The sequence below is a fragment of the Dryas octopetala genome, chromosome 5, assembly GCF_963921425.1.
Source record: "Dryas octopetala chromosome 5, drDryOcto1.1, whole genome shotgun sequence".
NCBI lineage: Eukaryota > Viridiplantae > Streptophyta > Magnoliopsida > Rosales > Rosaceae > Dryas > Dryas octopetala.
Window position 1 is genome coordinate 6,274,262 of NC_141370.1, and position 265,923 is coordinate 6,540,184.

General features: G+C 36.9%; 14 protein-coding genes, 2 long non-coding RNA genes and 7 pseudogenes across 27 annotated transcripts; 7 read left to right on the forward strand and 16 right to left on the reverse strand.

The window, feature by feature from the left end:
• The first annotated feature begins 1,760 nt into the window (after positions 1-1,760).
• On the forward strand, positions 1,761-7,634 carry LOC147283800 (Nucleic acid-binding, OB-fold-like protein). 2 transcript variants are annotated; one of them, XM_086245537.1, is made up of 5 exons: positions 1,761-1,918; positions 2,320-2,867; positions 3,025-3,231; positions 4,346-4,514; positions 7,294-7,634. In XM_086245537.1, the coding sequence occupies exons 2-4, from the start codon at positions 2,400-2,402 to the stop codon at positions 4,487-4,489; spliced, it is 819 nt and encodes a 272-aa protein (XP_086101663.1). In that variant the 5' UTR covers positions 1,761-1,918; positions 2,320-2,399; the 3' UTR covers positions 4,490-4,514; positions 7,294-7,634. The 2 variants fall into 2 exon arrangements, with proteins under 2 accessions (XP_086101663.1, XP_086101662.1); XM_086245536.1 differs by lacking the exon at positions 7,294-7,634 and having other exon boundaries at positions 4,346-4,764.
• Positions 7,635-21,845: 14,211 nt separating this feature from the next.
• On the forward strand, positions 21,846-26,788 carry LOC147283801 (Transducin/WD40 repeat-like superfamily protein). Its single transcript, XM_086244902.1, has 8 exons — positions 21,846-22,348; positions 22,599-23,768; positions 23,879-23,969; positions 24,178-24,335; positions 24,450-24,501; positions 24,596-24,675; positions 24,780-24,873; positions 25,784-26,788. The coding sequence occupies exons 2-8, from the start codon at positions 22,785-22,787 to the stop codon at positions 26,350-26,352; spliced, it is 2,028 nt and encodes a 675-aa protein (XP_086101028.1). The 5' UTR covers positions 21,846-22,348; positions 22,599-22,784; the 3' UTR covers positions 26,353-26,788.
• An 18,426-nt stretch (positions 26,789-45,214) lies between these two features.
• Positions 45,215-51,556, forward strand: LOC147283802 (Amino acid kinase family protein). The gene is made up of 7 exons (XM_086244456.1): positions 45,215-45,566; positions 48,639-48,786; positions 48,865-48,918; positions 49,441-49,532; positions 50,414-50,640; positions 50,869-51,045; positions 51,188-51,556. The coding sequence occupies exons 1-7, from the start codon at positions 45,352-45,354 to the stop codon at positions 51,295-51,297; spliced, it is 1,023 nt and encodes a 340-aa protein (XP_086100582.1). The 5' UTR covers positions 45,215-45,351; the 3' UTR covers positions 51,298-51,556.
• Positions 51,557-54,718: 3,162 nt separating this feature from the next.
• Positions 54,719-56,085, reverse strand: MKS1 (MAP kinase substrate 1). Its single transcript, XM_086244935.1, has one exon. It carries the CDS (start codon positions 55,755-55,757, stop codon positions 55,017-55,019), a length of 741 nt encoding a protein of 246 aa, XP_086101061.1. The 5' UTR covers positions 55,758-56,085; the 3' UTR covers positions 54,719-55,016.
• A 17,764-nt stretch (positions 56,086-73,849) lies between these two features.
• Positions 73,850-78,906, forward strand: ATXR5 (TRITHORAX-RELATED PROTEIN 5). Its single transcript, XM_086244869.1, has 6 exons — positions 73,850-74,289; positions 74,398-74,478; positions 77,484-77,713; positions 77,829-77,929; positions 78,018-78,230; positions 78,387-78,906. Exons 1-6 carry the CDS (start codon positions 73,935-73,937, stop codon positions 78,544-78,546), a joined length of 1,140 nt encoding a protein of 379 aa, XP_086100995.1. The 5' UTR covers positions 73,850-73,934; the 3' UTR covers positions 78,547-78,906.
• Positions 78,907-84,540: 5,634 nt separating this feature from the next.
• LOC147283805 (Plastid-lipid associated protein PAP / fibrillin family protein) lies at positions 84,541-87,644 on the forward strand. Of its 8 annotated transcripts, XR_015122418.1 has the most exons (8): positions 84,541-84,992; positions 85,087-85,202; positions 85,313-85,435; positions 85,676-85,774; positions 85,907-85,951; positions 86,684-86,806; positions 87,140-87,213; positions 87,353-87,405. XR_015122418.1 is itself a non-coding variant. In XM_086245055.1 (7 exons), the coding sequence occupies exons 1-6, from the start codon at positions 84,731-84,733 to the stop codon at positions 87,233-87,235; spliced, it is 741 nt and encodes a 246-aa protein (XP_086101181.1). In that variant the 5' UTR covers positions 84,541-84,730; the 3' UTR covers positions 87,236-87,238; positions 87,353-87,644. The 8 variants fall into 8 exon arrangements, 4 of the variants coding, with proteins under 4 accessions (XP_086101181.1, XP_086101182.1, XP_086101180.1 ...); XM_086245055.1 differs by lacking the exon at positions 86,684-86,806 and having other exon boundaries at positions 87,140-87,238; positions 87,353-87,644; XR_015122415.1 differs by having other exon boundaries at positions 84,542-84,992; positions 85,907-86,806.
• Positions 87,645-90,209: 2,565 nt separating this feature from the next.
• LOC147283806 (L-type lectin-domain containing receptor kinase IV.1-like) lies at positions 90,210-102,515 on the reverse strand. Its single transcript, XM_086243289.1, has 2 exons — positions 102,492-102,515; positions 90,210-92,456 (listed from the first exon to the last, which is right to left on the reverse strand). Exons 1-2 carry the CDS (start codon positions 102,513-102,515, stop codon positions 90,480-90,482), a joined length of 2,001 nt encoding a protein of 666 aa, XP_086099415.1. The 3' UTR covers positions 90,210-90,479.
• LOC147283807 (L-type lectin-domain containing receptor kinase IV.1 pseudogene) lies at positions 95,671-97,948 on the reverse strand (annotated as a pseudogene).
• A 13,748-nt stretch (positions 102,516-116,263) lies between the features above and the next one.
• LOC147283808 (L-type lectin-domain containing receptor kinase IV.1-like) lies at positions 116,264-118,540 on the reverse strand. Of its 2 annotated transcripts, XM_086245209.1 has the most exons (2): positions 117,601-118,540; positions 116,264-117,525 (listed from the first exon to the last, which is right to left on the reverse strand). In XM_086245209.1, exons 1-2 carry the CDS (start codon positions 118,442-118,444, stop codon positions 116,456-116,458), a joined length of 1,914 nt encoding a protein of 637 aa, XP_086101335.1. In that variant the 5' UTR covers positions 118,445-118,540; the 3' UTR covers positions 116,264-116,455. The 2 variants fall into 2 exon arrangements, with proteins under 2 accessions (XP_086101335.1, XP_086101334.1); XM_086245208.1 differs by having other exon boundaries at positions 116,264-118,540.
• A 10,229-nt stretch (positions 118,541-128,769) lies between these two features.
• Positions 128,770-131,107, reverse strand: LOC147283809 (L-type lectin-domain containing receptor kinase IV.1 pseudogene; annotated as a pseudogene).
• Positions 131,108-139,520: 8,413 nt separating this feature from the next.
• Positions 139,521-139,914, reverse strand: LOC147283810 (uncharacterized). Its single transcript, XR_015122243.1, has 3 exons — positions 139,859-139,914; positions 139,689-139,770; positions 139,521-139,601 (listed from the first exon to the last, which is right to left on the reverse strand). It is a non-coding gene; the product is annotated as an uncharacterized LOC147283810 (long non-coding RNA).
• Positions 139,915-141,677: 1,763 nt separating this feature from the next.
• Positions 141,678-142,274, reverse strand: LOC147283811 (uncharacterized; the record flags this gene model as incomplete). Its single annotated transcript, XM_086242829.1, has 1 exon — positions 141,678-142,274. A coding segment is annotated over exon 1 (498 nt), but the record flags the coding sequence as incomplete, so codon positions are not given.
• A 47-nt stretch (positions 142,275-142,321) lies between these two features.
• Positions 142,322-145,770, reverse strand: LOC147283812 (uncharacterized). Its single transcript, XM_086243800.1, has 4 exons — positions 144,642-145,770; positions 144,145-144,448; positions 142,443-143,940; positions 142,322-142,357 (listed from the first exon to the last, which is right to left on the reverse strand). The coding sequence occupies exons 1-4, from the start codon at positions 145,768-145,770 to the stop codon at positions 142,322-142,324; spliced, it is 2,967 nt and encodes a 988-aa protein (XP_086099926.1).
• Positions 145,771-162,824: 17,054 nt separating this feature from the next.
• On the forward strand, positions 162,825-171,175 carry LOC147283813 (uncharacterized). Its single transcript, XM_086245592.1, has 3 exons — positions 162,825-164,512; positions 169,731-170,632; positions 170,829-171,175. The coding sequence occupies exons 1-3, from the start codon at positions 162,825-162,827 to the stop codon at positions 171,173-171,175; spliced, it is 2,937 nt and encodes a 978-aa protein (XP_086101718.1).
• Positions 171,176-182,798: 11,623 nt separating this feature from the next.
• LOC147283814 (uncharacterized) lies at positions 182,799-183,176 on the reverse strand. The gene has a single exon (XM_086245593.1). It carries the CDS (start codon positions 183,174-183,176, stop codon positions 182,799-182,801), a length of 378 nt encoding a protein of 125 aa, XP_086101719.1.
• Positions 183,177-186,602: 3,426 nt separating this feature from the next.
• LOC147283815 (L-type lectin-domain containing receptor kinase IV.1 pseudogene) lies at positions 186,603-188,142 on the reverse strand (annotated as a pseudogene).
• Positions 188,143-201,411: 13,269 nt separating this feature from the next.
• On the forward strand, positions 201,412-206,643 carry LOC147283816 (uncharacterized). Of its 3 annotated transcripts, none has more exons than XR_015122537.1 (6): positions 201,412-201,806; positions 204,285-204,359; positions 204,860-204,933; positions 205,134-205,366; positions 205,990-206,090; positions 206,187-206,643. It is a non-coding gene; the product is annotated as an uncharacterized LOC147283816 (long non-coding RNA). The 3 variants fall into 3 exon arrangements; XR_015122538.1 differs by having other exon boundaries at positions 201,419-201,806; positions 205,288-205,366; XR_015122536.1 differs by having other exon boundaries at positions 201,431-201,806; positions 205,293-205,366.
• A 533-nt stretch (positions 206,644-207,176) lies between these two features.
• On the reverse strand, positions 207,177-209,554 carry LOC147283817 (L-type lectin-domain containing receptor kinase IV.1 pseudogene; annotated as a pseudogene).
• Positions 209,555-220,813: 11,259 nt separating this feature from the next.
• LOC147283818 (L-type lectin-domain containing receptor kinase IV.1 pseudogene) lies at positions 220,814-222,893 on the reverse strand (annotated as a pseudogene).
• A 19,441-nt stretch (positions 222,894-242,334) lies between these two features.
• On the reverse strand, positions 242,335-244,307 carry LOC147283819 (L-type lectin-domain containing receptor kinase IV.1 pseudogene; annotated as a pseudogene).
• A 928-nt stretch (positions 244,308-245,235) lies between these two features.
• On the reverse strand, positions 245,236-247,855 carry LOC147283820 (L-type lectin-domain containing receptor kinase IV.1-like). Its single transcript, XM_086245595.1, has 4 exons — positions 247,003-247,855; positions 246,576-246,927; positions 245,449-245,592; positions 245,236-245,320 (listed from the first exon to the last, which is right to left on the reverse strand). The coding sequence occupies exons 1-4, from the start codon at positions 247,853-247,855 to the stop codon at positions 245,236-245,238; spliced, it is 1,434 nt and encodes a 477-aa protein (XP_086101721.1).
• A 7,369-nt stretch (positions 247,856-255,224) lies between these two features.
• Positions 255,225-256,718, reverse strand: LOC147283821 (uncharacterized; annotated as a pseudogene).
• Positions 256,719-261,153: 4,435 nt separating this feature from the next.
• Positions 261,154-262,229, reverse strand: LOC147283822 (uncharacterized). The gene is made up of 2 exons (XM_086245596.1): positions 261,903-262,229; positions 261,154-261,786 (listed from the first exon to the last, which is right to left on the reverse strand). The coding sequence occupies exons 1-2, from the start codon at positions 262,227-262,229 to the stop codon at positions 261,154-261,156; spliced, it is 960 nt and encodes a 319-aa protein (XP_086101722.1).
• Positions 262,230-265,923: the final 3,694 nt, after the last annotated feature.

A 265,923-nucleotide genomic window follows, 5' to 3' on the forward strand; every position in this document is an offset into this window, starting at 1 on the left:
GCCAGGCCTAGGTCTTAACTATATGGGCTGGCCCGAGCACGTCATGAAAGCACGATGGGCTCAACTTAAACGGACCAAGTCGGCTCGTTTGACACCTCTATCCTAGAACTTCTTGAAGCACCTATCCAAAATATCCATAGGCACCACCAGCTTGCTCCCATCCACGCAGCGAGAGCACTGCCGAGATCACAGCAGCGAGCTACAGCTGGCCCCCTGGTTGTGGCCACCGCAACGAGAACACCGCCTAGGACTGACTCAGTCCGGCGCTTCTTGAATAACCAATTCGTCGTGAATTGAGGTTGATCAACAACTGTAAAAGTACTCGACCTCTGAAGCGGCAGCGAGCTCAGCTTGATCTGATTTTGGTTTTCCAGATCTTATTACTCGAGCTCTGAGGCGGCAACGAGCTCAACTCGGGAGAGAGAGAGAGAGAGAGAGAGAGAGAGAGAGAGAGAGAGGCAAACAACAGATTTTTTGTCTTTGATAAGAGTTTTTATATTAGGGGCATTATAGACATTTTAAGTCAAAAAAGAGTTGGAAAAGTAAAGATTTTACAAATAGGGTTAAACAAGAGGCACATCAAAAGGAATTATTTAGTGTAATTTCTCCTTTGTGTTTTAGTAAATTAGATGCTAGTACCAAAACACTAATAAACTTGATAAGAAGGACATTGAGATACTGACTTGGACTAAAGGGCAATCCCTGCACATAAAGTGCATAGTAAGCTTAAATTAAATGTCGAGCGCTCGACAGGTGCATCTGTATATTTGAGGTGCATTTGCATTTTTTGAGTTGCATCTGCTCGGTAGGTGCATCTATATATTGAAGTGCATCTACATTTTCTAAAATGCATCTACTCGACAGGTGCATTTGTATATTGAGGTGCATCTGCATTTTTTGAGCTGCAACTGCATTTTTTGAGATGCATCTGCACAAATTTTGTACATGCAGCAATTTTTACAAATGCACTTACCGGGCGCTCGGCACTTCTGTCGAGTGCTTGACACTTCTATTGAGTGCTTGACAAAAATTTTTGGCCTAGAACTCAAGTGGTTAAGCCGATTGTCTTTTCAACCAATATTTTTAGTGGTCGAGTCCTAGAATCAAATGGACCCTTTTTTTTTTTGGCCAAAGATTGAAGATGCTCTAAAAATGGTTAAGCCGGTTGTTGATTGACTAGTAAACTATTCATAACCTTCTGTTTTGAACTTGATTGAAACTAATTCAAAACTCTCTATTAGGGACTTAATCTCTCCCAAAACCCTCTGGTCAACTAATACCTATCAAAGTTTGACTCCCATTTTTTTTTAATATTCCAGTTTTATCCATTTTTTTAATACTCCAATTTAACTCTTTTATTGATTTTGTTTATTTACTTATTTGTCGTTGCTTCCTTCTCCGATTTGTAAGGGTAAATTCTTATTTTTTATCTAATCTTCTCCTACGCCCAAAATTTTGAAATTAAACCATAATATAAACACCGACAAATCGAATATTTATAATATGGAAATTTTTTATTGACTTATTTATAAATAGCCTTTTATTATGTGTATAAGGGTATAAAAGAAATTGTAAATATTTGGGGATTTTGAAAGAATTTCTATATTGGTGGGGATTTATATTAAATTTTTTTAGTGATTAGGGGTTTAAAATTACGGACTCTTTTTTGACCAAAGATTGAAGAAAGGTGAGCGTTTTGTCGGTTTCACTTGGAAAGAAAGAAAGAATGAAAGAACGAACTTTAAATCATTATCCAAACGCACGCACACCATCCCCACTCCCCAGTCCCTTCTGCCGTTGCTTTCTTCCCTCTGCACACTCAGCCGCTGCAACAGTCCAGTCGCCTGCCCGCCGCAGTTGGCTTCTCACCATTGTCTTGTCGCACCCCCCGTCGCACACCCCAAAGGCTACATTTTCGGTACTATTATTTCTCATCTTAGATTGAATGAGCAACTTGGTTTATGGTTTTTTTTTTGTTTTGTTTTTTTTGGGGTAGTTTGATTCATTGAATTTAATGAGTAATGCTACAGATTAAAACCTCCACACCCAACTTGATTTATTTTTATTCAACCTCCCTTTTATTCCTTTGGATTACCGGTTACCTATTGATTTCTTATTGGATTAGTTATTGAATTACTTTCTATTGGATTAATAAGGCTGTGGTTGATGATATTTTTTATGCGTGATAATCTACCTACCGGTTACTTATTGATTTCTTACTGGATTACTTGTACTTATTGATTACATATTGGATTCCTTTTTTATTGATTAATATAGTTGTGGTTGGTAATTCTGTTTACGCTTGATATTCAATCCTAGGTTTGGTTTTTGCTGCTGTTGTTTAGCCTGGTTGAGTTGTCTTTCCTGGTGTTTTGTGTTTGATTTGGAGCTTCGATATCATGTTCCCATTGCGACAAATTCATGGCTCCGCCACCACTGGCTTCAACGTCGGTCTGCTATTTCTCTCGCCGTCTACCACATCTTCATGCATATTTGGCCATTCACTTCCTCTTTTCCACCAAATTACTGCAAAAAATATTAGTTATTATCGTATGTGCAACAAACCCAAAGTTTCTGCTGCATTATCATCAGCAAGAAGCATGTTCCGGCACTCATCGTTATTTTGCACCTCCACGTCGGCCATGGATGCTTCTGCAGCTGCTGTTGAGGTAGTGAGCGATGTTGAGCAACAGCAAAAGATAAAGGATGCAGCCGACATGCTCGACATAAGGGTTGGGCACATCCTTAGGGCCTGGAGGCATGAGGAGGCTGATTCTCTGTACGTGGAAGAGGTTGACATCGGTGAGCCTGAACCCAGAATCATCTGCAGTGGGCTTGTCAAATACATTCCTATTGATCACCTTCAGGTACATCATTAGCAGATATATATTAATATAGCCCACTTGGATTACAGAAGGTAATGTAAATTGGAGCATATATAGTATAATCTTCTTTTAGAGAATAGAGAATGATCACAAAAATGGTGTAGATGCTACAACTTCTACATGACTTTGTTTGGCACAGGATAGAAAAGTAGTTGTCCTTGCTAATCTGAAGCCCAGGAACATGCGGGGTGTCAAGTCTTGCGGGATGCTTATGGCCGCCTCTGATGCTTCCCACGAGAATGTTGAGCTTCTTGTGCCTCCTGAGGGTTCACTCCCTGGCCAAAGAATATGGTTTGGCTCTGTAATTGATCATGAAAATCAGCCTCCTCCTGCCACACCTAACCAGGTACTGTCGGTGTTTAATCCTGAAATGTTGAATGTATCATTCCAAGCAAAATTTCTAATGTAATTCAAATGCCAATCATCCTTTATGAAAAATGCAAAATGAAAAATGCAAATCAATGTTTGAGCTCAAGTAAATACATGCTGTACTCTTCACATGCATCGCTATATGGTCAAGAATTAGTTTCCGTTAACTTTGGTGTTGCAAATATCACTTGTGGACATGTATGCAAAATGTGGGGGGATAGAGGACACTGTATGTGTGTTTCATGGGAGTTTGATGCAACAATCTGGTGTGTCGATTTGGAATGCAATGATTGGAGGACTTGCAATACACGGATTTTCTTTTGGTCAGAATACAATACATGGATTAGTCCAACAGTCACTTGAAAGTTTTAGGTAAATGCAAATAATTGGGGATTGTCCCAAATGAGAACACGTACATGTTCTGGTGGTCTGTTTGTGCCAATGGGGTTTAGTAAAGGAAGCTTGGTATTCTTTGAATGTCTTGGTAAACATGGTATGACACTCAAGTACGAGCACTATGCTTGCTTGGTGGATGCTTTAGCACTTGGAGGCCAAATAGTAGAGACATAACAATTTATATGTCAAATGTCCGAGGAGCCAACAGCTTCAATGCTAGGTGCTCTACTTAGTGGGTGCATGAACCATGGAAAATTGGTTCTTGGAGAAGTTGTTGGAAGCAAGCTTATAGAGATAGAGTAAGATCATGATGGTAGATTTGTTGGCTTGTCAAATGTTTATGCTGTTTAATGCTGGGATGATGCAAGAAACCTGAGAGAAACCATGGAGAGGAGAGGGGTGAATAAGTTCCCTGGATTTAGTTTTGTGGACATATTTGGAACCCTTTACAAAATTATAGGCTTATAGCTCACAATAAATCATATCCTGATTTGGGAGAAATTTATGTGATGCTTAATTTTATTGTAAACGAAATAAATTTGATACTGATTGCAGAACTCAAGATATTTTTGTGTGCAATGGAAAATTTCTTAGTTTCATGGTTTTTTAGATTGTTAAGGAAGAGCTGGGTGGAGTTTTTCTCCTATGATGTACTTTGTTTTGCATTTATAGTTCTGTTATATCACTATCTGCAGATTCAAAAGAAAAAGATATGGGAATTGGTCCAACCTCATCTGAAGACTGATGATTCTTGTATTGCTATGCTTGGGGTGCATGTAATGCGGACATCTGCAGGCGCGGTAATCTCAGGATCTCTGAAAAATGCAAATATCTCCTAATTGGACCTGGACCTTCATGCCATTGGTCAGTTCTCACACATTCTGATGCCAATTTGTCATAACTGCCATATGATAATTTCTTAACTTATTTATAGAAATATGGTGTCATTTTTTTTTTTAACTTCTGAGGGTTTTTGAATGTGTCAGTTGTTTTATGTATGCTCATTACCATAGCATCTGATGTTGAGGCTTATCGTGCTTAATTTCTTGTAATTCAATTAGAGAATGAGGTTCTGTTTTCCTACTTCTGGATCTTTCCAGTTCAGTAATCTTAATTGGATTTTTGAATCATATGGCCTATGTCTGAATATTGCAACAAAATTCTGGTCTAGTTCATTTATTGAGGTTTTTGGTAATCTGGTTAACTCATGGATTGTTCTCCATTGAGATTGAATTGATAAAACTTGAGAGTTTTGATCCGTACTTAAAAATTTGTAGCTGGATCTTTATTTTCACCAAGTATTTTGTGCTATATAAACTGTTATGGAAATGAAATAATTTGGTCTTGCATTAAACCAAACAATTCGACTAAATAGATTCGATTAGATTCCTCCAATTATTGATTGAAGTGGGCTATTAAATCTCTTATAAAAAACTACTGCAAGTACAGGTGTATCTAACCCGTCTAAAGAAATCTATTATAGAGATCTGGACTAAACCTATGTGTTGTAACTGTTATCAAATTATGTGGCTGTCCACAAATGTATTTAGCATTATCTTGATATATATAAGTATTTATCTTAGGGTCAGGTTCAAGGGACACATCATTTTACACACATTGTGTCACATTTTAGATCGTTGGATTAAAGCACTCACTTTAGACGATTGAGATCACATCTGATATATAAAACTATTTTCTATTTTAAAACATTTAATGTGTCTTGGGAGTATAATATTGGAGTAGTATCTAATCTGACCCATATTTTTTCATTAACTTTTTTTTTTTTTAAAACAATCTCTGTGAAAAAATATCATCTTCTTCCTCTGTTTTGCCCTCCCTCACATCTGGCCACCAGATTGAAACCACTTGCCAAGCCGCTGTGCCTCTGCGCTGCCCACTGGTATGCACCATCGTGTTCCACCGCTGCACCCACAAAGTTCTATTCCTTCTGATGCACCAACTGGAACTTCTTGAGAGGCTTACCCATCTCGAATCCCCAAATAAAGCTATGTTGTGGTCTGGGTTTTGATATATAATGGTTTGAGCCTTCAAAGGATGAGTTGCATTGTGCTAAGATTTGCAAGAAATTTCCAATAAATTTTGCTAATGATCTGTCAACCATCTCCTACAATTTTTTTTTTTTTCTTACCCAAACTCAAACACAGAGATTTAATTAAAATGGCCATTGGGTTTGACTGATTGTGCAGGAACACAAATTAGTTCTATTATAAGGTAGATGTGGCAGGATTGAAAATTGACAAATATATGTTGATTTGTCAGAGATTTTAATTTCGATATGGTAACAAAGTTCTTAGATCTGATAACAAACTTCTGCTAAACCAGTAGTAAGCCTCTCAAGAAGATGAAGCAGGGAGGCGGACAGGGCAGTGGTGTGGCGAGCAGTGCAACAGTACTGTGATAGGCTTGGTGGATGGGAGGGGGAGAGGTGGATTTCTGTTATGGTTGCATGATGTGAGGAAGAACCGAAGAAGGAAGAAAGGAAGAAAATAATAATATTTGGCAGAGATTGTTTGAAAAAAAAAAAAAAACATAAAAAATATGGTTAGTATTGTATTCCCAAGGTACATTAAATGCTTTAGAAAAAGAAAATAATTTTATATGTCATATGTGATCTCAACTGTTGAAAGTGCTTTAATCCAATGATCTAAAAGGTGTGTCCCTTGACCCTTATGCATTTATCTAAAGAGATATTGTCGAGATAATTCAGAAGAGTTTTATTTCATTAAATTAGGAGACCTTGAGGTCTATCTTTGATTATCTAAGAGCTTATAAATATGAGATCTAAGAGAATGAATAAGAAAATTGAATTCTCTTGATCTCTCTTCCCTCTTTTATTGATATTCTTATAATGTGTTAGGCACAGTAGCCTTGATGTATTTTCTTTTTTAAACTCTCTTTCGAGCAAGAGTCATCATGTGGTATATAGCCTAGTGCTCATGTCAATGTTCATGCTCTGTTCTGTTCTTGCATGCATTTCTTTATATTATATGCCACTGCATTTTGTTATTTTGGGTGTCATGTTGACTTCGGTTTTTGTATTAGGTACAGTGCAACTAATCATATTGCTCAAAACCTTATTTTATATATTCTTTCTTTTATGCTCTCTCTCTCTCTCTCTCACACACACACACACACAGTTTGATCTGTTTGGCACATTTTTTCAAAAAACTAGGTAACTCCTTTTTACATATAAAAGATCATGAAGTATCTGTATTGCATTACTCTTTTACAGTTTTTTTCTTTTTTTCATTGCTTTTTTTCATTTCTTTTGCTAAACTACATCAATGAATTTCTGTTCTATAATATTTCATCAAAGGTTCTTTTTGATGAGGAATGCATCTGTCATAAGAATTTACATTTGCAGAGCACGGTCTTTGAACCATTTATAAGATGGCAGGCCTGCTAATCTCTTTTGCACGAAGCTCTATTCTTCAACTCCTTCAGTTTTTCTTACTTTTCATGCTCTGGATCTTACTTACATTCATGTTCTGAAACAAGTTTTTGTTATTGCTATATATCCGGAAACATTGCTATATCTTGTAGCATGAAAATTGTTCATGATTTTATACTTCATGAGCCTATTGGTACATTTAATAACAATCTTTTTATTTGTTGTATCTAGTACTGGTTTGTTACGTATAGAGTGCGTGTACTACCTTCTTTCTTTTAAGTGCATGACCCCAAAGGAGAGGAAGTTTAAAGAAAAAATGCATGCCAAATGGAATGGAAACGGTGTCTCGATTACCTTTTGCCTTGTAGCAGTTAGATTGTTCAGGTTAATCATTGTTCATTTTTTTTGGTACTTTATTTTAGATGCTATAGGATTGTTCAAATTGTTTTATTTTACCTCATGTTTCCTTATAGTTTATATACAACTTTTACTTAATATGAAACTGTTATTTTCTATTACATTTTATAGAATCAGGTTGTTTTATTTAATGTCCTACTGGAACATTTTTAAAACTAATGTGGCTAATGGAACTTTTCTTTCAATCTTTGCATTTGCTGTATAGCTTCTTAATTTTCATGTTATCTTCTTTGACGTGCAACAAAATGATTGAATTGTTTGAAGAAAAAAAATTCTCTTAGCAGCTCAATATAATTGACAAGCAAGAAACTATCTTTGGCGTAGAACATACATCACAAGCATACATCACTATGGAGACACGCTTGTATCTTTATCTATGTATGAGACATACTTGGTGCAAATATCTCTGCAACCTTACACTTCACTAAGGAGCACAACAGTGTTGTCCTTTGAGTTTTCTCTACATTTCATGTTCTGTTCTGCCGAATGGTTTCATGTAGTACATTAAAGTCTGAAAAATTCCATGTTTTATTCATAAAAGAAATAAAGACTTGAAGTCTTAAATCTAATCCTGAACTTCAGAGTCCATCTTAAAATTCCGTACTTGAAGTTTCAGATATATGTTAATATGAACCAGAAGTTTATGTTTTGACTTTTAATGTATGCTAATATGTATCAATGTGAATCAGACATTCATGAAATTAAAGTTTTAATAGAACATGATGTTTTTATTCTTATGTTTGATTAGGATTTGTAATTCTATATTAACCAATCAAATCAGATTGGGTGCCTAAGCCGAAAGGATTGACTACATTTTAACATTATCTCGTTTATGGTTTTGAGTAAATAAAGAGTGAGGCTATGCAGACCACCCTTAGTTGCTGAGTTGACCATCTTAATATATTTTTTTCAACTTTTTTTCTATTTTACCCTTTATTGCAAAAGTATGATGAAATCACCTAGATCCATTCGGTGGTCATCTACCGAAACATTCACCAATGTTCGGCAGATAAGTGTCGAATAAATACAAATATTTCGACAGATAACTATCGAATGCCTTTTTCATTTTCATTCGGTGGTTATCCACTGAATAATTCACCAATGTTCAGTAGATAACTGTCGAATAATCATAAATATTTCGGTAGATAACCGTCGAATGACCTTACGAACAAAATTGAAATTTTTTGTTTTAAAGGTAAAGTTGGAATTTTGAAATAGGGTGGTCAACTCAGCAATTTAGAGTGGTCGGAATAAAACTGGCCTCATGGTCGGTCTTTTTCCAATAAAATGCATCGCAAAAAACATTTTCTAACAGCTAGATTTGTAGTCAAACAATGTATATGTTGTTGCCTCATGCCATATCCATTAGGATGGAACAAATTGCATATGTTCGCTTTGAAATGACTGTGTATATTGTTCACTTTAGTGAACAAGTTTGAATTGCCCAAGAACTGGGGAGATTTTTCTGTGTGACCAATATACCGTCACGTGGTATAATCAATCTAACGTGTCATAATATGGGTGGATGTTATTAATATTATATCATAGGAGAGATAAATATACCGTCCAACAATATCCTTACATTAAATTAGTTGTATCGGTTACACATTAAAAATTCTCTAAGAACTGCATGCATGAAATTAATACTAAGCAACATCCCCTACAAGAAGTACTTTTGAGTCATCCACCGCAGTCCTCGTAGCTAGTAGAAGAGCTGGCGTATGGTGTACCTAAAAAACAAATTGCCTTTGGTGTTATAATATATCTTCCAAAACAACAAACTTAAAAAACAGTTCTTGTGGCAATAATAGCATGAGTGAAATATGAAAAAACGCGTGCCACGCCACGCCAAGCCAATTAAAATTAAATTATAAGTCCAATGTGAATATGCACACATTTGAAGATAGCATGTATCTTAAGTAGGGACACTATTATATATATCCAAACCACTACCCTACACGTCCATTTCTTCCATACATTAATTTCTGCAGCTGATATGTCACATGATATGGTTTTTTATCGACTATGCATATGATATCTTTAGCCAAAAAAAACTATGCATATGATATGCTGAAGTTCAAAAAGTGACCATTTTGTTTTCTCTTTTCAGCTTAATTAAGTGTTATCAAAGAATTAAATTTTAAATTTCGTGTTCAAAAATATGGAAATTTCGAACGAATTTTTTATTTTGTTGAAAATTTAAACTAAACCAATTGAAATTTTTAACAAAATTTTAATAATTTTGTTTCAATAATATTTCAAAATCTCAAAAAAATAGAAATTTTGGAAAAAAAATTTGAAATTTAATTCCATGAGTGTAATAGACTAAATGAAGAGTGCTAATAGCATGTTTGCTTCTATTATTTTTGTTTTATTTTACTTTATTTGACATGTAGTTTTCTTCTTTTTCTTTTCTTTTTTTAATACTTATTTACTTTCTATATATGCTACAATTTTTTTTTTTTTAATCATCTTTCGATGTAACTTGCTGGTGATTGAGATGACACCATATCAACTTTGATTCCATGAGATGACAAGTTATAAGACCCAAAACGTCTAGATCCCATAACCCATAACACATATGGGGTACAATGGTACCTCTTGTAAGGTCTTAATCCCCCAAAACTCCAAATATATGCCAGCTGAGCTTACAATGCAATTCCAAAACATAATTAAAAGGAATTTATGTCATACAATTATTTGTTCATCATAGCGTTACTATTCTACCTTTAAATGTTAACATGATTGTTGTGATTAAATCACAATTTATGATTCAATTCTTTCTCGGGAGCTTGTTATTAATGAACTGTAACGAGAAAAAAAAAAAAAAAAAAAAAAAAAAAAAAGATGAAAGTGTAAACAAGCAAAAGTAAACAATACACCAAGTTTAACGAAGTTCGGCAATTTGCTTACCTCATATGCAAGCATCTAAAAAATTTTCATTAATTTGAGAAACAATTACACATTCTAGAACTTTCTCCCTATAAATCTTAATCTCTCTCTCATACTCTTTGGCTAACCCTCTTGAAGTCAATCTTGCTCTCTTAATCTGACTCTTGAGAAACTCTCCTTGAGAAAACCTCATTTTTTTTTACCATCAAACAACAAACAATTTTATTGCAAATACAATATCAAAACCGGCTTATATATCGATCTTAATACTAGGAATGAGTTACTTTAGGCTACTATCTAACCACTCATTACACACGTACTCACTAAAACTAAAACAAGTCAGAGTGAGTCACCATAATATAATTTCTACACTAAAACTAAATTAGTGAAAGACCTTAGTGTATCGACAAAAATTTTACCCCTTCAACTAGGTTTACTTCTGTAACCCAATACTCAACAGGATGATTAATCATTAAGCATGTTTAAAAAGAGTCTGACTCCACGATAAGTTGCATGCCCTACTTGACTGCATGCTAAGAAATCCGAAACAAGAAATCCATTTTTCCCAATCAATAACATAGTTTCTCAAATTGAATCGCAATCATTTTTTATTCAATAGGAAAAACCACAACAGGCTTCTTGTCAATCTACTCCATATGTTACCTATAACCTTTCTTCCTTCTCGTTTCAAGACTACAAAATACGACATAGGCTTAGGAGAAACATAACCACATACACTACCAGAGGAACAACGACACTTAAACTAGTACAAAACTAGAGTTTATGAAGAAATACTAGACAAACCTTGTCTAAAATCAAGAAATGGCCGGAGTCTCCATACTAAGAGGACCAAATCGACCACTAGCCTGCGGCGACCTAGAATACCGAAGACCGCCACCCATGAAAATTTAAATCTTATTGTTCCTTGGAATTTCAAAAGGATAAAAGCTGGTGTTGGATGCTCCTTAATCCCTACCAAGTCAAGACTTAAAAAATTAGAAAAATAATCATAACTTAGGTAAGCAAAATATATGATCACATGCGATGATTGTGGCTGTAATCTCCCAATTACGATAATTAAATTAAGGGGATGATATTCAATCTTCATGATCTGGAGGACCGTATATGCATCTATAATTAATCATACAATAATTATAATTTGAATCCTATATAAGTAATAATTAAATGGAGCAGGACAATCTCCATTGTCCACCAAGAGACTGAATAAATGCCAGTGGAGCAACACAAAGATTTAATGAATATGAAAAGGCCTGGATGTTGAAAATAATGCATGGGCCAGTCGGCGGTATATATGGCCACCATATATAACCTTATATATGTATAGTGGCGGAACAGGGAAAACATACCTATGGGCACACCACTAGATTTTAACTTGCTTCAAAACCTTTTAATCGACACAGAAAATAGCTTTAATTTAAATAGAAATTGTTGTTTTTTTAATCAACGAGAAAGAAACTTATATAAGATTACAACAGAGAAACATAATATAGACAAAAATATAGAGTTTTATATATATGTCCTTGTAAATCAATACTTTTTTTTTTCATTATAATATGTCAAAAGTCAGGAGCACAAAATTATCTAGTATCACAACTATATGTTAGTGGACTACACAAATTTCAGTACCACAAAATAGGAGAGAGAGAGAGAGCAGAGTTTGCTGTCCATGGAGAATAAATGAAGAGTCTGAAGAGTGAAAAGTGAACTTTTTTAAAAAGGGAAGTAGACAAAAAAACGTGTGTAAATTTATGAGATTTTAAGTCATGACTGATATTTTAAGAGTCTTTTAATCAAAAAATCAAAAAATTAATAAACCATAATTTTTTTCCCAAAAATTGAGTGGGGCCCGAGTCCCCACTGGTCCTCACGTGACTCCCCACTGTAATAATATGTAGCTTATAAAGAAGATGAGATAAGCACTTAGATAGGCATCATATATAGGCAAGCTATACATGAAGGTAATCTATAGTGGTACTGTTTTGGATAATGTGCAATGCTTAGTGCTATAAGTCAAGTTCCAAAAGTGAGTGAATCGACCTTATAGAAACAAGAGGGCATGCATGTGGATGTGTCATGTGGGTGAGGTCTACATCATTTTCGAATTTCGAGTATAAAAATCATACAAATCCCAAGATTTGCTAAGTGCAAGTGAGGTCCACGCTTATCTGTTACATAACAATAAACATTGTCATCTAGCTACGATGGGCCCACATTTTTTAGCCCTAACTTGTACTGTTACAATTTTTTTTTTTTTTTGCCCACTGTACTGTTATTGTTGTTGTTTTTTTTTTTTTTTTTGCCATTGTACTGTTATTGTTTTAACTTAACCATTTACAACAAAAATGAATACAAATTCAATAGATCGATCCATTTAGGTGTGACATTTTGTTTAGCCTTGGTATAATTTAGAAAAATATCTCATTTAATATATTCAATGATAATATATAACAACTCATTCGATACGAGACAATATATATATTTAATCTATAATTCCAAATTAACAAGTTATTATGATTGGTGTCCCGTGCTTAGGTGTTATATATTAGAACTTTAGAAGTATTATATTATTAGAATATGAGAGAAGAATCAGAAAATATAAAAAGAAAAAGGGAATTTTTGTTAAAGAATTCTTTAAATAACTTTATTTAAAGGATATATTTCAAAATTTACTGTGTACTGTAGCTCAATAATTTGAATTATCTATAAAGCTATTTAAGAGATCTTTTTTCTGGATCGAATAAGCTCCCTCCTATCTTAGAAAATATTTGTATCAAATTATGTCTTATGAAAAAAAAAAAAAAAAAAAAAGGTACTTTTTCAATTAAAACACTGAAAAGCTAGACCAATTAACAAACTTGCAAACAGAAGGGACTTGTTAAAAGTTCACCAAACACATGATTGGGTCCTTGTCAATAAGAAAGGCACAACACCCTGTCCCTCATTCTAATTTTTATTTCATGATTTAATTTCATTCTTCTTTTCAATTGTTTTTTCTTTTTAATTTCTCGGTCAGTGGCTCCTTCTCTTTAGAATAGATGTTTATATTAAGAGAGTGTCAATTTGACCATAAATCTGATAAGCTAGTGGAAAAGTTGACTAGCAAAACTTTCCACACAAATAAGTCGAGTACAAAGTTTTATCATTTTTTGTATGCAAAAGGAATTAAAATGATCTCATTTCTTTTTTGAAGCTTATAATATGTAGAGCTGTTAATGGCCTGTGTAAAAAATCTGTTAATTTTAATTCGACGGGATTAGATATGACTATTTATTTTTGTTAAGGTAAATGAAGCAAATGGGAATATAAAATAGAGAGTGCACCTTTTGGCTTTAAATGAGAGAAAATCGAGGGAAGATAGAGCGGAGATATGCTGCGCTAACAACAAGGACCAAATCATATATAGGTGCCTCAATAAGTTCCACTTTTTATTTTCTATACATATATTGACTGGCAAAGACCAAACACCCAATAATATTAATGTAATATATTAATGTACATTTGTGTGTTTGATATATATATATATATATATATATAAATATATAGTGCGTCCTCTCTTTCTCATGTATGTGTTTGATATAAATATGTGAAGCACAGCACAATCAATCATTCATGGTGTTGATTCGATCTCTTGTTTATATCTGGTGAATGTGATAGCTCAGTTTGCACAAAAAGTTGAGCAGCGCCTAGCTACTTTGTCGGCTGATGAATAAGATCGATATGTGGTTTGAGGTCAGTTTATAATTTCAACATACTCTTGCATATGTATGCTTCAATATTAGTTTTGAATTTCTTAATTCAGTGAGTTAGTACAGTCTAAACTCTCAAGTATTCCTATTAATCATTAAGCATGCATATTGCAAATTTAAGACATTAATCTTTTTGTTTGGTACATGGGACAGTGATGGAAATTTTGTCTGCAGCCTGATGATTTCATGAATATATTGATGAAACAATATAGAGTTATATATACACAGACATGTGTATGCATGTGTTGATTAATTTGTTGGCTTCTATTATTACAGCATTCTGCCTCCAGCTCTTAATGTATACATGCATGCATATATATCAGCATATACATAGCCCACATATTCTCAGTAGTAAGAATACTAGCTCATCCATCCAATATGAGTCGACTGCCCGACTTCTCTCTCTCTCTCTCTCTTGCCACATGTTTCTCTGCTGAGAAAAGGAGGGATCGAAAAGAAAAATAGAAGCTTTCAGAAACGAAAGAATTTAATTAAGCACCAAATGTACATAGCTAGTTATGTTAATTAGTTAGAAGAAAAAAGCTTGTGTGAGACTTGTTGAGCATTCGTCTCATATTGGATGGACTAACACTTTAATAAGACCATGAATACTCACCAAGTCACCCCATCTAATAACTTAAGTTTTTAGAAAGAATATTCAATAAGAATGCATGTCTTACCACATAGTAGTGTTAATTAAGTAGCAAAAAAAAAAAAAAAAAGTAGCAGAACAGTCTAAGGAAAGAATAACCATGTGTTTAAGAAGTAAAAATTATCATCAGTTTGGACACATTATTGTTTAACTGAATTACCATTTTAGCACTTAGCATTGTCATGTAACAAGAAGAACTCACAAATTTCTAACATTGGATATATAAGGCAAAGGATTTCGTCAAAAAATTTCGAAATATTGATTGAAGCAATTTAGAATAACCAGAACATAGGAATTGGGAATTTTTATTGCTTTCCAAGTTTCCTGGCACTAAGCTTATGATCATGGCAATTACTATATTAAACTAGCTAGAAACAAATAAGACAACATAGGGCTGGGTCGGCCAATTGCTCAAATCGTTCCGCAACTGAAAACCGGCCGCAACAACTGCTCCGTCAATGGACCGTTCCGACGGTATCAGTATGCCTATTGAACCGAAGGTGGTGGTGGCGGCAGCAGTCTGTGGATGTTGAACCCGTCGGTGTAACCAAACAGACCGACACTTCTGCTTCTCCTCCTCTGGTTTCTCCTTTTCTTTTTCTTCTTTTCTTCTTTTTATTCTTTTCTTCTTCTTCTTCTTCTTTTGATCTTCTCCTCGTGAGCATCCCGAAGCTCCGGGGGTGGGTGCGAGTGTGCGACGATGGCGCTTGGGAGCTGCGCACAGTGGTATCTCCCGAGCGAAGCTCCGGGGTTGAGTGGTCGAACCAGCACCTTGTAGAGAGAGAAAGGGTGACTGGTCGGAGTTGTAGTGGGCATTGGAGTTGGAGTTGTAGCAGCTAGGTGACTGGTCGGAGTTGTAGAGAGAGAGAGGGTGAAGTCTCAACCATCGAAACTGATCACACCGACTCGAAAATACCTCATCCGAAGCCATCGGTAACTGACCTTGTCGGTAGCGGCTGCAGTTGCCAAGTTTGCCATTCTGTGGGGTCCAGTTCGGTGGTCGGTCATGGAGTGGCGGTTTGGTTATCGATATCGACCCAGCCCTAAGACAACATTACATGCAATAGAATTGCATATATATATATATATATAGGCTTATTTACTAGTTTGTCCCCTGAAAGTAACTTCAATTCTCACTTCACCCCCTAAGGTTTATTTTGCATCACATTACCCTCTAAAACTAATTCTCGTGTATCACTTTGTCCACTTTTTATTTTTACAAACTTTGAAAATTAATTAAAAATAGTTCCGGACTCAAAAAAATATACGAAAAAATTCCTACGTACTCGTCTTGAGTAGTTCTTATTTAGTATGGGGTCAAATTACCAATTTGCCCTATGAGAGTTTCCAGAAAATTTGGGAAGTCCAAATTTATTTCTACAAAATTAAAATAAATTTCCCTCTATAAAATTCTAGAATTTCAGTAAAGTATCAGATGAATTCTCAAAAATATTTTAGAAATTACCAAAAATCTGATTTAGAGAATTCTTCAGAGACTTTATGGAAATTCTAGAAATTTTTCTAGAATTTATTTTATAGAGAAAAATTTATTTTCCTTTAAGACTGAGAGGTCTTTTGGGTACGTAGCAAGTGTTCACAAGAAAAGTAGTGTTATTGTTTAGAAGACCAACGGTAGAAATCCTGTAGTTATTGGAGTTCGGGAGATTATCATATGAATTTCTAAAAAGTCTAGAGTATTTTAATTTTTTGGAAATACTTGGATGAAAAATTGGTAATTTGACCCCATAATAAATTAGTACTAGTCAAGACGAGCCCTTACGAATTTTTCGTGTATTTTTCTCAGTCTTGAGCTATTTTAAATTAATTTTCTAAGTTTGTAAAAATAGAAAGTGCGCAAAATAATACACGAGAATTAGTTTCAGAAGGTAATGTGATACAAAATAAATCTTAAAGGGTGAAGTGAGAATTGAAGTTACTTTTAGAGGGTGAAATAGTAAATAAGCCTATATATATGTGTGTGTGTGTGTGTGTGTGTGTGTATGGTTGTAGTCGTAGCTCCCATTTTTATGTTTAATTTATTCCCTTATCTACTTCTGCTAGCTTATATATATTAGAGTGCCTTAATTTCAAGGTAACAAGCTAAAAACTTAACGAAAACCACTTTAGCACACAAATTTAACTTGCAGGAATCTTCTAGAAGGCCCATAAAAAATTTAAACTAACACAAGTCCAATCCACTCAAAATAAAAATTAAAACTAACACAAGTTCAAAATTAAAAACTGAAACAAACACAAGCTCAATCCACTCAAAACAGCTTCAGCAAGCGCCAAATTGAAATTACAAACTGAAACTGCGTAAAAAAACTGAAAATGCAACTGCACACATATTTTTACTATACTTTGAACAAATATAAGTTTTATATACCAAATAAACTAAGAGAATTTGAGAGAAGAGAATTCAAAACGAAGAAAACGAACTGAAACTATACTAAATAAACTAAGTGAGCTAGAGATTACAAATGTTATCTTATTATTACATTTTAACAATAAGTGTGCTATAAGTTAAGTAGGATGCTTGTCTTACGCTAATTTATTATATATATATATATTATAAATTTGTGCGCATAATTATAGCAACAATATATGAATTTTACCACTTTATTTTTAGATTATTTGGTCTACTAATTTTTGGTCTGTTTTTCACTTAAATCTATGTTATCAATTCTAACCGTTAAATATTCTATTTATTTTGAAGATAAATGAAAAATTTACTAATTTAAACATTAATTACAACCCACACATAAACCCAACACAACCACCCAACCCATTAGTCACTTTCTTTTCGGACAATTATTATTTTGACTCTTTTTTTTTTTTTTTTTAAGTTGGGAAAAAGGGGATTGAACTTGGGTATATTATGAGTAATTCTACAAACCTTTTGAGTGGGCTACCTAACAATTATAATTATTATTTTGACTTTAAAATTTAGAATAACAGTACATCTTGAAAGCTAAATTTTTTTTTTTAAAAGAAATTTTCTTTTCAAATTTTCAGAAATGAAAAAAAATGTTAAATAACGGAGTTTACTATTACAACTTTACAAGCTCTTACAAAGATTATGTTAGACAAACAAATCTTCTGGAGAAATTGTATGCTAGGACCCACACCCGTACTAATAAAAGAAACTCACATCATTTCAAATAAACGGTTGAGAATGCGAGATAGTGGCCACGGCCATGACATGACACTCATTCGCATATAGCTAGGATGGTGACCGTAAGTTTTGGAAGCTTCCAAAATTTATTAAAAAGATTATATATGTATTCCACATTTTAACATTCAAATTACTTGAAAAACGTTGTATATTATGGCATATTAATAAAGAACTTTAATATTTTTCTGGTTGGATATGTGTTAAAAACTAATTGTGATCAACAGCGGCGGAACTTGCGGAAGCCCAATTAAACATTGCTGTTCAAAACAGTTTTAGGAGGTTGTATTTAATTAAACTTTTAATGGATTTTAAAGAAGTTATAGACTCTTCAGATTTTATGAATTTTATGCATTCTTATGGAATTCTATGGAATCTATCAAAATTTGAAAGGGAAATGTTGGAATTCTGATGACATTTGTTTTATGTTTGAAATCCATAAAAATCTACTATTTAATAAAATTCTTTAAAATTCATGAGAGATTGAATACACTTAGATTTTAATAAAATCTTTAAAATTATGAATTGAATACACTTAGATTTCAATAGAATATTTAAAATTATGAATTGAATACACTTAGATTTCTATGTACTTTTAAATTCCTTTAAAATTCATTGGAATCTCAATTGAATACATAGACATTTTTTATTTTTTCAAAAAAGATATATACTTTGGGGTCAATTCTAGTTTAGAACACACGTTTGAGTTTATATTAGTATATGACACATATTTAAGATTTGTATTATTGTGGGACAATTCATTAACTTCGTTAAGAAAATTCCGTTAAAAATAGATCATGTGCCACACACATGACCAATTTTTATGGCGCAAATTTGATAATTCATCAATATATTTAAAAAAAAAAAACCAGCACCCCTTCCCCACCAAGCTCTGCCCCACCCAACCCAACCCAACCCAACCCAACCCAACCCAACCCAGCCTTCACCTCCACCCACTCATTCCACCACTTCCCCTTTCCCCACCCAATTCGTCCCACCACCTCCTCATCACCCACCCTAGCCCCGTCGCACCCCCTATCCTTGGCCCCGTCGCACCAACCCCGGCCCGTCGCAACCCCCTCCCATCCAACCCCGGCCCGTCGCAACCCCCTCCCATCCAACCCCAACCCTAATCCTAGCGTGTACAAAGAAGAGAGAGATGTCGGACTTCATATCCAAATCCAAGTCGAACTCCCCCATTTCAAGCCCCAATTCCCACAACCCAAAACTTTGTTTTTGTTCTGAAACAAAACTCGAACCATAAACCCACCAACCATAGAACCCGTAATAGAAAAAGGGAGAGAGAGAGAGAGAGAGAGAGATGGAGAGAGAGAGGGGAGGGTGAGCCGTTGCTGAAGGTAGGTTGGGGCTAGGTGGTGAGGGGGCTACGACATCGATCTCCTCTCTCTTTCTTTTTCTTATTTTATTTTATTTTTTAGTTTTAACCTTTTTAAATATTTTTTTGTTTTAATTCTTTTTTTTTGTTTTCAATTTAATCTTTTCTAAATATTTTAAATTTTAATATTTTTTGTTTTGAGAATTACTATTTTTCAGTTTTATTGTTATTTAATTTTAATTTTAAACTTGTTTAGTGTTAATCTTTTGTAATTCTAAAGAAATTAGTTTTAAATATTTTGATTTATTTTTAGTATTAATATTAATATTTTTTGAGTTTTTATATTTATTAAGTTAGAAATTGAATTAAAATTTTATTTAATATGAAATAACCAAATTATCCTTCATATGGACGGAAAATGTAACAGAGTTGACGGATTGTCTCACAATAATACATATCCTAAATATGTATCTTACATTAACATAAACCCAAATGCGTGTTCTAAACTAGGTTTAACCCCAAAGTGTGTGACATTTTTTAAAATTGGCTTATTCACACCATTGCTCTCTGTAAGATACACTTTTTTTTACTTTGCCCTCTAAAACTTAAATTCTCTCAGTTTGCCACCTAACTTCACATAGTTGTCGCAAAAGACCCTATGTCGTCCACTTTGTTAATTTTTCCGTTAAAAAAGTTGACGTGACACCTATAGGGCATGAGTGAGACCCTTTTCTAGTTATGTAAGATTCATGTGAAATTTAGGTGGCAATTTGAGAATATTTAAGTTTCAGGGGACAAAGTAAGAAAAAATGTATCTTATAGGGGACAATAGTGTGAATAAGGCTTTAAAATTTTTCTCATTATAATATTATTAATATATGGCATCAGTTCCCTTCTTAAGAGGATTTACTTTTAAGGAAAAAGAATCATACTGCTAGGTTACCACACAAAGTGATCCAATAATTCAGTGCAAACTTTTAGTCTTTGAGGAAGTGATGTCTTCTTCATTTTCTGTAAAAAGAAAAGGGAAAATTTGAGCTAGTAATTGTGAATATGAGAAGGCTAGGGGATGAGTGAAACATGATGCTGAAAATGGCATATATAGGATGCAAAGCAACAGCTTTTGTGAGAGCGTCTATCTCAGACCTCAAAATGATGGGTTATTTTCTAATGACAGGTTTCACGTGAGTTTCTTCTTTTGGTTCTCCAATCGATTCATATTCTCAAAAATTCGCCATAAAAAGACAATCCCATTTACAAATGACAGATAGATAGAGAAAATTGGGATTGGGTACTGGAGAATCTGAGGGAAACTGAAAGCTTTAGTTGATAGAAATGGAAACACAGAAAGGGCCTTTCAAATTCAGTTTGTATAACAAGTGAAGCTGAGATAGTGAAATGTAAAATGCATGTCAGTCTTGTGTGTATGTGTGTGAGTCCAAAAACTCAGAACCCAAAAATGAAAAGCTTTTTGCTCTCTTTCTATTTCGTTCTTTTGGATCATTCACAAACAGCACCCAAAATGGCTGGAAATCTGTTTTCTATAACCACAAAAAACAAAAAGGAAATCAAACCCAGATCCAGAAGCCAGAACCAGCTTCCTCCTGCTACCTAGGCCTAGCTAGCTATTCATTAATTAGCATCATTTTAATGAAACAATACATAACACAACACACATGTAGACACCCTGCAACACAAACCCAAAGCCCAAGAAATTGGTCTCAATCTCAGAGCAGAAACTGATGAGTTGTTTGCTGTTGCTCTTCTTGTAATATGGAAACCCAAGGTCTGGTGGGTGGTAGACACCTGTCAGTAATAGGCCCTCTCAGTGTTGCTGTGAGTAATTGCTTTCTCTCTAGGGGAGGAGGGTATTGGCCATTGAGCTACCTCTCTGCTCTTTGCTTTAAGCCTTTATTCAGTAGTTGTAGTGTTGTAGACTGTAGAGTGTGGCTACTTGTTCAAGTCTAGTAGTACTAGTTGCTCTTTCTCACTCTCACAACTCACAACTCACAACTCACAACTCACAACTCACAACCCACACCCTTCCTTCTTTAATTGTTTGTAATTTGCCATTAATGCTTTCAGTAAATCTCGAATTAATATAAAGCAAAAGTTACAGACAAACCCAAGTCCCAACTGTACTGTTTCAATTTCATTATTACACTCTTACACTTCTGTGACAAACCCAACTAATTATTACAGGTTTTGGTTGCTCTTCCTTTTTATTTCTCTCTCAAATTTGATTCTCTCATTTCCCTTCTTTGTTTGTCAATTGGGTTTTGAATTAAATTATCAAATTTCAAAAAATCTCCTTAACTGGGTATTTTAGATTGGCTAATTTCATGATATGGGTTTGTAAAATGTGAGTACAATATGTTCAATATTTCTATTTTCTTCATCTGGGTCTTCTCAAATTTAAGTGCACACTGAATGTTCTGCATTAACTCTCTATAATGATATACAATTTACAGTTAAATTTGCAAATTTCTCCATTTGGGTTTTCCTGAATTTTAAAGATTTACAACCAACAACATTCTTAATTCTTAATTGTGTCTCTAGCACTAACAAATTTGTTTTACCATTAATTGCTGTTACAGAGAGAACAACAAAAAAGATAGCACAAAGTAGAGTGGTTAATTGCAGCAGCAGAACTGCAGAAGCACAACACTAGGTACTTGTTTCCCGGGCCACGCCGCTCGTGTGTTGTCGTTCGTACGCTTCAAAATCAAATACTTCTTCTCCACCTCAGATCTCGAGGCCTTTCGACTTGGCATGTATTACAGCCCAGCTTTGGTCTAATTTCGGTGCAGACTCTCTCACCTTTCCTTCCTCCGCCATTTTCTCTTATTAGCCAAAGTGTGCCAACTCCTCACTGGCTATTGGGTTCAAATGTACAAAACAAAGCACTTGGAAGAGTTTTGGGTTTGTTTTATATGCGCTCAAAGGTGTTCAAAGGTGTGAAGCTGACCTTTGAGGTGTTGCATTGCCCACAATAATAGGAGGGTCGGTGATATTGTACAATATTGCTCTTGCTTTGCATTCAAACCGAGGTAGTGTCTTTGAACCTTGAGGCTTTGGTCTCTGTTTTCTGTATTTGATTATTTTACCATTTCCGGGTTTTTGGTATGATATTGTTAGTTCTTTCTTTTATTAATTTAGTATTCGGGCATTATATTATATGTATTAGTGTTTTAGAAACATGCCAAAAACGGTTGGCTTTGGTGGTTCATATTAGTGTTTGGGAATTGGTAGTTGGTTCCTCGTACTTACCCATGCTTGGCTTGTGTATTTAATATTCAGTTGAATTACTGGCTGTGGATGGCCCATGGTCTTGCAATTTGCATAGTTAAGGAGCAAAACTCGGTCCGTGAATTGGGGGCTTTGGTGGGTATTAAAGGGGTTCCAAGTACTTAACTTCTTTGATTGCCTGGAGGGAGTGTTAGGATAGTGGTTTTTGATGTGGAATACTGGTCTTAAGCACGAGACATGCTGAGCTCTGATGAAGCAGAAAATGATGAGTTCTTCGAGTCGGAGGACTGCTTGTCATCTGAAGAGTCAATTGTAGCAAAAGAAGAGCTGGGGTGTAGCAAGTTGGAGTACGAAATTTGGATGAATGAGCCACTAAGTATTAAGGAAAGACGAGAGAGTTTTCTAGGAGAGATGGGTTTAGCTGAATTTGCTTCTACCAAGTTTCGTTCTGTGGAGACAGAAATGGACTTTGGTGCCTCGTCAAAGATGATGGAATTGGAAAGACTCTTGGAATGCAGTGGAGCTGCCTCAAGCTCTTGCATGTCATCTTCGTGTCATATTGAGCAAAATTTGGGTTGTTGTAAAAGGGAAGGGGATAATGAAGCAAATTTTATGTGTAATGATTTGGATAGAAACATACAACTACAAGACACGTCAAATTTATCTTTCATTCAGGAGGCTGTTCAGATTTCACCTTCTGCTAAAGATTGTTCTCAGAGACAAGCCGAGGCTCCTGTAGAAGAATCACAGGAGGATAGAAAGAAGATGAAAAGTTGGTGGAAACAATTTATCAACAAGAGGAAGAGAAGAGGAGGTAAAGTTGTGTCCCAGGTATCGAAACCAGATACTGGAACACCTAAACACAACAGAATGAAGGTCCAACAGAATAGTAAGAGGTCCATGGAGTTCACTGCATTATGCTCTGGGCAAGAAATTCACGCACACAATGGGTTTATTTGGACAATGAAGTTTAGTCCTGATGGCCAATATCTTGCAACTGGTGGTGAAGATGGGGTTGTACGCATTTGGCGTGTTACATCAGCAGATGCCTCTTGTAATTACTTAACAGCTGATGGCAACTTTGACAGCAAACTTAAGAAAATTAAGTCCGGTTATCAAGTTATCTTTCCTGATAAGGGTTTTCGAATTGAAGAGTCACCACTGCAAGAGTTCCATGGCCATTCTAGTGATGTGTTAGACCTGGCTTGGTCAAATTCAAATGTGAGTATGCTGAAACTTTACCTGTTTGGTTGACTAATATATTTATCATATTTACAATTCTTTAGTTTAGTTTCTGATTGATGTCAATCTATACATATGTTCGGCTGCAGGGTCTTCTTTCTTCTTCCATGGATAAAACTGTTCGTATGTGGGAAGTTGGTTGCAGTCAGTGCCTAAATGTTTTTCATCACAGTGACTATGGTAAAGACTCTAATCACAATTCACAATATATGTATATTTCCTTCTTCTGTATTTCATAATAACAGTGCAGTTTTCATTCCCCCCCCCCTCTTATATGTCCCCATATTTTGAATGTGTTTCTCCCAAATTCTTATGTGATTTCATATTCACAAATATAATTTTTATGATCATATTGAAATATAATTGTGCCACTTTTAAATGGAATCAGTGACATGCATTCAGTTCAATCCTCTCAATGACAATTACTTCATGAGTGGATCCATCGATGGAAAAGTTCGAGTTTGGGGACTTTCTGAGAAGCGAGTTGTTGATTGGGATGATGTGCGAGATGTTATAACTGCTATATGTTATCAACCAAATGGGAAGGTATGATTCTTAGTAGTTAAGCCATGATTTTATGTTACACTGCTACTAAGATTATAAATTTAGAAGTTCTCCCCTTCATGATGTTAAACATTTGGATTTCTTTTGTGCAAGCAGGGTTTCGTAGTTGGTTCCATTACAGGCACTTGCCGCTTCTATGAAGCATCAGGTACATAAATGTTGAACATTATCTTAGTGTTGGATTTGAAGTGATTCATATTTCTCCCCTTTGGAGTTCTTAAACTGATTTTGTGGTTTAACAGGGGAATCTATTCAGCTGGTTGCTCAGATGCATATTCGTGGTAGAAAAAGAACTGCTGGCAACAAAATCACTGGCATCCAGGTATTGCATCCGGAGGTCTTTCTATTTGAAATGTTACTCTCTCTCTCTCTCTCTCTGTTGTGTTTCTAAATGATTTATTAACATCAGAATTCATTTTCTCTCAGTTTTCCCAGGAAAATTCTCAAATAGTTATGATATCATCAGAAGACTCGAAACTGCGTATATTTGATGGTGTAGATCTTATTAAGAAATACAGAGGTAAATAACCTTATGATCATGAGAGACTATTTTTGTTGATTGATTTGTCATTCCAATTGAATATATTTACTATTTTTTTTCTTATCTTTTGTTTAACCAAGGCCTTTCCCGATTTATTGATTTATTTTGAATGGAATATGATATTTGGTAATATGTGGCTGACAACCCTCAGTTTAGGTGGCATGAACCGGGTGATATGGTCTGAGTAGTCAGATACTCAGATGTTTGTGCTATATTGAACATTGCATCTCTCATTAAGTGTCTGTTCAATTTAAATCCTAATTGCACTTCTGATTCATAATAATAATGTATTAGACTGTTTTGTCATCTAACTTCTGAAAACAGTACAATTAGATCCGTGCTACAACTAAATAAGTTTATACTTATTTTGCTAATCACTTAGAATGACCTCAAATATCATACTTCCTACCAATTTTTTGGGCTTCAGAAGCAATACCTACTACAGATTTAGGTACCAACTACCTTTTGTGGTGACCTGTTTTGGGGTATGTAGTGTGAAGACAGTTACCACATTATCTTTATGTGTGTGGATGATTACCCATTTTCTGCAGCCTATGATGAAACATGCATCTAACTCATACATTGAATTTGGATTCTTTGACTTCTCACAAATTTTTTGGGGTTATAATTTTCCTTTCTATCAGCCTTTACAGCTGTAATCTTACCTTGGATATTGTTAGCATGTATCTGTGTGCAGAGATTTCTTTTCCGTCATCAGTGACTCATATTTTTGGCAGCATGACTATAATATATATGCCTTTTATAGATACAGTGAATCTGAAGTCACTTGAATTAATCAATATTTGTTTTAGTTTATACCTTAGTTGGATTTGTTTGCAATTAATAAAAGCATTGATTCTGAATTAGTTGATTTTACGGAATGTAACAGGTCTTCCAAGGTCAGGAAGTCAGATGTCGGCTTCTTTTACATGGAGTGAGAAACATATAATCTCAGTTGGAGAGGACTCGCGTGTATACTTATGGGACTATGATTGCTTGAGTGTCCCATCATCTAAGCATACAAAATCTGTTCGATCCTGTGAGCATTTCCTTTGTGAAGGAGTGTCTGTTGCAATACCGTGGTCAGGCATGGGAACAGAACAAAGGAGCTTCGACACTGCTGCTAGTCCGCGATATTGCTCACAAACACAAGACCCCAACCTAGAGGCAGCTCCAAGGATCAGAGATTCAAAACGTTTTTCTCTTGGTAATTGGTTTTTCTTGGATGGTCCATGCAGGGGCACTGCAACTTGGCCCGAACTTCCTCTATGGGATTTACCGGTTACAGGAGATGAAAATGAGCAGGAGCAACATCAAGACCGTTACCAGCATCACCACCACAATAAAGTCCCCAACCACACAGCTAAATCAGAAACATGGGGGCTTGTCATTGTAACTGCTGGATGGGATGGAACAATCCGTACATTCCATAACTACGGATTGCCCGTCAGATTCTAGCTAGGAGTTCATTTGGATCACCCTGCACAGCCTCATCATAATTGCATACAAGTATATGTTATAAGATCGCTTGATGCCCTTCAATTAAGTTGGCAAGCAGAATTAGCAGCAGAGAATCAAAAGCTATAAAGTTTCAAAGGATGTAGATGTGTCCATCTCACGCTTTGCGTCCTGCTGTTCTTATTAGGATAAGATATCAGTAGAACAGAAGTCTTCTGAAGTGCTTCATTAGTCTGTACATTTTCACTTGTGTTCATGTCATCTCATCGAGCTTGTGTGGTGCTGGCCATGAGGGTAGCTAGGCCATGCAATTTTCAATTTTACATTTTTTTGTGAATAATTAACTTAGTCGACCACATAGGTAAGAATACAATTACATTATTTAGCAAGAGAAACGAGCAATACAATTACATTATTGGTTCACAATCCCACCTGTATGCCTTGCAGACTGCACTCTTCCAAAATCTTATGCTCTATTGATTGATGTAGGGAGCGGGAATTCTGTTACTCTTCCTTCAGAGGTTAAGTTTTTAGGTGCCTTCTGTGAAATCTAGTCCATCCAAACAATCCAATAATTGCACTAAAAACCCCATTTTAAATGTGACAATTACATTTATGGGCCTGTGTCGCATCATCCAAACTTTTGTTACTGCTTTGATATTTTGTGACAATTGTATAGAAAACTCCTAACTGCTGTAAATATTACATAATTAATTGTTCCACTCTTATTCTTTCGTCCACTGTAAAGTCAGAGGCACTTTCTTTTTAGACTGGGTTTCGTTCGCTACACTAGACTGTGTTAGCCTGGACTGGAATAAGATGAAATAAGTGAAGTCCTACATTTGGTACTGTGTTGAATTAAGAAGGTAGATAATCCAAATAACATTATCCTATGTTTGATACATGATTGGACTCATAATTATTAAATTAAAATATTTAAATAAATTAATTATCAAATCTCTTTAATAAAGTTTCAAGGCTTAAATTATCAATTTACCATAGTTTCAAAATCTAAAATAATTAATTATTTTATTAATTTATGTTTTGAACAATTCAATAATCACAAGAAATATCACATATGCCAATCAATTTAATAATCCTTTTTGATGAATAAGAATTAGGGTCCATTAACATACAGGTATTAGCACCTAAATTTATTAACCAAAACCACCCAAAGCCCCTTTCTTTCTTTGCGGGCCAACTATCACAATTCTATTATTCCTTTGCGGACACCACATCCACTGGATCCCCGCGCTACAGTAAAGCTCATCTGCCAGCACATTGTTTTGACGAAAATAGGGATAACAAAAATTAAAAATACCTGCCGTGTCCTCACCAGCTGCAACATGCCAAAACACTAATAAACTGAAACTGCAAGTCAGCAACTCCAATAAACTGCAGTTTCAACTCTAATAAATTGCAGTTTCTGCAGTTTCAGTTCACTTACAGTTCCAGAAACTGCAGTTTCAGTTCACTTGCAGTTTCAGAAACTGCAGAAAGTTCACTTGTAATTCCAGAAACTGCAGTTCAGTTCACTGTAAACTGCATAAACTACAGTTTTTTATGCAGTTTCAGTTCACTTGCAGTTTCAGAAACTGCAGAAAGTTCACTTGTAATTCCAGAAACTGCAGTTTCAGTTCACTGTAAACTGCATAAACTACAGTTTTTTATGCAGTTTCAGTTCACTTGCAGTTTCAGAAACTGCAGAAAACTGCAGTTCTAGAAACTGCAGAAAAATGCAAAAAACTGCAGTTTGACTTAAAATGGCATAAATGCATAAAGAGAGAAGATGAACGTGAAGAGAGAAGAAAGAGAAAGACAAAAAGGAAATAAAATGGCAATTGACCAGATTTCAAGATAAGCCAGCTAGCTGCAACTTACCTTGTTATTAAAAAAAACTAATTGGTGCACTAGAGAGTAAAAACAATAAGTAAAAAGTACCTTAGAGTAATTAATTCTAAGAATTATTGCTGGACAATGGTCTTGTGTTTTCTTTGCTATGCAGTCCCACTTAAAATAGCATACAAAACATAGGATATGTGTCCTAATTAAGACAATCTTCTCTAGCCCTGTGTAACAAATGGGCCATTGCTGTAACAATTAGGAACATATTTAAGAAATAAGAATCATTCTACTACTCTTTAGAATGCTTTTTCCCAATTAGGAACATATTTAAGAAATAAGAATCATTCTACTACTCTTTAGAATGCTTTTTCCTTACCTTTATTTTCATGGAAATTCTACATATCGCCTGTAATATGGACTGGGCAGGGCTGACCCGGCCTGGTCCTAAGAAAGGAGAGCCCAAACCTTATCCGGCCTTGAGTTTTTTTGGCCATAAAGGTTAGACGGGATGGGCTGGGCCAACCCTATCTCATTTAAGCTAGGCCGGGCCCTACCCAAAGCCCTATGACATTCGAACTTATGGGCTGGCTGTTGGGCCGGGCCCATTTGCCTTACCAAATTTGCTACCCGTTGGACCATTTTTTGCTCCTTTTGATCTAACTAAAAAGTAATTTGGGTTAAGATAGTGTTTGAACCTTGGATCTACTAGTTTCATTGTCCACCTTTTTGCCACTTAAACCAAAGACATTTCTTGTTAAAAGCAATTAATTAAATTATAATATATAAATAATTTTGACCAAAAAATAGAAACATTTATTTAAGCATTTTAAAAGCTACAACACTTACATAAATATTTATTTTTCTTTAAAAAAATTATTATTTTAAATAAATGGTTGGGCCACAAATGTAAGCCCAAGCCCTATCTTTGACATAATGGGCTGAGCTAGGCCCGCCCAAAACATTGGGCTGGGAGAGCCCATAGCCCTAAAAATAGGGTCAGGTTTGGGCTGGCCCATCGAGCCTGGACCATGTTTACAAGCCTGTCAAATAGTATATCACACTTATACTAAAATGATGATACATAAAATAAACCTTGCCCTTAATATTTATTTATGTATTTAATTCCTAAAATCTAAAACTAATTAGTTTTTAGGGCATACATCTAACAAAGCACATATCAATGCGCTCTACACTTGGTGGAATAATCATTGGTTGAATTTAAATAAAAAACTGTCGTAAATTTAAAGAATGGAAAATGCTCTTTGCCCCAACTATTTTTCCCAATTATAGAGCCAATGAGTGCCCGCCATGTGTCCAAGCAATTTGTCATTTTTCAGAAAACCGTTGCAAAACGGAAAATGAAGCTGTTTGGATACAAAAGTTCATCACTAAACTAAGAGTCTTTCCTTCCATTCAATCACAAGTGTCTCTCTAATGTGATATTAATGGAGCCGCAAATGAACCGAGGTCTCATGAGAAATCCAAACACATATATCTATTACGAAGTCAAGGGAGTTGATTGAGCATGAATTGTTGATCTATTCTTACGTGAGGATCACTTCTCTAATTATGTAGATATTTACCTCATTAAGTCCTATAATTGATTGTGTATTATTTAGGAAAGTTTTAGCATTCAATGTATAGTTGACTAGTGTCACACCCCAAAATGGGGTCTAGTACTTTGGTCATGTGGCAGCGCCACATTGGTTTTCAACTTCGACATACTCTCATTAAACCTAAATAAGAACATGCCAAGATCAAAAATCAATGTAATACATAAAATTTAAACTCCAAAATAGTGAGAATTTTTTTCATTTTTATTAACAACTAATCAGAGTAAATTGAAATTGGAAGCTTTAATTGTAAAATGGTGAGCTTTAGTTATTCACTTTACAAGATAAATCAATTTCAAGAAAATGAAGATAGACCCTTTGTTTTAAAATCAATAAACAAGACATCAAATAAGAAATTGAAATCCAAGTGAGAATGAAAACTTTAATTCAAAATCTAATTTTTGGTGTAAACGAATCAACATAAATAAGTATCAAATATTAAATAAGTAATTGAGCCATACTAATCCTTGAATCATCAATTCACTGATTTCTCAACTGAAATATAAAAGATAGAAAATAAAAAGTGATAATAACATACTCATCCATGATTGGGTCCTCTTCCTCATCACTTGAGTATACGGACGTGGGTGGTGATGGTATGCTAATCCTTGGTGAATTCTCTCTACTTTCAAACCTTCATCCCTCGCTATCTGAAACGTCTATGAAGCTAACCATTCTCTTGTCCTATAGGTTTCTTACAACTTAACAAACTGTGTAGGGGTGAACATCACAAAAGCAGCTGATCACATACTCAACTAGTCCAACAAAACTCAAACAATTCAATACAATCAATTCAATTACAAGTAGGATTTAATAATGGCCTAAGCTGAAATGACTATTGCCCAAATAAATAATTCAATTAATTAAATGGCAACCTATTTAAAACATTTAAATAGAAATCAAATCATTCATTCTTTGAAAAATAAACAAATCCATTTTCAAAGATTGAAACCACAATTATACAAGTACAAGTATAATCAATTTCAATGTGCAAAACACAATTTCACAAGCATAAAGACATGGCCATAATTCCCAACATAAATCCATGCCTTTTCGGGTTGGGTATTATTAAACCATCATGCATCCATTTTAAATATGTATCCAACATAATTAATCTCATAAAATGCATATGTATGTTAAATTAAATAACAATGCAAACATACCTTTTTTTGCATGACATTACAAACCTGTCAGTTCATTGAAGTAAATAAAAACCCATTTACTTCCCCTCTAGCATATTCTTTATTTCTCATAACCACTCTAGAAGACACATGAATGCATACTTTTAAAGAATTGAACCCAGTGATAGAGTAAAAGCTGTACCCCTTCATCTCTAATTACGAAGTCCAAACACTAAAACCACATTAGTGTAAACATTCTTAATTCAATAAATATGAATGTTAATGTATGCCTTGGCAGCCCCCATGAAAATCATGGCTGCCCTCAATGCTTCATATGAATATATGATGCCAAATGAACATGAAATGACAATCCAATAATATGATCAATTCATTCATTTCATTATATAACATGCTTTATAACACAACAAGTATAAAAGAATAAGAGCAATAAAATAAACAACCAAGTTTTAAATTTAATAACTCATAGCCGAAACCAATAACAAGGCCAAAGAACAAATTTCTCTTATTAGTTCAATCCTCTTTTACCCTTTAATTTAGTTCTTAACCCTTAGAACCTCCAAGATTAACAGCAAGGTAAATAAACAAATCTTAATAACCCTCAGGTACAATCAATTATGTAGGCCCTATTAGTTTAGGTCTAGGTGATCTAATACCCCTTTAAAGCCATATTAAGATATCAAGTGATTTATTACTTTACCAAATAAACCAATTTAAGTCCAATTAGAACATTAAATCCTAGGCTAGTTTATTTAAAACTAAACATGCAGCCCTCGTGATTCAATTCTCAAATAAATTCACTTAAGTCCACTCGTTGATCCTAGCACAAATAGATTAATTTATTTCATCCTCTCAAGGCAAGTTAAAGCCATCAACATGCATATCAAAATCCAATTAACTCTCGGTTTCAAGTCAATTCAATTACCACATTTATTTGCTAATTTACAATTAACCAAATGAATCCTAATTTCCTTTAAAGGTTAATTAATCAATTTCATAACAAACATGGCAGCCACAATATGTGAAGACAAATTAAAATATTCATTCAATGCCGAGACAAGCAATCAAAGAAATAAGCACAACCATCAATGTAACTATGAATTAAACCATATTGAAACATAGAGTTTAGAAAGGACTAGCTCCCCCTACCTCAATTGAAGCTTCTCGTCCTTGTGGTGATCCACCAAACAATTCTTGTTGAGTTTCCCAAAGAACAATGCAAGTCGAACTCCTTCCTCTCTCCCTTCGGGTTGGCCTCCCTCTTCTTCTTATTTTGTTTTCTCTCTTTCTCTCACACTTTTTCTCTGTATAACCCAGAATTTTCGTGGGTTCCTTGGTCTGAACAGGAGTTGGTTTTATAAAAGAATTTTTGTGTCCGTTGGAGGGAAAATTGAAGAGTCACTTTCTATCTTACGTGGAAAAGGTTTCTGACAAAGCTTTGGGCTGTTTGTCAAGGCTTTTGGTTTCCCAAGAAACTTTTAATTGGTTGGCCAATCCCTTTGGCCCTTTTTGATTGAGTGTTTAGCCTAAGGCTCTAGGCTAAATAGCTCAGTAATCAATCAAAGGCTTTTACTTAACCAAGTCAATTACTTAAAATCCATCATGACTTTTTATTGGATTTTCTTTCCCCTTGGCCGAAAATCCACTCCATCTCTAGCCCTTATTATGACCTTCATGCCATGCAAAGTCATCATTTTAATCTTTTGCCCTAAGAAATCTAGGTTTCTAGCCCTAGTGGTCTAGGTTGGTCAAAGAAAATAGGGTTTTAAAGTCAATTTGCAACCCTTGGTATTTCTAGTTGTCAAATCCTAATTCTTAAACAAATTAAATGTCACAAACACACATAATTGTACAAGTAAGAGTATGTGTGTGTGGTCTGAAAATGTCACCTAAGTAACCAAATAATTAATTAAAATCATGTTACTTAAATTAGGTGCCTTAAAACAATTTTTGCATAAAATAGAAACATACAAATTCTTGGTCATTCCTTTGGAATTTTGGCATTACCAAGTAAATGAACAAAGTTATGTTTATCATCCAATTAACCAAGTGTAAGCAATTAAATCAATTTAGGCAAATATAAGTGTGCTTTTGCCTTAAATCCGAAATCACCATAAGTATATGAATAAATATGGTTCAAACAAGTGACATAATTTCAAGTAAAACATTTAGATAATTGAAATTCTATAAATTTGTCTATGTGGAATAAATCCACATTTGTGTTTCAAAAGAAGTAACAATTAGTTTATAACTAATTTCAATTAGCCTAGTAACACCCATAACCCAAAATTAATAAAATTTGGGGTGTTACAACTAGTACTCCTTTATAGGGAGATGTTCTGTATCAATTGTATTCATTCAGATTATTGAATAATCAATATCGTTTTTCTCATGGTATCAGAGCCTCTCAGGATTTGAACCTTTTATTCATTTTCTTTGAGCGTTAGTTCATTTTCAGAAGTTTTCTTTCTTCTTTCCACACCATGGCACCAAAATCATCTGACAAAGAAAAACAAAAGGATATATAAAGGGTCTGCTATAACAAACGACCCTTCCAGCCCATATTATATCTGTCATTCTGATCATTCAGGCTTGGTTCTTGTCTCTAAACCTTTGACTGGAGACAATTACGGAACATGAAGTCGTTCTATGACAATAGCACTCAGTGCCAAGAACAAACTTGGGTTCATCAATGGATTTGTCAACAAGCCTTCAGAAGAAGAGCATCCCATTGATTTTTCCCTTTGGAAACGTTGTAATGACATGATACTCTCTTGGATCTTGAATTCCATTGATGGAGATCTTGCTAATAGTGTGATTTATTCTGAAACGGTTCATGAAGTTTGGGAGGACCTGAAGCTAGGACCGATTTTCTCAAAGCAATGGTCCTAGGATTTTCCAAATCCAGCTAGAAATTGCTTATCATCGCCAAGATCAATCTACAATAGCAGTATATTACTCCAAATTAAAAATCTTGTAGGATGAGTTAGCATCCTACAACGATGTTCCTTCTTGTAGTTGTGGTACCATGAAGGCTCTTATGGATCGAGAGGACATAACTCAAGTCATGCAATTTTTTATGAGACTTAGTGATTTTTATGCAGCAGTTCGGAGTCAAATTCTGCTCATGCAGCCACTACCATTGGTGCGAAAGACCTATGCCCTTGTTTGTCAAGAAGAGAAACAACGTGAAATAGGAGGGCACCATGTTACTCTTGATGGTGCAGCTATGTTAGCAGCCCGTTCTAACAAAGGAGGACAATTCTCTCGCAACAAGGATCCTCTCCATTGTTCATAATGTGATAGAGATCATCATACAAGAGACATCTATTACAAACTCCATGGTTTTCCTCCTGGTCACCGACTGCACAAAGGGAATGACAAGAAATCTGATAAGCAAGAGAAAGCGTCTAAGCCACAAGAAACCCGTAGTGGCCATTCTTCCATTTATCATGTTCAGACCACTTCATCCACAATTCAGGACATTCAAGCTATGGCGCCCCATCTCAATGCTGATCAGTGCCAACCAATGTTGTCTATAATGTCTGATTCACAATCATAGAGACTTTCTCAAACCCAGATTAATGTTGCAGGTCTGTCTCACAATTTTTCTAGTGATTGGATTCTTGATAGTGGTGCTACTGACCATATCACATATGATTCTTTTCTTCTCACCCACACATTTCCTATTTCTAATTCATCTCCTGTCATATTGCCCACAGGTGAAAAAGCCAAAATTGATACCATTGGTTCATGTTCTTTAATACTCAATTTTCTCTTCATAATGTTCTTTGTGTGCCTTCATATATTTCAGGTTAACCTTATGCCAGTCAGTAAACTTACAAAAGCCTTAAATTGTAGTGTCATATTTTTCCATGACTTCTGCCTTTTACAGGATTTGGCTACGAAGACGATGATTGGCACAGGTAAGCAGTGTGGCGGCCTATTCTACATCTCACCAACTCATGCTGTTTATTCTTCTAATCACGTTACCACCCATTCAGATTTATGGCATCATCGGCTCGGACATCCTTCTCATTCCCGTCTCCAATTGTTAGCCAAGTCTCTACAAGATTTCCCTTCTAGTTCTCTCAAAAACATTTATGATGTTTGTCCTTTAGCAAAGCAAACTTGCTTGACTTTTGGATTAAGTTCAATTCAATCTACTCAGCCTTTTACATTAATACATTGTGATATATGGGGACCCCATAAAATTGCTTCACATTCTGGTGCTTGCTATTTTCTAACAATTGTTGATGATTATAGTCGTAGTACTTGGTTATATCTAATGCGTTGCAAGTCCGAAACCCAGAATCTTTTAAAAGCTTTCTTTGCATTTGTAGAAACTCAATTTCATCAAAAAATTCAACAAATCAGGGTTGATAATGGGGGAGAAATTTCTTCCATGTGTGAGTTTTTTACACAAAATGGGGTCGTTTATCAACATTCATATGTTTATACATCACAACAAAATGGTGTGGTTGAACGTAAACACCGCTATATCTTAGAGATGGCTCACGTTCTCTGTTTTCAATCTCATCTTCCCTTACATTTTTGGGGTGAGTGTGTACTCATGGCCATCTATTTAATCAATAGATTGCCCACACCACTTTTACATGGTGAGACACCTTATACACGTCTCTACAAAAAATTGCCCACTTATAATCATCTCTGTGTTTTTGGATGTCTCGCCTATGCCAGCAATGTTCACCCCACTTCCAAATTTGATTCACGTGCTTGTAAATGCATTTTCATTAGCTATCCTTTTGGCCAAAAAACCTACAAATTATATGATCTCGCCACCAAGAAAATGTTTACTAGCCGTGATGTTGTCATCCATGAAGACAATTTTCCCTTTCAGGACAACCATACCTCTCCCACCAATAATCCTGTCCTACCTATCCCTTCACCTGATGTTACTTTGCTGCCAGATGCTTCTCTTCTAGATACTTCTCCTCCAGATACTTCTTTTGCTACCCCAGTACCATTTTCTTCTCCTACCATTCCACATCCTTCTCCACCACATTCTCCCAACTCACCAAACCCGCAACCATCTCATGTTCCCTTACGCCATTCCAACCATCGCCAGCCTTCGAATCCTTCTTCGAGATTTTGTATGTTCCTAAGTCACGCTGCCCTCGTCTGTCTCTCCATCGACTTTGCTGTCATCTCCTCTTAAAGGTACCCGTTACCCTTTACATAAATTTTTATCTTATGATCGTTTTTCTCCTTTACACTTTTCTTTTATTTCTTCTATTTCTTGAATTGTGGAGCCTAATACTTATGCCCAGGCTGAGAAAGTTCTTCAATGGCAACATGCAATGGATTCTAAAATAGCAGCTCTGGAGCATAATAACACATGGTCTCTTACACCATTGCCCCCTGGCAAGGCACCCATTAACTGCAAATGGGTGTACAAGGTCAAATATAATTCTGATGGTTCCATTGAGCAGTATAAGGCCCACCTTGTCATGAAAGGTTATACCCAACAAGAGGGTTTCAATTATCACGACACATTTTCCCCCATACCCAAACTTGTCACCGTCCGCGTCTTGCTTGCCTTAGCTGCAGATCAGAAATGGTCCATTCATCAAATGGACGTGCAAAATGCTTTCTTTCATGGTGACCTTCATGAGGAGGTATACATGTTGCCTCCACCTGGTTTTAGTCGACAGGGGAGAACTTGGTATGTCGACTGAACAAATCTCTTTACGGCTTGAAGCAAGCTTCTCGCAATTGGTTTTCCAAGTTCTCAGCATCCATTCAAGCTGCTGGTTTTTCACAGTCCATAGCAGACTACTCTTTGTTCACTCGGGTAAAAGAAAACTCTTTTATTGCTTTTTTGATATATGTGGATGACTTCTTAATTACAGGGAATGATCCAAATGCGATTGATGTTCTTAAAGTGTTTCTTAATCAACAATTTCGTATTAAAGATCTCAAAGATTTAAAATACTTCTTGGGTCTTGAAGTAGCTCGTTTCAGGAAAGGGGTTTTTATCTCTCAAAGAAAATACACACTTGACATTCTCAAAGTCATGGGAGTTCTTGGTTGTTGTCCATAAAGCTTTCCTATGGAGCAAAATTTCAAACTTGTTCCAGATGAAGGTGATTTATTGCGTGATCCATCCAAGTACATGAGACTTGTAGGAAGGCTTATCTACCTTACAGTCACAAGGCCATACATTGTTTTCTCAGTGCATGTTCTTAGACGTTTTATGCAAGCACCAAGAAAACCACATCTAGATGCTGCTATGAGAGTGTTGCGTTATCTAAAGGGTACACCAGGGCAAGGCATATTAATTATTTTCAGCGCACAATTCTTTAAAATTAAAGGCGTATTGTGACTCAGATTGGGTGATCGAGTTGCTCAATAACTCGCAGGTCCACAACTAGTTATTGCGTTTTTATGGGGGATTCTTTGATTTCATGGAAAACAAAGAGACAACATACTATTTCATGATCATCCGCGGAAGCGGAATATCGTGCAATGGATGGTGCATGCTGCGAAATCACTTAGTACGATATTTACTGAATGATTTGCGAGTTCCTGATTTAGATGCTGCAAAACTATATTGTGACAACCAAGCAGCACTCCATATTGCAGGCAACTCGGTCTTTCATGAACGAACAAAACACATAGAGATTGATTGTCATTTGGTTCGAGAAAAAATACAAGATGGTTTAGTCTTAACTGACTTTGTTTCGTCTTTACATCTGGCTACAGACATCTTTACTAAGCCCCTTGGACGAGTAGACTTTGCATCTAAATTAGGCAAGTTGGGCGTGCATGATATACACCTCCCAACTTGGGGGGGAGTGTTACGAAGTCAAGGGAGTTGATTGAGCATGAATTGTGGATCTATTCTTACGTGAGGATCACTCCTCCAATTATGTATATATTTACCTCATTAAGTTCTGTAATTGATTGTGTATTATTTAGGAAAGCCTTAGCATTCAATGTATAGTTGACTAGTACTCCTTTATAGGGAGATGTTCAGTATCAATTGTATTCATTCAGATTATTGAATAATCAATATCGTTTTTTTCTCAATATCAACGTTACTATGTGTTAAGAGAGATAATCTCTAAAGGTGACATCATCATCCTCAGAGTATCTACAGAAAATAATGTAGCAGATCCACTAACTAAAGTTCCTCAACCTTCTTAGGATTAAGGCATGAATGAATGTTTATTATTATTTTTACTAAGTGTTATGTTTGTTGTAGCCCACTTCTAAGAGTATAGTGGCCGGGCGAGAAGAACTTCGGGTGGCCAAAGCTCGGTGTAACCAGTTATATGCAAAGCTGATGCTCATTCAAGCCCAGTACTTGGAAGTTGAAGATAAGGTTGCTCAGCGTACTTCCTAACATAAGGATAAACTCAACCTTGTCTTAGACTTCAATGAATAGATGAGGGAGTACAAACAATACCTGAAGACGTGACCTGACCTGACCTCTTCGCTACTCTTGCTGCAGCTGATGCTAGCTAGGAAGTGCTTGCTGGCCTACTTTGCTCGGCCTTAGGCATCCCTTATGAACTGATGATGAAGAAGATGTGATGATGATGAATAAGATGAAGAAAAAGAAGAGGAAGAATGATGTGATGATGAAGAAGAAGAAGAGGAAGAATGATGTGATGATGAAGAAGAAGATGAAGAAAAAGGTCTAATTAAAAGAAAAATACTCCTAAGGTCCTTAATAGTGTGTTTGGCTGCAGGAAAAAAACTTGGATTTAAAAAAAAGTCAGCATTTCACGTGGTGAAAGTTCCGCATTTGGCCAAATTAATAGGGAAATTCACAAATTATGAGAGAAATATTTGTGGGATTTGTAGAGCTCAAATCCTGAGTTTAAATTCCAATAAAATAGACATCATTTTACACTTCTTATTCAAGCAGGAATTCTCTTTGTCCATACCACCAAAAAACACACGTACATAGCTGCTTCTCTACATCTCAAAGCAACCTAGCCTCCTACAAAAATAGAAGACAAAAAGCAGTCAGATCAGTTACCATGGTGCTATTCTGAAGAGATTTGCTGGTTTGTTTCCATTCTCACGTATTTTAATTTTATTTCACTATAAATACCCATGAGTTCTTTCTTTCTGATTTATGGTATGATTTGATGGTTAATCTATGAATTTTCATTGGGTGAATTGAAGGATTGCAAAAAAAATTTATAGGTAGAGGAACAAATAAATATATATGTTGGCCCAAATACGTTAGAAGATTAAAGCTTAGAGTGGATGTTATGGGTTGGGTGGTGCATCTGTTGAAAGAAATCTCACATTGAAGATGTGAGGGTCTTGCTAGTAGCTTATAAGGATTTGGGCTACTCCTCCCATTGCCAATTGGTTTTGGGATAGATGCCTAGATTTCTTCATGGTATCAGAGCAAGGTTATCCACGTGATGTGCCTAACGGCCATACGTGCTCCCACGTCATCCAATATAAATTGTCCACGTGTTAGGCTTAAATGACGCCACACGTACGGGGGCGTGTTAAGAGAAATCTCATATTGAAGATGTGAGGGCCTTGCTAGTGGCTTATAAGGATTTGAGCTACTCCTCTCATTGCCAATTGGTTTTAGGATAGATGCTTAGATTTCTTCATGGTATAGTGAAAGCTTAGAGTGGATGTTATGGGTTGGGTGGTGCATCTTCTACTATTATCCATCAATTTGAAGCTCTTTTTATTTGTGTCCTTCTCTGTTATTAACAATGTTTTTTTTTTGTGTGAATAAATATACATGGCTAAATTAGATTGCATTCTTGCAGTAAACAAAGGTTTACTTTCGTTTCATTTTAAATTTGCTGAAAACAAGCATGCTGATAATATTGTCTTGATTCTCAAATTTGGTATTAATTAATCATGGTTCTGAATCCAATATAGCTTATGAAGGGATTGTGCACTAGATTTCTCTTCTCTAAACCAATTGAATGCCTCTCACAAGCTCAGTTAGTGCAGAAGGAATCCAATGAAAAAGATGTCTTTATCCTAACGACTTTTCCAACTATAATGTCATGATATAATCTCAGATTAATCAATTAATTGTTTATAAACCTCGTTTTTCAAGCAAAATGAATGATTGTCTTGTGTCACTTGGTATCTAATTTTCTCTTCTTCCTTGTGGATGATCTGGAGATGCTTTGGGGCTTTTAATGGTGACTTTAGGCTGTCACTGCTTATACTGGTGTTAAAGCTGATGTGTATATCTTTGGAATTTTTCTTGAAATTGTTGCCCGAAGGAAAAATGTGGATCGCTTGCAATCAATGTCTAGCTTCCATTTAGTTCAGATTCTGCAGAAGAAAGCTGCAGATCAGAACCAACTTATCAATATTGTTGAAGATGGAGAAGTGGTACGATGAATTCAAGTTGATGGGAATAAGGCCAAACCTTAAGATATTTAATATCCTGATTAAATGATATGGGAAAGCACGAATATTGTATGGGAATAAGGCCAGACCTTAAGACATTTAAGCCTAATTCTATCACTTATTGTTCTCTTATTAATGCTTACAGCAAAGCTGGAAATATAAGTAAAGTTGATTCCATTTTGGGGCAAGTAGACAATTCTAATGTTATATATATTGGATACACCTTTTTTTAATGGGTTAAATACAAAAATGGTCCACAAACTTTACAGTGAATCTCAATTTGGTCCACTATCTATAAAAAGTGTCAATTTGGTCCACGAACTTTGTAGGTTGTATCAAAGCAGTATAAACGTTAACTTCCATCGGAAAATTTAACGAAAACTGGTCATGTGCACAACAAGTGACCACATTTTCAGAGGCATTTTCGTCCGTCCATCACATTTTCATGTGACCAATTTCGTTAATTTTCTGATAAAAGTTAGCATTTGTATTGCTTTGGAACAACTTGGAAAGTTTGTAGACCAAATTGACACTTTTTATAGTTCGTGGATTAAATTGAGACTCATTATAAAGTTTGTAGACTATTTTTGTATTTAACCCTTTTTTAATTGTATTATTAATGCTTATGGTCGGGTAAGTGATCTAAGATAGATGGGCGATTTGTTTTTAGAAATGAAAGAGAAAAAATGTGTGCTTGACCATATTACCTTTGCTACCATGATTACCATGATCCAATGCACGTGGCATGACTAAGGCTGCTCAAGATGTAATTAAGGAATAGAATGATTACCACCAAGGAAAATTCAGGTATCTTAAAATGCCTTATGCTTTATATGACTTTTGTCAATTGCTTTGTGCTTGGGAATTCTCCTGCAATTGGTTAATTTTGTACTTAGCTATTACTAAAGTATGAAGTTACTATGTTTTTCTAGTCAACCCTCATAGGAGGTGGGCCTAAAAATGTGAGGGAGTTCAAACAATCGAGTTTTTATTATTAAATTGAGTGGCATTGACTCAGCTCAAATGTTCCCTGCACTATTTAAATTCTTAAACAACATTCGTTACCCAAATAATAAAATTTGTAATTTCTGTCATTTTCTTAATTCTACATACATATATCCAAATAATAAAAAATGCAATTGATGAAAATTTAAATGATAGAATTTTAAATTCCATTATTTATGAATTTATGTGAAAATTAGAATTACTTCATCCAAAGTTCCAAACACACTATAAGGGTTCTTCAACTCTTATAGGAGTTCATCATCCCAGGAAATGGCAGAGAAAGAAGTAGAAAAAGATACTTTGATGTGCATGTTGGTGTATTAAGTTTAAATTCTTAGTTATTTAATTTCATAAAATTAGTTTGATTTAGTTGTAGTTTTGTGTTTTGGATTAAACTGGAGTTGTTATAATATGATATATTATGCCACTTTGGAATCAAAACTAAGAATATAAATCAATTGTAAAGGTCGTTTTAAAAGAACTTGTTTTGGAGGACTAGCCAATTTACTTGGTATATTTTTTCTTAATTTCTTCATTCCCTCACCAAAAGGTCTAATTGCAATGTTTGTTTTATTTGTAGTGTCTAATAGTTTGGATGCTGTCGTGCAGTGTTTAATGTTCTTGGTAATGCATGCAATTTATGAAGTCATTTATTCATTTGGGCAATATGCCACTTTGGAATCAAAACTAAGAAGAGAAAACGTTGCAAAAGTCGTTTTCAAGAACTTGTTTTGGAGGACTAGCTAGGCAATTTACTTAGTATATTTTTTTCTTCATTCCCCCACCAAAAGGACTAGTTGCAGTGTTGCATGGTAGTATGACACATCCATCTCATAATATGCTTCATTTGGTTAATAATGTCTTTTGGTTTTAGCCCTAGATTTTTAGAAATCTTGTCCTTAAAAATTGAACATATTAAAATATTATTCATCATATAATTTTTTGAGTCACGAAATAGGCTACAACAAGTATGAACATTATGCAATTTTCTAATGTAGAAAAAATCATTTGAAGAAGCTATAGAAGCATACACACGCCATCATCAGACTCGTGCTTACAGCAAACGACTATAACACATTTTTTTATCATTAACAACATACTTCAATTTGAAACCAACTGCCATAGCATATTTGAGCAACTTAATTAATATAATGCTGACCAACACTATGACAAAATTCCATGACACCGCCTTCAAATTTTTGCCCAACACTATGAATATAATGATGTCATTCATTTGACAATAGACCATTGATTTGGAACTTTTATACTTACCATAATATTCATTGTTAGTCTCAACATCACTAGACAGTACACTGGTAGATGAAGAAGCACTTTTATCAAACACAACACTATTATTGTTTAAATTCTCAATCTCATTCTTCGAAACTAAATCCTTCACTACTATATCCACATATTTACTATTTGATCGATATTTCCACATATGCCAACATAAGTTGCAAATCACTATCACAGTCCAAAAAACAATTAGAGCACCCAGCAAGTTCATACCTCAACTTAAAAAATCCTAACTTCAAGTTAAACTTCAAACAAACCACACTAGTTATATCAAAAAACGATGAATTCATAGAAAACTTAACAATGAAAAGGTCTGAGTCATAGCAACAAAGTCCTATTATGAAATTCTCCATCACCTTTAAAATTAAAAAAAAAAAGATTAATAAAAACTATAACTGAACTTAGAAGGTAAGACGCAATTGTTAAAATTATACTTATATTAATGCCTAAAATCATTAATAGAAGCTGTGACTGAGCTCTAGAATCACAAAATAATAACTCTAATGCAAAAACCATAACAACATAATAATAACATACATAATGAGAAATAGTAATCAAATTAAATACAAAACAAGCCAAAGGAAAAACATAGCCAAGCCTAAAGTCTAAAATTAAACAATATACAAAACTTGTAACGGAAAACACATATACTACTCAAAGAAAACAAAAATCACATATCAAACCCTAGGAAAAATAATAACACAAATTCAGAAGAAACATAATCCAAATAAATACTTCATCGTGAGTTAGATCATATCCTTCAATTTTGAAAAAAGAAAAAAAAAAATTAGATCAAATTCACGATGCATATCACAAAACCTAAACAGTAAAGGGAAACACTAAATTACATGCAAAATCTATTTCAATCACTCAAATCAAAACCTACAATACACTTCAACACCGACACAACATCCATTCACAAATTGCATAACTATAAAACAAAAAAAAAAAAAATTAGACAAGAAAGCAAAGAGAGAGATCTCATACCTTTACAACCAAATGAGCTCAACAAACTGATCACATCAAAATATCCAAAAATAGCGCCAAATATCCACACAAAAAAAACGCAGGGAATTTTTTGCGTGAGAGAGAGTTCAAAGCAGACAATAAAAAACGAAAACAGAAAATTAAAAAAAAAGAAACGACCAACGACCAACGACCCAATTTAAAAGAGTCAGGGGCAATTTCGTCAAAATAATATATATTTTAAATAACACCCATTACATTTCCTTTGAACCGAAAAGCCCATAATCTAAGGCCCAAAAGAAACAAGTTGAAATTTTGTGACCTAATATGAAAATCTAACTCTATTAATTAAGGATTAGTAGCCCAACTAAAAAATATTGGGTCTTACCGTTTTTCTAAAAGATGATTGGAAATAGGTATTTAATTTTCTATTGATTTTAAGTTTTTTTTTAGGTTATAAAGATATAAAGAAAGAAGAAAATGATACATATTTACACCCCAAGGTTAAGTCAACCCATACTAAAATTTACAATATATGTTCAAAATGTCCACTCATTTTTTAGGGCTTTGAACCGAAAAGCCCATAATCTATACTTTACTCACTCGAGAACCACAATACGGAGAATTTGCACGCTTAGGGATAAAAAAATGTGCGGAAATGTGTGGAGCGCTCACTGCAATAGCAATTTTTTGCAGTGTAACTACACTTATATACTTTCAAAAAACTTTAAAATTATAAATTTTAACCTCATGAATCCACTAAATCATGCCTAAACACACTCAAATAAGACCTAACAACCAAAAAAAAGTATCAATAAACATGTAGAAAATAAATAAAAATTTGGACTGCAGTAACACTTGAAACTATTACTGCATTACAATAGCCGAGCACATGGCACTGTTTTGCTAAAATGCGGATGCGCGTCTGTCAACGTATTTTTAAAGGCTTTTGAGTTAAAAAAAATTATATATGCTCACTTTTGAGTATTCTCAGAAGTTTTAAGGGTTTCTCAATAGTTTTTTTTTTAAATAATAAAGAAGTACACATTATAACTGGGAGGTACCAATTCTACAATATTTTTTTTTTTTTGTGTTTTATAATATAGTCATTGTTCACTAACAACCATTGTATTATTTGATAATAACAAACAATAACAACTATTGCTAATATTTAAATTAGAGTGTATGTGACTCCATAAGCACTATATCCATAAGCATAGTACACTGGTTGTTAGTTTTACTGTGGAATAATGACTATATTGTAAAACACAAAAAAAAAAAAAAAAATTGCTGCGCTTGGCATCCATGCCGAGCACTCGGATCATTAAAAGTGAACTGGCCTATAATTGTGTTATTGCAGGTGGACTGACCTATCACGCTATTTTTTATTTTGAAGCTTAAAAACACAATAAAAAAGGATAAATTATGAGTTTATTTTTAATTTCCAAAATGCTAGTCACGTCAGAGTTTTCATACAAAAAATTAACAATTTGGACTCAACATATTAGAAGTATATAATTACTCACAATTCACGCAAGTTCGATTCCTTCCACCAAATCAGAGATAAAAAAAAAAAAAAAGTAATGGAAGTATAGACCTAACTTGTCAAAATAAAAAAAACAAGGACCGAAGTAGAAGTTTTGTGAAATACAGAGACCAAAAGAGAGGCGCATTATCTTTGTAGGCTGTTGAAGCCGACTATTGAAACAAGGATTTGGCGCTAGGACTTGAAAACGAGTTATTCTCAATTTCAGTTTTGGATGGCACTCTCCCACTCCTTTGTTCCTGCTTTCTCTTTCAATACCGTCTTATCCTCCTCCTCTTCTTCCTTTTCCTCTTCATTTTCATTTCCTTCTCTGAGTTCTTTGAAGCCCCCTTACCATGCTTTGGTGGTGAGTAAGCGCTCACATGGGCGGACGGTGGTTAGCTGCTCTTCTTCTGAAATGGGTTCCAGTTCTGACCCCGTGGATGTAAGGTATGGGAGGCTAAATTACTTTATATCTATCTTTGGTGTAATGGGTAGTGAGGAAACTTTGGTTTTGTGAACTTTAAAGATTACGAATATGAGGTGTTTGTAGAAATGTCTGAGTGGAATGCCTGGAATTGGGTTGGCCTTCGATATTGATATTTTTGATAATCAATGAGTTAAGTTTATGAGTGGCTAGCTTTACCATGTTCACAGTCGTGTTCCTTGAATCTGTTAATCATTCTAGAAAGGGCAGTATCTATTGACAACGGTGTAAAATTAGCTACTGTTTTTTTTTTTTTTTTTGGGATACAGGTTTTAAACTTTCTAATGAATCTATTTTCTTCCAGTGCTTTAAGCATTTATATAATATTCACCAAATTTCAAGTAGGTTCATTTCTAGTATAACAATGTACTAGTCTCTTGGCACGTACTCCTGTGCATGCCAATAGGTTTTTCCTACCGCGCATAAAAGAGAGCATATTCTGAATAGAGAGGCATATCAACGGTTAATAGAGAGGCTTTTGGTATGAATTCATGCGTGAAAGTTCAAAATGGAAAAGAAAACTAACCCATTCATGCACATGGGTTCTTCTATGTTTAAGTCTTCTAATGATTGTTTCATACTTTCATGCATGAATGGTATCCAAGAGGCTTCTACGTTTATTGAAAGCTTTCGTAGTTTTCTTTCACATTCAAAGAAAAACTTATCATACAGTCTAACCCATGCACGGGTTCTTCTAATAAGGATGGAATTGTTACCCATCTGCGACTTATTAGCAGTTTCCCTGTAGTTATTTTTTTAACTATTTTTTCTTACTGTAACTGTTCTTTGTTTTTGACTATGTTACCCTCCTAAAATTAACTTGTTTTCTTTAACAAGGGGCATTTCTGAATTTTTCAAAAGTTACACCAGAGCCAAAAGTTCTGGTTTTATAAGTGTAGAAGATATGAAAAATACTAATTTTAAAACAAACATCAATGAAATGGTTAGAGATTCATATTGATGATTTTAGGTTTAACATGCATGATGAGCATGATTAGAACATTAAATTTGGTGGTAAGATCAGGAGAAAGTTCTACAAAAAGCTAGTGTCAATTAATCCTGCCCCTTTTTAGATATTCAGAATTAAACTGAATTTGTGTTTCATTTATTTATTTTTATCCCCCCATAATTGTGTAATTGTGATTGTTTGACTGAGGGAGGAAAGCATATTGTTGTTTTTTTTTTTTTTTTGGAATTTTCTTATCTATGTTCTGTAGATGTTAGAAGTTGCGAAGAAGAAAATGACTGCTATATTTGATAAGGTTAGTTGATAAAAGTGAAGAAGAAAGGGTAAAAGGCTTATTGTTTGACCGACTCAATGAGGAAAGCATATTGTTGTTGGTTTTTTAGAAATTTCTTATTTATGTTCTGTAAATGTTAAAAGCCGCAAAGAAAAAAAATGACTGCAAAATTTTTTATAAGGTTAGTTGATAAGTGGCGAAAAATAGGTAGAGAGCGTATATATTATTTTCGCCCTTAAGCTTTGTATGAAACTTTAATTTTCCTCTGAATTTTTAATTTGTATGTTAAAATCCAAGACTGAATGTGATCATAGTCATGGATGTCATGAACAATTATGAATGGAAGTTGTTGCAATTGCAGGGTTTTATGCTTATTCTCATAATTTCCAGACAATTTTACTGCTTGAAAGAGCAGTTTAAGTTTCAAGCTGTCACTCCTTAGCCTCCCATTCACTCTCAGTTAAAATTCACTCAATTGCATAGTCCTTTTGTCCTGTCTCCACTACAAATCCTTATGCCACACTCAATCATCAATCCTTATCCTCAACCACAGACCCATTATACTCCATACCTGCCATTTTTATTGAAATCCTCCTCCCATGGTGCCCACCATTCATATTAGACTCATCACACTTTAGAAACAATTAGATTCTCTTATTTCCATCTAGCAAACCCCAAATCCACAGTCTTCACTGAAAAATAAACCTCAAACAATATATTACAGGACTGTATATCGCCATGGGCAGTTCCAACCCATGAAGACACTGAAGCCCTTATGTAATATCAACCGAAATGAAAATTACTTCCCCTCTAATTCTCGGTACTGCCTGTGCAAAAGAGCATCCTGCACATTCTCATTACTCTTGAACTCATAGTTTGCATTCATGTTGATCTATGGACAGAGCTCTTGTGTTCTGTCTTTGGGCTCTTTTCATGTGCTGGCTGCTTGTTTTTATCTTTTTATAGGTTTTTTATTGGAGCTGTTTTGCTCTTTGTTTTTCCTTCATAGTTCTTTCTCTTGTTTGGGTTGTCTGGGTCAGGCTGTACCTCTTTTCTGTTGCTGAATATATTCATCTTCTGACCAAAAAAGAAAACAGAATCTAAGAACTGAAATGATATGTCATGAGTCAAGCTTAAAAGAGAAGAACTTGTTCTGGGAACTCTTGTTCGCTTTGACCAAAGCCAAGGTCCTTCCTCTATACTTCACCAATAAGGATATATTTAGTAAGAATGTATTAAATGTATAATTTATACAGTATTAACAATAATATAAATTGATAATATCATAAAGATAAACTTTTTGTATACTTTCCTTTTCATGGGAATGCCAATTTGGCAGTCCAGAGAGAGAATGCACCATGTTTGGGGTTGTGCAGTCCGGGTTGAAGTACGCAGTGGGTGTAGGGTTCTCAATAACACTAGGTTGGATCCTTAGTCACTAACACATTATCTTGAACTAGCCAAGCAAGTAGTCCTTTTGACATACATGATATTATTGTGAAATATCCAATCTTGTAGAATATACAATTATCAATCTGTGCGTGGACGCTTTTGACCAAAATTTTTTTTGTGCTTGGACACATTATCTTCCCCTGGATGATTCACCGATTTTCAAGGAATTATGTATTGTTTTTCTTATCTGTATGCACTGAGGGGTAGTAATTCAAGGGGGATGTTCCATTCTTGGTTGTTGAATTTTGAGAATATTATTTTCTTTTTTTTTTGATTCTTGTACTGTTAGTTTCGACACCACTGCTCTGGTATATGTTTTGCTAACTTCATGCTTTTGAACAGGCATACTCAAATGTCTTCTATGGCTCCCTTTGGGGTGACAATGAATGAATCTGGCTTGTCCAGACCACCTTATAAATGGCGAAGGGTCTTGCTTAAAGTAAGTGGAGAAGCACTTGCTGGAGATCACACGCAGAATATTGACCCAAAGGTCTGAATGCAAATTCTTAAATCATCCTGTGATTAAGATTCTTCTCCTTATAGTTTTTGATTCCCCTTACAATATTAGGTAACAATGGAAATTGCAAGGGAGGTTGCATCTGTAACTCGCCTTGGCATTGAGGTAACCTTCAACGCTTGGCATTAGAGAATTGTATTTTAAATGGTTTTTTTTTTTTTTTTTTTTTCTTATAGATGCAGGCAAGCTTGTGTGCGCATCCACACAAGGTCTACTAATATTGTTGTTGCAATATCATTGTCATGTCATGTTGATGATTACTCTAACCTGTTTATAAAGTTAGTTAATTTTAGGGATTCCAGAATTATCTATGAATGGGAATAATTTTCAAAACTGGTTAGGAATGAGCTGTACTATCCCAGCCATATTCTATTTGTCATGTTTCCTCAGGCCCTCATGCAGTTTGGGGAAATGATTCGGGCTAAGAAGAAGGCGTTGTGGGGTTTCTTTATTGTATTATTTTCCTGCATAATCTAGAATTGCATGGATAGGAATAGTTTCAATGTTTTAATATTTGTGAGGAAGTGCTTCTGATTACTAGTGAGATCTTGTGAGCTTATGAAATCCAAAACAATGTTTATTGGCTTTTGGGCATTATGTCTTAGTCATCTTCGCCAAATGTTTCAGGTAGCGATTGTGGTTGGTGGGGGAAATATCTTTCGTGGATCTTCCTGGGCAGGATGTAGCGGTCTTGATCGTTCATCTGCTGATTATATCGGGTAATTTCTTTTAGGGAAAATTTTAGAAAAAGGACTTCAACTATACCCTGTTTTGCAATTGAGGATTTCACTTTCATTTGCTCCAATTAAGGACTATAATTAAATGTTAGTCTCAATCAAGGATTTTCTGTCAAGTCTGTAAAAAATTTCGTTAAAAGTGATCATGTGACTTGCACGTGACCAATTTATAGGGGCAAAAAAGTCTTTTATGCTAAAAAATAACATTAATAGAATTTAAAAAAGATGGGGGTCGACGGTGGCCGGAGAGGGGAGGGAGGTGGGGTGGGGTGAGGAGGGTCGGTGGTGGGGAGGGTTCTGCATCCTCCATCCCAATTTTTTATTTTATTTTATTTTCAATTATTTTTATTATTTTTATTACTTTTTTTTAACAGTGATTAAAAAGACGATTTTGCCTCTAAAAGTTGGTCACATGATTAATTTTAATGGAATTTTTGACAGATTTGACGGAAGATCCTTGATTGAGACTAACATTTAATTATAGTCCTTAATTGGAACTAAATGAAAGTGGAATCCTCAATTGCAAAACAGGGTATAGTTGGAGTCATTTTGCTAAAATTTTTCCTTTCTTTTATCGGGATTGACTGAAAGCAGTTTGATCTCACCTGAAGACTTTTAGTTGCATGCAGTTGTATTCTGACATGTTTATATGCTGCTGTCATTGGGAGATTCCTTTATCTTGACCTGGTTCACTTCATGTATCATAGGAGTTGCTTCCCTTTTGTTTTGTATAATCATGTGAGGTGGACCGTGGACTTCAAATCCACTGGGACATGTTATAATCGGAAGCATAAAGAAAATCTCTTTTAAGCATGTAGTCTCCTGCTCTTTTAGTTGCTATTTATGTATGTTCAATTTTATAGGATGTTGGCCACTGTCATGAATTCAATATTTCTTCAAGCAACAATGGAAAGTATTGGCATCCCTACCCGAGTACAGACTGCATTTCGGATGTCTGAGGTTGCAGAGCCTTATATACGTCGAAGGGCTGTGAGGCATTTGGAAAAAGGGAGGGTAGTGATCTTTGCAGCTGGAACTGGCAATCCATTCTTCACCACAGATACTGCTGCAGCACTTCGCGGTGCAGAAAGTGAGTAAGATCTTTTATATTGGAATTCTACCCTGGCATAATAAGACTTCATGGTATCTATTATAGTGTGATAGATATTTATTCAAGTTTGTTCTCAAACCTATCCTGACTATGGCACAATATAGTCCTGATTAGTAAAATTACAAGCTTTCTACGGTGACAAATGTCAAACTAATAAACTATTTTCCTTGTTTCAAACTTTTTATTTTCATTCAATTGTTGATCCAGTCAATGCAGAGGTTGTGCTGAAAGCTACAAATGTTGATGGGGTATACGACAATGATCCAAGGTGTAACCCAAATGCCCGTCTTCTTGATACTCTAACGTATCAGGAGGTGACATCAAAAGATCTGTCAGTGATGGACATGACTGCCATTACCTTATGCCAGGAAAACAACATTCCTGGTATGTTTGGATTGATAGTAATTTTGTGTTTTCATTATATTTGTTTACCAAATGCTTATTCAAACTGATATTGGTATTTAACAATATGCAAACTTTATTACTAAGTAGAAAAGGCTCTTATTTCTACTTTTCCACGATGCAGTCGTTGTGTTCAATCTAAACAAACCTGGTAACATCTCAAAAGCCATAAAGGGAGAGAAGGTTGGCACGTTAATTGGAGCGGCATGGAATTCTACAGTGGCAAGGACATGAAGAGATTGTTTTGTTTAATTCTGGGTTGAGATTATATTGAGGATGGTTTACCACAGAAGCTGAAAAAAATGAGTACAAGTCCAAAATTATTCTGGAGTTAGCATAGGAAGAACAGTATGACCTCAAAGGATACTAGTATTCCGCATGTAAGGTGTAAATAACAATTGGGAGATTTTGTAGCATTTTTGGTCCAAAGAACTTATTCTTTAGGGATTATATACTGAACACAGTTAATGATCTATATATGTAGCTTTTTATATTTTGCCTCCCTTGTGGTTTGGATGGAAGCATTTCACGATTCAATTCGTGGCGAGATAAGAAACAAACCGAGAGAAAAGGGAGATGAAAAGCAGCAAAAGGGTATAATGAAACGAATCGAACAAGTAACATGTTTTTAATCCAAGGCGACTGTTTCAGCATAACCTAAAGCGTGCATCAAACTGTTTTGATTTCCAGAGTTCTGATTCTGTCGTCGTGACTTTTTTGTTTTCTCTTTTAGGCCATAAACGGAGTTGCCAAACTGTTATTTAACTTATTTTGTGCTTGTTCAGGTGGTCTTGCTCAAGAGAACTTGCCTAAATTTTTTGGCCGATGAAACGTATGAAGGTAAAACCACTTTCATAGATTACCCCAAAAGATTTTGGTAAATTTCATGGTTTGTTTTTTTTTTTTTCTTCTTTTAGATGTGGCTTTTCTTTTTATTAATTTTTTAGAAAACGGCAAGTTCTTTGTTGCTTCCCCTGCAAATGCTTTGACTATATGCATTTGCGTGGATTTATTGTCAACATAGTATCTAGTATCTATTTATTTGACAAACACATTAGTTGGAAGTCGGACACAACTACACAAGTTGCTGGGCCATGGATAGATAGATGGATGGATGGATGGATAAGTTGCCAAGTTGGCTATAGTATTAGTGCACATGGACACTAGCCTCTTCATTATATTCTTTTGTAATTAATTTTCTTTCCAATCCTTGGACCAATGCAAAACCTCTGCAACTTGATCATGGACAATGAAAACTTACCTGCCTCTGTGGTAAGACAGGTGATGTCACAATCCAATGAGAGAGGAAGAGACAGAGAGAAAGAGAGGGAGAGAACCAATGAGAGTGGAATGATTACATGGAGCTGAATAAAAAAAGAAAAAAAGGTCCCTTATATACTCCACGAATTACAAAATATGTATTGGTTTCTCCAGATGTCGATATTGTTTGGTTTTTAATCCATGCATAGCAAATAATAGATAAGTTTATTTTACACTCTTTAATGTCAAATCAACCCAAATTTATATTTTGAGATGTTAGAAATGTCCACCAATAATAAATAAGCCCATGTTTAAAAAAAAAAAAAAAAACGCTGGAACTAACAAAAAATAAAAAAGGAGGTGCTGTAGCCTGTACTAAGTGGATAGTTCCGACAGTAATCCTAACAAATAGTAATAATTTGTTTACTGTTTAGATTAAGGTGGACTTGACTTAATAAATTTAAATTTTTGTGTTTTATATTAGTTTATAAATTTTTGACATATTTATAAAACAAAAAAAAAAAAAGACATAAGTATTATTTCAATGCGTCTTTTTTCTATATAATTATTGTTGCACATTGAGTATAGTTAATGTCCAACAACAACTATATTGCAAAACATGGATAAAGAAAAGAAAAGAAAAAAAAAAAAGTCCAGCCAAGCCTAGCGCTCAACTCACTTAAAGGTCAACTGACCTATCAATGTGTTCTTGAAAAATAGTTGTTCTATTAGCCTAAGATTGGCTGTGGGCTTTTTTTTTTTTTTTTTAAAAAAAAAAAAAAAACCCTTATTACAGGTAGAAGTATTATTCTTTATTTTTCTTAAGGTTAGCGATTTTCAAACTTCTATTTAACATACTTGCACTCCTCTTCTGTATTTTCTTTTTTTATTTGTTCAAATATTAAGGCATAAAAACAAAAAAAGAGTGCAAACATACAAAATTGAAATGCAAAAATCATCACCCTTTCTTAATTATACTATTAAACCCTAATCATATGAGACAATTCTTGGATTGGCAATAAAGTAAGGATAATTTAATTAAATAGCCCATTTTAATGAATGTGAAGCTTTTTTGACCCCTTTGGCCAAAAACTTATTTTTATAGTTCTTTTGTATTTTTTGTGACCAAAATACCTCTCTATAAATATACTTTATACACCAAGAATTCCACCAGTAAACCAAAAAGTCCACCAGGGTTTTTTCATGTGTCGACTGCACTATCCACCAAGTGCAGCACCACTATGTCGACTGAAAATTCCACATCTACAAACTCATGTCCATCAAAAATTCCACATTTGCAATTTTTGCATCTTCTTCTTTTTCTCCATTATTTAGATCTGGTATGAGAACAAGAAATCTAGAACTGGATTGAATTAATATTTAAGAACATACTTGATAAAGAAAATCACAAGGCCTGGCCACAACCCATACTTGTTTAACCAACGGGCAGTTCGCGAGTGTGGCCAACAAAGTTATGACAGAGAGAGAGAGACCAGCCGCAGGTTGGCATAGGATCTGGTGGTGCAAGAAGGAGGGAGGAAGAAATTAGTGGCACAAGAAACAGGACGGATCGATGGGTGAACATCAGATCGGGTGGTTGGGAGGGAGGGAGGGAGGGAGGGGGAGAGAGATCAGACGAGGGAGAGAGAGAGAGAAAAAAAAAAACAAAAAAAAACTATAGTTAAAAAAAAAAAAAAAAATTTATATGAAGGGCGTTATGGATATTTCACACAAAAAAAATATTTAAAAAGCTTAATTTTGAGAGAGGAGGTCAAAAAAGCTGAAGTGATATCAAAAGAGAAAAAATTCATAGAAAATAGAAAGTATGAGAACAAGTGGTCTACATTCACAAGTCACAACACATGGGCATGGCTGTTATAAATTTATAAATGCTATTGAATGCACCATAACTAAAAAAATGGTTCCATATTATTTAAATTAAAAATGATTTCATATCACCCAAAATTAAAGACTTATTATAGCAACAGTTCACAAATTTTATATCAATCTCATTTGAGTCCGTAAATTATATTGTTCACCTGACTTTTCAATATTACTCACTATAGTCAAGCACACGTTTAATTGATTAGTAATGTTTTTGCCTCTAGAAGTGTGACATGTGCTTGTCACATGCACATAATTTAACATAAATTCAAATAAAATTGACGTATATGAATAGAGTTGTGAAAAAGTTGGTAAATCCTAGATTCTAAAAAAAAAGTTTGTAAATTCAAGAAAAACAAGATAAAATTTACGAATTGTTAATATAAATATAATTAAAAGTGATTTCATACATACAAAAGGAAAATCGGGATAAAAGGAGAAGGAAGTCATGTCCTCAACTACTCGTATAAAACACTCATAAAAGTACATGCACCTCAACGAACACTTTAAATTGTTTATTGGATAGTTGCCATTTGGTAACAAATGAATATTCAAAAACCATGCTAATAGCCTAATGCTATGAATGAAATTTAATTCAATATGTGTTTCGTTTGTCAACTCTCTCTCTACAAAGTACAAACTACAAACTGCGCTTAAACAAAAGAAAGGTCTTCCATCAAAAAAGAAAAGAGAAAAAATAAAAAATAAAAAACAAAGAAAAAAAGTCAGTCAATATTGGATATAAGATAAAAAAACTTCACTGGCGGCCGGCGGGCGAATTGCAGCCACTTGTTGATTGAAGCTGAAGTCTAAAAGAAGTCTAAGAAATTGTTAAAGAGGTCCCATGAAGAAGGACTCGGAGAAACCAAAGGAGCTGAAATTGAAGGGCTAGCCATGAAATTACTGAAGCTGTTGTTGCTGAAACCAAAGGGACTTAGGTCAAGATGATGCAACACCGAAAGGGTTTGAGGATCAGGCACTGCCGGAGAGAAAAACCCAGTTGGGATAGGCGGCAAAGTGGCCGGCGCCGGCGACAATATGCCTGGAAACTGACCCATTAAGTCAATTCCGGCCATGAAGGGATCATCATCATCAGTAGTAGTGGCAAAAGTGGTGATGGGCTGGTGCTGGTGCTTGAGCTTGTCTCTGTGATCTGAAGACGAATTGGGGCTCGTTTTCTGTATGGAGGCGAGTCTTGCGGCGGGTGAGAGGTCGCCGGGGGGAGAAGAGGAAGGGCCGGTGAGGCGTTGGACGATGGACATGAAGTCAGTGACTGTGGCGTGGATGACTTTGGGAGACACGGTGTAGATCACCACAGGCTGGTTCTGCTGCTGCTGCTGCTGCTGCTGTTGTTGATATCCATGGAGGTATTGATCTGTGGCTAATTGTGGATTTGGGCGTTGGTGTGGGTGTGGTGGTGGTTTCTTGATCTTCACGGATTCTTTGCTCACTTTGAGAGGGGCGGGGCGGGGGCCTTGGAGTTGGACCTCTCTTCTGGGTGTTGTTGGCTGCGGCGGCGGTTGTGGTGGTGGTGGTGGTTGTGGGTTCATTGTCAATTTGGATATGAGTGGGTGGGTGGGTGGTATAAATGTATGATTGCTGTGAATTTTGTTTCTTATGAATTTTCTAGAGGAAGATGGGCAACTAATAATAGTAATAGGGACTGTCTTTTCTAGGAGCAATCCTTTCTTTTGTTTTTCTTGGTCGAATCCTTTCTTCTGTCTATGTTTACTTTTCTAACAGGAACAATCCTCTTGTTGGTGATGCAAATGCAATAGTCAATAGATGTAGAAGAGTTTGACGCCAACGGTGTTGACCATAGGCAAGGGCGTTGACTGAATGGAAACACTCAACACATGACTGACCAAAGAAACACGGAAAACTCTACTGCTACTAAAAATGATCATTCCCTCGTCGTGAAATGGGAAATTTATCGCTTATCTAATCATCTGCTCATCACAAAGTTGAGAATTTAATAATCGACACCGTTTATTTTTTAAATTTTTCTTCAAGAGTTGTCTTTGTAAAAAATAACTCAAATCGATAATTATTTAGTCATTTAAAGTGTGTAGACAAATACAATCCATCCGATAATATTGAAATGATGTTGATAATAATACACTTGCTAAACAATTTCTGATGTGACTGATTTTTTTGTAAGAGTGATCTTTTTAATGATGCCCTAAAATATGAATGATTCTAATCATTAAAATTCATTGTGGGATGGTTAGGTGAGCAAGAAAATTCTCCGCTCTATGGTAAGCGAGTGAACATTACTAACTATCAAAATCTCTACTACTATTATAAAGGGAATTTCATTTGTTGGTGTAAAGGCTTTACCAAAATTAGAATATCTTAAAATGGCTTTTAACAAAATCGGTTAACACAAAATAATTAAACATTTTTAATGAAAAAATTGTAAAATACAATAATCGGTTCAATCTTATTAACTTCTCACTATATGCAATTCTTGTAATGCAATTTCACCACCTTGTTGTTTGATCTATATCACCTGCAAAAAGAACAGGAGAAAACCCTTGAAGATTAAGGGCACTGGTTTGGTGCCAGCCAAAGGCCCTTTGACGATCAAGTCAGTAAAGTGTTTTGAAAAAAATCAAAGTAAAATTCTTGGAGCCATGAATTGCTTTACCTTTGATGTTTGTTACATTCAATTCCATTCAATTACCCTAGACTTGACCTTATGAGGGGCTTATTAGAGGATTGGAGAATTCCCTTGACTTAGGATTGTAAGCTTACTTAGCTTGTAATCGACCGGGAGGACTCCTTGTTGGAGTGTTCTTTTCCCTCAAATCTCATCGTATTAAGTGTTGATGCAAATTCTCGTAAGGTAGATGCAACAACTTAGATATGCTGATCTGGCTGATCAAGTGCTTCGCTGGATGATGAAGTGGATGCTGGTTGAGATCTTCCTGTAGACGAAAACAAGATCAAAGGAGATGGACCGGTGTGGTACCAGCCAAACACACTCCGATGATGAAATCAGTGGTGGTGTTTGATGGTGGATGAGGAAGAACAAAGGAAGAACTTGGGAGAATGGGAAGAACAAGGCAAATGTTCTGGGTTATTCTCAGCAAGTTGGGTAGGCTCTTTTCTGGATGGGAATGCAAGTGTTTTTGCGTGTATATTTTTAGATTGCTAGATGCCTCATTTTGTGCATATGTGGTGCCTTATATAGGCAAAGGAAGACTTAATGATTAAGTTACCTGCATGTCAATGAATGGTTGCCAGAGACCCACGCACCTGGTCAGACCTAGTTGCATGCTCAGCTGCTTGCTTCCTCAGCATTCAATGCTGTATTGAATGCTCCATTAAATGCAAAGTTAGAAGGTTCAGGTAGACTGCTCCAACATTCATGAATGCAGGCCTGATATTCTATCTGTCAGAAAAATGTGTCAGGTGCATTTAAGTGTGGCGGTTCGTCCCAGCGTGATCTCCCTGGGAATGGCGGTGGAGAGCCGAGCCGAGCCGAGCCGAACACATGTTTTCATGTGAAGACACGAAGTTCATGTGTGGTCGGATTGGACACGGGATTCCAGGCCGAGCCGGTCCCATAGACTGGGGGTCTTTCCGAGCCCTAACTGGTCGACGCCAGAACCCGAAAGGAAACCATCTCCTGTGCCGATCCGAGCCGAACCGGGATGATCATGGGAGGATGGACACTCGATCCCTTGGGAGATCATCGGTTCGGCTCGAACCGAACTTGGAGGACCCGGCATGGAGATCCGGTCCGAGCTGGTAGAGGCGATGCTGAGTGGTGATGACGTGGAGGTCAAAGTTTTGACCACTGAGAGTCAACTCCGAGGTGGATGTTGACCAGCCACGTGTCGAGCTGTGATTAGCTGTTCGGATTGATGTGGATTTTCCCACAAACAGGAGTCCCCCAACTTCTGATCCGAGCGAGCAGTGGTGGATTGGAAGTTGAAGTGTAAGGACAATCCCAAAGGTAGCATGTTGCTTGATCCGAGCCGAACCTTGCGAGCCCAGGTTCCCGAAGATCCGAACACAAGACGACTTGTGATTAGTCAAAACATCTCAGGGACAGGTGAAGAGACGTTTGATTTCTGCATGGGGGAACGTAAGGGTCACCTCGTTATGGGTATTTTTGAATGCTTGACAGGTGTCAAGATCTGGCATGTGAAGCGCCAGAAATGAAGGGCTGAGATTTGATTTGCATGGGATATAAAAGTTGGCAGTTTCTCTCTCTTCCTCTTCACTCTCCCATTTCCAGTTTTTTCTGAAAAACTCTCTCTCTCGCCGCAAATCTCCTTCTCTCACCATCGTCCGAGAAGTTGCCCGATCCCGAATCTGACCACGCACGGCGGTAGACGAGGTGGTTCCGAGTGTGTTTGGGGCGGAAACTTTGGGCGGAGGAAAACCAGTAAGTGATTCTCCTCGCTTTTGAGTTTTTGTGTTTTCGGGTTTTTAGGCGTGTGTTCTTGGTGTTCTTGAGAGAAAACTGCTTTTTGATCCAAAAAGCAAGAGAGAGAAAGGTGAGAAGGTGTTTGTAATGTCTGAGACTGATTCGAGTGGTCGGCTCGGATCTGGAGAAGCCTTTGAAGGAGATAGTGAGGCCGAGATGAGCCGAAGCCCCTCTGCGAACGAGGCCGAACCGAGCCGAAGCCCACCTGCGGGTGAGGCGAGTTGGGACGGCTTGTCCGAAGAATTGGACGAGGCCGGCTCGGCACTGAATCGCAATCCTGGTGGAGAGCGCCGAGCTCGAGGGGACCAAGAAAACCCCGAGATATTGAGTTCCGATTGGGAACAAGGGACGGCCGAAGGAGGCGACGAAGAGCCTCTCGACGTCGAGCCGATCGCCACTATCCCGAGCAGACTCACTTCAGGCTCGGATGAAAGGGATAGGGGTCACGAGGCGTCGACCTCGGCTCAGGGGGTGACGGGGAGTCCGATCGACCCGGACTTCTATGAGGAACTGGCGTGGAAGGCCGATCAGATCCCCAACGAGATGACCGAGTACCATCTCAGGGACTTGAGGAATAGATACTCAGTCCCCGACTCCGTGCTGATGAGGTTGCCGATCGAGGGGGAGAAACCGAGCCGACCCCCGATAGGATGGGTAACCATGTATCCGGAGATGTTTGAGAATGGGGTTCGGCTTCCCCTGCACACCTTCCTGCAGGACTGGCTCGCGACGATCGGCGCGGCGCCACACCAGCTGAACCCGAACGTATACAGGATCATCCTGTCCATGCATATCTTGTGGCACAAAGTGCACAAGTGTGTGCCACACAAGGATGTCCTGTTCTGCTCTTACGCACTGAGGTCGAAGAACACCGAGCTCGGCTTCTACAACCTGCAGGCCTACTCGGGGCCGTTGTTCTCGGGCAACCCCTCCTCTCAGAAGACCTGGAAGAGGAGATATTTCTTCGTCTCCGGGGATTGGGAATTCTCCGATCCGAGCAGACCCACCACGGCTCGGGTTCCGAGAGCTTTTAGGATCCCAGGTGGGCAACGGAAGACTGGGGCCGATCCGAGGGCAATTTGTATATATTTTGTAGTGATTGTATGTATATTTTGTGGCTAACTCCTTTTGGTTTCATCCTTGCAGTCAGCTGGGGCAAATATAAACTCCGAGGCGAGCTGAAGGATCAGATTGCCGCGATCAGAGACTCGCCGACCGAATACCTGTCCACCAAGTTCCTGCTCGGACCGACTCAGATCAGGTTAAGTGGGATCTCCTGGTTTGTACCCAGGTGGAATCCGAGAGCGGAGAGAGGTATGAGTTCGGCAGATCTTGAGGCTCGGCTCAGGAAGAAGGCGGCGAAGAGCGTCCAAAGGAAAGCAGCGGGGCGGCCCCCTACCGAGCCGGTTCAGGCTCCTGCCCCAGCGGCAGCCCAGCCCAGATCTCCTGCGCCGAGACCGGTTCGGCAAGCAGAGAAGAGGAAAGCTCCCCAGGCCGAGGCCCCGGTGGAGAAGAGGGCTCGGGCCGAGCCCGGTGGTTCTGGTGCCGGAGCTTCTGGTTCGGCGCCCCTGAAGGCGGTGGAGGTAGACCCCGGCCTCGAGCCGTTCGTCACGGGCCTTAAGCGCGTGATGACCGCGAGGGTGCAGGAGGGGCTGTGGGCCGATCATGGCGAGCCGGGCTTCAGCCACCAGGCTCTGATCGCCTCCCGCCAGGCCATGTTGGTAAGTCTCTTTTACTTCGGATTTCGTCCATTCGCTCGGTTCGGATTAGTAATGGATTTGTTTCTCTTTTTCTTGCAGCTCGCCATGAGGCAGTTCGAAGCTGCCAAAGCCGCCGTCGATGCCGAGGCGAAACTGGAGAGGTTTCGGGCCCGGATCCTGGAGCAAAGAGAAAAGCTGGCCGAGGCCGAGCGGACGGTCAATGCCGAGCGTGAGCGGTCGGAGGGCCTGCAGTCCAGGCTGGCCGGGAAGGAGGAGGAAGTCGCTCGGCTCGGCAAGGAGCTTGCATCCTCGGAGCAAAAGGTAGCCGACCTGGGGCAACTTGCTGATCAGCTTCAGCAAGATGTTGAGGAGGCGGAGCGAAGGGCGGCTGATTCTCGGCGTCGAGCTGGGACTCCAAGCGCACAGGCACTGGCTGATGCCCACTTTGATGGGTATCAGGAGCTCTTGGAGGCGATCAAAACGAAGAGGCCGGACTGGGATGTCTCATTCCTTGGCGAGTCCGATGACGATGAAGACACCCAGGGAAGTCAACAGGATGAGCTTCCTCCTTCCAATCGTCAAGTCCGCGCCGAAGTCGAGCCGACTCCAGAAGATCCTCCACTGCCAGCACACGAGCCGACCCCGATTCCCCCAGTCCCCGAATCCGATCCCAATGATGAGATGCAGATCGGCGGGGTTGAGGTGGTGCAGCTCGGGGAGGAGACGCCTGAGGAGTCTACCGAGCCGATCCAGGAGGGCCCTGCCGAGCAATCTGCATGATGGCTGATTTTATTTAACTTTTATGTTGTCTTGTTTTTGTTTTTTGTTCCCGAGCCGAAGTGTGGCTCGGGTTTAATTGTTTTTGGAACAATTTGTATTTGGTTTTATGTTGTTTAATTTTATCAGAATTTTCTTTATATGATACAAGTTGCTGTCAGTTCGGCTCGGAAATTAAGCTAAAGACAAAAACTAATAACACATGGAAAAGAAAATGATAAAAGTGAAAACATAATAAGAACCAAAACATTTTGAGATCGGCTCGGCATGCCGATTAAAATGAAAATGAATGGTAATGATAAATTAGAACTTGCCTTCGGATCAGCTTGATAAGCATAACCAAGATAAGTAAAAATTTAACGACCCTAGTGATCCCGGATGGGCTCGGCATACCCATTGAGATATTTAGGAATTTTGTTTTTTGAGAAAAATATTCAAACCTACTTTCAGATCGGCTCGGCATGCACGATGAAAGTTTTGGTTGGAGTGTATATTTTTCTTTTAGAAATATCCTGTTGAACGTTAGGACTGTAGGAAGTCGCTTCGGCTCAGACAGGGATTTTTATAGACCTGATAAGTCTGTACCATGCCGAGCATTGGGCCGAAAGTGGCGCGCTAGTTCGGCACGGGAGTTTATAGACCTGATGAGTCTGTAATATGCCGAGCATCGGGCCGGAAATGGCGCGTCCGCTCGACACATGAGTTTATAGACCTGATAAGTCTGTAATATGCCGAGCATCGGGCCGGAAATGGCGCGCCCGCTCGACACATGAGTTTATAGACCTGATAAGTCTGTAATATGCCGAGCATCGGGCCGGAAATGGCGCGCCCGCTCGACACATGAGTTTATAGACCTGATAAGTCTGTAATATGCCGAGCATCGGGCCGGAAATGGCGCTTCGGCTCGGCACATGGGTTTACTATTTTTTCGAAGGAAACACTTAGATCTTTCCTCTTTGCTAGAAGTGTATAGGAGTAGAGTCCCCAGTGTTTGCTTCGAAAAATAAGAAGAAAAATGAATAGAAATGTGTTCATCTTTTCATTGATTGGAATGGGTGTTAGGTCGGACAGTCCCCGATCCTAACTACATTTTTACTGGTAATAAGTCTTCAAGTGTTCAGCGTTCCAGCTATGCTTGAGAGGCTTACCAGCCAGAGTGGCCAGGTTGTAAGTGCCGGGCTTGACTATGCCCGTGATTCTGTATGGTCCGGTCCAGTTCGGATCGAATGAGCTCTCCTTGATGGCAAGAGGATTCTTTTTCATGACGAGATTGCCCAATCCGAAGCTTCTGGGTCTGACCCTTTGATTGTAGTATTTGGCTACCCTTTGTTGGTAGGCGGCTCGGCAGAGATCGGCGTTGGTTCGCCTCTCCTCGATCATGTCCAGGCCGAGCCGAAGTCCGGCGTCATTGGTCTCGGGATTGTACGTGCCGGTCCGGAATGAAGGAGTCCCCATTTCGACCGGGACGACAGCGTCAGTTCCAAACGCCAACGCATAGGGTGTTTCCTTCGTGGAGTTGCGATAGGAAGTTCGGTAGGACCAAAGTACCTCTGGCAGGAGTTCAGGCCAATTTCCCTTAGCCTTATCTAGTTTAGTCTTGAGGGTTTTCTTGATGATCTTGTTGATGGCCTCGACCTGTCCGTTCGACTGCGGATGGTAGGGCGCGGTGAAGCGCAAGTTGATGTTCAGACGTGAACAAAAACTCCTGAACTTCTTGCAGTCGAACTGCTTGCCATTGTCCGCAATGATGGTGTGCGGCATGCCGAACCGGCAAATGATGTTCTTCCAGACGAAGGTCTCCATCCGTTCGGCTGTGGTTGTGGCTAGGGGCTCGGCCTCGGCCCATTTGGTGAAGTAGTCGACTGCTACCACTGCCATGGTGACTTGCCCTTTTGCCTTCGGCATAGGGCCGATCAGATCGAGTCCCCACTGCGCGAACGGCCAGGGGCTGGATATGGAGGTCAGCAACTGGGGAGGTTGATGGGGAACCGCGGCGAATTGCTGGCATTTGATACAAGCGCGAGACAGATGATCTGCGTCCTTGTTCAGTGTTGGCCAGAAGTAACCCTGTCTGATCGTCTTGTAGGCGAGGGCTCTTCCTCCCGAGTGGTTTCCGCATATCCCCTCATGGATTTCTCTCAGCACATCCTGACCTTCTTGGGGAGTGACACACCGCAAGTAAGGCAGGGAGAAACTCCTCTTGTAGAGCTGACCATCGATCATGCTGAACCGAGCCGACCTCGTTTTGATGAGACGTGCTTTATCCCTCTCTGGGGGAAGGATTCCGGAGACCAAATAGGAGATGATCGGCGTCATCCAGTTCGGCTCGGCCTCGATTTGCACAACTGCGGCCTCGGTTTCGGTAGTGCTAGGTCTGTCCAGGATTTCGACTGGAACACGCCTGGCGGATCCGGTGTCTGTGGCCGAAGCCAGGCGCGCCAAGGCGTCGGCCCTGCAGTTCTCTGCCCTCGGGATTTGGGATATTCTGTATTCGCGGAAGTTCCCAAGTAGCAGACGAGTCTTCTCGAGGTAAGCAGTCATGCTGGGCTCTCGAGTCTCATACTCTCCCAAAATCTGATTGACGATTAGCTGGGAGTCGCTGAAGATGTTTAGTTTGGTCGCGCCGAGCTCTCTTGCCAATCTAAGCCCGGCGATGAGTGCCTCATACTCTGCTTCATTGTTGGATGCTTGAAATCTGAAGCGAAGAGCATATTCCATCACAACTTGTTCTGGGGAGATCAGAACAAGCCCGGCCCCGCTTCCCATGGCGTTGGAAGATCCGTCCACATAGAGGGTCCAGGTGATGAGATCAACCTGGCCGCGTTCGCCGATTGTGTTCGGATCGGCTGATGCTGGCATAGCGTCGGCGCGCGGTGGATCCTCCATCGAGGTGGTCGACTCACAGATGAAGTCTGACATGGCCTGACCTTTAATGGCCGTTCTGGGACGGTAGATGATGTCAAACTCGCCGAGCTCGATTGACCACCTGATGAGCCGACCCGAAGTCTCGGGTTTTGCTAGGATTTGTCTGAGCGGCTGATCCGTCAAGACAACGATTGAATGAGCCTGGAAGTAGGGTCTCAGTTTCCGAGCCGAGCTGACCAGGGCGAGAGCCATCTTCTCGAATTTTGGATACCTGGTCTCGGCATCAGCGAGGGCTCGGCTCGTGTAGAAGACGGGGTGTTGTACACCGCCGACCTCCCTCACCAGGACCGAGCTGAGAGCCGAGTCTGAAACAGAAAGGTAGAGGAAAAGTTCTTCACCTTCCTCTGGTTTGGATAAGATGGGAGGTTCCCCCATGTGCCTTTTCAGATCTTGAAAGGCCTGCTCGCATTGGGGGGTCCATTCTATGCTCTTCCCTGCTCCCCTTAAGGCTTTGAAGAAAGGGAGGCACCGGTCAGTGGACTTCGAGATGAACCGGTTCAGGGCGGCAACTCTTCCAGTCAGACTCTGGATTTCCTTGCGTGTCCTTGGGGACTTCATGTTGATCAAAGCCTGGATCTTCTCCGGATTGGCTTCAATCCCCCGTTGGCTGACCAGGTAGCCCAGGAACTTTCCTGACCGAACCCCAAAGACACATTTGGCTGGGTTCAGCCGCATCTGATACTCCTTCAGGACTCCGAACATGTCTGAGAGGTCCTTGACGTGATCGTCCGCCTTGATGCTTTTGACCAGCATGTCATCCACGTAAACCTCTACGGATTTGCCGATGGAAGATCTGAACATGTGGTTGACCAGCCTTTGGTAGGTGGCTCCGGCGTTCTTGAGGCCGAAGGGCATGACCTTGTAACAGTACATGCCGCGATCCGTTATGAAAGATGTGCCTTCCTGGTCGGACTTGTGCATCAGGATCTGATTGTATCCAGAGTAGGCGTCCATGAAACTGAGGAGCTGATGTCCTGCTGTTGCATCGACGAGCTGATCTATTCTGGGCAAGGGAAAACTATCCTTGGGACAAGCCCTGTTCAGATCGGTGAAGTCCACGCACATCCTCCACTTCCCGTTGTTCTTTTTCACCATGACCACGTTGGCGAGCCAGTCGGGGTAGTTGACCTCCCGGATGAACCCGTTGTTTTGCAACTTGGTTACCTCTTCAGCCATGGCGGCGTATCGGACCGGATCGTATGACCTCCTCTTCTGACGGACCGGTTTGCATCCCGGGTCAGTGTTCAGCCTGTGGGTGATCACGTCAGACGATATGCCTGGCATGTCATCGTAAGACCAGGCGAACACTTCCGTGTTGGCACGGAGGAAATCAATTATGGCGGAGCGCTGCTCGGGGTTGATCTGAGTCCCCACTCGGACGAGCCGATCCGGTGTCTCGTCAGAGATCGGCACTTCCTCCCAAGCCTCGGCGGGAAGGGGTCGAGAATCTGAGCTCGGCTCGGGAGTGAAGTCGAATGTCTCCGCCCTCGGCCACCTGCCGGAATCGGCGATGGAGTCAAGCTCCTGCGAGTTCGGCAGCTGACCCTTCTGCTTGATTGAAGCGGCGTAGCACGACCGAGCCGAGCACTGGTCTCCCTGAATGATGATGCAGTCGTCGCCCACCGGACATTTGATGAGGAGGTTGGCGTAATGGACGATGCAGTCAAGGTCGACCAGAGCCGGTCTGCCCAGAATGATGTTGTAGGCTGACGGCCGCTTGACGACAATGAAGTACGTCATGCAGGTCTTCTTGATCGGCCCCTTCCCGAGCGAAAGGGGAAGGTAGATGTGTCCGAGGGGCTGAACCACTTCTCCCCCGAATCCGACCAAGGCAGGTGTATCGGTCTCCAGCTTATCCTCGCCGATGCCCATCTGCGCGAACGCAGAGTGGTAGAGGATGTTGACTGAGCTCCCTCCGTCGACGAAGGAGCGCGCGATGGTTGTCCCGGCCACCTCAGCCACTATGACGACCGGATCATAGTGGGGGAAGATGATCTCGTTTGCCTCGTTTGGCTCAAAGGTGACCGGTGCCCAGTCCTTCCGCTGTCTTTTGGAAGTGCTGGGCTGACCCGCCTGGATCGACAGGGACTCGTGAGCTTGAGCCGCCTGTCTGACATACTCCTTCTGGGATCGGTTCGAGTTCCCCACGAAGGTTGGTCCCCCCCCGATCGATCCGATGGCAGCATCCTGGACCTCGACGGTGTTGGTGGGCTTCTTCGGCGCGGCCTTGGGTACCCTAGGCCCACCGGCCAGGAATTGATTGATCTTACCCGCCCGGGCAAGAGTCTCAATCCCGTCGCGGAGGGCGTAGCAATCACCCGTGACGTGGCCGTGATTGGAATGGTATTTGCAGAAGACGCCCTCCTTGATTTTGTCTGGGGGTGGTCCCTTGATCTCCCTTGCGACTGGGAGTTGGTCCTTGACCTTGGAGTAGATTGTCTCCAGACCGGCGTTGAGGGGAGTGTACTCCGTGTACTGGACAAACTTGGGTCCCTTGCCCAGAAGTTGGCGTGGCTCCTCGGTCCTGGTCTTCTTGGATTGGACCTGGGGTTTGGGAGTTGCAACCTCTCCCTCCTTCCTCTTGGCCGAGGTCGGCCTGGGATTCAGGGCCTCCACCTGAGCATCCCACTCCTCAGCCCGCGCCCACTTAGTGGCTTCGGCAGAAAGCTCATCGTAAGTGGAGGGAGGATTCCTCATCAAGTGGGAGCGGAGTCCCCCGGCGTGCAGGCCTTGCATGAGGGCATTCTTAGCTGACCTATCGTCGCAATCGTCGCACTTCGTATATTCGATGTTGAAGCGGATCAGATAGGCCTTGAGGCTCTCCCCCTCCTGCTGCTTGATGAGCGACATATCGTTCAAGTTGTAGAGTCGTTCGGATACAACCCGATATCTCGCCAGGAAGGCCCTCCGGAGGTCGGAGAAGGAGTCGATGGAATTCGGTTGGAGGGTTCGGAACCAACCCCGAGCCGAGCCCTTCAAGGTCGAAGGGAAGATTCTGCACTTCGTGGCTTCAGATGCCTGGCGGGCCTCCATGGCGTATCTGAAGCTGTCAAGATGGTCGTAGGGATCCTTGGTCCCGTCATACTGATCCATCTTGGGGGGCTTGGTGTCGCGGGAGACCTCAGCATCCATGATTCTGCTGGTGTACGGGAGGGGAAGTTCCTCCCCGTGGTCGGCTCTACCGGTATACCCCCTGGAGACCTCGACATGTCCGAGCCGATCGTGGACGCTTCGGATTTGGTCCTGGACCAAAGTCCGAACAAGATTTTCCACATTGGGCGGGGTCGGCTCGGCCACATTCTCCCCTGAGCACTCGGCCTGGTTGCCGAGCCTCTCGCTCACCGGCTGACGAGTGAGCCTCTCGCTCGCCGGTTGTCGATCCGACATGATCATGGTAGATCCCAGTCGGTCGCTCACTGATCGCCTCCCCGAGTGAGCTCCTGATGGGGAAGGATCCTGGCTGGCGATAGGGCCGAGTCTATTCCGAATCGGGCCCCTGGTTTCAGTTGAACCGGCCGGACTGTTGGCCCCCAATCTTGATTGGGCCGGGGGTCGTCGGTTTGTATTCGGGTCGGCACGGTTTCCGCCCGAATTCCTGGGGGCATGCTTCCCGAAAGCCGCCTGTTTTTGCTGAAGAAGACGGTGGGCGTTCAGGCATTCGGCCTGTTCGGCCGGGGGCATGTCTTCGAAGCCCGGGAAGACGTAATCAGGATCCTGCCGATCGGTCTGGTCGTTCGGCTCGGCAGGAATGCTTTGCCGAGAAGGAGACGGTGAAAGGACCTCCTGCTCGGTTCGGGTCCGGCGTGATCGGAAACCCGATCCCCCGCTGTTTTCAAGCTGAGCACGATGGCGCGCAAGTTCTCCGGCCAGCTCGGCCTGTTTTGCGAGCAGCTCATTATTCTGCTTCAGGAGTGCATTCTCAGCGGCCAGGTGTCGCTGACTCTCCTTAAGGAGTTTGTGAGCGGCTCGGATTTTGGAGGAACCTTTGGACTTTGGCGTCCTGGGGAGTTGTGCTCCCCTCGTTTTCTCAGGTGTCTCAGGCTGATGTTGTTCATCATTCTGAGACGCTCCTGAAGAAGAACTGGTGTCCCGAAAGATGGTAGTCATGATGACTTGCGTGAAGGAAGAGCTTAGCGTTTGCGGTGATGAACACAACGGCTGAAGTCAGTTCCCACAGACGGCGCCAATCTGTTGATGCAAATTCTCGTAAGGTAGATGCAACAACTTAGATATGCTGATCTGGCTGATCAAGTGCTTCGCTGGATGATGAAGTGGATGCTGGTTGAGATCTTCCTGTAGACGAAAACAAGATCAAAGGAGATGGACCGGTGTGGTACCAGCCAAACACACTCCGATGATGAAATCAGTGGTGGTGTTTGATGGTGGATGAGGAAGAACAAAGGAAGAACTTGGGAGAATGGGAAGAACAAGGCAAATGTTCTGGGTTATTCTCAGCAAGTTGGGTAGGCTCTTTTCTGGATGGGAATGCAAGTGTTTTTGCGTGTATATTTTTAGATTGCTAGATGCCTCATTTTGTGCATATGTGGTGCCTTATATAGGCAAAGGAAGACTTAATGATTAAGTTACCTGCATGTCAATGAATGGTTGCCAGAGACCCACGCACCTGGTCAGACCTAGTTGCATGCTCAGCTGCTTGCTTCCTCAGCATTCAATGCTGTATTGAATGCTCCATTAAATGCAAAGTTAGAAGGTTCAGGTAGACTGCTCCAACATTCATGAATGCAGGCCTGATATTCTATCTGTCAGAAAAATGTGTCAGGTGCATTTAAGTGTGGCGGTTCGTCCCAGCGTGATCTCCCTGGGAATGGCGGTGGAGAGCCGAGCCGAGCCGAGCCGAACACATGTTTTCATGTGAAGACACGAAGTTCATGTGTGGTCGGATTGGACACGGGATTCCAGGCCGAGCCGGTCCCATAGACTGGGGGTCTTTCCGAGCCCTAACTGGTCGACGCCAGAACCCGAAAGGAAACCATCTCCTGTGCCGATCCGAGCCGAACCGGGATGATCATGGGAGGATGGACACTCGATCCCTTGGGAGATCATCGGTTCGGCTCGAACCGAACTTGGAGGACCCGGCATGGAGATCCGGTCCGAGCTGGTAGAGGCGATGCTGAGTGGTGATGACGTGGAGGTCAAAGTTTTGACCACTGAGAGTCAACTCCGAGGTGGATGTTGACCAGCCACGTGTCGAGCTGTGATTAGCTGTTCGGATTGATGTGGATTTTCCCACAAACATTAAGGATTCAAGGCATCACGTATCCTTTCTTGAGCCTTTGTAGGAGAGAATTTCCATTTTGGAAAGAGAGAGAGAGAGAGAGAGAGAGAGAGAGAGAGAGAGAGAGAGATTCTACCATTAAAAGCCATTATTTCCTATGAAGTCACTTTTCTAGGCTAGGATTTGATGTGATCATTTTATATGAAAGAATTTATTTTATTCTATGAAGTCACTCGATTTGGTGTATGTATTTATTAGAAAAGTTACGAACTTCACTTGTGAATTGCAATTGTGAATTGCTTCAATTGTGAATTGCTTCATAGATCTGTTATCTCATCATTTTTTTTTTCTTTTAGAACCTCCCTGTATGAAATCAACACAATGAGATATGGTATGAGTTCACTAATATCGTTGTTTATCAGATCTGACATCTATTTTAAGATTCTCACTCAATTCTATTGATTTTTTTTTCTTCTCCACTGATTGTTTTTTAGATTTGATTTGAAGAAATACCAGTTAGATATGAGTTTGTTCATCAAAAGATAAACTAGCTGCAACCACTTTAGATGGTGTTGTAGCCAATTTTTTGTTGACTTGTCATCCATTTTGTCGACATGAGGAGTTTTTTTTTTGTTCAAATACTGAGGGGTATTCTGTTCTTAAAATGGCCAAAGAGTTATGAAATGAAACACATTTCTCATCAATGCTATAAAAATAACTCGGCTACTAAAATGAGTGATTTTATAAAATTGCCCAAATTGTTTTTCTAATCTTTTTAGTGAATAAAAGAAAACCCCATTGTCAAGAGGCTAGTAAAATAAAAGAAAAAAAACTCCTTGAATTAATTCAATTTTGATGACGTGAATGGCAAAAATATAAAACACGTCACGTGCTGTTTTGCAACAACTTTTGTTATAGACACATGTTCTTGCTGATCCTCACCACTTAAGGCAGTCTCAGCTCTCCGACCGTCAAAGAGTAGAGACGACATGCAGATGCAAGCTTTAGTAATCGATGCAAGGTTTTTTTTTTTTTTTAAGTAAATGATTTTAAAGTCCATTTTACAACCTTTAGTCATAAATAAACCCACCTAAAAGGTTGCAGTGACAAAGAAGTTCAACTTTTGACAAATAAGCCCACGTTGTAACAGGTTCTGTGTTTTTGGTGCCGAGCGTGTTTTTTTTTCTTTTTTGAAACTAGGCAGATTTCTACTATCGAACATTGACAATTAGTAATAGTCATTCAATAAGTATCATTTATGCAGTTTTAAATAGTCATTATCGAGCAATCAACTCATTAAAGTGGATTGGTCTGTCTCCGTATTTTTGCAAGTAGATCGTTCAATCATGGGCTTTTATGTTTAGGACTTAAAAAAAATTCCTTTTTTTTTTTTTTGGGTAGGATTATTGTTTTGGTAATTCCATGTTATCCAAAAGAAACCTGTTACCTACAAAAATCACGGCAAGACAGGCCGAGAAATCTGTTTAGAACACTAGTAATCCTTTTAAATGATTGCGGGTGTGCCACTGCTTGGCCAAGATAGTCGGTACGCAGAATGTGATGTTGGTTACTTTGTATCAAACTTCTTATCTCGCGCAGTGAACTAACTTACTTCTTATCAAACAATTGTGCGGCGAGTAAAGAACAACTACCTCGCCTAGGTTCAATTGCCTTGATCCTCAAAGACTTTACTCACTTGGTGATACAATGACTGTATGCTCAAAATTAAAGATACGATGAATGACAACTTGTGAAACTAGGTGTAAAGAAAAATAATGGACTTTGATGAAAAATGTGTGAGTAATCTGATTATCACGAAATTGGGTAACAATTGTAGTTTTAATAACAAATCTCATAATAAAAAGTCATGAAAGAAAAGGATTAAACCAATAAAAATAGATACTAAGAACAATGAAATCCTAGCAGAGCTTAAAACAAAGGGAAAAGTTTTTTTGAGAGCTTGAAGAACTTGAGAAATCAAGATGCTTAATCTGAGACTTGTGTTGGGTTGGGTTGAATGCGTTGAGAGAGAGCTTTTCTTCATCTGATGCCTCATATTTATAATGATCAAGGCCCCAAGTCTTCATGAAAACCTTCTTCAAGTTGCATTAGGACTCCTCTTTCTTTCCTTCCAAGACTTGCCTACATTGAATTCCTAGCTCACCAAGGATTCTCGGCACAACTGGATTTCAACTAATAATAAGGGGTGGAAAGAAGGTTTATTGTGTGAGTGTTTGAGTTGATATATCAAATTAAGGGTATTATAGGAATAATAAGGGGTGTAAAGAGTGTTTTAATATGAGAGCTGTTATTTGCACACTTTTTTTTTTTTGCACACCCCTTTCACACTTTTTCTCACTTCACACCTCTACACTCCTCTCACTTTTGAAATTTCTCATATACACACCCCTCCAATTACCTAAATACCCCAATTCATTAATCTTAACAAATTTCTCTTACACAGCTCACCTAATCCATTCAAACAATACGCACACACTCTCTTTTTCTCTCTCTTTTCCCACCCCTACCATTTCTCTTCTTTTTCTTCTTCTTCTTCCCCCCACTCGCAACAACCCACCCCACCTTCTCCCCGCATGCACCAGCCACCACCTTCTTCTATCTCTCCTCTCAACTGCTTTTATCTCTCTTCTTTTTTTTTTTTTAAGTTTTCTTTTCTCCGGCGATGGTGAGCTAACTGGAGAAGCAGCTGTGGATTGGGCAGGAAAGAGAGGGGGTGGGAAGGGTGAGGGTGAGGGTGAGGGTGAGGGTGAGGGTGGGGGTGGGGGAGGGAGGGAGGGAGGGAGGTGGTCGGGGTAGGGGGAAGAAAAAGAAGAGAAAGAGTGGGGGTGGGGAAACAGAGAGAAAGAGAAAGGGTCGGAGGAGTTGGGAGTTGAGAGTTGGCGCAGCTCAATGAAGAAGTGGGAAGGAGTGGGGGTGGGAAAGAAGAAGAAAGCTAAAACAAAAAAGTTGCAGACTTGCAAGAAGGAGGGGGTGTGTACGGGAGAAAAACACGGAGGAAGGATAAAAGAGAGGGAAAGAGGAGAGGGGTTGATGGTCTTTTGTCTTTGATTATTATTATTTTTTTTTAATAAGGGTGTGCAAAAAGAAAAAAAAAAAGTGCAAATAGCAGCCCTCTTTAATATTTTCTTTTCAAATTTAATGAGAGGTGTAAAAATAGGGTGGGTGAGAAAATAAGACAAGGAGGTGAGAATATAACCACTCAAAAACAAAAACGAAAAAAAAAAAAAATCGTGATGATTAGAAAACTAAAACGTATTTAGAGGTGGAAAGAGTGTTTATTGAGTGAGTATTTGAGTTGGTATATCAAATTAAGAGTATTATAGGAATAATGAGAGGTGTAAAAAGTTTTAATATTTTTTTCAAATTTAATGGCGAGTGTAAAAATAAGGTGAGTAAGAAAATAAAACAAGGAGATGAGAATATAACCACCACTCAAAAACAAAAAAAAAAGTCAAGATGATTATAAAACTAAAACGTATTTAGGGGTAGAAAAAGTGTTTATTGAGTGAGTGTTTGAGTTGATATATCAAATTAAGGGTATTATAGGAATAATGAAGGGTGTGAAAAGTGTTTTAATATTTTTTTCAAATTTAATGGGGGTGTAAAAATAAGATGGGTGGAAAAATAAGACAAGGGAGTGAGAATATAACCACTCAAAAACAAAAATGAAAATGAAAAAAAAGAATTAAGATGATTAGAAAACTAAATGGCATGTTTACTAATCCGTAATCGAAATCAAATTCCTCCATAATAAGGAGTTGGATTCCGATTCTTGTGTTTATTAATCATATAAAAATAAAAATACAAGTAGGGCTCACATGATATCAGGAATTTAATTCCTTATTTTGGAGGAATTCAATTCCTTATTTTTTTCCGATTATACTCTCACATTATTAACTAGCATATAAAATAATTTTTTTAAAATAAGTACATTTTAGTAATCAAATGCTCATATGATATCATTTCTACTTTGATTCCAGATAGTTTAGTAAACAATTTTAATGAGAATCCAATTCATTCTCAATCAAATTCCTCCTAACTCGTTTACAGATTAGTAAACATATCATAAAACGTATTTAGGAGACTATGAATTAATGACCCTTTTTCAAAAGATTGACTGAAGTTTGACTGCTATAATTATTGTAGGAAATTCTAAAAGCATTTACATATTTTCTTTTTATTAAAAAAAAAAAAACGGAATAAGCATTTAAATACTTGCCGAAATTTAAAGCCTCAGTTGGATTTGACCTTGAGAGTTGGTGGGTTGGGATTGGAACTCGGAATTCAGCACTATCAAATTTCCGAATTTAACAAGAGCGAACTACTCCGTCAAGGGTCATTTTGGTCCTTACAATTGCGAACGGCTAAAATGTAAGGAACTCAGACCACTCCAGAAGGGTGCGCACGTTAATTCCATGCGCCCAAGCAGCTGACATTAGCACATCCCAATAACATCTGTCCACGTCACCAACCACAGCCTAGCCCCTCCTTCCCTTTCTCTCTCTCTCCCGCGAGAGAGAGACATTTTGCAAAGACCACCAACAAATACAAAACTAAGTGCACCACTCTCGAGTCTTCTTCTCCTTCCTTCCACCACTACATTTTCGTTAATTCCAATTCTGCCCCTATGGCTCCAGCCACCACGTTCTCGGCGGCGGCGGCGGCTCCAGCTCAGCGGCTCATCCGCTTCAACCGGCGCACCTCGGCGCCGCGCCGCCCATCGCCGCCTGCCTCGCCTCCTCCGAAGAAGGTGAAGCCGCTGGCGGAGGTAATGGCGAAGGCGCGATTCACCGTGGTGGAGCGAGCCGACTACAGCGACGTCAGCTGCGAGCAATGCGGCTCCGGCGACCGAGCCGACGAGCTGCTCCTCTGCGACAAATGCGATAAAGGATTCCACATGAAATGCCTGAGGCCGATCGTCGCCATTGTTCCGATTGGATCCTGGCTCTGTCCCAAGTGCTCCGGACACAGAAGAGTAAGAAGTAGGGGACTTTTTTTTATCTTGTTTTTGTTTTTGTTTTCAATGTGTTTATGTTTTCCTTGTTTCCCGTGTTTTATTTATTCTTTTTTTTTTGTTTGTTGTAATGTAGGTTTCTCGCAGAGAAAGATTATCGATTTCTTTCGGATTCAGAAATGTAGTGATGCCAAAAAGAAATGTGCCTCTCCTCAAGGTAAAGTTTGGTACAATATCGTACGTTATGGTGATTGTGGTGGTCGACATTGCGATTCATATAGCTTTTGTTATCGATTTCTCGTAGTTCTTGTTCCTATGGTTGATACTCATTATTTGTGTAGAATTTGTTTAAAGCTTCATGAAACAATTTTAGCCATTATAGTAAGGCCAATTAAGATGAAAGGCAATGAGAAATTGATCATAGAATTTGTATGAAAGTGAAATCGAAATTAGGATGTGTCAAGAAGATAATTTATTTGAAGAATATCATAAACAAAATCGAGTTCATGGAATGTCATCAACAAAAGTGATAAATTTTTGTTGGCTTTCTAGAATTATAGAAAACTTTTGTTGTTAGAATGTGGGTTAACTGTTGTGTTATATTCTAACAAAAATGTCATAACATTTTGTTAACAATCTATTGTTAGAGTTTTGGTAAGGGCTAGATGTTCTCATAGGACTTAAAAGGGTATCTCCTAACTTGGAATACTTTATACTTTTTGGAGTGCTATTTCCTGAGTATACAGGGATTTCACACATAGTGTCCATAATGTCCATTTATTATCACTCCTTACCAAATCTGCGAGAAATCAAATTGATCCTGCAGAATCTCTGCAGTTAATTCATAATTAAATAAGCAATAAATCTATGTTGTGACATGACCGCAATTGTCGGACGATGAATGATCTAACAATAGCTCCACGTAACCAACTTTAATTGAAGATTATTTAGTAAAACAGGTGGATTGTTGGGCCTCATAACTTGTTTGGCTCGTGCCATACGAACTCCAAAGATGTTGCTACCTTCATGGTGCTTGTGGATAATGCTTGAATTTTAGAAGTAATGGGTTAAAGTTTATCTGCACTTAGCATTCATAATTTTGAGGCTATATACTTAGCATTCATAATATGAGGCTAAAACTTTTGGCGTAAATTTTATGAATGAAAGATGTCATCTTTATGCCTTTTTACATTGACATAACCACAATAATTTTAGTAGTTGTATATGTATAGACAGATGTGTGCTTAAAATAACATTATGGCATGTATGTAATCCTTTAAATGACAACGGAATGTGTCAAAATGGAATATAAAGTGTTCTACTCAAATTTTTTATATTTTGATCTAAATAATTCTAGAAGTCAGTGTATGATCTTGGATCATAAACTGATATGCCATAGAGCAAGGAGACTTTCCAAGGGTGAGACTTACAACTAACAACAGTCTCTGCTATATTCATTATATGAAGTTATAACTCCTGCATAACCAATGTTCAAATTGCTCTAGACAATAAAGTCCTTTGCCGAAAATATTAAAGAACAAAGAGGAATGCTTTCCTCCGATGTGCTATCTCCATCCCAAATAAATTAGCATGGAAATAAACCATTCGTGTAGGATTCAATTGCATATGATACTGTCAGGAATTAACCATGGATTGGGACTTGTCTAGTTTCTGACTTAAATTTCATGTAAGCTGCTGCTGCTTATGATAGCTCATAGTCTATCAGAAATGCTAGTCTCATTGAGCATAGTTAAAGGTGAACATGCCATGGTTGGTGTGGTTACATAAGCTTGGAATCAAGACCTATCCTATTGCTAACCTAGGAAGCACCTATAGGAATAAAAGGTATAATTACAACGGTACGCCAATACTTGAAAGGTTCGGATATGATACGTTGGGGATACGTGAACTAAATAGTAAAAGAATATTTATTCATATGCACAATTGCATCAATTATTGTTTCAAAAGATAAATAAGCACCTAATGTACATAAAAAATGTTCGGGAAAAATAGTAGTAACAAAAAACAAAAGAGTGCATTCACATTATATCCCCCAACAGAGAGAGGGGGGGGGGGGGGGGGGGTGTGGTTCAATTTCATGCATTTACCTTTATATGGCCCTTCAACATTTGAAAATAGAAAAATAGACCCTACTTTTATTAAGTTAACACAAGAAACATGTTAATTATACAATTTAAGTCCATATTCTATTTTAAGAGAAAAAAAAAAAGGTGATCCAAATGTATATTGGAAGTATCCTTGTTGTATTGAGGGTGTATCCTTGCATATGCCCGCTGTTTCCAAAAAGGACAAAAAAATGTTTCTACTTATATGTACGTATCCTATATCCATGTTTCATGGTTGCTAACCCACTAACATATAACAATTACCTATTGAAAATGTTAAGTACTTACAAGAAAGGGGGAAAAAAAAAACAGCTATTAAAAGTTAGCTTAGATTTTTCTATGTAAGATGATTTGATCAAACAAAATTTAACTATCTCACTATTATATAAGGTTTAAGTTCCCTCGATGTATCCATCGTATTAAAATTCTAGTGATTTATTGTTTCTCTTCTTAAAAGTCTTATTTTCTTTCTTCTTTTTAAATACAATCTGTTCTCATAAAATTCTTGCAAAATAGGAAGAGAAGTAGAATTACTTAATATCATTAGAGAGTATACCTTTTAACTGTGAAGCAATAGATAAAAGGGGAAATGTAAAAAAGAAAAAGCAATGGATGTCTATGAGCACTGAATTTATAATAACTTGCATTCATGGAATCTTAAAGTCCATTTTTGAAAAATTGCATTGCACTAGTTTAGTAGAATGGAACGTATACAAATTTGAAATGGAGAGCAATTAGTTAGAAGGTCATTCCACTTGGTGATGAAAAAGTAGGAAGTTGGCGGGCTTTGTCATAATGTTCTGTAGCTAGGAGTTTGTATCATTAAGGTGGCTGTACTACAAATATAACGAAATGGCCAACGTAGGCATGCGTTGCTACACAGGCCAAAGATGTATGTTGCATAGATTGAATTTTTCCTCTATCTTTATAATATTTGACTTTTTCCTTAAATTGAATTGTTTATTTAGAAACAATGTTACATAGATCAAAGATGGTAGGTTATTTGTTTGTACTCTACTTGCCTTATACAATTATTCTTAAGTTTATTCCTTTGCTTGTTTGTTTGTTTACTTGGTTGTTATGGCTTAAATTGTAGATGCTAGAAAGCGACGGAAACGTTCAGGATCATTAGTGTTGCAGAAGAGAAGAAGAAGAATACTGCCGTTCGTTCCATCAGAAGATCCTGCTCAGAGGCTGAAACAAATGGGTTCCCTTGCTTCTGCTTTAACAGCATTGCACATGGAGTTCAGTGATGATCTCACTTACATGCCGGGAATGACTCCTAGATCTGCAAATCAGTCTGAGTTTGAAGATGGTGGCATGCAGGTTTTCAGCCTCTCTCATTCTAGTTTCCCTCTAGAATTATTGGTTGGCATTATAGGAGCCAACTGGTATATAATTTTTCTATCATTTGATGTAAGTAATGGTATTTTGTTATTAGATTCTTTCGAAAGAAGATACTGAGACACTGGAACACTGCAGAGCCATGTGTAAAAGAGGCGAATGCCCTCCCCTCACAGTAGTTTTTGATTCATGTGAAGGGTAACTTTATCTTGTATTAATTTGTGCTGCAGTGATCTATATATGGTACCTGCTTATTGAGTAGGTGCATGTTGAATTTTTCATGTAGTTTTACAGTAGAGGCTGATGAGCAGATTAAGGATCTGACCTTTATTGCTGAATACACCGGTGATGTGGATTACATTAAGCATCGGGAAAATGACGATTGTGACAGTATGATGACGCTTCTCTTAGCAACTGACCCATCTAAAAGTCTTGTCATATGCCCTGATAAACGTGGAAACATTGCTCGATTTATCAATGGCATCAACAATCATACCCTGTAAGCCTATCTGACTTTTTTTCACTTCTACTGCTCAACACTACTTGTTTGTGGGCTCCAATGAACTTCATATTATATAACCATCTTTTCTGTATTCAGAAGAGAATTGAGAATGTTTGAATCTATCATGCTTAAAATGTATCAAATATTGTGCAGGGAAGGTAAGAAGAAGCAGAATTGTAAATGTGTGAGATACAGTGTTAACGGTGAATGTCGGGTCCTATTGGTGGCTACTCGTGATATTGCCAAGGGAGAGAGGCTATACTATGACTATAATGGATATGAACATGAATACCCTACTGAACATTTTGTCTGAGACATCATTATAGGTCTTAGTGGCTTAGAAATTAACAATCCTACATAATTTTGGGCCTTATAGATCCCTTCCTTTTGGTGGGGTTTTTATTTTATTTTTTATAGTTATTATTATTATCTTTTTTTTTTTTTCAAAGCTTACTCATTGTTGCTGCAAAGTCAACAATTTTCTTATAATTCTTCCTTTGAACCATTCATTGTAATTCCAATGTAGAACTGGCCCATTATGAGGCCATGAGAAATAGAGTAGGCAAGGAAAATTTTCCTTGGAGTTTAGCAAATGAAGGAACTTTCCTTCTTAGAGATATAACTTAAAGAATACCTTTTTGTAATACCGGTTTCAATGGAAGATTTTACTTTTGGGTTATTGCTTGTTATTCCATGGCATCACTATGATTTACCTTCTGGTAAACTGTTTGGAGCATTTTCCCTGTGATCCATACATTTCTCTTCATATCTTTTCTCTAAGCAACTCTAGGTGTTTTGAAATGTGACATATAGCCATTCTTAAGATCATAGCCCATGCTCGAAGAGATGTGCATGATATGAAGAGAAATAATGGTATTGATCCTTTCCATCTTTTTTCTGTCTGTTACATGGTAATGGTGATGAATTTGACACCTGGGAAATTAGAATTGGGTTCAGAGCTTTATTGTAGAGAGCTTTGGAGGCAAAAGTTTTATTGTCAATTCATGCGGGATAATCACATGTTTTTTATTCTGTTTCTATTTACTAGAAGTATCATACACATGGGATGCATAAAATCTCTGTTCACTTTTGAAATTTTAATTGTTAGTTTATTATTTTGTTTAAGTGGAATTGTCACCCCTCATTTTAACTTAAATTGTAGTGCATGCAGAAGACATTGCAAAAAATGTATGTTCTTGCAGTCACTGAAATAAAAACCCCATCTCAGTCAACTTGATGCTTAAGAAATATAATTATTCTTTTGCTACCATACCAGTAAAGGTTTTAAACTTATTTGTTGCCAATTCAAAGGTGATGTGTGACATAATATTTATACAATTTTCTTTCCCCTATTGCTTTTCATCCCTTATTTCATTTCCATTTATTTGTAGATGATATCGTACCACACACATCTGTCAAAATTGGTCCTGATTAATTGAGTTTCATATCCATGGAATTAACTTAATTCTTGTGGTTTTGTGAGTGATCTGATATTTTTCTTTTCTGGTTATGAGCTTGTGCTGTTGATTAATCTTTATAGCAGACATTTTGGTACTTTGCTCTGACAGAACTTTTTGCTGTATATCTTCATCAATAACACTAAAGTTACCAAATTTGTTCTTCAAATTTATGTGAGTATCTTTATTTGTATAAATAAATGAAATATTGCCACATAATTTAGTGAATGTAACAGTACTAGCTGCATTGGTCTTTGTGTGGTGGAACTTGGAACATAGAGCTTTGTGGGCGCCTCATATGTAATATGTTTTTGTTAAACCTTAGCAGGATAAAGTGTTTAGACCTCCAAGTATCCTTTCTAACTTCTTGGTTCATCAACCATCATTGTCTTGTCGGTATCACATGTTCTTCTCATGTGAGTAGAGTAGAGGGATCAAATCGACCACCACAATTAGCAAATGAGGCCTAAGGCAAAGTCTACAAAGAGCTCCTCCTAATTTATTATAATAAATTTGCACAATTTTTTTTTTTTTAAATCAACTGAGCGCTCGGTGCCAAAAACACATAAAACATATAACGTTGGCCTCATTTGTACAAAGTAAACCTATTAAGCATTGCAACTTTTTAAATAAGTTTGTTTATAAATAAGGATCGTAAAATGAAGTTTAGAGTATAGATTTCAAGAATTCACAAATCCAAAGTTTTCTCACAATGAACCGCTGTTCAAGAGTCGTAGTCATTGGAAGGAAATCTCCTGAGGGAAATTTTGACTTAATACAAAGCCTTTATACTGCCTACGTGCCTTTGCAGAATATACTAGCCTTAGAGGACCATAAGTCAGTTTCTCTAGGTAAAATCGATACAAATGCCTTCCTTGCAGCAAAAATCACCCTTGCCAATGTGATTTCTAGTCTATGTGAGACCATAGGAGCATAGGAGCATAATTCACAGATCTAAGGACTGTCATCCAAGATGACCCAAGAATTGGGGAAAGCCACACAGAGGCTTGTCTTTTATTGGTGGGCCGGGCTTAATCAAAGATGTCAAATACCTAAAATTCCTCCTACGTTCTAAAGGACTTGATGTAGGACAAGAGATGCCTCAATTCATATACAAAAAGTTAAAAAATTAAGGTGATTCAAAGTTAGGAAAAAGAGTTCAAAGTTGAGAAAATATAGCTCAAGAAGGTTACGAGCTGCTGGAAAAGATTGAAGGTTGTTTTTTTAGATGTTTTGGGATGGCGTAACTTGGTGTAGAAGTATCCGACGTCACAAGTCCAAGAAAGACAAATTATGATTTTTGGAGGAAGATGGTATGGAGTTAGAATATGGTCGAATTATATATTAAATCGAAGCAAATCGCGAGACGAGTGCAACACTCGGCTTTGCTATGATATATGGGCATTTTAGGCCAAATAATGTCGTTTATTAGTCCAAAACAACATTTTAAGTTATTTCTGAATTTTGTTATTTATTTTCCTATTTTATTCTTCGTGCACAAGGAAATCTTAATATCTCACATCAAAAATTGAGCACATCTCACACCTCTTTAGCACCTATAAATAGACCCCTCATGTATGCTTTCTATTATTCAATATTTTTATCAATAAAAATACTTGAGAATTCTCTCAATTTTCTGATGGACTCCAGTTTATCTTTTTTTTTTTTGTTAACACTTGTTTTCTCTTTATGATTTCACTGTGTCAAGTGCTATCAGAGCAAGGGTTTGCCTTGTTTAGTGTCAAACGACAAAGGGATGATTGCAAACCTCAACGACGATGGTCGTGGAGTTTTTATTGAGGGAAACGTGCTAGAGGTATTGCCTTTTGATGGTAATTTAATTTTAGGATAAATTATAATTTAATACCTCAACTTTACCTCGGATTTCAAGTTAGTACTTCAAGTTCAAAAAGTTACAATTTCATACCTCAACTTTCATTTTGTTTCAAATTAATACTTTCGTTAGATTTTCTGTCAATATGCCATTATCTTTGATGACGTGGCAGAGATATGTTTGTCTTTTCACCTTAATTTTGTCCACTTAAACTCGAATTAGCCACCTAAGCTGCCCCATGTCAAAAAAAATATTTTAATATTTAAAAAAACTCTAAATCATTTAAACAAAAATCTTCAAACCCACCATCTTTCTTCCCAACTCCTTCACTCTTTCTCTCCCCGACCAGCTGTCTTCCTCCCCCCTTTCCCCTCTCCCCCGCCCCCAAACCCTCCTCCTCCCTACCCTTCCCCGCGTCCACTCCCCTTGTCTGCCACCCCCCCACCCTGTCCCAGACCCATCGCACCCCCACCCAAGCAACCCCCACCTAAACTAGCATCTTCTTCACCACTCTCCCCCCACCCAGCACCACCAACCCCCCTCTACGCCCCTTTCCCCCCACCCAGAACCACTAATTCCCTCAACGCCCCTCTCCCCCAACCCAACCCAACCCAGCTCGACCCACCATTTCCCTTTTCTCTTCCCTGACTTCTGCAACTCTCTCTCTCGCTCTCTCTCTTCGGCGAGTTTGGCCGGCATTTTAAGGCTAGTTGCAGTGGACGATAGCAGCGCTGTTGGGCAGTGGAGGATGGCAGCCATGCCGGCGTTTTAAGGCCGGTTGCAGTGGAGGATCGCAGCGCCGTTGGGCAGTTTTCGCCCATGTCACAGTGTTGAACTCACTGGGCTTTCACCCCCTTGGCACGGCGAGTCCCTTGGCACCTTCAATTTGTTCATTTGAGCTACTACGGCACCTTCCAAAGTCTGGGTTTTTTTTTTTTTTTGGTCAAGATCTGGGCATTTTGGTTTTATTCTTGAGTACATGAATTGGTATTGTTTTCTTGGTTTTATTCTTGGATCTCTAAAACAGGTGTTGCTAAAGTACTCACAAAATTTATTATAATAATTCAAAACTAAAATTGTAACATAACAGAACAACAAACATAATATTAGGAAAATAGAAATTTTATAATTTATTTAGTTAAATTAATTGAGTATATGTGTAGTTGGGTTGTGGGTTTAATAAATTGATGGGCCTCTTTGAATTAATCTATTTTTATTTTTGAATTGGAGCTTTAAAAAGAAAATTTATTATTTCGACCTAACATATTATACAAGGGGTTTACAAAATTTGAGATCCATTCGTAGTTGGGGGCCTAAACGTTTACTTTGCCTTCCTTCAAGGCCGGCCCTGCCCACGCTTTGCATTGGCATGGGCCCAATGAGCCAACAGACATAAGTGGGTGGTGCCCAACCGGCTCCTCTTAGTCTTGTCGAGTGAGACCCAATTTTTCTTGGCCCATGCGCATTGTAAAGCAATGAATATTTCAACAAGTTGCAATATTTTTTATCTTTCAATGTACTAATCCCAGCATTGAAGACGGTTTTTATTTTATTATTTATTATTATTTTTTTTTTAACGCAAAATGGCAACACATTGCATTCAAATCCCTATTAACACTCTCATTAAGCTTGCTCTTATTGTGCACATGTGGTTTTCTTTTTTTTAGTCGAGTTTTCCCTAATCCCTATTTAAAGTTTTAAACCAACCTTTTGGCTTTTGCATTATGCCGTGTATATTAGCCATTAACGGAAAGAAATCTGCTTGCGTCAGGTGTTGCGTCGGCGTGGGCCCCAAACTATCCCAGCCTGTTCAGATGACTCTTGTCGCATGGACCCATTTTTCTTGGCCTGCCATTGCAATGCAATAAATATTTGACCGGTTTCAATTTTTTTTATCATTCAATGTACTTACCCTACATTGAAGAGGGGTTTTTCCTCAAAATGGCAACCCATTACATTAAAATCCCTTTTGACCCCCTGGTTGGGCTGGCTCTTATTTTGCACATATACATTTGTGTTCTTTTAATTTTCTTTAGTTGAGTTTTCATTTTCATGCATGTTATTAGAGGAGTTAATTTTTGACACAACATGATAAGATGACATGAATCCAACACGAAGTTAGCGGGTTAGAGTTGACTAATTATTGATACGAATACGATTATGACATTACACACTAAATACTAATAATAAATGGTTCAGATTAATATTAAACATGTGTAACACAATTATAACACGATAAACACATTTAACTAGTACTCTATGATCTATGAAGAAAATGAGTAACTTTTCTCATTTTTTAATTTTGATTATATGAGTAATTATATAATTATAGAGTTATTATTATTATTATTTTTTATAGTTTTGTTAGCATTATAATTAAATAGATTTTTGTTTTATAAAAGATGCTTAATGGCAACGTGAAAAGAAAAGAAAATTAAGTTTACGTTTTAAGATCACAAGATACATTAGTCAACTTGAATATGACATGATTATAAATAAATTGAGGTATAGTTGAATAATTTGACATGACTAATTGAACGGGTTAAGTTAAGATTAACTAGTACTAACATGAAACATGAAATGACACAAGCACTACCCAGTACCCACTCATATGAATTGCCACCTCTACACGCTATCTTAGCTAGGAGGCCACATAATGTCATGAATGTGAATGTGAATGTGAATGTGAATGTGATTAGTTGTATTAATGTGAAGAAAAATATAAAGAGTCTCTCTCTCTCCCGGCATGCCACATGAATGCGATTAGTTTTATAACTTTTATTAATGTGAAGAAATATATAAAACTCTCTCTCTCTCTCTCTCATGAGTTTTTCTTTTTTTGGCTACCTCTCTCTCATGAGTTAAAGGCTTAGGAACTCTCAACCACATGTTTCTAAACCTATCCTCATATAAATTCAATTCATGGGGGAAGCTGATGCATACGGGTTTTACCCCAGAATAAACTTTATTATATATGCTGCAGTTGCTATTATAAAAGAAAGGAAAAAAGAAAAGAAAAGAAAAGAAAAGAAAAGAAAAGAAAATTGATTAAAAACATGGAAACAAACAAAAACACTCCAAAAGCAGAGCAGAGCTGTCAGTAAATTACTCTGCTTCCTCCAACCTTCCCTTCCATTACATGACCATGAGCTTCGGGATTATTACAAAACAGTAAGTGAAACACCTTGTGCTAGTGATTGGAATCCATGGCCACCATGCTTGTCCAACCACCAATCCCAGCTCTCCATGCAATCCCACTAATGCTTAGAACCACAAATATGGTGATAACTACTCATAGTTTAATCTCAACCACACATCAAAGAACCCAAAGCACAAGATTTGGTGAGTACGGCTCATCTGGGTTTAGGCCCATTTACACAGTCAGAGTTGCAGAACAAAGCTCTGGCCTAGTAGGGGATGAGACCCCCACCACCCACATTAAAACTCAGCTTTACCAAGCACTCAAAGGTAAGTATGTTTATATTAATTACCTTATTTTGATTAACTTAGTGAGCAATTTGGAATCAAAATTGAAATGGGTTGCCACTATTTTTTATCCAAGGAATTGATAGAGGGATTTTTGGAGTCCCATCTGCAAAGAAATCTGAGATTGAAGGCCTGGTGAAGCAGCTAGAGTCTCAAAATCCTACTCCAGATCCTACTCTAAATTTAGAAAAGGTATAAATTAATACATTACTTCTATATTTCTTCAAGTTTGTTTTCTTAATTGTGATTGGTAGTAATGAGTGTTCCTTTTGAAACTTTTCATTTATTTCCATAATTGGAAGGTGGGTGGATGCTGGAAACTTTTATACAGCACGGTTACAATTTTAGGCTCAAAAAGAACAAAGCTTGGATTGAGGGACTTCATCTCCTTGGGAGATTTCTTCCAAAATATTAATGTTGCTGAGGTACAAAGATTTCTTATCAAATTATCACATTCAAAATTTTGTAATAAAGCTACTAATTATAAGCATTTTGTAAATAATTAAATAAATTTTTCTTGATTTAGAGTACTCCATGTTCATTTTTTTTTTTTGGTAAACTTGGTTATAAATACCATTATAAGTAGTATTCCATTTTTCCATGAACTGTATGGTGATTTGGTTTGTGTTTTGCAATTGGACATCTGCTGATATGCCAAAATGGAGGGCAAAGCAGTTAATGTAATCAAGTTCAATGTGAGAGGATTGAATCTGTTTAATGGACGGCTCACAATTGAGGCCTCCTTCAAGAAAGCATCCAAATCAGTTAAAGCACTTCTACCTTTTTGCTCACAAGTCTTTCCTTTCTATTCTTTTCTCTAATCTGACTACAACTTTTTATTTTAAATTACAACTGCAAGTGATGTTCTTAAATCTTTTTGTTTTCACATTCTACAGAGAGTTGAGATCAGTTACGACAACTCCACAATCACTCCAGATCAGGTATATGTTTACAATATTATTTGTGGCATGCATATAAGGGTATCTCTAATGCGAGCTCTCATTTGAGGTACCATTAAATATTTGGAACTCCATTTAGACCTTCAAATAGCATATAGAAATAGGGTGATTCTCTCATCCACGCTCGGGTCATCAACACCTAGTCCAGACAGGATCCAATACGAGGAACTTTTTATATTAATCTTATACAATAAACTTTTCATCCGTAAAGACCATATGATTCCAAATTCCGGTATAGGATCTTGTCTCAATAAACTTCCTATATAGTAAGGGTGAAGCTACATGTGGGCCTGAGATGGCCAAGCCTCCCCAACCCACATGTAGCTCTATGCATTTTTTAGAAACATTTAAAAAATATTTTTAGTATTGTTTAAAAATTTTGGAAAATGTTTCTATAATGGTCCCCTAATAAATACATTTGAATTCTTGGCCCCTCCAAAAAAATATTTTCTAGCTCCGCCCTTACTATATATGATTGGCATAAGAGATTCTCTTATAGATTCTCATTCAGACCAAGTGTGGATTATCTGAGTATGAATACGAGAATCCCTATAATTGGAGTACTAAATGGCTTTTTGCGGGCCCATACATTATTTTTCATGTGGGCAACGATTTTTCTTTTAAAATGCAACAAGGGCCACTCGACCACCCATCTGGGTGATTGATTGGTCTTTGTTGCATTTAGAACTATAACCACTATTACTTTGCCTGAAGGCATGATGCGCAAGAAGCCGACATTTTACCGTTGCCCACGGGAAGAGCAGCGGATGGGCCCCACGAATATTCAAATGATATCTTAAGTACCATTCCATTTTTTATACCATATTTAGTATAGAGGTGACTATTCGTGTTAATTGGTCGTGTTTGTGTCGTTTCATTTTGTGTTCGTGTTTAGTGTGTCATGTCATAATGGGGATCGTGTCAAGAAATGGTCAATGCTAATCAACTAACTTCAAATCGGGTTCGTGTTGTGTTATCGTGTCGTGTCGTGTCTTGGCAAAATTGTCACCTCTAATTTAGTACAACTTTTTGTATTGTACCAAATTTGCTACCTCAACTTTCTCCTAGTTGGTATTGAAAATAGATTCTCCAATTCGGATATGCTCAAATAATAGTTTTTGGCTCTAAATAGAGTTTAATTATTTGTTCTTATGTTTGGAAACATTATAGTTAATGAACGTGTTTCGGAAAAATTACCATCTTCTGCTTGGAATCTTCAATCCAGAGGGTTGGCTTGAGATCACGTATCCTAAATCATTTATTTGAATGGTATTATTAATTTTTTTATGTGCTTAATTGAGATTTTGGACTTTCGAATTATTGCAGAGGTTTATTTATTTATTTTTTTTATTTTTTTACTTTTCCTGAATTCGGTTACTATAGATATGTTGATGAAACCATGAGGATGGGGAGGGATGATAAAGGCAACATCTTCATATTAGAGAGATCACAAGAAAATCCTTTTTAAGCATCATGGCTCAGCTCATCATTATAAACTTTCGGGTTCAAGATCATTTTTGGAGGGTGCATTCATTATTGATGTAATACTATCACTAATGTATGACTAAACAATTTTTGTAACCCATGTAGGCATAAGAGCACAGCTCAATAATCAGGGTGAAAAGCAAATAATATGTTCTTCAAATTCTTGAAATTTAAAAGTATGTTCCAATCATATATCTTAAGGGGTGAATAGGTTAAAATACAATTCTTTGGTTCAATTTAATCTATGCACCCAACCTTTTATGGTAGGTGCCTACAAATGATAATTGATAACAAGAATGCTACAAGTTGCTTACCATATGAAACAGATCTACTAATCCACCTAATGGCCAACAAATTAAATACACGAGCTCTCAAGATTATATTCAATTTGATATGCATTATCAGAAAGTAAATCTCAACATGCATTTCATCAACCAAATTAGACATATATATGTGAATTACAATTAGCACATATACAAATATACAAATATATATATATATATATATATACAAACAAAAATGCTCTAAAACTAACTAGTTAGTGAGTTAATATAAAACAACCATCCTGTTGGGCCCACTGTACAATGTTATTTTAAAATTCGAAGCGTTTATTTTTTAGGCCATACTTTAAAGATCATTCTTGAAAAAAATCTTCAAAATTGGAAGTCATTTAGCCATTTGATTATAATAACAACTATTTCTATACTTTTATCGAAAATACTGATCGTCTATTTATTTGATCTCAATTAGATGACTATATGATTTTCGATTTAGTTGATTTTTTACAATAATGATCTTTGAAGTAGGGCCTAAATAATTGATGGTTCGGATTATGAGATTAGTGATGTGGTGGACTCAAAAGCATGGTTAGCTTCGTATTAACTTGCTAACTGGTTAGCTTTAGAGCACTCCTCTATATACAAACATATATATATATATACTGTTTATTCCATTCAACAAATTCGTCAAGCACATATTCACAACATATAATGTGCTCCCCTAAATTTTTTTTTAGAATTTATTTTAAAGTCATTTGATTTTTTTTTTTTTTGTGATTTTTCAGAATTTATTGTATTTTTGGTGAATTGTTTTAAACTATTGTTAATTTATGTAATTTATTTGAAAATATTAGAAACAGTAGGAATTTACTTGAAAGTTGATGGAAGAAAAATTGTGAATTTGAAGTCATAAATAAATACTACTGAATGAGACGAGTCAATAGGATTTTTGAACATTTTTCAGAGCTAGGGAGTATTTTGGTGAATTTTGTGACGTTGTACGTTAGGGTTTATATAGATACATCGGACCAACGAGAAGGGACCATATATGGATGTGCAGAGATGTGAAAAATTTCCATGTGCTGACGAGTGTCTCTTAATAGGACGCGATAAAGAAGATGACATTTTTCCCTAGCCAGTAGGGGTGCTGCCAGTTGGGGTGCTCTGGTTGGCTTGTTCGCAAATGACGTGCCATGCTGCATGTCCTGATTGGTCAGCTTCGTATGGCATGTCATATATTTCTGTGAAACAGCTCTAAACGGTACATTTTTGTGCTCTCTAACTCGTTTTATTCAGCACAAGTCTGCTATATCTGCTCGTTGAACGAATTCGCCCAAAAGCTATTGTCAAAAACCTGAGACTTGAAAACCTATATTAGAAGTTTCAAAAGGCGCATCCTACACCCTAAATATTAAACCCGAAATTTATACCCTAAAAAGTCTCTGGTATTTTTCTTTTATAACAATATGTTGTTTTATACATTTTATTCCTACCAGTTTGTAGGTTGTTAATTATATTTTAGCTGTACCAAATACGTGGATTGATATATTTTGACTATCAGTAATGCTACATTTACCATATTTTATACCACAATTTCATACCATCTTACATGGCATTCATACATTGGACACTAAAAATTAAAAATAAAACCTAAAAAAAAAAAAAAAAAACCCTTCCAGTAAAGTAATGACACATCAAGTAGGATAAAAATGTGGAAGAAAAAATATAGGACAACTAGCATTATTGTTTGACTATTACAATACGTGGAGGGAAGGGTACGTAGGGGTGAGATGAGGTGGGGCTGAATCTAGTTTTTATTTATTTATTGGGATAATTTTAGTTTAGTATCTCAATTTTTCTCCAATTTTCAATTTAATACCACATGTTTGACCACTTGTTTGAGTTTTTTTTTTTTTTTTTTTTTTTTTGAGAAAGGAGGCCTTAGCCAAATAGATTAATGAACGGTTTACTTTGCAAGTGAGTGGGAAAATGCCATGAAGGACTATCTTCATTCCACACCACTTGGTCAATACAATCCAAACCGTAAAGGGCTAAACTATGAGCCCCGTTATTACAAGTATGAGGGACATAAGCAATTGAGAAAGAAGACAAGAGAGCAATCAAATTCCGAATTGCAGGCAGAAAGATTCCTTGCATGCTAAAATTGCCACTTGTATCACAAACTAGCCTTCCAGTCATTATATCTCCATGGATCTATTGATGAGATGATAATCAGATGGATTAGTGGAAGGAGGTCGCCTCCACTCTATGTTTGGACTATGGAGTCCTGATTGGTCTGCTAAACACATGAGTACTCAAAATCATGGTCACGTTTCTATTGGGTCTATGGAAGAAAATCAACTTTTTAGGGGTCTGAAAAAGAAAATCATTCTAGCTCAATCTCTAATTCTTTATCATTTGATTTATTAAACTCTAATCTATAATCATTCAGTAGATAATACATAAAGGTTTGTAGATGAAGATGGAGAGAGAGATGTTTTTACGTAAATAATACATCTCTGTATTAATATACATACGTATTACATACTAAGCAGACATAAATCAGTACACGAGCAGACATTACAGACAAGCTAACAAGCATCCTTACATACAATTAGTTGTTTTGCAGTGTACAGATTTTATATATAAACATTCAAACTTCAAAGGTGAATATAAACATATTCGTTGAGTATGGCTCTGTAAATTCAAGTTTGTGAGAGAATCCCAATTGTTTTGATTTTGAATCATCAGCGACCACCTGAGAGGAGTGAAGACTCTGAAACATATGATGACATTGTAAAGTCATCTAAACCTTCATGGCGTGCAAACTCTAACCCACTGGCAGAGAGCCCAAGCAGTGACAACTCCGGCAGAACAATATCACCCTCCAAATACTGCACAACTTGGCGCATTCTTGGCCTGGCTGTAGGCTCTGAATGTGAGCACAACAGCCCAAGCTTCAACACCAACTTCACCTCCTCATCTACAAACTCTGTGCCCATATTTGGATCTCTTGCCTCAAGAATGTCACTTCTTTTCCAACAAGAAAAAACCCAATCAACCAAAATCACAACCTGATGTGGGCCTTGTCTCTGTATTGGTCTTCTTCCACAGGCAACTTCAAGCAAAAAGGCCCCAAAAGCAAACACATCTGTGTTGGTTGTGGCCTTGCCTGATCTTATGTGCTCAGGTGCTAGATAGCCAATTGTTCCAACTATGTGAGTGGTTTGAGGGTCTATTCCATGGTCATATAGCCTTGCAAGCCCAAAATCTCCTAGCCTTGCATTCAATTCCCCATCTAGCAATACATTGCTGGCCTTCACATCTCTGTGAATCACAACTTGTTCCCATTCTTCATGGAGATAGAACAGCCCTGAAGCCACACCTCTTATGACTCTAAACCTCTGGCTCCAATTGAGAGTGACCACTGGGTTGTCATAAAGGTACTTGTCCAAGCTTCCATTAGGCATGTAGTCATAGACCAAAAGTAGCTCCCCTTTTCTTCTGCAATAGCCCAAGAGTTGTACTAAATTCCGATGACGAAGCCGGCCAATGCTGACAATTTCTGCAACAAATTCCTTCATCCCCTGCCTTGATTCATGTGAGACCCTCTTCACAGCAATCTCAATGTTGGAGGTGGGTAATATGCCTCTATAGACCTTACCAAACCCCCCAGTTCCTAAAAGCTCATTTTCCCTAAACCCTTTTGTAGCAAAGTATAGTTCTTTGTATTTAAACCTTTGAGGCCCATACTCGAGCTCCCAATCCTCAAGCACTTCAGCAAACTTCTTCTTCCATTTTACGGCATAAACTACACCTGAAATTGCTAGCAAAACCAAACTCACAGACATCACAGGCACACCAATGGTCAAAAGTTTAGACCTTTTTTGATCTCCTATCCGAGGCAGCTTGGGAAGTTGCGAGTGTAGAAAGTCTTGAGCCTGGCCATTGATCTCAAAGCTCCAGCCCAAAACATAATGGGATGTGAGGAATGGGCCAGTGGTGGAGGAGAATCCAACATACATGGTTTTGTTGAGGATTGGGGAAAGGTCAAGATTCAAAAACAAAAGTGGAATTTGGGGTTTGGCAAGATTGATTGGAGACAAAGTGACATTGATTTGCTTCTGGGTACCATCATATTCCACCCAAACTTGCATTGGTTGACCACTGATGAGAGTTAAGTTCTGAAACCCTTCATTGTTTTTCGCAAAATATCCTGCTGAGGCAGATTTCTTAGAGACCAAGCCATTAACATCAATCCCAACATGGTTGTCATTGATGTCATTGAACTCGGGGTTGTCGATGATGTCAAGCTCCACAGCAAAAACATGATTAGTGTCATTTCCATTGTTGGCCTCATTGAAGAGGCCAAGGTACTGGCTTTGAAGAGCTCCCGGAAGCCCTCTTGTTTGAGCGATCACGAAAGCCATTCCATCGCCGCCCAGATTTGCGTATTCTGGGAAGATAGCGAAGACAAAAGTGGTGGAGAAGGAGAAAGCAGTGGCATTGGAATATGATGAGTTCTTGAAGGCTACTGGGTTGGGGTAGAAGGCATGGCCCTGTTTCAGTCTAGTGTGGTTTGTAAGTTCCAAAAGACCATTGGGTGTGACTCGTGCTATGCCGTCTAGGCTAAGATTAGCAGAACCAAAACCAATGAAGGTGAAACTCACATCTTCTTCAGCTGCTGATGCTGCTAAGCTTAGTAGTACTAGGAGTATTGCAAGCTTGAAAAACATGGGTGCTCTTGATTCTCAAGCCATGAACTTTCACATATCTTTCATTTTAAGTCTAGCATATTCATCATTGAAGTTGACATTTGAGAAGAAATATTGAGCAAGTCGTCCTCTTGGACTGTCATTGTCACAATAATGAAATAATTCCAATTTGAACGAATTAGTCTAACCACACAAGCATAGTACACCATTTAAAGCTGAATCCAGGCTGGCTTGGTATACCACCAGTGCCGGTCCTGAAGGGGGGGCCACTGAGTGCGACCGCCTAGGGCCCATTTTCAAGGAGAGTCCAAATTTTTTTTTATATTATATATATATGTTAATATATATATTTAAAAATAAATATCTACTGTTAAAAAAAAAAAAAAAGCAAAACTATAAGCCTACTTGTTTACAGAGGCCCAAATGACTAAATCCAATGTCAGTAGAAAGAACTACACGGAGACCCAATGTTAATGATCAATTAATTCAATTAATGTGATTCAGATTTCAAAAAACAAAAGTTTAGAAATTTTAAATTTACGTCCGACCCTTTATCCTTCTCTTTTCTCAAAGAAAGAAGAAGTTTTACAGCGATACAGTCTTTTCGCCTTCCGTCTTAGCAATAATGCTCTTGCTTCATTAAATAATAGATTTGAACAATTGAAAATATATGAATATATTTTTGAGTTCTTATTTAATTTAAAGAAGTTAACTAAATTAGATGACAATGAATTAAAAAACTGTTGTGTTAACTAAATTAGATGGTTGGATTTTATTAAAGCTAATGGAAAGAGTGTGATGTTGCTGCTATTTTTCTTTTGTCAATTTATCATAGCTAATTTGAAATTATTATTGATGATTTTGTTTCTAGAAATGTTAGAAGAAGACCTTTTGTTAATGAAAGTATTATAATACATTGATTCTAAATTGTCAATTGTCAATTGTTTTACAAAAGTTCTTTTTTTTTTTTCTACAACTAAAATTAAGGGCCTAATTTAGGTTTTCGCCCTTAGGCCTTCCAAAAGTCAGGACCGGTCCTGTATAGCACAAAGCTCACTTGAAGAAGGAACCCTCCCAAAACAGTACTTCAAATATAAATATGCTGGAAAAATTTGTTTGACGCAAAAAGACAAAAGAGAAGAAAGTTTCCATATTTGTGTCATTGTGTGTGTGATTTTTTTCTTTTAACGACTTATTCACGATATTTGTGTCATTGTGTATGAAATACGCAGCAAGCGAACAATAGAGAGAATAACGAATTGAAGGCAAAACACAGTAGGTAGAGATATGATGTGCAACGAATACAAGTGCAACTACAGCTGCAGCAAGATTAACAACTTATTTGATTTTTTTTGTGATTTTTCAGAATTTATTTGAATTTATTGTATTTTTGGTAAATTGTTTTAAACTATTGTTAATTTATGTAATTTATTTGAAAATATTAGAAACACTAGGAATCTACTTGAAAGTTGATGAAAGAAAAATTGTGAATTTGAAGTCATAAATAAATACTACTGATTGAGATAAGTCAATAGGATTTTTGAACATTTTTCAGAGCTAAGGAGTATTTTAGTGAATTTTGTGACGTTGTACGTGAGGGTTTATATAGACACATTGGACCAACGAGAAGGGACCATATATGGATGTGTAGCGATGTCAAAAATTTCCACGTGTTGACGAGTGTCACTTAATAGGACGCGATAAAGAAGATGACACGTCTCCCTAGCCAATTCGGGTGCTGCCAGTTGGGGTGCTCTGGTTGGCTTGTTCGCAAATGATGTGCCATGCTGCATGTCCTGATTGGTCAGATTCGTATGGCATGTCACATGTTTTTGTGAAACAGCTCTAAATGGTATATTTTTGTGCTCTCTAACTCGTTTTATTCAGCACAAGTCTGCTAGATCTCCTCGTTGACCGAATTCGCCCAAAAGCTACTGTCCAAAACCTGAGACTTGAAAACCTATATTAGAAGTTTCAAAAGGCGCATTCTACACCCTAAATATTAAACCCGAAATTTATACCCTAAAAAGTCTCTTGTACATTTCTTTTATACCAATATGTCGTTTTATACATTTTATTCCTACTAGTTTGTGGGTTGTTAATTATATTTTAGATGTACCAAATACGTGGATTGATATATTTTGACTATTCCAATACGTGAAGGGAAGGTGGGGGTGGGATGGGGTGGGGCTGAATCTAGTTTTTATTTATTTATTGGGATAATTTCAGTTTAGTATTTCAATTTTTCTCCAATTTTCAATTTAATACCCTTTTTTTGAGAAAAGAGGCCTTAGCCAAATAGATTAATGAACGGTTACATTGCAAGTGAGAGTGGGAAAATGCCACGAAGGACTTTTTTTATTTGTGGACTATCTTGAAATCACCCATATAATTCGTAGGGGTAAATTGGAACCTTATATTTTAGTTGTACCAAATACGTGGATTGATATAGTTTGACTATACCAATATGTGGAGGGAAGAGTAGGGTGAGGTGGGGCTGAATCTAGTTTTTATTTATTTATTGGTATAATTTCAGTTTAGTATCCTAATTTTCTCCAATTTTCAATTTAATACCATATGTTTGAGTTTTTTTTTTTTTATGTTTTTTTTTTTTTTTTTTTTTTTTTGAAAAAGAGGCCTTAGCCAATAGATTAATGAACGGTTACATCGCAAGTGAGAGTGGGAAAATGCCACGAAGGACTATCTGCATTCCACACCACTTGGTCAATACAATCCAAACCGTAACGGGCTAAACTATGAGCCACGTTATTACAAGTACGAGGGACATAAGCAATTGAGAAAGAAGACAAGAGAGCAATCAAATTCCGAATTAAAGGCAGAAAGATTCAATGCATGCTAAAATTGCCACTTGTATCACAAACTAGCCTTTCAGTCATTATATCTCCATGGATCCATTGATAAGATGATAAACAAATGGATTCCGGCCAAGAACACCAATTAGCATTCCAGTCATTTTTTTCTCCCTGGATCTATTGATGAGATGATAATCAGATGGATTAGTGGAAGGAGGTCGCCTCCACTCTATCTTTGGACTATGGAGTCCTGATTGGTCTGCTAAACACATGAGTACTCAAAATCATGGTCACGTTTCTATTGGGTCTATGGAAGAAAATCAATTTTTTAGGGGTCTGAAAAAGAAAATCATTCTCAATCTCTAATTCTTTATCATTTGATTTATTAAACGTGACATACTAAGCAGACATAAATCAGTACACGAGCAGACATTACAGACAAGCTAACAAGCATGCTTACATACAATTAGTTGTTTTGCAGTACGGATTTTATATATAGTTCCCAAAAATAATCAACTACTAGAGGTAAGGTCATTCAAACATCAAAGGTGAATATATACATATTCGTTGAGTATGGCTCTGTAAATTCAAGTTTGTGAGAGAATCCCAATTGTTTTGATTTTGAATCATCAGCGACCACCTGAGAGGAGTGAAGACTCTGGAACATATGATGACATTGTAAAGTCATCTAAACCTTCATGGCGTGCAAACGCTAACCCACTGGCAGAAAGCCCAAGCAGTGACAACTCCGGCAGAACAATATCACCCTCCAAATACTGCACAACTTGGCGCATGCTTGGCCTAGCTGTAGGCTCTGAATGTGAGCACAACAGCCCAAGCTTCAACACCAACTTCACCTCCTCATCTACAAACTCTGTGCCCATATTTGGATCTCTTGCCTCAAGAATGTCACTTCTTTTCCAACAAGAAAAAACCCATTCAACCAAAATCACAACCTGATGTGGGCCTTGTCTCTGTATTGGTCTTCTTCCACAGCAAACTTCAAGCAAAAAAACCCCAAAAGCAAACACATCTGTGTTGGTTGTGGCCTTGCTTGATCTTATGTGCTCAGGTGCTAGATAGCCAAGTGTTCCAACTATGTGAGTGGTTTGAGGGTCTGTTCCGTGGTCATATAGCCTTGCAAGCCCAAAATCTCCTAGCCTTGCATTCAATTCCCCATCTAGCAATACATTGCTGGCCTTCACATCTCTGTGAATCACAACTTGTTCCCATTCTTCATGGAGGTAGAACAGCCCTGAAGCCACACCTCTTATGACTCTAAACCTCTGGCTCCAATTGAGAGTGACCACTGGGTTGTCATAAAGGTACTTGTCCAAGCTTCCATTAGGCATGTAGTCATAGACCAAGAGTAGCTCCCCTTTTCTTCTGCAATAGCCCAAGAGTTGTACTAAATTCCGGTGACGAAGCCGGCCAATGCTGACAATTTCGGCAACAAATTCCTTCATCCCCTGCCTTGATTCATGTGAGACCCTCTTCACAGCAATCTCAATGTTGGAGGTGGGTAATATGCCTCTATAGACCTTACCAAACCCCCCAGTTCCTAAAAGCTCATTTTCCCTAAACCCTTTTGTGGCAAAGTATAGTTCTTTGTATTTAAACCTTTGAGGCCCATACTCGAGCTCCCAATCTTCAAGCACTTCAGCGAACTTCTTCTTCCATTTTACGGCATAAACTACACCTGAAATTGCTAGCAAAACCAAACTCACAGACATCACAGGCACACCAATGGTCAAAAGTTTAGACCTTTTTTTGTCTCCTATCCGAGGCAGCTTGGGAAGTTGCGAGTGTAGAAAGTCTTGAGCCTGGCCATTGATCTCAAAGCTCCAGCCCAAAACATAATGGGATGTGAGGAATGCGCCATTGGCGGAGGAGAATCCAACATACATGGTTTTGTTGAGGATTGGGGAAAGGTCAAGATTCAAAGACAAAAGTGGAATTTGGGGTTTGGCAAGATTGATTGGAGCCAAAGTTACATTGATTTGCTTCTGGGTACCATCATATTCCACCCAAACTTGCACTGGTTGACCACTGATGAGAGTTAAGTTCTGAAACCCTTCACTGTTTTTCCCATAATATCCTGCTGAGGCAGATTTCTTTGAGTCCAAGCCATTAACATCAATCCCAACATGGTTGTCATTGATGTCATTGAACTCGGGGTTCTGGATCGTGTCAAGCTCCACAGCAAAAACATGATTAGTGTCATTTCCATTGTTGGTCTCATTGAAGAGGCCAAGGTACTGGCTTTGAAGAGCTCCCGGAAGCCCTCTTGTTTGAGCGATGACGAAAGCCATTCCATGGCCGCCCAGAGTTGCGTATTCTGAGCTGATAGCGAAGACAAAAGTGGTGGAGAAGGAGAAAGCAGTGGCATTGGAATTTGATGAGTTCTTGAAGGCTACTGGGTTGGGGTAGAAGGCATGGCCCTGTTTCATTGTAGTTTCGTTTGTAAGTTTCAGAAGACCATTGGGTGTGACTCTTGCTATGCCGTCTAGGCTAAGATTAGCAGAACCAAAACCATTGTAGGTGAAACTCACATCTTCAGCTGCTGCTGCTGCTAAGCTTAGTAGTACTAGGAGTATTGCAAGCTTGAAAAACATGGCTGCTCTTGATTCTCAAGCCATGAACTTTCACATATCTTTCATTTTAAGTGTAGCATATTCATCATTGAAGTCGACATTCGAGAAGAAATATTGAGCAAGTCGTTGCCTCTTGTACCGTCATTGTCACAATAATGAAATAATTCCAATTTGCAACCGAGTTACCCAATTTGCACGAAAGTTAAACGTATTATAATTTGAACGAATTAATATAACCACACAAGCATAGTACACCATTTAAAGAGAAGAAAAGTTTCCATATTTGTGTCATTGTGTGTGTGATTTTTTTCTTTTAACGAGTTATTCACCGTTTGATTTTATTTTGCAGCATGGGAGGAGTCCACGTATGAAATACGCAGCAAGCGAACAATACACGTGCAACTATTTATGTATTATTATTATTATTATTATCATTTTTTATTTCTTTACAAATTTGTCAAATGATTGGTGAATTATAGGATTTTTTGAGATTATTAGGATTGAGGCCAACAATAAAAATGAAACTAGTTATTAGTTATTGACTTTTTATATATATTACTTGAGTTTAGCATATAAAAAATTTATAAAGTTGTTAACATTAAGATATGAGGTAGTTGTTTCTTTCTTTTATGAAGAGTAATTTTATTTCTGTCTCGTTTTAATCATGTTGTGTTTGTACCATGCTCGCCACAGCCCATGTTGTCTTCCTCCCCTGTATGCAACAATAAATAATATAAAGGCTTTTTATTACTAATAGCCTATCTACTTTCACTCAAACATCAAACTGGTCCCTAAAATGCATTTTCAATCAATTTCATCCTTCATCTTTGCCAATATCGAACATCAATTTGGTCCCTAGGCACCCTTTGAAAATTCGCCAAAAATAGCTGGGGATACGAAAAAATTCTCCAAAAATTCTTACGGACTCGTCTTAACTTCTATTTGTATATGGGGTCAAATTATCAAATTGATTTTCCAGAAAATCCAGAATTCCCAAACTAATTCCCCAAATTTTCTAGAAAATACTAAACGTCAATTTGATAATTTGACTACATATAAAAATAGTAGTAGTCAAGACGAGTTCATATGAATTTTCGGAGAATTTTTTCATATCATGAGCTATATTTGACGAATTTTCAAAGTGTGTCTAGAAACTAAATTGATGTTCGGTGGCAAAGATGAGAAATAATATTGAGTGAAATTGCATTTTAGGGTCCAAATTGATGTTTTGGTAAAAATTGAGGGACTATTTGTGATAAAAAGCCTAATGTACATGATGTACATGAACCTGGAGCCATCAAAGTCATTTTGATCTTTGAACATCTCTTTACCACGTACACCTTATTAAGTTACCATAAATAAAGGATGATGGCCGAGAAGTAACCCCAAAACGTTCCATGTCCACCAAAATACTCCTGATTAAGGTCTACATTTTTGTCTTCAAGTTATCATTAAGTCTACTGTATAATTTGTCTCATAAAATAATTCATTTAATGTGATTAGTATTAAAAAGAATCCCGATAGTTCACCTAATAGTCCACACATAGGTGGGTGATCACCTTTTTTAATTAAAGAGATGGTCTATGATAAAAGTGTCAAACGGGTTAGACTAACACGAACATGGTACGGGCACAACACGATTAAAACAAAAGCGACATGAATAAAAAATAGGCCGAGCTTGCACAAGCACAAAACGGACCTCACTACACAAGTAAATAGCCCGAACTAGGCCGAAGTTTATGGCCCCTCATATAAAGCTTAAGACAGACCAAGCATGAGACAAGCACAAAATAGGTCTGAATTAAGCACAACTCGTTTAACATTGTTTAATAGTTCCTGAACCCAAACCAACTTATGGGGGAAGAGGAGTCCAACTAACCGATTATTGCTATTTCACAGGCTTTTGTCCATGGCTTAAATTACATATGCTGAATAATTATGGGAGAGACTAAAATATGGGTAAAGGCCAATTCACCCACCTTATTTACTCCTTCAGCAAACGCTTTGCTACTAGAAGTTTCGCACAATCCCCCAGTTGTGGTCAACATGTGTCCCATCCCCCACACGCTGACATCAATCGCAGAAAAGTAACCTGATTCCTATTTGATCAATAGTGCTGAAAGTGATTCTTATATTTGTTGTATCTGTAGTGGTGCTGAGAGTAATATTATTGTACCAAATTAAATTAGACCTAATCTTGATTAATTGATCATTAATTTTTAATTTATAAGGTAATTATTTATAAAAATTATACCAATGTCATTATTTTAATAAAATCTTTAAAAAGAGTCTAATTTTACATATACAGAAATTACAAATTTGGTCCACTTATTTTATACCTAGTTCAATTTTGGTTCACGATATTTTGTAAGTACAATTTTGGTCCGCTTTTTTTATACCTAGTTCAATTTTGATCCACGATTTTTTTAAGTTATGATTTTAAATCCTTTTGATTGTGAATTTCTGCAATTATAATTGTAGTATAAGTTATATTTCATCATTTCTTAGTCATAGGAACCAATTTGGAGTATTAGAATCAAGGAGAATTGAAGTTGGTGAAGTTTGAAAAATCTAAAGTTTCAAATTGAAGTTTGGTAAAGTTTTGGGTACCATACTTTGGGGCCAATTATAGAATTCTAATTTGAATGATCTTTATATGGTTATAAAAAAGAGATGCACAGCTTTAAAACAAGTATATGTTTGCTGAATTTGACTGAGATTAGATAGGGTAAAAGGCGAGACAAATTTGAGAAAACAAATCTGGACCTTTATTGAACAAGTGGAACAATTAGTGGACCAAAACATAACTTAAAAAAGATCGTGTACCAAAATTAAACTTGGTATAAAATAAGTGGACCAAATCTATAATTTTCTCTTACATATATTCACAATAAATTATCTTGATCTAATGTACCATTTAATAAAGATTAATGCACCAAAATTTCACACACAACACACAAATTTATTTCATTTCAAAGGTTAATGAAGTAAATGAGGTATTTATAGAAAAAAATGTGAAAATAGCCGTTGGATTCAATGTCATAATTTTTAGAATTTTTTTTTTTCAAAGTTTTCTGGATTTTTTCAATTTTTTTTTCCGGTAGTTTAATTAATCTAAACAAATAATTAATGAAATGATGAATTTTGATTGGCCAAAAAACAGAAAGGACGAATTCTGATTGGCCAAACACATGGGCCCTGCGTCAACAACAGCCATCTGACACCATTTGTCTCTCCTCTCTCTTCACATGGGCCGGCCAGCAATGGATAGAAATCAGAATTAGTGATGTTCATATATGGACATCACTAATTGGTATCAGGCCAAAGAGAATCACTCTCTCCGGCCCACTGTGAGTATTGATTTTTATTTTTTAATCCAATAAATTGGAATCCGAGTCAAAATCAAGGCCTCACTATGGATGGCCTTAGGACTAGTTTGGGATTGTTTTGTGGTGAGAAAAAGCTGTATCTGTTGTGTGGTGAGAAAAAGTTGTTGCGAGGAAAAGTAGCTGAGTGTTTGGTAAACTGTGTTTTTAAAGTATTGTGAGTGTTAAAAGTAGCATTAAAGTGTTTGGTAAAATTTGATGTAGAAATGTTGTGGCTATGTATAATGACCAAAATGGACATGATGTTGTGACTATGTAAATTTTTTTTCTTGTGAACTCTTCCTTTCCTCTCCTATGCTGCGCACCCACCCCCTTTTTTGTTTCTTTTTCTTTTTCCTTCCTTTCAGATTTTCATTCTTGTTGTTTAGGTATGTTGTATTGTTTGGAGTACTTTTTGAATTTAGTAAATATTATTCATGTTTTCCTTTCCATTTGTATGAATTACAGTATTATGTAGTTGCAGTAGTGGTATACATGCTTAATAGCTTACTTTAATTCACTTTTAGTTGTTTTTGTTTTTTATGGATTCATTTGCTCTGTGTTTGTTTAGGTTATAGAAATGGTTATGTAGTTGCAGTTGTCTTATACATGCTTAATAAGTTTTTTTAATTCACTTGTAGTTGCTTTTGTTGTTCAGAAATTGATTCATATTTTCTCTTTTTCCTAGGTTATAGGAATTGAAGGGTTGAAGTTTGGTCGATGCTCGTATGGTGAAGATGATGTATGTTTGGCTAGCTTGCTGTTGCCTTTATATTGGATCCAAGTTCCCATATAGGATTCCAAATTCCCGTATAGGATCTTGTCTCAATAAACTTCCTATATAGTAAAGGCAAAGTTACATGTGGGCCTGAGGTGGCCTGGCCTCTCCAACCCACATGTAGCTTTATGCATTTTTTAGAAACATTTAAAAAATATTTTTAGTATTGTTTAAAAATTTTGAAAAATGTTTGTATAATGGTCCCCTAATAAATACATTTGAATTCTTGGCCCCTCGAGAAAAATACTTTCTAGCTCCGCCCTTACTATATATGATTGGCATAAGAGATTCTCGTATAGATTCTCATCCGGACCAAGTGTGGATTATCTGAGTGTGAATACGAGAATCCCTGTAATTGGAGTAATAAATGGCTTTTTGCAGGCCCATATGTTGCTTTTCACGTGGGCAACAATTTTTCTTTTAAAATGCAACAAGGGCCACTCGACTACTCATTTGGGTGATTGATTGGTCTTTGTTGCATTTAGAACAATAACCGCTATTACTTTGCCTGAAGGCATGATGCGCAAGAAGCCAACATTTTTCCATTGCCCACGTGAAGAGCAGCGGATGGGCCCCACAAATATTCAAATGGTATTTTAAGTACCATTCCATTTTCGATACCATATTTAGTATAGAGGTGACAATTCGTGTTCATTGGTCGTGTTTGTGTCGTTTCATTTTGTGTTCGTGTTTAGTGTGTCATGTCAAAAAATGGTCAATGCTAACCCGCTAACTTCATATCGGGCTCATGTTGTATTTTCATGTCGTGGCAAAATTGCCACCTTTAATTTAGTACAACTTTTTGTATTGTACCAAATTTGCTACCTCAATTTTCTCCTAGTTGGTATTGAAAATAGATTCTCCAAATTGGATATGCTCAGATAATTGTTTTTGGTACTAAATAGAGTTTAGTTATTTGTTCTTATGTTTGGAAACATAATAGTTAATGAGCGTGTTTCAGAAAAATTACCATCTTCTGCTTGGAATGTTCAATCCAGAGGGTTGGCTGGAGATCACATATCCTAAATTATTTATTTGAATGGTATTATTAATTTTTTTTATATGCTTAATTGAGATTTTTTACTTTTGAATTGCAGAGGTTTTTTTTTTTTTTTTACTTTTCCTGAATTCAGTTACTATAAACAAGGAGCAAAATTTCGGTTTCGAGGAAATTTTTGATGGAAATTTTGACGAAAATTTTTGTGGGAATTTCGATAAAAATTTCAATTTCGAGAAAATTAGACAAAAACGACGGAAATTTTGAATGAAACTTGATCATATGTTTATTTAATATATTATCTACTACATTAATAAAAAATATTGAAGAAACCAAATTATATAATAGGTTTCATGTGATATAAGATGAATATAATGTGCGCTGAAGGCAAATATTGTTAAATGAAATTAGTATAATGAATAAATGAAATTAGTATATTCTATATTATCTATGCACTCAACTTTATATACTCTGTATTATTTATGATATGATATAAAATATTAGGGTTTAGGCCTTTTAGGGTATTTTTAATTATTTTTTATATAAAAATGTATTAGGGTTTAAAAACAACTAAATGAAACTCCAACAGAGCCAAACTAAACCTCAAACGAAACCCCAAACCCTTTTTTTTCTTTCCAATTGCCCAAAGGCTTCAAACCCCAATCAACCCTAAATTTTTTTTTTTTCCTTCATTTTCTTTCCTTTTTTTTTTTCTTTCCTTCCTTTTCTTTTTTCTTCTTTCCTTCCTTTCCTCCTTGCCTGTCACTTTTTCCTCCTTGCAGTGACTTTTCTTCTTCTTCCCTCATTTCTCTCTCCCAGACCTGCGCGCAGTCTTCTATCTTCCCTCTCCCTCCACGATTTCTTCCTTCCTCCTTTCTCCTCTTCTTCCTCTCCCTCCCCGATCTTCTTTCCTTCCCCAATCTCTTCTCTTTCCTCCCTTCCCAATCACCCTCTGATCTGCCGCCTCTGACGACCGTTGGCGACGAGGCCAGCTCGCCTTTCCTCCCCTCTCTCACTCTGGTCTCTGCTGCTGGGAGTGTTAGACTGTTAGTGAAGATTGGGCTTTGTGACTTCATGTAAGTTATAGCGAAATGTCGAAATTTTGAGAAATTTTACAAAAACACACTAGCTTCATAATCGAAATTTCGCCGAAATTTTTACGAAAAATAAGGGATATGTGATAAAATTTCGGGATCCCAAAAAAATGAAAATTTCGGCAAAATTTTTCCAAAATTTTTGAAATTTCATTTCTTGACTATAGATATGTTGATGAAACCATGAGGATGGGGAGGGATGATAAAGGCAACATTTTCATACTGGAGAGATCACAAGAAAGTTCGTTTTAAGCATCACGGCTCAGCTCATCATTATAAACTTTCGGGTTCAAGATCAGTTTTGGAGGGTGCATTCATTATTGATGTAATACTATAACTAATGTATCACTAGACAATTTTTGTAACCCATGTAGGCATAAGAGCACAGCTCAATAATCAAGGTGAAAAGCAAATAATATGTTCTTTAAATTCTTAAAAGTTAAAAGTATGTTCCAATCATATACCTTAAGGGGTGAATAGGTTAAAATACAATTCTTTGATTCAATTTAATCTACGCGCCCAAACTCAAAACCTTTCAAGTAGGTGCCTACAAATGATATTTGATAACAACAATGCTACAAGTGGCTTAGCATATGAAAGAGATCTACTAATCCACCTTTTGGCCAACAAATTAAATACACGAGCTCTCAAGATTATATTCAATTTGATATGCATTATTCAGAAAGTAAATCTCAAAATACATTTCATCAACCAAATTAGACATATATATATGTGAATTACAATTAGCACATATACAAATATATATATAAATATATTGTTTATTCCATTCAACAAATTTGTCAAGCACATATTCACAACATATAATGTGTGCCCCTAAAATTTTTTTAGAATTTATTTTAAAGTCATCTGATTTTTTTGTGATTTTTCAGAATTTTTCAGAATTTATTGTATTTTTGATGAATTGTTTTAAACTATTGTTAATTTATGTAATTTATTTGAAAATATTAGAAACACTAGGAATTTACTTGAAAATTAATGGAAGAAAAATTGTGAATTTGAAGTCATAAAAAATACTACTGATTGAGATGAATCGATAGGATTTTTTAACATTTTTTAGAGCTAGGGAGTATTTTGGCAAAGTTTTTGATCTTGTACGTTAGGTTTTATGTAGACACATCAGACCAACGAGAAGGGACCACATATGGATGTGCAGCGTGTAAGAACCTATTTGAGTTAGCAACCTATTTAATCACTTATACAACTAAGAATTCAAGTGGGAGACTAACTTGTACAGCCTGGTACTTAAGGTGAAGTAGGAATTCTAATTAACAAGGAATACCTATTGCATAAGGTTATGAAATCCAGAGGTGATAAGGCTGACTTCGGGTATTTCTTTATGGCCAAGAAACCTAGGAGTTGTCACCTATAAATATACAGCCAGGGTCCCCTCTCTTATGTACCATTAAAAGCATAAAAGATCCTACCCCATATAGGCAGTGCAAATAAAGATACAGAGAGAGAGGAAGATTCACGGCTGGTTTTGGCATTGTATCAAACACTTTGACTGCATCTTGATTCTCACGAGCTATCTGCAATGGCATCACAAGGTAAGTGCCTTTATACCTGCATATTAAGAAATCCAACATGTGGTATCAGAGCAAGGTTCTATGCATCTAAAGGCCTATTTTGTGAAGTCAATATATATGCATGCTTGCGTGGTTGCTCTGTAAAGAATTTTGTTTGCAGAAGTGCAGTTTGATTAATTTTTGATCTTAGAATTTATATATGTATGCTAAAGAAAGTCACGAGTTAATTTCTTGCTTTTGTGTTTCTTTAGTTTTGATGAGTTAGATATATATAGGTGTTAACCATCAATATATGATTGTTTATTTACAAGATTGATTGACAGCAATTTGCATATATATATTTATATAAAATCTGATTGTTGACTTACAAGTTGCCATGTAAAGCATAAACTATATAGTTGTTTATATATTTGTTTTTTCCTTCCTGTATAAGTATATTCTGCAATAAAGAATAACCCATAAAGTTGTCATGTCTTGATTAAAGGCAATTGCTTTATGCTTGGTCCACAGATAAGCATGAATCAATTGTTATTAATCAATTCAAAGCATTAAATGACAAGATTGCATCATGAGAGACTATCATTGACTTTTCTGCTCACAAGTGTGAACTCAATTGAGAAATATCTCATGATGGAACAAGATGATGTATAAACTGGTATGTATATCAGAATCTTTTCAGTCCACAGATGAAAGTTTTGATAAAGGTTGGTCATATCAGTTTATATTGTTAGTCTTGTAAAAGGAAACAAACATGTATGATAATTCAGTCCACAGATGGTTGTCATTCATGAATAAAGTTTTGGGGTTAACGTATTTTCTTATATATTGTGAACTCTATATTTCAGTTGTGAATCCTTCTATCAACTCCATTGAGCCCTTGACTGGTGACAATTTTAAGAAGTGGAAGAGATACTTAGAGATAGCTTTAGGTCTCCTAGACCATGACTTAGCCCTAAGGGAAGACAAACCTCCAGAATTCACTGAGGAAAGCACTGTTGAATAGAGGTTTAAATTCGAGAGATGGGAGAAGGCTAATAGGATGTGTTTGCTGATAATGAAGAAGTCCATGTCAGAGACAATTTGTGGAGGTATTCCTGAATCCGAGAGTGCAAGGGAGTATCTGGAAGCTATAAGTCAAAAATTTAAGGAACCCTAGAAGGCAGAAACTGGGGATTTAATGTGCAAGCTTACCAACATGAGGCATGATGGATTGGAAGACATCATAGTGTATCTCTTCGGCATGAATGAACTTGCAACAAAGCTGTAAGCCCTAGACATTCCCATAGCTGATCCATTCCTAGTTCACCTAGCCATGAACTCACTTTCTGCACCTTTTGAGCAGCTAAAGATAATCTATAATGCTCAAAGGGAGAACTGGGATATGGATGAACTCATTGGTATTTGTGTTCAAGAACAGACTAGGATGAAGAAGGAGAAGGAGTCCAACCATGTGCATCTCACTACCAATGTTCCCAAACACAATTCAGCCAAACCAAATCATGCTGCTGCCAACCATAAGGCTAATCCTCATCCTAAGAGGTCTAACATCTTAAAACCAAACAAAACTACTGATTTTAAATGTTATTTCTGTGATAAGGCAGGACACCTCAAAAGGAATTGCACTAGGTATAAAAAGTGGGTAGAGAAAAAGGCAACTAAAGGAAAATTAAATTCTGTTCTAGTTTGTTTTGAGTCAAGTTCTATAACTGTCCCTTCAAATTCCTGGTGGATTGACACTGGTTCTTCAATCCATGTTTCTACTTCTATGCAGGACTTCGTAAGCCAGAAGACACCAAGTAAAGAGCAAGCTTATGTCTTCGTAGGGAATGGCAAGAAGGTTCCAGTCCATGCAGTAGGAAGTGTTAGGCTTCAATTAGGTTTAGGTTTTCAATTAGAATTGGAAAATGTTGCTTTTGTACCTTCCATGAGAAGGAATTTGATTTCAGTTTCTCAACTAGTTAGGAAAAATTTCCATTTTGAATTTTTTGCTATGGGATTTGATTTATTTCAAAATAAAGTTTTAGTTGGCAATGGTTTTCTAGTTGATAATCTTTTTCAGTTGAATTGTGCTTCTAATTTTTCTATTTTTAATGTTGATTTAACTGGACAAAAACGCATTCAACATCATGAAATCTCTTTAAGATTGTGGCACAAGAGATTAGGCCACATATCTAAGGAGAGAATGCAACTTCTAGTCAAAGAGGAAATTCTTCCTTACTTAGACTTTACAGATTATGGAGATTGTATTGAATGCATTAAAGGAAAATTGACAAACACTAGAAAACTAGGATCCACACGCAGTCAAGGACTTTTATAGATTATTCACACTGACATTTGTGGTCCTTTCCCAACTGAAACTCTAGAAGGTCATAGGTATTTCATTACTTTTATTGATGACTACTTAAGATTCTGCTATCTCTACCTAATACCAACTAAATCTAGTGCATTTGAGGTGTTTAAAGTATACAAAACAGAAGTTGAAAATCAGTTAAACTTAAAGATTAAGGTGTTAAGATCTGATAGGGGAGGAGAATACTATGGCAGGTATGATGAGCAAGGAAGACATCCTTCTCCATTGGCTCGTTATCTGCAAGATTGTGGTATTGTTGCACAATACACAAATCCTGGAACACCTAAGCAAAATGGTGTTGCTGAGAGAAGAAATAGAACACTAAAGGACATGGTTAGAAGCATGATCTGCAACACTGACTTACCTAAATTCCTATGGGGAGATGCTATCAAAACAACCAATTACATAGTAAATAGAGTGCCTAGCAAAGCAGTTTCTAAAACACCTTTCGAGTTGTGGAATGCAAGGAAACCTAGCCTAAACCACCAGCATGTTTGGGGCTGCAAAGCTGAAGCTAAAATATATAATCCAGACTTAGCCAAGTTAGATCCTAAGACTGTAAGTTGTAGGTTTATTGGCTATGCAGATAGGACTAAAGGTTTTTGTTTCTATTGCCCTCATCACACCAATAGGATTGTAGAAACAAGGAAAGCAAAATTTATAGAGTTTGATTGTGGTGGTGTAGAAGTAAATACAGATTTTGTTTTTGAAGAGGAAGGGGATATAGGTTCAGTTTTAGACAATACTGCTGCCAACACTTCTGATCCTATTTTGACTTATCCTTTTTCTAGTTTGCCATTACCTAATAACAATGACAGACTTCAGATAGACAATCCTAATATGGAAGTTGTAAATGAAGAGCCAAACATTAATGTCTTGCAGCCACAACAAGGAGGGGTTAGAAGATCCAATAGGGAGAGAAGACCTACTACACATCCGGACTTTGTGTACTTAAATGAAACTAATTTTGATGACTTTGTTTTTGAGGATCCTATCAATTATAAACAAGCAATGGCTGCTGAACATTCTGGTCAGTGGCTAGAGGCTATGCAAAGTGAGTTGCAATCTATGAGACACAACAAAGTATGGGAGTTAGTAGCGCCGAGACAAGGTTTGAAGCCCATAGGGTGTAAGTGGGTATTTAAAACTAAGAGAGACTCTAAGGGAAATGTAGAAAGACATAAGGCAAGGTTGGTGGCTAAAGGGTTTACACAGCAAGAAGGGATTGATTTTAATGAAACCTTTTCTTTAGTTTCATCTAAGGATGCTTTTAGGGTCATCATGGCTTTAGTGGCCCATTTTGATTTATTCTTGCATCAGATGGATGTCAAAACTGCATTCCTTAATGGTGAGTTGACTGAGGAGATATATATGCAGCAGCCAGAAGGTTTCATAGTAGAAGGGAGTGAACATTTGGTGTGTAGGTTAAAGAAATCTATATATGGACTAAAGCAGGCTTCTCGGCAGTGGTATTTGAAGTTTGATGGTATTATTACTTCTCATGGTTTTGTTGAGAACAAGCTAGATGAATTTATATATTTGAAATTCAGTGGGAGTAAGTTCATTTTTCTTGTTCTTTATGTGGATGACATACTGTTGGCTAGTAGTGATGAGAGTCTTTTGCATGAAACTAAGGATTTTCTGTCCAATAATTTTGATATGAAAGATTTAGGTGAAGCTGCCTATGTCTTGGGGATTGAAATTCACAGAGATAGAGCTAGAGGGTTACTAGGCTTGTCACAAAAGGCTTATATAGAAAAGGTATTGAAGAAATTCAATTTGGCAAACAGTCATGGTGTTGAGGTTCCTATCTCAAAGGGGGATAAGTTAAGTAAGAAAGACAGTCCAAAGAATGAAGCTGAGAGAGCAGAAATGAAGGAGAAACCATATGCTTCAGTAGTGGGAAGCATCATGTATGCATAAGTGTGTACACGACCTGATTTGGCTTTCCCAATCAGTGTTTTAGGAAGATACCAATCTGATTCAGGACTTGCACATTGGAAGGCTGCTAAGAAGGTGTTGAGATACTTACAAAGAACTAAAGAGCACATGTTAGTTTTTAAAAGGGGAGATGTTTTAGAACTGGTTGGTTATCTAGATTCTGATTTCGCAGGTTGCAAAGACACTTCAAAGTCAACCTCTAGTTTTGTTTTCATGTTAGGAGGGGGTGCTGTAGCTTGGAAGAGTGTAAAACAGTCCACTGTGGCTACTTCCACAATGAATGCAGAGTTTGTGGCGTGTTATGAAGCTACTGTCCATGCCATTTGGTTGAGAAACTTTATTCTAGACCTAAGAGTAATCAGCAGCATAGCAAGACCAATTCAGTTATATTGTGATAACAATGCAGCAGTTTTCTTTTGCAAAAACAATAAGAGGTCTTCGGGTATCAAGCACATTGACACTAAATATCTGCTGGTAAGGGAGAAGGTTAGAGAAGGGCTCACAAAGATTGATTACATAAGCACAACAGAGATGTTGGCTGATCCATTGAATAAGGCAATACCAAATTCAGTTTTCCTACAGCATATCAAGAACATTGGTGTTCTGTCAAGTTTTGAAGATGCTTTGAGTTAGTGGGAGCTGTCTAATGATGATTTTGTTTTGACAGTTTTGTTTTATTTTCGAAACTTTTGATATATTATTTGGTTTTGGATTAGTTAACAATTTTAAGTTTTTCATTTTGAGTATTACAATATATATGACAGATGTTTTTATTTAAGGAGCTTACTATTAAGCACTAAGGAAGATTACATTGTAATCATTAAAGAGGACCAAGTTATGACCAGTGAGATTCTTCACAATTCAGCTCACTTGTCATACAATTTTAATTCATAACTTGTTGGTACTTTGTGTAATTGTTATTGCTTATGGTGGTTATAGGTGGATGACACCATCGTATTGGAAATCATGTCTATAGCCCTATGAGTATATAATGATCAACAATGAGTTTGAAATAGGTATAGTTACAGGTTGTTTCCCTAATTGTGCACATAAGGAAATCGATTTTTAGTTGCAAAGAAAAGTGTAAATAGGTGTGGCACTCAAGTGGGAGAATGTAAGAACCTATTTGAGTTAGCAACCTATTTAATCACTTATAGAACTAAGAATTCAAGTGGGAGACTAACTTGTACAGCCTGATACTTAAGGTGAAGTAGGAATTCTAATTAACAAGGAATACCTATTGCATAAGGTTATGGAATCTAGAGGTGATAAGGCTGACTTCGGGTATTTCTTTATGGGCAAGAAACCTAGGAGTTGTCACCTATAAATATACAGCCAGGGTCCCCTCTCTTATGTACAATTACAAGCATAAAAGATCCTACCCCATATAAGTAGTGCAAATAGAGATACAGAGAGAGAGAGAGGAAGACTCACGGCTGGTTTTGGCCTTGTATCAAACACTTTGACTGCATCTTGATTCTCACGAGCTATCTGCAATGGCATCATAAGGTAAGTGCCTTTATACCTGCATATTAAGAAATCCAACACAGCGATGTCAGAATTTCCACATGCTGACCAGTGTCACTTAATAGGACGCAATAGAGAAGATGACATATCACCCTAGCCAGTTGGGGTGCTTTGGTTGGCTTGTTCGCAAATGACATGCCAGATTGCATGACCTGATTGGTCAGCTTCGTATGACATGTCACATTTTTTTGTGAAACAACTCTAAACGGTACATTTTTGTGCTCTCTAACTCGTTTTATTCAGCATCGGTCTGCTAGATCTCCGCATTGACCGGATTCGCCCAAAAGCTACCATTGAAAACCTGAGACTTGAAAACCTATATTAGAAGTTTCAAAAGGTGCATCCTACACCCTAATTATTAAACCCGAAATTTATACCCTAAAAAGTCTTTGGTACATTTCTTTTGTACCAATACGTTATACATTTTATTCCGACCAATTTATGAGTTGTTAATTATATTTTGGCTCAATTACAATTTACCCCTACAAACTATAGGGGTGATTTTAAAATGGTCCACAAACAAAAAAATCTTTCAAGCGTGTCCATCAGCTTTCATAGATTATGAAACGCTAGTGTTTCCATCCAATTTTCTGTTAAGTGCCAGCATGGAGTGCCACGTGGATTTTTTTTAATGACATGGAGTGTCACGTGGAGATAAAAATAATAAAAACTTACAAAAATATTTTATAATATTAAAAACTAGGGTTAAATACATTTTTAGTCCACGAACTTTGGGCGGTTTCTCAATTTGGTCCACCAATTTTAAAACGTGACAAAAATAACTCCGAATTATCCAATTTGTGTCAATTCAAGATTTTCAGTCCAAATATCTAATGGAGGCTGACGTGGCCGTTAAACGCTGACGTGGCGCACTGAATGTGCGCCAAGTGTCACCTCTTTTATTTTATTTTCAGATTTTTTCTATTTTTCTATTTTTATAAACTTTAAAAATTAATTAAAAATAGCTCCGGACTCATAAAAATACACGAAAAATTTCTACGACCTCGTCTTGACTAGTACTAATTTATTATGGGGCCAAATTATCAATTTGCCCTTTGAGAGTTTCCAGAAAATTTGGGAAGTCCAAATTTATTTCTAAAAAATTAAAATACTCTATACTCTTTGGAAATTCATAGAATAATCTCCCGAGCTCCAAAAAATACGAGGTTGGCACCGTTGGTCTTCTAAAAACTAACACTACCTTTCTCGTGAACACTTGCTACCCAAAAGACCTCTCGGTCTTAGAGGAAAATTTATTTTCCTCTATAAAATAAATTTTTTTTAATTTTTTAGAAATAAATTTGGACTTCCCAAATTTTCTGGAAACTCTCAAAGGGAAAATTAGTAATTTGACCCATAATAAATTAGTACTAGTCAAGACGAGGTCGTAGGAATATTTCGTGAATTTTTATGAGTCTGGAGCTATTTTTAATTAATTTTTAAAGTTTCTAAAAATAGAAAAATAGAAAAAATCCGAAAATAAAATAAAAGAAGTGAGACGTGGCGCACGCCACGTTAGCGTTTAAAGGCCACGTCAGCCTCCGTTAGATATTTGGACGGAAGATCCTGAATTGACACAAATTGGATAATTCGAGGTTATTTTTGTCACGTTTTAAAATTGGTGGACCAAATTGAGAAACCGCCCAAAGTTTGTGGACCAAAAATGTATTTAACCTTAAAAACTAAAAAAAATTAAAACAAAAAAATCCCTACCTCCCATCTTCTTTGATGGATCTCTACCAGAAAATTACAAAAGATTTTTTTTTTTCTTTCTTCTTCACCCACATAGGCTCACAACCATTCTTCTTCTAGCATCCTCCTCCTCCCTCAACCAAACTCAGTAGGTAACCCAAGCCACCCACCGCCGGCAGCCGTCGACGGTGCCCCTCCCCTTCCCCCCGCTGGTTTTCCCCACACCAGCCTACCCCGCCTTCTTTCTCTTTCTCTCACTCATCTCTTATCTCTCTCATTCTCTCTCTCACTCTCCCTCAGATCTGAAGGTTGTTAATATATACAAGTTTGTGAGAATTGGAGTGGTAGGGGATCTGTAAGGGTGTGGTGGGTAAAGGAGGAGGAAGAAAATATGGGTGAGGACTGTTGGGTTCTCCTTGAAAAATAAGAAAAAGATGAAAAGATTTGTTTAAAAGTTGAATTTTGGGATTATGATTATGGATTTATGGATCACAGAGGAGCTACTTTAATGGAATTTTTTTTTTTTGGTTTGTGTAAGGGGTGCATAATCCTTTCCTCCTCACTCCATTCTGGCATTCCCTTATGTAATTGATGTAATTGGGGGACGAAAAAAAATTAAAAATAACAAAATCACAAAAACACGGGCTCGTTTGGTTCGTCGGACTGTACTGACTAATTTATGTTGGATAATATTAATCTATTCCGGAGAGTATTGACTGTTTATCCAGAATATTATCAGGCGTTTGGTACTGTTCCGAATAAACAGTCTAACTAAGTTATACTGTGTTTGATGCTCCATCGGATAGTAGTGAATCAAACTATTTTTTTTAATTCTTTGATAACTTAGTGAAAATTGAAATTCATATGACACGTATTATTTTTGGCAAGAATCATATGACAAGAAATTTTTGTTTCTTTTGTTTTTGCCAAGATCTATAGGACAAGAGGACATGAACTAACTCATTTTGAAGAAAAACAAAACCCTATTTGAAGAAAAAATCATAACCTAATTCCCATAAAGATGTAATAAAATCTATTGAATAAATCTAAAAGAAAATGAAAAATAATTAAACAAGAAGAAATTGTTATGGTCAGGACCTAACAAATAAATAAATAAACGAATATATATTAAAAAAAATAAGAAAGAAATCAGTAGGCTTATATTGATGGACTTGAACAATTTTGTATCATATATTATAGGCTGTCCTAATGATTCAACCATGTCTTTTCATCTCATTCAAAGAGCAAAATTGCTTCCGACCCGAGAAAAAAAATTGCTCCCTTCATTAATTAGCAAAGACTCAAGGGAATTTGCTACCATGTTGTGGTTTCTGAGAAAAGAACAGAGAATAAGCATATTGGAGAGAGTATGAGAGAGAGAGGGAGTGAGAGATGAATACCTGGAGAATAGTGAAGAGAATAACTTGTGGAGAAGATAGCAGAGAAGAACCCTAGGAAGAAGAAGATGAAAAGAGCGTCTGTTGGTTTTTATTTTCCCAAGTCTTTATAAATAAGCATGTATTATCTAATCCTGGGTGTGTGAGTTGTATTAGTTAGTCAGGTAAGGAGAGTATTAAAAGCCCAGTCCGGTTTACATAGTCAAATAATTAAATAATACAAGTTGACACCAAACAACTGATATGGACTATTTACTCCTATCCAGAGTCTAATACGATGTACCAAACATGCCCAAAGGTTGATGGTTTGTTTGTTCGCCTCCTTTCATGACTCATGGAAAAGTCCAAAAAAAAATTAAAGAAGTCCCCCATGGACTCTTGAACCCGTTGTGCCTCCTTTACATCATTCATCCAACCTAAAAATTAAATCTTTCCATTCCTAACAGTATTTTCTTTGGGAAAATAGAAATTCAATGAAGGAAAAATGGAGTAATTGATTGGAAATTTGACATCTTTTATTTTCTGCTTGGATGTATTTTTGTGGGTATTCATAATCTGGGGTTGGCAAAAAAAAATATAAGAAGAAGCCCACCCATCCCTCCTTGCATCCCAAGCCCACCCGTAACCCACCTCCATCTTACTAGCCGCCAGCTCCCCTTCCCTGCCGGCATGTGTACAGTAGCAGTTTTTCGAGGAGCGCGAAACGGCGTCGTCGTCGGCCTCTGAGTCTAACAAGCTGGGGAGAGAGAAGCAGAGGTGGGCTTTGGGTTTTGGTTTGGGTCGATGAAGGTTTGGATTGATTTTTGGTTTCAGAGGGAGAGAGGTCAGAGGTTTGCCAGTGAAGATGGCGACTTTCGAGGGTTGGATTGTGGCCTGGGGGCTGCTGCCTTCTAGTAAAGATGCACCGAAGAGGATGGGAAGTAGGAATTTTTTTGTGTTAAATTTTTTTTTTAATTAATTTTAGTTTTTAATATTATAAAATATTTTTGTAATTTTTTATTATTTTTATCTCCACGTGCACTCCACATCATTAAAAAAATCCACGTGGCACTCCATTCTGGCATTTAATGGAAAATTGGATGGAAACACTAACGTTTCATAATTTATGAAAGCTGATGGATGCGCGTGAAATATTTTTTTTGTTTGTGGACTATCTTGACATCACCCATATAGTTCGTAGGGGTAAATTGGAACCTTATATTTTAGTTGTATCAAATATGTTGATTGATATAGTTTGACTATACCAATACGTGGAGGGAAGGGTAGGGTAGGGTAGGGTAGGGTGGGGTGGGGCTGAATTTAGTTTTTATTTATTTATTGGTATAATTTCAGTTTAGTATCCTAATTTTCTCCAATTTTCAATTTAATACCATATGTTTGAGTTTTTTTTTTTATGTTTTTTTTTTTTTTTTTTTTTGAAAAAGAGGCCTTAGCCAATAGATTAATGAACGGTTACATCGCAAGTGAGAGTGGGAAAATGCCACGAAGGACTATCTGCATTCCACACCACTTGGTCAATACAATCCAAACCGTAACGGGCTAAACTATGAGCCACGTTATTACAAGTACGAGGGACATAAGCACATGAGTACTCAAAATCATGGTCACGTTTCTATTGGGTCTATGGAAGAAAATCAATTTTTGAGGGGTCTGAAAAAGAAAATCATTCTCAATCTCTAATTCTTTATCATTTGATTTATTAAACGTGACATACTAAGCAGACATAAATCAGTACACGAGCAGACATTACAGACAAGCTAACAAGCATCCTTACATACAATTAGTTGTTTTGCAGTGTACAGATTTTATATATAAACATTCAAACTTCAAAGGTGAATATAAACATATTCGTTGAGTATGGCTCTGTAAATTCAAGTTTGTGAGAGAATCCCAATTGTTTTGATTTTGAATCATCAGCGACCACCTGAGAGGAGTGAAGACTCTGAAACAAATGATGACATTGTAAAGTCATCTAAACCTTCATGGGGTGCAAACTCTAACCCACTGGCAGAGAGCCCAAGCAGTGACAACTCCGGCAGAACAATATCACCCTCCAAATACTGCACAACTTGGCGCATGCTTGGCCTAGCTGTAGGCACTGAATGTGAGCACAACAGCCCAAGCTTCAACACCAACTTCACCTCCTCATCTACAAACTCTGTGCCCATATTTGGATCTCTTGCCTCAAGAATGTCACTTCTTTTCCAACAAGAAAAAACCCAATCAACCAAAAGCACATCCTGATGTGGGCCTTGTCTCTGTATTGGTCTTCTTCCACAGGCAACTTCAAGCAAAAAGGCCCCAAAAGCAAACACATCTGTGTTGGTTGTGGCCTTGCCTGATCTTAAGTGCTCAGGTGCTAGATAGCCAAGTGTTCCAACTATGTGAGTGGTTTGAGGGTCTGTTCCATGGTCATATAGCCTTGCAAGCCCAAAATCTCCTAGCCTTGCATTCAATTCCCCATCTAGCAATACATTGCTGGCCTTCACATCTCTGTGAATCACAACTTGTTCCCATTCTTCATGGAGATAGAACAGCCCTGAAGCCACACCTCTGATGACTCTAAACCTCTGGCTCCAACTGAGAGTGACCACTGGGTTGTCATAAAGGTACTTGTCCAAGCTTCCATTAGGCATGTAGTCATAGACCAAGAGTAGCTCCCCTTTTCTTCTGCAATAGCCCAAGAGTTGTACTAAATTCCGGTGACGAAGCCGGCCAATGCTGACAATTTCTGCAACAAATTCCTTCATCCCCTGCCTTGATTCATATGAGACCCTCTTCACAGCAATCTCAATTTTGGAGGTGGATAATATGCCTCTATAGACCTTACCAAACCCCCCAGTTCCTAAAAGCTCATTTTCCCTAAACCCTTTTGTGGCAAAGTATAGTTCTTTGTATTTAAACCTCTGAGGCCCATACTGGAGCTCCCAATCTTCAAGCACTTCAGCAAACTTCTTCTTCCTTTTTATGGCATAAACTACACCTGAAATTGCAAGCAAAACCAAACTCACAGACATCACAGGCACACCAATGGTCAAAAGTTTAGACGTTTTTTTACCTCCTATCCGAGGCAGCTTGGGAAGTTGGGAGTGTAGAAAGTCTTGAGCCTGGCCATTGATCTCAAAGCTCCAGCCCAAAACATAATGGGATGTGAGGAATGAGCCAGTGGTGGAGGAGAATCCAACATACATGGTTTTGTTGAGGATTGGGGAAAGGTCAAGATTCAAAGACAAAAGTGGAATTTGGGGTTTGGCAAGATTGATTGGAGCCAAAGTTACATTGATTTGCTTCTGGGTACCATCATATTCCACCCAAACTTGCATTGGTTGCCCACTGATGAGAGTTAAGTTCTTAAACCCTTCATTGTTTTTCGCATAATATCCTGCTGAGGCAGATTTCTTAGAGACTAAGCCATTAACATCAATCCCAACATGGTTGTCATTGATGTCATTGAATTCGGGGTTGTCGATGATGTCAAGCTCCACAGCAAAAACATGATTAGTGTCATTTCCATTGTTGGTCTCATTGAAGAGGCCAAGGTACTGGCTTTGAAGAGCTCCCGGAAGCCCTCTTGTTTGAGCGATGACGAAAGCCATTCCATTGCCGCCCAGAGTTGCGTATTCTGGGAAGATAGCGAAGACAAAAGTGGTGGAGAAGGAGAAAGCAGTGGCATTGGAATATGATGAGTTCTTGAAGGCTACTGGGTTGGGGTAGAAGGCTTGGCCCTGTTTGTGTCTTGTGTGGTCTGTAAGTTCCAAAAGACCATTGGGTGTGACTCGTGCTATGCCGTCTAGGCTAAGATTAGCAGAACCAAAACCAATGAAGGTGAAACTCACATCTTCTTCAGCTGCTGATGCTGCTAAGCTTAGTAGTACTAGGAGTATTGCAAGCTTGAAAAACATGGCTGCTCTTGATTCTCAAGCCATGAACTTTCACATATCTTTCATTTTAAGTCTAGCATATTCATCATTGAAGTCGACATTCGAGAAGAAATATTGAGCAAGTCGTCCTCTTGGACCGTCATTGTCACAATAATGAAATAATTCCAATTTGAACGAATTAGTCTAACCACACTGAGTACACCATTTGAAGCTGAATCCAGGCTGGCTTGGTATACCACCAGTGCCGGTCCTGAAGGGGGGGCACTGAGTGCGACCGCCTAGGGCCCATTTTCAAGGTGAGCCCCAAATTTTTTTATATTATATATATATGTTAATATATATATTTAAAAATAAATTTCTACTGTAAAAAAAAAAAAAAAAAAAAAAAAAAAGCAAAGCTATAAACCGACTTGCCTACAGAGGCCCAAATGACTAAATCCAATGTCAGTAGAAAGAACTACACGGAGGCCCAATGTTAATGATCAATTAATTCAATTAATGTGATTCAGATTTCAAAAAACAAAAGTCTAGAAACTTTAAATTTACGTCCGACCCTTTATCCTTCTCTTTTATCAAAGAAAGAAGAAGATTTACAGCGATACAGTCTTTTCGCCTTCCGTCTTAGCAATAATGCTCTTGCTTCATTAAATAATAGATTTGAACAATTGAAAATATATGAAGGTATTTTTGAGTTTTTATTTAATTTAAATAAGTTAACTGAATTTGATGACAATGAATTAAAAAACTGTTGTGTTAACTAAATTAGATAGTTGGATTTTATTAAAGCTAATGGAAAGAGTGTGATGTTGCTGCTATTTTTCTTTTGTCAATTTATCATAGCTAATTTGAAATTATTATTGATGATTTTGTTTCTAGAAATGTTAGAAGAAGACCTTTTGTTAATGAAAGTATTATAATACATTGATTCCAAATTGTCAATTGTCAATTGTTTTACAAAAGTTCTCTTTATTATTTTTTATTTTTATTTTTTTTTTTACAACTAAAATTAAGGGCCTAATTTAGATTTTTGCCCTTAGGCCTTCCAAAATCAGGACCGGTCCTGTATACCACAAATCTCACTTGAAGAAGGAACCCTCCCAAAACAGTACTTCAAATATAAATATGCAGGACAAATTTGTTTGACGCAAAAAGACAAAAGAGAAGAAAGTTTCCATATTTGTGTCATTGTGTGTGTGTGATTTTTTTTCTTTTAACGACTTATTCACCATATTTGTGTCATTGTGTATGAAATACGCAGCAAGCGAACAATAGAGAGAATAACGAATTGAAGGCAAAACACAGTAGGTAGAGATATGATGTGCAACGAATACAAGTGCAACTATTTATTTATTATTATTATTATTATCATTTTTTATTTCTTTACAAATTTGTCAAATGATTGGTGAATTATAGGATTTTTTCAGATTATCAGGATCTGAGGCCAACAATAAAAATGAAGCTAGTTATTGACTTTTTATATATATTACTTGAGTTTAGCATATAAAAAATTTATAAAGCTGTTAACGTTAAGATCTGAGGTGGTTGTCTTTTTCTTTTATGAAGAGTAATTTTATTTCGGACTCTTTTTAATCATATTGTGTTTGTACCATGTTTGTGCGCTCGTGCCGACCATAGCCCATGTTGTCTTCCTCCCCTGTATGCAACAATTAATAATGTAAAGTCTTTATATTACCAATAGTCTATCTACTTTCACTCAAACATCAAATTAGTCCCTAAAATGCATTTTTAATCAATTTCATCCCTCATCTTTGCCAATATTGAACATCAATTTGGTCCCTAGACACCCTTTGAAAATTAGCCAAAACTTGCTCGGGATACGAAAAAATTATCCGATAATTCCTATGAACTCTTCTTGACTACTACTATTTTTATATGGGGTCAAATTATCAAATTAATTTTGTAGAAAATCCAAAATTCCCAAACTAATTCCCCAAATTTTCTAGAAAATGTTAAACGTCAATTTGATAATTTGACCCCATATAAAAATAGTAGTAGTCAAGACGAATCCATAGGAATTTTCAGAGAATTTGTTCATAACCTGAGCTATATTTGACAAATTTTCAAAGTGTGTATAGGAACCAAATTGATGTTCGGTGATAAAGATGAGGGATGACATTGAGTAAAAATGCACTTTAGGGACCAAATTGATGTTTTGGTAAAAGTTGATGGACTATTTGTGATAAAAAAAACATAATATAAATGATGTACATGAACCAGGAGCCATTAGAGTCGTTTTGATCTTTGAACATCTCTTTACCACGTACACCTTATTAAGTTACCATAAATAAGGGATGATGGCAGAGAAATATGATCAAATATCCCCAGATTGTTCCACGTCCACCAAAATACTCCTGATTTAGGTCTGCATTTTTGTCTTTAGGTGATCATTAAGTCTACTGTAAATAGCCTAGACTAGGCAAGCTTGCACAAGCACAAAACAGATCTCACGAGACAAGTAAATAGCCTAGACTAGGCCGAAGTTTTTAGCCCATCATATACGGCATGAGACGGACCAAGCACGAGACAAGCACAAAATAAGTCTGAATTAAGCATAACTCGTTTAACATTGTTTAATAGTTCTTGAACCCAAACCAACTTATGGGGGGGAAGAGGAATCCAGCTAACTCATTATTGCAATTTCACAGTCTTTTGTCCATGGCTTAAATTACGTCTGACAATACATATGCTAAATAATTATAGGAGAGATTAAAATAAAAGGGTAAACGCCAATTCACCCACCTTATTTACTCCTTCAGCAAACGCTTTGCCGCCAGAAGTTGCGCACAATCACTCCTACACAGTTGTGGTCAACACGTGTCCCCCCCCCCCCCCCCCCCCACACGTTGACATCAGTCGCTGAAAAGTGGCCTGATTCCTATCTGAATAGTGTTGAGAGTGATTCTTATATTTATTGTATCTGTAGTGGTGCTGAGAGTAATATTGTTGTACCAAATTAAATTAGGCCTAATCTTGATTAATTGATCATTAATTTTTAATTTATAAGAAAATTATACCAATGTCATTATTTTAATAAAATCTTAAAAAAAGTCCAATTTTACATATATTTACAATAAATTATCTTGATCTAATGCACCATTTAATAAAGATTAATGCACCAAAATTGCACACACAACACACAAATTTATTTCATTTCAAAGGTTAATGAAATAAATGAGGTATTTATAGAAAAAATGTGAAAATAGCTGTTGGATTCATTGTCATAATTTTTAGATTTTTTTTTTCAAATGTTTCTGGATTTTTTCAAATTTTTTTTCGGTAGTTTAATTAATTTAAACAAATAATTAAAGAAATGATGAATTTTGATTGGCCAAAAAACAGAAAGGAAGAATTCTGATTGGCCAAACACATGGGCCCTGCGTCAACAACAGCTATCTGACACCATTTGTCTCTCCTCTCTCTTCACGTGGGCTGGCCCGCAATGGATAGGAATCAGAATCAGTGATGTTCATATATGGACATCACTAATTAGTATTTGGCCAAATAAGAATCACTCTCTCCTGCATACTGTGAGTATTTATTTTTATTTTTTAGTCCAATAAATTGGAATCAGAATCAAAATCAAGGCCTCACTGTGGATGGCCTTAGGATCAGTTTCAGATTGTTGTGTGGTGAGAAAAAGCTGTTTCTATTTGTTATGCGGTGAGAAAAAGCTGCTGTGAGGTAAAACAGCTGGGTGTTTGGTAAACTGTGTTTTTAAAAGTGCTGTGAGTGTTAAAAGCAGCATTAGAGTGTTTGGTAAAATTTGATGTAGAAGTGTTGTGCCTATGTATAATGACCAAAATGGACATGATGTTGTGACTATGTAAATTTTTTTTTTTTGTGAACTCTTCCTTTCCTCTCCTATGTTGCACCCCCACCCCCTTTTCTTTCTTTATCTTTTTTCTTCCTTTCCTGATTTTCATTCTTGTTGTTTAGGTATGATGTATTGTTTGGAGTACTTTTTGAATTTAGTAACTATTATTCATGTTTTCCTTTCCATTTGTATGAATTACAGTATTATGTAGTTGCAGTAGTGGTATACATGCTTAATAGCTTACTTTAATTCACTTCTAGTTGTTTTTGTTTTTTATGGATTCATTTGCTATGTTTTTGTTTAGGTTATAGGAATGGTTATGTAGTTGTAGTTGTGTTATACATGCTTAATAAGTTTTTTTAATTCACTTGTAGTTGCTTTTGTTGTTCAGAAATTGATTCGATCATTTACTCTCTTTTTCTAAGGTTATAGGAATGGAAGGGTTGAAGTTTGGTCGATGCTCGTATGGTGAAGATGGTGTTATGCTTGGCTTGTTGTTGCCTTTATATCGGATCCAAGTTCCCGTATAGGATTCCAAATTCCCGTATAGGATCTTGTCTCAATAAACTTCCTATATAGTAAGGGCAAAGCTACATGTGGGCTTGAGGTGGCCAGGCCTCCCCAACCCACATGTAGCTTTATGCATTTTTTAGAAACATTTAAAAACTATTTTTTCGTATTGCTTAAAAATTTTGGAAAATATTTGTATAATGGTTCCTTAATATTTACATTTGAATTCTTGGCCCTCCAGAAAAATGATTTCTAGCTCCGCCCTTACTATATATGCTTGGCATAAGAGATTCTCGTATAGATTTTCATCCGGACCAAGTGTGGATTATCTGAGTGTGAATATGTGAATCCCTGTAATTGGAGTACTAAATGGTTTTTTGTGGTCCCATATGTTGCTTTTGACGTGGGCAACGATTTTTCTTTTAAAATGTAACAAGGGCCACTCGACCACCCATCTGGGTGATTGATTGGTCAATCTTTGTTGCATTTAGAACAATAACCGCTGTTACTTCGCTTGAAGGCATAACACACAAGAAGCCAACATTTTGCCGTTGCCCACGTGAAGAGCAGCGGGTGGGGCCCGCGAATATTCAAATGGTATCTTCAGTACCATTCCATTTTCGATACCATTTTTAGTGTAGAGGTGACAATTCGTGTTCATTGGTCATGTTTGTGTCGTTTCATTTTGTGTTCATGTTTAGTGTGTCATGTCATAATGGGGATCATGTTAAGAAATGGTTAATGCTAACAAGCTAACTTCATATCGGGCACGTGTTGTGTTATCATGTCGTGGCAAAATTGCCACCTCTAATTTACTACAACTTTTTGTATTGTACCAAATTTGCTACCTCAATTTTCTCCTAGTTGGTATTGAAAATAGATTCTCCAATTCAGATATGCTCAGATAATTGTTTTTGCTCTAAATAGAGTTTAATTATTTGTTGTTATGTTTGGAAACATAATAGTTAATGAATGTGTTTCGGAAAAATTACCATCTTCTGCTTGGAATCTTCAATCCAGAGGGTTGGCTTGAGATCATGTATCTTAAATCATTTATTTGAATGGTATTATTAATTCTTTTTATGTGCTTAATTGAGATATATTTTTGACTTTCGAATTGCAGAGGTTTTTTTTTTTTTTTTCCAGAATTCGGTTACAATAGATATGTTGATGAAACCATGAGGATGGGGAGGTATGATAAAGGCAACATCTTCATATTAGAGAGATCACAAGAAAATTCGTTTTAAGCATCAAGGCTCAGCTCATCATTATAAACTTTCGGGTTCAAGATCATTTTTGGAGGGTGCATTCATTATTGATGTAATACTATCACTAATGTATCAGTAGACAATTTTTGTAACCCTCGTACGTAGGCATAAGAGCACAGCTCAATAATCAAGGTGAAAAGCAAATAATATGTTCTTCAAACTCTTAAAAGTACATTAAAAGTATGTTCCAATCATATACCTTAAGGGGTGAATAGGTTAAAATACAATTCTTTGGTTCAATTTAATCTACGCACCCAAACTCAAAACCTTTTAAGGTAGGTGCCTACAAATGATAATTGATAACAAGAATGCTACAAGTTGCTTAGCATATGAAACAGATCTACTAATCCACCTAATGGCCAACAAATTAAATATACGAGCTCTCAAGATTATATTCAATTTGATATGCATTATTCAGAAAGTAAATCTCAATATACATTTCATCAACCAAATTAGACATATATATGTGAATTACAATTAGCACATATACAAATATATATATCGTTTATTCCATTCAACAAATGTGTCAAGCACATATTCACAACATATAATGTGCGCCCCTAAATCTTTTTTAGAATTTATTTTAAAGTCATTTGATTTTTTTTTTTTGGTGATTTTTGAGAATTTATTTGAATTTATTATATTTTTGGTGAATTGTTTTAAACTATTGTTAATTTACGAAATTTATTTGAAAATATTAGAAACACTAGGAATTTACTTGAAAATTGATGGAAGAAAAATTGTGAATTTGAAGTCATAAATAAATACTACTGATTGAGATGAGTCAATAGGATTTTTGAACATTTTTCAGAGCTAGGGAGTATTTTGGTGAATTTTGTGACATTGTACGTTAGAGTTTACATAGACACATCGAACCAACGAGAAGGGACCATATATAGATGTGCAGCGATGTCAAAAATTTCCACGTGCTGACGATTGTCTCTTAATAGGACGCGATAAAAAAGATGACATGTCACCCTAGCCAGTAGGGGTACTGCCAGTTGGGGTGCTATGGTTGGCTTGTTCCCAAATCACGTGCCATGCTGCATATCCTGATTGGTCAGCTTCGTATGGCATGTCACATGTTTCTGTGAAATAGCTCTAAATGGTCCATTTTTGTGCTCTCTAACTCGTTTTATTCAGCACAAGTCTGCTAGATTTCCTCGTTGACCGGATTTGCCCAAAAGCTACCGGCGAAAACCTGAGACTTGAAAACCTATATTAGAAGTTTCAAAAGGCGCATGCTACACCCTAATTATTAAACCCGAAATTTATACCCTAAAAAGTCTCTGTTACATTTCTTTTCTACTAATATGTCGTTTTAGACATTTTATTCCTACAAGTTTTTGGGTTGTTAATTATATTTTAGTTTTACCAAATATGTGGATTGATATATTTTGACTATACCAATACGTGGTGGGAAGGGTGGGCTGAATCTAGTTTTTATTTATTTATTGGGATAATTTCAATTTTTCATTTAATACCTTTGTTTTTTTTTTTTTTTTTTTTTTTTTGAGAAAAGAGGCCTTAGCCAAATAGATTAATATATGAACGGTTACATCGCGAGTGAGAGCAGGAAGAAGCCATGAAGGACTATCTTCAATCCACACCGTAACGGGCTAAACCATGAGCCACGTTATAATTACAAGTACGAATGACATAAGCAATTGAGAAAGAAGACAAGAGAGCAATCAAATTCCGAATTGCAGACAGAAAGATTCCATGCATGCTAAAATGGTCACTAGCTTGTATCACAAACCACTCGCACCTAGGGGTGGGCATAATAACCGACGCACCGAAAAACCGAACCAAACTCACCGTAAAAAAACCGAAAAAAAACCGAGTTGACCGAAAAGTCAACACCGTAAGAGAAAACCGAACCAAACCGTATATGGACGGTTTCGGTTTTGGTTTTATGCTCATTTAACCCGAACCAAACCGAACCAAACCGAATAATTTTTAAAAAATATAATTACATATTTTTATGCACATTTTGTCATTTTATACATTTTTGTTCACATTTTATACATTTTTATACACATTTTATACATTTTTATTTTAGACCCTAAAATATATTTTATATAACCCTATGAGTTTAATATTATATATATAATAATGTTTTAGTATATAATTTTAGTTATATCTTATATAATAGAATTAGTGTATTATATTTCTATATACTCTATAGTCTATATAATAATGTTTTATGCATATAGAGTTATATATAAACTTAGTATATAACTATATAGTTAGTAACTTAGTATATAGTTGTATACATACTACAATAGTTATATATAACTATATAAGTAATCTATAATTATAGTAGTATACTAGTATATACTATAGTAGTATATAGTTATATATATACTATACTAATTACTCTATAGTATTTACATACTTATATATAATCTTATATATAGTTATAACTTATAACCCAAATTTGCCCAAATCCCAAATGAAATCTCAATCTTCCCAAACCCCAAACGAAACCCCAAATAAAATAAATTAAAAAAACCAAACAAATAGACCAACAAATAGATTATATAATATATATAGTTACAAATTATAATCTTATATTAGATATAACTTATAACTTATAACCCCAATTTGCCAAAACTCCAAATGAAACCCCTACTACCCAAATCCCAAACGAAACCCCAATCTCCCCAAATCCCAAACGAAATGCCAAATAAAATAAATTAAAAAAACCAAACAAATAGACTAACAAATAGATTATATAATATATATAGTTACAGATTATAATCTTATATTAGATATAACCCCAATTTGCCAAAACTCCAAATGAAACCCCAATCTATCCAAACCCCAAATGAAACCCCAAATAACTAAAACAGAAAAAATAAAAAAAACCAAACAAATAGAGTAATGCATAAATACTGTAATAGACCAAAAACAAAAAGAACAAATTAAAAATCACAAAATCACTTAGAAATCACTTAGAAATCACTCATCACTCATCAGACAGTGGCATACCTAAATTAAACTAATTAAATAATTAATAGTGTAAAGTCTGTAATATTAGAATAGAGTCAATAGAGTCAATACTCAATAAGTCAATAGACCAAAAACAAAAATAAAAAATGACAAAATCAGTAAATCACATATTCATTCAGACATTCACTCTCCAACCAAAAAAAAAGAAGACATTCACTCATCAAGTGATTCAAGTCATCAGACAAACCTAAAGAAATTAAGAAAGCAGGTTCTTAACTTTGTTTGGTTGGCTTGTAATGCCTAAAGAAATTAAGAAAGCATGTTCTTAACTTTGTTTGGTTGTAGACTTGTAGTTATTTTTGTTGTTGTAGTAAACTAGTAACTTTTAAGTGTTAAGCAGGTTGTATTTGTTTTAACTTTTAAGTAGGTTCTTAACTTTGTTTTAAGTAGGATGTATTTATTTTAAAACCGTGCATGCACCGAACCAAACCGTCTTTGCAATGGTTTGGTTTGGTTTGGTTTTTCTCTAATTTGTTCGGTTTACAACACCGAACCACACCGAGAAAAAATTTATGGCGCGGTGCATGGTTCTCGGGGTGAAGTGAGCCGAACCACACCGTGCCCACCCCTACTCGCACCGCTTCAAGAGAGTCACCTTCCAGTTGGACGTGGTAGAACCCACCATCTACTGCTAGCCGAAGCCCATGTAAGATGGCTTGGAGCTCCACCGATGTAGAATCCAAACAGCCCGGAAACGAAGCAGACGCACCTGCCATGAAATCACCATCAGAATTTCGGATAACATTTGTATCATATCATATGTTTTCATTTTATTGTAATGTTGTAGCTCCATCAATTCCAAAATTAATTAAACTGTTAAAAGCTAACATGGGGTCCATTAACTCAATTAATCTGCAAAAAATCTCCTACACCATGGAATGGTATACCTGGTCGCATGAATAACCCTGTCAACGATGAAGCTCGTATGAGTGAATGTTCTTTTATTGTAATGACAGTAATGAAAAACAATTACTGTTTTACAAAGACAATTTTAACCTTACTTAAAATATTGCAAAATCCTCTCCTAATTTAGGACCTGATCATCTCCTTTTAATAAGCCATCTCTTTCCTTCCTCTAATCTTAATCTCAACCCTTCAACCTTATAAATTTAATTCGATGAACAAAAGCATATTTTGAAAGAAAAAAGAGAAAAAAATCCTTATTCCTGTTCTTCTTTATCTTAATTTTCAATGACATAATAATTAAGTTTCTAGCAGATTTCCTCTAACATCCAAATAGCCTTTCAGTCATTATATCTTCATGAATCCATTGATAAGAACACCAATTAGCATTCCAGTCATTTTTTCTCCCTGGATCTATTGATGAGATGATAATCAGATGGATTAGTGGAAGAAGGTCGCCTCCACTCTATGTCTGGACTATGGAGTCCTGATTGGTCTGCTAAACACATGAGTACTCAAAATCATGGTCACGTTTCTATTGGGTCTATGGAAGAAAATCAAATTTTTAGGGGTCTGAAAAAGAAAATCATTCTCAATCTCTAATTCTTTATCATTTGATTTAGTAAACTCTAATCTATAATCATTCATTAGGTAATAATGATAAACCATAAAGTTTTGTAGATGAAGTTGGAGAAAGAGATGTTTTTTACGTAAACATGCTATACATCTCTTTATTAATTCATTTGAATTAAATTTAGATTGGGCAAAATAGTCATTTAATATTAATGATATTAATTTAACGTGACATAAATAGTGACTTGAAAAGGGAGTTTCTGTTAATAATAGAGCATGCATACATATTACATACTAAGCAGACATAAATCAGTACACAAGCATAAATTACAGACAAGCTAACAAGCAGCCTTACATACAATTAGTTGTTTTGCAGTACGGATTTTATATATAAACATTCAAACTTCAAAGGTGAATATAAACATATTCGTTGAGTATGGCTCTGTAAATTCAAGTTTGTGAGAGAATCCCAATTGTTTTGATTTTGAATCATCAGCGACCACCTGAGAGGAGTGAAGACTCTGGAACATATAATGACATTGTAACATATGATGACATTGTAAAGTCATCTAAACCTTCATGGCGTGCAAACGCTAACCCACTGGCAGAGAGCCCAAGCAGTGACAACTCCGGCAGAACAATATCACCCTCCAAATACTGCACAACTTGGCGCATGCTTGGCCTGGCTGTAGGCTCTGAATGTGAGCACAACAGCCCAAGCTTCAACACCAACTTCACCTCCTCATCTACAAACTCTGTGCCCATATTTGGATCTCTTGCCTCAAGAATGTCACTTCTTTTCCAACAAGAAAAAACCCAATCAACCAAAATCACATCCTGATGTGGGCCTTGTCTCTGTATTGGTCTTCTTCCACAGGCAACTTCAAGCAAAAAGGCCCCAAAAGCAAACACATCTGTGTTGGTTGTGGCCTTGCCTGATCTTAAGTGCTCAGGTGCTAGATAGCCAAGTGTTCCAACTATGTGAGTGGTTTGAGGGTCTGTTCCATGGTCATATAGCCTTGCAAGTCCAAAATCTCCTAGCCTTGCATTCAATTCCCCATCTAACAATACATTGCTGGCCTTCACATCTCTGTGAATCACAACTTGTTCCCATTCTTCATGGAGATAGAACAGCCCTGAAGCCACACCTCTGATGACTCTAAACCTCTGGCTCCAACTGAGAGTGACCACTGGGTTGTCATAAAGGTACTTGTCCAAGCTTCCATTAGGCATGTAGTCATAGACCAAGAGTAGCTCCCCTTTTCTTCTGCAATAGCCCAAGAGTTGTACTAAATTCCGGTGACGAAGCCGGCCAATGCTGACAATTTCTGCAACAAATTCCTTCATCCCCTGCCTTGATTCATATGAGACCCTCTTCACAGCAATCTCAATTTTGGAGGTGGATAATATGCCTCTATAGACCTTACCAAACCCCCCAGTTCCTAAAAGCTCATTTTCCCTAAACCCTTTTGTGGCAAAGTATAGTTCTTTGTATTTAAACCTCTGAGGCCCATACTCGAGCTCCCAATCTTCAAGCACTTCAGCAAACTTCTTCTTCCTTTTTATGGCATAAACTACACCTGAAATTGCTAGCAAAACCAAACTCACAGACATCACAGGCACACCAATGGTCAAAAGTTTAGACGTTTTTTTACCTCCAATCCGAGGCAGCTTGGGAAGTTGTGAGTGTAGAAAGTCTTGAGCCTGGCCATTGATCTCAAAGCTCCAGCCCAAAACATAATGGGATATGAGGAATGAGCCAGTGGCGGAGGAGAATCCAACATACATGGTTTTGTTGAGGATTGGGGAAAGGTCAAGATTCAAAGACAAAAGTGGAATTTGGGGTTTGGCAAGATTGATTGGAGCCAAAGTTACATTGATTTGCTTCTGGGTACCATCATATTCCACCCAAACTTGCACTGGTTGACCACTGATGAGAGTTAAGTTCTGAAACCCTTCATTGTTTTTCGCATAATATCCTGCTGAGGCAGATTGCTTAGAGTCCAAGCCATTAACATCAATCCCAACATGGTTGTCATTGATGTCATTGAACTCGAAGTTCTGGACGGTGTCAAGCTCCACAGCAAAAACATGATTAGTGTCATTTCCATTGTTGGTCTCATTGAAGAGGCCAAGGTACTGGTTTTGGCGAGCTCCCGGAAGCCCTCTTGTTTGAGCGATGACGAAAGCCATTCCATGGCCGCCCAGAGTTGCGTATTCTGGGCTGATAGCGAAGACAAAAGTGATGGAGAAGGAGAAAGCAGTGGCATTGGAATATGATGAGTTCTTGAAGGCTACTGGATTGAGGTAGAAGGCATGTCCCTGTTTCTGTTTAGTTCCGTTTGTAAGTTTCAGAAGACCATTGGGTGTGACTCGTGCTATGCCGTCTAGGCTAAGATTAGCAGAACCAAAACCATTGTAGGTGAAACTCACATCTTCAGCTGCTGCTGCTGCTAAGCTTAGTAGTACTAGGAGTATTGCAAGCTTGAAAAACATGGCTGCTCTTGATTCTCAAGCCATGAACTTTCACATATCTTTCATTTTAAGTCTAGCATATTCATCATTGAAGTCGACATTCGAGAAGAATTATTGAGCAAGTCGTTGCCTCTTGGACCGTCATTGTCACAATTATGAAATAATTCCAATTTGCAACCGAGTTAACCAATTTGCACTCGATCATTCACAACCCCTCCCCTCTTTCCCCCTATTTTTCTCTCGTTCACACCCCCTTCCCCTGTTTTTTTTTTTTTTTTTCTTTTTCTTCTTCTTCCCCCTACCCTAGCCACCACTGACCACCTTATTCCTTCTCTCTCTCCGCATGCACCACCACCACAGCCACGACCACCACTTTCTTCTTCCCCCTACCTAAGCCAAAACAGCCGCCACCACCACCACCTTATTCTTCCCCCTACCTAAGCCAAAACAGCCATCACCAAAAAAGCCACCACCACTACCACCTTATTCTCTCTCTCTCTCTCTCTCTCTCTCTCTCTCTCTCTCTCTCTCTCTCTCTCTCTCTCTCTCTCTCTCTCTCTCTCCTCTTGCCCAAGCAGACAGCAGAAAAAAAAGGGTTGCAGGTGGTTCGGCAGACCAGTGCTGAACCTGTCGGTTTCGTTCGACAGGTAACCGCCGAACAAACTTGGTTCTTTCGGCGGTTAACTGCCGAACGAAACTGACAGGTTCGGCACTGGTCTTTCGAACCACCTACAACCCTTTTTTTTTTAGAGAAAAGGAGAGAGAGTGAGAGAGAGAGAGAGATATATATAGAGAGAGAGAGAGAGAGGAAAAAATAAGTGGTGGTGGTGGTAGTGGATGTTTTTTATGCTCGGGTAGGGGGAAGAAGAAGGTGGTGGTTGATGTAGAACAAATGGCAGAACGGTTCATACAAAAACTCGACCGCCACAAGGCTAAGAAAAGGAACAAGCTTCAGCCCAGCCCAGTGTCAGAAATGGGCCCATGATATACCGATTCGAAGGGAACGACGAGACAAAGGGCTGATTTTGGCTAAATTCCCTCGTTTATGGCTTCAAATAAGCAATTTAGTGTTTTTGAATAAGGTTCTTGAATTGCACTTTATTTCCATTTTTATTTCCGCTTTGAATTTCGAACGTCTAGAGTTCTGAACGTATTTAAACAACCTTTTTGGCTGTTTGTATTATTCATTATTATCATTTTTAATCAGAAATCATTTGGTTATATACCTGTTGTCGATTAAATAAAAAAATCAACGGTTCGGTAAAAAAATCACTCTTTAATTGAAAACCATCTATTTTTTCTATTTAATTAACAATAGTTATATAATCAAATGATTTCCGATTGATTGGATTTTTTTGCAGAGATAATCTTTAATATGTTATCTAAAAAGTGAATGGTTCTGATCATATACCGATATTGCCAAAATTAAAATTTGAGGGGGCGGGGTGACCCAAGTATTGTTCTTAATCAAATTAATTGACTTTGCAAACCCATTTGAGGACAACGTACATTAATTAAACAAAAATTGGAATTCTCTCTCTCCTCCCCACTTCACAGCTGCTCCTCCAGCCACCATCGCCGAAGAAAAGAAAACTAAAAAAATAAAATTGCAGGTGGTTTGGCGGACCAGTGCCGAAACCACCGATTTCGTTTGGCAGGTACCCGCCGAACAATCCTATTCTATTCGGTCGATACCTGCCGAACGAAACCACCAGGTTCAGCACTGATCTATCGAACCCGCTGCAAATTATTATTTTTTTTAATGTTTTGGGTCTTTGGTTGTCTGCTTGGGTGAGAAAAGAGAGGGAAGGAGAGAGAGAGAGAGAGAGAGAGAGAGAGAGAGAGAGAGAGAGAGAGAGAGAGAGAGAGAGAGAGAGAGAGGGAATAAGGTGGTGGTGGCTTGTGCATGCGGGGAGGAGATGGGGTGGTTGTTTTGGCTATCTACAGGTGGGATTGTCACTCCAGCTGCCTTTCGTTTCTACCAAACCTAAACATATGATTGAATAAACTGACAAAAATCATCTTCTGTCTTTTTGTAGTTGGTTTTCCATTCAGACCTGTTAACTATTTGTACCTTTTATGCTTTAATTGATCTTTTCAATTTTTAATGTTTCAATATAGTTATAAAACTAGAAGGATGATTAAGCTTTTTTGAATAATATCCAATACATATCTGCAGGTGGTGGCTGGGAGGAGGTGGGGTGGGTTGCTGCGGGTGGGGGAAAGAAGAAGAAGAAGAAAAATAAGAGAAATGGTGGGGGTGGGGAAAAAGAGAGAAAGCGAGGGTGGGTGTGTATTGTTTGAATGGATTTGGTGGGGTGTGTAAGAGAAATTTGTTAAAATTAATGAATTGGGGTATTTAGGTATATGGGTGATGCAGTACAATCAACCAAGGCTTACAAGCGTAAACCTAAAAGAACAAGAACCCTGGAATCCGCCAGGAAATTGAGAGAAAACCTCAATAATTAATTTGATAAAATAATAGAATAATCCGGCTAGCAATTGTAAAATTGCTTAAGTACGCTTAAAGAAACCTTAGGGCGCAAGCAACCTTATAATTAAGGCCCACGGGTAATTACAAACCCAAATAAAATATAAACGAAAATAAATAAAATATTTGAAAGTTCAAAATGCAGTTTTAAGGCCCTAAACGACCTTAGAAGGCTGAAAAAGCTCATGCGTCATGGTGTAGTAATGAGTTTGACTCGTCTCGTGACTCCCTTCGAAACGATATACATTAGTGCCACTTTCAGAGCCAAACCCTCCGACTAGTAGAAATCATTTTTCAAATTTTTTGGGTTTGCAACGATCAAGCTGTTGCATAAACTTCTCCGTCATCCGTTCTGCATCATTGGGAGAGGTGTGTATATGAGAAATTTCAATAGTGGGAGGAGTGTAAGGATGTGAAGTGAGAAAAATTATGAAAGGGGTGTGCCAAAAAAAAAAAAGGTGTGTAAATAACAGCCTTCTTTTGTATTGGGCCTCTTAAATTTTAGGACCGACTCTAATGATTTAAGCATATTTTTTTTTATATTAATATTGAAATTTCAGTTAGGAGCTGGGCAAAGATGATCTTTTGCAATTTACTGATTAATCATATAAAGAATAATTTTGAGTGTTAGTGGACAATTATCACACTCAGCGGTTAAATTTAGTACAATAAGTTAAATAACTATATATCGCTAATTCCCCACACTTGTTCAAAATTTATCCCAAGCAACTTTGATCTTTTGCGTAATGTGCATAATGTTAGAAGCTATTACTTTAACTAATTTCGATAATGTTAGAAGCTAGTTCTGTCCATTCAGAATCATATATTTAAACTTTTATTAATGTAGAAAAAAAAAAAAGACAGTCAAGATATTTAGAGTCAAGAGTCTTCGTCAACGCATGAGAACGTGATGGAACCATCAAGTACTTTCGAGTGCACTGCCACTTTTCAGTACGTCTTCCCACTTTCGAGTGCACTGCCACTTTTCAGTACGTCTTGGCAATGTTGACTTGTCTCTTTGGCCAAGTTGATCCCTCCTAAGAAAACTTGGATTGGAAAGAGCTAGGAAATGTTCATGCAATTAAAGTGCAATGTTATGAGAACATTAAAAGTAACATAGATCATCAATTAAATTTTTTTGTGAGAACTTTTGAAAATTACAATATTGGAGATGCCCTGAAAACATAATGTAATAATTTGCATAATCAAGCAGTTGAATTAAAAATATGAGAATATTCTTATGATTGATATTTTTGGAACGAGAATCATCAACACAACTTGCAGTCTTGCACCATTATAAACGCATTTGTGAGGACCTTGGTGGCAGCTGGACCCAATTTTGAACGACTTGACTTGGTTACTATTCCACAGAGAGAGAAAGAACATGTACCTGGATTCATATTTTTCTACCAATTTCATGCATCATCTCAGAATGCCAATTTCATCATCATCTCATTCTTCAATGGCTTTTATGGTTTGCTTTCTTGTTCATGCTGCCTTTGCATTTGTAAATATTATTGCTGAAGCACAACAAATATCATCTCATTTCTAATTTTTTTAAAAATTGATCCTTACATTGAGACTTAAAACAAAGACGATTTTGATCATCAAATTATAATATGAAGTAAGCATCACAAGAGGTCCTTTATTTACCCTTAAATGAGATATCCCTCATAATCAGTCTTTCATAGGAGCCATTATGTGGCCTATGATAGTAAATTCTTTGTATTAGGTGCTGGATGTTGCACAAAATGTTTTCCAAATGTCTATATTGTAGATTTTTTGTATTAGATCTGTTTGCATCACATTGAGTGTCTGTACCATAGATTCTCACACTTTTCATTGTCCAAATTGCATCACATAGAGTGTTAGTGGACATTTATCACACTCAAGTACGCAACAGTTAAATTTAGTATAATGAGTTAAATAATTATACATCATTTCCCATATTTGTTCAAAATTTATCCTTTATTTAAGCAACTTTGATCTTTTGATAAAATATATGCGCAAAGATGCTATTAGTTTAGCTAATTCTGATAATGTTAGAAGCTAGTTATGTCCATTTAGAATCATATTTTAAACTTTCATTAATGTAGGAAGAAGAAGGCAGTCAAAATATTTAAACGTATTATAATTTGAACGAATTAATATAACCACACAAGCATAGTCCATTTAAAGCTGAATCCGGGCCTGGCTTGGCATACCACAAAGCTCCCAAAACAGTACTTCAAATATAAATATGCAGGACAAATTTGTTTGACGCAAAAGGACAAAAGAGAAAAAAGTTTTCATATTTGTGTCATTGTGTGTGTGATTTTTTTCTAAATTTCGAAATTTAGAAATTTTGGTGAAATTTCGCTTTTTAGACTAAACTAGAATTAATGCCCGCACGTTGCTGCGGGTAATAAGAAGTGATAAAATGTTTTGAGGAGACGTGTGTTTGGTTTGTTAAGATGTTAATGATATGTTAAAATAGTTATGAGGTTTGAAAATACAGTATGAGTCGTTGGGTTTCACATGATTCAAAATATAAGTGCCTTTTATAGGATGTGTTTAGATGTGGGCAAAGGCTTGCCTGTTTGTTGTTTTAAGATATTGATCATATCTTAAAAGTGCAAACAGGTTTCAAAAAATATTACAATGCATGAGAGAAATGAGTGTTAGTTTAAACAAAAGAGAAACTAATATGTAATCGTTGATTGTTCAAAAGAGGTATTTGTGATCATCTGAGAAGGGGTCAAATTGTGCTTGGTGAGCCGCGGTCCTTTGCTTTGTCATGAGTGGTGGTTTGTTGGAGGGGGAGATGTTGGGCATGTTTATTTTCTTCCTTTGCTGTGGGGCTTTTGTCTCCTTTATTGTCCTTTGTTGGGAGGATTTTATCTGCTGTGCTGCATTTTTGGTTAACCATAGAAAGTGTTAGAAATTGGAAGATCTCAGGTTAAAGTGAAAGAAAAAAAGGAATGAATAACAAATGTTAATTGTGTTGTTTGTTTGTTTTGTGATTTGATTTTAGGTAAATGAAATTATATATCATTATTTAACAATCAGGATGAAAGAAAGAATGTTAGAATTGAAGGTTGACTGCAATATGTATAAGATGAACCAATTGAAGAATGCATCTAACAATATATGTTTGGTAATATTGAATGATTCTGATATTTGAGAGTAGAGAACAAAAGAAGGGAATATGTTAAATTGAGATATAGAAAAGAGGGAAAAAAATGTGGAGAAGTGCTATATAAACTGAAAGGAATGCATTGTAAGATTTGCTTATTGAGATTGATAAAAGCGATATTGCTTTATAAAAGATAATTGTATGCGAGATAAAAACTGTACATAGTTCTTCAAAGTAACAAATTCTAATTCATGAGGTTTTAATAAGTGTAATTGAAAGTATGAGTCAATGGTGGATGCAGTAAAAATAGTAGTGGAGTATTATATGATCTGTCAATTTCAGTGTATGAGTATGGATTATACCTGGCCATGATTTTGGTTGTTTTTTTTTTTAAAGCCATGAGAGGGATGTCATCTGAGCCCAAAATATCCTCTGTGAGTGCTGCATTCTTAGCTGTATCTCTGCTGATGATTTCTTCAATTGTTGCTTCTCTGTCAGTGACGATTTTTGGAAGAACAGGAAAAAAAGGAATGCATGTTAGAATTCAAAAAAAATGTGTTATAATTTGATTAGTATTAGCATGAGGGGTTAAAGGTTTTATAAATTAGGTACCTCTTGAATTTTTTTCTTACGTTGGTCAGAGAAGTGAAAAGAGCTCTTTTGACTGCAGCTTTTTTGGGTGATGGGAGAGTGGGGTATTTTCTGAAAGCCCTTGTTGAACCAGAAAGTGTTTTTGGTGGGAATTTTTTTGAAGCAGGTGATGGAGTGGAAAGAAGGGTTTTTTGGTTGATTTGTTTTGTTGCATGCACAACCATTTGTTGATCGGTTGGAAGAGAGGGTTGTTCAAGGATCTGGGTTTCATCATCAAAAACAGCATGGATCAAGAGGTCATTTCTTTTGAAATCTGTTTTCATGCCTCCAAACCTGATTTGAAAATTTTTAGTTTGGCCTCTGAGTCGAAGTATATGATCTGGGAATTGACTCTGGTCATTGAAACCCTGCTCAACAACTAATCCGAAGCATGAGATTCCAAAAAGTTGCTCAGCGGCCTCTCCAATTATGATAACACTGGTTGTGTTACTTGCGTCTGCAATCGCAAAACTGACTTTGAACCTGCAATTGTATTGTGAGTTGGTATTTCTGAATTGAAGAATGTAAGTTGAGACAGTATAAGAAGGTTGAAGATAACGTATTATGTGGTATATACATGTGTTTTTTTGGTATTTGATTGATTGTAGTTGCAAGAATGTTGTCAGGTTTTAAACTTGCTAGCTCTGTATTCTGGTAATATTACATTTATTTGTTAAGAGAGATGAAGTGTATGTGCAAAAGTGATTATATGGTTTAATTATTTAAGGTGTGTCCTAAGGGTTTTGTTAGTAATGAAAATAGGGAGTATGGATGTGCATTATGCATGGTAAATATAAATAATTTTAAAATGTAGGATGCATGGTATTTTTAAAGAATGTATGTTATGTACAGGTGAGAACTATACACAGTGGTTAAAGTGTATAAAGTATATAGTTTAAAATTGTTTGCCAAACATAAAAAGAAAGAAAAAAAAATTGGTTACCAAGGGATAGGAAGTGTGGTGAGGGTGCCGTGTCTTGGACAAATGAGTTCATCACTTTGAGGTGAAGGCTTGACCTGCTTGTGGCAAGTTGGACATGCTCTGTACCACCACCCAGCATTTGTGTTAAACCGTGTAATGGTTGCACGGCAGATAATCAGCTTGTCCTATAAGTTGTTGGAAATAAGTGGTTAGGGTATTGAAGAAGTTTAAATGAAATGAAAGATTTTAAATGGATGACTTGAGATAATAAATTTTTTATAAAGATGAGAAGAAATGATAATGATGATGCAATCAGGAAAGTAGGCTGCCCAAATATATTATTTGAACTCTATAAGAAAAAAGAAACAATCTGATAGTGGTTGAATTGAGAGTAGATTTTGAGTTTTGGTCGTTTTTGTTAATTGAGAGATATCTAGGGTTATAAAAGGTTGAAATACAAAATAAGGTGAACAAAACTTTTGTTTAGCATATCATATGAACCATTAAAGTAAATAGTTTTAATCGTATACAAATGTTTGAGTCTTTGGACAATGCTTACAAAGTTTTTGGCATGACTGAATATAGTAAAAACAAATTGAATTAGTCAAAACATTTTCTGAATACTTATAATAATTTTATAGTTAATTGTGCAATAGAGGTTTTACAAAAATATGAAAGGTGATCATGTGGTAGGCAGGCTGGATAATTGTAATTATTTGATCTTTTGTCGATGCTTATGTTTAAGTTACTAATATGTAAAAATATGAAAGGTGATCATGCGGTAGGCAGGCTGGATAATTGTAATTATTTGATCTTTTGTCGATGCTCATGTTCAAGTTACTAATATCTATGTTATAATTATTTTATAAGTGTTTTAGTTGTTAGCTGGTTGTTAATTGGTATGAATATTTATTGTTAATTGGTACATATAAGTTTGTATAAACATTGTTTGGTAAAGTGGATTTGGTGCAAGTATAGAATGCTTGGTTTGATAAAGTTTGCATGGTATAAATGTTTGTTACTTTGAAGATGGTTGGTATATAGTATGTTAGAGTACAACTAATATGAAGTATTGCAGTTAGGTTATGAGCAAATGTTTAGATACCTCATATTTCAGAAAGGGAAGGAGAGATGTGAAGAGTGTTAAATATGAGAAAGCAGTAAAAGTTTGTAGGCTATTGTATTTTGAAAGGGTATATTATAGTAATAATGTGAAAAATGTGAAATCATTGAAATAATGTGGTTGATAATGAAAACAATTTTAAAAATGCAGATGGGTAATAGTAGTTTGTTGTGAGTGTGGATCACCTTGTGCAGATCTGGGTCAAGTATATTTAATTCTGCCACATCCACCCTTTGACTCTCTTTTAATTGTTGGTAAGGTAGTTGTGCCATCGCTGAAGGTGGAATCACTTTGATGGCCACTGGATCATCTTTGAAACTGAATTGTTGTGGTAAAAAATATCGAATGAAAGAGTTATATTAGAAAAGTTGAATTGGTATGTTGAAAAGGTTTGAAAAATCTTACGCAATCTTGTAGGATTGAAGCTCTGGTATTGGTGGATTGATGAAATACAGGGTTGAGTTGGTGCTGCTAAGAACAGGTTTTCCTGCGGATGGTAACAGAAAAATGAAAGAAGTTTTGTAATGAATATTGGAGATGCAAATAATAGGAAGTCGGGAAAAGTTATGAGTTACCTTGATATTCTTTCACCTTCACGCTTGTGAAAACAATAAAAATTGGTGGTGGCAACTGTTCGAGAGCTGCATGGTCAAAGTTCTTTGCTGCATCGCTCCAAAGTGTGATTCTCATTGTCTGATGCCTGAAAAAAAAAATTGAGGACAAAATGTTTTAATGTCGATTGTAAAAGTGTTAAATTTGTAAAGATTTGGTTAATGGTTGTACCTTATGTTTTCTATATACACCTCACATTTGCTCTCCAACCTTGTTTTGTCAATCATTTTTTGTTCCAGATGTTGTATTGCAGTTATGTGCCCCATCACATCTTCCAAATACATGGAAAAATCACAGGCAGATGTTTAAGGTGCATAAGAGAAGTGTGTGATCATAATTTGATTGGTGTAAGAGAATAAATAAAATTAATGAAAATAATGGGAAAAAGTGTGTTTTGCGTTGAGCACCTGTTAGAATTGTGGTTGTATTTACGCGTGTGGATAGTTGGCTGTAATCCATGAGGTGAAAACGGTGTGCTGGAATGTTTGGTTGAACAATTGTCAATTGCTTGAATATGGTTCTCTCGTTAAAAATGATAGCAGCAGCATGAGGAACGACTTTGTAGACTGATCTGCTCTTGATTGTGTGAAAGCAGCTGATGTCATAGGCAGCTCCTGACTGCATCTTTGGAGCAACACAATCATAGTCAATTTCTTTGACTGTTGCTTGAATCGCATCTCCCTTGATTTAGTAGAAAAATACATTTAGTTAATCATGGTAGAATTGGAAGAATCAAGAAAACAGATAAATTTTAAAAATGCAGACAGCAAATGAATTATGATATTGAAATGTGAGAAAATGGAGGATCAAATTGATTGGTTTGTATAGGTTATCTGCAGGGTATACTAAATGATACTCATACTATATGAAGTTTATTAGACTAACTATCATACATATAGAGCATATGAATTTTGATCATTTAACAAAGGTAGCATTTACTATTTAAAAAAAGAGTTGGTTATATGAATATTTAATATCTGCAGACAATTTGTAAAAGGGTTGTATAAGTGTTTTTTAGCAGATAATTGTGGGTGCAAAGACCTGAAACAATTGTGTAAAGATATGAATGAATGGCTGCAAATTGGAGAGATGATAGGTGGTTAAAAAAATATATATACAGATATGATTTTTCCTATTTGAAAGATTGAAATTGTGGTTTAATTATGTGTTGTAATTTTGATTTCTTAAAATTGGGGCTAGTAGGAGCGGTTTAATTTTGTTTAGATATTTATATACTGTGAGGAGTATAAGGTGGTTGTTGCAGTATTGTTGTTGAGCAGGGTATTGTTCATATGTAATGGTTTGAAAAAAAATATTGTTAGTGAGTTAATTAATATTTTTTAGGAGGAAAACAGTTTTTGAAAGGTGTCTCTGCATTGAGAAATGGTGTTGGGAAAGTATGTTTGATCCATATTTAAGTGAAGATATTTGATTTTCGAAAATGAGATTTATTTAAAGGAACAACAATATCAGTAAAATAAGTAATGAGAACAGTTGATTTACCATTGCATCAACCAATATGCATTCTAAACCAGTGAATTGATGATCAGATCCAAAAACCTTTGGCCTCCAGATCCTGCAAATTCGAACCCTAATTTTGAGTTTGTCTTGATGGGGCTGCAAGCTTCTGACTGGAGTGATATTCATCGCATCAAAGGGCTGAAATATAATATATTTGGTGTGAGTAAAAGAAGAAATAAACTTTGGTAAGTGAGTATACATATAAAATAAATAGAGATGTTTAGATATGCATAGAGAGAAGTTTAAACCTGAAACTAAATTTTGGAGAACGTCTTTATAGACAATGTTTTTAGTGTAATTATTTGGCATTTCTCCATTGTTGTCTATAATAATTTTAAGCCCTTCCCTTGATGTAACCCTTGACAATGCGACATACAATTGTCCATGGGTAAAGACAGGCTGGGGAAGATATAAACCAACTGTTTTAAGGGATTGTCCTTGGCTCTTATTTATGGTCATTGCATAACTTGGTCTAATTGGGAATTGACGTCTTTTAAAAGTGAAAGGCCATTTTTTTTCTGTTGCTGTAAGGCTGATTCTAGGTATAAAAAATTTATGACCAATGTTGCTACCAGTCAGTATCTTTGCCTCAATAACTCTATTAGTCATTTGGGTTATAACCGATCTAGTTCCGTTACATAGCCCTGAAGATTGGTTTAAGTTCCTTAATAACATGATGGGCATGCCTATTTTTAAAGCTACACTATGTGGAGGCAAGCCATTGAATTCAAGCTGATTAAGGAATTCTGTGGGATACATTATGCTAAGATTTTCTAAATTTCCAGATGAAGAGGATAGAGAATCAGAACTTAAATAAGTTCTGGCTTCTCCAGGTAATAAATCTATAGCATAGTTATTGATCTCAGTAACAGTAGAATTCTTAGGCGTGATAATGGCTCTTTCTCTTAAGTAAGAATAATTGTCAAAGTGGCTAAGAAAGTCTGGATATGTTGCAAAAAAAATGGAGTCAATTGGATCTGTGTATGACTCAATCAATAAATCTGCAGGAATTTCTACCCATGATACCTCTTCATCTGTTGGATCATTTATATCACATATTTGACCATCACCAATTTTGAGTATCCAAGCAGCAAAGTTTGCAAGTTTTGTTTTTTCTTCATTGTTTAACCCCTCTTTTGATAGCCTCATATTTTCTTTTAAACAAAAAATTTTGAAAGAAGGCCATAGGTATGAACTGTTAAGAGTGGCATGTACTATTTCTTCCCTTGTTCCAGATGGAATGACTGGTAGTATTTGCCTAAAATCACCCCCCAGTAAAAAAGGTTTCCCACCAAATGGCATAGTCTGACCTGAATTATGTAAATGCGATAGAATATCACATAGTGATTTGTCTAGTGCTTCAAAACAATCCCTATGATTCATAGGTGCTTCATCCCAAACAACTAAGGCAGCCTTTTCAATTAATTTAGCAAGATGAGTCTGTTTTTTGATTGGACATATGGAAGAATCAGTGAGATTGAGAGGAATTTGAAATCTAGAATGAGCTGTTCTGCCTCCAGGTAACAGCAAGGATGCAATACCTGATGAAGCAACAACTAGAACAATTTGACCTTCAGATCTAATTTTATTAATGATTGTGTGCCACAAAAAAGTTTTTCCAGTTCCCCCGTGCCCATAAACAAAAAACAAACCAGATTTTTTTTCATTTATGGCAGTTATAACAGAATCATACACTTGTCTTTGTTCTTTGTTGAGTTGAGTGATTAAAATAGAATGTTCATTGGCTAACTGATGAAGATCATAATTTAATTCTTCTCTCAACAATTTATTCCTAATTTGTAACATGCTTTGTTCATCAGGAATTGGAAGATCATGATCTTTTAAGCTGCTAGATGATGCATTAAACAGTTGTTCTAGCTCATAGAGAAGTGAATTTTTTAATTCAGATGGTGGCACAATGAGATTAGGCATACAAAATGTTTTTCTAAGATTATATAACATGTCATCACACATATTATGCCAATGAGCATCGAAAATGAGTGCAGGATTTGCTACATCACAAAACAAAATTATTGTAACAAATAATTGCCTTAATTCAGTGCATGATGCTGTGCTGAGAACATTTTCTAAGGCTTCAATCCATTCTTTATCATCCCCTAACAGACCTAGAGACCTACATACAGACTGATATGATGGGTGTTTAATGCCATGAAGAGTTTTTATATCATCAAAATCAAAGGCACCTTTATGGGAATTTAAAAGCATTCTGAAGTAGTACAATTCTCCGGCTGCAGGGTGTACATAAGCTATTCTGCCTATACATTTGCCTTTTTTCCTAGGTGTCCAAATCTTATCGCGGGAATTCCATACGAATTTAGAAGGAAATTCTGAATAACATAAGTTTTGTGCTTGAGGAAAATTTTTGTTTGCTTGAAACCAACCGGTTAACATTGTATCCTGAATTGCTTCACGATCAAGAATCGAATGAAGTGATTGATCTTCACTGAAGATGACATTTTGCTCTAAAGGCAGATGTATAGGCAATCGTTCAATGGCAGGTTGTCTACAGTGAATAGGGAATTGAAATAATCTCCATGCAGCTTCATATGGTGATATATATCTACAGTTAAGATAGGATAATATTTCATCTTGTGGCTTGTTTTCAATTATGACCCTAGCCCTATCTGAACCTTTGTTGATGTATTTGAATAAATATTTGATAAGCATTGATTGACAACACAATTCAACATTTATATGAGCGTTATACCTTAATAACAATTCTGAATTGTAAGGCACTATAAAACTGTTATCAACCTTTATTCCATTTTTGAGGACAAAGCTATTAGGATTATCACGACGCCTATATGTAGGAAAGCCATTGGTTTCAAAAACAGTTTCAGTTTTGTATTGCTTTGGGAAAAATTTAGAGCACTTTCCTCCTCGCATGCAAGGGGAATTAGGATTTAAATGACCACATGGACCATGGATCATGAACTGATCTACAATATGATAAAGTGTTGGATCCAAAGTTTTGTCTGGTAATTCAGCTGAGATTATCGAGTCAATATCTGCTGCAGATGATGATTTGAAATTGTGTTCTAACCAAATGAGGAGGTGACAATGAGGCAATCCTCTCTTTTGAAATTCAATTGTATGAACTTCTGTTTGATGTGAGAGACAGGGAAAAAAAGACAGGATTGATTAATTTTGTATTTTTAAAAGGAAGAAAGCCAGCAAAGAACAAATTTTGTTGATGAAATTCACCTGCTGCAAGTGGTCCGAAAGGTTGTCCTGATTTGATGTAACTAACCATATCATCCAATTTGATTTTGAACATTCTGGCAATGATGTCAGGCCTATCCTCTGGTTTACAGCCAGGTTTTCTAAGAAGTTCTCTAACAATTTCAGGCCACTTGACATTGGAAGTAAAAGTAATAAAAAGATCGGGATTGCCATAATGCCTACAAATTGCCATAGCATCTTGATAATTATTAATCATATATCTAGCACTGCCAGTGTGTGATGTTGGCAATATAACTCGCTGTCCTAGATCATTGGCATTTGTATGACCCATTGAAATTGCATCATAAATGCCTTTATAAACTTCAGTCCTGAGGTTTTTTTGATTTTTTCTAATAAAATCTAAACGATCCTCTTCAAGAGTTGCATAGGCATCCACTAAAAATTGTTGAAACAATCTACCACCTTTTAAGAGTGTGCTAAATTCAAATTGCCTCTCCTGAATTTGATAAGCTATAAAGGCTCTCATAGGTACCCTTCCTGTTTTTGGCTGATGACCTTTAAAATTAGGATTCCATTTAATATCAGGGCTATAACCATCTTCACCATGAGGAAATAGAATAGGATATTGTAAAGACATGAATTTTGGATTTAATTTTGTTATTCGTTTCAACTCTCCATTTTGATTTTCTATGACAATATCTCTGTTTGAATCAAAGAGACCAATATCTCCCACTATGAGACCAGCAATTTCATCAGATGTTGGGCTTTCATATTGTTTATCATGATCTAACTGCTTTCCTAATATTCTTACTTTGACATCAGTAATAGAATTGCTTTCTAATTTATCCCTGACTGTTCTAAAGAATTTCACTAACTCATTTGATTGGTCAAACATTTTGATAAGGCCTTCAACAACTTTTGGATCAAGATTTGAATTATTTTGTTTAGAATTAACTGCATTAAGGCGATTCATAACTTCATTATAGGTGTCATAGACATAGAGCTGGGCAAACTTTGGAGAATCGCCTTCCGGCGGTAACAATGACCCCATTAAATGATGAACCTGCCCACTAATTTTAAAAATGTAAGGACCTGGCCTATTGTTAATTGAATGATCAATTTTGGCTCCCATTGAAGTGAATGCAAACATAGAATTGTATGCCCTAATATTGTCCCTAAATACAGAGCTTCTTTGGCCTTTTCTTGCATCAAGTAAATTGTCTAAAAAGTTAGGGGTTGGTTTGGTAATTGGAAGTTTAACTTTCCCTTGCAAACAACAAAGACTAAACAAAGGCTGTCTGTCTGTAGATTTTTTAGCAATGGATTCAGTGAGCCAAAAAAGTGCATCACAGTAAATGCACTTATAATCTTTATCTCCAAAATCCACATACTTGTGAATGACTCCTATGGAAAGAAGAAGCATGAAAGAAAGAAAGAAAGAGTATCAATGCATATCATCATTGATAGGACAATAATGTAGAAATGTTGAAATTAATTTTAATCAAAAATTAAACATACTCTGTCTTTTCTTCTGATAAAATGATTGACTCTTACAGCTGCGATCCGCACTGTTTTCATTCGATGTGGAGCTCATGGGCGGAAGTTCAGAATGAAGAACATTTAGATTATAGGACACAATATCAGAATTAGAGTCTAATTGTTCCAAAGGGACCTGATGTGTAGTTGGCTGAATTGTGTTAATATGCGTTAAAGTTGTATTCCTAATAGACTTGTGTTTTTTCCTATGAGTTGGAGAATTTAATTCACAGGCAGTGATAGAAAGAACATCAGAGACATTCTCAGTGGGAAGTTCGACAGCAGTTGAAACATCAGGACAGTCAACTTTGCCTAACATGAGTAATCTAGTACGAACCCTAGACTTTTTATTCATCACATCAAAAGAAAAAACCTTCAAGGAATGAATAAATAGCTGGAGGAAAAAAAGAGACATATATAAATCAATTGCAATCTGAAAAGAACATATATATAACAACCAATCAAAGGAAAATGATGTTCATCCATGAGCAGAAGATATTTAACATGACAAATAACAGATGCACAATCAACATATTTAAAGAATAGATGCGAAAAGCTAACCTTCTGCGCAGCAAGATCAAATGCAACAACAGCGCAGGGTCAAGTTGAAGCTGAAACAACCAACAGAAGAGTACCTAGAAAACATATGTATGAATGTTAAAAATGAAGCAATCTGAAAAAAACAAAGCTAAACTTAGATATAAGAAAAATAAAAGATGTGAAAAGTATAAACAAAAAAGTATAAGGGAGAGAATTTGAATTGATTTATTTGAAAGGCAAACATTCAAAAAAATGTAAAAAATTACAGTGCGGGCATAAATGTTAATGTATTTTTTGGCAAAAATGCAAAAAACACACTGATTCAGAATAAGAAAAAATGCTGAGCGACATAAATAAGAATGTTTGATCGGAATATGTATGATATGAGAAAAAATCAACAACGTATACAGAAAGGAATATTTGATAAGATTTAAACATCCTCGTATGCGTCAACATAAACCAAAACAATGAAACGAATAAAATTAAGGCGCACAAATCCAGGAGAAAAAGTACAGGCCGAAAAACAGAAAGATAGTCAGATAATCTAATGGGAAGTGTAATTAGTGTTCATTGCATGGGATAAGTAGATACAATGAAGATATGCATAGTGATGAAAGTTGACATCTGTGTACCCAGGTAGATAGGTAATAAAATTGGTACTCAATTAATTTTGTCGCAGAAGAGAGTTGATTATGGAAGAATTAAATGAAGAGAACAATTAAATAAGCGCATAAATTTTTTTTTTGATGGAGCACATAAATTTTTCTGAAGATAAAGAATTGAAAAGGGGAGCTAAAACTGGGACACAACAGAAGGGGAAAATAGGAAGCAGAGATAAAACAGTAATAGAAATAAACAAATAAGAATAAAGAAAAGTCTATATTTCAATATTGAAGAATAAATGCAAGCACACACCCAGAGTGATGATATGCAAAATGCAAACAGAGACCCAGCGAAGACAGGGTAAGCAAACAGGGGCAGAATGATATGAAAAAATGAGATGAGAGAAAGATGAAACTTATCTGATAAGGAGTAGGTAGAAACGAAGGGACTGATCTGAATCACACCACCCGAAAAAGAAACGAACGGCAATCGAAAAGCCAGACGAAGCTGAAACAGTGAAGCTGTCAGTGAGATTTGACAAAAGGAAAAAAAATTAAAAAAACCCTAAAAAACTTGTGGCTCACCTCTCCGATGCGATGGATTAATCCCATAACCTGCTTGAAATACTGAACCAGACCAACACATCAAACGACAAAATAAAGCAAAGCAGATTGTTGATCCACTTCGAATCAGAACCACAGAAATAAATGAAGGTGCGACCCAGTTCGAATCACAACCGGAGGAATACATGAAGCTGGGATGAAAGCCTCCACATGAGTTGGTTCATCTGGTTGAAACACTAACCATGAACCCAGATAAAGCAAGAAGAGACGAATGACCACAAAGGGCAGGCCCATCTGTCCTATTCTCATAATGGCAAACAGATCAAAAAAAAAGACCCCTGTGAGAGCATACCGCAGACAAACAAAGCAATGGCAAGGAATGTAAATATTTCGAAACAATATGGGCTACAACCAGAGACAGACGCAATGACAAAAAAGGGCCGAAGAAAAGGCCAAAACTCAAAAGGCGAAGGATGGGAAAATTAAGGCCGCTAGAAGGGCAAAACCGAACTTTCACGATGAACAGGCTATGAACAGTGTGAACAGTGGCGACTGGATTGCGTTTTAGTATATAGAGAATTTCGAGGTGGCATCCATTTTCAGAACACATTTGACTTTCCCAGCCTCCCCCCCCCCCCAGCCTATCACGAGCAGCGTCGCTGCTTGATCGGCGGGGAGGAGCATCTCAAAGTATGGGGCAAAGGATCAAGCGCTTTGACTTTGTCCCCCGGGATTCACCACAGGTTAAGAGAGCGTTAGCATATCCTTAATAAAGTCCTACGGGGATAATAGAAGGGCTAAAAACCGACTTCAGAGTGACAGTTTTCATTTTCTCTCTCGACTTCACCTTCCAAGGCCCAAGACCACCGCTCGCCGGCGCATCCCCCACTCGCTGGCCATCCTCCACACGTCGGAAACCACCTAAGCTGGGTTGGGGATAGAGATGCTGAGAGAGATAGAGAGAGAGAGAGAGAGAGAAGCAGGGGGATGGACTGATGAAGAAGAAAAAAAAGAAAAAAAAAGAGAGGAGTGAAGTCTGGTAGAGAGAAAGAGAGACAGATAAAGTGATAAGGCATATCCGCATATTAGCATATATGGTTAAATGGTTTCTTTCAAGATCATTTTAATCAATCACGTGAGCCTCACATGCACAGGACAGGTACAGCTATTCCTATTAGATATAGTTTTAGACTATATAGGCCACGTATGGCTTGTATGGTAGAAGCTTTCTTTACTAATTAGCATAATGGGTAAAGAGACACGTACATCACAATTAGTTTATTAAGGAAAATATTTGAGTCACCCATGGGGGTACCCCAAGGTCAACCCTTCCCCCAAAATAACAATTTTGGTAATGCCGGTGCATGATCGGAACTGTTCACTTTTTAGATCACCTATTATAGATCATCTCTGTAAAAAAATCAAATCAATCGGAAATCGTTTGATTATATAACTGTTGTCAATTAAGTAGAAAAAATTGATGGTTTTCAATTAAAGAGTGATTTTTTAACCAAACCGTTGATTTTTTCTATTAATCAACAACAGTTATATAATCAAACGATTTCCGATTGAGTTGATTTTTTGCAGAGATGATCTATAATAAGTGATCTAAAAAGTGAACAGTTCCGATCATGCGACGGCATTACCGAAATTGTTATTTTGGGGGGAGGGGTGACTTTGGGGTACCCCAGGGGGTGACCCAAGTAGTATCTATTTACAAATATTCATGAGTCTTGACATATGCATCATATATGCAATTTATTACAAGCAATTTTGAAACTAAGTCTAAAAACACTCTCAATACATGAAAAATTGGAAAATAAATTACACAAGCTTTGAAGTGTTTCAAAATTATATAATTAGTCCATGTAAGATTAAACAATTATACAATTATTCCATGAAAGATTAAACAATTATATAATTATACAGTTATTGGGTTAAGGGGTTTAGAAAATAACAATACATATCATTTTCTTATTTGGATTGTGTTTGGTTATTGGGTTAAGAGTTTAGAAAATAACAATACATGTCATTTTCTTATTTGTCCACATATGTTTTAAGGATAATTGGATTCAAAATGATTAAATATCTCTTAAAAAGAGGTTATTTTTATGTAATTTTTAATTAGTGAACCATTTTTATTTAACAGTATTTGCCTCCAACACGCATTATATTCATATTATTGGATACTTATTTAATTCATGATTTAATATTGTAATATAAATAAATTTGAGGTGTTATTTATATAATTATTAATTAATAACCCATTTTTTAACAGCATTTGTCTCCAGCGTGCATTATATTCACCTTACATCATATGAAACCTATTATATAATTTAGTTTCTTCAATATTTTTTATCAACGTAGTAGATAATATGTTAAATAAGCATATGGTCAAGTTTCATTCAAAATTTTCGTATTTTGATAGAAATTTCCGTTGTTTTTATCTAATTTTGTTGAAATCGAAATTTTAATAGAAATTTCCGCCAAAACTTTCGTCGAAATTTCCATCGAAAATTTCCTCGAACCGAAATTTTACTCCTTGGTTATACATGCTTAATAAGTTTTTTTAATTCACTTGTAGTTGCTTTTGTTGTTCAGAAATTGATTCATTTGCTCTCTTTTTCTTAGGTTATAGGAATAGAAGGGTTGAAGTTTGGTCGATGCTCATATGGTGAAGATGATGTATGCTTGGCTTGATGTTGCCTTTATTTTGGATCCAAGTTCCCGTATAGGATTCCAAATTCCCGTATAGGATCTTGTCTCAATAAACTTCCTATATAGTAAGGGCGAAGCTACATGTGGGCCTGAGGTGGTCTGGCCTCCCCAACCCACATGTAGCTTTATGCATTTTTGAGAAACATTTAAAAAATATTTTTAGTATCGTTTAAAAATTTTGGAAAATGTTTGTATAATGGTCTCCTAATAAATACATTTGAATTCTTGGCCCCTCCAAAAAAATATTATCTAGCTCCGCCCTTACTATATATGATTGGCATAAGAGATTCTCGTATAGATTCTCATTCGGACCAAGTGTGGATTATCTGAGTGTGAATACGAGAATCCCTATAATTGGATGGCTTTTTGCGGCCCATATGTTGCTTTTCACGTGGGCAACGATTTTTCTTTTGAATGCAATAAGGGCCACTCGACCACCCATTTGGGTGATTGATTGGTCTTTGTTGCATTTAGAACAATAACCGATGTTACTTCGCCTGAAGGCATAATGCGCAAGAAGCTAACATTTTGCCGTTGCCCAAATTAAGAGCAGCAGATGGGCCCCACGAATATTCAAATGGTGTTTTAAGTACCATTCCATTTCGATACCATATTTAGTATAGAGGTGACAATTCGTGTTTGTGTCGTTTCATTTTGTGTTTGTGTTTAGTGTGTCATGTCATAATAGGGATCATATCAAGAAATGGTCAATGCTAACCAGCTAACTTCATATCGGGCTCGTGTTGTGTTATCATGTCGTGGCCACCTTTAATTTAGTACAACTTTTTGTATTGTACCAAATTTGCTACCTTAATTTTCTCCTAGCTGGTATTGAAAATAAATTCTCCAAATCGGATATGCTCAGATAATTGTTTTTGGCACTAAATAGAGTTTAATTATTTGTTCTTATGTTTGGAAACATAATAGTTAATACGTGTTTCAAAAAAATTACCATCTTCTGCTTGGAATGTTCAATCCAAACGGTTGGCTTGAGATCACGTATCCTAAATCATTTATTTGAATGGTATTATTAATTCTTTTTATGTGCTTAATTGAGATTTTTGACTTTAGAATTGCAGAGGTTTTTTTTTTTTTTTTTTTTTCTTTTTTTACTTTTCCTGAATTCGGTTATTATAGATATGTTGATGAAACCATGAGGATGGGGAGGGATGATAAAGGCAACATCTTCATATTAGGGAGATCATAAGAAAATTCATTTTAAGCATCACAACTCAGCTCATCATTATAAACTTCGAGTTCAAGATCATTGTTGGAGGGTGCATTCATTATTGATGTAATACTATCACTAATGTATCACTCAAGGAATTAAATTTTGGATTTCGAGGAAATTTCGATGAAAATTTCAAAGATTTTCAAATTTCGACGAAAATTAGACGGAAAAGACGAAAATTTCTAATAAAATACGGAAATTTTTAATGAAACTTTACCATATGTTTATTTAATATATTATCTACTAAATTGATAAAAAATATTAAAGAAACCAAATTATATAGTAGGTTTCATATGATATAAGGTAAATATAATACGCGCTAGAGCAAATACTGTTAAATAAATTAATATAATGAATAAATAAAATTAGTATATTCTTTATACTGTATAGTTTAATTATACACTAAAATCTAAACATTAATAATCTATATACCCTAATACTCTTTATACTTTATAATTTATACATGCATTAAACCCTATATACTCTATTTTCTTTAGGATATTAGGTTTTAAGCCCTTTAGGATATTTTTAATTATTTTTTTATATAGAAATGTAATAGAGTTTAAGGTTTAAAATAACTAAACGAAATCTCAAACCTTTTTTTTTTCCTTTCCAATTGCCCAAAGGCCCCAAACCCCCCCCCCCCCTCCTTTTTTCTCTTTTTTTTTTCTTTCCTTACTTTTTTTCCCTGTGCCTCTCTCTTCAGTGTTTTTTTTTTGGTTATCTTTCCTTTCTTTTTTCCCGTGCCTCTCACCCAACCAAACTTTGTCTTCACTGAGTGTAACAACCCAAATTTTGGCTTATGGTAATTTTGTTACTTAAATTTTTCAAACTTGTTTTAAGGTTTGTTTAAAGGAATTAGAAATAACCTTAAGTTTATTTTAACTAACTTAGACCTTTGGTTGTGGTTTTAGAGCTTAGTTGTGTGGAATAAATTTTAGAAAATGAAAATTCAAAAATTTGGTGATTATTATTTTTTTCATAATTAATTATGAGAGTAGCATTTTTCGTAATTTTTTTGAAATCAATTTGACTATTTTGAGGTCATAGGAAATTGTTACTCATCAATATGAGTCTGTAGAATTTTTCGGTGAATTATTTGGAGTCTCGAGCTATTTTTGGTGAATTTCTGAAATTGAAGAAAATAGGAAAATTTTGATAAATTTCGGTAAATTTTGATAAATTTTGCCAAAATTTCAAAAATTTTTGTAAAATCTTCACGAAAAACTGTTAAATATGTATTTCGATTTTGGAACATAAAAAAAACGAAATTTTCGAAAAAATTTCGCTGAAAATTTTGAAATTTAATACCTTGGTATCACTGGACAATTTTTGTAACCCACGTAGACATAAGAGCACAGCTCAATAATCAGGGTGAAAAGCAAATAATATGTTCTTCAAATTCTTAAAAGTTAAAAGTATGTTCCAATCATATACCTTAAGGGGTGAATAAATACAATTCTTTGGTTCAATTTAATCTACGCACCCAAACTCAAAACCTTTTAAGGTAGGTGCCTACAAATGATAATTGATAACAAGAATGCTACAAGTTGCTTAGCATATGAAACAAATCTACTAATCCACCTAATGGCCAACAAATTAAATACACGAGCTCTCAAGATTATATTCAATTTGATATGCATTATTCATAAAGTAAATCTCAAAATACATTTCATCAACCAAATTAGACAAATATATGTGAATTACAATTAGCACATATACAAATATAGATATTGTTTATTCCATTCAACAAATTCGTCAAGCACATATTCACAACATATAATGTGCGCCCCTAAATTTTTTTTAGAATTTATTTTAAAGTCTTTGATTTTTTTGTGATTTTTCAGAATTTTTTTGAATTTATTGTATTTTTGGTGCATTGTTTTAAACTATTGTTAATTTATGTAATTTATTTGAAAATATTAGAAAAACAAGGAATTTACTTGAAAATTGATGGAAGAAAAATTGTGAATTTGAAGTCATAAAAAAATACTACTAATTGAGATAAGTCGATAGGATTTTTTAACATTATTCAGAGCTAGGGAGTATTCTGGTGAATTTTGAGATGTTGTACGTTAGGGTTTATATAGACACATCAATCGGACCAACAAGAAGGGACCATATATGGATGTGCAGCGATGTCAGAAATTTCCACATGCTGACAAGTGTTTCTTAATAGGACGCAATAGAGAAGATAACATGTCACCCTAGCCAGTTGGGGTGCTTTGGTTGGCTTGTTCGCAAATGACGTGCCATTCGGCATGTCCTGATTGGCCAGCTTCGTATGACATGTCACATATTTCTGTGAAACAACTCTAAACGGTACATTTTTGTACTCTCTAACTCGTTTTATTCAACACGGGTCTGCTAGATCTCTGCGTTGACCAGATTCGCCCAAAAGCTACCTTCGAAAACTTGAGACTTGAAAACCTATATTAGAAGTTTCAAAAAGCGCATCCTACACCTTAATTATTAAACCCAAAATTTCTACCCTAAAAAATCTTTGGTACATTTCTTTTGTACCAATACGTTGTTTTATATATTTTATTCCTACCAATTTGTGGGTTGTTAATTATATTTTGGTTGTACCAAATACGTGGATTGATATAGTTTGACTATAGTCGTCTATACCAATACGTGGAGGGAAGGGTAGGGTAGGGTAGGGTAGGGTAGGGTAGGGTGGGGTGGGGTGGGGCTGAATCTAGTTTTTATTTATTGATTGGGATAATTTCAATTTAGTATCTCCATTTTTCTCCAATTTTCAATTTAATACCACATGTTTCAGTCTTATAATGTCATACCATATGTTTTCATTTTATTGTAATGTTGTAGCTCCATCAATTCCAAAATTAATTAAACAGTTAAAAGCTAACATAGGGTCCATTAACTCAATTAATCTGCAAAAAATACCCCCAGCTATACCATGGAATGGTGTACTGGGTCACATGAATAACCCGAAAAACGATGAAGCTCATATAAGTGAATGTTCTTTTATTGTAATGACAGTAATGAAAAACAATTACAGTAATAACATATATGTCATTGTTACATAATTTTTACAAAGACAATTTTAACCTTACTTAAAATATTGCAAAATCCTCTCCTAATTTAGGACCTGAATCTCCTTTTAATAAGCCATCTCTTTCCTTCCTCTAATCTTAATCTCAACCCTTCAACCATATAAATTTAATTCGATGAACAAAAACATATTTTTGAAAGAAAAAAGAGAAATAAATCCTTATTCGTGTTCTTCTTCATCTGAATTTTCAATGACATAAAAATTAAGTTTCTATCAGATTTCCTCTAACTTCCAAATAGCCTTTCAGTCATTATATCTCCATGGATCCATTGATAAGATGATAAACAAATGGATTCCAAGAACACCAAATAGCATTCCAGTCATTTTTTCTCCCTGGATCTATTGATGAGATGATAATCAGATGGATTAGTGGAAGGAGGTCGCCTCCACTCTATCTTTGGACTATGGAGTCCTGATTGGTCGATCTGCTAAACACATGAGTACTCAAAATCATGGTCACGTTTCTATTGGGTCTACGGAAGAAAATCAGCATTTGATCTCTATTTATAGAGCTCAAAAGGAAAAATGGGCACTATATGAGTTAATTGGCATGTGTGTCCAAGAGGAAGAAAAGAGTAAGAAGGAAAAGGCAGTGACATTAGTGAATTTTGTGAAGAAAGCCAACACTAGTAAGAAGGGATTCAAAAACAAAAAGCAATTCTTGAAATCAAAAGGTGCACCAGATATTGCTAGCAGCTCCAAATCCACTTTTGATGGCCTCAAGGCAGTGAAAACAAATAAGTCTAAGTGTTTTCACTGTCACAAGCATGGCCATTTTAAAAAAGATTGTGACAAGTGGAAGGCTTGGATGATTAAGCAAGGTAATTCTCAGTGCTTCTACTTAGAAGTTAATTTAGTTGATTCTCCTATTGATTCTAGGTGGATTGATTCAGGCTCACCCATTCATATTGCAAATTCTTTGCAGGGTATCACAAGAAGGAGGACACCAAGGAAGGATGAAGTCAACATTAAAGTAGGCAATGAGATGCAAGTAGCAGTCAAGGCTATAAGAGCTGTTAGCATTATTAGGATCTGGTTTTGTTTTAGATTTGGATGAAGTTTTTGTAATCCCATCATTAAGTAGGAATTTGATTTCTGTGGTTCAATTGGTTAGGAAGGATTTTGAATTTTCTATCAATAAAAGTGGTTTGCAGTTATTTTATGATTCTTCTCTTTTTGGTAATGCTATCTTGCTAAATGACCACTGGAAGCTAATTTGTTCTGATGATATTTATGAAATTTGTGCCTCTTCATCTAACAAAAGATCAAGGGAAAAAGAAAACTCATCTGTTTTATGGCATAAGAGATTGGCACACATATCAAAAGAAAGGATGAAAGTTTTAACCAAGGAAAACATACTACCTCAACTCGATTTTTCTGATTTTACTGACTGTATTGAATGTATCAAAGGAAAGACAACCAATGCCAGTAAGAGAGGAGCAACCAGAAGTCAAGAACTGCTGGAGATAATACATAATGATATATGTGGTCCTTTTCCATGTAAAACCATCTGCAAACACTCCATTTCATACTATTTATAGACGATTTCTCAAGATATATATTACAGTTTATATCTAATCTCAGAAAAGTCTCTGTCATTAGAAGCTTTTAAGATTTTCAATGCTGAAGCTGAGAAACAATTGGGAAAACAAATAAAAATAGTTAGATCCGATAGAGGGAGAGTTCTATGGAAAATATAGTGAAGCTAGACAGCATATGGGTCCATTTGCACTTTATTTACAGGAAAATGGAATTAAGGCCTAATATACCACACCTGGAACCCCTCAGCAGAATGGTGTTGCTGAAAGAAGGAACAGGACACTAATGAACATGGTCAGGTCCATGATGTGCACTACTGCATGGACTTCCAAAACACTTATGGGGAGAGGCATTAAAGACTGCTAATTATGTGACCAATCGAGCCCCAAGTAAAGCATTAGACAAAACTTCTTTTGAGTTATGGATAGGAGAAAGCCAGCATTACTACACCTACATGTTTGCGGCTGCAAGGCTGAAGCAAACCTATATAATCCAGAGGCAAAGAAACTGGATCCTAAAACCACAAGTGGTTTCTTCATTGGATATCCAGAGAAATCTAAAGATTATTGTTTCGATTGCCCATCTCACAATTCTAGAATTGTTGAGACCAATGTAGCAAGATTCATTGATGAAGCTACACCATTAATAAATGAGGCTGCACTAAGTGATTTTGAACTAGAAGACCCTACTGGCGAAACACAGAATGATCATATAGAACTAAGCCTATCAATGCCAGATCATGATGGTCTTGCACCAGAAAATCAGCAAGTCATACAGACTCAACAGACAACAGTTGTTGAGTTAGTTCAAAATGTAGTTCAGAATGAAATGGAAGCACAACCAAATGAAAACCTTGTCGAGCAACCATTAATGGAAGTGACCATAAGACATTCCACTAGGAAAAGAAAACCTGCTTTGTCAAGTGACTATATTCTATACCTACAAGAAGTTGAATTTGATATAGGAGAGGAGACTGATTCGAGAAATTTCTCACAAGAATTGAATGATGTTAACTCTGCAGAATGGAAGAAAGCAATGCATGTGGAGATCAAGTCAATGTAAGAAAATCAAGTGTGGGAGCTGACTAAAGTACCTCATGGCTTAAAACCAATTGGTTGCAAATGGATTTATAAGACAAAGAAAAATTCAGATGGAAGTGTAGAAAGATACAAAGCCAGACTAGTTGCAAAGGGTTTCACACAGAAGGATGAAATTGATTACAATGAGACTTTCTCACTTGTATCAAGCAAAGATGCTTTCAGAATCATTATGCCATCGGTTGCACATTTTGACATGGAATTGCACCAGATGGATGTCAAAACTGCTTTCTTGAATGGAGAATTAAAAGAAGAAATTTACATGGCACAACCTGAGGGTTTTACAAAGGAAGGAGATGAACACTTAGATTGCAGATTGAGAAAATCCATTTATGGATTAAAACAAGCTTCCAGACAGTGGCACATCAAATTCGATTCAGTTGTCAGTTCATATGGTTTCATTGAAAACTCATCAGATGAATGCGTATACTTAAAGGTGAGTGGGAGTAATTTCATCTTCTTTGTTCTCTATGTAGATGACATTCTACTGGCCAGCAGCAACAAAGAATTATTATATGAGACTAAAGCATTCTTGTCAGATAACTTTGAAATGAAAGATCTTGGAGAAACTTCGTATGTGCTAGGAATAGAAATTAAGAGAAATAGGAAGAAGCATTTACTAGGGCTGTCACAAAAAGCTTATATTATGAGAGTTCTTAAAATATTCGACATGTTAAGTTGCAAACCAGGTGATTCCCCAATGTCAAAAGGAGACAGGTTTAGTAAGGGACAATGTCCTACAAACCAACAAGAGAGGGAGTACATGAAGGATAAACCCTATGCATCACTTCTTGGGTCTGTTATGTATGCTCAGACATGTACTAGACTTGATTTGGCTTTTGCAGTTGGCATATTGGGTAGATATCAAATTAATCCAGGACAAGCTCACTAGGTTGCAGGGAAAAAGATACTTAGGTATTTGCAAAGAACAAAGGATCACATGCTAGTGTATAGAAGAATGAATGATTCGGAGCTTATTGGATACTCAGACTCAGACTTTGCAGATTGTGCAGACACCATGAGATCGACTTCAGGATATATTTTCTTGTTTGGTGGAGCAGTTGTTTCTTGGAAAAAAGACCTTGACCACCACTTCTACTATGCAGGCAAAGTATGTGGCAGTTTATAAAGCATTTGTACATGCCATATGGTTGAAAAATTTTATGCTGGAGACAAAAGTGATAGGTTGTGTAGAAAAACCTATAAAGATCTATTGTGATAATAGTGGAGCAGTGAGTTTCTCTAAAGACAACAAAAGGACATCCAAATCTAAGCACATTGGAACTAAATATCTGATGGTTAGAGACAATTTTAAAGCTGGAGAGTTGCAGATCGAGTATGTCAACACACAAGATTAGTTGGCAGATTATTTTACTAAAGCTATGCTAGTTGGAGTGTTCAAACATCATGTGACTCAAATGGGAGTATTTGAGAGTCTGGATGCTCCAGTTCAGTGGGAGCTTTAAGGACTAGTGAGAGTTATCTGTTTTTAAGTTTACTAATTTCATTATGTCATTTCAGTTATTTTCTGCAATAAATTTACAGTTTAAGAACATTACTATTATAGTTTTCAATATGATTATTGGATTTTGAGTTATAAGTTATATTGCAATCGAGCTAAACCAATCATGATTTCAGTATGATAGCTCAATTCTAATATATATTGGTTGTCAGTTTAATTTTAAGTGTTATATATATAATATATATATTTATATATATTTATATTTACATTCTGGTATTTAGTATGCATACCTATAATCCATGCCATTGTCATTTAGATAATGCAGACAGTGATGATAAGCACACTGACAGTGTGCTCATACATATGAAGTTAAAAGGATTTTGTTTAAAGCTTGACAAAATCATTAAGAGGACCAGGTTTATGAATTTGGCACAGTTGAAAGGCACAACTGTCTTGTGAACCAATTTTTAGTTTCATGTTTTGTGAATGACTTATGTGGGGTACAATTTTTGAAATTAGTGGTTCTAAGTTGTTTAAGCAATTTAATAGCTTGATAATTTCTCATAGTGATCTGGTGTTTAGAATTGTATTCTGACAAAGTTGATTTAAGTCTCATTTGATCAATATACCCAGCGCAAATGAAGGTTACTTGCAGTAAATTAGTATGGTACATAAGTAAGAGAACAATGATAGTCCAAGTGGGAGAATATAAGAAATAAATGGACTTGCTCCTTGTTCTATTCGGATACTAACAATGCTAATAATACTTCAGAGCCAAGTAATAGGAGTATTGATCAAACAACATTAGGAAAAGTCCATCTAAGTCATATTCCTAATTAGAATGGGATTATGATGACTTAGATACTAAGCTGCCCTATACTATAAACAAGGCATTTATTAATCAGTCATATATTATATAGAGTTATACTAGGATTGAACTATATATAGATACCTTAACGGGAGGATCATGTTTTGATAAGACTCTATATAAGGCTCAAGTCCCTGGCCACATAGCGGATTTTATTAAGCTATTTGGTACTCTGCCCCATATCCAGTAAAGCATTGCAGAAGGCTGTGTTGGTTGGAAGGCTTGTGCTCTAGACTTCAAGATACCTGCTGCAGACGATATGGCTTCATCAGGTAAGTTTATTCTCACATGTGGTATGTTTATGCAATGGTTATATATAATTGTCCAGTGTCCTTATGTTGTGTGTGCATATAGAATATGTATAAAGAACTTACAATCTGATCTCAACCAAACCCATACACCCCTTCGATCTAACCAGACCCTCTTCCTCACTCAGCCTTTCTCTCTCCACTCTTGTCCCCTTCTCTGTCTACAAATTAACTCAGTTTCATCCGCCAAAGGTAATCAACCAAAAAGGCAAATCAAGGTGAATGACCAAAAAGGCCACACACAACCCCAATAACTCGCGATGGCAAGCCAAATAAAAAAAAAAAAAAAACCTCTGAGACAAAACTAAAAAAATTGACAGGAAATGTAAAAAATCGTAAAGGAAGTGTAAAAAGTGAGGAGGGTGAAATGACCAAAACGGGCCCAACTAACTCCACTAATTACAATGGCAAGCGACTTAAAAAAGAGAGAGGGTCAAAACAGACTTTTCAGTGTACAGTTTAGCTACAGTAGTAGCCTTCAGCGCATTTAGTATATATACTTTAAAATTGAGGTACCAACTTAAAAAATATAATATAATTTTGTGATACTAAAATAGAATTTGCTCTAAATTAAGTTAATATATAATAATATGAAATTTCTAACACGGGTTTTACCAGAGAGCTAGCTGCCCTACGATCGAGCTTGTGATTTTAGAGAAAGACTGCAAAAGAGGAGAAAAGCAAGATGGACATGGGAAAAACATCGCATTATATGCTGATGTGATGAACCGCGTTATATGAGAATGCGATGAAATATCAATAGCAGTGTTTTCAGACGCAAAAACATGACGCGAGGCGTTTTAGTCATAGAAGGCGAGGCGTAAGCCTCGAAGCGTTAAGGCGTAAGCTTTTCGGGACATATTTTTTATAATAAAAAAATTATAAATATATATATAAACATATATAAATAGGTAAATATATATATACAGGCTCCTTCTATTGAGGTATACCTTAACTTATCTATGTTGAGGTATACCTTGTTGGGGCCCACACGAGTCGTTTTATGTCGATCCGAACCGTTCATTTTTTACATCTCCATTGATAGATCATCTTTGCAAAAAATTAGCTAAATCGGAAATCATTTGCTTATCTAACTTTGATCAAATAAATGGACGAACCAAATATTTTCGATGAAACCGTCCATTTGTTTTATCAAAGTTAGATAGACAAATAATTTCTGATTTGATTGATTTTTTGCAAGGATGATCTATTAATGAAGATGATCCTTGCGAACGGCTCGGATCAACACAGAACCACTCATGTGGGCCCCAACAAGATCATACCTCAACATAATAAGTTGAGATATACCTCAATAGAAGGAGCCTGTATATCTATATATAAAAGTATATATATAGAACATAAGACCCAAAATTCAAAAAAACTAACTAAAAAATAAATTGAAAAACAAATTATTAAATATGATTCGAACACAAGACGAAGTAAAGAAGCAGTGCCTTATGCACTAGACCACCGAACTCTAATATGTTACTGTCCCATAAATATATTTATACCTATACTAGCTAATATTATTTAAGATATTAGGTTAACTTATTAAAGGGAGAGGCTCTGTTGCCGATGAAAAAGTGTGCGGATGAATGATGGTGTAAAATCTTGGCCATTAAATTTAATGAATGGCTTAGATTAAAAAATACAAAACTTAATTTTTTTTCCCCTCACCCGTCACACCCCCTCCCTTTCTCTTTATGTTTTCTTCTTCTTGCGACCTCACCCAGTAACCCCATTTCTCTTTATTTTTTCTTCTTCTTCTCGCGACCTCACCCTCTCTCTGATATTTATTTTCTCCGGCATCCTTCGTTCTCTCTCTCTCGGCGTCTGGGGTGGTGAATGGTCAAGACACCGTTGGACAAATCCTCGATTCTCCCTCGTCGTTGATCGGATGAACAAATTGAGGGCACCAATGGACTCACCGTGGCCTGAGAAAGAAAACCTAGTGGTCACCGCCTTAATTCCGCCGGAGAACGGCCGATCGACGCCAAGGCGATTGGTTCTGTTTTTGTTTGATTCTGCCGGAGAACAAATCCTGCGACGCCGTGCGCTATTGGCCGTCGCCTCGCCCTAAAGCGCGCCTGAGGCGCGTTTTTAAAAACACTGATCAATAGTCTAGATTCAAAAGCGAGGCACAACGACTTGAAAAGCTAGCAATTAATGCATAGCGTGTTCGACGGCCCCTCCACTAAAACGCACCTAGCTTTCTGCTGTCATTCACACCACGAGCTGTTCATATTTGTTGCTTCTTTGTGCTGCGCGCCAAAGCCTCTAATTTTTTGAGCTTGAAGTTGCTTGAAGTTGCTCTTCAAAACAAAGGCCCACTACATTCTTGACTCAATACTTGTGCGTACGTGTTGATTCCTTAAAGGGGGAAATTATATATATTATGTGTAACCTTAAGCCTTAAGTCAAGAAAGGGCCACTATTTTTTGACTTTAATGCTTCTGTGTGTCGTTTTTTTAACTAGACATATAGTACTGTTTTTAATTTCTGCACAGGTCTTTTGAGTCTTAGGTCTGACTCTGACCAGGAGGTTGGCCGAACGCGCAAAGACTACAGAGCTACTACAGAGTACCCACCCCTTCAGTATTAACGTGATCTACTTCAACTATATAACCTGCATGTAGTGGCTTGTGGAACACAACACAAAGATGGTAAGCTACTATTTTTGTCATGTTCTGTGTTTCATTTTCCTTTTGTTCTCATCAGCATGTTGTGGCTACAGTGACCTTGACGCACTTTTGAAGCTCAAGAACAGCATGATTAATGGACCCAAAGGATCAGGGCTGGAGGACTGGGATGATCACTCTGCTCAGTACTGCTCCTTCTCTGGAGTTTCATGCGACCAGCAATCACGAGTGGTTGCTCTTACCCTCTCCAACAAAGGCATGTTTGGGTCGATTCCGCCTGAGATTGGGCTGCTAAACAAGTTGGTGAACCTCAGCATCACTGCCGCAAACTTAACAGGGGGGCTTCCCATGGAGATGGCCAATCTGACTTCTCTAAAGTTGTTGAACATCTCCCACAACCAGTTGGGTGGCAAATTTCCTGGAGAAATTACGCTGCGGATGACGGCGCTTGAGGTTGTCGATGCCTACGACAATAACTTAACTGGGACACTTCCTGTCGACATCGTCAATCTCAAAAAGCTGAAATACCTTAATCTAGGCTGGAACTACTTCACCGGAAAAATCCCAGAGAACTACTCCGAGATTCAGAGCTTGGAGTTTTTACGCCTGGACGGTAACTCTCTCACCGGAAAGATCCCGGCGAGCTTGGCGCGGTTGAAGAATCTCAAGGAAATGTGCGTCGGGTACTTTAACAGTTTTGACGGTGGAATTCCACCGGAGTTGGGATCGTTGAGTTCACTGCAAGTGCTCGACATGGCAGGCTGTAATCTCAGCGGCAAGATTCCCACGACTCTGGGCCTTTTGAAGCATTTGCACTCGTTACTTGTACAACTTAACCGTCTCAGTGGTGGCATACCTCCAGAGCTTTCGGGTTTATCGAGCCTGAAGGTATTGGATCTCTCTTTTAATGAACTCACCGGAGAGATACCAGAAAGCTTTTCGGAGCTGAAGAACATTACCGTTATCAGCCTGTTTGACAACAATCTTTACGGTCCGATACCCAAGTTTGTCGGTGATTTGCCACATCTGGAGGTGCTTGAGCCGTGGAACAACAACTTTACCTTCGAGCTACCGGAGAGTCTTGGCCGGAATGGCAGGCTTCGAGAGCTTGATGTTTCAGGGAACCACCTCACCGGGTTTATCCCACGGAATTTGTGCAATGGAGGGAGGTTGGAGAGTTTGATTCTGGTGGATAATCATTTCTTTGGGCCGATACCAGAGGAACTCGGCCAGTGCAAGTCGCTCAAGAAAATCCTAATGATGAAAAACACACTCACTGGGACTATCCCTGCTTGTATTTTCATATTGCCCAATGTTGCCATGATTGAGCTGAGTGACAACTACTTTTCTGGCCAACTTCCAACGCAAATGTCTGGGGGCTCACTCGGAATCCTCATCCTTTCGAGGAATCAGATTTCTGGAAACATCCCATCAGCCATTGGAAATCTCAAGAATTTACAAACACTTTTCCTAGAGATGAAGAAATTGTCCGGGGAAATACCAAAGCAAATTTCTAATTTAAAATTGCTGTCAACAATCAACATCAGCCTCAACAACCTTAGCGGTGAAATTCCGGCTTCAGTTTATGATTGTTCCTCTCTAACATCCCTTGATTTTAGTGGGAACAAATTGGTTGGGGAAATTCCAAGAGGCATAGCGAAGCTAGAACTAGCTCAATTTCTTAATTTCTCTAGAAACAAACTCACGGGGCAAATACTGTTGAGCAGAGAACACCACAATAACAAAACAAGGAGAGACCAGAAAAATTGGACAAGGATGCAAGGTCAAAGTATAGAGATAGCAGACACACAACCTTTAACGTGGTTCGGCTTAGCCTACGTCCACGGAGCAGCATGAACAAATCCACTAATTTAAATGGAGATTACAAAATACAAAATAGCTCTAGGCTATTACAACTGGCAGCAGTGCATACAAAGTAACAATCAGAATAACAGATGAAGAATCAAAAACAGCTGCTGCACCTTGTTTTCTTTTCTTAGCAATCGCCCAACAAACAGTGCAAAGAGGAAGGAAAGCCACGTACTATCTTCAGCAGACCCTCTCTTTGGTCTCTTATCTATTCTCTCTGTTTTTTCACTGAAGCAAAAAGCTTCTTTTTGTCTTGATAAGTTGCTGCCAGCAGTACCCCAATGGTTCCCATGTAGGCCCACATAAAAGACATCAAATGGGCTTGCAAATTAAGCCACAACCCATAAGCCCAAACTGAGATATAAATCAACAATCTCCACCTTGGCGAAATTTGCACAGAATACAGAAGAGCTGAATCACAACTCAACAATCAATACCTCCATCAAGTTCTATGCTGCTCATCAAATGCATTCAAACATGCAGGATATGTGCCAAGTTCAAGCAATGAATGAACTTGGCAGCACCAATCACCTTAGTCAACATATCAGCTGGATTATCAGCAGTAGCAACCTTTTTAAGAGTAATCTTCCCTTTAGCCACAATGTCCCGAACAAAATGAAAACGAACATCTATGTGCTTGGTTCTTGAGTGATGGACTTGAAACTTAGCCAAGTAAATGGCACTTTGGCTATCACAATGAACCTCCACCTGCTTTTGATAAATCCAAATCACTAATAAGTCCACGAATCCAAATGGCCTCCTTTATGGCTTCTGTAACAGCCATATACTCTGCCTCTGTGGTTGACAAAGCCACAGTGGACTGCAAAATAGACCTCCAGCAAATAGGCCCTTTAGCCATAGTAAACAAATAGCCTGTAGTAGACTTCCTCTTGTCCAAATCACCTGCATAGTCAGAATCAACATATCCAACTACAAAGTTCTCAACACCTGACTTTTCTCTCTCAAAACACAAACCAACATCTCTAGTACCATGGAGATATCTCAATATCCATTTAGCTGCCCTCCAATGCTCTTTACCCGGATTTTGCATATAACGACTAACCAAACCAACAGCATGAGCAATATCCGGTCTAGAACAAACCATAGCATACATCAATCCGCCAACCAGATTAGCATATGGAATATTAGCCATGTGTTGCTTATCTTCATCAGTCTTGGGAGACAATAAATCACTCAATTTAAAATGAGGAGCCAGAGGAGTAGTTACAGACTTGGTGGCGTCATTGACTCCAAAGTGTTGCAGCAATTTTTCCAAATATTTCTTTTGAGTCAAACACAGCAAACCTTTTCCTCTATCACGAGTGATTTCCATACCAAGGATCTTCTTCGCTTCACCAAGATCCTTCATTTCAAACTCCTTATTCATCTGTGCTTTCAATTTCTCAATCTCTTTAATATTCCTTGAGCCAATCAACATATCATCAACATATATCAACAAGTAGATGAAAGACCCATCATGCAGCTTCTTGAAATAAACACAATGATCATATTGACTTCTCAAATAATTTTGGCCTTTCATAAAATCATCAAACCTCAAATACCATTGCCTTGGAGATTGCTTCAACCCATATAATGATTTCTTCAACTTGCAGACCAAGCTCTCTTTTCCAACTAGCTTGTATCCATCCGGCTGAGACATGTAAATCTCTTCATCTAAGTCGCCATGTAGAAAAGCCGTCTTGACATCAAGTTGCACTAATTCAAGGTCAAATTGTGCAACAAGAGCTAACATAATACGAATGGAGGAATGCTTCACAACGGGAGAAAAAATTTCATTGTAATCAATACCTTCCTTTTGTGCATACCCCTTTGCAACCAATCTTGCTTTAAATCTCACGCTTCCTTTTTCATGGAGACCTTCTTTCTTGGTATACACCCATTTGCAGCCAATAGTTCTCTTGCCCTTAGGCAATTGAACTAACTCCCATGTTTTGTTTTTTTGAAAGAGAATTCATCTCTTCATCCATAGCCTTGCTCCAATCTCTCTTTTCTGAACTCCTTATGGCTTCTCTGAAATTTGATGGAATTTCTGCATTAATAATGGGCAAAGCAAATGCAACATAATCATTATACTTTGCTGGCTTTGTGATTATTCTTCTTGGTCTACTCGTAGCAATAGATTCTTGAGGTAGAGGCACTTGGGCTGGAGCTTGACTTTCATCTTGGTCTGGAATTGCAGCTTCATCTTCTTCCTCTTCTTCATCATCACTTCCAGTCACTTCAACTTCAGTTTGGGCTGACTTGGAAGTGACAGAAGTGGTCTTTTCAAGCTCCACCTGTTGAACAACTCTCTCATTTTCCGGAGATGCATCACAAGCAGTCTCCTTGTTGCTTCTTAACATACTGACTTCATCAAAAATCACATCTCTGCTTATCACCAATTTCTTCAACTCTGGGCACCACAACCTGTAACCTTTGACACCACTGCTAAAACCAACAAAAATAGCCCTTTTGGCTCTAGGATCAAGTTTTGTTTCAGTCACATGAAAATAAGCAGGGGAACCAAAAATATGCAAGGAATCATAATCAAAAGCAGGTTTTCCAGACCATACCTCAATGGGTGTCTTCCCTTGAATTGCAGCTGAAGGCAAACGGTTGATTAGGTGACAAGCATAAGTAATTGCCTCTGCCCAAAATGACTTGCTTAAACCAGACTGTGCCAACATACATCTCACCTTCTCAAGCAAAGTTCTATTCAACCTTTCAGCAACCCCATTTTGTTGTGGAGTTCCCCGTACAGTGAAATGCCTAACAATGCCCTCTTCTTGACACACTTTAAGAAAAGGATCAGAAGTATATTCCCCACCATTGTCTGACCTCAAGATTTTAATTTTCTTCCTAGTCTGATTTTCAACCATTTTCTTCCAATTCAAAAAAATATTTAACACCTCATCTTTGTGCCTCATTGTATAAACCCAAACTCTTCTAGAGTAGTCATCAACAAAAGTCACAAACCAATGCTTACCACCCAATGAAGCTGTCCTTGTAGGACCCCAAACATCTGAATGCACATAGTCAAGAATACCTTTAGTCTGATGTATGGCAGTACCAAATTTAACCTTGGTTTGTTTGCCCAAAACACAATACTTGCAAAAATCAAGGTTACATAATTTGGCTCCTTTTAGCAATCCCTGTTTCACCAGCCCTTGAAGAGCTTTTTCACCAGCATGCCCAAGTCTCATGTGCCACAACTTGGTAGTGTCAGAGCTTGAACTACTAGAAACGGTGGCTGCTCTACCTACCACAGTTTTGCCCTGCAAAAAATACAAATTTTGCTGCCTGGTTCCTTTCATCACAACCATAGCTCCTTTAGTAACTTTCAAAGCACCATTAGACATATTAATATTGAAACCATTTGCTTCCAAAGCACCCAAGGAAATCAAATTTTTCTTAAGATCAGGAACATACCACACATTGGATAATTCTTTAACTATGCCATCATGAAGTTTCAACTTGATTGTTCCTACTCCCTTTTTATCACATGAAAAATCATTACCCAATAAAACAGTTCCCTCACTTTCCAGCTCCAAATTAGAAAACCAATCCTTATTTGGACACATATGATGAGAGCAACCAGAATCCAAAATCCATATATTAGAATCATAAGCAGGAGAAACAACTAGAGCAAACTCAGATTCATCATCACTAAATACAACATTAGCATTAGTAATTTTTTTTTCTTGTTCTCCAACTTAGGACAATCCTTTTTCCAATGGCCTTTGTTATGACAAAAAGCACATTCATCTTTGTCTAAACTTCTTCTATTCTTAGAATCTCTTCTCATACGAGATTGAGAATTTTTTCTGCTGTTAGACTTCTTCCTCTCATTGGATCTACCTCTAACAACCAAAGCATCTGAGGTACTATTTTGTTTATCCTTATGCCTAACTTCATGATTCATCAAAGCATTTGACACTTCTTCAAATTTAATAGTGTCCTTACCATAAATTAATGTAGTGGCCAGGTGATCATATGAGTCAGGCAAGGAATTCAACAATATCAAGGCTTTATCTTCGTCCTTAATATCCTCATCTAAATTCAACAAATCAGCAATCAATTTGTTAAATGCATCAAGGTGATGAATCATTTTCGTACCTTCTTTGTACTGGAAGCGATACAGCTGCTTCTTCAAATACAAGCGGTTTTCAATGCTCTTCGTCATGTACTTGTCCTCCAATTTTTGCCACAACGCCTTAGCCGACGTCTCTCGCATTACAAAATACTTCTGAGGCTTAGCAAGACACAACCGAATAGTAGAGCATGCCAACCTATTCATTTTCTGCCAATCAGGATCACTCATAGTAGCTGGTTTCTCTTCCAAAGCCATGTCCAAATCTTGTTGAGCCAACACATCTTTCACCTCACACTGCCACATTCCAAAGTTATTTGTTCCATCAAATTTTTCAACCTCAAACTTTGCATTTTGAACCGTGGCTCTTGCCACCTGAGTATTGTTCTCCCCTTGTCCGTCAGCCATCTTTGTGAATCAGATCTAAACCCAAGCTCTGATACCAATTGTTGAGCAGAGAACACCACAATAACAAAACAAGGAGAGACCAGAAAAATTGGACAAGGATGCAAGGTCAAAGTATAGAGATAGCAGACACACAACCTTTAACGTGGTTCGGCTTAGCCTACGTCCACGGAGCAGCATGAACAAATCCACTAATTTAAATGGAGATTACAAAATACAAAATAGCTCTAGGCTATTACAACTGGCAGCAGTGCATACAAAGTAACAATCAGAATAACAGATGAAGAATCAAAAACAGCTGCTGCACCTTGTTTTCTTTTCTTAGCAATCGCCCAACAAACAGTGCAAAGAGGAAGGAAAGCCACGTACTATCTTCAGCAGACCCTCTCTTTGGTCTCTTATCTATTCTCTCTGTTTTTTCACTGAAGCAAAAAGCTTCTTTTTGTCTTGATAAGTTGCTGCCAGCAGTACCCCAATGGTTCCCATCTAGGCCCACATAAAAGACATCAAATGGGCTTGCAAATTAAGCCACAACCCATAAGCCCAAACTGAGATATAAATCAACAAATACCTGATGAAATCCCCCTCATGACAGGCCTCAAAAGTTTGGATCTCTCTTATAACAATTTCATTGGTAGATTCCCAACCAACAATACTCAGTTTCTGGCCATCACATCGTTCCAAGGAAACCCAAATCTCTGTTTGCCAGGCAACGTTTCATGCCCGTACTCCACCTTGATTACCGAAGCCGGACACCATCATAATACGTTTGGTGCTTTCAGGCTCGCTCTAATTATCATCATTGGATTCGTTGCTACAGTTCTCTTGCTAATAGTTTTCACCGTTTACAAAATTAGAAGGAGAAAGATTCTGAACTACTCTGAAACTTGGAGGCTCACTGCCTTCCAACGACTGGATTTCAAAGCGGAGAACGTCGTCGATTGTTTAAAGGAAGAGAACATTATAGGAAAAGGTGGCGCTGGGATCGTCTACCACGGGATGATGCCAGATGGTCTTGATGTAGCAATCAAACGACTGGTCAGACCAAGTACAGGACGGATGGATTACGGATTTTCAGCCGAAGTCAAAACGCTCGGACGAATCAAGCACCGAAATATCGTGAGGCTGTTGGGGTACATGTCCAACAACAAGGACACCAACTTGTTATTGTACGAGTACATGCCTAATGGTAGTTTGGGACAACTGTTGCATCGCGCAAATGGAGGGCATTTGCAGTGGGAGAGGAGGTATAAGATTGCTGTGGAGGCTGCTAAGGGATTGTGTTATCTCCACCATGACTGTTCGCCTCTTATTATACACAGGGATGTCAAGTCCCATAACATCTTGCTCGACTCCAACTTTGAGGCCCATGTTGCTGATTTCGGGCTTGCTAAGTACTTTCAAGGAGCAGCAGCAGATCATGGCATGTCTTCACTTGCTGGTACTTTTGGTTACATCGCCCCAGGTCCGTAATCTCACAATTCAGGCAACTTGAACTAGAATAATATTATTTGCACCATTTTTATTACGAAATTATTAGAAAAAATGGGACTCATTTATGTGAGATCCATTTGTATTACAAATTTAATTCAAATCACTTTAGTACATAAGCTTGCATCTAGATTATGAAATGCTGTGTGTTCCTTTGATGGTACCAACAGAATACGGTTACACTTTGAAAGTGGATGAGAAAATCGACGTGTACAGCTTCGGTGTGGTGTTACTGGAACTAATAACAGGACGGAAACCAGTGGTGGACGTGGAAGAAGAGGGGGTGAACATAGTATCTTGGGTGAGGAAAACCACATCAGAACTCCCTCAGTCGTCGACCAGTGCATCATCAGTACTAGCAGTGGTGGATCCGAAGCTAAGTGAGTACCCATTGGAAGTTGTCGTACACCTGTTCAAAATAGCAATGATTTGCGTCGAGAATGACAGCTCCGCAAGACCAACGATGAGGGAAGTCGTTCACCTGCTTACTAATCCTCCAAGCACACCCAATTTTTAGGTTTATATGTTTTAGGCTCTGAACTAATATTTTTGAGTAATGGTAGTGTAACAGAAGTTTAAGGGCATATATGTTATGCTCAAGGGCTGATAGAGTGATAATGCTGCACAAATAGGAGTGGTGAGTTTGTTTGTGGGCTTTACTAAATAAAATAAAATAAAATAAAGTACGTACTTGAGCAACCATTAAGAAAAACAACTGCAAAAGAATTAGATATTTGCATAGACAAAAAGAAGGATTTCGGGTTGTGGAGGAATTTATAGGTAGCTGTTGCTGTGATCAATATGTCTTCAAAATTGTATTTCGGTTTTGCATGTTTTGTCTAATATTCTCAGTCAGTTCGTTATCATGCCTTATTAGTGTTAAGTTCATTTATTTAATTTAGGGTTAATTTCAGTTCAGTTCATTTAAAATCTTGCAATGTCATACCTCCGTCAGTATGACTGTTAAGAGATCTGTTAAATGTTTATGTGGCACTTACGTGGCACTCCCACAATGCTGACTAGATGTCACGTGGTCTGACAACATGACACATCATGCCAGGTGGTACAAAAAATAATTTAAAATCTAAAAATTTTAAAATAATTATGTGGTATGATCCATGTTTCTAGATTTTTAATTATTTTTGTCATGTGGCATGACATAGCCTGTTATCAGATCACGTGGCATCTAGTCATCATTGTGAGAGTGTCATGTAAGTGTCACATCATCTTTTAATAGATTTCTTAACAGTCATACTGACTGAGGTATGATATTGCAACAAATTGGAAAGATGAAATGTACTATGACATTGCAAGATTTTAAACATGAGGTACTAAATTGAATTTAAAACAAACTTGAGGTACTGAACTGAAATTAACCCTTTAATTTATTATTCATAGTTTGGCTACATTTTGGGATTGCCCACGTGAAGAGAAATGGATGGGCCCCACGAATATTCAAATGGTACCTCAAGTACTTACCATTCCATTTTTTATACCATATTTAGTATAGAGGTGACAATTTGTGTTAATTGGTCTTATTTCATTTCGTGTTAAATATTAATCAACTCTAACTCACTCCGTTTAATTAATTGTATTGAATGGCTGAAGCCTAACTCAACTTGTTTATAATAATGTGGAGTTCGGGTTGACCCATTTATCATGTGATCTAAAAACTAAAACATAACTTCCTTTATTTTTAAACCATAACTATCATTTATGCATCACTTAAAAAATTTAATTCTATTTAATTATGGTACTAACAAAACAATAAAATGATAACTCTATAATTATATAATGGCTCATACAATAAATATTTAAAAAAGGAGAAAGTTACTCATTTTCTTCATATAGTACTAGTTAAACTTGTTTATCAAATCGTATTACATATATTTGATACTAACTTGACAAGTTTATTAATTGTATTTAGTGTGTTGTGTCTGAATTGGTTTCATGTCAAGAAATAGTCAACACTAACCAGCTAACTTCGTGTCGGGTTTGTGTTGTGTACTTGTGTTAATTTGCTCTAAATAGAGTTTAATTATTTGTTTTTATGTTTGGAAACATAATAGTTAATGAACATGTTTCGTTAAAATTACCACCTTCTGCTTGGAATCTTCATTTTAGAGGGTTGGCTTGGGATCACTTATATATCCTAAATCATTTACTTGAATGGTATTATTAATTTTATTATGTGCTTGAGATTTTTGACTTTGGAATTGCAGAGGTTCTTTTTTTCTTTTCCTGAATTCTGTTACTAGAGATATGTTGATGAAACCATGAGGATAGCTAGGAAGGGATGATAATTGATAAAGGCAACATCTTCATATTAGAGAGATCACAAGAAAATTCGTTTTAAGCATCAAGGCTCGATCAGCTCATCATTATAAACTTTCGGGTTGAATATCATTTTTGGAGGGTGCATTCATTATTGATGTAATACTATCACTAATGTATCATTTGACAATTTTTGCAACTTACGTAGGCATAAGGGCACAGCTCAATAATCAGGGTGAAAAGCAAATACCATGTTCTTCAAATTCTTAAGTATGTTTCAATCATATACCGTACGGGGTGAATAGGTTAAATACAATTCATTGGTTCAACTTAATCTACGCACCCAAACCCAAAACCTTTCCTGCAGGTAGGTGCCTGCAAGTGATAATTGATAACAAGAATGCTACAAGTGGCGCGGCTTAGCATATGAAAGAGATCTACTAATCCAACTAATGGCCAACAAATTAAGTACACGAGCTCTCAAGATTGTAGTCAATTTGATATGCATTGTTCACAAAGTCAATATCAAAATAGATTTTAGTAACCAAATTAGACATATTTATATGTGAATCGCAATTAGCATATATACAAATATATATTGTTATTTCATTCAACAAATTCGTCAAGCACATATTCACAACATATAATGTGGGCTCCTAAAAGTTTGTTTGTATTTATTTTTGAGTCATTTGAATTTTTGTCATTTTTAAAATTTATTTGAATTTATTGTCTTTTTGGTGAATTGATTTAAATTATTGTGAATTTATGTAATTTATCTAAAATAAGTAGAAGCACTATGAAAGAGACCAAAATTATTGTGTTGTGTACTAGCAGTCCACGGTGTGTGTCAGCTACTTCTACAAAAGAGACCAAATATGTATATATATATCAGACCAAAAGCCGTGAAACACAAAAGGGAAAGACAAAATACTTAGACATGTTAGAAACTTAGAATAGTGGTGGGGCAGGATATAAAGATATCATTGGCTGAGATTGGTTTAGTTTCTAACAAGGAGAGACAAGTGGGATAATTATTTAATTATCCACTCCAAATCCAACCGAAGAGGCAAAAGTGGGATTAAAAAGTTGGCAAAGGTGGGAAATTTCCATCAGACAACGTTTTCTAAGAAAAGAAACTGCCACCGTGTTGTCTACTAGCAGTCTAGCACTGGTTGGTTCCATTCAACATGAAAATTAATATTATAATTTCTGAAATGGGTTTTACAAGTGGCCCGCCCTACCATCGAGCTTGTGATTTTAGAGGGAGACTAGTTAATTTTAGAGAAAGACTGCAAAAGAAGATGGACATGGAAAAAAACCGCATTATATGCTGATGTGATGAACCGCGTTATTCATGTGATGGACATGAAATATCAACTTTCGGCTTCTAAATATTTAACGACTTGAACAGCCAGATTCAAATCAATGCATAGCGTGTTCCATGGCCCCCCCACTAAAATATTAACCTTTCTCCGGTCATTCAAACTACGAGCTGGCCCAGCCTTGGGGAAAAATTAAACGGCTTCATATTTGTTGCTTCGAAGTTGCTCTTCAAAAACTACCTTCTTGACTAAATGCTTAGTGCGTGTTTGCTCCTTGACACCTATAGAATCTCCAGGTAAGAAAAGGCCACTTCTTGACTAAATGCTTAGTGCGTGTTTGCTCCCTGACACCTTCTATATAATCTCAAGGTAAGAAAATGCCACTACTTTTTGACTGTAAGATATTGTATGTCGTTCTTTAACAAGATATGGGCCTACGTACTGTTCTTAATTTCTGCATAGGTCTTTTGAGTCTTTGGTTTGACTCTGACAAGGAGGTTTAACTCTGACTACAGATCGAGTACAGAGTACATACCCCTTCAGTATATTAACATCCTCTACTTCAACTATATATACATATAACCTGCATGTAGTGGCTTGTGAACACAACAGAAATTAAGATGGTAAGTTACTATTTTTGTCATATTCTGTGTTTCATTTGTTGGATTTGATTACAAGCTTGCAAGTAATCTCACACACACACAATGAATGAAAGATTCAAGTTAAGCACAACACGCACAAGAGAGAGAAAAATACAGAGAGAATTGAGAGAGTATTTTCTGAAATGAGTAGTGAAATCTATATTTGACCTCATCTACAACTTGTGATATATATATATATATATATCAAGTTACATAAAGTACTTTAATACAAAATATCTAAGGTTAGGTAATGATCTCAGCCATTAATTGTGAGCTTGAGTGTCAAACCTTTCAAACATAAAAGTCAAAGCATAAAGTAAAAAAACAGAAAAAGATATTTTATGTCAAAATTGGCTTGACGATCGATTGTCAATGACTTGACCATCGATTGTCCTCCTATGTCCAAAATTTTGATGAAGTTGACTTGAGCCACAATTTCCAGAAGTTTTGCTTTTGAACAGAAATAGGTAGAATTTTCTGAAAATGTTGGCATGAGCCACATTTTCAGAACTTTTGTCTTGTGCATAAATCAACTTAGACATTAACTTCAACATCATTTTCCTTTTGTTCTCATCAGCATGCTGTGGCTACAGTGACCTTAGCTTCAAAAGCGCCTCAAGGTCACTTTTGAAGCTAAGGAATGCCATGATTGGACCCGAAGGATCAGGGCTGATCACTCTGCCCACTACTGCTCCTTTTATGGAGTTTCATGCGACCAGATATCGCGAGTGGTTGCTCTTACCCTCTCCAACTTACCAATGTTTGGGTTTATTCCGCCTGCGATTGGGCTGCTCAACAAGTTGGTGAACCTCAACATCACTGCTGCCAACTTAAAAGGAGGGCTTCCCACGAAGATGGCCAATCTGATTTCTTTGAAGTTTTTGAACATCTCTCACAACATTTTGAGTGGCAAATTTCCCAGAGAAATCACGCTCCAGATGACGGAGCTTTAGGTTCTCGATGCCTACAACAATAACTTAACTGGGACACTTCCAGTCGACATCGTCAATCTCAAAAAGCTCAAACACCTTCAAACACCTCCAAACCGAAACCTACCCAACAATTGTCGGGCCCAACCGAGAAAATGGGCTGGTTTCTTGCGTGCTGTCGTGGGCTCGAGTTGGTTTGGGTCTTCGATTTTGAAGGCCAGTCAGTTTTGTTCCTAGGCCTACCACCTGCGGATCCCTCAACTCACCCCCATCATCATCTTCTTTTCTTCTTATTCACGACAGCACCCCCAATGCCCTACCCCTATTCCTTGCAGATCTTCCCCAACTTTCTCTCCCTCCCTAGCTCCCCAAATTGAACTTGTGTTGCTTAATAAACCAAAATTTGAACCACACCAAAACACAAACTCCACCACCATTTTCTTCAACATCATCTCTGGACAAATCCCACATCTTTTAGCTCATTTACCTAGCTTGTTTCATAGCTCTTTATATATATTTATGATTTTACTAATTTATTTTGTTTTTTTTTTTTAAGAAATGAAGAGGGTGAAATCCAGCAACGATCTCGATTCATACGAAAGTCTCCTAGAGAATGGCTCTAATAAACCAACTAGAAAAATTAAAGAAGAGATCTAGAGAAGAAGATTGAACGTACCCATGGAAGAAATGGAAGATAAGACACGTAAATTAGAAGGGACGTCTAATGCAAATTGTACAAAAGATATAGGATATTTTGGATATTACAGAAAAATCATTAAGCCATCATTGATAATGTAATTAAAAAAAAAACAGATATCTAATATTTTATCAAATAGGATGTATAAGTAAAATTTTGAATAATAAGTAGAAAAGTAATACCAAACGGACCTTAGTAATTTTTTTTTTTTTTAGTAATCTTTTCTAAAGTTGGATAATCATTGCGGTGGTGGCTGCCACATATATGCCCAAACCTTCTAGGCCCTAGTTTGAGGTGTGACACCCCTCCTCTTTCTTCCTCTCTCTTTTTCTCTCTCCTCCCACATCACTTTGTTGGATTTTGGACTTGTCTGTGAAATTGTTTGGATTTGGGTTGGTATCATCTTCACCAAAATAAAAAAAACAAGTGGATATTTCGGTGGAAAGGACCATCTGAGTTTTTTTTTTGGCTTACATCTAAGCTTTTGATATTCAGTTCTTGTTATTTTCTGTTCTATTATATGTTGGTCAGCAACCAAAGGTAAAGTGAAAGAGAGAAAGAAAGAGAGGAAGGGAGAATGGTAATCGCGGAGTTAAAGAAGGTTTCACCAACATCAGAAGAAAGGGTCGTTGGAGAAATGGGAGGGGGAGAAGGGGAGAGGTGGATTTTTGCAGATCCGATTGGGGCCTGATATGTTATTTTCCATTTATTTTTATTTTTATTTTTATTCTTATTCTTAAATAACTTTTTTATCTCTCATAATAATAGTATTTGAATATATTAAGTCTAAATTCTATATATATTAAAACAGAACAAAGGAACAAAGGCTTTACTGTAGCTTAGGAATAGTGCTTACAGGACTGAAAAGATTTCTTTGCCCCTCTGATTTTTTATTTCAGTTCGTTTGGCTCTATAGTTTCGCAGGTTAGTAGGGCCATTTTGGTCATTTCACATCGTTTTTTCTTCTTTCGTTCCTTTTTTCTGTTTTTTTACGCCCTTGCCATCACTTTCCTTATCTTTTGTTTCCCCTCTCAGTCTTTTTTTTTATCTGCGTGTCATTCTAAGAATACCGGGGTTGGGTCTGCCCTCTTTGGTCATTCACTATTCTTTTGCTTTTTGGCTTGCCACTGTGAGTTAAGTAAACCCATATTCAGAATCACTCTCTCATTCTCTCTCCTCACCCCCCCAACTTCTCTCTCTCTCTCTCTCTCTCTCTCTCTCTCTCTCTCTCCTTGGTGTGACACCGTCCGACGAGGGATGGCGGCGAGACCACCACCATACGACTAGCCTCCTTCTCCTTTCTCTTTCCATGGTCGCCGATCGTCCATCCAGTCACCGACGACGACTAATCGACTCAAAATCCGGAAAGAGAGCTCGCCGACTTTAACTTTTTTCCCAGTGAAATCAAGGCCGGCGACCACCTGGGTTCTCTTCCCCAAGTCACGACGAGTCTAGCCATACCTTCCTTTAGCTCTAATAACCACCCAGGCCGGATAATTGAAGAGTTTTGTGACTTTTCCGGCCAATTTTTTGGCGATTCCGACTACGGATGGCGATGATTTTGGTCATGAGAACCACCCAAGTTTCATGATTTGCCTTTCTTCTTCCATGACGCAGCGTAACACGCAAGTAAAAGAGAATAGGGAAAACCAGCATTAACCCTAAGAAAGAATCTGGAGTCCACCAGAGAAATGAAAGAAATCTCAAGATTTTCTGATTAAAATGATAATAATAATAATAATAATAATAATAATAATAATAATACAAACAGCCAAAAAGGTTGTTTAAATACTTTTACAACCTTAGACATTCGAAATTTAAAACAGAAATAAAAATGGAAATAAAGTGCAATTTAGGAAACTTATTCAAAAACACTAAATTGCTTATTTGAAGCCCTAAATGAAGGAATTTGGCCAACATAGGCCCTACTAACCATGGGCCCATTTCTGACACTGGGCCGGACTGAAATTTGTTTCTTTTCTTGGCCTTCTGGCAGTCAAGTTGTGCATGAACCGTTCTCCCATTTGTTCTACATCAGTCCACATGATGTGGCCATTCATTACACGGTATCCTTTTATCTATTTAGGGATTTACTTTTTTTTGTTGTAAGTTAGGTTTTTTTTTTCCTCCTAAAATCCATTAACACAATGAACTAAAGTCTTTTATGATTTTTCCAATCCCTCTACTTAATTGTAAGAATATAGCTGATATTTCGGAGATGCTCTTGGAGGCGGATGTTGGTGGTGTTGAGCATCTACATTTTGGGATGAAATGTTGCCACAAATCCACTAGATGGTTAGTGCCTGACTAAAATCTTATTTCTTTTTGGCTGTTTTTCTCATGAGCTTTCTTTCAATCAATTTTTGTTCCCCTGTTTCTGTGCAAATTAACTAAAAAAGGGGGAGGGGGGTGCTTTGCATAGGCATCAAAGGTCGATTCCATATATACTCAATGGGACTACTATATCTTGATTAATGTTTAGCCTTATAGACTGCTATCATGTTCTCCAATTAGTCCATTTAGTAGGTTGAAACCATTGAGACTTTATAGTCATTAGCAGACAACCAGCTTAGATAATAGATATATGGTGGGTGTTATACTGTTATGTATGATAAGCGATTGTATGATACTTGATATTCATTATATTATTGAAGAAGTATTGGACTAGTTAGTAAGATACTTTAGTTTTGTTTCAGCTACTTAAAAAGGATGTCTTCCTCCACTGCCCAGCAGTTTCAGAACAATGAAGTGTAAGTATACTTTATTTTGTCTTAATTATTGTTATACGAATATGACTTATCATGGAATGATTCATATTCCTTCTATACAGCTTATATTGGTGTTTCTAGATGATTGGAAGAATTTCATGAACTATGACTGATTGATGAAACAACTTCCCTCAACTTTGACTCAGATGTGATGCTAGATTGGTTTATTTAGAACTGGTGTTTTAGTACGTTGTAACCTATTTTCATAATTAAAGATGCTACGTACCTCCTTACTTTCAGGTTTCTATTTCTCTTTGTCACTTCTCTAACCCAATCCAGAGAGAAATTCAAAAGGTCAGAATTTATTCAACAAGTTACTCTTCATTATAATGTTTTTCACATTACCTAACAGTTTAATAAAAACTCTATCATTTACTAATCCTTTCCTTTTTCCTCTACTTTGCATCTTTCTAAGTGATATTGCAACTGAGAATAAGACTAACACAACTGCTACTTTAAAAGCTCCAGAAGAAAATACTTCAGATTCTGATAATCTCCCACTGATGGCTTTGAAAAGTAAAGTAGCCATCTAGTGTGCTCTTTCATATCCAAAGAAACAAAGTTGATCTTCCTAGCTTATAATTTTATTAGCCCACTCCATAATGAATCAAAATTTAGACCGACAGTAGAATACGCAACAAATTAATATCTTACCATCACTTCCAATACTAGTTCGACAACTTTGTTGCCTCTGCCTACAGCAAGGATACTGGCTTGAAGAAGTAAAAGACAAATTTGTACGAGAGATACCAAACACAAGCATATTTGTCCATTGTGAAGTATCTGAAGGCTCCTAGTTCAAGACTCGTAATCAAACTCCGCCCTAGCCTGCACTCCCCAAAACCAAATCCCCCAAAATCCAAAACCTTAATTAATCCAAAACAAAAATTAGAAGTCCTTGCGGTCATGCTCCTCGGCGAAGAACTCGGTTCACATCGCTCTTGGGAATGGAGTCGTTGGAGTCGATGGCGAGGGCGGTGTCACGAACCTGGACTGGGAGGCCTTACTCGAGGTCCAGGAGATTCTTAAACTTGTTGTAGGCCTGGAAAATCTCAGCCTTCCTGAACAGGGCATCGAGGCCGGGCCGCCACAGGAAGACGGTGAAGGGGCTCGTGCAGATCTTGCACTCCTTGCCGTAATCGGCGCGCATCAAGCCGACGTAGGGGTTGTCGTCGAGGCACGACTAGTAGATCGGGAAGTCTGAGCTCTCGATCTCGCGACGTCGTCCAGATCGAGCCCTCTTCTCTCTCTCTTCGCGACTTCTCAGACTTCTCTTACTCTCGGATTGGAAAACCAGCTAGCTTATAACCACAGCCGTATGGAAAACCAGCCACCTTAGCCTTCGCGCTCAATCATCTCCGTCGGAGATCGATGAAGATAGAAGATGGATGAGTGTGGGTGTGGGTCTGGGTGAGTTTGCATGTGAGTGTGGGTGTGTGAATGCAAGTCTATGTGAGCTATAGAGTGTAAATGCGGGTTGTCAAATTTTTTTTAAGTGGTGAACAGTAGCGCCTTTTTCCCATTATTAGTATAGATATTAATTTTAAAGCAGGGTTAATAAATTTGTTCAATAAAATATATCGCATTGAAAATTGTGATGATATATAAAATAGTTTATGTATCATTTTTACAAAAAAAAAAAAACACTTAATCGATATTAAAAATTATATTATATCGAATATTTATAAAATTGATATTAATATAATGATATGTACGATCTTTTTTGTAATAGTGATTTTTGACTTTCGAATTACAGAGGTTTTTTTTTTTTTTTTTTTTAACTTTTCTAGAATTCGGTTACAATACATATATTATGTTGATGAAACCATGAGGATGGGGAGGTATGATAAAGGCAACATCTTCATATTAGAGAGATCACAAGAAAATTCGTTTTAAGCATCAAGGCTCAGCTCATCATTATAAACTTTCGGGTTCAAGATCATTTTTGGAGGGTGCATTTATTATTGATGTAATACTATCACTAATGTATCACTAGACAATTTTTGTAACCCTCGTAGGCATAAGAGCACAGCTCAATAATCAAGGTGCAAAGCAAATAATATGTTCTTCAAACTCTTAAAAGTACGTTAAAAGTATGTTCCAATCATATACCTTAAGGGGTGAATAGGTTAAAATACAATTCTTTGGTTCAATTTAATCTACGCACCCAAACTCAAAACCTTTTAAGGTAGGTGCCTACAAATGATAATTGATAACAAGAATGCTACAAGTTGCTTAGCATATGAAACAGATCTACTAATCCACCTAATGGCCAACAAATTAAATACACGAGCTCAAAAGATTATATTCAATTTGATATGCATTATTCAGAAAGTAAATCTCAATATACATTAATTTCATCAACCAAATTAAACATATATATGTGAATTACAATTAGCACATATACAAATATATATATATATATCGTTTATTCCATTCAACAAATTTGTCAAGCACATATTCACAACATATAATGTGCGCCCCTAAATTTTTTTTTAGAATTTATTTTAAAGTCATTTCATTTTTTTTTTTTTGTGATTTTTCAGAATTTATTATATTTTTGGTGAATTGTTTTAAACTATTGTTAATTTATGTAATTTAATTGAAAATATTAGAAACACTAGGAATTTACTTGAAAATTGATGGAAGAAAAATTGTGAATTTGAAGTCATAAATAAATACTACTGATTGAGATGAGTCAATAGGATTTTTGAACATTTTTCAGAGCTAGGGAGTATTTTGGTGAATTTTGTGACGTTGTACGTTAGAGTTTATATAGACACATCGGACCAACGAGAAGGGACCATATATGGATGTGCAGCGATGTCAGAAATTTCCACGTGCTGACGAGTGTCTCTTAATAGGACGCGATAAAAAAGATGACATGTCACCCTAGCTAGTAGGAGTGCTGCCAGTTGGGGTGCTCTGGTTGGCTTGTTCCCAAATGACGTGCCATGCTGCATGTCCTGATTGGTCAGCTTCGTATGGCATGTCACATGTTTCTGTGAAATAGCTCTAAATGGTCCATTTTTGTGCTCTCTAACTCGTTTTATTCAGCACAAGTCTGCTAGATCTCCTCGTTGACCGAATTCGCCCAAAAGCTACCGGCGAAAACCTGAGACTTGAAAACCTATATTAGAAGTTTCAAAAGGCGCATCCTACACCCTAATTATTAAACCTGAAATTTATACCCTAAAAAGTCTCTGGTACATTTCTTTTCTACCAATATGTCGTTTTAGACATTTTATTCCTACCAGTTTGTGGGTTGTTAATTATATTTTAGTTTTACCAAATATGTGGCCGGGATTGATATATTTTGACTATACCAATACGTGGTGGGAAGGGTGGGCTGAATCTAGTTTTCATTTATTTATTGGGATAATTTCAATTTATTATTTCAATTTTTCTTCAATTTTCCATTTAATACCATTTTTATTTTTTATTTTTTATTTTTTATTTTTTATTTTTTATTTTTTATTTTTTGAGAAAAGAGGCCTTAGCCAAATAGATTAATGAACGGTTACATCGTGAGTGAGAGCAGGAAGAAGCCATGAAGGACCATCTTCAATCCACACCACTTGATCAATACAATCCAAACCGTAACGGGCTAAACTATGAGCCACGTTATTACAAGTACGAATGACATAAGCAATTGAGAAAGAAGACAAGAGAGCAATCAAATTCCAAATTGCAGATAGAAAGATTCCATGCATGCTAAAATTGTCACTTGTATCACAAAACACTCGCACCGCTTCAAGAGAGTCACCTTCCAGTTGGACGTGGTAGAACCCACCATCTACTGCTAGCCGAAGCCCATGTAAGATGGCATGGAGCTCCACCGATGTAGAATCCAAACAGCCCGGAAACGAAGCAGACGCACCTGCCATGAAAACACCATCAGAATTTCGGATAACATTTGTATCATACCATATGTTTTCATTTTATTGTAATGTTGTAGCTCCATCAATTCCAAAATTAATTATACTGTTAAAAGCTAACATAGGGTCCATTAACTCAATTAATCTGCAAAAAATCCCCTACATCATGGAATGGTGTACCGGGTTGCATGAACAATGAAACTCGTATGAGTGAATGTTCTTTTATTGTAATGACAGTAATGAAAAACAATTACTGTAATGACATGTCATTGTTACATAATTTTTACAAAGACAATTTTAACCTTACTTAAAATATTGCAAAATCCTCTCCTAATTTAGGACCTGATCATCTCCTTTTAATAAGCCACGAACTTGGACTGGGAGGCCTTACTCGAGGTCCAGGAGGTTCTTAAACTTGTTGTAGGCCTGGAAAATCTCAGCCTTCCTGAACATGACATCGGGGCCGGGCCGCCACTAGAAGACGGTGAAGGGGCTCGTGTAGATCTTGCATTCCTTGCCGTAATCGGCGCGCGTCAAGCCGACGTAGGGGTTGTCGCCGAGGCACGACTCGTAGATCGGGAAGTCTGAGCTCTCGATCTCGCGATGTCGTCCAGATCGAGCTCTCTTCTCTCTCTCTTCGCGACTTCTCAGACTTCTCTTTCTCTCGGATTGGAAAACCAGCTAGCTTATAACCACAGCCGTATGGAAAACCAGCTACCTTAGCCTTCGCGCTCAATCATCTTCGTCAGAGATCGATGAAGAAGATGGGTGTGGGTGTGGGTGTGGGTGAGTTTGCATGTGAGTGTGAGTGTGGGTGTGGGTACAGTAGCGCCTTTTTCCCATTATTAGTATAGATATCAATTTTAAAGCAGGGTTAATAAATTTGTCCAATAAAATATATCGCATTGAAAATTTTGATGATATATAAAATAGTTTATATATCAGTTTTTCAAAAAAAAAAAAAAACACTGAATTGATATTAAAAATTATATTATATTGAATATTTATAAAATTGATATTAATATAGTAATATGTACGAGCTTTTTTGTACTAGTGATTTTTGACTTTCGAATTGCAGAGGTTATCAATCAAGGTGAAAAACAAATAATGTGTTCTTCAAACTCTTAAAAGCACGTTAAAAGTATGTTCCAATCATATACCTTAAGGGGTGAATAGGTTAAAATACAATTCTTTGGTTCAATTTAATCTACGCACCCAAACTCAAAACCTTTTAAGGTAGGTGCCTACAAATGATAATTGATAACAAGAATGCTACAAGTTGCTTAGCATATGAAACAGATCTACTAATCCACCTAATGGCCAACAAATTAAATACAAGAGCTCTCAAGATTATATTCAATTTGATATGCATTATTCAGAAAGTAAATCTCAATATACATTTCATCAACCAAATAAGACATATATATGTGAATTACAATTAGCACATATACAAATATATATATATATATATTGTTTATTCCATTCAACAAATTTGTCAAGCACATATTCACAACATATAATGTGTGCCCCTAAATTTTTTTTAGAATTTATTTTAAAGTCATTTGATTATTTTATTTTTTTTTGTGATTTTTCAGAATTTATTTGAATTTATTATATTTTTGGTGAATTGTTTTAAACTATTGTTAATTTACATAATTTATTTGAAAATATTAGAAAAACTAGGAATTTACTTGAAAATTGATGGAAGAAAAATTGTGAATTTGAAGTCATAAATAAATACTATTGATTGAGATGAGTCAATAGGATTTTTGAACATTTTTCAGAGCTAGGGAGTATTTTAGTGAATTTTGTGACGTTGTACGTTAGAGTTTATATAGGCACATCGGACCAACGAGAAGGGACCATATATGGATGTCAGCGATGTCAGAAATTTCCACGTGCTGATGAGTGTCTCTTTATAGGATGCGATAAAAAAGATGACATGTCACCCTAGCTAGTAGGAGTGCTGCCAGTTAGGGTGCTCTGGTTGGCTTGTTCCCAAATGACGTGCCATGCTGCATGTCCTGATTGGTCAGCTTCGTATGGCATGTCAAATGTTTCTGTGAAATAGCTCTAAATGGTCCATTTTTGTGCTCTCTAACTCGTTTTATTCAGCACAAGTCTGCTAGATCTCCTCGTTGACCGGATTCGCCCAAAAGCTATCGGTGAAAACCTAAGACTTGAAAACCTATATTAGAAGTTTCAAAAGGCGCATCCTACACCCTAATTATTAAACCCGAAATTTATACCCTAAAAAGTCTCTGGTACATTTCTTTTCGATCTACCAATATGTCGTTTTAGACATTTTATTCCTACCAGTTTTAGGGTTGTTAATTATATTTTAGTTTAACCAAATATGTGGATTGATATATTTTGACTATACCAATACGTGGTGGGAAGGGTGGGCTGAATCTAGTTTTTATTTATTTATTGGGATAATTTCAATAAATACCGATGTAGAATCCAAACAGCCCGGAAACGAAGCAGACGCACCTGCCATGAAAGCACCATCAGAATTTCGGATAACATTTGTATTATACCATATGTTTTCATTTTATTGTAATGTTGTAGCTCCATCAATTCCAAAATTAATTATACTGTTAAAAGCTAACATGGGGTCCATTAACTCAATTAATCTGCAAAAAATCCCCTACACCATGGAATGGTGTACTAGGTCGCATGAATAACCCTAAAGATGAAGCTTGTATGAGTGAATGTTCTTTTATTGTAATGACAGTAATGAAAAACAATTACTGTAATGACATGTCATTTCGAATTGTTACATAATTTTTACAAAGACAATTTTAACCTTACTTAAAATATTGCAAAATCCCCTCCTAATTTAGGACCTGATCATCTCCTTTTAATAAGCCATCTCTTCCTTCCACTAATCTTAATCTCAACCCTTCAACCTTATAAATTTAATTCGATGAACAAAAGCATATTTTGAAAGAAAAAAGAGAAATAAATCCTTATTCCTGTTCTTCTTCATCTTTATTTTCAATGACATAATAAATAATAATTAACTTTCTAGCAGATTTCCTCTAACATCCAAATAGCCTTTCAGTCATTAAATCTCCATGGATCCATTGATAAGATGACAAACAAATGGTTTCCGGCCAAGAACACCAATTAGCATTCCAGTCATTTTTTCTCCCTCGATCTATTGATGAGATAATAATCAGATGGATTAGTGGAAGGAGGTCGCCTCCACTCTATGTTTGGACTATGGAGTCCTGACTGGTCGATCTGCTAAACACATGAGTACTCAAAATCATGGTCACGTTTCTATTGGGTCTATGGAAGAAAATCAATTTTTTAGGGGTCTGAGAAAGAAAATCATTCTCAATCTCTAATTCTTTATCATTTGATTTATTAAACTCTAATCTATAATCATTCAGTAGATAATAATGATAAACCATAAAGGTTTGTAGATGAAGATGGAGAGAGAGATGTTTTTTACGTAAACAATACATCTCTTTATTAATATGCATACATATTACATACTAAGCAGACATAAATCAGTACACGAGCAGACATTACAGACAAGCTAACAAGCATCCTTACATACAATTAGTTGTTTTTCAGTACGGTGAATATATACATATTCGTTGAGCATGGCTCTGTAAATTCAAGTTTGTGAGAGAATCCCAATTGTTTTGATTTTGAATCATCAGCGACCACCTGAGAGGAGTGAAGACTCTGAAACAAATGATGACATTGTAAAGTCATCTAAACCTTCATGGGGTGCAAACTCTAACCCACTGGCAGAGAGCCCAAGCAGTGACAACTCCGGCAGAACAATATCACCCTCCAAATACTGCACAACTTGGCACATGCTTGGCTCTGAATGTGAGCACAACAGCCCAAGCTTCAACACAAACTTCACCTCCTCATCTACAAACTCTGTGACCATATTTGGATCTCTTGCCTCCAGAATGTCACTTCTTTTCCAACAAGAAAAAACCCAATCAACCAAAATCACATCCTGATGTGGGCCTTGTCTCTGTATTGGTCTTCTTCCACAGGCAACTTCAAGCAAAAAGGCCCCAAAAGCAAACACATCTGTGTTGGTTGTGGCCTTGCCTGATCTTATGTGCTCAGGTGCTAGATAGCCAAGTGTTCCAACTATGTGAGTGGTTTGAGGGCCTGTTCCATGGTCATATAGCCTTGCAAGCCCAAAATCTCCTAGCCTTCCGTTCAATTCCCCATCTAGCAATACATTGTGGCAAAGTATAGTTCTTTGTATTTAAACCTCTGAGGCCCATACTCGAGCTCCCAATCTTCAAGCACTTCAGCAAACTTCTTCTTCCATTTTATGGCATAAACTACACCCGAAATTGCTAGCAAAACCAAACTCACAGACATCACAGGCACACCAATGGTCAAAAGTTTAGACCTTTTTTTACCTCCTATCCGAGGCAGCTTGGGAAGTTGTGAGTGTAGAAAGTCTTGAGCCTGGCCATTGATCTCAAAGCTCCAGCCCAAAACATAATGGGATGCGACGAGTGAGCCAGTGGCGGAGGAGAATCCAACATACATGGTTTTGTTGAGGATTGGGGAAAGGTCAAGATTCAAAGACAAAAGTGGAATTTGGGGTTTGGCAAGATTGATTGGAGCCAAAGTGACATTGATTTGCTTCTGGGTACCATCATATTCCACCCAAACTTGCAATGGTTGACCACTGATGAGAGTTGAGTTCTGTAACCCTTCATTGTTTTTCGCATAATATCCTGCTGAGGGAGATTTCTTAGAGTCCAGGCCATTAACATCAATCCCAACATGGTTTTCATCGATGTCATTGATCGAACTCGAAGTTCTGGACGGTGTCCAGACCATTGGGTGTGACTCGTGCTATGCCGTCTAGGCTAAGATTAGCAGAACCAAAACCAATGTAGGTGAAACTCACATCTTCTTCAGCTGCTGATGCTGCTAAGCTTAGTAGTACTAGGAGTATTGCAAGCTTGAAAAACATGGCTGCTCTTGATTCTCAAGCCATGAACTTTCACATATCTTTCATTTTAAGTGTAGCATATTCATCATTGAAGTCGACATTCGAGAAGAAATATTGAGCAAGTCGTTGCCTCTTGGACCGTCATTGTCACAATAATGAAATAATTCCAATTTGCAACCGAGTTACCCAATTTGCACGAAAGTTAAACGTATTATAATTTGAACGAATTAATCTAACCACCCAAGCATAGTACACCATTTAAAGCTGAATCCGGGCCTGGCTTGGCATACCACAAAGCTCACTTGAACAAGGACCCCTCCCAAAACAATACTTCAAATATAAATATGCAGGACAAATTTGTTTGACGCAAAAAGACGAAAGAGAAGAAAGTTTCCATATTTGTGTCATTGTGTGTGTGTGATTTTTTTCTTCTCTTTAACGACTTATTCACCATTTGATTTTATTTTGCAGCAAGGGAAGAGTCCTCGTATGAAATACCCAGCAAGCGAACAATAGGGAGAATAACGAATTGAAAACAAAACACAGTAGGTAGAGGTATGATGTGCAACTAATACTCGTGCAACTATTTATGTATTATTATTATTATTATTATTATTATTATTATTATTATTATTATCATTTTTTATTTCTTTACAAATTTGTCAAATGATTGGTGAATTATAGGATTTTTTGAGATTATGAGGATTGAGGCCAACAATAAAAATGAAGCTGGTTATTGACTTTTTATATATATTACTTGAGTTTAGCATATAAAAAATTTATAAAGTTGTTAACATTAAGATCTGAGGTAGTTGTCTTTTTCTTTTATGAAGAGTAATTTTATTTCAGACTCATTTTAATCATGTTGTGTTTGTACCATGCTCGTGCGCTCGTGCCGACCATAGCCCATGTTGTCTTCCTCCCCTGTATGCAACAATTAATAATGTAAAGGCTTTTTATTACCAATAAGTCTATTTACTTTCATTTAAACATCAAATTGGTCTCTAAAGTGCATTTTCAATCAATTTCATCCCTTATCTTTGCCAATATCGAACATCAATTTGGTCCTTAGACACCCTTTGAAAATTCTCCAAAACTAGCTGGGGATACAAAAAATTCTCTGAAAATTCCTATGGACTCGTATTGACTACTACTATTTTTATATGGGGTCAAATTATCAAATTGATTTTCTAGAAAATCCGAAATTCCCAAACTAATTCCCCGAATTTTCTGGAAAATGTTAAAAGTAAATTTGATAATTTGACCTTATATAAAAATAGTAGTAGTCAAGACGAGTCCATAAGAATTTTCTGAGAATTTTTTCATATTCTGAGCTATATTTGACAAATTTTCAAAGTGTGTCTAGGAACCAAGCTGATGTACGATAACAAAGATGAGGGATGACATTGAGTGAAAATGCACTTTATGAACCAAATTGATGTTTTGGTGAAAATTGAGGGACTATTTGTGATAAAAAAACCTAATATAAATGATGTACATGAACCAGGAGCCATTAGAGTCTTTTTGATCTTTGAACATCTCTTTACCACGTACACCTTATTAAGTTACCATAAATAAGGGATGATGGCAGAGAAATATCCCCAGATCGTTCCACGTCCACCAAAATACTCCTGATTTAGGTCTGCATTTTTGTCTTTAGGTGATCATTAAGTCTACTGTAAAATTTGTCTTATAAAATAATTCATTTAATGTAATTAGTATTAAAAAGAAGGCTCAAGTTCAAAATTAACCATTAATTATTGGGTGTATTTTAATTGGGTCCATGAATAATAAAATTTTTTCAAATATATTCATAAACTAATATTTAAATTGAAAATTTAACTTATGTTAGATGTACTATGGGCTGGGATTAAACGCCCTCGTGGCAAATTATGACTAGGCACAATTAATGATGTGGCGCCAGCTCAGCATCTTTTCCCCGAGAGAGTCTTCGGTGGGGCTGGAATGCCACTCACAACTCCCTCTCATTTTTTAACACCTGTCCAGCTGTTTCCTCTCTCTCATTCTCTTCAACACCACCACCCAACAGGCCAACACCCCCCAACACAACCCAGACCCAGCACACCCCCACGGCCCACCACCCTCCGGCCGTCCAACCTCTGCCACTTTCGTCGGCGACCGGCCGGCCTCGCTTCCCCTCTCTTTCTTCCCTCTCCTGCACACTCCTCTCTCTCTCTCTCTCTATCTTCTCTTTTTGTTCTTCCCTCTTCTTCCCTCCCTTGTCGCCAGTCACTTTGGGTTCTAAAACAGTGAGATGATGGGGTATGATAAGCAGTCTTCAGTGCAGAGTTCTTAGATGTGATGCAGGAGATGATCAGAAAATAGAGTGACGTAGTCCTAGTGATGATCGAAAATGACCCCGACCCAAAAGCAAGGAGCTAGCTATGGAGAAAATCAAAATCAAACTCTGTTATTCATTTTCCGTTCTTTGTTTTTTTGTTTTTTTGGGTTTTATAATTAGCTGTGAAAATAATTTTGGTAGTGTACAGAGGATCGAAGCTGGGGATGATGAGGCTGTTGTTTAATGATAAAAAGAGGGTCAATTGGTTGGGTGGAAGTTTGGTAATCATGTGGTTTGGTTGACCCATGGGTTTAATTTTTGCAGGTTCAGTGTGCAGTGACTGTGTTACCAAGACTGACGATGCCTGGTCATGGCATTGATCCACCTTGTGGGAGAGTCCATTTACAATTTGGACTACAACGCCCTGTTGCAGATATAGAGAGTGCATCCATGCATTTGAAGCACTTAACAGCAGCTGCCAAAGATGCAGTTTCTGAAGGTGGTTCCATTCCTGGATCAAGAGCTAAGTTATGGCGTGGAATAAGAGAGATCAATGCATGTATACCGTATAGTGGAGTTCCTCCTAACATAGAAGTACCTGAGGTGACTTTGATGGCTTTAATAACAATGCTTCCAGCTACACCGAATCTTCCTCTAGAGGGAAGAATAAAAAGAGAAGATAAAGAGAGAGAAGGAGTCGTGAGTGGCATTCCAGCCCCACGGAAGACTCTCTTGGGAAAGAGATGCTGAGCTAGCGCCACATCATTAATTATGCCTAGTCATAATTTGCCACGATGGCGTTTAACTCCAGCCCTAACAGTCCATCTAACAGAAGTTAAATTTTTAATTTAGATATTAGTTGATGGATATATTTGAAAGATTTTATTATTCGTGGATCCAATTGAAATATACCAAATAGTTGGTGGTTAATTTTGAACTTGAGCCTAAAAAGAATCCCAATAGTTCACCTAATAGTCCACACACAGGTGGGTGATCACCTTTATTAAAGAGATGGTCCATGACAAAAGTGTCAAACAGGTTAAACAGGTTAGACGGGCACAACACGATTAAAACAAGTGCGACATGAATAAAAAATAGGCCGAGCTTGCACAAGCACAAAATGGACCTCACAACACAAGTAAATAGCCCGGACTAGGCTGAAGGTTAGCCCATCATATACGGCATGAAACGGACCAAGCACGAGACAAGCACAAAATAGGTCTGAATTAAGCACAACTCGTTTAACATTGTTTAATAGTTCCTGAACCTAAACCAACTTATGGGGGGAAAAGGAGTCTAGCTAACACATTATTGCAATTTCACAAGCTTTTGTCCATGGCTTAAATTACATATGCTGAATAATTATGGGAGAGACTAAAATAAAAGGGTAAACGCCAATTGACCCACCTTATTTACTCCTTCAGCAAACGCTTTGCTACTAGAAGTTTCGCACAATCACTCCTACACATATGTGGTCAACACGTGTCCCCTCCCCCACACTCTGACATCAGTCGCTGAAAAGTGACCTGATTTCTATCTAAATAGTGCTGAGAGTGAGTCTTATATTTGTTGTATTTATAGTGGTGCTGAGAGTAATATTATTGTACCAAATTAAATTAGGCCTAATCTTGATTAATTGATTATTAATTTTTAGTTTATAAGGTAATTATTTATAAAAATTATACCAATGTCACTATTTTAATAAAATCTTTAAAAAGAGTCCAATTTTACATATATGTAAATTACAAATTTGGTCTACTTATTTTATATCTTGTTCAATTTTGGTTCACGATCTTTTTTAAGTTCAATTTTGGTCCACTTATTATATACCTAGTTCAATTTTGTTCCACGATCTTTTTTAAGTTATGATTTTAAATCCTTTTGATTATGAATTTCTTCAATTAATTATAATTGAAGAATAAGTTATATTTCATCATTTTTTAATCATATGAACCAATTTGGAGTATTAGAATCAAAGAGAATTGAAGTTTGGTGAAGTTTGAAAAATCTGAAAAATTTTCTAGAAAAATTGATAATTTCGGGTACCATACTTGGGGCCAATTATCTTGAGTGTTAGAACTCCGATTTGAATGATCTTTATATGGTTGTAAAGATGAGAAAAATAGCTTTAAAACAAGTATATGTTTGCTGAATTTGACTGAGATTAGATAGGTCAAAGGCGGGACAAATTTGAGAAAACAAATCTGGACCTTTATTGAACAAGTGGAACAATTAGTGGACCAAAACATAACTTAAAACATATCGAGGACCAAAATTGAACTAGGTATAAAATAAGTGGACCAAATCTGTAATTTTCTCTTACATATATTCACAATAAATTATCTTGATCTAATGCACCATTTAATAAAGATTAATGCACCAAAATTTCACACACAACACACAAATTTATTTCATTTCAAAGGTTAATGAAGTAAAGGAGATATTTATATAAAAAATGTGAGAGAGGAAATTGCAGATTTGGTTCACTTATTTTATACCTAGTTTAATTTTGGTTCATGATCTTTTTTAAGTTCTGTTTTGGTCCACTAATTGTTTCATTTGTTCAATAAAGGTTCAGATTTGTGACTTTAAATCTTTTGGCTTGTGTTTTTTTCAATTATAATTGAAGTATAAGTTATATTTCATCATTTCTTAGTCATAAAAACAAATTTGGAGTATTAGAATCTAAGAGAATTGAGATTGGGAGAAATTTGAAAAATTGACAGTTTCGGGTACCCTACTTTGGGGTCAATTATCTTGAGTTTTAGAACTCCAATTTGAACGATCTTTATATGGTTGTAAAGAAAAAATGTATAGCTTTAAAACAAGTATATGTTTGCTGAATTTGGGTGAGATTTGATAGGGTAAAAGACAGGCCAAATTTGAGAAAACAAATCTAGACCTTTATTGAACAAGTGGAATAATTAGTGGACCAAAACAGAACTTAAAAAAGATTGTGGACCAAAATTGAACTAAGTATAAAATAACTGGACTAAATCTGTAATTTTCTCAAATGTGAAAATAGCCGTTGGATTCGATCAATGTCATAATTTTTAGAATTTTTTTTTCAAATTTTTCTGGATTTTTTCGATTTTTTTTTCTGTAGTTTAATTAATTTAAACAAATAATTAAAAAAATGATGAATTTTGATTGGCCAAAAAACAGAAAGGACGAATCCTGATTGGCCAAACACATGGGCCCCGCGTCAATAGCAGCCATCTAACACCATTTCTCTCCTCTCTCTTCACGTGGGCCGGCCCGCAATTGATAGGAATCAGAATTAGTAATGTATATATATGGACATCACTAATTGGTATCAGGCCAAATAAGAATCACTCTCTCCGGCCCACTGTGAGTATTGATTTTTATTTTTGAGTCCAATAAATTGGAATTAAAGTCAAAATCAAGGCCTCACTGTAGATGGTCTTAGGACCAGTTTTGGATTGTTGTGTGGTGAGAAAAAGCTGTATTTGCTGTGCGGTGATAAAAAGCTGTTGTGAGGAAAAACAGCTGGATGTTTGGTAAATTGTGTTTTTAAAAGTACTGTGAGTGTTAAATATCTGTTGTGCAGTGATAAAAAGCTGTTGTGAGGAAAAACAGCTGGGTGTTTGGTAAATTGTGTTTTTAAAAGTATTGTGAGTGTTAAAAGCAGCATTAAAGTGTTTGGTAAAATTTGATGTAGAAGTATTGTGGCTATGTATAATGACCAAAATGGACATGATGTTGTGACTTTGTAATTTTTTTTTTTTTTGTGAACTTTTCCTTTACTTTCCTATGTTGCGCCCCCGCCCCCCTTTTCTTTCTTTTTCTTTTTTCTTCCTTTCAGATTTTCATTCTTGTTGTTTAGGTATGATGAATTGTTTGGAGTACTTTTTGAATTTAGTAAATATTATTCATGTTTTCCTTTCCATTTGTATGAATTACAGTATTATGTACGTAGTTGTAGTTGTAGTAGTGGTATACATGCATGCTTAATAGCTTACTTTAATTCACTTTTAGTTGTTTTTGTTTTTTATGGATTCATTTGCTCTGTTTTTGTTTAGGTTATAGGAATGGTAATTTAGTTGCAGTACGTTGTATTATACATGCTTATTAAGTTTTTTTAATTCACTTGTAGTTGCTTTTGTTGTTCAGAAATTGATTCATTTGCTCTTTTTTTCTTGGGTTATAGGAATGGAAGGGTTGAAGTTTGGTCATTGCTCGTATGGTGAAGATGATGTATGCTTGGCTTGTTGTTGCCTTTATATTGGATCCAAGTTCCCGTATAGGATTCCAAATTCCCGTATAGGATCTTGTCTCAATAAACTTCCTATATAGTAGGGGCGAAGCTACATGTGGGCCTGAGGTGGTCTGGCCTCCCTAACCCACATGTAGCTTTATGCATTTTTTAGAAACATATAAAAAATATTTTTAGTATTGTTTAAAAATTTTGGAAAATATTTGTATAATGGTCCCATAAAAAATACATTTGAATTCTTGGCCCCTCCAGAAAAATATTTTCTAGCTCCGCCTTTACTGTATATGATTGGCATAAGAGATTCTCGTATAGATTCTCATCCGGACCAAGTGTGGATTATCTGAGTGTGAATACAAGAATCCCAGTAATTGGAGTCCTAAATGGCTTTTTGCAGGCCCATATGTTGCTTTTCACAAGGGCCATTCGACCACCCATTTGGGTGATTGATTGGTCTTTGTTGCATTTAGAACAATAACCGCTTTTACTTCGCCTGAAGGCATGATGCGCAAGAAGCCAACATTTTGCCGTTGCCCACGTTAAGAGCAGCAGATGGGCCCCACGAATATTCAAATGGTAGTTAAGTACCATTCCATTTTCAGTACCATATTTAGTATAGAGCTGACAATTCGTGTTCATTGGTCGTGTTTGTGTCGTTTCATTTTGTGTTCGTGTTTAGTGTATCATGTCATAATGGGGATCATGTCAAGAAATGGTCAATGCTAACTAGCTAACTTCATATCGAGCTCGTGTTGTGGTTTCATGTCGTGGCAAAATTGCCACCTCTAATTTAGTACAACTTTTTGTATTGTACCAAATTTGGTACCTCAATTTTCTCTTAGTTGGTATTGAAAATAGATTCTCCAAATTGGATATGCTCAGATAATTGTTTTTGGCACTAAATAGAGTTTAATTATTTGTTCTTATGTTTGTAAACATAATAGTTAATGAACGTGTTTCATAAAAATTACCATCTTATGCTTGGAATCTTCAATCTAGAGGGTTGGCTTGAGATCACGTATCCTAAATTATTTATTTGAATGGTATTATAAATTTTTTTTTTATGTGTTTAATTGGGATTTTTGACTTTTGAATTGCAGAGGGTTTTTTTTTTTTTTTTTTTTTTTTTACTTTTCCTGAATTCCGTTACTATAGATATGTTGATGAAACCATGAGGATGGGGAGGGATGATAAAGGCAACATTTTCATATTAGAGAGATCACAAGAAAGTTCGTTTTAAGCATCACGGCTCAGCTCATTATAAACTTAATTTCGAGTTCAAGATCATTTTTGGAGGGTGCATTCATATTGATGTAATACTATAACTAATGTATCACTAGACAATTTTTGTAACCCACGTAGGCATAAGAGCACAGCTCAATAATCAGGGTGAAAAGCAAATAATATGTTCTTCAAATTCTTAAAAGTTAAAAGAATGTTCTAATCATATACCTTAAGGGGTGAATAGGTTAAAATACAATTCTTTGATTCAATTTAATCTACGCACCCAAACTCAAAACCTTTCAAGGTAGGTGCCTACAAATGATAATTGATAACAAGAATGCTACAAGTGGCTTAGCATATGAAAGAGATCTACTAATCCACCTAATGGCCAACAAATTAAATACACGAGCTCTAAAGATTATAGTCAATTTGATATGCATTATTCAGACAATAAATCTCAAAATACATTTCATCAACCAAATTAGACATATATATATATGTGAATTACAATTAGCACATATACAAATATATATATATATATATAGAGGTAGCTTCTGTTGAGGTATACCTCAACTTATTTATGTTGAGGTATGCCCTGTTGGGGCCCACATGAGTTGTTTTGTGTAGATCCGAACCATTCATTTTTTACATCTTCATTGATAGATCATCCTTGCAAAAACTTAGCCAAATCGGAAATCATTTACGTATCTAACTTTGATTAGATAAATGGACGAACTAAATATTTCGATGAAACCGTCTATTTGTTTTATCAAATTTAGATAGACAAATGATTTCCGATTTGGCTAATTTTTTGTAAGGATAATCTATTAATAGAGATGTAAAAAATGAACGGTTGGAATCGACATAAAACGACTCGTGTGGGCCCCAACAAGGTCATACCTCAACATAAATTAGTTGAGGTATACCTCAATAGAAGGAGCCTCATATATATATATATATATATAGTTTATTCCATTGAACAAATTCGTCAAGCACATATTCACAACATATAATGTACGCCCCTAAAATTTTTTTAGAATTTATTTTAAAGTCATTTGATTTTTCTGTGATTTTTCAGAATATTTCAAAATTTATTGTATTTTTGGTGAATTGTTTTAAACTATTGTTAATTTATGTAATTTATTTCAAAATATTCGAAACACTAGGAATTTACTTGAAAATTGATGGAAGAAAATTGTGAATTTGAAGTCATAAAAAATACTACTGATTGAGATGAATTGATAGGATTTTTTAACATCTTTTTAGAGCTAAGGAGTATTTTGGTGAATTTTGTGATACTGTACGTTAGGGTTTATATAGACACATCAGACCAACGAGAAGAGACCATATATGGATGTGTAGCGATGTCAGAAATTTCCACATGCTGACTAGTATCTCTTAATAGGACGCAATAGAGAAGATGACATGTCACCCTAGCCAGTTGGGGTGTTTTTGGTTGGCTTGTTCACAAATGACGTGCCATGCAGCATGACCTGATTGGTCAGCTTCGTATGACATGTCACATATTTATGTGAAACAGCTCTAAACGGTACATTTTTGTGCTCTCTAACTCATTTTATTCAGCACGGGTATGCTAGATCTCCGCGTTGACCGGATTTGCCCAAAAGCTACCGGCGAAAACCTGAGACTTGAAAAACTATATTAGAAGTTTCAAAAGGCGCATCCTACACCCTAATTATTAAACCTGAAATTTATACCCTAAAAAGTCTCTGGTACATTTCTTTTGTACCAATACGTCGTTTTATACATTTTAGGTGTATTCACGCTATTACTCTCTGAAAGTAACTTCGATTTTCAATTTGTCCCCTGAAACTTCATTCCTCCCATAGATTCCGTCAACTTTCTCTATTGGTCTGTCAAAAAAGCCTACGCGGCGCTAACGTGGAAGGGGCAATTAGGTCTTTTACATTAAAATAAATAAATACTTTATAAAAAAAAGGAAATAAAAAAATAGAAAAACCCCACCCCACCCACTCAGCCGCTGGTGGTGGGCCAGCGGCTCCTCTTTCCGGCGCAGCACCCCATCCCACTTCACCCAGCCACCAACCAGCCTCCCTTCCCTGTCTCTGGCTCTTTCTCCCTCTCCTTCCCTCTCTCTCTCTCTCTCTCACTCTCTTCCCCTCTCTCATTCTCTTTCTCTCTCTTCCCCTTTCTCCTTCTCTTTCTCAGTCATCTCTGCCCAGATCCATACCAAGTCGAAACCCAAAGTTGCTGACCTTCGGGTAAGTCACCGATTACGGAAGTCGTTGGTGGGGGGCCGACTGCTTGGGTTGCCTCTAAACCCAGATCTGAGAGAAAGAGGGAAGGGGGAAAAGGAGAGTGAATGAGAGGAAGATAGAGAAAAGGAAATGTGAGGAAGGTGGGGAGGGGCTGCCAGTAGTGAGGAAATGTGGGGAGGCCGGTGGGGTGGGTTGGGTCGGGGTTCAGATGGGGGGGGGGGGGGGGGAATGGTGGGGTGGGGTGGGTTGGGTTGGGTTGGGTCGGGGTTCCGGTGGGGGAGGGAATGTTGGGGCTGTTTTAATTTTTTTTTCTTGTTTTCTTTTCTTAATTCAAATTTTAGTTTTTTTAATTTTTTTCATATATTATAGTTTTATAATAATTTTTTGTCCACATGGCGGGTTGTCAGTCCTGGATATTGGACACGTAGGTGTTATATCAGCATTTCTAACGGTTGGACTAACGGAGTTGACGAAATATGGTATTTTGTAAAATTCGGGGGGCAAAGTGGGAGGAATGAAGTTTTAGGGGGCAAATTGAAAATCAAAGTTACTTTAAGGGGGCATTGGCGCGAATAAGCCTACATTTTATTCCTACCAGTTTGTGAGTTGTTAATTATATTTTAGTTGGACCAAATACGCGGATTGATATTGATATAGTTTGACTATACCAGTACATAGAGGGTGAGCTGGGGCTGAATCTAGTTTTTATTTATTATGTTAATAATTATAAACCCCCTAGTTAGAGATAAAATCTCTCATAACCTCCACCCAAAATCTAACTCTCTTATAACCCCCAATCTTACACTTAATATTTTCCTAAACCCCCTAGTCAACTAATACCCAGTCAACTTTGACTCCCCATATTTTAATTTTCCAGTTTTACCCCTTTTGTTTTATTTTCATTTTCAGCCAACTAATACTCTCTCTCTCTCTCTCTCTCTCGGTCTCTCCTATCTGTTGCCTCTCTCCCCTCTGCGTCTCTCTCTCTCTCCCCACTGCTGTCGCCGGCGCGTGCGCCGCCGTCTGGCGACGGTTGCCGGCGAGACCGGTCCCATCACACTCGCCTCTCCTTCCTCTTCCTCCCTATGCCCTCCACGTGCCGTGAAACTAAACGTCGACGCCAGATCGGGTCTAAGCAGATCTGAGCTCTCTCGCCGGCGATCCGTCAATTCCGGCGGCGACGAGGTGTCGGACCGGTTGGGTTCTTCTCGCCTCTTCCTCTTCAGTCTCTCCATGCCATTTCCTCACTCCGACCACCACTGGGCACGGCTTTTGCGAAGCTACAAAGCTGCGGCTTCTCCGACGGTTTTTGGGCCGATTCCGGTGGTGTTTTCTGTCGATCCAGGTATCAATCTTTGTCCCCTCGACCTGCTCTTGCTATTGGTTGGGTTGTTTTAACTCAAATCTTGGTTTTCAGGTTGGTTTGCTGCTGCAACCGCTAGATCCGCCACTTGTGGCGGCGGGTTGGGTGTTTTCTTTTGCTGTTCAGCCTCCCCCGAATCCTAAAAGCTCAATTCGAGGTCCGAGAATATTTTTAGGTGAGTTCTGTAATTTTCTGTGTGTTGATTGGGGCTGGGCAGCCACCATGTGTGGTGGTCACCGCCCGACTCGGCCGTTGAACGATCAATTTTATGAACCCTGTTTGATTTGTTGAACTGTCTGGTCTTAAACAGGTACCTCGGCGATTAAAAAGTGCAACTGAATTCAACAAATTCAGTTTCAGTTTCTAGCTTAATTAGTGTAACTGTGTAAATTCAGTTTCAGTTCTAAAAAATTTAGTTTTACTTTCTGAAAATTCAGTTTCACCCCAAATTCAGTTCTAGCTTAATTATGTTAATCGGATAGAAATGTGGGTTTTTTAATTGATTTATAAGTATATACAAATTTACTTAATTTATTGATTAAACAGTTTCAGTTCGTGAAACAGTTTCAGTTCTTGAAACAGTTTCAGTTCGTGAAACATGAGTTTTAAATGAACTTTGAATGAAATTATGGTTCTGAAATATGATGAATCAAATTTGCAGGTAGAAAAAGATCGAGGCAGTGGCGACTGTCGTGTACTCGTCGCGCGTGAGGTGATCGGACGACGTTGTATTGTTGGCTACTCCTCTCATCTCAATGACTTGTTGTATTGTTGGTTTTTTTTGATAAGGTTGCTGTGTTCTTTTTAGTGAAACGGAATTCAGTAAAGGTGTAACTGTTTTAGTGAAGTGTAATTGTTTTAGTAAAGGTGTAATTGTTTTTTAATTAAGGTGTAATTGCATTTTAGTCGAGGTGTAATTGTTTTATCACTTAATTCAGTTTAAATAAGTGAATTCATAACTGAATTCTTCAATTTAGTGTAACTGAATTTCTGAAATTCAGTTTCAGTGTAATTGAATTCTTGAAATTCAGTTTCAGTGTAACTGAATTTTTGAAATTCAGTTTCAGTGTAACTGAATTTTTGAAATTCAGTTTTAGTGTAATAAAATTCAATTTCAGTGTTTGATTTTAGTTTTAGTGAAATATTGAGTTTTAGCAAAAACTTCAAAAAAAAAAAAAAAAAAAAACAGTTTCACCAAAATACAGTTACAGTGACGTCAGCATGCGTCAGCGCGCGTCAGCATGCGTCAGAAGGGTAATTTAGGATTATAAGTTTTAGGGGGTTTTGAAAGAGTTTATAGATGGGTGGGGGTTTAGATAAATTTTTTTGGTGAGTAGGGTGTTTAAAATTAGGCACTATTATTTATTTATTGGTATAATTTCAGTTTAATATCTCAATTTTTCTCCAATTTTCCATTTAATACCACATGTTTGAGTTCTTGCAATGTCATACCATATGTTTTCATTTTATTGTAATGTTGTAGCTCTATCAATTCGAAAATTAATTGAACTGTTAAAAGCTAACATGGGATCCATTAACTCAATTAATCTGCAAAAAATCTCCCTACACAATGGAATGATGTACCGGGTCACATAAATAACTCGGTAAACGATGAAGCTCGTATAAGTGAATGTTCTTTTATTGTAATGACTATAATGAAAAACAATTACAATAATGACATGTCATTGTTACATAATTTTTACAAAGACAATTTTAACCTTACTTAAAATATTGCAAAATTACCTATATACTAAAACTGAACAAAGTCAGTACTGTAGCTTAGGAATAGTGTGTTTCCTTTTTTGCCCCCCCATTTTTTTTATTTTTAGTTGCTTGCCATTGTAATTAGTGGGTTATTTGGGCCTGTTTTGGTCATTCACCGCCTCTTTTTTTTTTTGCCATTGCCCTTTCAATTTTTTTACGCTTTTGCCATCCTTTTGGTTTTCCCTCACATACTTTTTTTTTTTTTTGATCTGTTTGCCATCTTGAAATTGTAAGGGTTTGGTGTGCCCTTTTTGGTCATTCACCTTGACTTGATATTGGCTGTGAGAACTCATTTCTATCTCCCCGTTGCTTTCATCAGACCCTCTCTCTCTCTCTCTTTCTCCTGTCACTCTTTCTTTCTCTGCCTTCGAATCATTGCTGTCCGACGAGGGATTTCAGCGACACCACCCACCTCGAGCTTGCCTCTTCCTCATCTTCCTTTTGGTGGTCACAATCAACCCAGAAAGCCAGTGACGGCGGTGGATCGAGCCAGTCCGATCCGAGCCTCTCGCCGGCGTTGACTTCGATTTCGGCGGTGTCGCGACCTTCCACCAGCCTGTGAGTTTGTTTTTATGAATTTAGGATAGTTTAATTGTTTTTGCTTACTGACATCCGAGCTAGCTTCCAAGCTTATATTTATATATCTATTTGTAAATCAACTTTTGGCTTCAGCTAGATATTAAATACCTATAGATAACACCATCTAAGTATCTAACCATTGGTATCAACTATATATATTGATATAACCAAGAAGAAAATCAAGTAACCTCTGCTTATGTTCTTTATTTGCCTCCCCATGTAAACAGCCGCTACACCCTCAAATTTCAGGGAAAATGAATGGGATGCATCTAAGACTCAATTTGTTTATTTGTAAATATGCCTAATATTAAAGGAGACCATGCAAGAGAGTAATAAAATTCGATTTATTTATTTAGACACTACCATAAAATGATCATTTTCGTTCACTGACCTTATGAATTGACAATCTCAAATTCGTAATCTTCATCTCTCATCTTCATATTAATTTTTTGACATATTTTCACATTTATGGTTTATTTACTCTAAACCCATGAGAGGCCATTGCAAAAGACACTAAACACAGCAGAGAAATGGGCAATAATTTGATACAAAGGAATTTGAGAAATGGTGTACAACATGGTATTTTCTTAATGAGAGCTCTCCCTGTCAATCTCTTTTTTCGGATCATTAAGTGTGTGTGAGTGCAGGAAGGAACTATACTCTGTTTTAAGGACTAATTTTAGCAATAGTCCTCTAATTATACTATGTTTCTTATTTTTGTCTTTCAACTCTATTTTAAAATAATAGGCTCCTTATACTGTTCAATTTGTCTTATTTTGATTGATATGTGTTTAGTTATGCCTTTATGGTCCCTTTAGTCTGCAAATTTAGGTGTTTATTCTTTGTGGTCCCAGTTGATGTAGCCACTCCATCTACGTCTGGCATTGGGTGTTGTTTTCACCAATTTTGAATGGACTTTGACTTTGTTCATTTGTTGGGTACTTTTGAAGTTGTTGTTGAGCATCCAATAGTAAGTTTTTTGTTGTATGTACTATGTACTCAATGTGTGATATCTTTAAAGGAGGATGATACTGTTTGTGTTTAGAGATTTAAGACAATGTTTTCCTTCCTTTTTTTAAAAAATTTTCTCTTTTCTAATACATTTTTCAACTACTATACAACCCCATTTGTGATTGATAAAGAGTAGTAGACCAATTTGATCACTATTCTTTGTCAACAGCATTAAGTAGCCATTTGAAGGATCTACTTGGAGTTGCTTAATTTCTTGGCATATCCAGTGCGATCTGATTTACCACAATCCAGAGCCTAAGGGAAAAATGATAAAAGCATGTAACTTTGACATTTTTAATTTAATTACTCCCCAATAAATAAATGACGTATATATAGTACAATGAATAAATCTTTAAACTGCATAAATGATCATTTTCTGGTGATATCCTGTGAATGATCATAAAGCCACAAATAGTTCATATTTGATGTATCAAATGATCATGTAATAGTCCATATCGGATATATCAAATGCTTTTCATAAATGATCGTTTTCATTTATGGATTACTTGCATTAATAAAGTCTCCTGAGTTAAGTTTCTTAAGTGAAGGTTAATTAGTGTAGACTGAATGCATGGTGTTTGAGATTTATAACTTAAGGTTTGTTTCAACATTAACAAGTCCGCAAAAACAGCTCAAATTAAGGTTGGTCCTAAACCCTTTATATTTGCTTTTTTTATTTGATTAAGGTTGAAATCATGCAATTGGTTCTAACTTTAATGTTTATGCAATTAATTATTTGACTAGAATATGGTATTGGTTTATGTTGATTCTCAGTTAGCCTTGGTTTGTGATGGTTCTTTTCTTAATGAACCGAAAAAAGAGATTGAAAAATGCACTTAAAAGTGAGAACATGATATTTTCTTAATGAGAGCCAGTTTGGTGAGTCTAGGCTTTTTGGGTATCATTTTGAAAAATACAAATCTCAACCATGTTCTTTTCTTAATGATCTCAAAAAAGTGATTGATAAATGCAGTTTTTTTTTTTGGCTGGCAGTGATATTGGAGCAGTGGTAATTGTTGTGGAATGGCTGTGTTATGTTTTTTCCCTCCACCTAAGGCATGTCAATTTAAGTGTACTAATTTTTTTCCTTTACGTTGACAGAGATGGCAATCTTTGTAAGAGATTTTAAGTGTTCCAAATTTTGTCCCGGCTTGGCTTTTCGAAGAAAAAAATTATTTACAACAGGGATTTAATTTTGTTAGGTTTTGTTTATTTCTTTTTCTTCCCAAATAGGTTTATAGGGTCAATAAACATGTGAGGTGCTTTTTTTAATTTATTTTTCCTCTCTGATGCTTTGATATTTAATGTTTTCTTTCATTTCTTTTGCTTTTTATATCAATTTTGTTGTCCTTTGGTCATTATTGTAGTCAACTGTTTTAGTTTATATATTTATCCATTGCAATAACTAACTGTTACACTTTTAACAAAAAAATGCATGTTTCATAGGTACTATTATTCTGCTTTTGCAACGGTGACCATTGAAGTCAAGCTGTTTAATTAAGGAATTCTGTTAAGCAAGAGGTCGGTTTCTATTCAATACATTTTAAAGATCTACGTACATGCACATTGGTCTCTCAAACAATTCAATGAATGACCCTTAGTATTGGTCGGTGTGTTATTTTACTCTAAGAAATTAACCTGTAATTGTGTATTGACTGATCTTCTGTCAGCTCATGCATATATATGGTTGTATGAACTGGGTTCTCAACCTGTCTGCCCTTCTAGCATTACCCTCCATGTAGCATCTATATTAGTTTCTGAATAATCCCTTTTAAACATGGTTTCTGTCTAATAAAACCTCTATGAGCTGTCCTGGATTTTCATTATCAAAGTATAGAATACACATATTGATATCCAACTTATCTCCGTGCAGTTCTCAGGCTGCAGACCCAACTCATTAAAGCTTTTTGCAATCATTGATTTTGTATTTCTTTGGTTGTTGTTGTGGTCAACACTTTTTGTTTTGTCCATTGGAATAGCCAACTGTTGCACTTTTAACAAAAAAAATGCATGTTTCGTAGGTACTGTTGTTTTGGTTTTGCAACGATCACTTTCAAGCTGTTTTGCCACTCTTTTGTGTCCTGTTAAACAAGAGGTCAGTTTCTATTCCTAATAAATATTGTGTTTTTCTCAATTTGTGGATATAATTTGAATATGCACATGTTCACCTTTTAAAATATTTTCCATAATTTTTGCAGCTACATTAATTAAGTTGTTGCTTGAGCTTAAATATTTTTTTCCCTGTAAGTTGACCTTTGGCTGCATATTCACTACTATGTATATTTTTCTTTCTAGGCTGCACATTAATTCCAGCTATCAATCTGTTGTTTGAGCTTTTTTCCATTTCAATATGATGCCCAAAAAGTCTAGAATTAGCAAAAGAGCTCAGATAATACAAGAAGGAGGACTATAAGTAGGGACCATGTGTTTTCCTAATTCTCTTTTTCAGTGCAGATGCATGACGAAACAGAGTTTTGCTTCAAAAAGGTTGGTTAACATATTCTTCAAGAAGAGAAAAGAGTCATTTGGTAAGCAATTTTTGACATTACTATTCATATTGCTTAACATACCTCAAAACAATAAGGGTTGAAATTGGGAATTAACTTGAAGGAAGTTCCGAAACTATCTTTAATTATTCTACACATGCATTAGTTTATGTTTTATACGAGATCTTTGATGAAATGTCAGAAAAAATGTTCTTTGGCGTGTTTACCAAAAAAAGTTTGTTTGAAAGAAAATATTACCACAATTTGTTTGCTTCAAGGAACTTGATTCTATAACAAATGTTTGTATTTTAAGTACAAATGGTCTTTTACATACAAAATTAAAGTTAAAGAATCAAATTTATTTAAATTGATGTTGATGTGCACCGGTTGATGAGAAATTTAATATGACAGGTACAATGCTGCTTCAGTCTTTATTTATTTAATTTTTTTGATTGGATTAGTCTTCATTTATTTGATGTTTTTCTTTCTTTTTGAGGATTATATGAATACTCACTTTGCAATTGGATCAGATCCTTTGCAAATGCTCATTCTCAATGATGGCTTGAATCAGACCCTTTGCAAATGCTCACTTTCATCTCTGTGATGGCTTATTCTCTTCTATTTTTGGTTTGGTTATTTATATAGTTTTGTGTTTGCTATGTCAGCAGACTCAGCACCAAGGAATGTTCATGCTGCCAATGTTGTTGCCTCAGGGAAGGTTGATTACTGCCACTTAGTCTTTAGATTTGATTTCAAGGACTGAAAGGTACTTGAAGATTTTATTGATTGAATGTTTATAATAGCTCATCTAATCAATGATTTTCCTTTACTAAACAAACCTGACCCTTGCTTGAATTCTCAGTTGATGAAACAGTCTCTTGAGGCTGGGGAGGAGCTGATGCCCACATAGGTATCAATCAATTGTGGAAGGCTCGCCTGGATGTGATTATACTGAAGCGAAAGCTGCTGCCATTCAGAAAGGAAAGCGTAAACTGTTGTGAGGTTTTACATAGGGAGATGAAGTATACTTCTTTTGCTGAGATTTAGGATTTGCTTTGAGTTACAACTAGCAGTCATTCATCTTTGTATAGTTAGAGTTTTATGCATTATTTTGGTTTCATGCATAAGGGTAAACTGATGTGAGGTTTACCAAAGGAGATGAAGTATGCTTTTGCTGACATTTAGGAGGTGCTTTATAAGCAGTCATTTAGCTTTGTAGAGTCAGAATTTTATCAACTATTTTGGATTCATGCTTGGGAAATTTCTGTCATACAACCACTTCTTGACCCTTGAATATTGATGAGTTTATTTTTCCACTACTAGGCTATAAATTTTCTACCATTTGATGTGGTTGTATGACATACGACCATTGTACCAAGGGTGAATTCTCATACGTGTAGGACTAGGATGTCATCCCTCCCTCTTGGCCCATTTCTCCTTCAGTTCTTATAATATATTGTCTTCCATTTTTTGCCCAAAGGAATATAAAGTTTTCTAATGAAATATTTGGTTTGATTAAAATCTGATTGATGGTGGTTTATGAGGCTAGGCACAGCTATTTAAACTTTGATATACTAAACACGGTATCGTTCCATTAAAATTTTATAAGCCTTTTGCAGTTTTGCACATTTTTTAGACTTTCCAGACCCGCAGCAACGCCCCGGCAAAATTACTAGTCCTCTCCTAATTTAGGACCTGATCATCTCCTTTTAATAAGCCATCACTTTCCTTCCTCTAATCTTAACCTCAACCCTTCAACCTTATAAATTTAATTCGATGAACAAAAGCATATTTTGAAATAAAAAAGAGAAATAAATCCTTATTCCTGTTCTTCTTCATCTTAATTTTCAATGACATAAAAATTAAGTTTCAAACTTAATTTGTACACGAGCAGTACATGAGCAGACATTACACAAGCATACTAAGCATACATAAATCAGTACACGAGCAGACATTACAGACAAGCTAACAAGCATCCTTACATACAATTAGTTGTTTTGCAGTACGGATTTTATATATAAACATTCAAACTTCAAAGGTGAATATAAACATATTCGTTGAGCATGGCTCTGTAAATTCAAGTTTGTGAAAGAAACCCAATTATTTTGATTTTGAATCATCAGCGACCACCTGAGAGAAGTGAAGACTCTGGAACATATGATGACATTGCAAAGTCATCTAAACCTTCATGGTGGGCAAACGCTAACCCACTGGCAGAGAGCCCAAGCAGTGATAACTCCGGCAGAACAATATCACCCTCCAAATACTGCACAACTTGGCGCATGGTTGGCCTAGCTGTAGGCACTGAATGTGAGCACAACAGCCCAAGCTTCAACACCAACTTCACCTCCTCATCTACAAACTCTGTGCCCATATTTGGATCTCTTGCCTCAAGAATGTCACTTCTTTTCCAACAAGAAAAAACCCAATCAACCAAAATCACAACCTGATGTGGGCCTTGTCTGTGTATTGGTCTTCTTCCACAGGCAACTTCAAGCAAAAAAGCCCCAAAAGCAAACACATCTGTGTTGGTTGTGGCCTTGCCTGATCTTATGTGCTCAGGTGCTAGATAGCCAAGTGTTCCAACTATGTGAGCGGTTTGAGGGTCTGTTCCATGGTCATATAGCCTTGCAAACCCAAAATCTCCTAGCCTTCCATTCAATTCCCCATCTAGCAATACATTGCTGGCCTTCACATCTCTGTGAATCACAACTTGTTCCCATTCTTCATGGAGATAGAACAGGCCTGAAGCCACACCTCTTATGACTCTAAACCTCTGGCTCCAATTGAGAGTGACCACTGGGTTGTCATAAAGGTACTTGTCCAAGCTTCCATTAGGCATGTAGTCATAGACCAAGAGTAGCTCCCCTTTTCTTCTGCAATAGCCCAAGAGTTGTACTAAATTCCGGTGACGAAGCCGGCCAATGCTGACAATTTCTGCAACAAATTCCTTCATCCCCTGCCTTGATTCATGTGAGACCCTCTTCACAGCAATCTCAATATTGGAGGTGGGTAATATGCCTCTATAGACCTTACCAAATCCCCTAGTTCCTAAAAGCTCATTTTCCCTAAACCCTTTTGTGGCAAAGTATAGTTCTTTGTATTTAAACCTTTGAGGCCCATACTCGAGCTCCCAATCTTCAAGCACTTCAGCAAACTTCTTCTTCCATTTTACGGCATAAACTACACCTGAAACTGCTAGCAAAACCAAACTCACAGACATCACAGGCACACCAATGGTCAAAAGTTTAGACCTTTTCTTACCTCCTATTCGAGGCAGCTTGGGAAGTTTTGAGTGTAGAAAGTCTTGAGCCTGGCCATTGATCTCAAAGCTCCAGCCCAAAACATAATGGGATGCGACGAGTGAGCCAGTGGCGGAGGAGAATCCAACATACATGGTTTTGATGAGGATTGGGGAAAGGTCAAGATTCAAAGACAAAAGTGGAATTTGGGGTTTGGCAAGATTGATTGGAGCCAAAGTGACATTGATTTGCTTCTGGGTACCATCATATTCCACCCAAACTTGCACTGGTTGACCACTGATGAGAGTTAAGTTCTGAAACCCTTCATTGTTTTCCGCATAATATCCTGCTGAGGCAGATTTCTTAGAGTCCAAGCCATTAACATCAATCCCAACATGGTTGTTATTGATGTCATTGAACTCGGGGTTCTGGATGGTGTCAAGCTCCACAGCAAAAACATGATTAGTGTCATTTCCATTGTTGGTCTCATTGAAGAGGCCAAGGTACTGGCTTGGACGAGCTCCCGGAAGCCCTCTTGTTTGAGCGATGACAAAAGCCATTGCATGGCCGCCCAGAGTTGCGTATTCTGGGATGATAGCGAAGACAAAAGTGGTGGAGAAGGAGAAAGCAGTGGCATTGGAATATGATGAGTTCTTGAAGGCTACTGGGTTGGGGTAGAAGGCATGGCCCAGTTTCTGTCTAGTGTGGTTTGTAAGTTCCAAAAGACCATTGGGTGTGACTCGTGCTATGCCGTCTAGGCTAAGATTAGCAGAACCAAAACCATTGTAGGTGAAACTCACATCTTCTTCAGCTGCTGATGCTGCTAAGCTTAGTAGTACTAGGAGTATTGCAAGCTTGAAAAACATGGCTGCTGTTGATTCTGAAGCCATGAACTTTCACATATCTTTCATTTTAAGTCTAGCATATTCATCATTGAAGTCGACATTCGAGAAGAAATATCGAGCAAGTCGTTGCCTCTTGGACCGTCATTGTCACAATAATGAAATAATTCCAATTTGCAACCGAGTTACCCAATTTGCACGAAAGTTAAACGTATTATAATTTGGACGAATTAATCTAACCACACACAATGATAGTACACCATTTAAAGCTGAATCTGGGCCTGGCTTGGCATACCACAAAGCTCCCAAAACAGTACTTCAAATATAAATATGCAGGACAAATTTGTTTGACGCAAAAAGACAAAAGAGAAGAAAGTTTCCATATTTGTGTCAATATTGTGTGTGTGTGATTTTTTTCTTTTAACGACTTATTCACCGTTTGATTTTATTTTGCAGCAAGCGAACAATACACTTGCAACTATTTATGTATTATTATTATTATTATTATTATTATCATTTTTTATTTCTTTACAAATTTGTCAAATGATTGGTGAATTATAGGATTTTTTGAGATTATTAGGATTGAGGCCAACAATAAAAATGAAGCTAGTTATTGACTTTTTATATATATTACTTGAGTTTAGCTTATAAAAATTTTATAAAGTTGTTAACATTAAGATATGAGGTAGTTGTCTCTTTCTTTTATGAAGAGTAATTTTATTTCTGTCTCGTTTTAATCATGCTGTGTTTGTACCATGCTCGTGCCGACCATAGCCCATGTTGTCTTCCTCCCCTATATGTAACAATAAATAATATAAAGGCTTTTCATTACTAATAGTCTATCTACTTTCACTCAAACATCAAATTGGTTCTTAAAATGCATTTTCAATCAATTTCATCCTTCATCTTTGCCAATATCGAACATCAATTTGCTCCCTAGACACCCATTGAAAATTCGTCAAAAATAGCTGGGGATACAAAAAAATTCTCCAAAAATTCCTACGGACTCATCTTGACTACTATTTGTATATGGGGTTAATTATCAAATTGATTTTCCAGAAAATCCAGAATTCCCAAACTAATTCCTCAAATCTTCTAGAAAATACTAAATGTCAATTTGATAATTTGATTACATATAAAAATAGTAGTAGTGAAGACGAGTCCATATGAATTTTCGGAGAAATTTTTCATATCCTGAGCTATATTTGGCGAATTTTCAAAGTGTGTCTAGAAACTAAATTGATGTTCAGTGGCAAAGATGAGAAATGATATTGAGTGAAATTGCACTTTAGGGTCCAAATTGATGTTTTGGTGAAAGTTGATGGACTATTTGTGATAAAAAGCCTAATGTACATGATGTACATGAACCTGGAGCCATCAGAGTTGTTTTGATCTTTAAACATCTCTTTACCATGTACACCTTATTAAGTTACCATAAATAAAGGATGATGGACGAGAAATAACCCCAAATCGTTCCATGTCCACCAAAATACTCCTGATTAAGGTCTACATTTTTGTCTTCAGGTTATCATTAAGTCTACTGTATAATTTGTCTTATAAAATAATAATTCATTTAATGTGATTAGTATTAAAGAGAATCCCGATAGTTCACCTAATAGTCCACGCACAGGTGGGTGATCACCTTTATTAATTAAAGAGATGGTCTATGATAAAAGTGTCAAACGGGTTAGACTGACACTAACATGGTACGGGCACAACACGATTAAAACAAAAGCAACATGAATAAAAAATAGGCCGAGCTTGCACAAGCACAAAACGGACCTCACGACACAAGTAAATAGCCCGAACTAGACCGAAGTTTGTAGCCCATCATATAAAGCTTGAGACAAACCAAGCACGAGACAAGCACAAAATAGGTCTGAATTAAGCACAACTCATTTAACATTGTTTAATAGTTCTTGAACCCAAACCAACTTATGGGGGAAGAGGAGTCCAACTAACCCATTATTGCTATTTCACAGGCTTTTGTCCATGGCTTAAATTACATATGCTGAATAATTATGGGAGAGACTAAAATATGGGTAAACGCCAATTCACCCACCTTATCTACTCCTTCAGCAAACGCTTTGCTGCCAGAAGTTTCGCACAATCACTCCTACACAGTTGTGGTCAACACGTGTTCCATCCCCCACACGCTGACATCAATCGCTGAAAATAACCTGATTCCTATTTGAATAGTGCTGAAAGTGATTCTTATATTTGTTGTATCTGTAGTGGTGATGCGAGTACTATCTGAGAGTAATATTATTGTACCAAATTAAATTAGGCCTAATCTTGATTAATTGATCATTAATTTTTAATTTATAAGGTAATTATTTATAAAAATTATACCAATGTCATTATTTTAATAAAATCTTTAAAAAGAGTCCAATTTTACATATACAGAAATTACAAATTTGGTCCACTTATTTTATACCTAGTTCAATTTTGGTTCACGAACTTTTTTAAGTTCAATTTTGATCCGCTTTTTTTATACCTAGTTCAATTTTGTTCAACGATCTTTTTTAAGTTATGATTTTAAATCCTTTTGATTGTGAATTTCTTCAATTATAATTGAAGTATAAGTTATATTTCATCATTTCTTAGTCATAGGAACCAATTTGGAGTATTAGAATAAAAGAGAATTGAAGTTTGGTAAAGTTTGAAAAATTTGAAGTTTCAAATTGAGTTTGGTGAAGTTTCAGGTACCATACTTTGGGGCCAATTATCTTGAGTTTTAGAATTCTAATTTGAATTATCTTTATATGGTTGTAAAAAGGAGATGCATAGCTTTAAAACAAGTATATGTTTGCTGAATTTGACTGAGCTTAGATAGGGTAAAAGGCGAGACAAATTTGAGAAAACAAATCTGGACCTTTATTGAACAAGTGGAACAATTAGTGGACTAAAACATAACTTAAAAAATATCGTGTACCAAAATTAAATTAGGTATAAAATAAGTGGACCAAATCTGTAATTTCCTCTTACATATATTCACAATAAATTATCTTGATCTAATGCACCATTTAATAAAGATTAATGCACCAAAATTTCATACACAACACACAAATTTATTTCATTTCAAAGGTTAATGAAGTAAATGAGGTATTTATAGAAAAAATGTGAAAATAGCCGTTGGATTCAATGTCATAATTTTTTTTTTCAAACTTTCTGGATTTTTTCGATTTTTTTTTTCGGTAGTTTAATTAATCTAAACAAATAATTAATGAAATGATGGATTTTGATTGGCCAAAAAACAGAAAAGACGAATTCTGATTAAACACATGGGCCCCGCGTCAACAGCAGCCATCTAACACCATTTGTCTCTCCTCTCCCTTCACATGGGTCGGCCCGCAATGGATATAAAATAGAATTAGTGATGTTCATATATGGATATCACTAATTGGTATCAAGCCAAAGAAGAATTACTCTCTCCGGCCCACTGTGAAAATTGATTTTTATTTTTTAATCCAATAAATTGGGATCAGAGTCAAAATCAAGGCTTCACTGTGGATGGCCTTAGGACCAGTTTGGGATTGTTGTGTGGTGAGAAAAAGATGTATCTATTGTGCGGTGAGAAAAAGCTGTTGTGAGGAAAAGTAGCTGGGTGTTTGGTAAACTGTGTTTTTAAAGTATTGTGAGTGTTAAAAGCAGCATTAAAGTGTTTGGTAAAATTTGATGTAGAAATGTTGTGGCTATGTATAATGATCAAGATGGACATGATGTTGTGACTATGTAAATTTTTTTTTTTTTGTGCAACTCTTCCTTTCCTCTCCTATGCTGCGCACCTACCTCCTTTTCCTTTGTTTTTCTTTTTCCATCCTTTCAAATTTTCATTATTGTTGTTTTGTTTGGAGTACTTTTTGAATTTAGTAAATATTATTAATGTTTTCCTTTCCATTTGTATGAATTACAGTATTATGTAGTTGCAGTAGTGGTATACATGCTTAATAGCTTACTTTAATTTACTTCTAGTTGTTTTTGTTTTTTATGGATTCATTTGCCCTGTTTTTGTTTAGGTTATAGGAATGGTTATGTAGTTGCAGTTGTGTTATACATGCTTAATAAGTTTTTTTAATTCACTTGTAGTTGCTTTTGTTTTTCAGAAATTGATTCAGTTGCTATCTTTTTCTTAGGTTATAGGAATGGAAGGGTTGAAGTTTGGTCGATGCTCGTATGGTGAAGATGATGTATGCTTGGCTTGCTGTTGCCTTTATAATGGATCCAAGTTGCCATATAGGATTCCAAATTCCCGTATAGGATCTTGTCTCAATAAACTTCCTATATAGTAAAGGCAAAGTTACATGTGGGCCTGAGGTGGCCTAGCCTCCCCAACCCACATGTAGCTTTATGCATTTTTTTGAAACATTTGAAAAATATTTTTAGTATTGTTTAAAAATTTTGAAAAATGTTTGTATAATGGTCCCCTAATAAATACATTTGAATTCTTGGCCCCTCGAGAAGAATACTTTCTAGCTCCGCCCTTACTGTATATGATTGCAATAAGAGATTCTCGTATAGATTCTCATCCGGACCAAGTGTAAATTATCTAAGTGTGACTACGAGAATCCCTGTAATTGGAGTACTAAATGGCTTTTTGCAGGCCCATATGGGTGATTATCTAAGTGGATTATCTCACGTGGGCAACGATTTTTCTTTTAAAATGCAACAAGGGCCACTCAACCACCCATTTGGGTGATTGATTGGTCTTTGTTGCATTTAGAACAATAACCGCTATTACTTCACCTGAAGGCATGATGCGCAAGAAGCCAACATTTTTCCATTGCCCACGTGAAGAGCAGCAGATGGGCCCCACTAATATTCAAATGGTATTTTAAGTACCATTCCATTTTCGATACCATATTTAGTATAGAGGTGACAATTCGTGTTCACTGGTCGTGTTTGTGTCGTTTCATTTTGTGTTCGTGTTTAGTGTGTCATGTCATAATGGGGATCATGTCAAGAAATGGTCAATGCTAACCCGCTAACTTCATATCGGGCTCATGTTGTATTATCATGTCGTGGCAAAATTGCCACCTTTAATTTATTACAACTTTTTGTATTGTACCAAATTTGCTACCTCAATTTTCTCCTAGTTGGTATTGAAAATAGATTCTCCAAATCGGATATGCTCAGATAATTGTTTTTGGTACTAAATAGAGTTTAGTTATTTGTTCTTATGTTTGGAAACATAATAGTTAATGAACGTGTTTTAGAAAAATTACCATCTTCTGCTTGGAATCTTCAATCTAGAGGGTTGGCTTGAGATCACATATCCTAAATTATTTATTGAATGGTATTATTAATTTTTTTTATGTGGTTAATTGAGATTTTTGACTTTTGAATTGCAGAGGTTATTGACTTTTTTTTTTTTTTTTTAACTTTTCTCGAATTCAGTTACTATAGACAAGGAGTAAAATTTCGGTTTCGAGGAAATTTTCAATGGAAATTTCAACGAAAATTTTTGTGGAAATTTCGATAAAAATTTCGATTTCGAAAAAATTAGACAAAAATGACGGAAATTGCTATCAAAATACGAAAATTTTGAATGAAACTTGATCGTATGTTTATTTAATATATTATCTACTACATTGATAAAAAATATTGAATAAACCAAATTATATAATAGATTTTATGTGATATAAGATGAATATAATGCGCGCTGGAGACAAATATTGTTAAATGAAATTAGTATAATGAATAAATGAAATTAGTATATTCTATATTATCTATGCACTAAACTTTATATACTCTATATTATTTATGATATGATATAAGATATTAGGGTTTAGGCCTTTTAGGATATCTTTAATTATTTTTTATATAAAAATATATTAGGGTTTAGGATTTTAAAAAACTAAACGAAATTGCAACAGAGCCAAACTAAACCTCAAACGAAACCCCTAACCCCTTTTTTTTTCTTTCCAATTGCCCAAAGGCTCCAAACCCCAATCAATCCTAAATCTATTTTTTTTTCTTCATTTTCTTTCCTTTTTTTTCTTTTCTTTTTTTTTTCTTTCCTTCCTTTTCTTTTTTCTTCTTTCCTTCCTTTCCTCCTTGCCTGTCACTTTTTCCTCCTTGCACTGACTTTTCTTCCTCTTCCCTCATTTCTCTCTCCCAGACCTATGCGCAGTCTTCTATCTTCCTTCTCCCTCCACGATTTCTTTCTTCCTCCTTCCTCCTCTTCTTCCTCTCCCTCCCCGATCTCCTTTCCTTCCCCAATCTCTTCTCTCTCCTCCCTCCCCAATCACCCTCTGATCTTCCGCCTCTGACGACCATTGGCGACGAGGCCAACTCGCCATTTCTCCCCTCTCTCCCTCTGGTCTCTTCCAGACCCACTAGTTGATCTATTCTGGGTAAGGGAAAACTGTCCTTGGGACATGCCTTGTTCAGGTCGGTGAAGTGCACACACATCCTCCACTTCCCATTGTTCTTTTTTACCATGACCACGTTGGTGAGCCAATTGGGATAGTTGACTTCCCGGATGAACCCATTGTTTTGCAACTTGGTTACCTCTTCAGCCATGGCTGCGTACCGAACTGTGTCGTATGACCTCCTCTTTTGACAGACCGGTTTGCATCACGGATCAATGTTCAGCCTGTGGGTGATCACGTCAGATGATATGCCTGGCATGTCATCATAAGACCAGGCGAACACTTCCGCATTTGTACGGAGGAAATCGAGTATGGCCGATCGCTTGGCCGGGGTGAGCTGAGTCCCTACTCGGATGAGCCGATCTAGGTTGTCCTCTGAGATCGGCAATTCTTCCTAAGTCTCGGCTAGGATAGGTCGGGAACTTGTGTTCGGCTCGGCAGCGAAGTCGAATGTCTCTGCCCTCGGCCATCTGCCGGAATCAGCGATGGAGTCAAGTTCCTAGGAGTTCGACAGTTGACCCTTCTGTTTTATAGAAGTGGCGTAGCAAGACCGAGCCGAACACTGGTCTCCCTGTATAACTATGCACTCATCGCCCATCGGACACTTGAATGATCACATTGGCGTAGTGGACGATGCAGTCGAGGTCGACCAGAGCTGGTCTTCCCAAGATGATGTTGTAGGTTGACGGTCGCTTGACGACAATGAAATATGTCATGCAAGTCTTCTTGACCGGTTCTTTCCCGAGCGATAGGGAATGGTAAATGTGTCTGAGGGGTCGGACTACTTCACCCCTGAATCCGACCAGAGATGGTGTGTCAGCCTCCAACTTGTCTTCGCCGATCTCTATCTGTTCGACTACGGAATGGTAGAGGATGTTGACAAAACTTCCTCCATCGACGAAAGAACGGGCATTCATGATCCTGCTGGTATATGGGAGGGAGAGTTCTTTCCTGTGATCACTTCTGCTGAAGTACCCCCTGGAGACCTCGACCTGGCCGAGCCGATCATGAACACTCCGAATTTGGTTTTGGACCAAAGTTCGGACAAGGTTTTCAACATTAGGTGCGGTCGGCTTAGGTGCAGTTTCTGCTAATTGCTCGGTTCGGTCACCGAGCCTTTCACTCATCTGTTGACGAGTGATCCTCTCACCTGTTAGACGCCGGTCAGACATGACCATGGTAGGTCCCAGTCAATCCCCCGCGGATCGTCTTCCAGAATGCATTCCTAACGTGGAAAGGTCTGGGCTGGCCTCGACAAGGTGATCGGTGACAAGGCCAAGCCTGTTCCTGGCTGGACCCTAGGTTCAGTCGACCTGGTTGGGTTGGCAGTCCCCAATCTAGATCAGATCGGAGGTCGCTGATCCGTGACTGATTCGGATCGGTCCTCCTCCAAGGTCTCGGGAGAATGTCTCCTGAAGGCCGCCTGCCTTTGTTGAAGGAGATGGTGGGCATTCAGGAACTCGAGTTGTTCGGCCAGGGACATATCTTCGAAGCCCGGGAAGGTGCAGTTTGTGCTCTGCCGAGCTGGATGGTTATCCACGTCAGCCTAAGTGTTTTTCCAGGAAGGAGATGGTGAGTGGGCCTCCTGATCGGTTCGGGTTTGTCTTGATTAGAAGCCCGATCTTCTGCTGACGTCGAGCTGAGCGTGATGGCGCGCGAGTTCCTTAGCCTGTTCTGCCTGTTTGGTTAGTAGATCGTTATTTTGTTTGAGAAGCACATTCTCAGCGGCTAAGTGTCATTGGTTCTCCCTGAGGAGCTTGTGAGCAGCCTTGATCTTCAGGGGACTTTTAGACTTAGCTACTTTAGCAAGATCTGTTCTTCTTGTTTTGTCGGGTGTCTCAGGCTCGTGTTGTCGATTATCTTGGGATCCTTCTGAGGAATTGCGATAGTATTAATTTGTTAAGGGAAGAGCTTAACACTCGTGATGATGAGCATAATGGTTAAAGATGATCTTCCCACAGACGGCGCCAATCTGTTGATGCAAAAATCCTTAAGAGAGATGCAACAACTTAAAGTGGATGATCTGGCTGATTGGAAACCTTGCTGGATGATGAGGTGGATGTTGACTTGAGATCTTCCTACATGAACACAAGATCAAAGGAGAAGGACCGGTGTGGTACCAGCTAAATACACTCCGATGATGAAGTCAGTGATGTGTATTTGAAGATGTTCGGGTAAAAACCAGGAAGAACAACTGATGAACTTGGGAGAATAGAGAAGAACAATGTAAAATTTTCTGGGTTATTCTCAGCTGCTTGTGTGAATTTTTGATAGGCTTTTTAGTGAGTGAAATTCTCTGTGTCATTTTGTGCACATAAGTCAAATTATATAGGCAAAAGAAATTGTGAAGGTGAAGTTACTTGCATGAGGGTGAATGGTTGAGAGGAGGCCATGCGTTCGGCCATGAATAGTAGCATGCACTGCTACCTATCCCCTTTACAATTAATGTTGCATTCAATGCAAGTATGGAAGATTAAGTGGGATGCCCCAATAGTCATGGCTATGAGCTGGAATATCCCATCTGTTACAGAGTTATGTCAGAGATATTCGAGTGAGGCAGTTCGTCCTAACTCCAACCTTCTAAAATGGCGGTGGTGTCCGAGCCAAACCGAACTGGGGTATCTAAGAAAAGATGAACACTTAATTTCTTAGAAGATTCTAAGATCGGCTCGGATCGGATTTGGAGGATCCGTTGAGATGAGCCGATCCGAACTGACAATGAAAGTGCTGCTGAGCTGGTATGGTGACATGGAGGTCCAAGTTTGATCCATTTGACCGTTGAAAAGTCAAAGCTTGAAGTTGGATCTGACCAGCCATATGTTGATCTGTGATTTGGTTGTTAAATCCATGTGGATTTATCCACAAACATGTAGCTCCATCAATTCCAAAATTAATTAAACTGTTAAAAGTTAGTATGGGGTCCATTAACTCAATTAATCTGTAAAAAATCCCCTACACCATGGAATGGTGAACCGGGTTGCATGAATAACCCTCTAAACGATGAAGCTTGTATGAGTGAATGTTCTTTACTTGTAATGACAGTAATGAAAAACAATTACTGTAATGACATGTAATTTAGGACCTGATCATCTCCTTTTAATAAGCCATCTCTTTCCTTCCTCTAATCTTAATCTCAATCCTTCAACCTTATAAATTTAATTCGATGAACAAAAACATATTTTTGAAAGAAAAAAGAGAAATAAATCCTTATTCATGTTCTTCTACATCTTAATTTTCAATGACATAATAACTAAGTTTCTAGCAGATTTCCTCTAACATCCAAATAGCCTTTCAGTCATTATATCTCCATGGATCTATTGATAAGATGATAAACAAATGGATTCCTGCCAAGAACACCAATTAGCATTCCAGTCATTTTTTTCTCCCTGGATCTATTGATGAGATGATAATCAGATGGATTAGTGGAAGGAGGTCGCCTCCACTCTATTTTTGGACTATGGAGTCCTGATTGGTCTGCTAAACACATGATGAGTACCAGTGTTTTCAGACGCAAAAACATGACGCGAGGCGTTTTAGTCGTAGAAGGCGAGGCGTAAGCCTCAACGCGTTAAGGCGTAAGCTTTTCGGTATATATTTTTTATAATAAAAAAATTATAAATATATATATAAACATATATAAATAGATAAATATATATATAAGTATATATATAGAACATAAGACCCAAATATATATATAAGCAAGGGTATTGTTGTCTTTTCAGCACATGTAAAAAAATTAATATTTTAAAATGTTTTTGAATTAAAAAATAAATAAAAACAGTATTAGCTATTTATATATGTTTGGGCCAAAGTCTCGTCGCGGATGTCGAAGATGGCCTGGAGGAGGGCGACGTAGAGGTGGATGTTGAGGGGGTAGCCGTCGGCCCAGTGGCAGACGTCGGTGGGGGTGCCGTTGGAGCTGCGCCAGGAGAGGGAGACGACGGCGTTGCAGAGGGTGCGCATGGTGTCGGAGTTCTTGCCGGTGTCGATGGGCTTGTTGTCGGCGGCGCGGATGATCTCGCGGAGGCGCATGGCGAAGGTGTTGCTGCGGTCGAGCGTGATGGAGGGGTGCTGGAGGAGGCCGGCCTCCAATATCTTCAGCTGCCGCTTCTGCCAGTGGTGGTACTCGTTCAAGCTCTCGTTGAATTCGGACGGTTTCAGCTGACGGAGGAGCTCCAGCGGGAGGATTATCGTCTCTGCTCGCCTGATGGCCATCACCATAACTGCAAGTCAACCTTTGCCTTGCACGATCTTACTCGGTTGGAAGAGTGGGTTCTTCTCCAACCGATCTTCTCCAAAACAGAGGTGCAAAAAACCTAGAACAGAGGTTGAAAAAAATCCCGCAGAGTTGGTCGCGAGGCGACGCCTTCAACGCCTTCAGCGCCTTGCCGTCGAGAGGCGTACGCCTTCAACGCCTTGCCGTCGCCTTTCAGTCGTTTTTCACAGTCCGGCGACGTCGTGCGCAATCGGCCGCCGCCTCGCCATGACTCGCGCCTTGAGGCGCGCCTGAAGCTCGCCTTTGAACACTGATGAGTACTCAAAATCATGGTCACGTTTCTATTGGGTCTATGGAAGAAAATCAATTTTTTAGGGGTCTGAAAAAGAAAATCATTCTCAATCTCTAATTCTTTATCATTTGATTTATTAAACTCTAATCTATAATCATTCAGTAGGTAATAATGATAAACCATAAAGGTTTTTTGATGAAGATGGAGAAAGAGAGATGTTTTTTTACGTAAACAATACATCTCTTTATTAATTCAATTGAATTAAATTTAGATTGGGTAAAATAGTCATTTAATATTAATGATATTATTTTAACGTGACATAAATAGTGACTTGAAAAGGGAGTTTCTGTTAATAATAGAGCATGCATACATATTACATACTAAGCAGACATAAATCAGTACACAAGCATAAATTACAGACAGGCTAACAAGCAGCCTTACATACAATTAGTTGTCTTGAAGTACGGATTTTATATATAAACATTCAAACTTCAAAGGTGAATATATAAACATATTCGTTGAGTATGGCTCTGTAAATTCAAGTTTGTGAGAGAATCCCAATTGTTTTTATTTTGAATCATCAGCGAGCACCTGAGAGGAGAGAAGACTCTGGAACATATGATGACATTGCAAAGTCATCAAAACCTTCATGGCGTGCAAACGCTAACCCACTGGCAGAGAGCCCAAGCAGTGACAACTCCGGCAGAACAATATCACCCTCCAAATACTGCACAACTTGGCGCATGCTTGGCCTGGCTGTAGGCTCTGAATGTGAGCACAACAGCCCAAGCTTCAACACCAACTTCACCTCCTCATCTACGAACTCTGTGCCCATATTTGGATCTCTTGCCTCAAGAATGTCACTTCTTTTCCAACAAGAAAAAACCCAATCAACCAAAATCACATCCTGATGTGGGCCTTGTCTCTGTATTGGTCTTCTTCCACAGGCAACTTCAAGCAAAAAGGCCCCAAAAGCAAAGACATCTGTGTTGGTTGTGGCCTTGCCTGATCTTAAGTGCTCAGGTGCTAGATAGCCAAGCGTTCCAACTATGTGAGTGGTTTGAGGGTCTGTTCCATGGTCATATAGCCTTGCAAGCCCAAAATCTCCTAGCCTTGCATTCAATTCCCCATCTAGCAATACATTGCTGGCCTTCACATCTCTGTGAATCACAACTTGTTCCCATTCTACATGGAGATAGAACAGGCCTGAAGCCACACCTCTTATGACTCTAAACCTCTGGCTCCAATTGAGAGTGACCACTGGGTTGTCATAAAGGTACTTGTCCAAGCTTCCATTAGGCATGTAGTCATAGACCAACAGTAGCTCCCCTTTTCTTCTGCAATAGCCCAAGAGTTGTACTAAATTCCGGTGACGAAGCCGGCCAATGCTGACAATTTCTGCAACAAATTCCTTCATCCCCTGCCTTGATTCATGTGAGACCCTCTTCACAGCAATCTCAGTGTTGGAGGTGGGTAATATGCCTCTATAGACCTTACCAAACCCCCCAGTTCCTAAAAGCTCATTTTCCCTAAACCCTTTTGTGGCAAAGTATAGTTCTTTGTATTTAAACCTTTGAGGCCCATACTCGAGCTCCCAATCTTCAAGCACTTCAGCAAACTTCTTCTTCCATTTTACGGCATAAACTACACCTGAAATTGCTAGCAAAACCAAACTCACAGACATCACAGGCACACCAATGGTCAAAAGTCTAGACCTTTTTTTATCTCCTATCCGAGGTAGCTTGGGAAGTGATTGTATAAAGGTTTGAGCCTGGCCATTGATCTTAAAGCTCCAGCCCAAAACATAATGGGATATGGGGATTGAGCCAGTGGCGGAGGAGAATCCAACATACATGGTTTTGTTGAGGATTGGGGAAAGGTCAAGATTCAAAGACAAAAGTGGAATTTGGGGTTTGGCAAGATTGATTGGAGCCAAAGTGACATTGATTTGCTTCTGGGTACCATCATATTCCACCCAAACTTGCACTGGTTGACCACTGATGAGAGTTAAGTTCTGAAACCCTTCTTTGTTTTCCGCATAATATCCTGCTGAGGCAGATTTCTTAGAGTCCAAGCCATTAACATCAATCCCAACATGGTTGTCATTGATGTCATTGAACTCGAGGTTCTGGATGGTGTCAAGCTCCACAGCAAAAACATGATTACTGTCATTTCCATGGCTGGTCTCATTGAAGAGGCCAAGGAACTGGCCTGGACGAGCTCCCGGAAGCCCTCTTGTTGGAGCGATGACAAAAGCCATTCCATGGCCGCCCAGAGCTGGGTATTCTGAGATGATAGCGAAGACAAAAGTGGTGGAGAAGGAGAAAGCAGTGGCATTGGAATATGATGAATTCTTGAAGGCTACGGGGTTGGGGTAGAAGGCATGGCCCTGTTTCGGTGTAGGTCCGTTTGTAAGTTTCACAAGACCATTGGGTGTGACTCGTGCTATGCCGTCTAGGCTAAGATTAGCAGAACCAAAACCAATGTAGGTGAAACTCACATCTTCTTCAGCTGCTGATGCTGCTAAGCTTAGTAGTACTAGGAGTATTGCAAGCTTGAAAAACATGGCCGCTCTTGATTCTCAAGCCATGAACTTTCACATATCTTTCATTTTAAGTGTAGCATATTCATCATTGAAGTCGACATTCGAGAAGAAATATTGAGCAAGTCGTTGCCTCTTGGACCGTCATTGTCACAATAATGAAATAATTCCAATTTGCAACCGAGTTACCCAATTTGCACGAAAGTTAAACGTATTATAATTTGAACGAATTAATCTAACCACACAAGCATAGTACACCATTTAAAGCTGAATCCGGGCCTGGCTTGGCATACCACAAAGCTCACTTGAACAAGGACCCCTCCCAAAACAATACTTCAAATATAAATATGCAGGACAAATTTGTTTGACGCAAAAAGACGAAAGAGAAGAAAGTTTCCATATTTGTGTCATTGTGTGTGTGTGATTTTTTTCTTCTCTTTAACGACTTATTCACCATTTGATTTTATTTTGCAGCAAGGGAAGAGTCCTCGTATGAAATACGCAGCAAGCGAACAATAGGGAGAATAACGAATTGAAAACAAAACACAGTAGGTAGAGGTATGATGTGCAACTAATACTCGTGCAACTATTTATGTATTATTATTATTATTATTATTATCATTTTTTATTTCTTTACAAATTTGTCAAATGATTGGTGAATTATAGGATTTTTTGAGATTATGAGGATTGAGGCCAACAATAAAAATGAAGCTGGTTATTGACTTTTTATATATATTACTTGAGTTTAGCATATAAAAAATTTATAAAGTTGTTAACATTAAGATCTGAGGTAGTTGTCTTTTTCTTTTATGAAGAGTAATTTTATTTTAGACTCGTTTTAATCATGTTGTGTTTGTACCATGCTCGTGCGCTCGTGCCGACCATAGCCCATGTTGTCTTCCTCCCCTGTATGCAACAATTAATAATGTAAAGGCTCACTACAAGAAAAACCTTAATATATATATCAGTGATAAACCGATATCTATTTAAGTTTCCTACCGATATATTGAGTGGTGATATCTATTCTTTCATATTAGATATCGGTTATCCACTGATGTCATACTATATTAAATATCTTATTTGTTTGATAATCTGTTATCATATACAACCATCATTATCGGATATTAACTATTTCTGATATCTTAAAAACTTCATTCTGATATGTAAGATATTTTTGATATCGTTATTTTTTTTTTGAAACTGATATAACAAATGTATTCAATATCGTCTTGGTACTTAAAGTCGGATATAAAATGTATATAACATATCGGTTTTGTACTTAAAATCGGATATAAAAGATGTATAACATATCGGTTTTGTACTTAAAATCGGATATAAAAGGTGTATAACATATCGATTTTGTACTTAAAATCTGATATAAAAGATGTATAACATATCGGTGTTGTACTTAAAATCTAATATAAAAGCTGTATAACATATTGGTTTTGTACTTAAAATCGGATATAAAAGTATACTTTAGATATCGGTTTTTTGTTTTTTAAAGGATGTTGAAACTCCATTTCTTATCGTTGCATATTTATATAATCTAATATGTAATAGGCTTTTGATATGGATAGAAATTGATTGGTAAATATGCATCCACGCAACAATTATTAAGCTTCTAAAGTAATCCAACTTCAATTCTTTCATTCATATAAATTAATCCTAACATCTAAACTTAGTAATGAAGTTCACAAAAATAGATTACAAATCCATATAAAAATATGGATAGCCCTCATCAATGCATGTATACGCCAAAATTACTATTCTATCTCCATAACCTTCACAAAATCCATCTCTAGCTAGATCCTAATTAAAACACATGCCAACATGTACAAATAATTAAGGCATGGCAGTGCAATTTAGCTAGGCCTAAATTCTACCTATACAAAAGATTTGAATGTCAACTAGCTAGTATATATTTTCATATCCACAGCAAAATGCTCAAAAGGTACCAAAAACATGCATGTCAGTCTAAATAAAATTCATGGAAACAAAATCTCCCCATTCAACCCGGGCTTCATCTATTTGTTCCTGTGTGTAACTGCTCCCTTGTTCTTCAGGTGACTCCACTGAAAACAAGAAAGAAAAGTCATTAATAAGATTGCAGCAAAGATCTCAAAGGGCATTAAGAAAATATAGGCCAAAAGTATAGAATATAATAAGATTGCATTAATAACATTGCAGCAAGGATCCCAAAGGGCATTAAGAAAATATAGACCAAAAACATTAATAAGATTGCAGCAACGATCCCAAAAGGCATTAAGAAAATATAGGCCAAAAGCATTAATAAGATTGCAGCAAGTATTGAATTTAATCAAGATTGCATTTCTAGAATCTCAAAAGGCAACGAAATGTAGGCCATGCCAGCAAGGGCTTTCAGATGGCAGCACATATATATGATTCAGAAAATGGATCATGCAAGTATAAATGAGTAGTCACAGTATTAGCCTAGAGTAAAGCAATAATTCAAGTAAAAAATAATGGAAATAGAAAGAGAAATGTAGACCACCAACCCAAACACACATACTCAGAGAAAAAATTAAAAAGAGGCAAAGCCAGAAAACAAAGTTTTAAAAACCAGCAACAAACTAGTATCCTAGGCCATCCCCTCCTCTTGTAATTCCCTTTTACAAGTTTCCCAAGTTAGAACTGTATAAAGGATAGCAATGTTATTAGCTGAATAGTAATGAACCTATTAGAGCTCAATATAGTGAGAGTGAAACCCCACTATATTGTATATATAAATATATATATCTATAACTGCTCATTTGAGAGTTTTTTAAGCTGGAAGTCCTAAATTTAAATCCTTTAGTTCCATTAAGTTAGTATTGTTTTTACCAGGGTACTTAAAATTAAGGGTACGTCTAAAGTCCTAAAACTCTCTTTTCTTTTCTCTCTGTTTTGCAAACTCTCTAAAAGATTATTCATGACCATAAGAACTCAAAGAAACTCATGCAGTAGAATATAGATGGATCAGACATATAAGAAGTACAATGAAACAAATCTATAGAAAAGCATACAAGTTCTTTTTAAATATCAAACAAGAATTTAACCATACCAAACAGGTCTAGAAGAAAGCCACAAATATTTCTAATATACATAGAACATTAATGCCTAGCTTCCTTAATTGAATAAATTGTTCAGTTGTATAATTACTTGTCTATTAATCTCTCACTTGATGAGGACATCCTGCTGGAATAAAAATTGCCTCACCAAGGTATTGCTCAAATGTCCATGGCTCCACATTTGCATATAAAATTACTTGTTAACAACACTGCAGCAGGACATTGCTACTAATCCTTTTTCAGTGAGCACTCATTCAAAAGCTTCAATTCATTGACATACTTAATTGAAATATTGATACAAAATGAATGATATGATTAATACATGACACCTATGGGAAGTGGAGTGCAACCACACTATAATAAATTAAATTTTAGAAACAAACTTGCATGTATTCATATTTTAAATCAAATTTCAGATATCATTCTATCCGGAGCTCAACAATATCCTTATTGCTCGGAAGACCCTTCAGAAAAGGATTTTGCAACTTTCCATGCTCTCTTTGCACTACAGTTGCAATTTGTGCAGCTTTAAGGAGAAAATCAGCCTCCAGACATCCAGTTGACGTCATAGCAGGGGTACCTGAGTGGTCAACATGGAAATCTATTAAAAACCGTCACAACAACCTTTGAAACTTAAAATACAGCAAATTGACATGTAATTAACATCACTCACCAACCCTTACTCCTGCAGGAGTAATAGTTCCATTGTCACTAGAAATTGCAATCTTGTTGAGAGTAATGTGGCACCTCTCACATACCTTCACATAGTTCTTGCCTAAAGAAGCATGGCTAGAACAATAAGAATAGGTTATACTCAAGTATAGAGCCCTAAGAATAGAGATATTAAGTCCTCAGATGAAAACAGAAATACATGCAGGGATAAATAAACACAAATACATAATAAGCAAACAGGAAGAGATCCCAAAATAATTTTACATCTTTAATCGACATACATAAAGTCATTCATTTAGAGGCCAATGAAAAATAAAACTATATTCTTTGGTTTTTTTTTTTTAATGTTCATAGCAAGCACTACTTACGAGCAAGAAAATAAAAAGGAAGGGAAAGAGGGGTATTAAGTATTATATAAATGAATGGAGCCATCAACACCACAAATGTGTCAGGATTTCCGTATCTTGATACAACCTTGACTAATGTCTTCTTACAATCATACTCTTACCCACGTTAATGTCACATCATGCACTAATACTTTTTATTTGCAGGCTGCAACTCACTTAAAGGGAGCATCTGAAATAGATTCAAAGACTGTATAGTGGCTCCTGAAGAAGGTTTAGTAGTACAGAATTTTATTGGAACCAAGTTCAAGTTTTGGATTAAAACTATGTTCCATGGACTTATCACCTAATGTCCTTGTCTCAGTAGGACATAAGACTGGTAAGTCTCTGGTTACTAGAACCTAAAACCTTCATAAAACATTCAGACACAAACCTTGGGCACATACCTAAATGCAAAAATTAATAGTACCCACTCGGTCTGGTCTCTTGTTCATGATTATATCATATCTTCAAAGATTATCAAGTCATGAATCTATTATCTATAACTGCAACATTAATTATCAAATCTCAAAATCAAAAACTTGCACAATCATCATAAGGAACAAATTATGTGCCTTTAAGTGTGACAAGTTGTAATCCCTAATCTCATAGACAATAAATTTTAAAGACAATACAACTCCATATGAACTTCTTTGGAATTCAATTGGATCTCAGAAGTTTTCCGTGCCTACATCAATAGGACATGGCACTTGTAATTGTGTATGGATATGCTACAGGACACTAGAACCTCGGGATAACAAACAAATCGAACACTCAGGCATATACTAGCATCTAATGCCCATATCCAAAAATGTTCTCTCTCTCTCTCCCTCTCTCTCTCTCTCTCTCTCTCTCTCTCTCTCTCTCTCTCTCTCTCCCTCTCTCTGCTTTATATGAAAATTATAAGCATGATTTTTTTGATATATATACATATATATAGTTCTATAAGTATGCATGGATACAAGGAGCTTTATGCTAATACTTTTTCGTTTCACATAAATAGCCAAAGTAAAGAATAAATAGCCTATGAAAGATAGCACAATCATAATCAAACCCAAACCTATATACTTATTCCTTAGCAACTAAATTAATTAGTATATGACCATATTATGAAACACCAAGTAGAATGTAATATATATATATATATATATATATTAATAGCAACTAAAAAGCTAAAGAGTTTTGCTTCATTATCTCATAACAGATTAAAGACTAACATTTTTTTTTGTTCTAGTGGAGAATTTGTCAAGCAGTTGGTGTGCAATGTTGCAAAGTAACTTTGTCTTTCTCATTAGGCTAATGGTTTCCTGTACCAAACACAGAAGAAGAAATAAAGACAAGTATTTAATTAAGCCTCATATAATTGTGAAGAAATTGAACAAAATCAAATCAAATTGAGAAGAAGCTAACCTGTAAAGTATAGCCGATAAAATCTTAACTTTGTTCTAGTGACCAAGATCGCAATACCCAAATTCTGCATAAGTTTATTCAAACATAATTATCATCGAATTACTATAATCAATGCTCAAAAGTGAGAAAATACCTGACCCAAACTCCAAACATAACAAGATGGTGGACAAAAGGCCCTAGATTTAACACTAAAAATCTCACTGACCCATTTATTACCAAGTGTTTGCGGTGAATGTAATTAAATTTCTTTCCGAAATGCCCTAGATTTGAGACTGAAACCCAAATTGATTCTTAACTCCGAGATTTGTTTAATCGAAGAGAAGAATAGAGAGAGAGAGAGAGAGAGAGAGAGAGAGAGAGAGAGAGAGAGAGAGAGAGAGAGAGAGAGAGAGAGAGAGAGAGAGAGAGAGAGAAGATAGATGCATTACCCGTTCTTGATTAATTTTCTGGAGCCCAATACAAACGAACTAAGAAAAACCCAAATTTGAACAAAAACAGAAACCACAAAAAACCCTTAATTTGAAACCCTATTTTTAGAAAGAAGAAACCCACGAGGAGAAGGTACAGAGAAGGGGAAAAAGCGAAAGAGATGAGGGATTGAGCTTACAATTTCCACACTCCAGTTCATTGACACCGTAACCAAAGGACGCCATCGACGCGAAAGAGAGGAGGGAGAATGAGAGCCACCGACACCAAGGACTTTTGGCAGTGGCGACGCCAAGATCGACTGAGAATGAGAACGAGAGAGAAGGATTGAGCTGGGTTATTGATCGAGTGAGAGAGAGAGAAGGAGAGTGTCCGAGCCAAAGAAGAAAAAAAAAGGAGTCTGAGGGAATGTGTGTGTCATGACTGAGGAGTTGGGAAACCTGCTAAAATTTTTAAGTTGGGACCCCGTGTTTTTTTAGGTGAAATATTGTTATCAGATATGACTTTTACATATCAGTTTTTTTAAAAAGTTAATCGAAAGTACAAAATTAAGATATCGAAAAAAAAAAACTAGTGATATGTTAATAAATTAAGACATCGTCTAAAAAATTAACCGATATCTAAAACTTTACAATATCAGTTTTTATAACAGTGATGTCTATTCAAGTTTTTCTTGTAGGGGCTTTTTATTACCAATAAGTCTATTTACTTTCATTTAAACATCAAATTGGTCCCTAAAGTGCATTTTCAATCAATTTCATCCCTCATCCTTGCCAATATCGAACATCAATTTGGTCCTTAGACACCCTTAATTTGAAAATTCGCCAAAACTAGCTGGGGATACGAAAAATTCTCCAAAAATTCCTATGGACTCATCTTGACTACTACTATTTTTATATGGGGTCAAATTATCACTTTGATTTTCCAAAAAATCTGAAATTCCCAAACTAATTCCCCAAATTTTCTGGAAAATGTTAAACGTCAATTTGATAATTTGACCCCATATAAAAATAGTAGTAGTCAAGACGAGTCCATAGAAATTTTCAGAGAATTTTTTTATATCCTGAGCTATATTTGACAAATTTTCAAAGTGTGTATCGGAACCAAATTGATGTTCGGTGATAAAGATGAGGGATGACATTGAGTGAAAATGCACTTTAGGGACTAAATTGATGTTTTGGTGAAAGTTGATGGACTATTTGTGATAAAAAAAAAAAAAACCTAATATAAATGATGTACATGCAAGGAATAAAATTTCGGGTTTCGAGGAAATTTCGATGGAAATTTCAATAGAAATTTCGACGGAAATTTCGAAGATTTTTAAATTTCGACAGAAATTAGACGGAAACGATAGAAATTACTATCAAAATACAGAAATTTTGAATGAAACTTTATTATATGTTTATTTAACATATTATCTACTACATTGATAAAAAACATTGAAGAAACCAAATTATATAGTAAGTTTCATGTGATATAAGATGAATATAATGCGCGCTGAAGGTAAATACTGTGAAATAAAACTAGTATAATGAATAAATAAAATTAATATATTCTTTATACTCTATAATATATACACTAAATCCTATATACTTTATAATCTATACTCTATATTGTTTAAAATATCGTATATGATATTAGGGTTTAGGCCCTTTAGGATATTTTTAATTATTTTTTATATAAAAATATATTAGAGTTTATTGGTTTAGAGTTTAAAAACAATTAAACGAAACCCCAAAACGGCCAAACGAAACCCCAAATCATTTTTTTTTTTCAATTGCCCAAAAACCTCAAACTAGGATATGGTATATGATATTAGAATTTAACCCTTTAGAGTATTTTAAATTATTTTTTATATAGAAATATATTAGAGTTTACTAATTTAGGGTTTAAAAACAACTAAACAAAACTCCAAAACGGCCAAACGAAAACCCAAACCATTTTTTTTCTTTACAATTGCCCAAAGGCCCCAAACCCCAATCAACCCTAAACCTTTTAATTTTTTTCTCTTTTTTACTTTTTTTTTCTTTTCTTTTTTTCTTCTTCTTTTTCTTTCCTTCTTTTTCTTTTTTTCCTTTCTTTTTTTTTCTTCTTTTTCTTTCTTTCCTTCCCTTTCCTTTCTTTTCCCCCGAGTCTCCAGCTCCACTATGTTTCTAACTTTCTTCTTCATCATCTCTCTCTCTCTCTCTCTCTCTCTCTCTCTCTCTCTCTCTCTCTCTCTCTCTCTCTCTCTCTCTCTCTCTCTCTCTCTCTCCCTCTCCAATCCATCACCAACCCACCCTCACCACTTTCTCCCTCATCTCCCTCTGCCGTCGCCACCCCTGCCGGCCTCTTTCTCCCCCCCGCCGCCCCCTCTTTCTCCCTCGATCTCCCCCTGCCTCCCCCTGTCGCCGCCCCCTCCTCTTTCTCCCTCGATCTCCCCCCTGCCGCTGCCCCATTTTTCTCCCAAAACCAAGCCTCCTCTCAAAAAACCTAGAAGTCCAAAACCAGATCACCGGCGAAAATTTCGCCGAAATTTCGAGAATTTAACAAATATAGGTTTCGATTTCGATACTCCACAAAATCGAAATTTAACACCTTGTGTACATGAACCAGGAGCCATTAGAGTCGTTTTGATCTTTGAACATCTCTTTAATTACCACGTACACCTTATTAAGTTACCATAAATAAGGGATGATGGCAGAGAAATATCCCTAGATCGTTCCACGTCCACCAAAATACTCTTGATTTAGGTCTGCATTTTTGTCTTTAGGTGATCATTAAGTCTACTGTAAAATTTGTCTTATAAAATAATTCATTTAATGTGATTAGTATTAAAAAGAAGGCTCAAGTTCAAAATTAACCATTAACTATTGGGTGTATTTTAATTGGGTTCACGAACAATAAAATTTTTCAAATCTATCCACAAACTAATATCTAAATTGAAAATTTAACTTCTGTTAGATGGACTATTAGGGCTGGGATTAAACGCAATCGTGGCAAATTATGACTAAGCATAATTAATGATGTGGCGCCAGCTCAGCATCTCTTCCCCGAGAGAGTCTTCGGTGGGACTGGAATGCCACTCACGACTCCCTCTCATTTTTTAACACCTGTCCAGCTGTTTCCTCTCTCTCTCTTCCTCTCTCTCATTCTCTTCAACACCACCACCCAACAGGCCAACACACCCCAACACAACCCAGACCCAGCACACCCCCATGGCCCACCACCCTCCACCGGCATCCGGCCGTCCAACCTCTGCCACTTTCGTCGGCGACGGGCCGGCCTCGCTTCCCCTCTCTTGCACACTCCTCTCTCTCTCTCTCTCTATCTCTCTCTATCTTCTCTTTTTGTTCTTCCCTCTTCTTCCCTCCCTTGTCGCTAGTCACTCTGGGTTCTAAAACAGTGAGATGATGGGGTATATATGATAAGCAGTTCTTCAGCGCAGAGTTCTTAGATGTGATGCAGGAGATGATCAGAAAATAGAGTGACGTAGTCCTAGTGATGATCGAAAATAACCCCGACCCAAAAGCAAGGAGCTAGCTATGGAGAAAATCAAAATCAAACTCTGCTATTCATTTTCCGTTCTTTGTTTTTTTCTTTTTTTGGGTTTTATAATTAGCTGTGAAAATAATTTTGGTAGTGTACAGAGGATCGAAGCTGGGGATGATGAGGCTGTTGTTTAATGATAAAAAGAGGGTCAATTGGTTGGGTGGAAGTTTGGTAATCATGTGGTTTGGTTGACCCATGGGTTTAATTTTTGCAGGTTCAGTGTGCAGTGACTGTGTTACCAAGACTGACGATGCCTGGTCATCGCATTGATCCACCTTGTGGGAGAGTCCATTTACAATTTGGACTACAACGCCCTGTTGCAGATATAGAGAGTGCATCCATGCATTTGAAGCACTTAGCAGCAGCTGCCAAAGATGCAGTTTCTGAAGGTGGTTCCATTCCTGGATCAAGAGCTAAGTTATGGCGTAGAATAAGAGAGTTCAATGCATGTATATATACTGTATAGTGGAGTTCCTCCTAACATAGAAGTACCTGAGGTGACTTTGATGGCTTTAATAACAATGCTTCCAGCTACACTGAATCTTCCTCCAGAGGGAAGAACAAAAAGAGAAGATAAAGAGAGAGAGGGAGTCGTGAGTGGCATTCTAGCCCCACAGCTAGAAGACTCTCCTGGGGAAGAGATGCTGAGCTGGCGCCACATCATTAATTATGCCTAGTCATAATTTGCCACGATAGCGTTTAACTCCAACCCTAACAGTCCATCTAACAGAAGTTAAATTTTTAATTTAGATATTAGTTGATGGATATATTTAAAAAAATTTATTATTCGTGCACCCAATTGAAATACACCAAATAGTTGGTGGTTAATTTTGAACTTGAGCCTAAAAAGAATCCCGATAGTTCACCTAATAGTCCACACACAGGTGGATGATCACCATTATTAAAGAGATGGTCCATGACAAAAGTGTCAAACAGGTTAGACTGACACAAATGTGGTACGGGCACAACATGATTAAAACAAGCGCGACATGAATAAAAAATAGGCCGAGCTTGCACAAGCACAAAATGGACCTCACGACACAAGTAAATAGCCCGGACTAGGCCAAAGGTTAGCCCATCATATACGGCATGAGACGGACCAAGCACGAGACAAGCACAAAATAGGTCTGAATTAAGCACAACTCGTTTAACATTGTTTAATAGTTCCTGAACCCAAACCAACTTATGGGGGGGAAAGAAGTCCTGCTAACTCATTATTGCAATTTCACAAGCTTTTGTCCATGGCTTAAATTACATATGCTGAATAATTATGGGAGAGACTAAAATAAAAGGGTAAACGCCAATTGACCCACCTTATTTACTCCTTCAGCAAACGCTTTGCTGCTAGAAGTTTCGCACAATCACTACACAGCTGTGGTCAACATGTGTCCCCTCCCCCACACTCTGACATCAGTCGCTGAAAAGTGACCTGATTCCTATCTAAATAGTGCTGAGAGTGAGTCTTATATTTGTTGTATCTGTAGTGGTGTTGAGAGTAATATTATTGTACCAAATTAAATTAGGCCTAATCTTGATTAATTGATCATTAATTTTTAGTTTATAAGGTAATTATTTATAAAAATTATACCAATGTCACTATTTTAATAAAATCTTTAAAAAGAGTCCAATTTTACATATACATAAATTACAAATTTGGTCCACTTATTTTATACCTTGCTCAATTTTGGTTCACGATCTTTTTTAAGTTCAATTTTGGTCCACTTATTTTATACCTAGTTCAATTTTGTTCCGCGATCTTTTTTAAGTTATGATTTTAAATCCTTTTGATTGTGAATTTCTTCAATTAATTATAATTAAAGTATAAGTTATATTTCATCATTTTTTAATCATAGGAACCAATTTGGAGTATTAGAATCAAAGAGAATTGAAGTTTGGTGAAGTTTGAAAAATCTGAAAAATTTTCTAGAAAAATTGATAATTTCAGGTACCATACTTTGGGGCCAATTATCTTGAGTGTTAGAACTCCGATTTAAATGATCTTTATATGGTTGTAAAGATGAGATACATAGCTTTAAAACAAGTATATGTTTGCTGAATTTGACTGAGATTAGATAAAGTAAAAGGCGGGACAAATTTGGAAAAACAAATCTGGATCTTTATTGAACAAGTGGAACAATTAGTGGGCCAAAACATAACTTAAAAAATATCGAGGACCAAAATTGAACTAGGTATAAAATAAGTGGACCAAATCTGTAATTTCCTCTTACATATATTCAAAATAAATTATCTTGATCTAATGCACCATTTAATAAAGATTAATGCACCAAAATTTCACACACAACACACAAATTTATTTCATTTCAAAGGTTAATGAAGTAAAGGAGGTATAGAAAAAATGTGAAAATAGCCGTTGGATTCGATCAATGTCATAATTTTTAGATTTTTTTTTTTCAAATTTTTCTGGATTTTTTCGATTTTTTTTTTCGGTAGTTTAATTAATTTAAACAAATAATTAAAGAAATGATGAATTTTGATTGGCCAAAAAACAGAAAGGATGAATTCTGATTGGCTAAACACATGGGTACCGCGTCAACAGCAGCCATCTAACACCATTTGTCTCTCCTCACTCTTCACGTGGGCCGGCCCGCAATGGATAGGAATCAGAATTAGTGATGTTTATATATGGACATCACTAATTGGTATCAGGCCAAATAAGAATCACTCTCTCCGGCCCACTGTGAGTATTGATTTTTATTTTTGAGTCCAATAAATTGGAATCAAAGTCAAAATCACGGCCTCACTGTGGATGGCCTTAGGACCAGTTTGAGATTGTTGTGTGGTGAGAAAAAGCTGTATCTGTTGTGCGGTGATAAAAAGCTATTGTGAGGAAAAACAGCTGGATGTTTGGTAAATTGTGTTTTTAAAAGTACTGTAAGTGTTAAATATCTGTTGTGCGGTGATAAAAAGCTGTTGTGAGGAAAAACAGCTAGCTGGGTGTTTGGTAAATTGTGTTTTTAAAAGTATTGTGAGTGTTAAAAGTAGCATTAAAGTGTTTGGTATAATGACCAAAATGGACATGATGTTGTGACTTTGTAAATTTTATTTTTTTTGAACTCTTCCTTTACTCTCCTATGTTGCGCTCCCACCCCCCTTTTCTTTCTTTTTCTTTTTTCTTCCTTTCAAATTTTCATTCTTGTTGTTTAGGTATGATGTATTGTTTGGAGTACTTTTTGAATTTAGTAAATATTATTCATGTTTTCCTTTCCATTTATATGAATTACAGTATTATGTCGTTGTAGTTGTAGTAGTGGTATACATACATGCTTAATAGCTTACTTTAATTCACTTCTAGTTGTTTTTGTTTTTTATGGATTCATTTGCTCTGTTTTTGTTTAGGTTATAGGAATGGTAATGTAGTTGCAATTGTATTATACATGCTTAATAAGTTTTTTTAATTCACTTGTAGTTGCTTTTGTTGTTCAGAAATTGATTCATTTGCTCTCTTTTTCTTGGGTTATAGGAATGGAAGGGTTGAAGTTTAGTCAATGCTCGTATGGTGAAGATGATGTATGCTTGCCTTTATGTTGCCTTTATATTGGATCCAAGTTCCCGTATAGGATTCCGAATTCCCGTATAAGATCTTGTCTCAATAAACTTCCTATATAGTAAGGGCGAAGCTACATGTGGGCCTGAGGTGGTCTGGCCTCCCTAACCCACATATAGCTTTATGCATTTTTTAGAAACATTTAAAAAATATTTTTAGTATTGTTTAAAAATTTTGGAAAATGTTTGTATAATGGTCCCCTAATAAATACATTTGAATTCTTGGCCCCTCTAGAAAAATATTTTCTAGCTCCGTCTTTATTGTATATGATTGGCATAAGAGATTCTCGTATAGATTCTCATCCAGACCAAGTGTGGATTATCTGAGTGTGAATACAAGAATCCCTGTAATTGGAGTCCTAAATGGCTTTTTGCAGGCTCATATGTTGCTTTTCACGTGGGCAACGATTTTTCTTTTAAAATGCAACAAGGGCCATTCGACCACCCATTTGGGTGATTGATTGGTCTTTGTTGCATTTAGAACAATAACCGCTTTTACTTCGCCTGAAGGCATGATGCGCAAGAAGCCAACATTTGTCGTTGCCCATGTGAAGAGCAGAAGATGGGCCCCACGAATATTCAAATGGTATTTTAAGTACCATTCCATTTTCAATACCATATTTAGTATAGAGCTGACAATTCGTGTTCACTGGTCCTGTTTGTGTCGTTTCATTTTTTGTTCGTGTTTAGTCTATCATGTCATAATGGGGATCATGTCAAGAAATGGTCAATGCTAACCAGCTAACTTCATATCGAGCTCGTGTTGTGTTTTCACTTTTCATGTCGTAGCAAAATTGCCACCTCTAATTTAGTACAACTTTTTGTATTCTACCAAATTTGCTACCTCAATTTTCTCTTAGTTGGTATTGAAAATTGATTCTCCAAATCGGATATGCTCAGATAATTGTTTTTGGTACTAAATAGAGTTTAGTTATTTGTTCTTATGTTTGGAAACATAATAGTTAATGAACGTGTTTCAGAAAAATTACCATCTTCTGCTTGGAATCTTCAATCCAGAGGATTGGCTTGAGATCACATATCCTAAATTATTTATTTGAATGGTATTATTAATTTTTTTTATGTGCTTAATTGAGATTTTTGACTTTTAAATTGCAGAGGTTTTTTTTTTACTTTTCCTGAATTCCGTTACTATAGATATGTTGATGAAACCATGAGGATGGGGAGGGATGATAAAGGCAACATTTTCATATTAGAGAGATCACAAGAAAGTTCGTTTTAAGCATCACAGCTCAGCTCATTATAAACTTAATTTCGAGTTCAAGATCATTTTTGGTGGGTGCATTCATATTGATGTAATACTATAACTAATGTATCACTAGACAATTTTTGTAACCCACGTAGGCATAAGAGCACAGCTCAATAATCAGGGTGAAAAGCAAATAATATGTTCTTCAAATTCTTAAAAGTTAAAAGAATGTTCTAATCATATACCTTAAGGGGTGAATAGTGTTGATGCAAATTTCCGTAAGATAGATGCAACAACTTAGAAATGGTGACCTGGCTTATCTGAAGCCTTTCTGGAGGATGACGTGAGATCTTCCTGCAAACGAACACAAGATCAAAGGAGATGGACCGGTGTGGACCGTGTGGTACCAGCCAAATACGCTCCGATGATGAAGTCAGTGATGTGTATTTGGTGATATTTGAATGAAGATGGGAAGAACAGGGTGATGAACTTGGGAGAATAGGAAGAACTAGGTAAATGTTCTGGGTTTATTCTCAGTAAGCTGGGTATGCTTTTGATGAGTGAAGGGTTTTGTGAGTGTTTTGTCTGATAATAGATAACTCGCTGATTTTGTGCATATGAGTTGGTATATATAGGCAAAGGAAATTGTGATGAATAAGTTACCTGCATGTGGTTGACTGGTTGAGAATGATCCACGCGCTCGGTCGTGAACAGTGGCATGCACAGCTACCCACCTCCTTTGCATTCAATGCTGCATTGAATGCAAGTATGGAAGGTTCAGGTGAACTGCCTCAATAGTCATAAATGTGAGCTGGGAAGTCTCATCTGTCAGAAGATCCTGTCAGGTGCATTTAAGTATGGCGGTTCGTCCCAACGTGATCTTCCTTGGAATGGCGGCGAGAAGCCAAGCCGACCCGAGCACATGTCCTTATGCGCACACATGAAGTCCATGCGTGATCGGATCGGGTCCAAATGCGCGAACCGAGCCGATCCAGTAGGTAGTGATCCCTTCAAGCCGTAGCTTGCTGTGGTTAGAGTTTGAAAAGATGTTCGCCCTAGCACCAAGCCGAGCCGAGCCGGGATGACCAAGGAAAGATGAACACTCAATCCTTTGGAAGATCCTCAGTTCGGGTCGGTTGGGCACAAAAAAGGGGGGAGCTCGCCACGATGATCCGATCTGAGCTGACAGAGAATGTGCCGAGCTGCGTGATGATGTGGAGGTCAAAGCCTGACTATTGAAAAGTCAAACTCCGAAGTCGGATCTGACCAACCACGTGTCCAGCCATGATTGGCTATTGGATCGGTGTGGGTTTATCCACAAACAAATAGGTTAAAATACAATTCTTTGATTCAATTTAATCTACGCACCCAAACTCAAAACCTTTCAAGGTAGGTGCCTACAAATGATAATTGATAACAAGAATGCTACAAGTGGCTTAGCATATGAAAGAGATCTACTAATCCACCTAATGGCCAACAAATTAAATACACAAGCTCTAAAGATTATAGTCAATTTGATATGCATTATTCAGAAAGTAAATCTCAAAATACATTTCATCAACCAAATTAGACATATATATATATGTGAATTACAATTAGCACATATACAAATATATATATATATATATATTGTTTATTCCATTCAACAAATTCATCAAGCACATATTCACAACATATAATGTGTGCCCCTAAAATTTTTTTAGAATTTATTTCAAAGTCATTTTATTTTTCTGTGATTTTTCAGAATATTTCAGAATTTATTGTACTTTTGGTGAATTGTTTTGAACTATTGTTAATTTATGTAATTTATTTCAAAATATTAGAAACACTAAGAATTTACTTGAAAATTGATGGAAGAAAATTGTGAATTTGAAGTCATAAAAAAAATACTACTGATTGAAATGAATTCATAGGATTTTTTAACATCTTTTTAGAGCTAAGGAGTATTTTGGTGAATTTTGTGATACTGTACGTTAGGGTTTATATAGACACATCGGACCAACGAGAAGGGACCATATATGGATGTGTAGCGATGTCAGAAATTTTTACATGCTGACTAGTGTCTCTTAATAGGACGTAATAGAGAAGATGGCATGTCACCCTAGCCAGTTGGGGTGCTTTGGTTGGCTTGTTCGCAAATGACGTGCCATGCAGCATGACCTGATTGGTCAGCTTCGTATGACATGTCACATATTTCTGTGAAACAGCTCTAAACAGTACATTTTTGTGTTCTCTAACTCGTTTTATTCAGCATGGGTCTGCTAGATCTCCGCGTTGACTGGATTCGCTTAAAAGCTACCGTCGAAAACCTGAGACTTGAAAACCTATATTAGAAGTTCCAAAAGGCGCATCCTACACCCTAATTATTAAACCCGAAATTTATACCCTAAAAAGTCTCTGGTACATTTCTTTTGTACCAATACGTCGTTTTATACATTTTAGGCTTATTCACACCAATGCCCCCTGAAAGTAACTTTGGTTTTCAATTTGTCCCCTGAAACTTCATTCCTCCCACTTTGCCCCCTGAACTTTATAATTTCAAGATTCCGTCAACTCTGTCTATTGGTCCGTCAAAAAAGCTTACGCGGCGCTTACGTGGAAGGGGCAATTTGGTCTTTTACATTAAAATAAATAAATAAATACTTTATAAAAAAAGGAAATAAAAAAATAGAAAAACCCCACCCCACCCACTCAGCCACCGGTGGTGGGCCGGCAGCTCCTCTTTCCGGCGTAGCACCCCACCCCACTTCACCCAGCCACCAACCAGCCTCCCCTCCCTGTCTATGTCTCTCTCTCCCTCTCCTTCCCTCTCTCTCTCTCACTCTCTTCCCCTCTCTCCCTCTCTTTCTCTGTCATCTCTGCCCAGATCCAGACCAAGTCGAAACCCGAAGTTGCTGACCTTCGGGTAAGTCGCCGATTACGGAAGTCGTTGGTGGGGGGCCGGCGGCTTGGCTTGCCTCAAAACCCAGATCTGAGAGAAAAAGGGAAGGGGGAAAAGGAGAGAGAATGAGAGGAAGATAGAGAGAAGGAAATGTGAGGAAGGTGGGGAAGGGCTGCCACTGGTGAGGAAAGGTGGAGAGGCTGGTGGGGTGGGTTGGGTCGAGGTTCAGATGGGGGAGGGAATGGTGGGTTGGGTCGGGGTTCAGGTGGGGGAGGGAAGGCTGGGGCTGTTTTATTGTTTTTCTTGTTTTCTTTTCTTAATTCAAATTTTAATTTTTTTGATATATTATAGTTTTATAATAATTTTTTGTCCACATAGCAGGTTGTCAGTCCCGGATATTGCACACGTAGGTGTTATATCAGCATTTCTAACGGTTGGACTAACGGAGTTGACGAAATATGGTATTTTGTAAAATTCGAGGGGCAAAATGGGAGGAATGAAGTTTTATGGGGCAAATTGAAAATCAAAGTTACTTTAAGGGGGCATTGGCGCGAATAAGCCTACATTTTATTCCTACCAGTTTGTGGGTTGTTAATTATATTTTAGTTGGACCAAATACGTGGATTGATATTGATATAGTTTGAGTATACCAATACATGGAGGGAAGGGTAGGGTAGGGTAGGGTAGGGTAGGGTGGGGTGGGGCTGAATCTAATTTTTATTTATTTATTGGTATAATTTCAGTTTAGTATCTCAATTTTTCTCCAATTTTCAATTTAATACCACATGTTTGAGTTCTTACAATGTCATACTATATGTTTTCATTTTATTGTAATGTTGTAGCTCTATCAATTCGGAAATTAATTGAACTGTTAAAAGCTAACATGGGGTCCATTAACTCAATTAATCTGCAAAAAATCTCCCTACACAATGGAATGATTTACCGGGTCACATGAATAACCCGGTAAACGATGAAGCTCGTATAAGTGAATGTTCTTTTATTGTAATGACTGTAATGAAAAACAATTACAATAATGACATGTCATTGTTACATAATTTTTACAAAGACAATTTTAATCTTACTTAAAATATTGCAAAATCCTCACCTAATTTAGGACGTCCTGAATCTCCTTTTAATAAGCCATCACTTTCCTTCCTCTAATCTTAACCTCAACCCTTCAACCTTATAAATTTAATTCGATGAACAAAAACATATTTTTGAAAGAAAAATGAGAAATAAATCCTTATTCCTGTTCTTGTTCATCTTAATTTTCAATGACATAATAATTAAGTTTCTAGCAGATTTCCACTAACTTCCAAATAGCCTTTCAGACATTATATCTCCATGGATACATTGATAAAATGATAAACAAATGGATTCCAAGAAAACCAAATAGCATTCCAGTCGTTTTTTCTCCCTGGATCTGTTGATGAGATGATAATCAGATGTATTAGTGGAAGGAGGTCGCCTCCACTCTATCTTTGGACTATGGAGTCCTGATTGGTCTGCTAAACAAATGAGTACTCATAATCATGGTCACGTTTCTATTGGGTCTATGGAAGAAAATCAATTTTTTAGGGGTCTGAAAAAGAAAATCATTCTCAATCTCTGACTCTTTATCATAGACATACATAAAGAGAAAGGGGATTTCTGTTAATAATAGAGCATGCATACATATTACATACTAAGCATACATAAATCAGTACACGAGCAGACATTACAGACAAGCTAACAAGCATGCTTACATACAATTAGTTGTTTTGCAGTACGGATTTTATATATGTTACAATTATCTGAAATTATTGACATGTAATTTCAATAATTATCCGCCCACTTGGGGTGGATAAATCCCATATCTCAGTTAAGAGATAAGGATGGCAGATGAGGATTGTGGTCTTTGAATTTGAATTCAAACAGAGACCCAATCTCACTATAACTCTCTCTCTAGGAAACCATAAGAAAAGAGAAAGTCTGATGGTAGACTTATATAAAAACTCTCGTGCATATACTCTTTAGTAACTCAACCTTAGACAATTCACCAAAAGAGTCTGGGAGCTTTGGGATCGTGGAAATCTTGGGATCTGACTTTCATAGCAAATCCCTTACCTTGGAGACACAAGAACGTGCACAGAAGTTGTGATTTGCGTTTCCACAGCAGCTGGGTAGATTACTGCACGTCGAGGCCGTAACATCGAGGTGGTTACACTAATTCAAGACGCTTCCGCACAGTAAGTAATCTGAACTGCAGTTTGGTTTCCAATTGGCATTTGATTTCCAATTGCCATATGAGATGTCAACTGTTACATTACGGAATGTAAATTACTGCATTGATATAAATAATTCTAACAATATATAAACATTCAAACTTCAAAGGTGAATATAAACATATTCGTTGAGTATGGCTATGTAAATTCAAGTTTGTGAGAGAATCCCAATTGTTTTGATTTTGAATCATCAGCGACCACCTGAGAGAAGTGAAGACTCTGGAACATTTGATGACATTGCAAAGTCATCTAAACCTTCATGGCGTGCAAACGCTAACCCACTGGCAGAGAGCCCAAGCAGTGACAACTCCGGCAGAACAATATCACCCTCCAAATACTGCACAACTTGGCGCATGCTTGGCCTAGCTGTAGGCTCTGAATATGAGCACAACAGCCCAAGCTTCAACACCAACTTCACCTCCTCATCTACAAACTCTGTGACCATATTTGGATCTCTTGCCTCCAGAATGTCACTTCTTTTCCAACAAGAAAAAACCCAATCAACCAAAATCACATCCTGATGTATTGGTCTTCTTCCACAGGCAACTTCAAGCCAAAAAGCCCCAAAAGCAAACACGTCTGTGTTGGTTGTGGCCTTGCCTGATCTTATGTGCTCAGGTGCTAGATAGCCAAGTGTTCCAACTATGTGAGTGGTTTGAGGGTCTGTTCCATGGTCATATAGCCTTGCAAGCCCAAAATCTCCTAGCCTTGCATTCAATTCCCCATCTAGCAATACATTGCTGGCCTTCACATCTCTGTGAATCACAACTTGTTCCCATTCTTCATGGAGATAGAACAGCCCTGAAGCCACACCTCTGATGACTCTAAACCTCTGGCTCCAATTGAGAGTGACCACTGGGTTGTCATGAAGGTACTTGTCCATGCTTCCATTAGGCATGTAGTCATAGACCAAGAGTAGCTCCCCTTTTCTTCTGCAATAGCCCAAGAGTTGTACTAAATTCCGGTGACGAAGCCGGCCAATGCTGACAATTTCTGCAACAAATTCCTTCATCCCCTGCCTTGATTCATGTGAGACCCTCTTCACAGCAATCTCAATGTTAGAGGTGGGTAATACGCCTCTATAGACCATACCAAACCCCCCAGTTCCTAAAAGCTCATTTTCCCTAAACCCTTTTGTGGCAAAGTATAGTTCTTTGTATTTAAACCTCTGAGGCCCATACTGGAGCTCCCAATCTTCAAGCACTTCAGCAAACTTCTTCTTCCATTTTATGGCATAAACTACACCTGAAATTGCAAGCAAAACCAAACTCACAGACATCACAGGCACACCAATGGTCAAATGGTTAGACCTTTTCTTACCTCTTATTCGAGGCAGCTTGGGAAGTTTTGAGTGTAGAAAGTCTTGCGCCTGGCCATTGATCTCAAAGCTCCAGCCCAAAACATAATGGGATGCGACGAGTGAGCCAGTAACCGAGGAGAATCCAACATACATGGTTTTTTTGAGGATTGGGGAAAGGTCAAGATTCAAAGAAAAAAGTGGAATTTGGGGTTTGGCAAGATTGATTGGAGTCAAAGTGACATTGATTTGCTTCTGGGTACCATCATATTCCACCCAAACTTGCAATGGTTGACCACTAATGAGAGTTAAGTTCTGTAACCCTTCATTGTTTTTCGCATAATATCCTGCTGAGGCAGATTTCTTAGAGTCCAAGCCATTAACATCAATCCCAACATGGTTGTTATTGATGTCATTGAACTCGAAGTTCTGGAGGGTGTCAAGCTCCACAGCAAAAACATGATTAGTGTCATTTCCATCGTTGGTCTCATTGAAGAGGCCAAGGTACACGTTTTGACGAGCTCCAGGAAGCCCTCTTGTTTGAGCGATGACAAAAGCCATTCCATGGCCGCCCGCAGTTGCGTATTCTGGGCTGATAAGCGAAGACAAAAGTGGTGGAGAAGGAGAAAGCAGTGGCATTGGAATATGATGAGTTCTTGAAGGCTACTGGGTTGGGGTAGAAGGCATGGCCCAGTTTCTGTCTAGTGTGGTTTGTAAGTTCCAAAAGACCATTGGGTGTGACTCGTGCTATGCCGTCTAGGCTAAGATTAGCAGAATTTATTTGAATTTATTATATTTTTGGTGAATTGTTTTAAACTATTGGTAATTTACATAATTTATTTGAAAATATTAGAAACACTAGGAATTTACTTGAAAATTGATGGAAGAAAAATTGTGAATTTGAAGTCATAAATAAATACTACTGATTGAGATGAGTCAATAGGATTTTTGAACATTTTTCATAGCTAGGGGGTATTTTGGTGAATTTTGTGACATTGTACGTTAGAGTTTATATAGACACATCGGACAAACGAGAAGGGACCATATATGGATGTGCAGCGATGTCAGAAATTTCCACGTGCTAACGAGTGTCTCTTAACAGGACGCGATAAAAAAGATGACACGTCACCCTAGCCAGTAGGGGTGCTGCCAGTTGGGGTGCTCTGGTTGGCTTGTTCCCAAATGACGTGCCATGCTGCATGTCCTGATTGGTCAGCTTCGTATGGCATGTCACATGTTTCTGTGAAATAGCTCTAAATGGTCCATTTTTGTGCTCTCTAACTCGTTTTATTCAGCACAAGTCTGTTAGATCTCCTCGTTGACCGGATTCGCCCAAAAGCTACTGGCGAAAACCTGAGACTTGAAAACCTATATTAGAAGTTTCAAAAGGCGCATCCTACACCCTAATTATTAAACCCGAAAATACCCTAAAAAGTCTTTGGTACATTTCTTTTCTACCAATATGTCGTTTTAGACATTTTATTCCTACCAGTTTATGGGTTGTTAATTATATTTTAGTTTTACCAAATATGTGAATTGATATATTTTGACTATACCAATACGTGGTGGGAAGGGTGGGCTGAATCTAGTTTTTATTTATTTATTGGGATAATTTCAATTTAGTATTTCAATTTTTCTTCAATTTTCCATTTAATACCATTTTTTTTTTTTTTTTGGAGAAGAGGCCTTAGCCAAATAGATTAATGAACGGCTACATCGCGAGTGAGAGCAGGAAGAAGCCATGAAGGACTATCTTCAATCCAATCCAAACCGTAACGGGCTAAACTATGAGCCACGTTATTACAAGTACGAATGACATAAGCAATTGAGAAAGAAGACAAGAGAGCAATCAAATTCCAAATTGCAGACAGAAAGATTCCATGCATGCTAAAATTGTCACTTGTATCACAAACCACTCGCACCGCTTCAAGAGAGTCATGCACCTTCCAATTGGACGTGGTAGAACCCACCATCTACTGCTAGCCGAAGCCCATGTAAGATGGCTTGGAGCTCCACCGATGTAGAATCCAAACAGCCCGGAAACGAAGGAGACGCACCTGCCATGAAAACACCATCAGAATTTCAGATAACATTTGTATCATACTATATGTTTTCATTTTATTGTAATGCTGTAGCTCCATCAATTCCAAAATTAATTATACTGTTAAAAGCTAACATGAGGTCCATTAACTCAATTAATCTGCAAAAAATCTCCTACACCATGGAATGGTGTACTGAATTGCAAGAATAACCCTGTAAACGATGAAGCTCGTATGAGTGAATGTTCTTTTATTATAATGACAGTAATGAAAAACAATTACTGTAATGACATGTCATTGTTACATAATTTTTACAAAGACAATTTTAACCTTACTTAAAATATTGCAAAATCCTCTCCTAATTTAGGACCTGATCATCTCCTTTTAATAAGCCATCTCTTTCCTTCCACTAATCTTAATCTCAACCCTTCAACCTTATAAATTTAATTCGATGAACAAAAGCATATTTTGAAAGAAAAAAGAGAAATAAATCCTTATTCCTGTTCTTCTTCATCGTAATTTTCAATGACATAATAATTAAGTTTCTAGCAGATTTCCTCTAACATCCAAATAGCCTTTCAGTCATTATATCTCCATGGATCCATCGATAAGATGATAAACAAATGGATTCCGGCCAAGAACACCAATTAGCATTCCAGTCATTTTTTCTCCCTGGATCTATTGATGAGATGAAATCAGATGGATTAGTGGAAGGAGGTCGCCTCCAGTCTATGTTTGGACTATGAAGTCCTGATCGGTCTGCTAAACACATGAGTACTCAAAATCATGGTCACGTTTCTATTGGGTCTACGGAAGAAAATCAATTTTTTAGGGGTCTGAAAAAGAAAATCATTCTCAATCTCTAATTCTTTATCATTTGATTTATTAAACTCTAATCTATAATCATTCAGTAGATAATAATGATAAACCATAAAGGTTTGTAGATGAAGATGGAGAGAGAGATGTTTTTGATAAAATGTGTTTGAGGAATAATGATAAACCATAAAGGTTTGTAGACCAAGAGTAGCTCCCCTTTTCTTCTGCAATAGCCCAATAGTTGTACTAAATTCCGGTGACGAAGCCGGCCAATGCTGACAATTTCTGCAACAAATTCCTTCATCCCCTGCCTTGATTCATGTGAGACCCTCTTCACAGCAATCTCAATTTTGGAGGTGGGTAATATGCCTCTATAGACCTTACCAAACCCCCCAGTTCCTAAAAGCTCATTTTCCCTAAACCCTTTTGTGGCAAAGTATAGTTCTTTGTATTTAAACCTCTGAGGCCCAAACTCGAGCTCCCAATCTTCAAGCGCTTCAGCAAACTTTTTCTTCCATTTTATGGCATAAACTACACCTGAAATGGCAAGCAAAACCAAACTCACAGACATCACAGGCACACCAATGGTCAAAAGTTTAGACCTTTTTTTACCTCCTATCCGAGGCAGCTTGGGAAGTTGCGAGTATAGAAAGTCTTGAGCCTGGCCATTGATCTCAAAGCTCCAGCCCAAAACATAATGGGATGTGATGAGTGAGCCAGTGGCGGAGGAGAATCCAACATACATGGTTTTGTTGAGGATTGGGGAAAGGTCAATATTCAGAGACAAAAGTGGAATTTGGGGTTTGGCAAGATTGATTGGAGCCAAAGTGACATTGATTTGCTTCTGGGTACCATCATATTTCACCCAAACTTGCACTGGTTGACCACTGATGAGAGTTAAGTTCTGAAACCCTTCATTGTTTTTCGCATAATATCCTGCTATGGCAGATTTCTTAGAGTCCAAGCCATTAACATCAATCCCAACATGGTTGTTATTGATGTCATTGAACTCGAAGGTCTGGATGGTGTCAAGCTCCACAGCAAAAACATGATTACTGTCATTTCCATTGTTGGTCTCATTGAAGAGGCCAAGGTAGTGGTTTTGACGAGCTCCCGGAAGCCCTCTTGTTGGAGCGATGACAAAAGCCATTCCATGGCCGCCCAGAGCTGGGTATTCTGAGATGATAGCGAAGACAAAAGTGGTGGAGAAGGAGAAAGCAGTGGCATTGGAATATGATGAGTTCTTGAAGGCTACTGGGTTGGGGTAGAAGGCATGGCCCAGTTTCTGTCTAGTGTGGTTTGTAAGTTCCAAAAGACCATTGGGTGTGACTCGTGCTATGCCGTCTAGGCTAAGATTAGCAGAACTGAAACTCACATCTTCTTCAGCTGCTGATGCTGCTAAGCTTAGTAGTACTAGCAGTATTGCAAGCTTGAAAAACATTGCTGGTCTTGATTCTCGAGCCATGAACTTTCACATATCTTTCATTTCGCATATTCATCATTGAATTCGACATTCGAGAAGAAATATTGAGCAAGTCGTTGCCTCTTAGACCGTCATTGTCACAATAATGAAATAATTCTAATTTGCACGAAAGTTAAACGTATTAAAATTTGAAAGAATTAATCTAACTACACAAGCATAGTACACCATTTAAAGCTGAATCCGGGCCTGGCTTGGTATACCACCAGTGCCGGTCCTGAAGGTGGGCATTGAGTGCGACCGCCTAGGGCCCATTTTCAAGGAGAGCCCACAAACTTTTTTATATTATATATATATATTTAAAAATAAACTTCTACTGTAAAAAAAAAAAAAAAAAAAAAAAAAAAAAAAAAAAAAAGCAAAGCTATAAGCCTACTTGCCTACAGAGGCCCAAATGGCCAAATCCAATGTCAGTAGAAAGAATTACACGGAGGCCAATGTTAATGATTAATTAATTCAATTAATGTGATTCTGATTTCAAAAAACAAAAGTCTAGAAACTTTAAACTTACATTTGACCCTTTATCCTCCTCTTTTCGCAAAGAAAAAAGAAGCTTTATAGCGATACAGTCTTTTCGCCTTTCGTCTCAGCGATAATGCTCTTGCTTTATTAAATAATAGATTTGAACAATTGAAAATATATGAAGGTATTTTTGGATTCTTATTTAATTTAAAGAAGTTAACTGAATTAGATGACAATGAATTAAAAAATTGTTGTGTTAACTAAATTAGATAGTTGGATTTTATTGAAGCTAATAGAAAGAGTGTGATGTTGCTGCTATTTTTCTTTTGTCAATTTATCATAGCTAATTTGAAATTATTATTGATGATTTTGTTTCTAGAAATGTTAGAAGAAGACCTTTTGTTAATGAAAGTATTATAATACATTGATTCCAAATTGTCAATTGTCAATTGTTTTACAAAATAAAACAAATTATTAAAAATAAAACAAATTATAACAAACAAATTAATCATAAAAAATAGTTTGCCAAAAGAAACTAAAAAAAAAAATCCACAAAATAAAACTAATTGAATTTTAAAAAGGTGAAAAAAAAAAAAAAGGGCCTCCTCCTTCCCCCACCAAGCTCCGCCCACCATTCCCCCCACCACCCAACCCCGCCCCTTTACCCTCCTCCCCCATCCTCGTCGCAACCCCTTACTTAGTTTTGTTTAGTTTAAATATTTTTATTTTTATTTTAATTGTTTAGTTTTATTTTTATAATTATTTTTATTTTTTATAATTTTTAAGTAAATAGACGATTTTGTCCTTCAAACTTGGTATTTTTTGACATGAAACTGCCACTGTGTTGTGTACTAGCAGTCCACGGTGTGTGTCAGCTACTTCTACAAAAGAGACCAAATATGTATATATATATCAGACCAAAAGCCGTGAAACACAAAAGGGAAAGACAAAATACTTAGACATGTTAGAAACTTAGAATAGTGGTGGGGCAGGATATAAAGATATCATTGGCTGAGATTGGTTTAGTTTCTAACAAGGAGAGACAAGTGGGATAATTATTTAATTATCCACTCCAAATCCAACCGAAGAGGCAAAAGTGGGATTAAAAAGTTGGCAAAGGTGGGAAATTTCCATCAGACAACGTTTTCTAAGAAAAGAAACTGCCACCGTGTTGTCTACTAGCAGTCTAGCACTGGTTGGTTCCATTCAACATGAAAATTAATATTATAATTTCTGAAATGGGTTTTACAAGTGGCCCGCCCTACCATCGAGCTTGTGATTTTAGAGGGAGACTAGTTAATTTTAGAGAAAGACTGCAAAAGAAGATGGACATGGAAAAAAACCGCATTATATGCTGATGTGATGAACCGCGTTATTCATGTGATGGACATGAAATATCAACTTTCGGCTTCTAAATATTTAACGACTTGAACAGCCAGATTCAAATCAATGCATAGCGTGTTCCATGGCCCCCCCACTAAAATATTAACCTTTCTCCGGTCATTCAAACTACGAGCTGGCCCAGCCTTGGGGAAAAATTAAACGGCTTCATATTTGTTGCTTCGAAGTTGCTCTTCAAAAACTACCTTCTTGACTAAATGCTTAGTGCGTGTTTGCTCCCTGACACCTTCTATATAATCTCAAGGTAAGAAAATGCCACTACTTTTTGACTGTAAGATATTGTATGTCGTTCTTTAACAAGATATGGGCCTACGTACTGTTTTTAATTTCTGCATAGGTCTTTTGAGTCTTTGGTTTGACTCTGACAAGGAGGTTTAACTCTGACTACAGATCGAGTACAGAGTACATACCCCTTCAGTATATTAACATCCTCTACTTCAACTATGCATATAACCTGCATGTAGTGGCTTGTGAACACAACAGAAATTAAGATGGTAAGCTACTATATATTTCTGTCATATTCTGTGTTTCATTTGTTGGATTTGATTACAAGCTTGCAAGTAATCTCACACACACACAATGAATGAAAGATTCAAGTTAAGCACAACACGCACAAGAGAGAGAAAAATACAGAGAGAGTTGAGAGAGTATTTTCTGAAATGAGTAGTGAAATCTATATTTGATCTCATCTACAACTTGTGATATATATCAAGTTACATAAAATACTTTAATACAAAATATCTAAGATTAGGTAATGATCTCAGCCATCAATTCTGAGCTTAAGTGTCAAACCTTCCAAACATAAAAGTCAAAGCATAAAGCAAAAAAACTGAAAAAGATATTTTCTGTCAAAGTTAGCTTGACGATCGATTGTCCTCCTACGTCCAAAATTCTAATGAAGTTGGCTTGAGCCACAATTTCCAGAAGTTTTGCCTTTGAGCAGAAGTAGGTAGAATTTTCTGAAAATATTGGCTTGAGCCACATTTTTCAGAACTTTTGTCTTATGCATAAATCAACTTAGACATTAACTTCAACACTCCCCCTTAATGTCTAATTGTTAAACACCTAAGAGCTCTCTTAGATAGTTGAACCTTTGCTTTGGTAAGGCCTTTGTGAAGATATCAGCTACCTGGTCTTCAGTCCTGCAGTAGATTACTTCAATCACATTGTCATCTACAGCATCCCTTATGAAATGATGCTTGAGTGCTATGTGCTTGGATTGACTGTAATAAACTGGATTCTTGGTCATTGCTATTGCAGACTTATTGTCACACAGGATAGGAGTTGCTATCACTTGCTTCTCACCAAAGTCTTCTAGGATTCTTCTCAGCCATATTGCTTGAGAAGTTGCAAAGAAAGCTGACACATATTCTACTTCTGCAGTAGATTGAGCAACAGTTTGTTGCTTCTTTGAAGCCCATGCAAACACACCTGTTCCCATAGTAAAAGCATAGCCAGAAGTGCTTTTCATGTCTTCAGCCCCTCTCCAATCACTATCACATAATCCAAACAGCTTAGGCACTGTATTTTTATCATACATGATACGAAAACCAATTGAACCCTGCAAGTATCTGAGAATTCTTTTTGCAGCACCATAGTGAATAAGAGTTGGCTTGTGCATGAACCTAGACAATAAGCTAGTAGCATACATGATATCTGGTCTAGTTGTAGTCAAATAGAACAAGCTTCCTACCAGGCTTCTATAGACAGATGCATCAGCTTCTCCACCTCCATCTTCCTTCATAAATTTTTCATTCACAACTAGAGGTGTAGCTACTCATTTGCAGCCAGCCATTCCAAACTTTTCTAGTAGTGTTTTTGCATATTTTGTTTGAGAAATAAAAATACCATCATCATTTTGACAGATACCAATTCCCAAAAAGTAGTGTAGAAGTGCTAAATCACTTATCTCATATTTTTTTTCATATCTCTCTTGAATTCAGCAACCATACTATCATTATTTCCAATAATCACTAAATCATCAATATAAAGTGAGACAATGAGAATATTGGATTTACCTTCTGATTTTGAGTAGAGAGTAGGTTCACTTAGGCTTCTCTTAAATCCACTTCTGATAAAATAGGAATCAATCTCCCCATACCATGCTTGAGGTTCTTGTTTCAAGCCATAAAGAGCTTTCTTCAGCTTATACACCTTCAATTCTTGTCCTTCAACGATAAAACCTTGAGGTTGATCAACAAAGACATCCTCTTTCAAGACTCCATTGAGGAATGCAGATTTGACATCCAGTTGGTGCAGAAACCAACCTTTTTGAGCAGCTAAGGAGATTAAACTCCTTATAGTATCAAGTCTAGCCACCGGTTCAAAGGTTTCATTATAGTCTATTCCAGGCTTTTGTGAATAGCCTTTTGCAACCAGTCTAGCCTTGTTCCTTTGAATGGAACCATCTTGGTTGAGCTTTGTTTTGTAGATCCACTTCACTCCAATAACAGTTTTGTTACTTGGTCTATCTACCAGCTCCCAAGTCTTTTTCTTCTCAATAACATTGATTTCCTCCTGCATAGCAATCTTCCATGATTCATCTTTGATAGCATCGTCAAAGCTTTTTGGTTCTAAAACTGTTGAACAAAATTTGTAAAAAATAATAAATATTACCCAACATAATTTCACCCCAATTCATTTATGGAATAAGGGTTTTTATTATTTTGGGTAGGACCCATTCAAGATGGAGTACATCTCTTAATTACAGTCTCTTGACTCAAAGGAACACCCTTTGATTCCAAATATAATGAAACCAATAGATCACTTTGTGAGTGTTTGGATTTCCAATAGGTAAAAGACCCATTGAAATGAAATTTATTTGTGATTGCAGTTGCACCCGTATTTTAGGTTGCCTACGAACCCATTGCAGGATCAAACCACACGTAGTTCCAAAGTTTTAGAATTTAAATGGTTGATGACCCACTTAAAAGATTTGTGTAACTTGGGTAGGGTTTAGAGCCCTTGGATTTGATTTGAGAAATTAATTCAGGAACTTTTGTGTGTAGAACTAATTTCTAAAGGATTTGGGCGGATTTGATTTGGTGCGAAATTAATTCAAAGAAACTTGTATGAATTAAATCCTAAGAGAATTTTGTGAATGAGGTTGAGTGTGAATTTTGCTCACATTGCCTACGTACCCATGATGGGATCAAACTGGACGTAGTTCGGTGAAGAATTTGAGTTGGTTGGCTTTGTGCCACTTTGGAGTTGAATTTAGAATTTGGATTTGAGAAATTTAGTTTTGTACCAATTGTACGTGTATTTAGTTTTGTACCAACTTGAGAGTTTGAATTTGGGATTAGAGGAAAATGTGCCCATTAATATTTTCGAATCATTTTTTTTTTAAATGACACATCTTCTTATTTTTAATGGGTGAACATGAATTTGGTTATGTGCCCACTATCATTGTTTTGTATCAATTATTTATTAATTGATACATTTTATTTTTTTTAATGGGCAAAAGAGAATTTGGGAGACCACCAGACTTTGTTTATTTTATACCAATTTTTTTGTTAATGGGAATGTTAGATTTGACAACAAACCCATTGAATTTGATTGCTCACTGTTTGATACTTGGCATATATATTTTTTTGTATTTCATTATATAAGCCAATTACAGTAGATTCAATTCAAATAAGAATTGGCCTGTACTTTCTTGTAGGCCCAGTTGTTGAGATTTTGGAGGTACATCTCCTTTGAGCATGCAAGTCCACTGGCTTTGATAACCAAAGATGATGGAAAGCAACCACACTCTTTTTTTTCTTCCTGGAACCAAACTTAGAAAGCCCCACATGATGAACTTTATTGCTGCAACTTAAATTAAGGCCTTGGAATGATATATGTTTCTCTCTGACCGCATTGCAATATTTTGGTGAGTTGAATAGCAACTTAAATACCACACGGCAGCTAGGCTTTGTACCAATTCTCAGAATCTCAAAGTGCAGCAGCCCCATGTCTTTTGGGCTCTAAATTTAGCCTGCTTGAGCTCACATTAATCCATTACTCCCCCCTTTTTTATTTTTTATACACATCCCACCTATTAGACTTGGCAATATTGATCTTGTCTTTCGCTCAGGATTGCAGCACCATAAAGAGGTGGAAGTCAATTTATTTTTTTTACTTCTTTCCTCGTGTGGTGCAACCTCTGCGTGGCTGGTATGTCAGAGTAGCAAGATAGTTTATGACCTTGCTTTTGTAGGCTAAAACCTTCATTTCTTTGGTTTGCAGGTACCTTTCGCTTCTGCTTTGGACCCATTTAATCAGCAAACTAACTGCATTTTTTGTAACTCAACGCACCATGGATTCGGCTCAACCCGTTCGGTGCTTGAGATATATGGATTCAGCAGAATCCTTTATGGTTTCAACCGGATCCTTTAATGAATTTTTGTGGTTTCAGCCGAAACCGATTGGAAGAAAATGGATTCAGCCGAATCCTTTGGTAAACTTTTTTGGGGTTTCAGCCGAAACCAAATATTGAAAGAAGCAATGAATAAAAGAAGTGTCATCTACCTAGCGGTGGCAAAGCTTTGGTGATGGCAAATGCACGTACCTCTTCTTCCTGCACCCTTTCAGTGTCTTCTCTCCCTCTCTCTTTTTTATGGCCATCTCTACTCTATTTATAGAGACAATGAGAGGCTTAAATGAGGAGGATTGAGTCTATTTGAATTCAAAATCAAATACCAATCCCTTATTCAAATAACGTGATCTAATCTTTATTTTTGGATTGACATCTAATCCTTTCCTTTTTAAAACTCTTTCTCTCATTTTGAATGTATCCAACGTGGGGTTTATATCCTCAACCATATTGTTTTTGAATTTTTGTGGTTCAACAGATGCCCCCTCAAGCATCGTGCGTGGAACATCTTTCCGCGTGCGAGGCTTGAAATTTCTTCTTTCTGAAATCCATTTATATTGTGCTAAAGACGCGTTTGAGACTTCTTTGCAACTTGTCCTTAACATAAATGGATGACTTTGTATTTGGCCATTTTTCGGACCAAAAGATCTCTGGTAGTACGCAGTAGTTTAGTCACGTGCAGATACTCTTAGTGATGAAAAATGAATTTTGAGATTTTTCGGCTACATCTAGCTTTCGAGGCTAAATTTCCTACGTACCCTATGAAGGGATCAAGCCATACGTAGTTCACCCCTTTTGATTTGGGGAAGAAAAAAAATATTTTTTTTTTTTTTTTTGTGGCTGCATCTAGCTTTTGAGACTAGATTGTCTACGTACCCCTTTGGAGGGATCAAGCCGGCCGTAGTTCAAAAGAGAGGTTTTTTTTTTTGCCTTAATTTTTACTTAAGCTGTCCTTTTGGGTTTTTTAGCTCAACATGCCCTTTTTTTTAAAGCTCAACCCTAACGTTTGCTTGGACCACCCTTTCGGATTTTCAATCCAACGGGTTTGCTCTAACTTTTGCCTAGACCGCCTTTTCAGGTTTTCAGCCTAGCAAGCTCTTTTGTTTTTTGTTTTTTTTTTTGGAACATGTGGCTTTAAGTTAAATCCACCACTATCTCATTGTTGTCGATCATCTCTTGGATTATGTCTTTGAGAACATTGCAATCCTTTGTGAGATGACCAGTAACTTGATGATACCGACAATACCCGGAGCTATTTGCCTTCTTGGCTTCATTCGGTCGTTTTGGCTCGGGAAGCTTGATAGCTTTGGCTTTGAGAAGCTCAAAGAATATTTCCTCGACATCTTCTTCGTCAAAAGTGAATTTGGCTTCTTTTGTTTCTTTAAGCATTAGCTCCCTTGGTTTCTCTTTTCCTTTGCCTCTATCAGACTTTTTGTCAATTTTAGTAAAGGTAGCCATTGACTCGGTCTCTTCCTCACTGTCAGTTGTCTCATGTCTTGAGTACACCTCTTGGGTTATGGTTTTCTAGCACACAATTTGTTTTTCAATGTTGCATGCCTTTGAGACTAATGCATCAAACGTTTGAGGTTCTCGAGCGCAGACAAATGATGTTATCTCAGGCAAGAGATTGCTTGAACAAATTTGTACTGCAGATTGTTCACTTAATTTCTCTATGTATTGAACATTAAGGCTTCTCCATCTGGCAATGAACTCATTGACATTCTCATAGGGACCTTGCCTAGCTTCAGTCAAGTCAAGAAGTGTGACTTTTTTCTTGGAGTTGACAAATTGAGCTAGAAATGCTTTTTGCATGTCTTCCCATGTGTGAATGGAATGTGGTGGTAAATGAGTATACCAGGTGAAAGCTGATCCTTTGAGCGACTGAACAAATTGCTTTATGAGCAAGGCATCTGACCGTGAAGTCTCCCCACAAGCTGAATAGAAATGAGCCAGATGTTCAAGGGGAGAGCCGTTGAACCCATCAAACTTATCAAAGATTGATTTGTGATAGTTTTTGGGGAATGGGCATGCATCGTAGTGGTCTGGATAAGGTTTCAAGTACCCAAGAATTGATGGATTTTGGGACATTAGAGCTTTCCGGATTCCTTCAGCTACCATTGTCTCCACGTCCTTTTGAGTGAGCGGACCTGTGGAACCTTGTCCCTTTTCCGATTTTCCACTGTTGTGAACATTAGCCTTGGCTAATTTAGCATTCAATCTTGCTATTTCTGCATCATGTTCAGCCTTCAATTTCGCCATTTTTACCTCTTTTTCAGAAATCTTTCTTTGCAGTTCTTGATTTTGTTGCTCAATGCTCATTGCGCTAATAACCATGACTGACATGTACTCGGATTTTACGTCCTCATTTGTCTTGAACACTTGATATTGAGTTGTTAATTTCTTTGAAATTTCCTCTTCTTGATATAGAAACTCGGCGTCTCCATATAGAGGATTGGAAGACCATGTCGGGTCTTCATCTTCAGAGGTGTCATTTGGGATCAACATATCCTCTGGGTATCCATATGACATCGCCCAAACCCATGCAGGAACGATAGGGGTTAAGTGTGGTCTTGGCTTGACCTGGGACTCAAGGAATGCCCCCTGTGTTGGGCCCATAAAATCATCCATTGTTGATTGCCCCCATGGGTATAGTCCTTGAACAACTCTACCCTGCCCCCTGTGTGGGTCGGTAGAATGTGAACCAAAATCTTGTGCTTGAGATTGGACACTTTTGTCAATGATAGCTTTTTTGGTGGGTGGCGGGAGTGTTGTTGTAGCCTCCATTGATGCCTGTTGTGTAGATTTGGTGGGTCTCGGCCTTTCGGCTTGTTGGAACCTCCTCTTCTTCCTTGCTGGAAGTTATCATGGTTGACTCTGTAATGGTCAAGTTGATTGGTATTGACCCAATCAAAATTTGGCTAGTCTTGGTGACTATGTGACTTTTGGCCTTGGTGGCTTTGGCTGTGGTGGATGTTGCTCCAACAACTACTTTTGAAATGGCTTTAGCGACCTCCACAGCACTAGCTTTTGTGGCTTTCTTCCTTAGAGCTCCTTTCATCCGTTTCTTTGAGTTTTTGGTGGCGTTCTTTGATAAAGTCCTTACTTGTTAGGTCTTGATGACCTTGGCTTTGACTCCAGCATTCAGCCTTGGAACATTGCTTGAGATTGATGTGTGACCGATGATAAATGAAGTACGGTAACCAGCCCGTTTCATGCATCCGTTCTTTGCTTGGGAGGTTGAAAGCTCATGGAAGTAGATTGTGACTTGTGGTGTCATTTGATCTCTCTCTGTCTCTTTTGACTTTCCTAAGAGGCAAATGCAACATAAAGGATTAGTTCCATTATATTGGAGATGAAAGGCAGAATGGATCGCACCGGGCGTGCCAAAAATTATGTTGAACAAAATTTGCAAATAAATAATAAATATTACCCAACATAATTTCACCCCAATTCATTTATGGAATAAGGGTTTTTATTATTTTGGGTAGGACCCATTCAAGATGGAGTACATCTCTTAATTACAGTCTCTTGATTCAAAGGAACACCCTTTGATTCCAAATATAATGAAACCAACAAATCACTTTATGAGTGTTTGGATTTCCAATAGGTAAAAGACCCATTGAAATGAAATTTATTTGTGATTGCAGTTGCACCCGTATTTTAGGTTGCCTACGTACCCATTGCAGGATCAAACCACACGTAGTTCCAAAGTTTTAGAATTTAAATGGTTGATGACCCACTTAAAAGATTTGTGTAACTTGGGTAGGGTTTAGAGCCCTTGGATTTGATTTGAGAAATTAATTCATGAATGAACTTTTGTGTGTAGAACTAATTTCTAAAGGATTTGGGTGGATTTGATTTGGTCCAAAATTAATTCAAAGAAACTTGTATGAATTAATTCCTAAGAGAATTTTGTGAATGAGGTTGAGTGTGAATTATGCTCACATTGCCTACGTACCCATGATGGGATCAAACCGGACGTAGTTCGGTGAAGAATTTGAGTTGGTTGGCTTTGTGCCACTTTGGGGTTGAATTTAGAATTTGGATTTGAGAAATTTGGTTTTGTACCAACTTGAGAGTTTGAATTTGGGATTGGAGGAAAATGTGCCTATTAATATTTTCGTATCATTTATTTTTAAAATGACACATGTTCTTATTTTTAATGGGTGAACATGAATTTAGTTATGTGCCCACTATAATTGTTTTGTATCAATTATTTATTAATTGATACATTTTATTTTTTTTAATGGGCAAAAGAGAATTTGGGAGACCACCAGACTTTGTTTATTTTAAACCAATTTTTTTGTTAATGGGCATGCATGTTAGATTTGACAACAAACCCATTGAATTTGATTGCTCACTGTTTGATACTTGGCATATATTTTTTTTGTATTTCATTATATAAGCCAATTACAGTAGATGCAATTCAAATAAGAATTGGCCTCTACTTTCTTGTAGGCCCAGTTGGTGAGATTTTGGAGGTACATCTCCTTTGAGCATGCAAGTCCACTGGCTTTGATAACCAAAGATGATGGAAAGCAACCACATTCTTTTTTTTTTCTTCCTGGAACCAAACTTAGAAAGCCCCACAATATGAACTTTATTGCTGCAACTTAAATTAAGGCCTTGGAATGATATATGTTGCTCTCTAACCGCATTGCAATATTTTGGTGAGTTGAATAGCAACTTAAATACCACATGGCAGTAAGCCTTTGGGCCAATTCTCAGAATCTCAAAGTGCAGCAGCCCCATGTCTTTTGGGCTCTAAATTTAGCCTGCGTGAGCTCACATTAATCCATTACTCCCCCCTTTTTTATTTTTGCTGCACATCCCACCTATTAGACTTGGTAATATTGATCTTGTATTTTGCTCAGGATTGCAGCACTATAAAGAGGTGGAAGTCAATTTATTTTTTTTACTTCTTTCCTCGTGTGGTGCAACCTCTGCGTGGCTGGTATGTCAGACTAGCAAGATAGTTTATGACCTTGCTTTTGTAGGCTAAAACCTTCATTTCTTTGGTTTGCAGGTACCTATCGCTTCTGCTTTGGACCATTTTAATCAGCAAACTAACTGCATTTTTTGTAACTCAACACACCATGGATTCGGCCCAACCCGTTCGGTGCTTGAGATATATGGATTCAGCAGAATCCTTTATGGTTTCAGCCGAAACCAATTTGGAGATGGATTCAGCCAAATCCTTTGATGAATTTTTGTGGTTTCAGCCGAAACCGATCGGGAGAAAATGGATTCAGCCGAATCCTTTGGTAAACTTTTTTGGGGTTTCAGCCGAAACCAAATATTGGAAGGAGCAATGAATAAAAGAAGTGTCATCTACCTAGCGGTGGCAAAGCTTTGGTGATGGCAAATGCACGTTACTCTTCTTCCTGCACCCTTTCATTGTCTTCTCTCCCTCTCCTCTTTTTTATGGCCATCTCTACTCTATTTATAGAGACAATGAGAGACTTAAATGATGAGAATTGAGTCTATTTGAATTCAAAATCAAATACCAATCCCTTATTCAAATAACATGATCTGATCTTTATTTTTTGATTGGCATCTAATCTTTTCCTTTTTAAAATTCTTTTCCTCTCATTTTTAATGTATCCAGCGTGGGGTTTATATCCTCAACCATATTTTTTTTGAATTTTTATGGTTCAACAAAAACACAGAAATTGCAACTTGCATACACATCATTCAAACTCCTCATTCGATTTGGGGGAGAACTAGGAGTTGAATGTGTAGAAGAACCTGTGTGAGGACTTGTTGGTGGTGTAGCTTCTTCAAACTCACCCTCATTTTCTGCATTTTCTTCATTTTCTGTAACATCAATTGATTGCTTTTGGATTGCCTTTTGTTTCCAATCCCAAGCAGCCTTTTCATTGAATATCACATCTCTGTAGATAATAACTTTTTCCTTTTCAAGATGAAATAGCATATAGCCTTTTAACATAGAGCTATATCCCACAAATACGCACCTCTCACTCGATTCATCAATCTTTTGTCTGAGTTCTTTTGGTACATGAGCATAGCATATGGAACCAAACACTCTTAGATGTCAAAAGGTGTCTTGCCCTCCACTACTCTTGTAGGACATCTATTCATCAAGTACACAGCGGTGTTTACTGCTTCACCCCAAAAACTTTGAGGAATCTCCTTGTCATGCATCATTGACTTTGCCATTTCAACAATGGTTCTGTTTTTCCTGTCAGAAACACCATTCCGCTATGGGGTGTAGGCTACAGTTAACTGCCTATCTACTCCAATGTCTTGACAGAACTTGCCAAATTCATTTGAGTTGTATTCACCTCCTCTGTCACTTCTTAGCACCTTGATTAAAAGACCACTTTGTCTCTCAACCATCATCTAATACTTCTTGAAAACAGAGAAAGCTTCTGATTTTTGCTTTAGAAAGTACAACCATGTCATTCTTGTGAAGTCATCTATAAATGTGATGAAATATATGTTGCCAGCTTGTGTTGTAGTCTTCATTGGTCCACAGATATCAGTATGGATCAATTCCAAAGCTGATTTTGCTCTCAAAGCTTTACCTTTGGGAAATTAGTCTCTATGTTGTTTGCCTAGAGAACACCCTTCACTCACATCATCTACATCCTGAATGGTTGGTAAGCCAATCACCATTTCATGTTGTTGCAGATTCTTCAAACTTTGGAAGTTCAAATGACCAAGTCTTTTGCACCATAGCCAAGAGTCATTGACTACATCTACTTTCAAAGCAATATTTTCTGAATAGTTGAAAGGAAGAAGGAAGCTTCTGTTCTTTCTCATCTCTATCTTGTTTATAAGCTCATTTGAATCTCTTCTTGCATAAATCTTGCAGCAATTATCATCAAAGTGAACTCTATAACCATTTTGTAGTAGTTGACCAACACTTAGAAGATTTTGGTCCAATTCTGAAACCAATATCACATCTTGAACCATCTTCCTTCCTTTTTGTTGTCTCAATGGATATGGTTCCCTTGCCTTTAGCATCCACAAGATCACCATTTCCCATTTTCACTCTTGAACTCACAGAGGTGTCAAAGTCCACAAAGATGCTTCTATATCAAGTCATGTGATTGATGCTGCCACTATCAACGAACCAAACATGTTCATTTTTATCTTCAGTTGTAGCTAGACAAGCATAAAACATGTTTCCATCTCCACCTTGTTCTTCTGTGAAGTTGGCTTGTTGCTTGTTCGTGAGCTTGCAATCTTTTTGAACATGGCCAAACTTGTTACAGTTGTTGCATTTAGCCTTCCCTTTGAACCAACAATCCTTTTCTTCATGAATTTTTCTATTGCATATCTTGCACTTTGTACCATCTGAATTTTGAGTAAAGTTCTTCTTTTCCACATTAGTCTCAGAGTTGTTCTTCCACTTGCCTTTCTGATTTTTTCCTTTCCAATTGTTATTCCCTTTTGAAGTTTCTGGTTTACTTTCATATGAACTAGACTGGTTTCTATCACTCTCTTTTGAACTTAAACTAAAGGTTTGGAAAACACTCTCTACAGCATTTTCAACATGCCTAGATAGTCTTTGATCAAAGGCTTTTATGGATCCCATCACTTCTTGAACACTAAGTGTACTAAGGTCTTTAGTTTCCTTAATAATGGACACTATTAGATCATACTTTTGAGGTAAACTAGTTAGAATTTTATGGACTACTCTCTTTTCACTTATTTCCTCACCATAACTCTTCATTTGATTTACAGTCTCAGTAAGTTTAGACATGTAATCATCAACAACTCATTTTCACTCATTCTAGCATATTCAAAATCTTTTCTCAAGGATTGACATTTAACAGCTCTAACCTGGATTGCTCCTCTGTATTCTTTCTGCAAAACCTCCCAAGCTCCTTTAACTGTTGTCTCTGTCATGATTCTTGGAAAAATCTCTCTAGTGACTCCTTGTTGAATCAAACTGAGTGCCTTAGCATTTTTCTTCTCATGCTCCTTCAACTGCTTCAGCTCAGCTACTGTCAAAGCTTCTATATTTTCTGGTACTACATATCCTTCTTCAACATATCTCCATAGGTCAAGTGAAATGAATATGGTTTTCATCATCACACTCCTGTAATCAAAGTTCTCACCTCCAAATATTGGAGATCGAACATCACTGCTGCTATTTAAGCTTGCCATCAGTGAGTTTGTTTGTTAGATAGGAAGAACACCCCAATAGAAGAAGATTAACACAGCTCTGATAGCAACTGTTGGATTTGATTCCAAGCTTACAAGTAATCTCACACACACACAATGAATGAAAGATTCAAGAAGAGAAAAATACAGAGTGAGTTGAGAGAGTCTTTTCTGAAGTGAGTAGTGAAATCTATATTTGATCTCATCTACAACTTGTGATATATATCAAGTTACATAAAGTACTTTAATACAAAATATCTAAGGATAGGTAATGATCTCAGCCATCAATTGTGAGCTTGCGTGTCAAACCTTCTAAACATAAAAGTCAAAGCAGAAAGCAAAAAAACATAAAAAGATATTTTCTGTCAAAATTGGCTTGACGATCGATTGTCAGTGACTTGACGATTGATTGTCTTCCTACATCCAAAATTCTGATGAAGTTGGCTTGAGCCACCATTTTCAGAAGTTTTGCCTTTGGGCAGAAGTAGGTAGAATTTTCTGAAAATGGCCAGCTTCTACGTCCTTTTGTTCTCATCAGCTTGTTGTGGCTACAGTGACCTTGAGGCGCTTTTGAAGCTAAGGAACGCCATGATTGGACCCGAAGGATCAAGGCTGATCACTCTGCCCACTACTGCTCCTTTTCTGGAGTTTCATGCAACCAGAATCGCGAGTGGTTGCGACCAGAAATCACGAGTGGTTGCTCTTACGTACCCTCTCCAACTTACCAATGTTTGGGTTTATTCCGCCTGTGATGGGGTTGCTCAACAAGTTGGTGAACCTCAGCATCACTGCTGCCAACTTAAAAGGAAGGCTTCCCACGGAGATGGCCAATCTGACTTCTTTAAAGTTTTTGAACATCTCCGACAACATGTTGAGTGGCAAATTTCCAGAAGAAATCACTCTCCGGATGACGGAGCTTTAGGTTCTCGATGCCTACAACAATAACTTAACTGGGACACTTCCAGTCGACATCATCAATCTCCAAAGCTCAAACACCTTCAAACACCTCCAAACCGAAACCTACCCAACAATTGTCTGACGTGGGCCCGAGCTGAGCCTACCCGAGTTGGTTTGGGTCTTCGATTTTGCAGGCCAGTCAGTTTTGTTCCTAGGCCTACCACCTGTGGATCCCTCAACTCAACCCCATCACCTTCTTCTTTTCTTCTTATTCACGACAGTACCCCCACCGCCCTACCCCTATTCCTTGCAAATCTTCCGCAACTTTCTCTCCCTCCCCATCTCCCCTAATTGAACCTGTGTTGCTTAATAAACCAAAATTTGAACCACACCAAAACACAAACTCCACCACCATTTTCTTCAACATCATCTCTGGACAAATCCCACATCCTTTTAGCTCATTTACGTTGTATCATAGCTCTTTATATATATTTATGATTTTACTAATTTATTTTGTTTTTTTTTTTTTTAAGAAATGAAGAGGGTGAAATCCAGCAATGATCTCGATTCATATGGAAGGCTCCTAGAGAATGGCTCTAATAAACCAACTAGAAAAATTAAAAAAGAGATCTAGAGAAGAAGATTGAACCCGTGGAAGAAATGGAAGATAAGACACGTAAATTAGAAGGGACGTCTACTGCAAATTGTAAAAAAGATATAGGATATTTTGGATATTACAGAAAAATCATTAAGCCATCATTGATAGTGTAATTAAAAAATAAAAATAAAAATAAAAACAGATATCTAATATTTTATCAAATAGGATATATAAGTAAAATTTTGAATAATAAGTGATGTTAGCTCTAGAAAAGTAATACCAAACGGGCCTTAGTAATTTTTTTTTTTATATAGTAATCTTTTCTAAAGTTGGATAATCATTGCGATGGTGGCTGCCACATATATGCCCAAACCTTCTAGGCCCTAGTTTGAGGTGTGACACCCCTCCTCTTTCTTCCTCTCTCTTTTTCTCTCTCCTCCCACATCACTTTGTTGGATTTTGGACTTGTCTGTGAAATTGTTTGGATTTGGGTTGGTATCATCTTTACCAAAATAAAAAAAAACAGGTGGATATTTCGGTGGAAAGGACCATCTGAGATTTTTTTTTTTATTTGCTAACATCTAAGCTTTTGATCTTTTGTTGGTCAGTTCTTGTTATTTTCTGTTCTATTATATGTTGGTTAGCAACCAAAGGTAAAGTGAAAGAGAGAAAGAAAGAGAGGAGGGGAGAATGGTAATCGCGGAGTTAAAGAAGGTTTCACCAACGTCAGAGGAAGGGCCGTTGGAGAAATGGGAGGGGGAGAGGTGGAGTTTTGCAGATCCGATTGGGGGCTGATATGTTATTTTCCATTTATTTTTATTTTTATTTTTATTTTTATTTTTATTCTTAAATAACTTTTTTATCTCTCATAATAATAGTATTTGAATATATTAAGTCTAAATTTCTATATATATCAAAACAGAACAAAGGAACAAAGGCTTTAGTGTAGCTTAGGAATAGAGCTTAAAGGACTGAAAAGACTTCTTTGCCCCTCCATTTTTTTATTTCAGTTCGTTTGGCTCTGTAGTTTCGCAGGTTAGTAGGGCTATTTTAGTCATTTCACATCATTTTTTCTTCTTTTGTTCCTTTTTTTTGCTTTTTACACCCTTTCCATCGCTTTCCTTCTCTTTTGTTTCCCCTCTCAGTCTTTTTTTTTTATCTACGTGTCATTCTAAGAATACCGGGGTTGGGTCTGCCCTCTTTGGTCATTCACTCTTCTTTTGCTTTTTGGCTTGCCACTGTGAGTTAAATAAACCCATATTCAAAATCACTCTCTCATTCTCTCTCCTCACCCCCCCAACTTCTCTCTCTCTCTCTCTCTCTCTCTCTCTCTCTCTCTCTCTCTCTCTCTCTCTCTCTCTCTCTCTCTCTCTCTCTCTCTCTCTCTCTCTCTCTCTCTCTCTCTCCTTGGTGTGACACCGTCCAGCGAGGGATGGCAACGAGACCACCACCATACGACTCCCCTCCTTCTCATCTCTCTCTCTGTGGTCGCCGATCGTCCATCCAGTCACCGACGGCAACTAATCGACTAAAAATCAGAAAAGAGAGCTCTCCGGCTTTGACTTATTTCCCAGCGCAATCGAGGTCGGCAACCACCTGAGTTCTCTTCCCCAAGTCACGGCGAGTCTAGCCATACCTTCCTTTAACTCTGACAACCACCCATGCCAGATAATTGAAGAGTTTCGTGACTTTTCTGGCCAACTTTTCGGCAATTCCAGCGGCGGATGGCGATGATTTTGGTCATGTGAACCACCAAAGTTTCATGATTTGCCTTTCTTCTTCCATGACGCAGCGTAGCACGCAAGTAAAAGAGAATAGGGAAAACCAGCATTAATCTTAAAAAATAATCTGGAGTCCACCAGAGAAATGAGAGAAATCTCAAGATTTTCTGCTTAAAATGATAATAATACTAATACAAACAGCCAAAAAGGTTGTTTAAATACTTTTACAATCCTAGACGTTCAAAATTTAAAACAAAAATAAAAATGAAAATAAAGTATAATTTAGTAAACTTATTTAAAAATACTAAATTGCTTATTTGAAGCCATAAATGAAGGAATTTAGCCAAAATAGGCCCTACTAACCATGAGCCCATTTCTGACACTGGGCCGGGCTGAAACTTGTTTCTTTTCTTGGCCTTCTGGCAGTCAAGTTGTTGCATGAACTGTTCTGCCATTTGTTCTACATTATTCCACATGATGT

What these genes read in the sequence shown, in the direction of transcription:
- LOC147283800 (XM_086245537.1), top strand. Translation starts at nt 2,400, where the DNA reads ATGTTCCCATTGCGACAAATTCATGGCTCCGCCACCACTGGCTTCAAC. An exon ending in TTCCTATTGATCACCTTCAG is followed by an intron (nt 2,868 to 3,024) that starts GTACATCATTAG and finishes TGTTTGGCACAG; the next exon opens with GATAGAAAAGTAGTTGTCCT. An exon ending in CTCCTGCCACACCTAACCAG is followed by an intron (nt 3,232 to 4,345) that starts GTACTGTCGGTG and finishes CACTATCTGCAG; the next exon opens with ATTCAAAAGAAAAAGATATG.
- LOC147283801 (XM_086244902.1), top strand. Translation starts at nt 22,785, where the DNA reads ATGCTGAGCTCTGATGAAGCAGAAAATGATGAGTTCTTCGAGTCGGAG. An exon ending in CCGCTTCTATGAAGCATCAG is followed by an intron (nt 24,502 to 24,595) that starts GTACATAAATGT and finishes GTGGTTTAACAG; the next exon opens with GGGAATCTATTCAGCTGGTT. An exon ending in ACAAAATCACTGGCATCCAG is followed by an intron (nt 24,676 to 24,779) that starts GTATTGCATCCG and finishes ATTTTCTCTCAG; the next exon opens with TTTTCCCAGGAAAATTCTCA.
- LOC147283802 (XM_086244456.1), top strand. Translation starts at nt 45,352, where the DNA reads ATGGCACTCTCCCACTCCTTTGTTCCTGCTTTCTCTTTCAATACCGTC. An exon ending in CGCAGAATATTGACCCAAAG is followed by an intron (nt 48,787 to 48,864) that starts GTCTGAATGCAA and finishes TTACAATATTAG; the next exon opens with GTAACAATGGAAATTGCAAG. An exon ending in TAACTCGCCTTGGCATTGAG is followed by an intron (nt 48,919 to 49,440) that starts GTAACCTTCAAC and finishes CAAATGTTTCAG; the next exon opens with GTAGCGATTGTGGTTGGTGG.
- MKS1 (XM_086244935.1), bottom strand. Translation starts at nt 55,757, where the DNA reads ATGAACCCACAACCACCACCACCACCACAACCGCCGCCGCAGCCAACA.
- ATXR5 (XM_086244869.1), top strand. Translation starts at nt 73,935, where the DNA reads ATGGCTCCAGCCACCACGTTCTCGGCGGCGGCGGCGGCTCCAGCTCAG. An exon ending in TTGAAGATGGTGGCATGCAG is followed by an intron (nt 77,714 to 77,828) that starts GTTTTCAGCCTC and finishes TTTTGTTATTAG; the next exon opens with ATTCTTTCGAAAGAAGATAC. An exon ending in GTTTTTGATTCATGTGAAGG is followed by an intron (nt 77,930 to 78,017) that starts GTAACTTTATCT and finishes TTTTTCATGTAG; the next exon opens with TTTTACAGTAGAGGCTGATG.
- LOC147283805 (XM_086245054.1), top strand. Translation starts at nt 84,731, where the DNA reads ATGGCCACCATGCTTGTCCAACCACCAATCCCAGCTCTCCATGCAATC. An exon ending in CTACTCTAAATTTAGAAAAG is followed by an intron (nt 85,203 to 85,312) that starts GTATAAATTAAT and finishes CATAATTGGAAG; the next exon opens with GTGGGTGGATGCTGGAAACT. An exon ending in GAGGGTTGGCTTGAGATCAC is followed by an intron (nt 87,214 to 87,352) that starts GTATCCTAAATC and finishes CGGTTACTATAG; the next exon opens with ATATGTTGATGAAACCATGA.
- LOC147283806 (XM_086243289.1), bottom strand. Translation starts at nt 102,515, where the DNA reads ATGCCTTCAGGCAAAGTAATAGCG. An exon ending in CTTCAGGCAAAGTAATAGCG is followed by an intron (nt 92,457 to 102,491) that starts GTTATTGTTCTA and finishes ATGTTTTTCAAG; the next exon opens with CTTGCAATACTCCTAGTACT.
- LOC147283808 (XM_086245208.1), bottom strand. Translation starts at nt 118,444, where the DNA reads ATGTTTTTCAAGCTTGCAATACTCCTAGTACTACTAAGCTTAGCAGCA.
- LOC147283812 (XM_086243800.1), bottom strand. Translation starts at nt 145,770, where the DNA reads ATGTTTGCATTCACTTCAATGGGAGCCAAAATTGATCATTCAATTAAC. An exon ending in TTTCGGACCACTTGCAGCAG is followed by an intron (nt 144,449 to 144,641) that starts GTGAATTTCATC and finishes CATCATCTGCAG; the next exon opens with CAGATATTGACTCGATAATC. An exon ending in ATGATCCAACAGATGAAGAG is followed by an intron (nt 142,358 to 142,442) that starts GTATCATGGGTA and finishes CAACATATCCAG; the next exon opens with ACTTTCTTAGCCACTTTGAC.
- LOC147283813 (XM_086245592.1), top strand. Translation starts at nt 162,825, where the DNA reads ATGGTAAGCTACTATTTTTGTCATGTTCTGTGTTTCATTTTCCTTTTG. An exon ending in TCTAGAAACAAACTCACGGG is followed by an intron (nt 164,513 to 169,730) that starts GCAAATACTGTT and finishes AGATATAAATCA; the next exon opens with ACAAATACCTGATGAAATCC. An exon ending in TTTTGGTTACATCGCCCCAG is followed by an intron (nt 170,633 to 170,828) that starts GTCCGTAATCTC and finishes TGGTACCAACAG; the next exon opens with AATACGGTTACACTTTGAAA.
- LOC147283814 (XM_086245593.1), bottom strand. Translation starts at nt 183,176, where the DNA reads ATGGCAGGTGCGTCTGCTTCGTTTCCGGGCTGTTTGGATTCTACATCG.
- LOC147283820 (XM_086245595.1), bottom strand. Translation starts at nt 247,855, where the DNA reads ATGGCTCGAGAATCAAGACCAGCAATGTTTTTCAAGCTTGCAATACTG. An exon ending in TTGGTCTACAAACCTTTATG is followed by an intron (nt 245,593 to 246,575) that starts GTTTATCATTAT and finishes TTTTCATGGCAG; the next exon opens with GTGCGTCTCCTTCGTTTCCG. An exon ending in CTCTTGAAGCGGTGCGAGTG is followed by an intron (nt 245,321 to 245,448) that starts GTTTGTGATACA and finishes CGTGGCTCATAG; the next exon opens with TTTAGCCCGTTACGGTTTGG.
- LOC147283822 (XM_086245596.1), bottom strand. Translation starts at nt 262,229, where the DNA reads ATGGCAAGCTTAAATAGCAGCAGTGATGTTCGATCTCCAATATTTGGA. An exon ending in AATACAGAGGAGCAATCCAG is followed by an intron (nt 261,787 to 261,902) that starts GTTAGAGCTGTT and finishes AATCAAATGAAG; the next exon opens with AGTTATGGTGAGGAAATAAG.